General features: G+C 36.0%; 1 protein-coding gene and 1 pseudogene across 1 annotated transcript; both read left to right on the top strand.

Moving 5' to 3' along the window:
• Window positions 1–85,612: 85,612 nt before the first annotated feature.
• Window positions 85,613–86,321, top strand: LOC118848209 (39S ribosomal protein L20, mitochondrial-like). The gene has a single exon (XM_036757022.1). The coding sequence runs from the start codon at window positions 85,665–85,667 to the stop codon at window positions 86,112–86,114; it is 450 nt and encodes a 149-aa protein (XP_036612917.1). The 5' UTR covers window positions 85,613–85,664; the 3' UTR covers window positions 86,115–86,321.
• Window positions 86,322–123,292: 36,971 nt separating this feature from the next.
• LOC118846789 lies at window positions 123,293–123,966 on the top strand (annotated as a pseudogene).
• Window positions 123,967–288,358: the final 164,392 nt, after the last annotated feature.

Raw genomic sequence — 288,358 nt, 5'->3', positions numbered from 1 at the left:
GAATACCAACAACAGCAGCTCTGGGAACTCTCAGCTCAGAGACAGTAACAGGGTCAGATAACCGGTCAGAAAGAGATTACCAGACACCTTTTGCTGGTACTGGGTACAGCTAGCAATGACTGGCAATTCTATTGCGCATATGCAGTTCTGGGTCACAGTTCCAGAGTGATGAAGAGCATTGGAGGCTAGTCAAAAGGGAGCAGTGGCCCTGGTCAAAGTTCTAAAGCAAAGATAGCACTAGTGCTTCTGGCTACAGGGGATCAGGGGTATTTGCTGGGTAAAGACCAGTAGGAGAGCAGTAAGTACACTTCTCCCAGGATCACACCACCTTGGAATAAACAAAAAGTTTTGGACCCCCAGAAGCAGCTCTGAAAAAAGCAGCACAAAAAAGCCTGAAGCTTGGGAGGGTGACCCCCCCAACCACAGGTAAACAGTCCAACTTTAACATAAAGGTATAAGTCAATAAACAGGTTAGAAAAATGGGCAAACAACAAAAAAAGAATTGGACTATCTTGTTTGTAGCTGTTTTCACGTTGTTGTTTCTTCTGGATTTATATGTTAGTCTTCCCTGCCACTATAAACAGCTACAACAAAAGCCTCAATGAAAAATGCTATTTGGACCCAAATACAACAAGAATTCCTGGAAAGATGAGATTAGTAGAGGAAAAGAGTTGTGAAAACAAATGAGAGTGATGCAAGAAAATTGTGAAAAAGAATTAACAGCTAGATAAATGAGGCACCAAAAATACTGATGAAAGAACTCCTTAAAAACCAAATAGGCCAGTTGGAAAAGGGAGCACAAAAGCTCAGTGAAAAAAGAACTCCTTAAAAAACAGAATTGGCCAAATGGAAAAAGAGGTGTAAAATTTCACTGAAGAAAATAATTCCTTAAAAATTGGAATTGGGCGAATGGGAGCTAGTGACTCTATGAGACATCAAGAAATTAAAAAATAAAAAGAATGAAAAAATAGAAGAAAATGTGAAATATTTGATCAGAAAGGGAGATAATTTAAGAAACACTGGATTATCTGATAGTCATAATCAAAGAAAGAGCCTAGATGTCACATTTCAAAATAAAATTATCAAGGACCCAATATCTTAGATCCAGAAGGTAAAATAGAAATTGAAAGAATCAATCAATAACCTCCTTAAAGAGGTCTCAAAATGAAAACTCCAAGGAATATTATAGCCAAATTCCAGCAGTCCAAAGCCAAAGAGAAACAACCACAACAACCTTCAAGCAGCCAGAAAGAAAGAATTCAAATATTGTAGAATTCCAATCAGGATCACACAAGATTTAGTGGCTACCACTTTAAAGGAACAGAGCAGGCTTAGAATATGATATTATGGAAGGCAAAGGATCTAAGTTTACAGACAAGAATAACCTACCCAGCAAAACTCAGTATAATATTTTAGGGGAAAGTGGATATTTAATGAAACAGAGGGCTTTCCAACATTCCAGATGAAAATACCAAAGCTGAAAAAAAAAAACAATTTGACATTTAAACATAAAGAAGCATTAAAAGGTAAGTATTAAAGAGTAATCATAATGATCATAATACAGTTAAACAGTTTACATTGCTCTATGGGAAGATAATACATATAACTCCTAAGAACTTTATAATTATTAGGGCTGTTAAAAGGAATGTACATAGAGAGAAGGAATGGTTGTGAAGGCCATTGTGTTGGAGTGATCTCCAAACAAACAATGAAGGAGTGAAAAGAGACATGCACTGGGTGACAGGGGAAGGGTGAGGTAGAAAAGGAAAATTTTTTCTCACCTAAAATAGGCATACAAGGAAGAGTTTTTACAGTGTAGGGGAAATGGCTGGGGGGGGGGGGGGTTAGGGGGGTGGCAGTCAATGTCTAAAACTCACTCTCATCAGAATTGGTTCACAGAGGGAATGTGTGGGTGTATGTGTGTGTGCGTGCACACACACACACACACACACACACATATATATATATATACACACATACATATATGCACATATGCTAAGAAATGTAATTTACCCAATAGGGAAATAGGAGGAAAAGGAGATAAAGGGGAAAGATGATAAAAGGGAGGAGAGATTAAGTAAGGCAGTGCTTAGAATCAAGATAGATTTTGAGGAGGGATAGGATAAAAAGAGAGGGAGAGAAAGAAAAAACACAGCAATCATAACTGAATGTGAATGGAATGCACTCGACAACAAATTGGAAGCAGGTAGCCAAGTGGATGAGAAACCAGAATCCAACCATATGTTGTTTATACTAAAGACTCATTTGAAAGAGAAAGAAAAAAGGCCTTGCTGCTTTTCACAGACTGCTCACTTGCCTAGGGATCTGCTAGTTTGCAGGAGAACCAGCTCAGCTGGTGGATTGCCCTGGGCTTGGAGTCTTGCTGCAGGCTCCCTACCACAAAGCTAGCCATTATGTTGCTCTTGGACCTCTCTCCCCTCCCACCTCAGTGAGACAGACCTTTGCTGCCCTGCTGATAGAGATACTTTCCTGCTCCTAGATCAGTTCCCTGACTTGTATTCTTATAGATTTGACAAAGTTGTTTACATATTTGAGACATGAGACATTTATTTAAGAATTTGTCTATAAATTTTCCCCCAATTTTCTGCTGTCCTTCTGATCTTGGTTATATTTGTTTCATTTATATAAAACCTTTTTAATTTAATGTAGTGGAAAGTATCAACTTTACACCCGACACTGCTTTCTATGTCTTGTTTATTCACAAATTGTTTGCCTATCCATAAATCTGATAGGCAATATGTTTCATGTTCTTCAGATTTTCTTTTAATAGCTCTCTTTATATCTAGGTCATGCATCCATTTTGATTTTACTTTGGTAAATGGTTTAAGATATTGATGTATGTTCCATTTCTGTAACACTGCTTTCTAGTTTTCCCAACATTTTTTACTAAATAATGATTTCTTATCCTAAAATTTACACTTTTCTAACACAAGGTTGGTATAGTCATTTGCTGCTGTAAACTGTATGTCTACTCTGTACTCCACTGATCTGCCTTTGTATTTCTTCGCCAGTGCCAGATAGTTTTGATAATTACAGTCTTATAATATAGTTTAAGATCTGGTACTGCTAAACCTCCTTCCTTTACATATTTTTCATTAATTCCTTTGATATTCTTGAATTTTTGTTCTTCCAAATGAATTTTATTTTTTTTAATTCAGTAAATTCTTTCTGATAATTTAATTGGGATGTCTTTGAATATATAAATTAGTTTAGGTAAAATTGTAATTTTTATTATATTGAACCCGTCTACTCATGAACAAATATTTCTCCAATTATTTAAATATGATTATATTTATATAATTTTTAAATATTTTTTGTTTGTATAGTTATTGGGTTTGTTTTGTGAGGTATAATCCCAGATATTTTATACTGTCCAGAGTTATTTTAAATGGGGTATCTCTTACTATCTCTTCTTGCAGGGTTTTGTTTGCAATCTGTAAGAATACTGATGATTTAGGTGGATTTATTTCATATCCTGCTACATTGCTAAACTTATTAATTGTTTCAGCTCACTTTTTAGTTGAGTCTTTGGGATTTTCTAAATATATCATCACATCATCTGCAAAACCAGATAGTTTTATTACCTTATTCATTATTCTGCTCCCTTCTCTTTTTCTTCTCCTATTGCTATTGCTAGGATTTCCAATACAATATTTTTAAAATTATTTTATTTTTTCCAAATTACATATCAAGAAAAATTTTAGCATTCATTTTACAAGATTTTTAGTTCCAAATTTTTCCTCCTTCTTTAACCCCCTCTTCTGAAAATGGTAGGCAGTTTGATATAGTTTATGTGTTATCATGTAAAACACATTTCCATATTTGTCAAAGTTGAGGAAGAAGAAACAGATCAAAAGAAAAAATACAAGAAAGAATAAAGTAACTGGAAAAAATATGCTTCAGTTTGCATTCAGAGTATCAGTTCTTTATCTGGATGTGGATATCATTTTCCTCCTCTTAGATCATTGTGTCGCTGAGAGGAGCTGAATCATTCATAGCTGATCATCTCACAATGTTGCTGATGCTGTGTACAATGTTTCCTGGTTCAGTTCATTTCCCAATTCATACAAGTCTTTCCAGGTTTTTCTGAAAGCTGCCTATTATTTCTTATTGCACAATAGTATTCCATTATATTCATGTACCATAACTTGCTCAGCCATTCCCCAACTGATGGACATCTCCTCAATTTCCAATATTTTGCCACCACAAAAAGGACTGCTATAAATATTTTATACTTGTAGGTCCTTTCCCCTTTTTTGTTATCTCTTTGGAATACAAACCTAGTAGTGGCATTGCTGGATCAAAGGGTATACACAGTTTTATAGCTCTTTGGGCATAGTTCCAAATTGCTTTCCAGAATGGTTAGATCAGTTCACAATTTCACCAACAGTGCATTAGTGTACCAATTTTCCCACATCTTCTCCAACATTTATCATTTTCTTTTTGTCATATTAGTCAATCTGATAGGTGTGAGGTGCTACCTCAGAGTTGTTTTAATTCATATTTCTCTAATCAAAAGTGATTTAGAGCACTTCTTCCTATGCCTATAGATAGCTTTGATTTCTTCTGAGAACTGCCTGTTCTTGTATTTGACCATTTATCAATTGGGGAATGGCTTGTATTGCTATAAATTTGACTAAGTTTCCTATATATCTGTGAAATGAAACCTTTATCAGACACTTGCTGTAAAAATTGTTTCTCAACTTTCTATTTTCCTTTTATCTTGGTTGCATTGGTTTTGTTTGTACAAAACTTTTAAATTTAATACAATAGCAATTATCTCTTTTACATTGTGTAATATTCTCTATCTCTTGTTTGGTCATGAATTCTTCCCTTCCACATAGATCTCACAGGCAGGCTATTCCTTGCTCTTCTCATTTGCTTCTGGTGTCACCCTTCATGTCTAAACCATACACCTATTTTGACCTTATCTTGGAACACGGTAGTTTGTGTCCTATTTTTTTTCCAGCTTTCCCAGCAGTTTTGTGTCGAATAGTGATGAGTTCTTAACACAAAGGCTGGGGTCTTTGAGTTTATCAAAAACAAGGTTGCTATGGTCATTGACTACTGTGTATGTATCTAATCTATTCCACTGATCCAGCACTCTATTTCCTGACCAGTATCAAGTACTTTTGATGATTGTTGCTTTATAACATAGTTTGAGATCTGGTATTTCTAGGCCACCTTCCTTTGTATTTTTTCATTAATTCCCTTGATATACTTGCCCTTTTGTCCTTCCAGATGAATTTTATTATTTTTTCTAGTTCAATCAAATAAATTTTGGTAGTTTGATTAGAATGGTATAGAATAAGTAAATTAGTTTAGGCAGAATTGTCATTTTTATTATATTGGCTTGGCCTAACCATGAGCAATTGATGTATTTCCAATTGTTTAGATCTGACTTTGTGTAAAAAGTGTTTTGTAATTGTGTTCATATAGTTCTTGGGTTTGTCTTGGCAGGTAGATTCCCAAGCATCTTATATTGTTTACATTATTTTAAAGGGAATTTCTCTTTCTATCTCTTGCTGCTAGGCTTTGTTTGTCATATAAACAAACGCTGGTAATTTATGTGGGTTTGTCTTATATCCTGCAACTCTGCTAATGTTGCTAACTATTTCAAGTAGTTTTTAGTTGATTATCTGGGGTTCTCTAAATATACCACCATAGCATTTGCAAAAATTGATATTTTTCTTTCCTCATTGTCTATTATAATTCCCTTCATTTCTTTTTCTTCTCTTATTGCTATAGCTAACATTTCTAGTACTACATTGAATAATAGAGGTGATAATAAGTATCGTTCCTTAATCCTGATCTTACCAGGAAGGCTTCTAACTTATCCCTATCACAGGTAGTGCTTCTTGATGGTTTTAGAGAGATTCTGATTATTCAAAAGATTTTTCAGCATCTACTCAGATAATCATATGATTTTTTTAACTGATGGGGTCAATTATGTTGATAGTTTTCCTAGTATTGAAGCAACCCTACATTCCTAGTATAGATCCCACCTCATCATAGTGTATAAAAACCCTTGTGATACATTGCTGTAATCTCCTTAAGATTATTTTGTTCAAAACTTTTGCATTGATATATATTAGGAAACTTGGTCTATAATTTTCTTTCTCTGTTTTAGCTCTTCCTCATTTAGTTAACAGAAACATATTTGTGTCATAAAATGAGATTGGGAGGATTCCTACTTTGTCTATTTTTCCAAATAGTTTTTATAGTACTAGGATTAATTATTCTTTAAATGTTTGGTTGAATTCACTCATGAACTCATCTGGTCCTGGGGATTTTTTTCCTTGGGAGTTCATTATGGTTTGTTCAATTTCTTTTTCTTTTTTGACTTATATGAACTCTTTATTTAATATATTTAGTTTTCAGCATTGATTTTCACAAGAGTTTGAATTACAAATTTTCTCCCCATTTCTACCCTCCCCCCCCACTCCAAGATGGCATATATTCTGGTTGCCCTGTTCCCCAGTCAGCCCTCCCTTCTGTCACCCCACTCCCCTCCCATCCCCTTTTCCGTTCCTTTCTGGTAGGCAAGATAAATTTCTATGCCCCATTGCCTGTGTATCTTATTTTCTAGTTGCATGCAAAAACTTTTTTGTTGTTGTTTTTGAACATCTGTTTTTAAAATTTTGAGTTCCAAATTCTCTCTCCTCTTCCCTTCCCACCCACCCTCCCTAAGTCAAGCAATTCAACATAGGCCACATGCGTATCATTATGTACAACCCTTCCACAATACTCATGTTGTGAAAGACTAACTACATTTTGCTCGTTCCTAAACTAGTCCCCTTTATCCAATTTTATCCCTTGACCCTGTCCCTTTTCGAAAGTGTTTGTTTTTGATTACCTCTTCCCCCATCTGCCCTCCCTTCTATCATCCCCCCTTTTTTATCTTCTTCTTCCTTCTTTCCTGTGGAGTAAGATACCCAATTGAGTGTGTATGGTATTCCCTCCTCAGGTCAAATCTGATGAGAGCAAGATTCACTCATTCCCCTTCACATGCCTTCTCTTCTCTTCCTACAGAACTGCTTTTTCTTTCCACTTTAATGCAAGATAATTTACCCCATTCTATCTCTCCCTTTCTCCCTCTCTCAATATATTCCTCTCTCATCCCTTAATTTGATTTTATTTCTTTTAGATATCATCCCTTCATCTTCAACTCACCCTGTTCCCCCCCCTCTCTCTCTATATATATACACACACATAAACCCACATATATACATATGTGTACACACACACACACACACATATGTATATGCATATTCCCTTCAGCTACACTAATGCTAAGGTCTCATGAATCATACACATCATCTTTCCATGTAGGAATGTAAACTAAACAGTTCAACTTTAGTAAGTCCCTTGCAATTTCCGTTTCTTGATTACCTTTTCATGCTTCTCTTGATTCTTGTGTTCGAAAGTTAAATTTTCTATCCAGCTATGGTCTTTTCACTGAGAAAGTTTGAAAGTCCTCTATTTTATTGAAAATCCATATTTTGCCTTGGAGCATGATACTCAGTTTTGCTGGGTAGGTGATTCTTGGTTTTAATCCTAGCTCCACTGACCTCCGTAATATCGTATTCCAAGCCCTTCAATCTCTTAATGTAGAAGCTGCTAGATCTGGGATTATCCTGATTATGTTTCCACAATACTCAAATTGTTTCTTTCTGACTGCTTTCAGTATTTTCTCCTTGATCTGGGAGCTCTGGAATTAGGCGACAATATTCCTAGGAGATTACTTTTTGGGATCTTTTTCAGGAGGCAATTGGTGGATTCTTTCAATTTCTATTTTACCCAGTGGCTCTAGAATATCAGGGCAGTTCTCCTTGATGATTTCTTGAAAGATGATATCTAGGCTCTTTTTTTTGATGATGGTTTTCAGGTAGTCCAATAATTTTTAAATTATCTCTCCTATTTTCCAGGTCAGTGGTTTTTCCAATGAGATATTTCACATTGTCTTCCACTTTTTCATTCCTTTGGTTCTGTTTTATAATATCTTGATTTCTCATCAAGTCACTAGCTTCCACTTGCTCCAATCTAATTTTTAAGGTAGTATTTTCTTCAGTGGTCTTTTGCACCTCCTTTTCCATGTTGCTAATTCTGTCTTTCAAGGCATTCTTCTCCTCATTGGCTTTTTGGAGCTCTTTTGACATTTGAGTTAGTCTATTTTTTAAGGTGTCGTTTTCTTCAGTATATTTTTCAGTATTTGAACAAGTGGAAGCTAATGAATCTATGAGGCATCAGGAAGTAGTAAAACAAAATGTAAAGAATGAAAAAATAGAAAATAATGTGAAATATCTGATTGGCAAAACAACTGACCTGGAAAACAGATCCAGGAGAGACAATTTAAGAGTTATTGGTCTACCAGAAATCCACAATGAAAAAAGGAGCCTTGACAGTATCTTCGAAGAAATTATCAAAGACAACTGCCCAGAGGTCCTAGAACCAGAGGGCAAAATAGTCATTGAAAGAATTCACCGATCACCCCCTGAAAGAGATCCCAAACTGAAAACACCAAGAAATATTATAGCCAAATTTCAGAGCTATAAACTGAAGGAGAAAATACTGCAAGCAGCCAAAAAGAAGCAATTCAAATATCGTGGAACTACAGTCAGGATCACGCAGGATCTCTCAGCTTCCACATTAAAAGACAGGAGAAATTGGAATATGATATTCCGAAGGGCAAAGGAGCTGGGACTACAACCAAGGATCAACTACCCAGCAAAACTAAGCATAATTTTTCAGGCAAGGCGATGGACATTCAATGAAATAAGGGAATTCCAGATCTTCCTGATGAAAAGGCAAGAACTCAATGGAAAATTTGATCTCCAAATACAAAACTCAAGAGAGACATAAAAAGGTAACCTGGGGGAAAAACCCCACAAACCTTATTAACCAATAAGGCAGGTTATTTACGTCTTTATGTGGGATTATATCATCTTATGTATCTTTTATATGTATGTGTATATGTGTGTATTATATATATGTATGTATGTATATATGTGTATATATATGTATATGTGTATGTGTGTATATATATACGCACATGTACGCATGTGTATATATGTATATACATATATAAGTCAGTCTTGAGAATGGTACAGCTATTTTGACAATTGAAAGGGATATACATAGGTTGTGAATGCCTGTATAAATTAACTGATGTAAAGATATAAAATATAAGTAAGAGATATAAAGGGAGGGCTATGAGAGGAGCAGTAAGGAGGTAGTAGAAAAGGGTAAATTACACCAAAAGAAGTGGCACAAAAACATATTATAGTAGAGGGAAAGAAGGGAGGGAGAAGAGCAGTATTTGTGTTTTACGGTCATCTGATCTAGTTCAAGAAGGGAATAACATACCCTGATAAGTTTAGAAATCTAACTTGTCCTACGGGAAGTGGGAGGGGAAGGAGGGAAAAAGGGAGGGGGGTGGTCAGAAGGGAGAGGAGAAGTAGCAAGTGGGAAACGGTAAGATAAGGGAGGGGAATAAAGAGGGAGGGTAAACTGAGGAAGGCGGCGGTCAAAGGCAAAACTTTGTTGAGGAGGAGAAGGGGAAAGGGAGAAATAAAAGCATAAACAGGGGGAAATAGGATGGAGAAAAAGACACAGATAGAAATCATAACTCTGAATGTGCAGGGGATGAACATTCTCATAAAACAGAAGCAGATAGCAGAATGGATTAAAAACCACAATCCTACAATATGCTGTTTACAAGAAACGCATTTGAAACAGGGGGATACGCATAGGGTAAAGGTAAAAGGCTGGAGTAAAATATATTGTGCCTCAGCTAAAGTAAAAAAAGCATGTGTACCAATCCTAATCTCAGACAAAGCAAAAGTAAAGATAGATTTAATTAAAAGAGATAAGGAAGGACACTACAATCCTCCTAAAAGGCACCATAAACAATGAAGCAATATCATTGCTTAACATATATGCACCAAGTGGTAAGGCATACAAATTCTTAGAGGAGAGGTTAAGGGAGTTACAGGAAGAAATAGACAGCAAAACTATAATATTGGGAGACCTCAACCTCCCCCTTTCTGAACTTGATAAATCTAACCTCAAAATAAATAAGAAAAAAGTTAAGGAGGTAAACAGAATTTTAGAAAAGGCACATATGATAGACCTCTGGAGAAAACTGAATGGGGAGAAAAAGGAATATACTTTCTTCTCAAAAGTACATGGGACATACTCAAAAATTGGCCATGTACTAGGGCATAAAAACCTCACAATCCAGTGCAGAAAAGCAGAAGTAGTCGAAGCATCCTTTTCAGATCATGAGGCAATCAGAATCATTTTTAATAAAGAACCATGGAAAAATAAGCTAAAAACTAATTGGAAACTAAATAATTTAATTCTAAAGAATGAGTGGGCCAAAGAACAAATCAGAGAAACAATTAATAACTTCATTCAAGAGAATGACAATAATGAAACAACATACCAAAACTTATGGGATGCAGCAAAAGCAGTTCTCAGGGGAAGTTTTATATCCCTAAATGCCAACATGGATAAAATAGGGAAAAAAGAGATCAATGATCTGGGCATACAGCTGAAAAAGCTAGAAAAAGAGCAAATTGAAAACCCCCAATTAAATACCAAATTAGAAATACTGAAAATCAAAGGAGAGATTAATAAAATTGAAACCAAGAAAACTATTGAATTAATTAATAAAACAAAGAGCTGGTTTTATGAAAAAACCAATAAAATTGATAAACCTTTGGCCAATTTGATTAAAAAAAAGAAAGAAGAAAATCAAATTACCAGTATCAAAAATGAAAAGGATGAGGTCACCTCTAATGAAGAGGAAATCAAAACAACAATTAGGAATTATTTTGCCCAACTGTATGCCCATAAATTTGACAACCTTAGAGATATGGATGAATATCTACAAAAACATAAACTGCCCAAGTTAACAGAAAAGGAAGTAAAATTTCTTAATAACTCCATCTCAGAAAAAGAAATTGAGCATGCTATCAATGAACTCCCTAGGAAAAAATCTCCAGGGCCAGATGGTTTTACAGGTGAATTCTATCAAACATTTAAAGAACAACTAATTCCTATACTTTGTAGACTATTTGGGAAAATAGGTGAAGAAGGAGTCCTACCAAATTCTTTTTATGACACAAATATGGTACTAATACCCAAACCAGGTAGAGTCAAAACAGAGAAAGAAAATTATAGACCAATTTCTCTAATGAATATTGATGCAAAAATTTTAAATAAAATACTAGCAAAAAGATTGCAGCAAATCATCACGAGAATAATACACTATGACCAGGTAGGATTTATTCCAGGAATGCAAGGCTGGTTCAATATTAGGAAAACTATTAGCATAATTGACCATATCAACAACAAAACTAGCAGAAACCATATGATCATCTCAATAGATGCAGAAAAAGCCTTTGACAAAGTACAACACCCATTCCTATTAAAAACACTAGAAAGCACAGGAATAAGTGGAACCTTCCTTAAAATTATAAATAGTACCTACCTAAAACCATCAACAAGCATTATCTGTAATGGGGATAAGCTAGATGCATTCCCAATAAGATCAGGGGTGAAGCAAGGATGTCCATTATCACCCCTATTATTATTCAATTTGGTATATTTTTCAGTATTTTTTTGGGTCTCCTTTATCAAGTCATTGACTTGTTTTTCATGGTTTTCTCACATCCTTCTCATTTCTCTTCCCAATTTTTCCTCTACTTCTCTAACTTGCTTTTCCAAATCCTTTTTGAGCTCTTCCATGTTTTTCTTGGAGGTTTTTGATGTAGGATCTTTGACTTTGTTGACTTCTTCTGGCTGTATGTTTTGGTTTTCTTTGTCACCAAAGAAACATTCCAAAGTCTGAGACTGAATCTGGGTGAGTTTTTGCTGCCTGGCCATGTTCCCAGCCAGCTTACTTGACCCTTGAGTTTTTCATTGGGGTATGACTGCTTGTAGAGTAAAGAGTACTATGTCCCAAGCTTGAGGTGATGCACTGCCACACCAGCACTCCTCCTTCCCCAAGAACCCCCAACCCGGACTGGACTCAGATCTTCAGCAGGCTCTGCACTCCTGCTCTGATCCACCACTTAATTCCTCCCACCAGGTGGGCCTGGGGCCAGAAGCAACAGCAGCTGCAGTTCTGTAGTTGCCCCTCCTCTGCTGCCCCTGGGGTGGTGGCCAAACCTCAAACTCCTTTTATCACTCTGTTCCTAGCAGCTTTTCCCACTAACCTTCTCTGCTGTCTTTGGTGTTTGTGGGTTGAGATGTCTGGTAACTGCTGCAGCTCGCTGATTCAGGGCACTAGGGCACACTCTGCCCAGCTCCTGGTCTGACTGGTCCACACAGCCCACACTGGGCTCTGCTCCACTCCCAGCTGCGTGCGTGAAATACCTCACCCAGCAACCATCCAGGCTATCCTGGGCTGGAGCCCTGGTTACCTCTGCTATTTTGTGGGTTCTGCAGTTCTAGAATTGGTTCAGAGCCATTTTTATAGGTTTTTGGAGGAACTTGGTGGGGAGCTCATGCTAGTCCCTGCTTTCCAGCTGCCATCATGGCTCCGCCCCCCAATTTCTTTTTCTAAGATGGGACCATCTAAACATTCTGCTTCTTGATCTGTTACTCTAGGTTATTTATATTTTCATAGTTATTCAATGATTTTGCTAAGATTGTCAGATTTTTTGGCATAAAATTGTTCAAATATTTCCTAATAATTTCTTTAATTTCTTCTTCATTGATGATGATTTCATCCTTTTCATTTTTGATTCTGGATATTTGGTTTCCTTCTCTTTTTTTCTTTTTGATCAAATTGATCAATGGCTTATTTTTTTCATAAAACCAACCCATAATATTTACTTATTAGCCCAAACTTGTTTTTGTTTGTTTATTTTACTTTTAATCTTATTAATCTCACTTTTGATTTTCAGGATTTCCAATTTGGTACTCGATTGGGAATTTTTAATTTATTATTTTTCTAGTTTTTTTAATTGCATCCCCAATTCATTGTTCTATTCTTTTTCTCTTTTGTTGATGTAAGAATTTAGAGGAAAAAAAATTTCCCAAGTACTACTTTGGGTGCATCCAATAAATTTTGGTATGTTATCTTATTCTTGTCATTCTCTTTAGTGAAATTATTGTTTCTACGAATTGTTCTTTGACTCACTTATTATTTAGGATTGGATTATTTAGTTTCCAATTATTTTTAATCTATCTTTCCACTGAACCTTGTGGAATATAATTTTTATTGCATTATGATCCAGAAAGAATACATTTAATATTTCTGCCTTTCTATATTTGATTTTGAGGTTTTTGTGCCCTATTACCTGGTCAAAGTTTGTGTAGGTGCCATGTGCTACTGAGAAAAAGGTATATTCCTTTCTGTTCCCATTCAGTTTTCTCCAAAGGCCTGTCATATCTAACTTTCCCAAACTTCCATTTATCTTCTTAATTTTTTCTCATTCATTTTTGGTTGGATTTGTCAAGTTATGAAGGTGGCCATGTTTGAGGTCCCCCACTAGTATAGTTTTGTTGTCTATTTCTTCTTGTAACTCACTTAACTTCTCCTTTAAGAATCTGGAAGCCATACCACTTGGTACATATATGTTTTAGTATGATTTTTTTTAGCTAGATGTAGGTTCATTTCTTATCTGTTTTAACTAGGTCAATTTTTTTCTTTTCCTTTGTGTGAGATCAGGATTGCTAACCCTGTTTTTTTTTGTTTTTGTATTTATTTTTATTTAATATATTTAGTTTTCAGCATTGATTTTCACAAGAGTTTGAATTACAAATTTTCTCCCCATTTCTACCCTCCCCCCCACTCCAAGATGGCGTATATTCTCGTTGCCGTGTTCCCCAGTCAGCCCTCCCTTCTGTCACCCCACTCCCCTCCCATCCCCTTTTCCCTTTCTTTCTTGTAGGGCAAGATAAATTTCTACACCCCATTGCCTGTGTATCTTATTTTCTGGTTGCATGCAAAAACTTTTTTTTGTTGTTGTTTTTGAACATCTGTTTTTAAAACTCTGCGTTCCAAATTCTCTCCCCTCTTCCCTTCCCACCCACCCTCCTTAAGAAGTCAAGCAATTCAACATAGGCCACATGAGTATCATTATGTATAACCCTTCCACAATACTCATGTTGTGAAAGACTCACTATATTTTGCTCCTTCCTACCCTATCCCCCTTTATTGAATTTTCTCCCTTGACCTTGTCCCCTTTTGAAAGTGTTTGTTTTTGATTACCTCCACCCCCATCTTCCCTCCCTTCTATCATCCCCCCCTTTTTTATCTTCTTCTTCCTCCTTTTTTCCTGTGGGGTGTTTTTTTTTTTTTTTGTTTTGCTTTGCTTTCCACAGTACTCACTTTGCTATCCACTTCTGTTTTATGGGAGTCCATTCCATTCACATTCACAGTTATGATTACCACCTGTGTATTTCCCTCCACTCTTTTCTTCCTCCTGTTTGTTCTCTCTCTTTTTTTACCCTTTCCTTCCTCAATAGTGTTTTACTTCTGTCCACCACTTCCCCTGGTCTGCCCTCTCTTCTGTCAGTCATCTCCCTCTTTACTTAATCTCCTCCCCTCCTCCTTTCCTGCTCAGTAAGACAAATTTCTATATTCAACTGATTGTGTATATTATTCCTGCTTTGAGCCAATACTAATGAGAGGAAAGTTCAAGCAATGCTCATTGGACACTCTCCCATTTTTCCTTCCACAATAATGGATTTTATGCCTCTTCATGTGAAATAATTTACCCCATTCTATCTCTCCCTTCCTTCTGCACCCACTGTATTCTTCTTTTGTATCCCTTATTTTTTATATCATTCCCTCAAATTCACCATATACCTTACCCTCTGTCTTTGCATAGTCCTTCTAGCTGTACTATCATTGGGACAATTTTTAAGAATTACAACCATCATTTTCCCATGCAGGGATATAAACTGTCTAGCTCTGTTGAATCCCTTATGGTTTCTGTTCCCTTTTTACCTGTTTTTGCTTCTCTTAGATCTTGATATTGGAGGACAAGTTTAGTTATTAGATATTGGAGGAAGTTTAGTTCTAGTCTTCTCCTTATGGAAGTTTGAAATCCTTCTATTTCACTGAATGACCATTTTTTCCCTTGAAGTATTATGCTTCATTTTATGTGTAGATGATTCTTGGTTATAGTGCTAGCTCCTTTACCCTCCACAATATTATCTTCTATGACCTCCAATCCTTTAATGTTGTAACTGCTAGGTCTTGTGTGATCCTGATTGTGACTCCCTGATATCTGACTTATTTCTTTATTTCTGGCCAATTGAAGTCCTTTTTTCTTTGATCTGATAGTTCTGAAATTTGGCTATAATGTTCCTTTGGGTTTTTATTTTGGGATCTCTTTCCTGAGGTGATGGATGGATTCTTCTGATGTCTATTTTGCCCTCTGATTCAAGGATATCAAGGCAGTTTTCCCTGATAATTTCTTGAAAGATGCTGTCCATGTTCTCCTTTTGATTATGGCTTTCAGGGTAGTTCAGTGACTCCGATGTTCTCTTCTGATTGTATTTTCCAGGTCAGTTGTTTCTCCTATGAAGTATTTTAAATTATCTTCCATTTCTTCTCATTCATTTGAATTTGTTAGATTGATCCTTTATGTCCATAGAGTCATTAGCTTCTACTTGCCCAATTCTAACTTTTAAGGTGTTGTTTTCCTCAATTAGCTTTTATATTTCTTTTCCATTTGGCCAGTTGTACTCTTTAAGGAGTTGTTTTCTTCAGTATATTTTTGTATCTATTTTTCCATTTGGCCAATTCTACTTTTTTAGATGGTTTTCCAAATAGTTGACTACTTTTTTATTATCCTGTTGCATCACTCTCATTTCTTTTCCCAATTTTTCTTCTATCTCTCTCACAATTTTTAAGCTTCTTTTTTCAGCTCTTCTATGTATTCTTTCTGGGCTTGAGACGACTTTGCCTTGGAGCCAGTCTGCCAGTTCCCCTAGCTATGCTGAGGCACATGCAGGGCGAAGATCTACTGTTGGCATTTGCCTGCTGAACCACACTGGGGCTCAAGATCTCCTGCTGGTTTGCTGAGGTGGAACTTGCCCTTGGGTTGCTGGGATGCCTCCTGTCCCAGACTTCACTCCCCTTTTACTGGAGTGAAATGGACCTTTCTAACCAATCTTCCAAGTTTCTTGGGCTAAAAGATTCTTTTTGTTGGTTTTGGTGTTCCAGTATTTGTTTTGGGGTCCTAATTTATGGTTGTTTGGAAGTAAGTATAGGAGCATTACAGCAATTTACTGCTTACTCTGCCATCTTGGCTCCCGGAAGTCTAAATTTTCCAATACAATATTGAATAATATTGGTTAACAGTGGGCATTCTTTTCACACCTGATCTTACTAGGCAGGCTTCTTGCTTATCCTCATTACAAATAATACTTGGTTATGGTTGTAGGTTAGTTTTATCATTTTAAGTACAAATAAATTATACATACTTTCAAGTATTTTTAAAAGAAATGAGTGCTGTCCTTTATCAAAAGCTTTTTCTATAGCTATTGATACGATCATAAGAATTTTTTTTTACTTTTATTGTTGATATAATCAATTATCTTAAAAGTTTTCCTTATTTAAACTATTCTTGCATTCAAGGTAGAAATCCTGCTTGGTCATAATGTATATTCTTTGTAATATAGAACTGCGATCTTTTAGGTCATATTTTATTTAGGATTTTTACATCCATATTTATTAATGAAATTGATCCATAATTTTCTTTCTCTGTTTTTACTCTTTTTGGTTTAGGAAATAGTATCATATTTGTTTCAAAAAAGGAGTTTGGCAGGATCACTTCTTTGCCTATCATTCTAAAAAATTTATTTGATATTAGCATTAGGGGATTTTTAAATGTTTCATAGAATTCACTTATAAATTGATCTAGGTCCTTGTGCTTTTTTCTTAGGAAGCTGATTTATGACCTGTTCAATTCATTTTTCTATAATAGCTCTGTTAGATACTCTACTTCTTCTTCTGCTAACCTATTTATATTTTTGTAAATATCTTCTATTTCATTAAAATTGTTAAATTTATTGGCACATAATTGGGTAAAATCACTCCTTATAATTGCTTTAATTTCAGCTTCATTAGTGGTATATTTCCCCTTTTCATCTTTAATACTAGTGATTTGGTTTTCTTCTCTTTTTTAAATAAAATTAACTACTGATTTATCTATTTTATTGTTTTTTCATAAAAAACACATTTTTATTTATTAATTCAATGTTTCTTTTACACTCAATTTCATTCATCTCACTTTTAATTTTTAGCATTTCCAGTTTACAGTTTAATTGGGGATTTTAATTTTGCTCTTTTTCTAGGTTATTTTTTAATTGCATATCCAATTCATTGGTCTGCTCTCTCTCTCTATTTTGTTGATGTAAGCATTTAGAGATTTAAATTTTCCTCTGATAACTGTTTGTGCTATATCTCATAGGCTTGATACATTGTCTCATTACTGTGATTCTCTTTGGTGAAATTATTTTTTCATTTTTTCTTCGACCTTCTCATTCCTTAAGATTAGATTGTTTAAACATCAATTAGTTTTTATGAAGTGCTGAGGTAAAAAAGCATATCCCTATTTCCATTCAATTCTCTCTAGATATGTATCATATCTAGCTTATCTAAAATTATACTCACTGCTGTATTTATTTATTTATTTGCTTAGAGTTATCTAGTTCTGAGGGTGGAAAATTAAAGTTCCCTTCTAGTATAGTACTACTACCTATCTCCACCTGTAATTCATTAAGCTTTTCTTTTAAAAATTCAGATGCTACAGTACTTGGTGCATATAAGTTTAGTATTGATATTGCATCATTGTCTATGATACCTTTTTATCAAAATGTAGTTACCTGTTCATCTTTTTTAATTGAATCAATTTTAACCTTAACTTCATCTGAGATCATGATTTCTCCCCCTGCCTTTTTTGCAACAGCTGAAGCATAATGAATTGTACTCCAACCTTCCATTTTGATCACATGTAGCTCTCATTCTTAAATGTGTTTCTTGTAAACAAAATTGTTGGGTTCTGATTTTTAATCCATTCTGCCATCTGTCATCTCATTCACATTCAAAGTTATAATTACTACCTGTGAATTTTCCTCCGTCATATTTTTACTCAATATTGCTCTTATCAGCTTCTTTTACCCTGTTTCTATTACCTTATACTCTCCACTTATCCTCCTATTCCTTATTCAGCCACTCTTGTAAGAGTGCCTCCCTTACCCTCTTCCCCCATCCTCCTACATTTAATCTCCAGCCTCTCATTTAAATTGTGTGTGTCTCTCTTATTTCAAGTGTATTTCTTATGAACATATTGTTGGATCCTGATTTCTAATTCATTTTGTTATCCATTTCCATTCTTTGGGTGAACTCATCCCATTCACATTCACAGTTATAATCACTAAATGGGCATTTCCCTCCATCCTATTTTATTCTATTTTTCCACACCCTTTCCCTGCCCTCTCCTTTTCCCTATGTTTCACTTCTGACCACTGCCTCCCTTGGTCATCTCTCTCTTTTAACCTTCACCCCTACCTCCTCATCTCTTTCCCCTCCTACTTCCCTGTTGGGTTAAATAGATTTCTATCTCTCAATCTATTTTTAAGGTCAGTTGTTTTTCCTATAAGGTATTTCACATTTTCTATTTTTCAGTCTTTGGACTTTTTTATGTCTTATAATCATTAGCCTCTACTTGATCATTTCTAATTTTAAAAAGTTATTTTCCTCAGTGTTTTTGTTTGTTGCCTCTTACCAAGCTGGTAATTTTCTAATAGATTTCTACACCTAATTGTGTGATTTGCATATACACCTACATTCCTCTTCTAACCAATTCAGATGAGAGTGTGGTTCAAGCATTGTATACCCCACTCCTGCCAATTTTCCCATATTTGTAAATGCTCTTCCTTGCATCTTTTATGTGAGATAATTTTCTCCATTCTTCTCCCTTCCCCTTTCTCCCAGTATATCCCTTTTTCTCACCTTCAGCTTTTTTTTGAGATCATCCCAACATAAACAACTCACTTCCATGCCTTCTATGTAGAGTCCTTCTAACTGCTGTAACAGGATAAAGTTCTTAGGAGTTATATGTATCATCTTTACATATAAAAACATGAAGAGTTTAACCTTATTGAGTTCCTTATCATTTCTCTTTCATGTTTAGCTTTGTGTTCTTCTGTTGAGTCTTATATTTGACAGGAAATTTAAATTCCTCTCTGGACTTTTCATGAGGAATGCTTGGAAGTCCTCTATTTCCTTAAATAGCCATTTTTCCTCTGAAAGATCATACTCTCTCTCTCTCTTTCTCTCTCTCTCCATATATATATATATATATATATTTATGTGTGTGTGTGTGTGTGTGTGTGTGTGTGTGTGGTGTGTGTATACATACATATATACATACATATATATATATATATATATATATATATATATATATGTTGCTGGGTTATAAACATAGCTCCTTTGTCTTCTAGAATATCAGTTAACAAGTACTCTGCTCCTCTAAAATGGTAACTGCTAAATTTTATGTGATTGTTATTGTGGCTCAATGGTATTTGAATGATTTCTTTTTGGATGTTGAAGCATTTTCTCTGATCTGGGGCTCTGGACTTGTCTATAATATTCCTGGGAGTTTTCATTTTGGGATCTCTTTCAGGAGGTGATTGGTGGACTCTTTCAGTTTCTATTTTACAATCTAGTTCTAGTATATCAGGGCAGTTTTTCTTTATCAGTTCTTGAAATGTGGTGTCCAGGCACTTTTTTCACACAGAAAAGACCCTCAATCCATTGCAGGTGCAAGCAATTCTTTTTCTCAGGGCCCCTTATCCCTTATAACTGTAAACTCTTCTCTCTGTCTTGGAACCATGACCAGGAAATGGATATAGCCAACAGAGCTGCCAAACAGCACCCTCTCCTAAACCCAATGCTAGCATAGGGGTTCCCGTATAATTTCTTTCTGACCAGTTTCCAGATTGCCTCACTGTCATTGGCTTGAGAGCTCCTGAAGTTTCTGATTTTGCTATCACTATTGAGTCTAAGGCCCATAACTGGTGTGACTTCCACATGGGCTTCAAGCTATTACCCACCTTAGAAACACAAGCCTCTTATGGAGCCTTCATATGTTGTCTTAGGCTAGAAAAAGTCTGCTACTTCAAAATTTGATCTGAGGCATTATTTTAAAGTTTTTTGGAAGAGAATGTTGGGAAAGTAAAATTGCTTTCTCTATTCCAGCCTCTTGGCAACACTCTCACTTAAATCTTACCCTGTTTATCACTGCTTCCCTACTGACTACAAACAGTCTCCCCTATTCTCAAAATACTCTCAACTGATCTATCCAACCCTACTACCTACTTCCCCATGTATCCTCCTTTTTTTGCCTAGATTACTCGATAATATCATCGATAATAAGTGTCTCCAGTTCATTTCCTCTCATTTTCTTCTTAATTCTCTACATCCTGGCTTTCAAAATCGTCATTCAGCAGAAACTGCTCTCTCCAAAGTAGCTAATGATCTTTTAATTGGAAAATCTAATGACCTTTTCTCAATCTTCATCCTTCCTGAGTTCACTGTTGCCTTTAATACTACAGATAGCCTTATTCTTTTTAATATTCTTTTCTCTCTACATTTTCATGACACTATTAACTTTTGGTTCTCCTCCTACCTGAATGATCCTTTTCAATCTCCTTTGACCACCACAGGATTTTATATTTAATTCTGGAACTCAAAACAAAAAATAACTTGTTAAAATACTTTTTACATGTAATTAGAAAAATAAAATATTTTTAAAAAGAAGGTATCCCATCCCAATTTTTAAATGAATCCATTGCAATGCATATGGTAATCTAGGTTGAAATAAGACTCACCTAATTGTAGGATAAACTGGTTTAGTTCAAAAAATATGGACCACTGTAAGATGCTGGAGTGAGGAAGGAACACTCTGAAGCCCTCCCAAATTCCCCTCCAAACGACTAGAAAACTACCTCAGAATTGATCTAGGAGCAGGGAAACAGCTCATCAGCAGGGCAGGAAAGGTCTGTCTGACTGGGGTGGGGGAGGGGTGACATCTAAGAGCAGCAGCAGGAAGGCTCCAAGTCTAAGGCAATACATCAGCAAGACCCTAGTGTCCAAAAAACTAGCAGCCCCCTAGGCATGTGAGCAGTTTGTTCAGCACAGCAAGGTCCCTCCTCCCCACCAGTTACTCTACCCACAGCACAAGCCACCACCAGGCCTTGAACCTCTGCTGACCATTAGTGAAACCCCACCCTGGGGCCAGCCAACAGCAAGACCCCACCCCTGGGGCCTGCCAGTTGAGGGATTCTGATTCCAATCCAACCCAGCAGCAGGGCCTCAGCCCTGGGGCAGACCAGCAACAAGATACCTCCCCCAGGGCCAGCCACCAGAAAGACCCTGTTACCACAGCAACAGCAACAGTAAGGCCACACTTCTGGAAGAGGCCAGCAGCTGAACCCCATACCCAGGGGAGGCCAACAGGGAGGCCCTACCCTTCCTCCCAGCACAAATCAGAAAGGAAGTCTACTCTCCAGAGAAAGCAAGTAGCCAAGCCCTGAAGCCTGGTGAAAACTAGCAGTAAGACCCAAAACTCCAGAATAAAAACCTTGGGACAATGCAGTACCAGAGCCCAACTCTCATGTAAAAACAGTAAGTCAGAAAAAAGGCAGACAAAAATGAGCAAAAATCAAAATAAGACCTTAACTATAGAGTTACCATGGTGATAGGAAGGATTAATGCATAAACATAGAAGAGAGAACAGTATCAAAATGGCTACATATGAAGCCTCAAAGAAAAATGTAATTTGACCTCAGTCACAAAAAAAATTCAATGAAGAGCTTAAAAGATGTTTTAAAAAGCAAATTAGAGAAGTAGGAGAAAAATTGGGAAAATAAATTAGAGTAATAGAAGAGAATCATGAAAAGAGTCAACAGCATGGGAAGAGATATACAAAAGTCTATTGCGGCAAAGAAAGAGGAGTAGCAATCATGATTTCATACAAAGCAAAGGCAAAAATATTTAATTAAAAGAGAAAAAGAAGGAAACTATACCTTGCTGAAAGGTACCACAGACAATGAAGTCATATCAATACTAATCACATAAGCACAAAATGGTCTAAAAAGGCATCTAAATTTTTGAAGAAGTTTAATGAGTTACAGGAGAAAATAGATAATAAAAGTATACTAGTGGGGAACCTCAGCTGTCCCCTCTCAGAACTCAATAAATCTAACCAAAAAATAAACAAGAAAGAAGTTGAGGAGGTAAATAAAATTCTGGAAAAGTTGGATACGATAGAACTTTGAAGAAAAATAAATGGGAATAGAAAGGAATGTATGCTTTTTCTCAGTTGTACATGGCACCTACACAAAAAATGACCATGTATTAGGACATAAAAACCTCACAACCAAATACAAAAAAACAGAACTAGCAAATGCATTCTTCTTAGATCATAGTGCAATAAAAATTACATTCAATAATGGACAATGGAAAGAGATTAAAATTAATCAAAAATTAAATAATCTAATCCTAAAAAACAAGTAGGTCAAAAAACAAATCATAGAAACAATCCATAATTTCATTAAAGGGAATGACAAGAAGACAACATACCACAATTTACGGGATACAGCCAAAGCAGTACTTAAGGGAAAATTTATATCTCTAATTACTTACATCAATAAAACAGAGAAAAAGCAGATCAATGGGCATTCAACTTAAAAAAAAAAAAACTAGAAAAAGAAGAGCTTGAAAATCTCTAATTAAACACCAAATTGGAAATCCTGAAAATAAAGGGAGAGATTAAAAAAATAGAAAGTAGGAAAAGCATTGACCTAATAAATAAAACTATAAAAGTTGTTTTTTTATAAAAATCCAATAAAATAGATTAACCATTGGCTAATTTGATTAAAAAAGGAAAGAAGAAAACCAAATTACCAGTATCAAAAATGAAAGGGTTGCATTTACCAACAATGAAGATAAAATTAAGACAATAATTAGAAGCTATTTTACATGCTACATTAGAAGCTATAATTACATGCCAATAAATTTGACAGTCTAAATTAAATTGATGAATATCTACAACAATATAAATTACCTAGGTTAACAGAAGAAGAAATAAAATACTTAAATAACCCAATCTTAGAAAAAGAAATTGAATAAGCCATAAATGAACTTATGAAGAAAAAGTCCCCAAGACCAGATGGATTCTCAAATCAATTCTACCAAACACTTAAAGAACAATTAATCCTAATACTACATCAACTATTTGGCAAATTAAGCACAAAAGGAGTCCTACCAAATTTCTTTTAAGACAAAAATATGGTGTCTTAAAAGAAGAGCCAAGCAGAGAAATAAAATTATAGACCAATTTCTCTAGTAAATACTGGTGTAAAAATTTTAAATAAAATACTAGCAAAGAGATTACAGCAATATATCACAACGATCATACATTATAACCAGGTGAGATTTATACCAGGAATGCAGAGCTGGTTCAATATTAGGAAAACTATTAGAATAATTAATCATATCAATAACAAAACCAACAGAAATCAGATGAGCATCAGAATACATGCAGAATAAAAGTCTTTGACAAAATACAGGAACAATTCCTACTAAAAACTCTAGAGAGCATAAAAATAAATGGAGCTTACCTTAAAATGATAAGCAATATTTTTCTAAAGCCATCAGAAAGCATTATCTGTACTAGGGATAAGCTAGAAGCCTTCCCAATACAATCAGGGGTGAAGCAAGGATGCTCATTATCACCTCTATTATTTAATACTGTACTAGTAATGTTCATTACAGCAATAAGAAAAAGAAATTAAAGGAATCAGAATAGGCAACAAGGAAACAAAAGTATCACTCCTTGAAGATGATATGATGTTATACTTAGAAAATCCTAGAGAATCAACTAAAACCTACTTGAAATTATTAATAACTTCAGCAAAGTTGCAGGATATAAAATAAACCCATGTAAATCATCAGGATTTCTATATATTTTCAAGAAATTGAGTTTCAAGAAATTCCAGTTACAATAACTGTAGACAAGATAGTATACTGGGGAATATACCCGTCAAGGCAAATCCAGAAAATATATGAACACAACTATAAAACACTTTTCATGCGAATAAAGTCAGAACTAAACAATTGGAAAAATATTAATTGCTCATGGATAGGCTGAGCCAATATAACAAAAATGACAATTCTACTTCGATTGATCTATTTATTCAGTGCCATACCAATCAAAGTATCAAAAAATTACATGTTATCTTGATTATGTATTTAACAGGAATGGTAAGTTATCCATAATAGATCTGCAGTTTCCTGTACAGTCATCTTTATTTCTATTCGACTATGTTATGGAAACACTTCCTTAATTTAAGTTCAGAATAAAATAAATATATTTTTAAAAGAAAGAAAAATAAATTTAAAAATGCCCAATTTAACACCAAAATGGAAATTCTGGAAATCAAAAAGAAAGATTAATAAAACTGAAAGGAAAAATAAAATAAAACCATTGAACTAATAAGTAAAACCAAGAACTTGTTCAATGGGGTAAAACAATAAAATAAAATTTGATTTAGAAAAAAAGAAAAAAAACAAATTACAGTACCATAAATGAAAAGGGTGACTGTGCCACCAGTGAAGATGAAATTAAAGCAATTATATAAATTTTAAAACTATATGCCTGCAAAACTGACAAACTAAGGGAAATTAATATTTATATGATTGATCTTAATAGTAAATAAAGTTTTATAAAAAACTGGTAAAAAAAAAAGTCCTACAACTTCTTTTAATGACATAAATATGATTTTGATACCTAAACCAGAGAATGCCAATACAAGAAAAGAAAAATATAGAAAAATTTCCCTAATAAATATTCATGCAAAAATTTTCAATAAAATACTAGCAAGAAAATTACAGTAATATAATCACAAAGATCATATACTAGGACCAGGTTGGATTTATAATAGAAGTGCAGGACTGGTTCAATATCAGAAAAACTATTGGGATTATTGACTATATTAATAATAAGAAACAATAAAATTCATGTGTTTATGTCAGCATATGCCGAAATAGCTTTTGACAAAATACAACAATCATTCCTACTAAAAACAACAGAAATAATAGGAATAAATGAAACCTTTCCTAAAATGATGTCACCTACCTACAATTAAGAGCAGCTATTATGTGTACTGAGGATAAGCTAGATCCCTTCCTCATAAGATCAAGAATGAAGCAAAGATGTCTACTTTCCCCACTATTATTCAATATTATATTAGAAAGCCTAGCTATAGCAATAAGCGAACAAAAGGAAATTAAAGGAATTAGAATAAGCAATGACAAAACAAAACTAATCCTCTTTGCAGATGATATGAAGGTATACTTAAAGAACCCTAGAGAATTAGCTAGCTAAAAAACTATTTGAAAAAATTAACAACTTTGGCAATTACAAAATATACTATATAAATATGTAATATATATGTAAATTGATAATTTTTTTTAAAAATCAAATTATTCTTGCTTTTTTAAATTTTATGGCTTTTTCCCATAAAACCAGTTCTTAGTTTTATCTATTAATTCAATTGTTTTAAATCAAATTATCTTTTTTATAAATCAAATTATCCTTGTTTTTTAAATTTTATTGCTTTTTCCCATAAAACCAGTTATTTTCATCTATTTCAATTGTTTCATTTTTCCTTTCAATTTCATTAATCTTTCTTATTCATTAATTCATTAATATATTAATTATATTATGTTATATATTCTATATGTAATTAATATATTCATTATATATTAATTCATTAATATATAAAATATAAAATAAACCCACATAAATCATCAGAATTTCTATATATAACTAACAAAATCTAGCATCAAGAGAAAGAAATTCCATTTAAAATAACTGCAGATATAAAATACATTGGATTCTACCTGTATTGACAAAACCAGGGACTACATGAACACAATTACAAAACACTTCACACAAAGAAAGATCTTAACATTTTGAATAACTATTAATTGTTAATGGGTAGGCTGAGCCAATATAATAAAAAGTGACAATTCTACCTAAATTAATTTATTCAGTGACATACCACTCAAACTACCAAAGAAGTAGCAATAAAAAATGATAAAATTCATCTGGTAGAACAAAACATCAAAAATATCAAAGGCATCAATAAAAAAATATGAAGGAAGGTGGCCTAGCAGTACCAGATTTCAAACTATATTATAAAGCAGTAATCAAGAAAACAAACTAGATAAGAAATAGAGTGGTATAGCAATTGAATCGATTGGGTACATGATGCACAGTAGTAAATGACCACAAAAATCTAGTATCTGATAGATAGAAAGATCAAAGCTTTGGGGACAACACCTCATTATTTGACAAAAAATTCTGGGAAACCTGGAGAACAGTTTGGCAGAAACTAGGTATAGACCAACATCTCATACTGTATACCAAGATAAGGTGAAAATGGATACATGATTCAAACAAGAAGGGTAATATCAGCAGTAAATTGGGTGAGCATATAAAAGTTTACTAGGCAGATCTATGTATAAGGGTAGAGTTTGTGACCAAACGAGAGATAGAGAGGATCACTGGAAGTGAAATGAATATTTTTGATTATATGAAATTAAAAAGTATTTGCAGAAACAAAACCAATGCAATCAAAATTAGAAAGAAAACAGAAGCTGGGGAAATATTTTTACAAGTCCCTCTGATAAAGGCTTCATATTTCAAGTATATATGGAACTGAGTCAAATTTATAAGACAAGAGTCATTCCCCCATTGATAAATGGTTAAAGGATATGAACAGGCAGTTTTCAGCACAAAGATATCAAAGCTATCAATAGTTACATAAAAGTGCTGTATTTTTAGAACTCATTAATATCTTGAACTAATCATCCTTTTTTTTTTGCCTTCTGGCTGGATATACTGTAGTAAACTCCCACCACATCACTACTATTTCTTACTTGATTATTCCTAAAAATAACATTTTCCATCATGGTCTCTCCATTCTCTTCATGGTTTCCTTTATATAAGAATGAATTCTTGATATACAGTGCTACCCTACCACAACTCTTTATTTTTTTTTTCTTTTTCAACGCAGTATACTTTTCTGTTAAGTTCAATTACTGGCATTAACTTTACAGAAAAATCATGACACAACCAATGGTTAAAGCAATTAATCCTTTTATTTGATGTATTTAAGAGGAGGCCATGTGATTTAATTGGAGACATCCAAGGGAAAAACAAGGGAGAAAGACAGGAATCATGGGCAGGACACAGGGTAACGTCTACCTGTCCCACTGGACCAAGAGCTGACAGCCTGAAAGGCGCTGGGACTGAGCTGGACACCTCCAAACTACCATACCCCATTGACAGAGCTGAGCTGCGGCTGGAGAAAGACAGGGAAATTACATAACCAGGGCTGTCACTATTTGTATTTATGTAAAGTAAGAAAGAAAGAAACCATAAAAATGTTGAAAGCCCTAATAATCCCAGAAAGAGTTTGATATAACAATGCCCTATGAAGTCAAGGAGTTTTTCAAGACTATTATGGTTTCCTTCCTTCTGCCCCAGTATAAATGCCACTGTGCCCAAGATTCCTGAAAACTTTCTGGACGAAGAAAGACTAAAACTCCCTTCACTTTCCACTCCCGCAATCAAATGAAAACAAAAATAACAGCCACGAGTAGTAGGAGGAGGAGTAGGAGTAGGAGTAGTAGGAATAGTAGGAGTGGTAGTGGTAGTAGTAGTAGTAGTAGTAGTAGTAGTAGTAGTAGTAGTTGTTGTTGTTGTGGTTGTTCCCCAGATCATAACACCCTCTATAAGCATAGTCATTACGCCGCATAACACAAAATATCAGTGATAATTAAGAGGATATATATATATATATATATATATATATATATATATATATATATATATATATATAACTTTTGCATTAAGAACTCTAGCTTATCTAAAGTATACTGAATATACTGCACCTTCATGTATAGGTACCTGAGTTTCCTTTTGTGAATATTGTCTCCTGTGAATTACTGGTCTTCTTCATTGATATTCCTCTTTGTACAGGACAGCAAGTACTCTATGTGCCACATGACTTGGGAAGACGCATTTTCCTTTTCTTCTTCTGCTTAAGACTCCCTATTCAATCCACAACTCTTCAGACAAATGCATTTTAATGGTCCCTATTTGGTGTATTCCATTCCTGGCCAAATTCCCATCATTCCTATATTTCATATCATCCAGAAATCAAATTTCCCTTTTTAGACATGATCTTCTTGATCACGACCATCCTGTTCACTATCTGAATTCTCCAGTATTTTTAACTGGTATCATGGATGTAAATACCATCAATATATGTTACAAAATCAGTTTTTCCCTCCTCCCTTGTCGCTGTACTATATTCTAATTTCTACTCCTAAAAAATACACCTCATGCTCCAAACCATTCCTGACTTTCTCCTTCACCTTATATAAAAACATATTTTCCTTTCAGAGTTTTCATAGATAATTAGCTAAGTAAAATTGTGAAATAATTTCCCCAAAGTTTTAGTAGATACAAGAAACAACGTGGATACCTGATCCAAATTTCTCAAATGTGATCAAGATTTTCTCGTGTCTGGAAAACTGAAACTGACGTCTCAATCCTGCCTACATTGTACCCAATTCTATTCATAGACCAAGAGCATATAAAGAGCTTATAAAAGTTTTGGGCTGAGTTCAAGTCAGTCTTGCTACTAACTCCCACCACCAACCCTAATTCCCTACCATATTTAAAAAGGTCTAGAAAAACCTCCTTGTGTTTGTGTATCCATATTTAAATCAGGAGTCTTTGGGTTTTCAGGTGGAAAGGAAGGGAAATAAGCACTTATAGAATAGGATGTTCTGTGCTGAGTGCTTTTCAAATATTCTTTCATTTGACACACAACAACCCTGTGAGATAGATGTTGTTATTATCCTTCACTTTATGATTCAGAAAACTGAGGCAAACAGAGGTTAAATGACTCATCTAGGGTCACACAGCTAGGAACTATCTGAGGCCAAACATGAACTTAGGTCTTCTTGACTGTGGAAGACCCAGGGTTTGGTCCGCTTTGCCGCCTAGCAGCCTTTCAAAGGACAGAAATAGTTTGAAAGACAACTATTTTTGTTTCAATAGCCACAATTTTTTAAAGCTTTCTAAGGCACAAAGTAATTATGTATACAGTCCTACTCAGTTTTGGAAATTCAATCAGGTACATTTTTGTTTTACTCGGGTTAGAGATTTTTAAAAATATTTCCTCCTCTCAGGTTAGAGTTATATCAGGTGTCATACCTCTTTTCCATAAACACCAAAACAAAAACAAGTTCTACTCCCATTAGACAATGCCTGGAGCATTTCTGAAATCCATATGACTGCAGTGCCTTGCAGCAAGAAGGAAAAAGAAATCTAAGATGAAACATTACTTTATTCACAATATGTGGACAATGTCTAGATGCTAAACGTCTAACGGGAATAGAACTTGTTTTTGTTTTGCTCTTTATGGGAGAAGTGTATGACATCTGATCTAACTCTAACCTGAATGGGGGAAATATTTTTTAAAATATCCAAACTGAGTAAAACAAAAATATACCTGAGTGAATTTCCAAAACTGAGTAGCACTGTCCATGTTGTTAATTACATTATATTCTACAAAGCTTTTCTCAAATGTAGCTATTAAAATGATGACTGTCTTTAAAACGATTTCCTTTAAAAGGCTGCTAATCCTAAAGAACACTTTACTGAGAATCGAAAGACCTAGGGTCTTCAAATATCTTAGATGACCTCACATATAGGACTTAACCTTTCCCACCAGCAGTTTCTTCATTGTAAAATGATGGAGCTGGACTACAGGTCCCTGGGGTCCTGTGCTTAGAGCTCATGGCTATGACTCTACTGCTACTTTAACACATTGTAGGAAAAAAACCCACTGGAGATTCATCACTACAAATGGATATTGGACAACAGTAGGGGAGGCATGCATGGAGTTTGTTTTTTCCTAAATTTAAATAAAAAGCTTCCAATCTTTCTATTCTTCTTTTTCTGGGTCAAGTGGTATTATTTTAATATTTAAGGTCTAGTTTCAGAATTGAAAGGAATATGTGATTTTTTGAGTAAAATCTTTTAGCCTGTTCTAGTGGCATTTTAGTGAATAAGAGCTAGTCACCTTTATCAAAGTTTCTGTTCAGACTGAAAATGATTTATGATATCTCCAGAGAGATGTGAGATTCTATGTTTTTGAGATATCAACTTATACTTAACTTTCAGTTTGGATTTGTTACCTGTTTTTTCCACACCTAATTATATTGTTCCTCTCTCCATTCCTCATTCCCCTTTACCATACATACATACATACATACATATATATATATATACACACAAAATACACATTATTTTGTTTTAATATCAAAATTTTGAATCAAAGGGATACAATAGCTCTGATTCTAGTGGAGAGAATCTCAGGGGATTAAAAGCAGATTGATATTTTTTTATTGTCGCTATTTGCTTGTTTTGTTTTTGTTTTATTTTAAAACTAGATTACATATGCTTGCATAATTATCAAGAAAGATACTTGATTCCCATGGCCAGTGGGCAAGTGGGTACAATGCCTATGTCTTGATGTTTTGACTACAAAGACTACACTATATAAGTGTAGTCATGGATTGCAAAATTTTACTTTTCCCAGAAAATAATAATTCTGAAACTATTTTTTTTCATTTAAAGTGGGTGTAAATATATCGCTCTTTCATCCCTGTTTCTAATTTAGTCAAGCTTATTTGCCTGTTCCTACTGTTAATCATTTTAATTTTATTCTATGAAGCTTTCCATACACACACACACACACACACACACACACACACACACACACATTTTCTGAAAAAAATTAATGAGATAAATGTAACTTAACTTGCTTTTTAGTGAGATATTGGCCTCCAGTAACATTTTGAAATATAGCCTTCTTGGTCCTGGAGAGATTATTTTAAAAAATGAATGTCCTCAAAAGTTGTAGCCAGTGGATATTACTTAAATTTCACTTGATTTTTTTTCAAGTGCCACAAGAGAACAGGTGATATTTCAAAGGAAGGATTTATGAGTTGTTGGTCAAAAATTCTGAAATGAGAGACAAAGAATTATTCCAAAGTTTCAAGGAGATGTGTGATAAGTCCACATTGAAAAAAAATGACTTTAGTAATACTGCTTTCTCATAAGGAATGGCTCTCTGGAATTGGGGGAAGGAGGACTCAAGGGGGAAACATAGGCAATGTAAAAAACAAAAATCATCAATAAAATTATATTTAAATGACATTCTCCATTTTAAAATCACCTAGGTACAAATTCAGAATGCCATGTGTTTAACAAAAGTAACGATTCATCAAGGAAAACACAGTTGAAATAAAATCTCAACCCAATGATTCCTCAAAAAATTATCCTTGAGAATTCAAGTACTGAAATACATTGCCTACAAATAAAGAAATGTTATGTAGTTTTATCAAATATTATATTTCTGGTTGGCATATTTAATAGTCTTGAATACCTAATTTTATGGATACTTTCCATGTGAGTCATTTTATTATAGTCTCCAGTCTCTTGCAATGGTCATACAGTACACAAAATTAAAATAAAGGCAAGGCTTTTTAAAAGATTAAGCTAATCAAATTTAATATACATGTGCATATATGCATATATAAATATATGCACATATATATGAAACAGATGTATTCACTGTAACTCTAAAGAATATTTTAATCATACAGTAAATGAATGTTTCAAAAGAGAGTGGCAAGAATTTTCAGTGGGAACAATAACTAAATATAATTCATTCAAAAACTTTAACCCTGGTCTTACTCTTTCTATAGTAGACATATAAAAAATTTACTTAAAGATTTTTGTTGTTATGTTTGTTTTCCCACTTGAGGCAATAACCAATTCTGGAGGACCATAGATTGGGAACATTATAGAAAAGAATTCTTAGCCAGGTGCGGGTAGGAATATAAGACCTTCAAGGTAATTTTAAGCTTTGAGAATCTTTGATTTGTTATGTTAACATGCTATTTTACTTCCTAAAGCATATAGAACAGCGAAAAAGCTTGGGGATCTGGATAAATGGATAGAGGTACTAGACAAGACTGGAAGAAATGACTGAAAAAGGAAAGCAAGAAGCAACAGCTTCTGAGGAGCCATAAGACAACCGTAAAAGAGTATTCAAATATGAAAACTGGAGCTATTTAATTAGCAAAAGACTTCCTGGAGGATATATATTTAAATTTCTAAGGAAGAAACAGAATTCTACCCTCTATTAGATAAGAAGAATCCATTGGCACTAACAAATGTGAGGAAGCTTGTTGCTAGCCCCAGGAGGAAAAGAAATGTTGTTTGTTATCTTCAGTAACTGCCTATGAAGGCATATTAAGGCAACAGTAGATAAAGAAGAGAGAGTCAATCAGGGGATGTGCTACTATCTTGCAACACATCTGGCATATGACCGTGACTGAGAGTATGGGAGCCAATAACCACTTTCAGAAGTAGCATCAGGGGAAAACTGGAAAAAATCATGAGTAATTATGAAGGCCCTGGCAGAAAACAGCAGTTTTAGGATAGATGGATTTAATCTTCATTGCTACTTCCAATTAGAAGTCAAGACTTTGGAATGGAAAGCAATATAAAGAGTAGGAAAAATTTGCCACTTTTATGGTACTACAGAATGAGATGGCTAGGTATAGCAGTAGGTGTGTGGAGTTCAAATCCAGCCCCAAACACTAAATCGTTGTACAATGCTGGAAAAGTCACTTAATCTCTGTAGGCCTCTGTTTACTCATCTGTAAAACAGAGATAGTAATAGAAACTCACTGTCTATGTTGTTGGGAAGATAAAATGATGTGATATTAATAAAGTTCTTTGCAAATCTTAAAGAGCTAAAAATGCAAGCTATTAATATTATTTTTTGCTGTTTGGCTCAATATATTGAAAAATTCAGTTCCTGATTAGGAGAAATTCATCTCACTAGGACTGAAAAGAATGTCTTGCTATAAACTTGCCGCTTTGATTATGAAGGTTTTATACTAAGAAGGAAGAAATTGGAGGCACACAAACGGTCATGAAAAATAATACATCAGAATGCAATGGAATATCTGACGCACAACATAGAAAGAAGAGGACAAACACAGTGATCTACAAGGGAAAAAAATAGATACAAAGATCAAGAATCAGTTTTATGCCCTTAAGTATCTATATAGAAATACTCAGAGTAAACAAATAAGCAAAGTAAATCTGATGTGTTAAGGTAAAGAAGTAAATGTGATTCTGGATTTCACTGTAATGAAGTGGAATGGGAGCCACAACTGTAACATGGGTAAGAGAATTATATTCAACATGGATAAAAATTTAAAGAAAAGACAGCAGAATGGGATTGTATGTACTGAGATCCATAGTCTGGGACACCCATCATCCTGGGAAGCAGCATAACAGAAAGCATTTCAATGAGGATCAAAGATGAGAGATAAAAATGTGATAGTGTTATAGGAATATAGTACAAAGTGAAGGTAATTATTTAATAGAGATCACAAAACTGACACTATGGCAAGAGAGAGTAAATAGGAGATTTATAAATATCTGTGCTCGCTACTCGTAAACCCCTCACAAAACTTCAGGACCTCATCACCTTTTACCGGAGTGTTCCAGGAGTCTCCTATATGATTCACCTGCCTCGAGTTTTTCTCCTTTCTAACTCACACAAGTTGCCAAAGTGATTTTTCTAAAGCACAGGCCTGACCATGTCACTCCTACCCTATAAAATCCATTGGATCCCTATTGCCTCTAAGATAAAATATAAACTCTTCAGTCTGGCATTTAAAATGCTTTACAGCATATCCCCAACCTACCTTTCCAGCTTTACTACACCTCACTCTCCTTCAGCTTCTCGAGAGTTTCAAGACTGTTTTAATTTTTGTTCTTGTGTCTCTAGTATTTAACAGGTTCTGGCACATGATTGTTGACATATTATAAAGTACCTACTATGACTGACTGACGTACAGTCAAACTGTTTTTCCTTATGAATGGTACACCATCTTCCACATCTGTTTTTCACACTGGCTGTCCCGTATGTTGATAATTCACTGCCTCCTCTTCTCTGCCCTATAGAGGCACTTAGGTGGTACACAGATACAGAAGCACTGAGCCTGGAGTCAGGAAGACTTGAGTTCAAATTTGGCCTCGGAAACTTATTACCTGTGTGTCCCTGGGCAGGTCACTTAGCCTGTTTGCCTCAGTTTCCTCAATTGTAAAATGGGGATAATAATGGCACTTACCTCCCAGGGTTCTTGTGAAAATCAAAAGAGTTAGTATTTGTTAAGCACTTAGCATAGTGCCTGGCACATAGGAAGCACTATATAAATGTAGGCCATTAGCAGTAGTGGCAGTAGCAGTAGCAGTAGTAGTAGTAGTAGTAGTAGTAGTAGTAGTAGTAGTAGTAGCAGTAGCAGTAGTAGTATGAAGAGTAATATATTGCAGAAGGAGGAGAAGGAGGAAAAATAGGGAAAATTATCTGACATAACCAGAGTATGCAAGTACTTAACTATATAAACAAGGAGGAAGAGGTCAGGCAGTGGTTGACATGAACTTCATTCTCTTTCGAACTGATCAAAGGAGAGAAGAATACACACAAACAGTTGGGTACAGAAATACATTTCACTCAACAGGGAAATGGGAGAGAAAAGATTGGAGAGGTGGTAATAAGAAGGAGGTTAGATTAAGGAGACGGATCAGTCCTAAGTAAAACCAACTATTACTAGCGATGTTCAAAAAATATTTATAGCAGCTTTTTTGTGGTGGAAAAAAGAACTGGAAACTGAGGGAGTATCCAGTGAATAGGGATTAGGTGAACATATTATGATAAATAAATTGGATGGAATATTATTATGCTATAAAAACAGAGAATGAATTCAAGAGTAACCTGCAAAGTTTTACATGAACTGATGTAGAGTGAAGTGAGCAGAACAAGAACAATTTATATATTGACAACAATATTGTAAAGAAAAACAACTTTGAAATGGCTAGGGAACTCTGATCAGTGCAATGACCAATTGTGATTCAAGAGGACTGATGATGAAACATGTCAACCACTTCTTGATAGACAGGTGAAGCACTTTGGTTCAGATTAAGATTTTTTTTTTGTTGTGGCCCATATGGGGATTTACTTTGCTTGACTATACATGTTTATAATAGGCATTTTGTTTTTCTTTCTCAATTTTTTGTGGGGAGGGAGGAGTGGGAGAAAAAGAATGTAGATTATTAAGCTATCTCTCTTTTGTAGAGACCAAATTTAGGAATCAATTTTCTATCACTTTTTAACAAAGGAAATAGAGTACATTCCCTATTTCTCTATATCCCCCACCTATCTATTCTCCATCTGTTCAACCATCCAATCTGCCCTTTGTTCCCACAGAAGACATGGATTTGCCTGTAGGTACAAGGAATTTGGTCCATGGCACTGGGCAAAGTAATGTCAGTCAGGGTGATTGTTTCAACAATTCAGCTAGCAGCTGCTGTGGGGGTGTAAAACCAGCAACAACCGGCTCACAGAACGCTGCAAGCTCAGGTCCTTTTGACCTGCTTTACTAAGGAAAGCAATGTTAAGGGGTTAACAATCTTACTTTAATCCAGCATACAAATATCATTACTTCAGGGGAAAAGCCAGTACCCTCAACTTCAGAGCAAATACAATCAAATTACAAACAGACCAAATACAATTTGTAGTTACCAACATCTGAGTTCAGCCTGAGAGCTCGACAACGGCTGCCTCAGAGTCACAAGTCACTACTGCTGCAGCTCAGAGATCCAAAAAAAGAAAGCCAACCTCTGGTTTTATATCTTTTTCAGGGTCACACATGCAACTCACCCATGTGACCCAAAATCTTCACAAAAATGCCCACATGGTCTGAAAGCTTCTGATGTCACAAACATGTCACTCAAACCCATTTTGACTGCCAATACAGTGATGCACAGAGGAGACTCTGTGTGTCCTAATATCAGTATAGAGATAGCTAGGTAGCACAGTGGATAGAATTTTGAGCCTAGAATCAGAATGATGTGAGCTCAAATCCAGCACCAGACACAGTCAAACCTCTGTTTAACTCAGTTTCCACATCTATAAAATGGGGATAATAATAGCACCTACCTCCCAGAGGTGTGAGCATAAAATGAGATAATAATTATAAAGCATTTGGCATTGGTCCTGCCTGGCAAGTACTAAGTGCTACATAAATATTTATTGTTATAACTATTATTATTTGAAGGCCTAGAACCCAGAAATGCTGAATGCTGACAAATTTGGCACTGGCAATACCTTTCCAGTATGATGTAACTATTCTTAAGAGTCACAGAAACAGATAAAAAGTCACAGTGTAGGCTTACCTTACTTGAATTTGGCATGAGAAACTAGGGTATCATTATGTCTCAGTTAAGGGCTTCTAATCTTGAGGTCCACAAGCTCTTTTTAATAAATATTTTGATATCTATATTTTCATATAGTTGGCTTCCTTTGTAATTCTTTGTATTTTATTTTATGCATTTTAAAGCATGAATCTGAGGAAGGGGCCCAAAGGCTTCATTAGACTGCCAAAGGTGCTATTTCTTATACACTCTCTCTCTCTCTCTCTCTCTCTCTCTCTCTCTCTCTCACACACACACACACACACGCACACACACACACACACACACAAACACACTCCTTCCCTCACAAATGTTAAGAACCTGTAAACCTCTGAATTAATGGTATTAAGGCAAGACCTCATATACAGCACTGAAACTTGGTAGGATGAAACCCATGACTGAGCTATGCTTCTGGTTAAGTAGATCTCATTCAAGCCTAGGGAGTATTGAAGAGACTATCTGTATGATTTGTACGAAGACCAATAGAAGGAGAAACAATGATAGCTCCTCTTTTATGTTGGCTAAACTTTGGGCATTTGTGCAGAGATATTGAAGGTATGAGATTTACTATTGGGTCCTCTACTGGATTTCGACTCCTATGACCATCCAGATGTTTCAGCCATTATTCTTCCCTTATCATAGCTATTCTCTATGCTCTCTAGTTTGGTGTCTATTGATTGGCAATCTTTTCCCCATTCTTTTTAGTTTAAAGTAATTTCAATTAGATTTTTTCACATCTGGAAAATACATTCTTACAAGCTTTTGGTAGATACATTCAACCTCTTACCATGAATTTGTTATCCCTGTATTTTAAGTTATGGTCCAGAATGAAAACCTTATTCTTTGCAAAACTACTATGTGTATCACACATTCACTTTTCAAACCTATATTTCTCTTCCAAAGCCTTTGTAATCAGTGGAACAGTGAAAAAATAATCCATTTCACTAGGCTTTATAATCACTGGTGATATATTTAAGGTTCTTTCTAGCGGTATCAATTATATATGTACATAGCACCATGATTGAGTAGTTCTCACCTATCTCCTTGTTGTTGCTTGTCATCCAATTCTTTGTGACCTCATTTGGGGTCTTCTTATCAAAGATACTGGAATGGTTTGCCATTTCCTTCTCAAGCTCATTTTACAGATGAGGAACCTGAGAAGTGACTTTCCCAGGTCACACAGCTAGTAAATGTCTGAGGCCAGATTTGAACTCAGGTCTTCCTGATTTCAGGCCTTGTACTCTACACACTGCCCCTTTCCTAGGCATCACTTAATCTCTGCCTCATTTTTCTCAACTGCGAAAAGGAAATAACAGTACCTACCTCCAAGGGTTGTTGTAAAAATCAAATGAGATAATATTTTTAAAGTGCTTAGCACAGTACATGGCACATAGTAAGTGTTTAATAAATCCTTATTTCTGCACTTTCTTCTTATGCCTGGGATACATGCCCCAAGAAGACAACAAACCTGTCATTGCAACTGATAGCTGACTTAGAATTTCTGAATAGAGAATAACCAACTACTACCGTTCTTCTTCCTCTGACATTTACTGGGTGATCTCTCACATGATTGCACCTATGATGGCTATATCACTTTGGAAGATAAGCAACTTCCTCAGAACATCCAGCTCTATGCTCTTTAGGAAGTGCTTCAAATCTGTTTTTAAGCTTTTCTTATGAAGGTTTCTTTTTTCCTTTCATTTTCCTCTACACAACTCTCTTCCTCTCACCCATATTTTAACAAGGGTCATAGTCCCTCTTTTCCCCTCCTCCACATTAGTGTCTTTGTTTTTGCTTTTGTTTTGCTGTTATTTTTTGCTATTGAAGCCCAATTTATGCTTCCTTTAAATTCTTCCTAACCACCTGAATTATGGTGAAGCCCTGAGTACCTTCTTCAGCAGAGAGCATTCAGCTTCCTCTGAGAACATGAACAATGGTTACTCCACAGCAGAAGAAATGCTTATGTCAAGCACAATGCGAGATACTGCAAAATTCTCCCTATTCTCTGTACTAGCTGAGATTTTTTTTCCATTTTCTTTTCTGAAGTACTTGTGGTTGTTTATATCTCAATCGTAAACATCTATTTGAAATTTGTAAAGGCAATCACTGCCTCTTCATAACCTGTCAACCCATTCAACTTCCTTTCCTGGGTCTCAATGACAACTTCACTTCCACACTTACCTCCCCTACCATTCAGCTTTTCACCAACCTTATTAATTATCAACTTTCCCACCCACTGATCTGCCCTATCAGTCTTCAAGTCAGGAGTACTAATAAAGTGCTTGCTAAAAATGTTTTAGTGTGGATCTCATTGACAACCATAGTGGACAAATTATAAACTTGTAAGAAATGGAAAGAATTAGAAGATATAAATTCATTTGTTATGTGTAAATTAAATGCCATAACAAAACTGGAAATATATTTTAGTCAAATGCAGCAGCTTCATAATGTTTTAACTCAATGGTACCTTTAGCTCCAAGACACAAAATAGCATATTGCCAACCAGAGCAGGAGAAATATAAGAACATAGTCTAAGTCTAAATTAGATGGAACAGCTGATATCAGTAAACTATAAAAATCTGAGAAGAGTGAATTTGAATACCTAATGCAGATTAACTGGAATTATGAAAAAAATGTTCTTAGTTTGACAATATGAATCCACCTAGTAGACAAATTATAAATTTTTAAAAAACTGTTATGTACTCTCACTATGATGTTGAATTCACCAAAAATATTTTCAACAAAGTATAAAAAAATTTCCATATCATATCCATCATAAGAAATGCAGCAGGTATAACAACTCTATCAAATAATACTTCTCAGGACAGGAATCTAAGACCACCATGACAGAAGAAACTTAAGAGGGCAGTAGAAAACATGCAAAAAGTCCTTAGAATATATATCAGTAATTATTACAAAATAATCAAAAATTTTACTATAGACAATTGAGAAATAAGAAATTGGAGATGAAAGAGAACCCATAAAGAATGAAGACGTAGAAAATTCCTGGTTATCTATATAGCAGCAAGAACCTCAACATAATGATAACATAAGCTGTAACAAACAAAAAGCATAAACTTTGCATATATGTAATATAATAAATGACAGAACAATAATATTAAAAGACATGACTAAAACTCTAGTTTCTTTACAAAACTAGAAAATGGGGTGGGGGGCATGGTAAATGAAATCCATAATTATCAGTGGCATCTGAATTACTAGCTAAGCATTTTACAAAATTATTCTCAGACCTAAACCTGTCTCACCTTTCTTAATAAAACGCATCATATATTTGTTAAAAAAAATGAAAAAAACCAGAAACCCCTACAAATCTAGGATGGCCATATACATACATGCTTCATAAAAAGCATCCGTATATGATATCATTTAGAAGAATTTACAAACCAAAGAAAATAATATATTGGCTGAGAAGCAAAAAGGTTATACCAAAAAGTACCAAGGACAGAAAGAAAACCTTATTCTTGATTCTATATTAGTTTAATAAGCTGCCTGAAAGTGCCACAACACATCTATAAGATATTAACAAAGACCATTTGAAAAGATGCTAAGATAGTTTTAAGTTTCTTTGTTTTTTTTGGTAACAAGGCAGGAGTGTCAGGAAAGGATGAGGATTTTACGATATCAATGCAAGACCAAGTCACTGCCACCAGAAATTTCAAAAGGTTATCTTTAAAGGACGCTGGACTTAGCAACTATTGCACATTTTCCAAGATAATATTAGAAAGGGTGGAGTTCAGAGTGAAGATAGCAAAGAATAGGCAGGGATTCTCCTGACCTTCACAAATTCCCCTCCAAACAACTATAAATAACACCTCAAAACAAATTTTGGAGTGGCAAAACCCACAATTTTCCAGCCCAAGTCAATTTAGAAGGTCAGCAGGAAATATCTTTTGCACTATGGAGAGAATGGAGCATAGTCCAGCACAGGCAATGCCCTGGCAAGACAGCAGCAGGCAGCACCTTGGCAAGCCAACAGCAATCCTTCGGGACAAACTGAATCAGCAACAGTGGCTTCAGGAATTCTCAATCTATAATAGGTGAGAGGGTTAACTGGTCAGAAGAAGACTACAGAGTCCTCCTTGCTGGCATCAGGTACAGGACTCTGTTGCATTGCCTATACACAGATCCAGGTAGCAGGCCTCCATCACAGACCCAAGAAAAGGAGGAGCAGTAGTACAGGAGAGCTTGCTGCTGCAAGGGAGCAGGGACTCTGGTCACTTTTCCAGGGCAGAAAAGAGTCCTCATGGTCACTCACAGACCAGAGCCCATGTCAGGAAAGTAGTAAAAACATCTCATCTTAGAACGTATTATTTTGGAAGAAATGAAAACTTACGGATCCCCAGAACTAGCTCTGAAAACAGCTGCACAAAATGAACAAAAAACCTGAAGTTGGAGACAGTGACCCCTCCACCAGAGGATCAGAGCTCAACTTTAACATAATGTTAAAAGCCAAGAAAAAGGTGGAAAACACAAACAAATGACAACAAAAGAACCTGACCACAGAAAGTTACTATGGTAACATCAAAACACAAACTCAAGGAAGACAAGAGTCAATCAAAGCTGTTTATATCTAAAGACTCAAAGAAAAATGTGAATCAGTGTCAGGGCCGAAAAAAATCCTGGAAGAGCTCAATGAGGTTATAAGAATCAAACAACAAAAATAGAGGAAACATTGGGAAAAGAAATGAGAGTAATGCAAGAAAATCATGAAAAAAGACTCAACAATTTGTTAAAGGAGGTGAAAAAAATAGAAAAGAAAATAATATTTTTAAAAAAGAATAGGCTAAATGGTAAAAGAGGCACAAAAATCTACCGAAGAGTACTACTTAGAATTGGCCACTTGGAAAAAGACATACAAAAATTCATTAAAGAAAAAAAAAAATTCCTTATAAAGTAGAATTGGCCAAGTAGAAAAGGAGGTACAAAAGTTTATTAAAGAAAATAATTCCTTAAAAATTATAACTGGGCAAGTAGAATCTAATGACTGTGTGAGACATCAAGAACCAATAAAACAAAACAAAAAAGAATGAAAAATAGAAGAAAATATGAAGTATCTCACTGGAAAAAGAACTTACTTGGAAAATGAATAAAGTAGAGAAAGTTTAAGAATTACTGTACTACCAGAAAACCATGACAAAAAAAAAGCCTAGATATCATCTCTCAAATAATTGTCAAGGAAAACTGCCATAATATTCTAAAACCAGAAAGTAAAATAAAAATTAAAAAAATCCACCACCTCCTGATAGAGGTCCCAAAACGAAAACTTCCAAGAATATTAAGAGCTAAATTCCAGGACTCCTAGTTTAAGTAAAAAAATACTGCAAGCAGCCAGAAAGAAACAATACAAATATTATGGGGCCACAGTCAGAATAACACAAGATTTAGTGGCTTCTACATTAAAGAACCAGAAAGCTTGGAACACGATATTCCAGAGGCAAAGGAGTAAGGATTACAGCCAAGAATCACCTACCCAGCAAAACTGAGTATAATCCTGTGGGGGCCAGGGAGGGGAATGGATTTTCAATGAAATAGAGGACGTTCAAACACTCCTGGTGAAAAGACTAGAGTGGAATAGAAAATTTGACTTTCAAATACAAGATACAAGAGAAGCATAAAAAGGTAAACAGGAAAGAAAAATCATAAGAGGTTCGATAAGGTTCAAATGTTTATATTCTTACATGGGAAGATGATACTTCTAACTCTTATAAATTTTCTCATTATTAAAGCAATTAGAAGGAAGATACAAACATTGACAGAGGACAAAGGTATGTGTTAAATAAACATGATGGAATGACATATGGAATGATATATGGAACTATACCTAAAGAGCTTTAAAATCGTACATACCTTTTGACCCAGCAATATCATTATTAGGTCTATATCCCAAAAAAGATTTTTTTTAAAAAAAGGAAAAGGACCCATATATACAAAAATATTCATTGCAGTTCTTTTCATGGTGGCAATGAATTGGAAATTGAGGGAATTACCTTCACCTGTGGAAAGGTTGATAAAATGTGGTGCATGATTGTGACTGAATACATTATAAGAAAGGTTGATAAAATGTGGTGCACGATTGTGACTGAATACATTATAAGAAAGGTTGATAAAATGTGGTGCACGATTGTGACTGAATACATTATAAGAAATGATGAGCAGGATGCTCTCAGAAAAACTGGAAAGACTTACAAAGTGAAGTGAGCAGAACCATTGTACATGGTAACAGCAATACAATGATCAACTGAATGACTTAGCTATTCTCTGCAATAAAATGATCCATGGCAATTCCAAAGGACTTATGATGAAAAATACTATCCATCTACAGAGAAAGAACCAATGGAGTCTGAATGCAGATAGAAGGATACTAGTTTTTTTACTTTACTTTTCTTGGGGTATTTTTGGTCTGTGTTTTCTTTCACAACTCAATTAATATGAAAATATGTTGTATGCCTGCACTGAAAAGGAGACATAAGACTTGTTTCATTTCTTTACATTTACTATAAGCTATTACTTCTCAGGGTTACAATAATATTTGTAAAGTGCTTTGCACAGCATGTGGCACATAGCAAACATTTAATAAATCTATGTTTTCTTCTATCCTTCCCTTCTTCCTTCATATCTTTCTTATTTCTTTCCTCCTTTCCTCCATCCTTCCCTCCCTCCTTCCTTTCCACCCTTCTTCATTCCCTCCCTCCCCTCTTCCTTCCTTCTTTCTTCCCTTCATCTCTTGCTCTCTCCCTCACTCCCTATTTTTCCTCCTTCCCTCCTCCCTTCCTTCATACTGTTCCTTGTTCTTTCTTCCCTCTTTCCCTTCTCTTCCTTCCTTCCTTTCTTCCTCCCTCCTTCCTTCTGTTCTTCCTTTCCTCATTCCCTCCCTCCCTTCCTCTATCCCTCTTTTCTCACCCTTCCTTTGATCTCCCTCCATTTCCTCCTTTCCTCTTCTTCCTTCCTTCCTTTCTTCTTCCCTCCCTCCCTCCTATTTTTAAAAAAGAAAATATTCACAAAGGGTTGCCTTTAAAGGAAAGAAAAAACACACTATCTCTTTTCATACATTCATTAAAATGATACATTTGATAAAATGTGAGATGTGGTGCTAATCAATCAATAAACAAGAATTTATTAATCTTTCTTGGGAACTTTGCATATGAAGATGAAAAGGAAAGAGAAGCCTCTGCATTTAAGGCATTGATAATCTAACCTGAGAAGGCATGTACTAGAATAGTTAGATTAAAAAATAAATCATTCCAAACTAAAATGTACCTTCTTCAGGAAGCTTTCCCAACCTCTTCCTAATCCCAGTGCCTTCCCTCTCTTAATTATCTATTTATCCTATATATAGCCTGCTTTATATAAATTTGTTTACATATTGTCTCCTCCATTAGAATGAAAGCTCTCTGGGGGAACGGACTCTCTTTTGCTTCTTTTTGTGTCCCCAGTGCTTAGCATAGTTCCTCTCACATAGGAGATACTTAATAAATGTTTATTTATTGATATTGCATTATTTCTTGGAATTCTGGTATAGCACCCTCTAGTAGTGCATCTTAAGGACATTACAACACCTGCACTTCTCCCCACTTCAAAGTGCACATAGATGCTCTCTACCTGCCCCTGAGAAATTGCACTGAAATTTGATCAGATGCTGATATGCTCTCCCTGCTTCTGACTACTCAACCCAGCACTGTGTGGACTCCCCCAGATTACGTGCAGTGGCAGGCAAAAATTAAAATTGTGGGGTGCCATATCAGATAGCAGAGGCATCTTTCAGCTGGTACCCCTCTTGGCTCCTCTACTCCAGGCAGTAAAATGTGATTTTAACCAGGAGTGAATAAGGAAGACTCTGTCACTCTGAGGGCATTTTCTTGTAGTTCCCCACAAAGAGTGAGAATTCAACTTATCAGGCTTATATTGGGACCCCTAGCAACCTTTGCCTCTCTTGTGTATACTCTTTCTTTACCACTGACCTTGTGAGGATCAAAAAGCTTTGAATGCTGGGGAAAAGCAATGGTACCTACTGGAGCAGATGCGGGTGAGACAGTAATGAGAAGAGACACTCAGTAAGAAAAGAATCTCCATCAGAAGGAAAGTTAAGACACTAGGAAGAATCTTCTACTTGGTCTTTGTTCAAATTGTACTACATACTGGTGAAAATCTGAAATGGCTAATTAGCAGCCTTGCAAAGAAACTGTATTCGAAGGAAATTTGAATATTAGCCTCCCAAGAGTGCTGATAGTAATACTACTGTATTCTGCTTCATCAACTCTAATTCGATGAATCTTTATTGCTTAGCATTCCCTTTTCTATGTGGGAATAAACTGTCCCTTACTTGATTCATGTTAGTATATGGGGTATCTTTTTACCACAAGACAACTTCTATAATGACTAATTTTATAAACAGCTTAGGAATCTGACGCGGGGGAAGGGAAAGCAGAGGGTAGAGGTGGTATTGGAATGAAGAAATATCCCCATTGAGAAGACAGAAAACCTCAAATCTGTGAATCCAGGCCAAACCAGGATGGCAGGTAAAATATGAGAATGGGGAATTGCCAGTTTGCCAGACCATGTGGCTTTACCCAAGTGGTTCCTAACTAGCCCCTGTGCTAGACTTAAACAACATACAGGCTCGAAAACTACTGGAAATATAGGACAGAGATCTGAATGCAATATAACTACATCTAATGATCTGCCCTAAAACATTAGGCAAGTCACTGATGATTTTTGAATTTCAGTTCCTCATCAGGAAAATGGAAACAATAAAGTCTGTACTATTTACCTCACCGAGCTGTTTTAAAAAGGTAAAAAAAAAAAAAAAAGTACTTTCTGTTTTCTTTAAATAAGCGAACGTGGGCTATTCACTTCCGGACACTTAATGCTTCTCGAAGCTCTATTATATGTGTGCATGTATTTTTTTTTAAGTCAAAACTTCAGTAGTCTTAAAACTGCACTGGGACTTTTGAGATAACCTTCATAATCCTTCTCATCTAACCTCTTAATTCTGATCATTTCCCTCAATTTCATTGAGTGGCATTGCCTTGTTTTATCTAGAAGATGCTTGGGGAATGCTCCACTCCCCCAATCATTACTAATAGTTTTGCATGTGAACTCAGCCTTAGGCAAAACTGCTATAGGGTACTTTTCCATTTCCATCTGTTCCCTGCCCCATACCAATTTTGCTTTAAAATACCTTTATACCTTCTCAGAACGTTTTAAAATATATTAAGAGAACTCCAAATAAAGTTTAGTTTATCTTTTAGTAAATGAAATTGGCAAAAACTGATCTAAAGGAAATTTAATCACAATTGATGAACATTAGAAAAAGGAAAAATTATTTTACTTGAAGATGGAGTTCTTTTGTTAAAGCTAACAACTTACTCATATTATTTAATCATGATTTTCTTTCTAATGTTTCTCTGATTCTACAACTCAAAAAGCAGAAACCATACCCATAAGTTGGCAGAAGGAATTAAATCATCCCAGGGAATAAGAATCCTTCCTGTATAGTCTGTGTTAAAAGGGGCAGCTATGTAGATCTTCCTGAGTTCAAAACCAGCCTCAGACATTTATGCTAGTTATGTAACCCTGGATAAGACACTTACCCTGTTTGCCTCAGTTTCCTCATCTGTAAAATGAGCTGGAGAAGAGAAAAACCCAGATAGGGTCATAAAGAGTCAGACATGACGAAAAAAACTGAATAAATAAAAAAGCACTTGTTGAGTATTTGCTGTCAGTTGCTGTGCTAAATTCTGAGAATATAAATACAAGAAAAAAGGACAGTCCTGACCTTTAAGGAACTTTAATTCTAATGGAGAAAGACAAACTATAAAAGGAAATTTAAAAGGATGGGGTGAAGCATGGTGGAGAAATAAATTCAGAGAGTCAAGACTTGAGATGAATGAAGGAGTGAACATGCCTGGCTTAGGCACTTACCTTAAAATGGACGTTCTTGGAGAATTCTGCCAATCAGAAGAAAAGGCTGCAGGGGTGGAGCGAGGTTCCAGTGGAAGAAGTCCCCAAGGACAGAGTTAAGTCAAAGAGAAATAATTTTAAACAGGAATAACTTACACATTTAATGGATATTAATTAGAATTTTCCAGTATTATTGCTTCGATCATATATTTAAAGGTTTTAATTTCATTGTTAATAAAATAACACTCTCTAGTTTATTGATATTCTCCTCCCTTCAAAGTCATGAAGCTGAATTTATTTGATTCTTTTCCCATCTCTGACTGATCCTTTTCTTATCATCTTTATAGCCTCCTTTTTCCAAACCACTAAGGTTTTTGTCAAAGGCATTTCCCAAGGTTTTGTCCTTGTTACTCTTCTCATCTATTTCTACACAAAATCTCTCTCTCCCTGTCCCTGTCCCTGTCTCTATCCCTCTCCCCCTCCCCCTCTCTTCTCCCCTCTTCCTTCCCCCCTCCCTCCCTGCTCCTTCTCCCTCTCCCCCTTCCTTTTCCTCTCCCTTATCTAATCTAATCTAATATTGTTCTTGTCGTTTCAGCCTCTTTGACAATGATTCCCAAATTTATATTGCCAACACTAGCTTTTCTCTAAACATTCTCTCTACCTAAAATCAGCTCCACTGGGTGTTGAACTGCCCAACAATTCAATACATCTCAAATTGAATTTATTGTTTTTCCCCTAAAACAACAAATTATTTCCATTTACACTGTTGTAGTTGTGTATATATTGTTTTCTTGGATCCGCTTACTTGACTGTGTATCAGTTACTATACGTTTCTCTTTATTCACCACATGAATCATTTCTTACAGTGCAACAGTATGCCATTACAAACACATAACACAGTTTGTCTATCCATTCCCCAATGGATGGACATTGATTTTTTTTTTTAAAGTTTTAAGTGGAGAATTTATTAGCCGGCGGCCATTGGGGTACGGCACCACAAATCAATGGCAAACGTGTTGGGGTGATGGCTTGGCTTATATAGGATATGGGGGTACAGAGTGGGGGGAAAAACAGGAACAAAGGTCCTGGCTGATCAAAAGATTCAATCAGGTTATCCTACTAGCTGGATAATCTCATTTACATTCCTTGGTGGAGTCACGGGAGTCCCAGGGATATCTCCCAGGAAGGGTCTGTCAAGTTATCTCTCAGTGGGATGGTCCTATCTATTGAGATTCCTTGGTGGAGTCATGGAGTCCCAGAGGGTTTGCTAAATGCCAAAGATATCTGAGTCCATTCTTTCTGGGGGGGCTTGTCAGTAGCTAGGGGTTACTCAGGGGTTCCTAATTTTCCTTGTATTACATTCCCCACTTTTTTCTTCATGGGAATTTCAAATCCTTGAAAAAAGGAATGACCTGATGGGGCATAGCAATAAAAATTAGGAGGCCAACCAAAACGCTAAGCAGGGGTGACAATAAAAGAAATGCTAGGTCGTTGGCCGCAGGGGAAGGCCAGACCTAGTTGGAAGACTCAAGGAGAGTCCAAGGAGCCTCCCCAGGTACTGCACTCCAGAAATTTAAAAAAATGGCATAAAACATCCCACATTTCCCAAAACATCCCACATTTCCCCCTTTTTAGTCAAAGGCAAACTGAAAGTTTCACCTAAAGACCAATTAAAGGTATGGAAAAAAAAAAAAACTTTTCCACAGGGTGAATGAAGTTTTAAAATCCCTATCTAGGTGGAGTCAGGTTTTCCCTTTTCTGTATTTGGACATCCCCAGGGATGGGCAGGAATTGTAAACTAACTGTAAGTAAGCAGAGGGAACATAATAAAAATTCAGGAAAAACACTCTTGGGAACACAAGGACGCAGAAGGGAAAAAAAAGCAGGTCTTTGCTCAGGTTCTGGTTCTGGATCCCGTGAGAAAGCCATCCGCGTCCGGTGCTGTCCCTCTCAGGCTCTTGGAACCGCAGGGCGAGCCTCCTATAGTCCCAGATGTCCACTCCTCACATGGGGTTCCCAGAACACATGTAATTTGATGATTAAGGTCCCAGCCACTCAGGGCTAAGTTCTGCCTCTCTGGTTCAGATCTAGAAATTCACACAACTGTCTTCTCAAATTTCACAATCTAAGAGAATTTCGGGAACACAATTCAAGTTTAGAAATACAGAAACAATAATTTTCAGATGACATCTATTGCATTTCCAGATTTCCACATATAGAAATTATTCAGCTTATTACTTTTGGTATTATATATTAATGTATTAATATATAAATACATGTATCACATATATTAATACATTAACATCCCAAATACACTTTATTTAGCTGTATATTCTTCAGCACCACTACCTCTGGCCCAGGTATAGGAACTTTTGCCTGGCCATGAATCTGGACATTGATTTTTGTTTCCTATTCTTAGATATAACAAAAAGTGCTGTTATAAATATTTTAGAGTATATGGGGACTTTTTTCTTATTGATGGCTTCTTTAGAGGATAAGCATAGTAATAGAATCTCTGATTCAATTTATGTAATTCCAAACTGTTTTCTAAAATGGCTGTACCACTTCACAGCTCCACCAACAATGTAATAATGTGCCTTTCTTCCCACAACCCCTCCATCATTGACTGTTGTCATATTTTGTCACTTTTGCCAATTTGCAAGCTATGAGGTTAAACCTCAGAGTTCTTTTGATTTGTATTTTTCTTAGTATTAATTTGCATTTTTTCATGTGGTTGTGAATACTTTTGGTTCTTTTGAGAAGTGTTTGTTCATATCCTTTGACCACTTATATATTGGGGAATGGCTATTAGTCTTAACATATATTTAATAATTCTTTCTATATCTTAGATCCCAAACCCTTTATCAGAGAAATTTAATACAAAGATTTTTTTTTCCCATTCAACTACTTTCCTTCTTATTCTAGATGTATTAATGTTGTCTGTGTAGAAGTTTTTCAGTTTCAAATAATCAAAGTTATCTATCTTATCTTTTGTAAAGCCTTATATCTCTTACCCATAGGAGAGAAGTATTTATTTCTCTCCTATTTTTAGTATGTTCTTCAATATTAAGGTCACATATCCATTTAGAATTTATTATTGAGTGTGATATAAGGTGTCAGTTTAAGTTCTAATTTCTCCCAGACTGCTTTTCCCAGGGTTTTTTTTAACAAATAGGGAATTTTTCCCTAAGGTAATGTGTTTTCCTCCCTCTCTCCCTATACTTAGTCACAGAATCTGGTGTGATATGTCATGTTAAAGTTTTTAAAGCACTTCATATACATTACCTTGTTCAAGCTTCAAAATATCCCCCCCACCAATGACTGAGGCAGCTAAGTGACTGATAGAAGGAGCTAGGAGCTAGAAGAACTCTAGACTTATAGTCAAGAGGATTTGAATTTGACTTCTACCTCGAATATCTAGTACTTGTTATGTTACCCCAGGGAAGTTATATGTCTTTCAGCCTCAGCTTTCTTACTTGTAAAATGAAGGCATTGGACTCAACATCCTCTAAGATTCCCTTCCAGTGTAAAATCTATGATCCCATATATGTGCCAAAGGCATTATCATCCATATTTCACTGAAGAGGAAACTGAGAAGTTAGAGAAGTTAAGTGGTTTGATAATGGTCATACATCTAATTAGTGCCACAAATGGGATTTCTCACAGCTCTTCCTAACTCTACATACACCACTATATCCACAATATCACACTGCTTCTCCATTGCTACTCTAACATTCCCCATCCTCAACTCCATTATCTATTTTCCCAAAGTCAAAATCTAATAGCTCTCTCCCTGCTTCCAAACTTTTACCTTCCCATTCTTTAAGTACCATTAAGAGTAATGTTTCTGCACAACTCAGATTATCACCCTCCCCATATCATATATGTGTGTATACACATATATGTATATATATGCATATGCGTATGCCTAAAAAAGTAAAGAAAATGCTCTTTGAGCTTGACATTGACAACCCTGGTTCCAAATCTTTCATGTGTACTATGAGCCAGACAAACTAACCTAGTTATTATTTCTCAACTATGCTCTAAGTAAGTTTTCCTGACTCCATACTTTTACTCATATTTTTTCACTGAATCTGATACACCCTAAATTCAGTAAAGGTAGTATTCTAAGGTCCTCTAGATGCAAGACAACATATGGCACTATGAGACTAACTAGATGTAAACACAATTTTGTTTAGAAGATAGTTATTCAAGGAGTATCTTTAAGCACTGAATGATAAATCATTATAGAAGATCCTCCATATTACAGTGTAAGTCCAGCTCTCCCTTCCCCCTTGCAGATCTATAGACTCTCCGGCTTGGAAACTGATGGGCCCTGAATAAAGAATAAGAATATACTCCTCAGACATTCCTCCTCTGCTTGGAGACTGATAGGCCCTGAACAAAGAATAGAATACAATCCTCTCCTGCTAGGCCAGGAGACTGATAGGCCCTGAACAAAGAACAGGAAATACTCTTAAAATTGCTTTTTGCAGACCTAGCCAGTCTTCAAAAAAAAAACATGACCAACAGGATCCTCCCCTCCCGAGGGGAGTGGCTACCCTCTCTGGCAGAGAATATCCGGGGCAGTTAGCAGTAAGTTTTCCTTGTTCAGGACACTATAAAAGTGCCCACATGGGACAGGCACATTGGAACCTCACCCCCATGGAGAGGACACTTTGCCTGGGCTTACATTCAGAAGGACCACCAAGGAGGCTGTAAAAGGGGTTCCTCAGCTTCAGAGAAGCCTTGGATGCAGGTGCTAAACATGAAGTGTATGTTGTATGTTGTGTGTGTGTCTTTTGTTGTTGTCACTGCGTTTGTACAAAGGAGAGGGATTCCCCAGCTTGAAGAAACCTTGGGCGGCGGTGTTCCTCTGAACAGGTGATGCCTCTGTGTGTCTGTGTCTCTGTCTTTGTCACTGCATTAACTGTGTAGTAGGAATTGTTAAATAATGTGGTTGCAGGGTTAACAGAGTATTTCCCCTGTCCTTCAATAAAAACTTTATTCTGTTGGGAGTGTGTTTTATTGCCAGTGCAAATCTGAATCCAAACCTAACTTAGCTTAATCAAACAAGCACATAAACTGTAGGAAAAATTCTTGGTTCAAAAGCAGGTAAGTAAATTCAGTACAAATTGAGAATCACAGGCCATAGAAAATTCTCTAGGTCAATACAAACATAAAACACATTAAAATGAATCATATACAATAAAAACAGTCTCAACATTAATCCTCAAAATCTAAGCCATACACTTTATTTTCCAAAAAGACATTGACAGATAATTCTTCTCAGGCCGTTTGGCCCCAACTTTATGTGAAAAGATACAGGCTTCTGAATTCTCAACAGAAAAAGGAAAATAGAGAAAATGATTGAAAGGTAGAGAAAAAAACAACTACTGGTTATCCGTATGCTGTTGAAAAGGGTGTAGTCCACTGCCCGAGAGAAGATGAATAGCCATAATGTTCCTTACTACTACCCCCTTAGAAGAGATGTAAAACAGATACACCAGTGCCGAGAATTTTCTGATCTCCTATTGGCCTGGTAAAGTGGAAAATAAGACCAAGAAACTAAAGGAAACTTATGCCTTTAAGCCCTACCTTCTACTTCTGTTCAATTTTTATCATCTTTAAGATACCTTAGTAGGTCTGTCCCCTCGAGGTTTAGAAGCAATATCTTCTATCTTGTGCTTTCCAAGCTCTCCTAGGTATGAAAATCTGTGGAAATGTCTCCCTCTCCACTCTTTCTCAGCTGTAAAGGTGACTTCTTCAATTCCATCAACTTCTCTCATTACAGCCCACTTCCCTGGATGGATCCAAATGGAGAAAGAACAAGATATGCCTGCTCTCCTCTCCCCCATCCCAAATTGCTAAAAGATAGTTAGATGTAACTAGATAGCATTTCAATATTGCCAATTATGGTTGAATGGTACATTTACTAACAGTTCCTCAGGCCTGGAAAATTCAACCCCACATCTTCATTTTTTTGAAATGTTTCATATCCTTCAAAGTGCTGAAGTGATTCTTAAATCTTGTGAACTACATTAGCAATTTGTTTTTGAACATTTCTTTCTATCCTTTAAAATAATTTTCCATGTGAAGATCTTAACTCTTATGATATTTAAGGAATCATATTTTGATCTTTATGTCTCTCTTCAGAGCACGGAATGTGTTGTGTTAAGTAGTCAATGAATATTTTATTGAGTTGAAATAAATAATGACAATTACTAATTACTAACAAATGAAAATTACTAATAACAAAGTTTTAGATTTAATTTTCTTACCAATATCAAAATAATCTGTATGGTAAATTGCTATTTTAGTCATCATATTAAATCATTTTTATTCCAAAATAATGACTCAGAAGAAATAAGTAAATATACAAATATCTAATTTAAAAGAAGATAAATTGTTAATAATCACAACTATATTTTTTTCCTCAGTCTAAGGATCATTTAGTACCCTTAGTAAATTTTATTCTCAATGGCCTGACCATATCAATGCTGTTCAGCACAGAATCCCTTACCCAAGACGTAGAAAGAAACTGCCCAATTTGTCAAGAAACACCAATGGAGCTAGTGAAAATTAAATTGATTTTGTGCCTACAATCTATTTTAGAAGAGGCTGCATGACATAGTGGATAGAGTACTGGACTTGGAATCAGGGTTCTGCCTCTCATATATAGCGGCTATGAGCATACCATTTAATCCATCAATCAGTCATTTAACAAACATTCTTTAAGCACCCACAATGTGCTTGGCATGGGAATACAAAAAGGAAAAAAAAAGGAATAGTACCATACCCTCAAGGAGATACGAGCCTCAGTCAACTAAAATATGCATGTACCAAATGATAAATGGACTGTGATTTGTATTGGTGCTCTAAAAATCATAGACCCTTGACCTATTTGACTTTTATTAGAATCACCAGTTCTTTAAGGTAAGACTGGAATTATGCTTTTTTCTTGGGCTTACATACAGAACTAAGTTTATGGGCTCCTAACCCACCCCTGTATTCTTTTAATCTATGGCTACAGAGGGTAGTGGTTATCTATGAGAGAAGAAAAGGTAATGCTGCTAATTGTAGAAAAGACTAATGTTCATTTATCAAGCACACACCAATTATGTTTTTTAAACCTTTAACAATGGTCAGCTATCATCTAGTAGAAAATACGGAAAGAGAGAAATTCTTCTCATTATCATTTTCAGAGGGAAGATTACTAATGTCCCATTTAGTTCAAAGAGGAGAATCACATTCCATAAATGTAATTTGTGAAAAACTCTGAATTTACACTGAGTCATTTGTACATTGGGAATATAAGGGCAATTACTTAATTTTAAGCAGCTAGTTTAAAAATGTGAATTTTGATATTGTTCAAATGATATTGAGCAATCACTAATCACTGTGGTGGAATATTTTGTTTTATACATTAAAAACTAATTACTGTGAATTGTAGGGTGTGCCCATCATGCTGAGATAAGTGCTAAAATGTTATTTATTAAATCAGAAGATTTTTAGAGAAAGACTTATGGAATTATCAGTCTTGGTTTTCGTATAATACACACACCAAGTGAGAGACTAGGCTTGCTTAAAATAGAATTCCTATAAATGGATTTAACAGGATTTCATTTGCAATATAAATTGTGTCACAGGAATTGTGTTCAGGAATATGATGGTAATCAGGGTAGGTGATAGGCCAAGATATTAATTGAATACAGTTATATAAAATGATACTCATGATAAACTCTGAAGAATAATTATGTTTGAAAAACACATATTAATGTAGAAATGAAAATGTTTCTTTATACACACTACAAGCCTCTAAAATAGTCTGAATAATATTCTAGAGGTTCTTTAGAATTATATGCAACCCTAAAAGTCAGTTTATTTGCTACTTTCTAATTTTTAATACTACATCTCACTCTTGTTCCCCACACTAGAAAGTCCCTTTCAATGAACTAATAATTTTTTTTCTTAATTCCATTTGTGAGATCTTACTATATGCTACTGAGGATCCAAAAATGAATATTATATGGTTTCTCCCCTCAAAGAGTTTCCAAACTATTACAAAGCAAGCTTACAAATGAAAATATTAAGCAAAATGTAAGATTTATTATAAGACATAGAGACAAATAACTACAAGAGTTTGATATTTTGGAGGTAAAATCAATAGGATCTGGAAACTAATTGTGGCAAGTACAAAGGAAAAAAAGTTAAAGATACTTCTAACACTAACCAAAATAGGTAATTGGTGGTCCCACTAAAAGAAATAGCCAGGTCAGAAGGGAGAGCATGTTCTGAAGGAAAGTTAATTAACTTTGTTTCAGACATGTTGAGACTGAAGCCCTAATAGAATATCTAGGTAGAGATGTTCAGCACAAATTTAAAAGTGATTGACAAAGGGGTGAGAGCGAAAGCTGTGACAGTTAATGATATACGAAGAGTATAGAGAGAAGAATAACAGCTTGCCAATTAAGAGGATTGTACATTTCTGTGAGGAATAATATGATCTCTGTGTAACATGAGATAGATCTTGTATAATGAAACTGATTTGCCCTCCCACATACTTCTAAGGCTTATTTTTCAAGTAAAATGGAAAATTAAGCAGTTTCCATGTTTTTGTTTTTTATTTCAATTAATCAATCAAAAATAATTAAAGACCTAATATATGCAACATTTCATAGGCATCACAAACCAATTAGGCTTTAGGGCCCTCCCCAAAATAATGTCTTCTTTGTTCATTGTTAATGATGGCTGCAGACACAAAACACAGAAACTAGTCAACATATCCCCAAAGAATCACTTCAAGTACTTGACTAAGATCACCTGTTTCCCCTTCAACCTGCTATCTACCCACTTGTCTAATTCTCTTGAGTATCAGGAAAAGCATAAGGGTATTAAGACTGAATTTCTCCCTTACCTTCTCTCTCATCTTTACCTAATGGTAAACCCACATGAGTGTGAATTAATTGTGTGACAATTTTAGTATGTAAAATTCAGGTGAATGGGATTTCTTTCAACACAAGGAAAAATATTTTTACCCAAGTATATCTAATATAGTCCTCTATTTACCCATAAATCTATGTTGTACATTTTTGTTTAAAATATTTTAAACTAAATAAATTTTCTATATTCTTTTCTTATATCACTCTTATTTTTCAATGATATACCCTCCTCCTTCCCAATAGTATCCTTCCTCACAAGTTAGAAATACAACTAAATAAAACAAAGCAGCACATTGACCATGACTGATATTGTACACCTTATTCTGAACCTAGAGAGTACCATTTCACAGAAAAGGGCAAAATGCTTCACCTATGATTCTCTGAAATCACTTTGTCACTGATTGATAAGAGGTCTGATGTTTTTTCATCAAAGTTTACCTTTACATTATTATAGTCACAAAAATGTTTTGCTAAAAACAATTTGCATATGAATATGCATATGCGTGTACATATATATACGTTTATATACATATATGCATGCAAATATGCACACATTTACACCTAGATATCTATAGCTAAGTACACATGCATATACAGATATACATATATATGTGTGCATGAATGCACATATGTGTGTGCATATTCATATATCTATATATGTATATAGATGCACGTAATCGTATAGGCCTGCGTATATACTTAATATGCACATATCCATGTATATAATTATAAATATATAAGAACATCTATCTATCCATCTGGTACTTTCTTGTCTTTGAATTTCTTTGAGTATGTTGCTAGAATGTAATGTCACTGGTTCAAAAGATATATCCGGTTTAGTAACTTTTCTAATAAAATGCCAAATAGTTTTACAGAATATTAGGACTAATCCACAGCTATACCATTTTTCTTTACTGTACTTGCCTGCATAGAATCTCCACAACAATTAAATAAATAATAAATCAAGAACACTAAATACTGGGGATTTTTACCTGATGGACAGTGACAAAACTGGGGAAAAAAGGTTGGACAGAAAATTAGCATACTGTGGTATTTCGTGGAAGATGTTCAAATAAGCTAATTCCTGCTAATTTTGTTTTCCAGTTTTAGCATTCCCTTTTAGGTAAAAATCTCCAGTATTTGGTGTTCTTGAGTACATAAATACTATAATACTGTGCTTTTTAAAAACCTTACTTAGCTAGTCATTTTAATTGATCAACATTTAATTTTTAATCATGATCAATTAATTTTTATTATTTATTTATAATTTAGTTTTAAGTCCTGGTAACATCATGACCCCTTTGTTCCTTTTTCCCCCATTACTTCTATTGAGAGCCTTGATCTCTTTTTTTATTTCTGCAGAAGAATATTATTCTGTTTTGATCATGACCTATAAAGTAATGCCTTAGTACTCTGCTTGTTATGAAACTAAACCTGTCAACTTATTTAGGAATCAGTAATTTTTTTAGATTTGTGCAGTCCACTCATAATTAACATCCCCAATTATGTGTTTTTTTTATTTATGAAAAGAAAGTAGTAAAATTGCATTTATATAAGTCATGAGTATGTGTTGGTTAACTTACCAAATTTGACAAATTTGACAACTATTTTAATGCAAATTTTTTCTTGTTGAATATTCTTAGTAATATATGGAAAATTTGATTTTATAGAGGTTTAAAGACTTACTACTTTTCTGAATTTTCTAACTGTTCCAAATAATCTGTTACTGAATCTCTAGAATTTTCTAAGTAAATAAAAGTAACACTTGCAAATAGAGTCTATTTTGCCCCTTCACCTATTTTTGTTCCCTTGATATTTTTTTTGCCTTATTGCCATAGTTAACATTACCGGAACTATATCAATGCTCAATTACTTGACCTCTTCTTTCTCATCTTATGAATGGTAACTTTATGATTGCTTTTATTGAATCTCATACCTTTTTGGTATGCCGTCACATTGTTATAATTTTCCTTGATAATTGGGTTTTTTGACCAATGTATTTATCATTATATTGCTGTTTATTAAAGTCTAAATGACTATATTTACATCACTTTTATTATAACTTTTTTGCATTTTTATCTGGAAATGAAGTATTTAATGTTTCTTTCTTTCAACTACATTTGTTTATTAATTGCTTGTGCCCTAACCCAAGAATATTTTATTTAAAAGTGTCATGCAAAACTGATTTCTTTAAAATTATGTTCAGATCCTTAACATTTTTCTCATTTATTTTTCTGTTTGATTTCTGTAAGGCTAAAAAGGGCACATTAAAGTGACCAACTGCATTAATCCTTCAAGCTCCAACAATGTAATGGGGCATCTCTAAGTTCACAGCAATAAATTATATTAGGACTCTATAATTCCTCAGAGAACACTTTAATTTAAAATTATTATTATAGAAATAAATGTCATAAAATATACATATATCAGGGGAAAAGTTTACATTGTATTCTATGAGGTTCTAGATCACATTTGCTCTTTTTCCCAAATATTAGATATTGGTTTTGTTTTTATTTTGACTCCTAAAACATAGTTTCACTAACAATAGTTTTGCTTTTATTAAATTACATTCTGAAAGACATCCTGAAAGTATTAATTATCTATGATATGTGAAAATGTTTCTAGGTTAAAATTAATAAAATAAAGTACTGAGGAATTGATTTGATAGTGAGTGTGTGTGTATATATATATACATATACATATGTATATATGTATATGTATATATATGTATATATATATATATGTATATATATATGGTAACACATGACTTTTCTCAAGCATAAAAAGGGAAGAATGAGTTCTGTGCCTGAATCTTAAGTTTTCAAATTAAATAGGATATTTCCTTCTACTCTTCTAAGGATGTTTTGAATATATTAGTATGATAATAAGAAAGTAATTTGTTAGAATAAAAGAAAAAATCAAATCAGCTATTTTTCTGCTTAGTAAGGAATTCTTACAATGTCTGATTAAGAGGAGATATTACCTCCTCAAATGTTATCTCATTTACAATGATATATCTCTATCTATATGTGTGTATACATATATACATATATGATACATATGCTAAAATAACAAGAGTTATCTTTATAAATCTACAGAGGTATATATGTCATTGTGTGTATATGTATATATGTAGGTGGGTGTACATACACACAGAGAGACAGATAGGTAGACAGATAGGTAGACAGACAGACAGATAGACAGACAGAGGTCAGAAGTTTGTTGTTCTCTACAGTTGTTTACTCCATAGGGTACATGGAATACTGGAGGAAAAGAATCTTTTAAAAAATTATAAACACAGACACAGAGGAGTGAGGTATGCTGTAATTCATTCAAACTTTATCTCCTCACCACTCTTTTGGATGAGGATTGTGAAACTTTCTCTCCCTTATATTCTGCCCCTATGGTCACCCCAATCCCCCCAAAAAAAGAAATGTCTGAACTTTATTGTTTAAGATTACCTTAGTAAAGTACTTAGTGTAGTAAGCTAATAACATATATACTACATAGTCTTTGAATATTAATTAAGTAAATATAGCTAGATAATATACTGCCAAAATAAGCTAGATTATAAAGAAAGCAAGGGCGTTTGAGAAAAACATCTACTTCTGCTTCATTGACCACCCTAAAGCCTTTGACTATGGTAATAACAAAATGTGGCAAATCCTCAAAGACACGGGAATACCAGATCATCTTACTTGTCTGATGAGGAAAGAAGCAAAATTTCAAACTGAACATGAAATGACTGATTGGTTTAAGACTGAAAAAGGAGTATGGCAAGGCTATAGATTGTCACCTTATATATTTAACTTCCATGCAGAGTACATCACACAAATGGCAAGCTAGATGAACCAAAAGCTGGAATTAATGTTGCCAGCAGAAATAGCAATGATCTTAGACAGGTAGATGATAACACTTTGATCACAGAAAGTGAAGGAGAATTAGAAAGAGGTGAGTAAAAGCTGGCTTGAAGTTTAACATAAAAAAAACCTAAGATCTTGGAAACTGGTCCTATCACTTCCTAACAAAAAGAGGGAGAAGAAATAGACTGAGTGTCAGATTTTATATTGGTGGCTCAAAGATCCACTGCAGATGGCTACCGTGGCCATGAAATTAAAACACTTGCTCCTTAGAAAGGAAGCTATAGCAAATCTGGATAGTATATTAAAAAACAGAGATGTCAACTTGCCAGCTAAGATCTGTATAGTCAAAGCTATGGTTTTTCCAGGAGCAATGTGAAAGCTGTGAAAGTTGAACTCTATAAGGAAAGCTGAGTACCAGAGAATCAATGCTTTCAAATTGTGCTGGAGAAGACTTCTGAGAGTCCTGTGGACCGCTAGGAGATCAGCTCAGTCAATACTTAATTCAGGCTATTTCACTGGAATGTCGAATACTGAAGCTGAAGCTTAAATATTTGGGGCACATGATAAGAAGATAGGACTCCTTAAAAACACCCTAATGCTGGGAAAGATAGAAGACAAAAGGAAAAGGGACAGCAGAAGATGAGACGGATGAGACTGTTATGGAAACAATGAGCTTGAACTTGGACAGATGTCAAAAGACAGTAGAGGAGAGAAGGGCCTGGCTGGCTGTGGTCCCTGAGATCATAGAGAGTCAAACATAACTGGATGACTGAACAACAACAACAACATACTGTTAACTATAAGCTAAAGAGAAATGCATTTACTTCCATCCTATTGAGGGAGTGAGCCAAAGAAATAAAGGAACCTTCTATACTACCTAGGGGCAAGGCATTGTAGGATTTTGCAGTCCATAGCTCTGACTCAGAATTGAAACTCTGAAGTGAAGCAGATTTGGAAAAATAAGATGACTCTTGGAAAGATGCCATTTACTTCAAAGGGAATGTTGTAAAGTGAGGGCAAACCATATAGTCATTCAAGTAAATATTTCTAGACAAAAAAAGATAATTCAACTAACAGGGCAATTACTCATCATACTACTACCACTAAGCAAAAAAAAAGCACTAATGTGAAAATTCATTAAATAGGAAAATTCCTATAAGCTTAGAGCACCATATGGTCTTCTAGTCTGGGATCACAAGGGCATTTAAAAGACACTTTTTTATATATGTCCATCCTTATGCTTTGGAAACTACTATTCAAAACATTCACCTCAATCATTCTTGGAACCCTAGGGCAAAATGATAAAACCATGTGTCAGATTGCTTCAGGCATTTCTTGCTAACTACAACAGAATTAATGAGAATCAGTATTACTACCAGGCTAAAGATAAAAGCTTGAGTATTAGGATCTGATGTCAAGCAGAAACAGCAGGGGGGGCGGGGATCAATGTCAGAAATACATGAGAGGTCAGAGTCAAATTATCAAAGTGGAGAGGGGTGGATTAAGGACAACAACTCAGAATTACAGGCTGAAATAAGGAAACACCAGAAATCCAGAGTTCTGAGTAGATAACAGAGCTGGAGAATCTTAGAATCTCTTTGCACCTGGAACTCTATTTTCCTATACCTAGCCCTGCCTCAAAGTTTAAATCCTACATTCCCAGACCTGATTTTCCCAAAACAATTTTGTTATTATTCTTTTAAAAATGAGATTTAACTCAGCATAGTTATGTTAGTGATAAAAGCCTCTCCACTCCTCCCCCCCCCCCACCAAAAAAAAGCCATGGTGGATATTGGAATTCTTGGCAAAATAAGAGACTGCAGAAGTCAGCTGCAGCAAGTCATCATTCAGCTTCTACAGAAGCTCTCCAATTCATTAATTCATTAACTCCTAAGGCAGTTCAATTCTGCTTTATAGAAAGCCCTCATTATTAGAAAATTTTTAAAATGTGAGCTAAAATACTCTTCTCTGAAACTCTGACACATTATTTCTAGTTCTGTCCTCTGGAGTCCACCTAAAAAGTCTAATTTCTTTTCCACAAAGCCCCTCAAATATTTGGTATTGTTGTTCAGTCCTGTCTTACTCTTTTGTGACCCCATGGACTATAGCATGCCAGGACCTTCTATCCTCCACTATCTTTCAAACTCTATCCAAGTTCATGTCTGTTGTGACACTATCCTCTCATCTCATCTCTGCCATCATCCCCTTTTCCTTTTGCCTTCAATCTTTCCCAACGTCAGGGTATTTTCCAACAAATCCTGTTTGCTCATTAAGTGGCCAAAGTATTTAAGTTTTGGCTTCAGTATTTGACGTTTCAGTGAATAGACTTAATTTCTTTAAGTATTGACTGATTTTTATCTCCTTGCTGTCCAAGGGCCTCTCAAAAGTCTTCTCCAGCACCACAATTCAAAACATCATCAATTTTGTGGCACTCAATTTTCCTCATAATCCAACTCTCATAGCCACACATTACTGCTGGGAAAAAAAAAAAACATAGCTTTGACTGTTGACTTTTGTCGGCAAGTTGACACCTTTGCTGATATCCAGATTTGCCATAGCTTTCCTTCCAGAGAGAAAGCAGCTTTTAATTTCATGGCTGCAGATGCCATGTACAGTGATCTCTGAGCCCAAGAATATAAAACCTGACACTGCTTCCATTTCTTCTCCTGCTATTTGCCAGGAAATGATGGGACCATTTTCCAAGATCTTATTTTTTTAAAAAAATACTGTTTCATCTATGCCCAAAGGGCTATAAAAAGGTGCATACCCTTTGACCCAGCAATACCACTTCTAAAGCTATATCCCAAAGTGATCATACAAGTGGGAAAGGAACCCGTATGTACAAAAATATTTATAGCAGCTCTTTTTGTTGTGGCAAAGAATTGGAAATCAAGGGGATGCCCATCAATTGGGGAATGGCTAAACAAATTGTGGTATATGAATGTAATGGAATATTGTTGTGCTATAAGAAATGAAAAGCAGACGGACTTCATCATAACCTGGAATGACTTACAAGAACTGACGCTGAATGAGGGGGACCAGAACCAGGAGATCATTATACACAATTACAGACGCATGGTATCTGTAAGGACTTACTTTGATAGACTTGACTCCTCTCATCAATGCAAGATTCAAAGACAGCTCCAAAAGACTCATGACAGAAAAAGCTATGCACATCCAGAGAAAGAACTATGGAGTCTAAATGAAGACTGAGGCAAACTTTTTGCTCTCTCTTTTTTTTTCCTTCTTTTTTGGTTTCATCTCCTTTCTCATGATTCATTCCATTGGTTATAATTCTTCTTTACAACTGGACTACTATATAAATAAGTTCAATGTGAAGGTTTATGTAGACCTACATTGGATTACATGCTGTACTGGGGGAGGAGAGATGGGGAGAGGGGGGGAGAGAGGGGGAGAGGGAGGGAGAGAAAATTTGGAACCCAAAAACTTGTGGAACTCAGTGTTGTAAACTAAAAATAAAAAACCAATTTTAAAAAAAGATAGGAACAACAATGTTCCTTCCAAACATAGGGAAAAAATATTGTTTCAAGCTGGCTTTTACACTATCCTCTTTCACCTACATCAAGAGGCTTCTTAATTCTTCACTTTCTGCCATCAGAGTGATATTGTCTACATACCTAACATTGTTGATATTTCTCCTGGCAACCTTAACTCCAGCTTTTGATTAATCTGACCTGCTCCTTCTCCTCAATCACATCTCCAGGCAAAACATTTTCAGTCATATTAGTTCTGAGCCATTCCGTTTTCCATTTCTGACAGTGATTATATGTCACTGTAAATGCAGAAGAACTTATTGTTTTTACCTATCCGTATATTTTATAATTTCCTCAGGCTAATGCCTAAAACAAGGATGATAATTAAAAGCAGAGAATGTTGATTCAAATCTTGAGTCTCCCAATTACCAACTGAATAATCTTGGGCAAATCCCTTTCTGGGCCTCAGTTTCCTGACCTATAAAATAGTTGAACCAGAAAAACCACTGAGGTTTCCTATAGCTGTAAATTTATTTACTATGATCGATTTTAGGTTTGCTTCTGCCAGCCCCCACCCACTCCCATATAGTTAGGCATGCTCTAGAACAGAATATTTGTATCTCCAGAAACCTTGTACCTGCAATTTACATGACAACCACCAGATGGTAGGAGTGTCCTATGAGGTCATTTGACAAAGAGGTAAGACTGGTGGAAACTGAAAAGGTTAGAATCAATGTGAAGTTCAGCCACATTATTTTCACATGAAAATGATTATATTTAAACAGTAAATTTAATAGTTACTCTAAAAGAGCTCAATATAAATTCAAAGCAATCACCTAAGGAATTCTATTTAAAACACTAACACAGTTAATTGAGTTGGACTTGCCCACCTCACAGGCCCCCAAGCATCACTGTGATTCTCTTGACTATGATAGTTGCAGTTTTGTCTAAATTCAACTATCCTTAGCATTTAATTTAGAGAGGCATATTGGTGTAGGGGAAAGATCTGAGTTTTCATGCTAGCTTTTCCATATATTCCTTGTGAAACCTTTTGGGCAACTCCTCTCCTCCCCTTGATTTTTTTTTTCCTAATTAAAAGGGCCATTCCTTGACTCACTTCTTAAAGAGGCCTATTCACTGAATGGGCACTGCCTCACTCAAAGTGAAAACCTGGAAAGACCTTAGCTTAAAAGGGCCAAGGTCTCCCACCACATCCTGGGCTGTCTCCGGTCATCCTGATCTGTATCTGGCCACTGGACCCAGATGGCTCTGGAGGAGAAAGTGAGGCTGGTGATTTTGCACAGCCCTCCCTCACTCAGTTCAAAGTCAATTGCAAGTCATGTCATTATCTCCCTGATGTAATGGTCCTCGTCAAGAATGAAGGACAAAACCACAACCAATAATTAGTTCTTTATTTCTTTCTTTCTTTCTTTTTAAATGCCTTTTTGCAGTCCCCCCTAGAGGTTGAAATCTGTTGGTGTTTATGGTTAATCTTTCCCTGATTCTATCTTTCCTTTTACCTCTTTTCCCACCCTCCTCTATTCCCTCCTATAGCCCTATTGATTGAAATATATTTCTGTATCCAACTCTATGAGGATGTATTCAACCCTCCTTTTTAGTTTAGAATTTGATTTGTGTCGTTGGAGTCTCTGTCATCATAACAACTAGAGACTGCTTCTTTGCAAAAAGCATAAAAATGACTAAAATGACTTTTTGGTTTTTGAATATCAAGCACATTATAGTTTCCCCACAAGGTCAAGATGTTTCTGGAACTTTCTATAGCAAAATAACAAAAATCCCACTGAGGATTAGTCATATCTATATTAATTTTGGGGACCATGTAGCTGGTGACCTCTGTACAAGTCCCAACTCTGCCACTTAAAGTTTATGTGACCTTGGGCAAGTCTTTGTTTTTCCAAGTTTCCATTTCCTCATCTATATACTATACAATATAAAAGTTGGACTCAACAATACTTCCAGCTCTAAATCTATGATTTTATGATCCTAGTTGGCAAAGATAAGATATAAGCATGACAGGCTCTTATGTCACCTTGATGGATAGAGAAAAGAGAATTAAATTCATCATTGTAATGGGGGGAAAAGAGTCACTAGGAGATAGAACCTCACATTAAGAGTCAAGTTCAAGCTCTAATATGTAGGTCGCATGGGGTGAGACTCAGGAAAAAGTCAAAAAGAACTGTACTACTCCTATTTCAGTCTTTAGGTAATAGCAACATTGACTTATTATAACCCATTAATTGAGCTAGTCTAAGGAAATCAGACATATTAAGTTATAAAAATCATTTTATTAGAAAAGTTAAAAATGTCCTCATTTTCATGGTACAGTGTTGGTTAATGTAATAATTTTTCAAGTTTACTTAAAATATTTTGTTCTATAGGTTTTCTTAGTCTTCTTATTATTAATAGTACCAGTATTATTATTAGTATTATTTTCATACTAATAAACATTAGTAATCAATAGTAATAATAAGGCTTCCACATATGAATGGATTTATGATATTCCCCACATCCAACAATGCAGAGAACTATCTCTAACAGTACACAGATACCAACCAATCCATGCCTTTCTGTCCTCTGCATTTATTATTCATATCGTACCATAAATTCTCTATACACAGAAAATCTGCCCATTTCTTCAGGGGCCATTCTTCCAGTCCTATAATATTCTGTGAGTACCAGTGCAGTACCCAGGCTAACTACTGTTATACTTCACTGTTAATATATGATTATCTCTACCTTCTTTTCTAGTAGCATATTTCCTAGAAAACATCTATTTTATCATACAGTTAATCAATCATGAAGCATCTGATAAGTGTTTACTACATGCCAAGCACTTTGCTGAGTTTTGGGGCCACGTAGAAAAACTTACAAGGAGCTTACGTTCTAAGTCAGGGAGCAGGAGGAGGGGAAGGCCACTACATATGTACATACACACCTACATACATATGTATGTAGGTATGTATATATGTGTATGTATAGCTGTGTATACATACATTATGTAATTATATATAATTATATAGTTATCAAAGGTAGCTGAAACAATATAGCTCAACTTTGTCCACAACTATTGCAACAAAGATCAAGAAGGAATACAAAACTGAGTTATGATTCAAAAATCCATGGAAAAATCACAGTGAGTCCATTTTATTATTATTATGATTATGATTATTACAATCCAGATCAGCATAGGGAGACAGACAGAGGTAAAGAGGAACAGTAATCTCCAGACCATCAGGGATGGGTTGAAAGTAGGCAGGGGGCAGAAACAGAAGCCAAGTGGCAGCTCTGTCAGTCATATCCCAGAGTTGCGTTATATATTCATTCTGGACTGAAGGTGGGAGAGGACCTGCATCTCCTGCATCTGGAGTAACTGAACTGTGGTTCCACCAGGGCAAGAAGAGACTCCAACGACACAAATCAAATTCTAAACTAAAAAGGAGGGTTGAATACATCCTCATAGAGTTGGATACAGAAATTTCAATCAATAGGGCTACAGGAGGGAATGGAGGAGGGTGGGAAAAGAGGTAAAAGGAAAGATAGAATCAGGGAAAGATTTACCATAAACACCAACAGACTTCAACCTCTAGGGGGGACTGCAAAAAGGCATTTAAAAGGAAAGAAAGAAAGAACTAATTATTGGTTTCTAGACAAGGGAAAGAGCAAAGAAGCAAAGGAAGAGCTAATTTTATCAAGCATAGCGCAATGATGCTGACCATACACCTTACCACTCTATTTTTTTCACTCTATTCTTTGTAAAGAAGAGATCAATCACTTACAAAGAGAAGAAAAAATGTAAGAAAGTAAGATAAATGCTTAATAGAGCCCTCTATATGCCAGACATTGCCTAAGTACTTTACAAATATTGTCTCCTTTGATCCTCATAAGAAACCTGAGGTAAGTGCTATTATTATGCCCATTTTACAGATAAGGAAAATGGCAGAGGTTAAGTGACTAGGATCACACAGTTATTAAATGCTTTGAACTGTAGCCTTCCTAATTCCAGGCTCAATGCTCTAATGAACCACTTAGATGCCCATGAGAGAACAAAATGAAGAAAATTACACAATTGATGATCCTAACTTTGAATGGGAATGGGAAGAATACAACCAATTTGGAAGTAGGCTCAAAAAGTTACTAGATTGTGTATACCTTTTGACCAGGCAATACCATTACTAGGATTATATGCTCTTTATACCTCGATGACATCAGAAAGAGGAAATGAACCCATATGCACAAAAATATTTATAAGAACTCCATCTGTGATATCAAAAATTGTAAACTAAGGGAATTTCCATCAATGGCCAAACCAAGCATGGCATATTAAGTGTCATGGAATACCACTGTGATCTACAAATTTAGAAGAGGAATGGTTTTAGGAAATCCTAAAGCGAATTTTAGGAATTGATGCAGAATAAAGTGAACAAAACTAGAACAATTTATACAATAGCAACCACCCTGTAAAGAAAAAAAATAATTCAAAGACTTGGATCAACATGATGACCAAGAACAATTTCAGGTAACCAATGATGAAACATTCTGTCTTTTCTGACAAAGTCTGATGGACACTGGGTGTAGAATGAAACATTCAGTTTTTTTAACATCCAATGCAGGAAATCGTTTTGTTTACTATGAATATTGGTTACGAGGGCTTTGTATTTCCTTTTCTTTTTTAACAAGGGTAGAAGGCTATAGAAAGAAGAGAAAAATAGAACTTTGTTAAGTGAAATGAACAAAATTAAATTTTAAAAAATGGAGAATATGACATTAGTCTTAAAGGTGAAGGCACTAAGTCAGGGACTGGGTAGAAGGAAGGGAAAGACCTCCTGAAATAGTTGGTACTTGAGTTGTGTCTTTAAAGGATGTAGGATATTTTATAAAGCATAATTTAGAAGGCAGAGCATTTTAACTATGGGATACTGTCAGTTTCAAAGGCAGGAAGATAGTGGATAGAATGTCTGTTTTTGAGGTATTTTTGAGCAGGCCATTATGGCTGAACCTTTGAAAGTATGAAAAGGAATACTATGTTAAAAGACCAGAAATATAGCAAGGGATTGTGAAGAGCTGATTATAAATAACATTAAAATCCAAATAGGGAAATTTTATTTACTACTGGAAGTATTCGAAAGTTAATGGTGTTTATTGAATGGGGTGGGGTGACATGGTTGGACCTATGCTTCAGGAAAATAACTTTGGCAGATATATGGAAGATGGATTAGAATGGTTAGATTTGAGGCAACAATTTGCATGTTATTTAAGTAGACTAAGTGAAAGGTGAACTAGAGCTGGTATATTTTTTTAAAGGAAAGGGCATGTGTGAAGCATATACTGATTAAGTATGTGGGGTAAGCAAGAGAAGTTAAGATGACATCAAGGTTGTGAAACTGAGTACCTAGAGGATGCTGGTAACCTCTGCAGTAACAGAAAAGTTCAGAAGATGCATGGGTTTAGGGGGAAAGATCATGAGTTTTGTTTTAGACATGTAGAGTTTGAGATACCAACAGGATATCCAATTCAAAATGCCTATTAGTGTTGGTATGGGTCTATGCCATAGACTGCTATGGGAGCAAGTCATTTTTATCAATGAGCTACAGCCAAAATTTATACCCACAATTCACACTTGGTAGAGTACAATTCTGAATATCTAAAGGTTGAAATGTTCCATGATTTACAACTCCATAAAGAATCACTAAGTTTCTAAATGATAAGATTCTTGGGATACAGGATCATTGAAATTATTATCCTTACGAATCTATCTACTTAGTCATAGTTTCCAATAATATAATTAATGGCTGACAGTTACCGTCTAGATATTTGGAGTTGGGAAGAGGGTATAAGGTCTCACCTTTCCCACATTCACAAACTAGAAAAATAGGTGAGTCTCAACAATTCATGTTACCTGTATCAAAGAAGTTACTTTCCGTTTATTATTAAGGCTGGAAAGGACCTCCTTGTTTAAAAACTTAGTCCTTGGGAAAAATTGGGGGGGGCGGGGCATCTCAACTATTCAAAAATTTGACAGGATTTCAAAAGCAGAAAGAATGGATGTGACCAATAAAGGGATTAAGAGTTTGAAAACAATGACTTCCTGAATTCATTTTGTTCATTCTGTCATCTTCTGGTTGTTGAAGAAAACAGAGCTGGTTCTTAACCTGTCTCTCTTTTCCTCTGGAAGATGGAGTAGTAGATGATAAGCACTTTCTGGGGCACAATTCTTTTCCACCCTTTTCTTTTTTTAATCATTCTCTATTAATAGCTGGAAAGTTCATATGACTCTGTGTCAAGGTACACCAAACAGAGCCTAGAAAAGCTCTTCAATGTTATATTCATTTCAGAAAACTCATAGTTTTAGAATTATCATTAAGGATTCTAGTTTTATTATATAGAGGTTATTTACAATGAATTTATAACTGTACTCAATTATGAATTTCCTGTGTTTGTTATCATTATATATCTCTCTAGCAAAACCGTATGTTTATTATGAGCTTCAGTCCAGCAGGTCTGCATTGAAGACTGTGAACCAAGACCTCAGGTGAATTAAGTCTTGATCCTTAACAGACTTGGTGTCTTACAGCCTCATTAACATTTTCAAGTAGAAAGATTTGAGCTGTGAGGTAAAAGCTGGAGAGAATAGGTCAGTTAAATTAACATGACACAAATTCTGAAGTCCAGTCTGAAATGAAATTCAGACCACCCTCTGACACCCATTCAATTCTGAGATCAACTAATTATTTAAGTGTGGGCATCTAACATATGTACTGATAGACTAACTCAATCTATTACCTATTCAAAAGCACGTCATAGACTGAGCAACTGATATTCTTTCTCATTTTTCTTGTATGAATTATTAGATTAATCTTTGTGAATGACGATGAACCTCACTCAAGAGCCTCTGTAGTTTTCTGGGGCTTGTCAAAAGAAATACAAAATGCCTTTCAAATGAGATCATTTAGATGACTTCAGCATTCATAGGTCATCTTTCTTCATTTAGACTCTAAATAGGCCAACCTCTACGAGATGGGTACACACATCTGGTGAATGTAAGTCTTTTTTATGCCTCATCTTATATCAATCACAGCAGACATCATTGAACAAAGTTGTCTCTGTGGTTGAATCTCTGGAAGAATCTTATGTGATCCCAACGTACTTATGGAAAAACACTTTGATGGAGAACCTTTAAGATTAAGTTTTGTTTGTTCTGCCAAGAAAAAGACTTTTTTAAAAATTAAAAAAATGAATATATCAAGATCTTGTATTTTCTACACCTTTTAAGCAACTGTAATTGAAGATCTAATTTGAGGTAGAAAATCATTTGTCAAAATCTGCCTTTTCTTTTCTCACATTTTCATCTAGAGTATCATTGATAAATGTGTATATTTAATGACCTTTAGGGAAAATAGTAAGTAGTACAATCTGACTGCAATACAGTGTCTATAAAAGGATGTAATTCAATCTCAAAAGATAAGAGGCAGATCACAAGGTGCTTTAAGTAACAAATTGAACAACAGTTCATATTTTATCTTAATGGCAGTAGGGAGCCATTCTTGGTCCTTGAGCAGCAGAGTAACATGACTAGTATTTGAGTGATATTAATTTGCAGAGGATGTGTTGAAAAGGAGAGGGATAAAATACAAAATGCCTAGAGAGTTTAGAATTACTCCAGATAAAATGTGATAAGGATACTTGTGATGTCAGTTAAGAGAAGCAGCTGGACATGAGACTTTGCAAAGGTAGAATTGTGAAACCAGAACTGACTGGAAATAGGATACAGTATGAGTGAGATTGAAGAGCTGAAAAAAGACAATGTGGTTAATAGGTTAGTTCAATAGAATTACAGCAGTGTCCTCAATAGTAATGAAATAAATTAATGACTCAATTTGGAGGATCTTGTGAAGTTAGTCATATAAATTATCTTCTTCTTAATTTTCTGCAACAGGTGGTGGTTCATAAATTATAAATATCTTTATAATGGTCATTTTGCCTAAGCCTACCACTACAGCAAGAACATATGGTCACATATTCTTTATGTTTGAAGATCTTTCTCCTGGACACTTGAAGAGATTGTTGTCAGTGGAATTGTTCAGTTAACTAAGATATTGCTTAGAGCAGAGCTTCTTAAACTTTTTCCACTCAAGACTCCTTCAGCATTTTTTTAAATTGTGTGTCCTGACCCACAGTTTAAGAACCTTTGGCTTAGAGCATACAACACAATTTGTTTGTTTTCCCTTTGCTGTTGTTTTTGTTTTTTTGTTTTTCCTGCAGCTAATCTGTAAATCCTTTTGATTGGAACTTTTTTTCTGCATACACAAGTTCTATTCATTGAATTATGATATTCATTTTTTCATTTATCATGTTATTATGAGAGACCTAAAATCCTTAATATGTCCATATGCATACTGTGTTTGAAATCAATATATTGTGTTTGTTTACACACACTGTTTTCTTTTAGTGTTATGCTTTTTTGCTTCTCTTCTTCCAGACTGAAAATGTAAATGCAAGGAAGTAAAGAACAATCAGATATCCTCTCTCTTCTTTGGTGAAATTTGCAACTATGGATTCAGGATTTTTCTATTCAGCCATTTACTTCTGCTATACAAAACATAAATTCAGCTTTCTTTTAAAAGGAACATCCTAATTCATTGTTGGTGGAGTTGAGAGCTGATCCAACCATTCTGGAGAGCAATTTGGAGCTATGCCCAAAGGGCTATAAAAATGTGCATACCCTTTGACCAAGCAATATCACTTCCAGGGCTGTATCCCAAAGAGATCATAAAAATAGGAAAAGGACCCACATGTACAAAAATATTTATAGTAGTTCTTTTTGTAGTGGCCAAGAATGAGGAATTGAGGGGATGCCCATCAATTGGGGAATGGCTATTATATGAGTTGTGGTATATGAATGTAATGGGATAATATTGTGCAATAAGAAATGATGAACAGGAGGACTTCAGAAAAACCTGGAAAGACTTATATGAACTGATGCTGTGAAGTGATCAGAACCAGGAGAACACTGTACACAGTAACAGCCACAGTGTGCGATGACAGACTTTGATTGGCTTAGCCATCTCAGTAATGCAAGGTTCTAAAACAATTCCAAAGGACTCATGATGGAAAATGCCATCCACATTCAGAGAAAGAACTATGGAGTCTGAATGCAGAGCAAACAGACTGTTTTCTGTTTTTCTTTTTCTTTCTCATGGTTCCTCACATTTGTTTTAATTCTTCTATGAAAAGATCTTAGCCTAAAATGGACAGGGTCTCCCAATACACCCTGGGCCACCTCCAATCATGCTGGTGAATATCAGGCCACTAGACCCAGATGGCTCTGGAGGAGAAAGTGAAGCTAGTAACTTTGCACAGCCCTCCCTCACTCAAATCAAAGTCAACTGCAAGTCATGTCCTCATTTCCCTAATGTTATGGTCCTCTTGAAGAACTAAGGACAAACACAATGACATCACAATTGTTCTATATAACATGACTAATGTGAAAATAGGCTTAATAGGAATGTATATGTAGAGCCTATATTGGATTGCATGCCATCTTGGGGAGGGGGGAGGAGATGGATGGGGAGAGAATTTAAAAGTTATGGAAGTGAATTTTGAAAACTAAAAATATATAAATTAACTTAAAAAAATAAAAGGAACATGCTTCTGTGGTCCAAGCTCCCTTAGGAATTCATAGGGTCCTCTGTTTCATTAAGTGTTGATTCATTTTCCTTTGTTTTGTAAGACTTATTCATAAATGCTTAAACTACTTTATCTGATCTGGAGGTAATCTTTTCTTCTATTATTAAATATCTTTCCTACTGATAAATCTACTTATTTTCAGGGTCTTTAATTGAATTTTACTCCTCTTGACATCTTTGGTTAATTTTAGTGTTGTTTTTTCCTTTATTTTCAGCTATTGTACACTTTCTGACTCTCTCCCCTTTGAATGCAGTTAGCATGCTGACATAATCTCAAAGCATTTCAGCTTCCTCCCACATTTCATGGTTCCTCAGCCTAAATCTCTTTCCCAGGTGACTTCTATGAGGAGAAAATTGGCCTCAGCTGGATGCTATGCTCTTTATCTCTAGCTAAGTGGTATACCATACATGTGACTCACCCTCTTTCTATTCCTTCATTCCCTGGACAAGCTATGTTACAACACAGAGTGCTACCATGCTACTATTCCAGCCTGACCAAATTTCTGGGAAAAGGAAAGAGAAGATCAGGGGCTAAAGCTGAATTCTATTGCAAACGGAATGGGTCACCTGGTGAAGCCCTGCTGAACAGTACATGATAGATGGTGGGTGGGGTGGTGCTGAGTGATAGTGTATTGGGGGCTAGAGATTGGTCTTCCTTGTTAATCAGATTTTTGCTCTTTTTGGATCCTGGGTGTCCCAGACTATGAAGATAGCTGAAATTGCATAATTCTGATGCATAATTGCTTTTTTAGTGAGGTTTGAGAGGTTGTTTCAGATAAACTGCGTATTCTGCCATTTTGCTGGTCACATGACCCTGATTAAAAGTCAACGTATGTAGTTAATCTTTTATGTATTTTATTTGTTTTATCAACCAACATTCATTTTCCCACCCTTATACTTTACCCTTCCCTTCCAACTGAGAACAGAAGAAAAATAAAAGCTATTACAAACATATGTAGTCAATCAAGACAAATTTCCACATTGTTCATTGCCAAAAAAAGACTTATTCTGCATTATTTCTATCATAAGGTAAGTATTATGTTTCATCATTCATTCTCTGAAATCACATTTGGTTATTACCAAACATGCTAATAAACAGCACCATAGTATTCTATCACATTGCTATAACTTGTTCATCCATTCCCAAATTTATAGGCATCCCCTCAGATTCCACTCCACCTCAAAGAGCTAGAAATATTCTTGTGCATCCTCAAGTCTGCTTTGCTGAGGACTATTCCCTCCCTTCATTCTATCTTCCCTCAAATTTCCCTTCCCCCTTCTCCCCTTTCCCTTCTATTTTTCTTATCAAGTGAAAGGTATTTCTAAACCCAACTCTGTGTATTCAACCAATTCAGATAAGAAGAATGAGATCCAAATGCCACCTACTCCTCCCACAGCCCTCCTTGTTTGTTATCTACTACACAGGTTATGTAAGATAATTTTCCCTAACCTTCTCCACCCCATGCCTATGTATTCTTCTTCCTTTCTCTTTCCATTCTTTTCTTAGAATCATCTAGACACAACTGAACCTCTCCCAGCCACTGTTTAATCAGACTCCTTCTATGACCACTCCACTATCCTGACAGGATTCCAAAGTGAAATACTTGTATTATCTTTCCATATTTGAATGTAAGCAATTTATCTTTCTTTAGTCCTTTATCAATGTTCACTCACATTTGTCATTTTAATGCTTCTCTTCACTCCAGTGTTTGAATTACAGTTTCTCCACAGTTCTGGTCTTTCAGGAGTAATGCTGATTAAAACCTATATTTCATTAAAAGCCCATTTTTCCCCCTGTAGTATCATATTAAGTTTTTTGGGGTAAGTTATTCTTGGTTATAAGTCCATATCTTTTGCCTTCTTGCATATTATACTCCAAGTTGTCTGCTCCTTTATAGTGGTGGTTGCTATATCACAAGTGATCCTGACTGTGACTCCTTGGTACTTGAATTCTTTCTTTTTGGTATATTTCTTCTTGCTATATTTTTTTTCTTTGACCTGGAAACTCTGGATTTCACCTGTGAAGGTTCCAGCAGTTTTCATTTGGGCATTTCATTCAGGAGGTAACTAATGGATTCTCTTTCCACTTTATCTTCTGATTCCAGGAAATTTTCTTTTGAGATTTTTTGAAATTGAACGTCTAGGCTCTTTGTTTTCGGTCATGGTATTTAGGATAGGCTGATAATTCTTTTTATTTCTTTTTTTCCTGGAGGGAAGATCTGTGCTGGGTCTGCAGCTGTTTTCTTGGGGAATTAAATGTTATGTTATGCCAGGATCTGAAGACAGCCTGAGAACCTGCAACTTTTCAGTGTTCCCAAAGTCATCCAGGACAAAGTCTGAATGCAAACTTCCCTTGCCTGAAGTCTGCATGTTCCTGACCTGTGTTTGGGTCTGAGCAAGGATAGACTTCTGCTGTATACAGCATCTATCTACCAGCTGGAAAGCTCAGTTGGTTCAGAGTGGCAGAACTGTTGGTTCTCCTTTAGTCTTAAGACTCCTGCCTCCTTTCATTCTCCCTTGAATTTGTGACTTGGAAGTGAGTAGTGGGTGGCAAAGTTCCCAGGTGGCATCTGTTCCTGATCCCATGCCCCCATACGGATCTCTGGGTGGTCCAGTCTGAGGTCCAGACCCCCTATGACCCTGCTATACTGTCTCCCCTTAGGTGCTAGAGTGTTCAACCTATAGCATGCTCTTACCCCAATCCTTGCCCCAGTGACCACAAACTTCTCTGTTTCCCTGTGCCAAGCTAGAATAGAGAAATGATTCACTATGATGTTTTCCGAATTTTCCCATTAAGATCTGGTCTGGTGGATTTTTTGGTTCTGTTTAGAAGAGATCTGTGGAGAATCTGGCCTTATAGATCTCAATCACTTTGCCCCACATGTCTAATAGACTTTGAAAGTGTAAAGAAATCTTCCTTGCTAAGTACTGTTTTTGCCTTTCCAAGGAGAATCTATGATCCATATTTTCATTTAGTGATCATATCACTTAGATTCATATTTCACTATGGCTTAGTAGACAGTCTTCATGAATTGTGGTGACCAAAAACAGTCACCTCTTGTTGACCAACCTTCAAGTGATTGAGCTTCTCTGAATTTAGGTAAGCTGTCTCATACTATAGGTTGAGAGTGAGTCCATCACAAATTTTGTACTCAAAGCCTTGGTAGGACCTACCAAAGTTGGAGATGCCTTGGCATTGCATTCGAATCAATGAATGAGTGAATGAATGAATAAAAAACATTTAAGTGCTTACTATTTGCAAAACACTGCAAATTCAGGACTATAATGAGGCATCAGATGAGTATTTTATTTAATAACCATTATTAATCATAATAATAAATAAAATATATTTTACAATTAAATAATTAACATGTGATGATAATGATAATGTTAAATTTTACTTTGAATCTATTATGTATTAGAGAGTATTCTCAGACCTTCTGGCATCACTTAAAGCACTTAGTACAGTGCCTTGTACTGATTAGAGGCTCAATAAATATTTTATTGATCTAAGAGCTAGAACTCTTATAAGTCCCTGAAGATTTACAATGAATTAAGATTTGGTTATTACATCATTGGCAACTATGATTATGACTCAGTCATTTTTATTAGGATTTATTTCCCTTTTTGTTATGTTTATTATAACTATTTTTTTCCTCAAAATGGCTAATATTAAGAATTAGATCAACTAGGAGAATGCACAAAATAGGCCCTTAGTTAAAATCAAAAAAATATTTGACTTCTGTGCAATTTTTGTCATTAACTCATTCAAAACAAGGTTCCTGGCACAATGTATCCTTGTTTCTTTTTTGACTTGAAAGAGGAATAAAAAGGTAGAGTAAATGCCTTCCTTTGTTTACTGAAGCTCCACTTAGCCATGTATTTTTCCTATAGCTTGAGATTTAATGAGCATCCAAGATTATGATAAACATGCTATTAAAACAGAAAAACGACATAGAAAGAGAGGGAAGGAGTCATTACTATGAAAATGCAGATGTTTTCTGTTTGCATTATAGGGCAAGCTTTCAGCAGGCACTCCTAATTACAGTCTGTACACTGGTATTCTTGCAATACTAACCATTAACCTTCATTTGAATCACCAGCTTCTGCATAAGGTACATTGTCATTGCTATGCTCTTTCTCTGTGAACCAGTAGCCATGCATCCCGAAAGAAAGGTCTTTTTGAATGGGCTTATAGCACAGCCTCTTTTAAAAGACCAAAAAAGCCACCCTGAAATTGGGCATAAGCTATTTAGCTATTTTCAAGGAGAAAAAGGGAAGAAAAAAAATTTTTAATTGCAGCATCAGTAATAATGAATTGTCAAAGAATGGTTTGGCTCGGAATGAAGGGAAATATAAAGAGAATTACAGGAATAATTCAGCAATTTCAAAAGGAATGATGCACAATTATAATATACAATTAAATTCAAGGCTATGCTTGACAAAAGGAAAGTAAAAACTGTGGGTCCAATCCAGAGATACATTGTTTAACAAGTAGCTCTAGTTTTTCCTAATTACTACTTAAAATACAGATTTTCTCTTCTGAGTTATAAGAACAAATAATCACTACTTCCTTTATTTTTATAATCCATATATAATAAATTAGTTGAATATCTCATATGGCATTGGATATATACCATAGATATGTTCAGTTAAATGTTAGCAGAAATTTAGTCAAAATAATCTGCTATTTGAATCAATCTTCGATGAGGCTATTAGAAAGAAATATTGACATTGGATGAAAGAGATATAGCATAAGAATTTTTATTTCAAGCAAAGTTAAGAGTATACTTATTGCCTTCTAGACAATATAATTCTTTTTATATGCCATTTCTACAATCCTTTGACTTCATTCAAAGATGAATTTCTACAGTATAAATTTCTCTAAAAAGTCACAGCTTACTGAGGCCCTCAATAAATGTAGAGTATATCACCCTTCTCCTATTCATTACATCTGAAAACTTTCATGGTAGTATCATAGGTTTCGAAGAGAATGTGAAACTTGAAATCACCCATCCCGGATGACAAAACTGAGACTCAAAAAGGTTAAATAACTTATGCACGGTAACACAGATCATAAGTGGCAGAGGTCAGATTTGATCCTAGCATGCACCATGGTAGAGTCAAAAGCACAATGGATTTAGCATTGTACAACTTGGCTCTAAATCCTATCTCTGCTTCATGCTACCTATGTGATCATAAGTCTCTCATTTAACATTTAATATTTTTTTAATACAATGAGAGTGTTGGACCAGATGACCTCCAAGGTCTTTTTCCCCTCTAAATATATGATCTGATTATCCTCTCATTCCAAATTAAGTAATGTTTCCCCTGTACCATACAACTTCATAAATCATCTAATTTTAAAGCAGGAAGGAACTTTAATGATCGTGTCATCCAACCCCTTCATTTTACGTTCAGGAAACTGAAGTTCAGAAATGTTAACTTCTCTAGCAGAATGCCTTACAGTAGATACTTAAGTAGATACTTTGCAATTAAATACTTTGGAATTCAAAGTATCTACTCTTTTTTAATCTTTATTTTAATTTATGAAATAAAACAAGCATTTCCATAACACAGAATAATTTTAAAAAGATGATTGCACATGAAATGGCAAATCTTTTATGTACAACTTGCTATTCCTTTTAAACATATAATAAGGTTATCATGTAAATTTCCCTTTTTTTTACTTCCCTTCCCCCACCCTAGAGATGCCTGGCATTAGACACAAATGTGTGTGTGTGTGTGTGTGTGTGTGTGTGTGTAAAATCATTCTATACATACTTTTATTTAGTTCTTTCTCTGGATGCAGATAGCGTCTTCCTTTATTTGGGTATTTATTATAGTTAAAATGACTTGCTCAAAGTTGTTCTGAAAACAATATTGCTGTTGTTGTACATTCTCTTGGTTCTGCTCAGTTTGTTCTTCATTATTCAAGCAAGTCCATCCATATTTTTCTGAGATCATGAAGCTCATCATTTCTGATAGCACAGGAGTATTCCATCATGATCATATACCAGAACTATTTATTCTGAATTTCAAAATCTCTTTCTCTCCCCATCCCCCTCCCCCCCCCCCCCCCCCCCCGCCAAAGCCTCATTGTCTTTTATGCAAAACTAATGAGGTAGGGGCAGTTATGCCATGAAGGAGACTGATGCTTTCTCCTCAAGACTGATTCTTAGAAAAAGAGCTACATTAACACCAGGCATTTCTGCGATACATTGATGATACCCAAAGAAGGACATATAGGCATTTCTTTTTAGGTTCTTTTATTTAGGCATCTCGAAAATCATCTATTCTCCTTTTTATTACGATCAGAAGTACATCTGAATTTCTTAAAATAGGACTTTTCAAGGGATTACAAGTATCGCATGGTCAAATAAGGTAGCCGTCCCTTTATTATTTCACTTAGCATTCATTAGCAAGCAGTATGTTGGGGACTGAAGGTAATACAATAAGAGTACAGCCTCTGCCCTCAAGGAGCTTATGACCTAATAGTTGTTAAATGTTAATTTAGGAAGGTTTATGTCCATTAAAGTCCTAAGTAACCATAACAAGCCATCTGAAAAAAAAATTTCCTTAATCCTTCTTCTCTGAAAGCCCTTGCATGAAAATTCATTACAACCTCAGATTTAGATGAAATCTGAGAGGTTATCTACCAGAGCCACCTCTCCAGTGCATCAATCTCTTCTAAGGGCAAATTTCTGAAATGGTGTGAAATCCACACTACATTTTAGTTTCTAGTGTATCTTGATTTACATATTTCAATTTAACGTTTCAATTCAATTCAACAAGCATTTATTAAGTACCTAATGTATGCCAGGACAGGGTAGGCATTTGGGATCTAAAGACAGAAAATGAAAAACGCCTTCCCACAAGAAGGTTACGTTCTCCTAAGCAGAAATAGTGTAGAAAATGATAAAATAAATGCTAAATAAAAAATTAAAACAAAATACTTTTTGTTTGTTTTGGACGGCACTAGCAATTAGGGTACTAAGGAAAGGTCACTTGTAAGAAGGATAAGGTACTCGAGCTGACCCTGGAAAAGGGCCAGGGATTCCAAGAAGTAGAGACGAAGGGAGAAAACATTCAGAGCACAGAGAAGAAGGTATACAAAGGCATAGAAGTGGAATAGAAAATGCCATTTTGGGGGAACAATACACTTTCCCTGGAACTTTACAGAATAGTTTCTCTCTGCTAATGAAAGCATAATTTTATATCTACTAATCAAAAAGTATGAACTTTAAAGACTCAACTCCTAGGTAAAATAAGTGTCCATATTAATTGTAATAAATATAAATAAATATTAACCTGGTTTTATTTTCATCATTGAAATAGTTGAACACTGAAACAGTTAAATATAAAGAAGAAAATTTAAATTTCAAAACCAAAGGAAAGTGTGAAAATACTGGTAACTGAGCCTAGCCCTGAGCTTTTACACACACACACACACACACACACACACACACACACACACACACACACTTCTGGCTATTGTTAGTACTCCTGGGATCTTTTGGTCTTGGTCTTAGTGCACCAGTAAAGTTGAACCCACAAAATACTGAAATAGCCCTTCTGGCACGGCTTGGACTAGCTACCTTTCAAAGGGATTTTAGTCACCAAAGACCCTGGGATTTACATTTCTTCCTATTTCAGAAAAAAAGGAAGCTAAATCAAGAACAGGACTGGCAGGCAGTTTTCCCTTAGAGGAAGAAAAAGGAAAATCTGCAAAAGAGGTGGAAGGAAAATATAAGGAGAAGAGGCATGTGGCTGAACTTCCCCAGCTTCCCCCAGGTTGTACATGGAATAGTTGTTGCAGCAGTAGCAACAGTATGAAATTGGCAGTTTTCCTCATTAACCCCATTTCTGAATAAAAGCTAAGACTTCTATGTATCAAACTTTTTGGGTTTTGTTTTGTTTGTTTTGTTTTTATCATGGGTACTAGTTCTTATGGCTGGAACACTAAGGGAAAAAGACACAGAGGAACTTAGGTGTCCTTATTTCCTTCTCTGCCTTACTTCAGCTAAATATAAATGAAATCTTTTCTAAGAATGTTCTTTTATTCTGTAAGCCTGAATCTTACTGATCTAATCTTATTTCCAATAAATACCTGTGGATGACCCTGTTCTTATCATCTGCTTGTCTCTCTTTCTTTGGAATGTGAGGATATTGAATGCTCTGAGAGGCACTTTCTCTTGAAATTGACTTTTCCTATGCACATTGGAAACTCAACCTCTCAGCCCCTTGTTAGAGACTGTTCACTCTCTAATTGGGATACATAATCATGGGCAATTAATATGTCCCATAACTACATGTCCAAGGTCAGAATTACAAAACAAATAAATTTAAATCAGTCCTATCAGATCAGAAACTTAAAGTTGTTGCTACCAAAGGAGTTACAACGGCTACACCATTTTGCTCTAGAGAGAAGTATTTAATGGAGGATATAAGAATATAGAGGGGAAATCTTAGCTCTGCAACAAAAGATGACATAGGATCATAGATTTAGATCTGGTAAAGACCTTAAAGGGTATCTAGTACAACCAATTCTTTTCTAGATGAGGAATGAGGCCCAGGGAGATTAAGGAATTTCCCCACAATCACACAAAGGACATATAAGGGAAGAAAGTAAAATAAAGAGAAGAAAGAAGACTCTAAAATTGTGTCTTTGCTATTTGGCTAAACTGCACCTAGAGAAGATCTAGGCCACCAAGCAAGCCAAGAGCAAAGACCAGACTTCTCCTGGTTGAACAGGAGTGAGAGCAATAGCAAGAAAAAAGTTGTCAGTCAGTGTCTTTCATACCTGCAAGACAAGATATCAAAAACAGGAGCAGAGTTTCTAGGTTGCTAGGAGAAAAGGAAAAGAGTAGAAACTGAGCCTCCAGCATCTTATTTTCTCAGAAGCAGGTCAGAGAGAGGAGAAATGTAAACATAAACATAATCTGATTTCCAAATTCAAGACTCAAGGGAACCATAAAAAGGTAAACAGGAAAGAGAAAATATAAAGGATGAAGAGGAAAGAAAAGCAATAATTAGGAGCTATTTTGCCCAATTATATATGCCAATAAATCTACAATCTAAGTAAAATGGATAAATATTTACAAAAATATAAATTGTCCAGATCAACAGAAGTGGAAATATAATATTTACATAACCCCATCTTGGGGCAGCTAGGTGATGCAGTGAATACAGGAGAGGCCCTGGAGTCAGGAGGACCCAAGTTCAAATCCGGCCTCAGACACTTGACACTTACTAGCTGTGTAGCGTTGGGCAAGTCATTTACCCCAACTGCCTTGCCTATCCCCCCCAAAAAAAGAACCCATCTTATAAAAAGAAATTGAACAACCCATCAATGAACTCCCTAAGAAAAAAAACAGCAACTGAAAAAAGGAGGGGTAGCAATCATGATCTCAGAGAAAGCAAAAGCAAAAATGGACATAATTAAAAGGGATAAGGAAGGAAACTACATTTTGTTAAAAGGTACCATAGAAAATGAAGCAATATCAATACTAAATATATATGCACTAAGTGGTATAGCACCCAAATTCTTAAAGAAGTTGAGTTATAGGAAGAAATAGGAAAACTTTGCTAGTGGGAAACCTCAATCCCCCCCTCCCAGAATCTGACAAATTCAACCAAATAAGAAACAAGAAAGAAATTAAGGAGGTATATAGAATATTAGAAAGTTAGATTTGACAGACCTTTGGAGAAAACTATATGGGAACAGAAAGGAATATACCTTTTCCATAGCAGCACATGGAACCTGCACAAAATCTGACCATGTAATAGGGCATAAAAACCTCAAAATCAAATGTAGAAAGACAGAAATATTAAATGTATTATTTTGGAATATAATACAATAAAAACTGCATTTAACAAAGGGCAGTGGAAAGAGAGATTAAAAATTAATTGGAAAGTAAATAATCTAATCCTAAAGAATAAGTGGGTTAAATTACAGAAACAATCAATAATTTCATTAAAGAGAATGACAACATACCAAAATTTATAGGATGCACCCAAAGCAGTACTCAGGGGAAAATTTATTTCTCTAAATTCCTATATCAACAAAAAAGAAAAATCAATGAATTGAGTGTGCAACTAAAAAAAAAACTAGAAAAGGAACAAATTAAAATCCCCAATTGAGCGTCAAATTGGAAATCCTGAAAATCAAAAGTGAGATTGATAAGACTGAAAGTAAAAAACAAAACAAAACTGTTGAGCTAATAGATAAATCTAGGAGCTCATTTCATGAAAAAAAAATAAGAAAGATAAGTCATTGGTTAATTTGATTTAAAAAAAAGAAAGAAGAAAACCAAATACCCAGTAGCAAAAACAAAAAGAGTGAAATCAATACCAATGAAGAAGAAATTAAGGCCATCATAAGGAAATATTTTGCCCATTTATATGCCAATAAATCTGACCATTTGAGTGAAATCAATGAATATTTATGAAAATATAAATTACCCAGATTAACAGATTAGGAAATAGAATGCCTAAATAACCCCATCTTAGAAAGAGAAATTGAACAAGCCATTAATGACTTCTAAGAAAAATCCCCCTGGCCAGATGGGTTCAGAAGTGAATTCTACCAAACATTTAAAGAACAATTAATTCCAATATCATATAAACTATTTGGAAAAAACAGACGAAGGAGTCCTACCAAACTCCTTTTATGGCACAAATACAGTGTTGATACCTAAGCCCAGAAGAGCTAAAATAGAGAAGGAAGATTATAGACCAATTTCTCTAATGAATTTCAATGTAAAAATTTTGAACATAATATTAGCAAGGCAATTACAGCAATATATCACAAGGGTTATACATTATGACCATATGGGATTTATAGCAGGCATTCAGAGTTTGTTCAATATTAGAAAAATTATCAACATAACTGACCACATCAATAACAAAACCAACAGAAATCATATGATTATCTCAATAGATGCTGAAAAAGCTTTTGAAAAAATATAGCACCTATTCCTATTCCATAGGAATAAGGGGAGCATTCCTTAAAATGATAAGCAGTATCTATCTGAAACCATCAGCAAACATTATCTGTAATTGGGATAAGCTGGAAGCCTTCCCAATAAGATCTGGGGTGAAGCAAGGATGCCCATTATCACCACTATTATTCAATATAATGCTAGAAATGGTAGCCTTAGCAATATGAGAAGAAAAAGAAATAGAAGTAATTAGAATAGGCAACACGGAAATAAAACTATCATTTTTTTTACAGATGATATAATGGTATAATTATAAAACCCTAGAGAATCAACTAAAAAACCACCCGAAATGATAAACAATATTAGCAAAGTTGTACGATATAAGATAAGCTCACATAAATCATCAGCATTTCTTTGTGTGACCAACAAAGCCCAGCAGCAAGAGACAGAGAAATTCCATTTAACGTTACTATAGACAATATAAAATACTTTGGTGTCTACCTGCCAAGACACACCCAGAAACTATATGAACTCAAGTACAAAACAATTTTCAAACGAATAAGGTCAGATCTAAATTATTAGAAAAATATCAGTTGCCCTTGGTAGACTGAGCCAATACTATAAAAATGACAATTCTGCCTAATTTACTTATTCAGTGACATACTAATCAAACTCTCAAAAAGTATTTAATAGAGCTAGATAAAATAACAACAAAATTCATCTGGAATATCAAAAAGTTAAAAATAGCAAGGGAATTAACAGAAAAAAATACAAAAGAAGTTGGCCTTCAAATACCAGATCTCAAACTATATTACAAAGCGGTAATAATCAAAACTTTCTGATATTTGTTAAGAAATGAAGTGGTAGATCAGTGGAATAGATTAAATATATAAGACATAGTAAGCTAGCATCTGATAAACCCAAAGACTCCAGGCCTTGGTGATAAGAACTCACTATTTGATAAAAACTGGTGGGAAAATTGGAAAACAATAGAACACAAACTAAGTATAGACCAACATCTCACACCATATACCAAGATAAGATCAAAATGAGCACATGATTTAGACATAAAAGGTGATACCATAAGCAAATTAGAAGAGCAAGGTATACTCTACCTGTCAGATCTATAGGGAAGGGAAGAATTCATGACGGAACAAGAGAGAGAGAGTTATGAAATGTAAAATAGATGATTTTGAGTATATTAAAATGGTTTCATACAAACAAAAACAATGCAAAGAAGATTAGAAGGAAAGCAGAGAGCTAGGAAACCATCTTTATAACATGTTTCTGATAAAGGCCTCATTTCTCAAATATATAGAAAACTGAGTCAAATTTATAAGAATACAAATCATCGGATATGAATAGGCAGTTTTCAAACAAAGAAATCAAAGCTATCCCTAATCCTATGAAAAAATGCTCTAAATCATTACTGATTAGAGAAATGTAAACTAAAGCAACTCTGAGGTACCACTTAATACCTATCAGATTAGCTAATATGACAAAAATGAAAATAATAAATGTTGGAGGGGATGCGTGAAAATTGGGTGCTAATGCACTGTTGGTAGTACTGTGAAATGATCTAAATGTTTTGGAAACCAATTTGGAATTATGCCTAAAGGACTATAAAACTATTCATGCCCTGTGATCCAACTACCCCTAATGGGTCTATAAACCCAAGAGAAACAAAAAATATGGAAAAGGACATATTTGTACAAAAATATTTATAGCAGCTCCTTTTGTGGTAGCAAAGAATTAGAAATTGTGGGGATGCCCATCAATTGGGGAATGGCTAGACAACTTGTATATGATTATAACGGAATATTATTTGTGCTATAAGAAGTAATGAAGAGGATGGTTTCAGAAACAACTGGAAAGACTACAGGAACTGATGCAGAATGAAATGAGCAGAACCAGAAGAACTCCATACACACTAACAGCAATACTGCATAAAGATCAATTGTGGATGACTTAGTTATTCTCTGCAATTTAATGATACAAGACAATTCCAAAGGACTCATGATGAAAAATGTTATCCACATCCAGAGAAAGAACTGATAAGAGTCTGAATGGAGATGGAAGCCTACTATTTTTCACTTTATTTTTTTCACGGGTTTTTTTTTTGGTCTGTGCTTTCTTTCCCAACATGACTAATACGGAAACATGTTTTGCATGATTGCACACGAATAACCTATATCAAATTGCTTACCATCTTAGGGAGGTGAGATAGAGGGAAGGTAAAAAGAAAATTTCGGTCCTGCATATGGCTGCCGCCACCTGGGGCTCGCGCCGCCCAGAATAGCCAGGGAGCCATGGTGCTGCTCACGGCGCCGCTGAGGGTGCGCGCCCGCCTCACCGACCGCTACTGGCAGGTCCAGGACGTGCTGAAATACGCCCGGCACTTTCGGGGAAGGAAGAATCGGTGTTGCAGTTTGGGTGTCAGGGCTGTGCATAGAGCCTTTGTGAAATGTGCCAATGCCAGGAGACTGAAGAAGAGGAACATGAGAACGCTTTGGATTAATCGAATTACAGCTGCTTCCCAAGAACATGGCCTGAAGTATCCATCATTTATTAGCAATTTGATCAAGTGTCAGGTGGAGCTCAACAGGAAAGTCCTTGCTGACTTGGCTATTTATGAACCCAAGACTTTTAAGTCTTTGGCTGCTTTGGCCAAGAGGAGAAGAGAAGAAGGCCTCGTAGCCGCTCTGGGGGACGAGAAGGAGCCGGCGGGGATCTTTTCCAGGGTGGTGCATTATCAATGAAGGTGATGGAGCCGTGGCTACCACTGCCACCGCTGTGGCGCTTTGCCCAAAGAAGGACTGGGGGTAACTCAGCTACACCAATAACAAAGATAGGCAGTGTATGAACTTCCCCGGGCTGTTCACCTTCTTTGGTAATCATGTCTTTTCACATTTCAGGAGCGCGACAAGAGGAGAGGTAGCTGGGCTTTTACCAGGTGGGAGTCTGGGGGAGCCCTTTTCACACTGGAAACCCTAAAGGATTCATTCAGCATATGTTCTTTTAAACCAGGGGCAGACTTCAAAATATATTCAGAAAGAGATTGTAAAATAAAGCTTTTATAACCAAGAAAAAAAAAAAGAAAAGAAAATTTCAAACTCAAATTTTTAAATGAATATTTAAAATTGTCTTTACATATAATTGCGGGAAAATAAAATATTGTTTAAAAAAAGTCATGGGAAATTGATGAATGGTCTTTTCTGGATATGGTTTTAATCTCCAAGTATAAGCTTTAAGAGGACTAGTTTTATGTTGAGATAATTAGGTCTTTAGCAATATGAAACAGGTCCAAGTGAATGTCAAAAGTTGATAGTATTTTTTTAAAGACTTTTGGGAAAATGCCAGGTATCTAGTAATATAATGAGGTCTAATCACTGAAGCTGAATGAAGATGTTTATGTTTAATTTGGTGACTTTTACTATTATTATTTTCTCCAGATGGTCAATTAATTCTATTCCATATACCTGCTGGTTTATACTCCTCAGTGATTGCCTCCTGGCATACGTATGGCGGTTGAAGTTTTGTCTTGAGTACACAGAGCCTTAGTCGACCATGTTCCACATATCTTACTAAGTTTCACATGATTACCATGTCTCTTTTTGAATTACAGTTCAGCACACAGAGCCTTGTGTTCAGAGGCACCAAATGGTAGAGCATGTTAATCATACTTATTTCCTCTCTCCTTACAAAGGTTTCTGCAATGCTACCCTGGTTTCAGAAATGCTCTCTTTTTAAAAACATATCTGAAACTTCATTTGCGTGTGGCATGCTTTACTTCACTTGAGTTTTTAAAATATTCATGCAAAGAAGCATTTTCTTGATGAAATGCCCTTTGTATCCTCCAGGTTCTGTACAAGTCAACAAGCATTTATTAAATGTTTACCTAGTTATGAATTCCAAAATCCTTCATTTAAGGAGGTAATTCAACTCAAACATCTTTTCTTTTCTCATTGGGCCAAATTATTCTTATTTCACCTTTCTTCTCCCCCAGTGAGTAATTTCTTCCCCACTCCTGCTTTTTTTTCTTTTCCCATTAGATTATAAGCTCCTTGAAGGCACTGAATCTTGTGCTCTCTCTCTCTCTCTCTCTCTCTTTCTTTTCTTATACCACCAGTGCTTAGTATACTGCCTGGCACATAGTACGTGCTTAATAAATGTTTCATGACATTGACATTACTATGTACCAGGCTTGGGAATACAAATACAAGATGAACAATAGACCCTGCCCTCAAGAAGCTTACATTCCGATAGGAGAGATGGAAGAAGCATTTATTAAATGCACATTATATACCAGGCACTGCCCTACATCCTTTACAAATGTTATCTCAACTCAACCTCACAACTATCCTTGGAGGTAGATGCTCCTATTATATCCATTTTACAGTTGAAAAAGCCAAGGCAGACAGAGCTGAAATGACTTGCTCAGGGTCATGGAGCTAGTAAGTTTCTGAGGCCAGACCACAGGACTTCTGGATCCCACAACCAGCACTCTATCCACTGTGCCATCCAGAGCAAGATAACACATAAAAGGAAACCGAAAAGAGAAAAGAAGGTACACATGTGTATGGTGGTAGAAAAAGTCTAGAAATCAGCTATTAAGCATGGAGTAGAAGGAAGTCATGACTAATCTGGGCATTTTCTTTAAGGTGAAGTTTCTGGGAGGAACGAGGCAATCAGAAGAGCAAGTCCAAGGCAGAAGTTACTTTCAATGTGAGAAGTCCTGGGTGAGGAGAGCTTCTAGGTTGAGGAGGTTTGGGGTAAATGGTTGAAACAATCCAAGAAAATGTTCAGGGAAAGTTTAAAGAACAAGATTCTAGTCTGGTCCCAGCAAATATCAAATATTTTACTATTTTGTATTTACTTGTATTCGTATTTGCATTTACTAGTTTGTACTATGGATTTCAATTCCAAACTTCTTTACAATTTACTTCAAATTAATTTCATAATTAAAATAAATGGAACCTACGTATGATCTCACTTCATTCCACTGGAGAATGAGTTGGACAAGAGATCATAAATTTCATGCCTCCATGGAGCAATATTCTAGGATGACAAGAAGCCCACAATTTGCCAAAAATATCTTACTGCAAAAAACTCTTCCAACCCTCTCTTTTAGAATTTTGTTCTCATGGCAGTGTTCTAAGAGTCTTTGTATACTGATGAGTACTAACATGGAAAAAAAGACATGTAAGAGATCAATGAGTATGTGTTATGGATTAAATAATTAATTATTCTCAAAGTACGATTTAGGCATCCTTGCCAATCCACATGACCTCTCCAGTTGACATCAAGTATTAATGCTTATAATTAATGTTTTGTAATAAATGCCTTTTTGTTTCTCAATTAATAGGGTGCAATAATTATGAAAAGAATGCTGAACCTAGAGAAAATGGACCTGGATTTTATTCACAGCTCTTATATTTACTATTTACGTGATGGACAGAACTACTCTGGATCTCAGGTTTGGTTTTTGTTACTGTTGTTATTACTTCATCCGTATTAGCTGGACTAGGAATAAGTTGGATGAGGATCTAGAATAATTCCAGTTCTAAGTTCTCTTATTCCAATAATTTATTCTGATGGCTTTCAGTGATATAGCAATCAAAGCACCACCACTGTTTCTACTAATTCTGCTGAAGTGTCACATATGAACGGGTCAAGTGCAGTTCATTCTTCTATATATTTTTGCCCCACAGACATCATGCCTAGTCAAGCAAATCTGAGAACAAGTACAGGTGAGGGTGACCTTTTGATTAAGTCCAAGTCTTACAGAACAAATCCTTTTATTAAGGGGATTTGTTCTGTAATGTTTAGATTTGGTCAAAGGGCTGCGCTTGAGGACCTAGAGGGCCCCATGTGGCCTCAAGGCTGCAGGTTCTCCATCCCTACAGTAGATTTTATGATGTATCTGTCAAACTCACACTAAGTTAATTTAATGATTAACTGGAAATGGTTAAAATTATCATTAGCAATAGGAAACAGAATGGTTCGGCATATTCACCTACCACCTCACTTCAATTCAACAAGGATTTATTAAGTTCTTTCCCTATTTCAGACCAGACGCTAGGTACAAAAAACAAAACAATTTACTATGAGGCGTCAGGATAAAATACATGCATGAAGAATTAAATACAAAATAATCTGAGAGAAAGCATTAACACTTAGGGAGAATGGGCCTAAGCCTGAGTTAAGCCTCTATAGAAAATAAGGATTCTAAGTGGTAGAGATGAGGGAGGAGTTCCTTCTTTGCAGGAGGGACAGCCTGTTCAATAAATAACTTTGAAATATCCTTTTAGGATTGTAAAATGGATGACAACGGATTTAGAAAGTATTCAAACAAAAGCCCATGAAACATTAATGAAAAATTGGTCATGTCAACCTAGGAAGCTATAGAAAGATTAGCACTTCTTCAAAAATAAAGAAAGGATTATAAATGTTTTCAGATTGCATAATAAATAGGGTCAACAGTTACAGAAATACTTCTAAATAAATGGATACCTGTAAAGTTGAGGTGATCGAGCAAATCAATCAAGTCACTCCACTTAAAGTAAATGATAAGATGGTCAATCAATCTCAATCAGAAGCTTTGGACTAAGTGTGAAAAGTCTTTGAAAGCCTTTGGTTAAAGTGAAATGAAGCCAGACAGGAAGTACTTTAACTGGCTTTGTTAGATATTTCCTTCTGACATCTGGGTCCTATACAAATATTAAGTTACCCAGGACTCGAAAGCTCTAGCAAATGGTTCAACATGAGAAAGAAAGCTTCCAAGGAGGAACCGCCCGGAGAGGAAAAAAAAAAAGGCTAAACTTCTGCCTTGGCCTAGGTTATCTCTACCCATTCCTTAGGCTAGAGGAGGCTCTGTATGAGCTTCAAAGGATCCAGATGATGTTGAACTTTCTCCCTGCAATGCCCTAGTGCCAATGCTGGACAGGTAATGGCAGTGTCTGCACTGGGAGCCCAGGACAAATTCAATAGATTCCTAACTCCGCAAAAAGCCCTGCAAAAATCTATGTCATGTCTAACGGGAACTTTTTGAGTATCCCAAGAATGGGAGAAAAGGATTTATCTCAATGAGGATCTTTGAGTAACTTCATTGCCACATGTGCTAAGACTGAGATCACTTGCCCTGGAACTCTGTATTTGTAGGAAATTGTCACATATGTGGGGGCGGGGGAGGGAACTGAGTTTCACAATTTTAATTACCTTAGAGAATATCACTTTCTAAAAGATACTTTAAACTGGTTGACTGCATATATTCTCAACCGATAATCCCTGGGGGAGGAAGCAAAATGTTTGTGTTCCAGTCTATTGTATTGGAAAATCAGCCTTGACACCTCAGGGATGTCCCTAGCCCTGAAGGGGAGATTCAGTGTTGCTCCAGAATGTAAGACTCGTCTGTTAGTGTGGAAACTGAGACAGATTGTCAGAATTTATATGGGCTACACATCACTTTACAAAGCAATAGTAAAGGATGGAGATAGGCATATGCCAACATATATAACAATGTAATCAATATTGATTATTTTTGTATGAAATATATAATGTAGCTAAAATCTAAGAGTAAAAGCAAAAATCCCTTATAAACTCACCCAGTGATATGTAATGGAAAAATAAATGGCTAAGTGAATTTAACTGGAGGAGCCTTAATTTCAGGATCTAGCAAAGAATGAGCACTTTCAGACTATAATGGTGCTAAATATACCTTTATTAAGATCATGAAAGTGTGTGTGTATATAAATATAAAATATAAGATGTATGTATGTAATGCATAAAATAGTGACTAAGGAAAACGGGATGAAAGTTCAACCCTAAATCAGTTGCAGTTGGACATGGCTGCCCTTGATTCAGTCTCTCATATAAGACTTGGCTAGCTCCCAACAGGCAAAACACCGTTTTGTTTCCTCGGGGAGAATGCTACTACCTATGACAGAATCACTTTCATAAGGGAAGAAAACAGATGACTATGGGAAGGAATACAAACTCATGATGAGTATGATATACAATAAGATCTTCCTAGAAGTTTTTCAACCAGTCCTTCGAACTGTAGCTTTCTGAACTCATCCAGGATGGCCAAATGGCAGAAATTTCTGCCCCTACTCAGGGTGTACTCCTACTGTGACTTTCCTTATCATCTGTCCCGCTACACCTTTACCACTTGCCAAAGTTCTCTAGGCCTTACTTTTTGCTTTGGCTCTATACTCCTGTAGTAATTGTTTCTCTTTCAGCCAGCAGCCCTGAGGGACTTCCCCTCCCAGGCCCCTACTCTAGTTATCTGACCTACCAATGTAACTTAAGGACCCCTAGGCCTTGCCATTTAATCCATCGCTGCACCTTCAGGACATCTGACCCTTGCCATCTGACCCACAGCTTGGTTTGTTTTTTTTTTTTTTAATGTGTTGTCTATATGACACAATCTAATGATTATGAACTTCTTGAAGGCAGGACAAATTCACTTTCTATTTGTATCTTCTCTATGTTAGCACAGTGCTTGGAACATAGTAAGTACTTAAACTCTTTTTCTTTATTCAATTTATTAATTCTTGGTGAGACTGATCCCAAATTGATCCTGATCCTGTATAATTTTCTAACTGGTCCCATTTACAATTAATTGCATTTGTCCTGTAAACTGCTTAAGTCATGGCTCTTTGTCTCTGAACTTGGTTCTGAGATTCAGCTGGTCTATAGCAGGTTGTTTAAAAATCCAGCCCTCCCTCTAATCAGTGATTTATTCTTGCCTCAAGGAATTTATCTGACCTTGGGAGATGCATGTGAACACAAAGGAATCTCCTGTCTTTACACTACCAAGCTAACCTTCAATGATACCTTGTTTGCTGTCCAAAAAGGGCTGGTCTATTATCTTTTGACCTTGCACCTGGACTCCAACAACGAGCACTTCTGCATAGGAGAAAAAGAGTGTCGTTGCTAGCCCCCATTACCAAACTTTCAACCACTCATGTTATTCCCTGTGCCTCAGCTCTGTAACCAATCATATTTTCCTGAAGCACATGATATTGTCTACGCTGTTGTTTTCTTCATTCTGTCCTCTCCAAAACCCATAAAAAGGGAGGTATCCTTTTGCTCTGGGTCTTTAGCATAAATGGAGGCAAGTCATTAACCCACTTACTGGCAGGCAGCAAGCCCCTGATAATAAATTTTATCTTGTGTGGAAAAATTGCCTCAGTCTACCCTTCTTGTTAGGTTTCACTCACAACACTGGCCTAAATTAGATGCTCACAAACTTAAACTCTTGAGAATTTTGGAATAACTAGGATAAGGAGACCTATGTGGTCTCTCCTAAGACCTGCCTTCCACACTATTAGAAAAAGAATGAATAAATGATTGAAAAAGCATTTGGGAGTGAATGAATGAAAGGCATTGTGCTATATACTGTGAATATAAATACAAAAGGGAGAGCCTGTCCTCAACAAAATTTTTATTCTATCAGAGGAAGAAGACATATATAGGAGAGTGGTGACTAGGGGAGGGAGTTATCATTTATATCAGTCAAAGAGGGGATAATACCTCACACAGGATTTATTCCTGTACTATGCATTTGATAAATCCTTATGGCCTAAGTGTGCATGAGAATGACATCATTTCCCACAGGCAGCAAAAAAATTAATACATTCCATGAAGAAGAGTGCTATGATAAATAAATGCATATATACACACGTATATATGCATATATACATGTGTATATATATATATATATACGTATGTATACATACATATACACATATATACATACATATCCTTGAGCTGATGAAACATCCTATCTATCCACTGGTTCATCTTTCCTCCCGCCTCTGGAAGACTACTGAATGAGACAGACTCTGGTGGGTTGACAGCTGCCATTTCTCTTGTGAAGGCACCATGATACTTCAAATTACCCAGGTTCACAATCTCAGACTAAATCTCAATTGTTTCTTCTTCCTCATCCATCCCCCATATCAAATCAATTGCCATATTTTATCAGTTCTACCCTACATATTTCTTACTATCCCCTTCTCCACTCAAAATGCTACCACCTCAGTTTAGGTCCTTACCTCCTCACACCTGAGTCATACTGCAAGAAATTCCAAATTTGTATTGCTTCCCCTAATCTCTCCCCTTGATAATCTATCCTCTTCGCAAATTGATCTTCCTAAAGCACGAGCCCACCATGTCTACAAACCTCCTTCAGATGTTTCAGTGTTTCCCTCCTGAATGAAATAAATAATTGATGTAGCCTTTTAAACCCATTAAAACTCAGCTCTAGCCTATCTTTTGTGAATGATTTCTCATTATTCACAATTCACATGTTATATTGTCACCAAAATGGCTCACCTGCTATACATCGCACACACCATTCTATCTCCTAACCTATGCCTTTGCAGAAACTGCTACCCCTCTGGCAATTCACCTTTCAGGATTCTTATCCCAAATGTGCCTCCTCCTACATGATGCCTTCTCTGATCCTCCTGATTCTTAGCGCTCCTTCCTCAAAATTATTTTGCATTCATACTTCAATACTCCCATGGATTTATGATCTCACTGATATGTGTGTTGTCTCCAAAAATATGAATTTTAAACCAGTCATGTCTACCCATTCTACACAACTTCCACAATATGTTAAGGGCTTATCTAGAGTTCAAAGGCTCAGAGAATCTTGGATTTCAGAGTAGAAGGGCTTCAGAGGCCAGCAAATCCACTCTCTGTATATTACACAAGGGAAAACTAAGGTCCAGGGATCATTCCATCTCTCAGCTCTAGGAATTTTCTCTGGCCATCCTACAGGCCTGAAATATTCTCCCTCCTCTGCTCCGCCTACTGACCTCCTCGGTTTAGGTGAAAACTAAAAGCCTATCTTTTACTGGAAGCCTTCCCCAACCTCTCAATTGCAGTACCTGCCCTCTATTAATTACTTCTTATTTATCCTGGACATAGTTTGAGATAGAGAGAGAGACAGATACAGAGACAGACAGAGAGAGAGAGAGAGAGAGAGAGATGTGTATGTGTATTTCTTTGCATGCTGTTCCCCAATTAGACTGTAAGTTCCTTGAGGGCAAAGACTGTCTTTTGCCTCTTTTTGTATCCTCAGAACTTAGCACAGTACCTGACAAACAGTAGGTACTTAATAAATGTTGATTGATTGTGACTCTTCCAAGGTCACACGGTAGCATTAGTGGTAGAATGTGAACCAGGGTCTTCTGACTTCAGAGCCAGCAATCTTTCCACTGTACCACTCAACATCACTGACATACAAATGAAGCAGATGAGGTATCCATCACCACAAAACCGGTCATTATTCTTTCCTGATTATACATTTCCTTGCTGATATCCTATATACTACTTCTAGTCATTTACCAAGTTGTTACGGCTCACTAGTGTTTCCCTAGTGAGGCAGTTGATTGCACAGTGGATAGAATGCTAGGCCTAGAATCAGAAAGACATTGGTCTCTGACGCTTACTAGCTGAGTGACCCTCGGCAAGCAACTTAATCTCTGTTTGCCTCAGTTTCTTCATCTATAAAACAGAGATAACAGCATCCTTCCCATGGTGTTGTGATGATCATATGAGTTAATATTTATAATGCATTTAGCTCAGTGCCTGGCAAAGAAAGTGATATATAAAAGTTATTATTATTATTATTATAATCGTTAATATTATTTTCAGTGTTTTCATTAACCTTCAGTTATCCTCTACTTTAATTATTTGATAACTGCAGTATTTCATTACTTATATGATAGGAGACCTACAAAATATGGCCAAGGCCAAATCCTGCCTTCCCAGCTAAGTCATGCTTTTACATTTTTAAATACAATAAAATATAACAACAAACACAATAATAGTAAAAACCATTCTTAGCTAATGGCCTGTACAAAAAGGGGTGACAATGCATATTTGACCTAGGGTCAAAGTATGGTATATCAGGTGTTCAGGGAGGACTAGTAACTCTGGTGTGAGGGGTTGCTGAGCCCTTTTCAACGCTACTCATCTACCTTTGGGGTCCACATTCACCCAATTCTCCCCTGTAGCTCCAAGGAACTAAACTGTAGCATGTGCAATAGCCATTCCAAGTTGAGTGTAACGGACAGGCCTCAAACCTGTCAGTGAGTTAAAGGGATATCGACCCCAAGCACATGAAGACACCACAGTCAAAACAGGCAGATGAGAACAATTTGTTCCAACGGTCATGAAGAAGTACTTAGAGTTTGGTCAGACACTGAAGACACCAAGGTCATGCCATCCACCGCATCCCAGGCCATCACCAGTCATCTTCACTTTTGTCTTGACACTGAACTTCAATGACTCTGAAAGAGAGGATGAGGCTGACAACTCTGCGCAACTCAGTCTCAAATCCAATTTACATGCAATTCAAGACATCACACATGATGTCATTGGTCTTCTTTGAAAACAAAGGATAAACAATAGCAGAATCACCAGGAGAATACTGATCTTAAAATAATGGACTTTTGTTTCTAAAACCTTGAAGTCTTTTTGAAAACTCTGAAATTTCCGAAAGAGAATCCAGCTTATACTTTTAATTCTGTTAAATTCTATTCCAATTCTTTATCCAGATCCAGTGTCTGTCCAAGATAAAACTGACAGATTAACTCTATATATTGCTCATCTAACTACATATCACAGTGTGGATAAGAGACATTCTTCATCCCCTTCTTTTTTAACTGTGTGTGCTGAAAGTTGCATAATGTTGAGGGGGTTATGGGACTTATTATAAGGTATCTGTAGGGAGATAATCAACCAGAGGCATGGTGTAATGGCAAGTAAAGTAGGACTTTTTGTTGTCTTTTGTTATGGAGTGCTTCTCAGCACTAAGGCAGTCAAGTGCCTTTGAGTCTTGCCTTTGTTTCAATCCAGTCTTTGACTGAATCAGGGGTCTTTGATAACCTGCCTAAGTCGCAGGAAGGCCTAGGTCACATAGGTTTGATTCACATGGTTGTGATGCCCTCTGACCCTGAAGAAGTATATATATATATGCTCTGAGGTTAGCATTTTGCTTGGGGCTTAGTCACTGGAAGAGTGTCCAGTGATGCGGCCAGGCAAGACTCTGGGTAGCCATTAAGGAGCCCCCCAGCTTTGAAAAACCCAGGTGTTGGTGCTCCTCTCTCTGGTAACTATGTATGTAAGGTATTGGACAGACAGCTAGAAGCCTGTCTGCTGATTGGTGTTATTTTGGTCTGTTTATATAATTTCTGCTTGTAATTTCTGTTTGTGTTTTCTCTGAAATTCAGGGTGCTGACTTTTTCCCCTGAACTAAGTGAATGATATATGTATGTTTAATTAAAGTAAGATTGTTAGCCCCTTAAAGTTGCTTTCCTTAGAAAAGCAGATCAAAGAGACTGTGCTAGTAACCCTCCCATGCACTGATGTTATTGGCTGTACACAGCCACAGTAGTGGCAAGTAGCATTGTTGTTACACATGGGAAAATTCCAGAACACTAATTCAACCAAAAAAAGTGACTGTGAGAATGTCAATAAGTTCCAAACCGCATGCCTTCTTTACCATCTATATAATATTTTACTGACAATTGTCTTCTATCTATCAATCTGTCTAATGCCCTACTAAAGGCATTCTTGATGCAGATATTTTCAAGAAATACACAGGTTTTCACAAGTGATATTTTACATCCTTACCATAACACAATCAACTGAAAAAAATGTAATGAATATAATGATTAGTTGAACAAGTTTGACTGTTTCGATCAATTTGTTTCAATAAACTAAACTGCCACCTTAAAGACTCTCCTGTAATAAGTTGCCTCCCATACTCAAATGGAAAAGTGATCTTATCTATTTGAGAGTTCTCTCCACATGATGCGAATAACAACTCACCAATGGCTGCCTATTCTATCTGACTCTCACACATGTCTTCCCAAAAGCTTGATATAGAGGGTCTACCTAAGAAGCCAGAAGCCTTTCTCACTTCTGACATAATGAGAACATCTGTTGAGAACTCTGCCCATACACTATTATCCTCTGCTTGCCATATAGATAGCCCATCTTTTCTTTTGATCATACAATTTTTGATGTAATCCTTTTTTAATGTTCATCAAAGTTCCCTTTTGTTTATATGTTGCAGCTTGCTTATATCCACCACATGCCTTTACAATGTACTCTATTTGATACTCATCTTTACTTCTTCTGAGGCATTGGTATTCCAGATCTCACATTACATACAGTAACACCTGTTAAACATTTGCATTGAAAATATAGGCCTCTACCATTATGCGAAGCTTGAGGTCGGGAAAACATTTTAAATTTTTCAAAAGCTTTATTGCCCACTCTGTTCATTTACATCACTTGGCTCAACTCATTATTCATACAGTCTGTCCCAAATATTCATACCATTGGAAAGCTCTATTACAACATTCAGTTGCTTGACAGAACTAGACATTCTTTATCTCTTTGGTTTTTCCTTATTAAATTTTCCATCCCCTTTTTTTTAATCAATCAGGACTTAGGTTTTTCCCATACCTTTAGTATATTCCACTCATTTACATGGCTTATATATTGGCCTCTCAATACCCTCACAATTTCATTGTCTCTAAGCACAGACCTCTACATAAACTTGATCTAATTCCATTGCTTTTCCCATCTTTGTCGTCTTTAAGGCCATTTCTGTGTCAGCTATAAGCATTTCAGTAACTATGGTATTAGGGCTAAGTGTGGTGGTTGCTACTCATCGATGGAGAAAACAGCATGTTATAATGATGTGTGCTGTTCTTTTCCATTTTTTATGCTTGTAGCCCTCTTTCTGGATTTATCCTGGAATGCACTGGGGATGGCTATGCTTAGTTTATTATTTTTCCAGGTTCAATTTAAACTAGTTTTATCTTTCACCACTTATGTGTTCTTTCTGAGACAATACTGTTCACAATTATCCATCATCATTCTTCAAAAATTTTAAAGGTGTTTATATTTTAAGTCAGTGTTGCTTTTGGCAGTCATCTCTCTGCTTTGCAACCAAGTCAAATGTCCCTGACAAAGGAACTTTCTGGGCTCTTTTGATTTCCTTACTGTAGTAATTACTACATTGGTTTAACTGATGAATGAAGTTTTTATAACCTGTGTTGAGGTCATTCCTGTTGTCCATTTTTCCATTTTTATTTTCAATAGTTTGTTTAAGTATGTCAAGGTTAAATATTCTTAATTATGTGTTTCAGCACTATCCTTTTTTCTTGTTTATTATCAATTCTGATCTTGGTTCTTTGAAATGATAGTTTGACCTGTCTAGAAAGCTGACTCAGGAGTAACTACCATGTCTATAATAAGTTTTTTTTTTTCCTGTCTGTTAAAATATAGTCAATTTTGTTATCTGTTATGTTGTTTGGCTCTCATCAAGAATAAGCACTTACAAATTTTGAAGAGAGTTTTTATCGTATCGATGTGTAAGGCTTCTGTATAATCTACATAGTCTTGGGTTTTTCTCATTACTTTCTTCAGGATCATATATTTCCCCATTGTTCTTCCTATCTAAACCTTTTCCTATTGCACTAAAGTCATAAACTACCAGAGTGTATGTTGTTTTCATATTTAGGGTCTAAGCAAGTTCTTCCCAGAATTTATTTACTACTTTGTCCTCAGAAACTGGTGTTGATATGTAAGCTGTAGTTATTTTGTATGTTTTTCTTTTTGCAAATGCTCATCATTAGTGCAGCAATATATGATAACAAAATGTCCCATGAAATAACATGTCTTGTAACCTTCTGGAATATAATAAAACCCACTTCATCAGTCCCGTCCCCCCCCCCACTCTTTTTTTGCCTCTCCAAGGAGAGCCTGTGGGCCATCCCTCCATTTAACTGAAAGAGGATGTGATTCAGTTCCTTCAGGATTATGTCCACTTGTTGATCTTTGAATAAGAATATCACGTTTAGACTACTGAGTCAAATTAGATTTAATTGTTAGTCTATAAACTTTGTGGTCCTCAAGACTCTCTGGCCCCTTCTCCAGCCATTCTGTCACTATCCCTGAAGTAGTAAAAGTTACTTTTCCTCCACAAAATTACTACTAAATGACTCATTTGGTATGAAGGTGATTCCTGGGTTATTGAATGCTATACCTGTGAAGAACAAAATAAAGCAGATTCTATCAGACTGGAAAGGCTTCAAGTGTGGTCTCAGGAACTCAGCAAGTCTGATTTATGAGTACCAGATTACCAGTAGAATGACCACGTGATGATAAAATATATACATGGCCATGACAATCCATAAAACAAATTGTCCTCAGTTTGCGTTCAGCCATCTTCCTCTTCTCACTCATATGAATGAAAAAAATTACATAGGCTACCTTGAGATATGTAACAACCAAGGTAATATTTTCCAACAATTTTCTTATCTTTAAATCAGTAAATTTATAAAAAAACTGAGATATATGCTCACTTAAGACACTTACCACTTTTGAAAGTGTGCAAGGAGAAGTGGCATTTTCTAGGTCTGGAGACACTCTCCAAATGCTCTTGTTTCTGACTGATACTGTACTGATGGTATCAAGCCCAGGCACATTACAGAGCCTCTTAAATGACACCCATAATCACTCAATAGACTTTGGCCCAACTATTTGTGCAAGCAAAACATCAGGATAATTTTTTTTACTGTATTTTGTGTTTCTTTATTGCAAATTTAGAGCTGGAAGGGATCTTAGAGGCTCTGTCTACTTCAATGCCTGCATTTGATATGAGGAAAGTGGACCCAGAGAGTTTAACTGATATGCCAAGGTTCATATAGACAGTACCAGGTAAAGACAGAATTTGAACATTTTGACTTCAAAGACAACATTCTTTCTATTACACTACTTATATAATTTGTATATACAAAAATTATAGCTTTTCCATCAAACACATAGGGGTGTGTGTGTGTATATATGTATATACACACACATGCACACATAAGCAAGTATATGCTGCTGTTTGTTCTTTCCTTTTGAAGAGGACCAGTGATATCACCCAGTGTAAATTGGATTTAAGTGAGGCAGAGAAGCACAAAGTCATTAGCCTCACCCTCTCTTCCAGGGTCACTGAAGTCCAGTGGCAAGACAAAAGTCAGTATCACTGGCAATTGTCCAGGATGCAGTGGATAGATGACCTTGGCATCTTTAATGTCTGACCAAGCTTTAAACACTCCATACTACTTAGAAATGGTTCTCATCCACCCATTCCACCAGGGAAAGTCTTCACATGTTTGGGGTAGACAACTCCCTAACTCACCAACGTGTTTGTGGCCACTTACTCTCAACCTGGTTAGCCTGTCTGCCAAGATTGTTTACTGGGGTGTGGCCACCGCACTTACCATAGATTCTTGGAGTCACAGGTGATTCTTGAGTGGCAGGTAGACATCAAAGATAGATAAGCTTCCCTAATGAACATACATATAGATTTAGATTGACAAACTCTATAGTTAATCCATCACACTACATGTCATAATCTGGGAAATTGGCATTCTACAGCCACTTGGCACTTCCCAAGTTTTTCCCCATCAAAAATGTACATGTATATACATACATGTGAATATATAGATTGATATAGTTTATCCAAACTATGTGTCATGTATAATTATATGTATGTATATACATATATAGACATGTGACAAACAGTAAAAATGGATAATGAGAAAGCCCTAGAATTAAACAGGAGGAAGAAAGCAGGCTAGATTGCCTTGAAGAAATTTCAAATGTTCTTTAAAATTCCCAAACTTCTCCCATAAACAAAGGGTCCATCATTTTAACACTAATATGCTACTTGTGTTGTTGCAAGACATTGAACACAACAGTCTCCCAAGAATTCAAAGTGAATGTCACACAGAGGGTAATGAGAAATTTGAGAGTTGTGAGCAGGTTGCAACATATAACCAGTAAGAATCATGGAAGAATCTGGCAAATGTATGATTGGAAGAAGAGGCAGCTAGGTGGCTCAGTGTATAGAGTGCTGGGCCTGGATTCAGGAAGATCTGAGTTCAAATTCAGCCTTAGACACTCACTAGCTGTGTGGCCCTGGGCAAGTCATTTAACCTCTGTTTGCTTTAATTCACTGGAGAAGGAAATGGCAAACCACTCTAGAATCTTTGCCAAGGAAACTCCATGGATAGTATGGTTCTCAGGGTCACAAAGAGTTGGACACAATTGAACCACAACAACAAACAAAACAAACAACATGACTGGAAGAGAAGACAAGTGAACATCATGAGTTCTCAAGTAGTATCTTCACTTGTCAAGATAAAATAATGAAGGCCACCAGCATGCTGGGTAGACCCTTTGGGACCACCATTTTATTAGGGGAGGAGGACGCAGAAAATAGTTATATAGAATTAGAAGACATGAATAGATTGTGAAATGCATCAGTGGAGGGAATATTCACATTGACGAGATCACAGATCCATTTGAGTATTGGTTATTTTTCTTTTCTAAGATGTAGTAGAGCTTATCTCCTAGAGGTTTAGAGTCAGGAAAATCCAGGTTCTAATTCTATTGCTAACCCATCAGTTTTGAGGCCCTAAGCAACTAAAAGGTCACAGGTCTAGAGCTGGCAGGACCATCAGATGCCATCAAGTCCAACCCACTCATTTTACAAATGAGGAAACTGAAGCTCATGAAGGTTAAATTACTTTCTCAAGGTCACACAAGTAGTAACATCAGAGGAGGGATTTCAATGTAGATCAATGACTCCAAAATTAGTGCTATTTCCACCATTATTAGATTGCCTCACTTAGCCTCTATGTGCCCAAGAATATGCCTTAGCCCTTATATACTAAATCACAAACATGCTATAGTCATATTGTCTGAGGGGCTGTTGAGGGTGAGGGTGGGAAGGTGAGAAAAGGAGAGTTCCCACAGTGGTAGTTCCATATGCTGACAAAATAAAAGAACTCTTACCTAGTCCCATACATTTCACTAAAATAGTTACTGAATCAAGCTTGCTTTCTTGAAGTTTCCTGGAATCTCTATTTTTACCACACGTAAGGCTAATAAGATACATATATTATAGTTCACAAAGCTGCTCATAATTCTGCAGGAAACTTTTCAAATGTATCATCTCTCCTAGTCCTCTTAGCAACTACTCCTTCCTATAGCCTGTCATATTATCCTTTTAATGTAGTATATCATTGCTCTATTTTTTTTCAGAAAGGCCCTAAGTATATGTATGGGAAAGAATTTGGCCAATAAGAACAACCAGTTCAAATGAATAGGCCTTTTTTAAGTATAATGAGTCCAAATTTCTACAGCCATATGGTTGGTGATACACCAGTAGGATTTCAGTTTACTGAGAATTAAGCATAGTGTCTGAATGAATCTACACAAGCATGACATATAACCTTCTAATTTGAATTTCAAGGACTTGCTCCCTCATGGTTACTTCATCTCTCTACCTCTTTCCTCAATGGAACATTTCATTTATCTCAAACATATGCTTGCAATGTTTTAATTCTCAGTTAAATACTGCTCACATTTGCATAGCCCTTGCCTCAGATCACTCAAGGAGCAAGCTCACATGAAGACATCAAAGATAATTTAATTATATATCTCAGCTATACCCTAGGTAATGCAGTACCAGTCCTAAGAAAATTTCTGCGACCTTATCCAGTTTTCAAATGCCTATGAAAAAGCACTGGATTTAACATCTAGCTTAAAATAAATAGCATAGCTTATTAAAGGCCATATATAAGTTAGTGAAAACAAAGATAAGAGAAATATTTATTGACTTTTGTTTTTGAAGACAACCTCAAAGAAACCATGCTAAAATTGGAGGTATGGACATAAAATAATTTTTTGTGTGTACCTCTTAGATATTGATACTACAAAGTCAGGCATAAAACAGGGAGATACAGCACTCCAAAGAGTATTCGCCACTGTCTTGGAAGAGATCTAGTTCAAAATCCAGTTGGAAACTAGATTCCCTATAGATGTGAAGGGTTTCAAGAGCCTTCTGTTTGCAGGAGACATTGTGCTAATGGCAGCAAGCACCAGAAGAGCACAAAGATCCCTAAATTATACATATATCTATATCTATATCTATATCTATATCTATATCTATATCTATATCTATCTATCTTTCTATCTATATAATCAGTCGAAACAGTTTGGCCTATTCATAAAGGGAAAAAGAGTGGATGAGGAATCACTATTTTTAACTATGACATGCAGATGAACAGATAATCCACAGAGATAATCCATCAGTGCATAGCTGGCAGTAACTGCAAACTAATGATATTGTGGGCCCAAAACTAAACAGGAGAAGAACAGTCTATTAGCCTTTGAGAAACAAAGACCAATCTTTTTAATATTTACATTCTTCTGGTGACACTGTATGGCTATATGTCACTCACGGAATGTTAGTCTCCAAAGAAATGAAGTTGAGGATCAACCAAAAGCCAATTAACATAGTATAAGTGAGAAGTCTATAAAACGTTCCTGACCAACAATGACACTCATTGGTGTAAAGGCTGTCTTTAGAGAAGTGTATGGCTTGAAAAAAAATGAGGGGCTATGCGCATTGGGGGAATAAAGGAAAACAGTGACCGCCTGAACATTCTATTGATATCCACACTATCTAAAATAAAAGGAAAGATGGTTCCCAACATGTCAGGCAGACCCCCTACAGTGAATTATTGTGACAGTATGGGTGCAAGTGACACAATGTTATAGGCAGCCATAGATTGGGTGGAATTTGCACAGAGCAGCTGGAGTATTAGATTATACCTTTTGGAATTAACTTATTTTAATTATACTTCATAAAAAGCAAAACACAGTTATGAATATGGGTATCTTCCTGAGACTACTCTCCGCCTCCCTTTTTTGAGTTCTGTAAACTTCAGACTTACTCAGAAACTGATTTCCAATTCGAGGATCTTAGCACTAAAAGTAGAAAAGTGGTCAGCACCATGACTAGAGGCAACAACTAGTTCTTCTTTGATGGAGGGTGGGGCACGACTGTTACACATAGCTATATTACTGATTATTTCTTTGTTGGTAGTGCTAATAGCATCTCCATTTTAGAAATCAGGGATTGAGGGAGTGTGAGGCTTAAGGAACTATTAAAAAATTAATGGCAGTTTCAGGAAGATATAAACATAGGAACAATAATATCTCTTCCGCTTTCTATGTGACTATGCTCATTCAGACTGAGAAAATGGTTGGATTTTACTAGCTGATAGTAAACCACTGTTTGCTGGTAGATTCAACTAGGCTAACCTTTTGTACCATTAGGGAGCTATTGCAGATTATTTTAGGAGTTAGTTTAGACCCAGGTAAGCCTTTAGGGCTTAGGAAGAATATTCCTGAATCCTCTGGATTTCCTAAGAAGAAATGCCCCTGTTATAGGAAAGTCTTTGAGTCCTCTCTTTAGTGTTTTAATCAGGAGGGAGTTAGCTTGGGAGATTGGGGGTGGGGAAGTGATGTAGAGGAGAGACAGTTGTATGTCAATGGTTCATCACCTTGTTTGCCTAATATCCTTCTCAGTAACTGGAATCTATGATATCTATCATGGATCTATTTGCCAGTATGAATGAAAATGAATTAAAAACCAAAGAAAACGCATTTTATAAACATTTACTATATGCCATGTGCTTTGTCAATCTCTGGCAACACAAAGACAGAAATGAAGAAAATTCCTGCCCTCAAGGATGTTATATTCTGATATGGAGAAAGAAAACATCAAGCGGAGTCATCACTAAAGCAGAGTGTTTGGACTTGAAAAATTACAGTGTCTCTGTGAATGGAGCAATGACAGTGGTAGGGGGATAGACTGACTTATTTTTGAATATTACATAAAAATATTACTTGCAAAGGAAATGGACAAGGTGCTACAAGCTGTATTTTTAGCCACTGATAAGTTACCTAACAGCACCATAAAAATTTGGCTGCACAGTGGTTCCATGAAAAATAACATATTTATAAATAAAATATTAAGGAATAAGGACTTAAGGTAAGTAGGTGTGCACATGAAAAGTTCCTCACCTACTAGTTTGGATTCCTCCCAATTCTAACCCTATAAAATCAGGCTCATAGTGCATATTACAGAAGTTGAGGCATTTATCTCCTATCCTCCAAAAGGGCACAAAATGTAGGAATCATAAAGAAAGCTAATTGTAAAGTGTGTTTTAATCACATTTGGTAATATTCAAATAGTATATACCACAATTAAACAATATTTAAGTAAATACATTTTCTTTCTCAATAAATTATAAGCTTCTTGAAGTCAGAGATTACTTTTTTTCTTTATATTCCCATCAGACTACACCATTTCCAAAATGTTTTTGATTGAGCACTACTTATAAGTTGTTAGAAGGCCTTAAGAGCTATAACAAAATCACAAGTTTGGAGAACATTCTACAACGCTGTCTGGATATTCTTAGAAGTAAGTTCCTTAAGGTATGCTTATGGAAGACATGTGGCTCAGGCAGCTGACATATCTGAGGCTGTGAAAGGCATTGGTGTTATTTCTCTTCTCAAAGTACCATCATACCATTCTCCCTAAGCATAGTATCTCTGTTGATTAGGTTTCTCATCCAGACTCCCTATGCCTGTTACCATCTACTGTTCCAATAGCCAAGGCTAATTCCCTCAGGCTTCAAACAGTATCTCCTCTCACACATTATTAACTCAGTGGATATCCTTCCTGCTGGGTACAATGTATTCTACTCTTTGAATATCTCCATTGCAAGATGCAATAGCCAATGCATGCAGGGGAAATAGAAATTTTCCTTATCCCCTCCTCCACAACATGAGGAACCATTCTGTCTCAGTTATTCTTCCACAGCTAGTCCCTTCCTGTCTTCACAGTGTGAGGATTCAGAGGAATGTGGACTCCCCTGATCTATTTCCTTCTTTTCTTCTTTGACTCAGTGTCTTGCCTTTCAAGGGGCCACCAGAGGTGTGGCTCATCCTTCAGCCAGTCAATGGCTACCCATCCTCTAATTCTCTCAAGTTTGAATAAAAAAATCCTTTATCTTGTGGAATATATACTTTGAATTTGATTTAAGGCTACAGTATCTCATTGTTTCTTTTACATGCCTCCTACCTTCTATAATTTCATTAACAGGAATGGGGGAAGTCAATCATGCATGTCCTGGTCCTCGCAATTCACTGTATAAGAGATACACTATACAAAGTCATTGGTAGGGGTCAGTTAACAAGTAGAGGGATCAGCAAAGTTGTTGTGAAAGAGGTGGTACTTAAGTTAAGCCTTGAAGGAACCCAAGGGATCCAAGATATGGAAGTAGGAAAAAAGATGTTCCAGAGGAGGGGGGACAACCTATATGAATGTGGAAGACAGAGTATCATTTATGGAAGCCAACAAGTAGGCCAGGTTGGTTGGCACACAGAATACACAAGGGGGTACAAATCTCCCAACTTCATTACATGGAATCAATTTCAGGAAAAATATTGAGCCCATTATAAAACAAGTTAATTTGCTAGTTCTGAGGCTGCCTACTATGTTCCTCTAGGTTTGTCGATACAAAATAACCTTTACCACAGGGTGATAAAAATGAGCAGCCACTCAGTCCTCCTAGTCATAAGTACATATTTGTTTAAAATAACAACAATTTATACTGAAATGAACAAGCTTCAAAGTGAGCAATTTGAAATGTGATGCTATGAGTGAAATGAGTCCTATGGTTTTGAGTCCTGGCTCTGCAATTTACTCTTCATGTGACTTTGATCTAGTTACTTAACTTCTTTCAGACTCAGTTTCTTCAATCATAAAATGAAAATAACACGATTTCCACTCCCTCCCTCAAAGAACCTTCTAAGGGAAATGCTGTGTGAACTGCAAAGTGATAAATAATAAGGACCGATGAGTACAGGAGCATGGCCTTGGGATGATGACATACACCTTGAATTTGGAGTTGAGACAAAGGTACTTCATCTGAAAATAAAGAGAAGACCTCATATATATTTTATAATGCTAGAAGGATCAAATGAAGTACCGCATGTAAAGGATTATGCTGTCCACAAAACACCATAAATAAGTGTCAGTCATCATTACATGTTCTAATATTCAGGCAGAGTTGTAATCAAGAATCTTATACTAAAAGGACCCTAGAGAAATAGTTATGGGGCACATGAATATATGCAAATGATATCAGGAGAAGGAAGAAGGAAATTTCCAACTGGTATCAAGGTATTTCAAATGCAATATGCCTACACATACCCAAGTGTAGTTTCTGCCGTGTATTCAGTTTTAGATGAAATGAATAAATTAATAGGAAAAACAACACTCTCATGTAAAAAGAATTTGTTCTTTTGTCTCCTGTTTTTCACCCTTTGTTCATCCTACTTTGTTTTGTCTGGTTTTTCTTTTCTTTCTGATGCTGATTTTTCTTTTATCTTTGGGTCTTTGTTTCAAAAAAGAAAAAAAAAATAAGATACTCCAAATCTCTAGATATTCCTTCTTAAAAAGAATAAAAAAGAGTGAATATGCCACCACCACCCCTCTCCCAGTGAAGCCCCTTCCTGCTGTTCCTGCAACAGCAGTGAAATGTTATTTTTAAAGCTTCAGGTGTTTTAAAGTAGCGGAGCACCATAGGCGTGCTTGAGATTGTGCAAATGAGCAGAATATGTTACTAGTTAAATTCTTGATTTAAAGTCTTTTCTAAGCCAAGATCAACACAAAGTGAGGGTCTATGGTGGGGGAGAAGGTGAAGAAGGGAAGAAGGTAATTTGGGAACACTGGTTACTAAAGGATAAATTAATATCATATTCAAAAACAATAATAATAGCTAGCATTTATATAGTTCTTTAAGATTTTCAAAATGCTTTACAAATATTCCCTCTTTTGATACTCATAATAGCCCTTGGAGGCAGGTGCTATTTCTATCTGCATTTTACAGATGAGGAAATTGAGGCATACACAGGTTATGTAACTTGTCAAGAGCCACACAGCAGGTAAGTGTGTGAAGCTGTATTTGAACTTAGGTCTTTCTGACTCTAGGTCTAGTGCTCTATCCATCGTGCCACCTAATTGCTTCAAGAAAACACACTACCCTTAAGTCACACGTGGAACTTTATATTTTTTAGGACTCAATATTGTCCTTAATGTGAAAAAAGATCTCTGGGAGGGAATAAGCATTTATGTAGTCCTACAATCTGCCAGGGGCAGCTAGGTGGCATAGGAGATAGAATGCTGGGCCTGGAGTCAGGAAGACCTGAGTTCAAATCCGACCTCAGACCCTTACCAGGTATATGATCCTGGGCAAGTCACTTAACCCTGTTTGCCTCAGTTTCCTCATATGTAAAATGAGCTAGAGAAGGAAACGGCAAACCCTTCCAGTATCTTTGCGAAAAAAAATCTCCAAATGGGGTCATGAAGAATTGGACAGCATGGAAATAACAAAAAATCTGCCAGGCACTGTGCTAAATTCTTTGCAAATATTATCTCATCTGATCCTCACAACAACATGTGATTATTACCGCAATTTTTCAGTTGAGGGAACTGGAGCCGGCAGAGATTAAGTGATTTGCACAGAGTCACACAACTAGTAAATGTCTTAGGCCATATTTGAACTCAGATCTTCCTGACTCCCGGCCCTGCTCTATCCACTGTACCACACTGTAGATATTCGTCAGCAATGCACAAAAATCCCATTTTTAAAAGACTACATTTAAGTGACTTCATATACTGGCTTTCCTAAATAGATACAATGTCAATTCTGCGCTTCCAAAAAGCTAGCAGGTGCAAAATCCCATCAAAAGTACTTGCAAAATTGGAAAGTCAGCACAATCAAAGGTACAGTATTTACAAATACAGTAAAGTGTTTGGGGACAGAATTTGTGCTACTGGGGAACCTTTTACAATTGCTTGGGGCATGCATACACCATAGGATTTCTTTGATAGATAATGTAGATCAGGTGGTTAGAAACAGTCCAGTAGGCTATAACCAGCTGAGTCTCATAAGTGATCTACGCCTTGATGGGGTTATGTATTACTTAGTCTTGAAGCAGGTAGGTTCAGAAGATCAGTTTTATCAATTCATCTAGGTTAAGACTGATTTCTAAACAAGAATGTAGGAGAGAAAGGCAAGGAAGAGGTTGCCTATCTAACAATGAAAATACGTGGTTCTGTGCCCTAGGGTACGTTTATCCAAGTATCAATATACCTGGAAATCAAAATGTCATCAGAAGACAGCTAGGTGAGCACAGAATTAGAGCAAAGGCAACTGTATGCCTTCAGGGTCAGTTAGTCCAGGCCCAGGTGGAGCCTAAAAGATCTACCTCCATTACAAAATAAATTCCACCTTACTGGTACATACTCCTGTCTGCCAAATACAGCTGTTACCATTTGATAGCCCTAAATATACACAATGACCAGTTCTTATTTTCTAATTTTCTTTTTTTTTCTTGTCATTTCTTGTCACTAAGATTTTGTCTTGTCAAAACATTTCCTCATGATAAGCAGAACAGGTTATAATTTTCAGTACAGAAGTTTATCTTAAATTAGTGAAATTTTTTTCATTTTTTATCTTCCTGCTACATTTTAAGAGATACCAAAAAGGAATCTAGACCCATTGCCTCTATTCCCAGTGCTCTCATTTCCTCCTCAAATCTTTGCAATCTGGCTTTTGACCTCATTACTCAACTGAAAGAGCTTGCTCCAAAGATACCAATGAGGTCTTGATCATCAAACGTGATGGTCTGTTCTCAGATCTCATCCTTCCTGTCTATTCTACTGCATTTGACATTGTTGGCTGTCTTCTACTGGATACTGTCTCCTCTCTGGATTTCGGTGACACCACTTACTCCATCTTTGCTTCCTATCTATCCAACTAGTTCTTCTCAGTCTCCTTTCTAGGCTTATCATGTCCCATAACTCTGAGTGTTACTCAAGATTCTATCCCGCTTCCTCTCTCTACAACAGGGGTGCTTACTCCCTGGTCCATGGACAGATACAAGGGTACTATAAATTTGGATGGGAAAATTTCTTCTTTATTTTAACTAAACTCCAACTGATATAAAGAATTTCCTTCAATTATTTTTTAAAAAATATTCTGTGTAATGGAATACTATTATTCCATAAAGAATGATGAGCAGGGGGGATTTCAGAAAACCTGGAAAGACTTGAACTGATGCTGAGTGAAGTGAGTAGAGCCAAGGGAACATCATACACAGTAAGAGCAACACTATGCAATGACCAGCTTTGATAGACTTAGCTCTTCTCAGCAATGCAGTGATCTAAGACAATTTCAAAAGATTCATGACGGAAAATGCTATCCACGTTCAGTGAAAGAACTATGGAAACTAAATGCATATCAGAGTATACTATTTTCTCTTTTTTCTTTCTCATGGTTTTTCCCTTTCATTCTGATTCTTCTTTCACAACATGACTAATGTAGAAATGAGTAATATAATTTATTTTTATTTTTTAATTTAATATTTTTAGTCTTCAACATTGATTTCCACAAGATTTTGAGTTACAATTTTTTTCCCATTTCTACCCTCCCCCCACCCTAAGATGACATAAATTCTGATTGCCCCTTTCCCCAGTCTGCCTTCCCTTCTATCACACCACTCTGTCTGCTATCCCCTTTCCCCTTACTTTCTTGTAGGGCAAGATATATTTCTACACCCCACTGCCTATATATCTTATTTCCCAGTTGCATGTAAAAACAACTTTTTTTAAACATTTGTTTTTAGAACTTTGAGTTCCAAATTCTCTCCCTTCTTCCCTCCCCATCCACCCTCCTTGAGAAGGCAAGCAATTCAACATAGGCCACACATGTATCATTATACAAAACCCTCCATAGTAGTCATGTTGTGAAAGACTAACTATATTTCCCTCCATCTTATCCTGTCCCCCTTTATTCACTTTTCTGCCTTAACCCTGTCCTTTGTCAAAAGTATTTGCTTTTGACTACCTCCTCCTCTAATCTGCCCTCCCTTCTAGCACCCCCCAATCCCTTTTCCCTCTACTTTCCTGTAGGGTAAAATACCCAGTTGAGTGTGTATGTTATTCCCTCCTTAAGTCAAATCTGATGAGAGCAAGATTCACCCATTCCCCCTCAACTGCCCCCTTTTCCCTTCCAATGATCTGCTTTTTCTTGCCACTCTTATGTGAGATAATTTACCCCATTCGCTCTCTGCCTTTCTCCTCCCAATATATTCCTCTCTCACCCCTTAATTTTATATTTTTTAGATATCATCCCTCCATATTCAACTCACCCCGTGCCCTCTGTCTATATATATATATATATATATATATATATATATATATGTATAGCCTTTAACTACCCTAATACTGAGAAAGGTCTCATAAGTTACAAATACCATCTTTCCATGTAGGAATGTAAACAAAACAGTTCAACTTTAGTAAGTCCCTTATGATTTCACTTTCCTGTTTACCTTTTCATGCTTCTCTTGATTCTTGTATTTGAAAGTCAAATTTTCTATTCAGCTCTGGTCTTTTCATTGAGAATGTTTGAAAGTCCTCTATTTTATTGAAAATCCATATTTTGCCCTGGAGTATTATACTCAGTTTTGCTGAGTTGGTGATTCTTGGTTTTAATCCTAGCTCCTTTGACCTCTGGAATATCATATTCCAAGCCTTTTGATCACTTAATGTAAAAGCTGCTAGATCTTGTGTAATCCTGATTGTGTTTCCACAATACTTGAATCGTTTCTTCCTGGCTGCTTGCAATATTTTCTCCTTGATCTGGGAACTCTAGAATTTGGTGACAATATTCCTAGGAGTTGTCTTTTTGGGATCTTTTTCAAGAGGTGATAGGTGGATTCTTTGAATTTCTATTTTACCTTCTGGTTCTAGAATATCAGGGCTCCTCTCCTGGCCTATGCACTGGTCTGTGAGTGCAGGCACTCTCTGTGTAACCACCAGGAGGACTCCCTCTCCACAGCCACCACAAACTTCTGCAACACCAGTACTCCTCCTCCCCAAAGAACCACCACCCAGGACTGCAACCCAGATTGAAGCAGGGCAAAGCAAGAGAACCTTGCCTCAGCACCAGCAAAGTAATCTCTGCACTCCCGCTCTGATCAGCTACTTGATTCCTCCCACTGTGTGGGCCTGAGGCCTGAAGCAGCCACCTCCGCCACCCTGGGGCTGTAGCTAGACTGCATACCTCCCTCACCCAGATCCCCCAGTTTTGCCACTGACCTGCTCTGTTGTCTTTGGAGTTTGTGGGTTGAGTATTCTTTTAACTGCCACAGTTCAGTGATTCAGGGCCCTGAGGCCTGCTCCGCCCAGTCTACTCCACACCTGGTCTGTCCTGGCGTGGCCCTGATTGGGCTGCTCTCTGTTTCCAGCACAGTGCGATAGACCCTTCCCAGTGACCTGACTTGTTTCCCTATGTTATTTTGCATGTTGTGTATCTCTAGAATTTGTTTAGAGTCATTTTTTACAGGTGTTTGGGGGGATTTAGTGGAGAACTTAGGCGAGTCTGTCTTCAAGCCGCCATCTTGGCTCCACCCCATGAGGAATATAATTGTGCATGTATAGCTCATATCAGATTACAGGCCACGGGGAAGGGTGAGGAAATGGAATGGGGGAATTTAAAAAATGCTTTTTGATGGACAAAAAGCCATTCTGATAAAGGATGCTTGGGCTCCATCACACTGGGTAAAAAAAATTCCAAGACATGCAAAAAAGATTGAGAACTCCTATTTTATATTCTCTTTTTTGGCAAACTTATATACTCCCATGGATTTAACTATACGCATACGATTCCCAGATTTTTATATATATATATATATATATATATATATATATATATATATATATATATATATATATATATATATATATACAGCCACAACCACTACTTTAAGTTTCAGTTCCAGATAATTCATTGCCTATTGGACATTTCAAACTGAATATATCCCAGTCATGTCACATTTTAACATGTCTAAAACTGAACTCAGCATCTTTTCATCAAAACTTCTCCTCTTCCAAACTTCTCTATTTCTGTCAAAAAGTATCATCATCCTTCCAATGTCTTAGATACATATTCTTGGCATGTTCCTGAACTCCTCCCTATCCCTCTCCCCACATATTCAATCAGTTACCAAATCTTTGCTGTTTCTACCTTCACTACATCTCACATCTGCCCTCTTCTCTCTAGTCATATTATAGTACAGGCTCTTTTCCAAACTACATTATTACAACAACCTTCTCATTGCTTTACCAGCCTTAAGACCTAATTACTGCAGTCCATCCTCTGTACTCCACACTGCCACAAAGAAGTTTTTGTTAAGCCTATTAGCTGACCATGCTTATGAAAGTCCAGTGGCTTCCTGTTGCTTCGAGGATAAAACAGTCATTGTGTTTCAATCATTCAATTGTGTCCAACTCTTCACGGTCTTATGGACCTTAGCATGGCAGACCCTGCCATCTCCACTATCCCTCAAAGTCTGTGCACGTTCAAGTTCACTGTTTCCATTCCTCTCATCCTCTGCCATACTCTTTTCCTTTTCCCCTCAATCTTTTCCAATATAAGGGTCTTTTCCAGTGAGTCCCATCTTCTCATTATATGGCCAGAATATTTAAGCTTCAGCTTCGATATCTGACCTTCCAGTGAACAGCCTGAAGTAATTTCTTTAGGTATTGAATGATTTCATCTCCTTACCGTTCAAGGGACTTTTAGTAGTTTTCTCTAGCATCATAATTTGAAAGCATTGATCCTGCGGTGCTCAGTTTTCTTTGTAGTCCAACTCTCAAAGCCATACATTGCTACTGGAAAAACCACAGCTTTAACTATAAAGACCTTAGTTGGCAAGGAGATGTCTCTGCTTTTTGCATGCTATCCAGATTTGTCATAGCTTTCTTTCCAAGGAGTGTCTTTTAATCTCATGGCCAGTCACTATCTACAGTGATCTTTGAGCCCAAGAATATAAAATCTGACACTGTTTCCATTTCTTTTCCCTCTATTTGCCAGGAAGTAAAGGGACCAGTTGTCAAGATCTTAGTTTTTTGATGTTAAGCTTTAAGTCAGCTTTTACACTCTCCTCTGTCACCTTCATCTTAATTCCTCTTCACTTTCTGCCATGAGAGTGATATCATTCTGCATATCTGAGATGGCTGATATTTCTCCCGGCAACCTTAATTCCAGCTTTTGATTTGTCCAGCCTGGCATTTTTCATGATGCACTCTGCATATAAATTAATCAATAAGGTGACAATATACAGCCTTGTTATACTCCTTTTCTAATCTTCAACCAATCACTTGCTCCATTCTAACCGTTGCTTCTTAGCCCACATACATGTTCCTCAGGAAACAAGATGATCAAGATAAAATATAAATTCCTCCAATCAGATTTTTAAGCCCTATACAACCTGGTGCCAACCTATCTTCCCAGCCTTCCCTTCTGTGATCTAGTCAACCTGACCTCTATGTTCCTCACAAAAAACACTCTTTTATCCCCATGCCTTTATGCTGACTGCCCCCCACCCCATGTTTAGACCTCTCTTTCTTTAAGATGCAATTTAGGCATCATCTGCATTAAGCCTTCCTTAACCTGCCAAGTATTACAGCATTCCCTCTCAAACATTTTTATATTTTTATTTATTAACTTTATTGCTGATGAATTGTTTCATCTCTGGCATTCATGTCCCCACACCTAATAGAGTGCCTAGGATATGGTAGACAATTAATATACATAGATTGACTGATGTGATAGGCCCCTTGCTACGGTTTGGAACCACTATAATCTCATCAACACGCAGAGATTCTCATTTTATGTATGTTATTTCCTGAGATGGTTCCCACAGATAAATAATTTCATACAAACCTTAATTTCCATTCCAAAAGGTAATATTGCCATTTTGACCAAAATCTACTTTTCTAACTTATATGGGTCCTTTTGTCCCCATATGAATTGACTACAGGCAATGAATAGAACTTTTTCAGGTTAAAGCTGTTTTAGAATATATGCTGTAGAAATTAAATTATGCAAATTTTTTAAAATATGAAAAAGTAATAGGCAGTTTTCTTGGAACAAATACTAAGAATATGAATGATAATCCAATTTTAGTGAACTTAGTAAGAAAGCACTAGTTTTAGACAATTTAAGTGGGAACGTCTTGGGACCAAGACTGCATTTATATTGATTTAGAGCTAAGATGACAGAAATGTAGCTATGTTTTACTAGGTTTTCTAATAAGAAATTTGGAATTTACTTTCAACATCCATCAATTCATAGCACACACAATTTTGAGTATACATACTCTTTCTAGATTCTGGGGAAGTAAAATGGTTTAAGTATCTTGAGACCAAATCACATAGAAGCCTATGTGACAGTGCATGACTCAATATCCTAATCCTGTGACAGAACAGGAGCTCTTTCTCACAGGACTTGCAGAGAAGACAATTATAAACACAAAAGATAAAATATTTAAAAGAGTAGAAACTGAAACTGGGCATAGTAAGAAAATGTTAAATAAAGTCTTAAATCATCTAAAAGATTCAGGATTTTTGTGTGTATGCTTCAATATTATGGTATTTTTAGCTAAAGTTGTAAAAGTAAAAAAAACTAACTTATTTACAAATTTAAGCATATTAATAATGATAGCAGATATTTTATTTTCCTTAGTTTTTTTGAGAAAGTCATTTATACTAGGTATTTTCACTTCTCTTCTTAGTCATTTCTAAACCCTCTGTAGTCTGGCTTCTGAATTCATCTTTCGACATAAAATGTTCTCTCCAAACTTATTTTATATTACATCTTAATTGGCAAATCTAATGGCATTTTCTCAATCCTTGTCCTTTCTGACCTCCTGAAGTATTTTTTACTGTCAATCTCCTTCTTCTCAGGGATGTTCTCTCTTCTCTGGGTTTTCATAACGCTTCTTTTCTGGTTTTCCTCCAACCCATCTAACTATAGTTTCTCAGTCCCCTTTTCTGGGTCTTCATCCAAATTACTCCCATTAACTGAGACTCTCCTAAAAGGATCTTCCCTAGGCCTTTTTTTCCCATGTATACTATCTCATTTGATGAGCATATCAGTTCCTATGGATCCAATCATTATCCAGATGATTACCAGATCTACATATTCAGCCCTAATATTTCTCCTGAGCTAAGTCCTATATTACCAACTGCCTAATGGATATTTCAAACTGGCTGTCCCATAGGCATCTCAAATTCATCAGGTCCGAAACTGAACTCATCCTTCCCTTCAAACCCTTTCCTCTTCTCACTTTCTTATTAGTGTTGAGGCTACTACCATCTTTCCAGTCATCTAGGTTCATAATTTCAGTGCCATCCTTTACTCCTCACCTCCATTCACCCAATGCATATCCAATGTGTTATCGAGCCTTGGCTTTTCTTCCTTGACAACAACTCTCAGATTGCTCATACAGACACAATCCCGGGGCAGGCCTTCAGTACCTCACGCCTGGACTCAATTCTTTCTCTACAGATGACGACATATAATGGAAGAGCCCTGAACCCAGATTCAGAGAATGCATACATATCCTGTTTCTAGTCCCTTTACCATGTGAAAAGAGGTGCCCTTCCAGTGGCTGTTGATCAGAACTGAGAATACATACAAAAGGCAATAACCAGCCAAAGCATCTTCTCTTTTCTGATAGCCTGGCATTAAATAACAAGGCAAGTTGCTGTGGGACTCGGGGTACAGGAAGGGACTTGGGCACTTGATGTGCTGGAGCCAGCATGAATCTATAAGGACCGGGTCCTGCCATTGTGGTGAATAGTGGCAAGAGTAATAGCTGGTTCCTGCTGCCCAATGCTTACCCACTGCCATGCAGCCAATAAATACTTTGTTCTCCTTTTGCTTCCATCTCTGTTGTATCCATAATTTCCTTCTCCTAGGTTAAGGCATATTAGAAACAGCTATAACCTTAAGAGCTTCTAAAATTCAAAACAGCAAGTACCATAAATGTGGGAATTGGTGTCCATGCCGGGATTTGCTGGAGGCTGCGCACAGGAGAGGCAAAAACGAAGGCCCTGAAGAGGGACATGCTTCACTCAGGCTATCAATAGTTGAGATTCTGCCTCATCCAGTGGCCATGTCTTATTTCAAAGGGAACTGCTTTAAATTTGAGCATGCATTCCTGGGGACCAAGGTGAAGTAGTAGAGACTGCCTTCCCAGGTATTAGGAGAAAATGTTTGTACTTCTGCTCTTGCTAAAGTTTCTCAGTAAATATCCCTTTGTAAAAGAGGTTAGCTGATGTTACTGGTAAAATAAGGATAATAATAATAATAATATTGAGTAACAAATCACTGGAATTGATATTGGGGCAAATGCATGGAATAAAAGCTCATGCCAATGGTACTAGAAAAGACATCACTTAGACCCCGCAGGAGTACCCCTAGAAACTTCAGAGGAATATGTAGCTTTCTTCTGGGAATCTGACTAGTTAATATACTTGTGAGTGGGAAGAATAATCCCAAAGTCTTGCTCTACACACACACACACACACACACACACACACACACACACACACTTATAGCTACAGTTATACTTTTTTTTCATTTTTATAGTAAATGCATGGTTCCAAGATATGTCTATACACAAATGTATATGAAATACACACAAACTCTCTGGCACACCCAGATTAAAATGTTAAATGTAACAATGGCACTTTTGGACTATTATCTCAAAACAAGGGGTCGTAATCTAAAGAAGTTTCATACATTTATATACTGCTGAGATATCCACTTTGGATAGCCTTCAAGGTTTTGTAAAATCCGAGTATTTCTCTAAAAGCTCTAGTGGAAATTAAAAGAAACATGGGAAACCCATGCTCCTTATCAGATGCAAATACTTTAATGATAGTATTTGCAGAGTTAAGAATTTCTTGTTTCAGCACTGGTCATTAGAACTACTTAATTCTTTTTTTTTTTTGCCCTAAAATGCAGATTTTGTAGTACAATAACAAAGGCATTACAGGCTGTGCCATGTATTATATTAAAACATGAATAATTTCTTTGTAGAAACTAGAAAGGTGATTAAGGTGGATTAAATTTAAAATACTAGAATTATGCAATTTTATAGCTGTGAGGGACATTTGAGATCGCCTAGTCTGCCCACATATTTTACAGAAGTGGCAACTGAGGCCCAGTATTATTTGGTCAAAGCTTTTGTTTTCATACAAAGATGAAAAGTAGTCCTATGACAGTAGATGAACTGGCTATACCAATATTCCATTAATTTGGTTCATTGTGGTTCAACTTTATGTCATCATCCCCTAAAAGCATGGATTCCACTTGCAAAGCTTTATTGTAGTACTGAAGGATGGTGTGGCATTGGAATCAACAAGGCTGATTGGGTTCAGTCCCTGTCTCTGACCCAAACTGTTTGGATGACCACCGGAAAAGCATTTACTCTCTCAGTACTCCCCAACAATTCTCTAAGGCTGCATGTTAGAGATGATGTGCCAATCTGGGTCAGTGGAAAGAGCTTCCAGGTTTCCACACTAGGAGTTCCCCACACTGAGGAGATCACTAATTCTGACTTTCCACTCGTCCTCCCCTGATATTACTTTAAAATTAGGCTAAATACGGGTATCCAAATAATTAAAGTAGACAAACCACTTCCTATAGAAATCCAAATTTTTTTCAGAAAGTTAGCTTCTGAAAAAGATAGCCCACCTTAGAAAGCAAATGGCTTTGTTTTTCTTATATATTGTTTTTCTTATATATTCAGGGTCAGATTGTCCTCATATTTCTGCAAATAAACTATTGTACTGAAACACTGGTGGGCAGAAATCAGAGTTTTAGTGTTCCATTTGTTACATGAATTAGTCTCACAATTCCCACTCCCACATCTAATTTTCTTTACATTGCTCCAAGAGTATAACATACCCTTTCCTACTGTTTGAGTGTTATTTGTTGAAGTTTAATATATATTAATCCTACTAATAACCAAGAATCAAATGTGAAGTTATTGTGCCCTATCTTTTTATTCCCTGGTCTGTTTAAAAAAAAAAAAAACAATAACTAAATGAAGTACATCCTGGGCGATAAACTGTGGGTGGGATGTTTTTAAGTTAACTTCTTTTGTTACACTGTCTGAACCTCTCAGCATGAGCTAACAAGAGCTTTCTTACACCAATCCTGGCTGTCCTTGCAGTATCTTGTTGTTCTCTCAAGGCATTAAACTATAATGCAGAGACGCAATGTTGTTTATAATGATTTATCTTTGAGAAATCTCAGAAGTGGAGGCTGAGCTGAAGTGCACTTTGGAGCCTCAAAATCTTGCTCCAGGCAGCCTAAAGTGAACTTCTTTGCCTGAGTTCAATTCATTCTGAACCATAGGGCTGTGTGTTACTTCAGAGCACCAGTCTGGTAAAATTATACTCTACAACCACAGTTTAAAAAGATTTAAGATTTTCTGAATATAAATGAACACAAATCATGAGTGTGAACATAAAAATGAATAACAACTTAATGACACTAGAAAAACATAAAATGGACTGGTAGGAACACGTTTTTTTTTTTCCCTTTAAGTGTATCCATAAGGATTTCTGGGAGAAAATAACATTTATATAGTGCCTACTATATGCTAGGTACTATGCTAAGTGCTTTATAAATATTCTCTCATTTGATCCTCACAAAACCCTGAGGTAGGTGCCTTTGTACAGTTGAAGAAGCTGAGGCAAAAAGAGGTTAAGTTGCTCACCCAATGTCACACGGCTTGAACTTAACAGTTTAATCTACTGCTTGATAAATGAGGGAGACAGACAGGCAGGCAGAGACAAGAGAGGCAGACAGAGATAGAGAGAGGGAGATAATCACTTCAGCCCAAAAACAACTATCAAAGATTAAAATCCTTCTTTAAAAAAAGTTATGATTTATAAACAACTTAAAACTTCTTAAAAACAAGTCATATTTTGAAAAACAAGAGTGCAGTAATGGGTTTCTGTTTTAAAATTTTATGACTCTGTTTCTAGAAAATACCTATTAAGTTTAATCTACTAATATTACCCCTAGCATATCAGGTTTCCTCTACTCGTTTGGTTTTCCTACCTTTTTCCACATTCAATTATCTTATTTTTTTAATGTCTTTGCACTAATATCACATAGTTCTTGAAGGCCACAAAGGCCTTCTCCATTGACTAATTTTCAGACCATTTAAAGAGCAATGAGGTAGAGAGATACCCAGATACTGGGTCTTTTCTATTCAGAAACTATGCCCCTCATAGAGTATACTGGCGGTAAAGGACACTGATCAGACATCACTAAAGACCCTTTAAATGCAGCAAAGCTGACAAAGGAGGACAGGCTTGAACAGTTAGGTCTAAGCAGCTTTAGCTTAAAAGACAGCGGAAACCCTTCTGGCTGCTCTGGGAGCAATTATTGCTTTAGACAACAGGCTGTTGTCCAAAGAGTGCTTCTGTGTTAACCTTTCAACCTTTCTACTCCATGTTGATTTTCAGGAATGGGCTATAGCTTGTACATTTGTTTTCTTGCCATGCTTATTGGCTTCATGGTTCCTGTCTCAGTCCTCCAGATTACACTACTGCCTTTCTTGCATAGCAAATTATCTTCTATCACAAGCACTCAGTTGGCCCTTCCCTTTCTTGCAGGCCACCTACTTCCTGATTACCATTAGGAATTTTGATGTCCAACTTTATCCTGCTCTTTAGACCTTTTGTCTCCCAAGTTCTTTTCCGTCTGCCCAATGGCTCATCACTGCTTGCCCAACCACTGTTATTTATGCGAGCCCTGATTTAACCAGGAAAGAGAATACAACAAATAGGATGGGATGAAGTGATGAGGGCTTACATTGGGGAGGAACACAGAATGCATGGATTCAATAGATATGAATTTTTCTTCAATAGATTCATGATCTTATTGATGGAAGTATTCGGTCCACAGGTGCAGGTCATTATTCAAAGAGCCCTCGACCAGGCTTTGCAATAAATCTAAGATAAACTATCTACCAATTCCAGTCAAGGTTTTCTGTTGTTTCTTTTAGTATTTCATGTATGGTGGCATATCATTCAGGAAGCCCATGGTCTGTTATTCTTGTTATGCCAATGTTCTACTTATTTATGTCTATGATGTTTTTTCACCACATCTCATGTACATAGCATTGTTGGCTATATATTAAAGTTGCAAACTATGCAACTTTCAGTTAGCTTCTGATGACGAATGGTGGACTGCTCTGAGATCATGCTCTTCTGTGATTTGTAGTCAGATAGCTTCACCAAGATCAATGATTAAAATTAAAATGTAGCCTTTGAAAACAAGAAAGAGTTGTGATTATTTCAAAGTATAGCACATTTTTTCCAAATGTGGTCCAGTCTGACATCTTCCTTCTATTTAATTCATTACCCATCTGGGCAACACAATTATATAATGTTGATAAAAATTATAAAATTAGAGGTATGATTTATACAATCTCTAAAATTACTTTCAACTTTATTATTCTATGATTCTATGGTATGACAAATTAAAGCAATGAAAAAGGGAAGATCTCTAGCGTAGGAGTATCTGGAGAAAATAAAGTCTAAGTACAAACCCTCTCCCAGCCTGGATCACTGCCTCATAGTGGCAGAGGGGCTTGTGTAGCTCAATGAAACCAAGAGTTATGTTGCACAAGATTACTCAAGAAAGTCATAGTGGAAAGTTGTGACGAAAGGGAATCCACTGCAGAAGGAAATGGCAAACTATTCCAGTATCTTTGCAAGAAAGCCCAATGAACAGTACAAAAGTTATAAAAGAGACCATACCAGAAGATGAGCCTCTCAGGTTGAAAGGTGTCTAACACATTCTTGGGGAAGAGCAGAAGACAACTACAAGAAGCTCCAGAAAGAATGAAGCAATTGGGCCAAAGCCAAAAGGAAGCTTAGCTTCATATGTGTCTGGTGACAAAAGTAAAGTCTGATACTGTAAAGATGAATATTGCATAGGAACCTTGAATGGAAGATCTATGAACCAAGGTAAGCTGGATGTGGTCAAACAGGAGATAGAAAGATTAAGCCTTGACATCTTGGGTATCAGTGAACTAAAACTGACAGGAATGGATGGATTTAATTCAGGTGATCATCACACATAATACTGTAGGCAAGCATTACTTACAAGAAATAGAGTAGGCCTTAGTCAATAAAAGGGTGAAAAAGCAGTACTGGGGTATAGTCTCAAAATAAAAGAATGATTTCTGTTTGAATCCAAGGCAAACTGTTAAATCCCATAGTAATGCAAGCCGAGTATGCTCCAACCACTGATGCTAAAGAAGCCAAAGTTGATCAGTACTATGCAGATCTACACCTTCTACAAAAAATACCCCAAAATATGTTACATTCATCATAGGGGATGGGAAGGCTAAAGTCGGAAATCAGAAGATCATTAGAATAACAGGCAAGTTTGGCCTTGGAGTATAAAAAGAGCAGGGTAGAAGCTAAGTATTGTGTCTAGATAACTCACTGGTCATAGGAAATATTTTTTTTCAACAACTCAAAATGCAGCTCTATACATGGATATCACCAGATGGTCAACACTGAGATCAGATGGATTATATACTGTGCAACAAGGTGGGGAAGCTGAATACAGTGAGTTAAAACAATGCTTGAAGCTAAGTGTGGCTCAGATTATGGCTTCTTATTGCAAAATTCAGACTTAAATTGAAGAAAGTAGGGAAAACCATCAGACCATAGAGGTATAACCTAATTCACATCCCTTATGCATATGACGTGGAAGTGATGAATAAATTTAAGGGATTAAATCTTGTAGCTAGAGTCCATGAAAACTATGGACAGAGGTTCACAATATTGTACAGGAGGAAGCAATAACATTGAAAACATCCCAAAGAGCTGAGGAAAGAAGTAAAGGGAAAAGGAAAGGAGAAAGAAAAAGTTATACCCAACTTAAAGAAGAATTTGAGAAAAGAGCAAGAAGAGATAACGTTTCCTTAAAGGAGCAATGCAAATAAATAGAAGAAAACAACAGAATGGGAAAGATGAGATCTCCTCAAGAAAATGAGAGCGATCAAGGGAATGCTTCAGGAAAAATGGGCAATGATAAAAGACAAAAATGGTAGGGACTTAACAGAAGTGGAGAATGTTAAGAAGACATCGCGAGAATATACAGAAGAACTATACAAGAAAGATTTCAACATCATTGCTAACCATGATCTAAAGCCAGACATCTTAGAGAACAGAGCGAAGTGGGCCTTGGGAAGCATTGCTAACAATGAGGCTGGTGGAGGCGATGACATTCCAGCTGAGCTGTTTAAACCCTAAAAGGTGATGCTGTTAAAATGTTACACTTAATATGCCAGCAAATTTGGAAAACTTAATAGTGGCCACTGGATTAGAAAAAAAATCAGTTTATGTCCCAATCCTAGAGAAGGGCAATGCCAAGGAATGTTCAAATTACCAAGCAATTGTGCTCATTTCACACACCAGTAAGGTGATGCTAAAGATTCTGCAAGCTAGGTTTCAACAATATGTGAAATGAGAATTACCAGAAATGCGAGTGGGTTTTTGAAGAGGCAGCAGAACTAGAGACCCAGAGACCAAGCTGGATTATGGCGAAAGCAAGCCAGAAGAGCATCTACTTCTGCTTCATTGACTACTCTAAAGCCTTTGACTGTGTGGATCACAACAAAATGTGGCAAGTCTTCAAAGAGAAGAAATCATCTTACATTTCTCCTGTGGAAACTGTACATGGGCCAAGAAACAACAGTTAGAACCGAACACGGAACAATTGATTGGTTTAAGATTGGAAAAGGAGTACAAAAAGGCTATATATTGTCACCTTATTTAACTTATATGCAGAGTACATCATGTGAAATGACAGGCTGGGTGTATCAAAAGCCAAATTAAGGTTGCCAGGAGAAATATCAACAATCTCAGCCAGATGATGCTATTCTGATGGCAGAAAGTGAAGAAGAATTAAGAAGCCTCATGATGAAGGTAAAAGAGGAGAGTGTAAAAGTTGATTGGAAGCTTAACATTAAAAAAAAAAACAAAAATCATGGCAACTGGTACTATCACTTCCTGGTAAATAGCAGGAGAAAAAATGGAAGCAGGTGTCAGATTTTCTATTCTTGGGCTGAAAGATCAATTCAAATGGTGACTACAGATACAAAATTAGAAGATGTTTACTCTTTGGAAGGAAAGCTATGGCAAACCTGGACAGCATACTAAAACACAGAGATATTATCTTCCTGACAAATGTTCACGTAGTCAAAGGTCTGGTGTTTCCCTTTAGCAATGTATAGCAGTAAGAGCTGAACTATAAGTAAAGCAGACCACCATAGAATCAACCCTTTTGCTGCAGTGCTGGAGAAGACTTTTGAGAGTCCCTTGGACAGCAAGGAGATCAAATCAATCAATACTTAAAGAAATTAATACAAACTACTTGTTGGAAGGACAAATACTGAAGTTGTAGCTTAAATACTTTGAACACATAATGACGAGACAGGACTTTCCCCAGGAAACAAAACAAAAACAAAACCTTGATATTGGGAATGACTGAAGGCAAAAGGAAAAGAAGATGAGAGGGTGAGACGGATAGATAGTGTCATGGAAGCAACATTCATGAGCTTGGACAAACTTCAGGAAATAGTGAAGGATGGAAGGGTCTGGCATGCAATGGTCCATGGGGGTCATGAAAAGTTGGACATTACTGAACAAATGAACAGAGCATCTGACTGCATCACTATGTAGAGACTAAGAAAAGAATGTTGAGTCATTAAGGGAGAACCAGTTAAATGAATAAAAATAGAATGAAGATAATGCCCAGGACGCTGAGTCTTGGTATCCTGCCTTAAACTTGACAGACGAGTGTATTTATGAGAAAGAGGCTAGGATTCCCAGGGAACATTCAGACTACCTTAGGTTTCCCTTCCTAATAGAAAAAACCACTAAATGATTCTAGCAAGAGCCTTTAAATTCCAGGTGGAATAAGATGGATGGTACTGAGCTATAGGCCAGAAATGCCTGAATTTAAAAGTATCAGAAGATGTAGCCATCCTGAACAACAGCTTTGCCACTTTCCTCAGTATCTGGATCCAGTGTGAAACTTGTTTACCTCAGAATGTGCTGCAAATACTGTCTTGTAGAAATGAAATGACATTGTGAGAACTCTAGAATCAAGGTTAAAGTTAACTATATTTACAAAGCAGAGAAGTGGGGCACAGATGGCATGGTCTTGAAGAGAAGGGATGATCAGGTAGTATTATCTGAGGTTCCACAGACCATAATGGAAGGGCCAATTGCAAGGCCTGGTGGGTACTCCATTTTACTGGAAGGATTTTAGTTTATTATTCCTGCATTTTTTGAGAAATGTGAGCAGCCTGTCTTTCTTCCTGTATGGCCCACTTTGGGTTCCTGTAGAGGTTAGGGGAGGGTAAAAGGAAAGAGAAAAAAGAAAGGAAATCCTTATGGTAGCTTTGCTTGCTGTATTTCCCCACAGAACCCGAGCTTCCCAGGAAGTTGAGGGAGAGTAAAGTATACCCCTACTGGTGGCTTATCCCCACAGCTATCTGAGATGGGAAGAAAATTATCATGTCTTGCATGTGACGTGTTGGTTTACTTAGACAATCCTACAGAGTCAGCTAAAAATTAACCAAAACAATACCCATTAAAGTAGCATGATATAGTATAATTTTCTTCATACTACGAACAAAATCCAGGAAGAAAAGATAGAAAAAAGAAATTCCATTCAAAATAATAACAAAATGTACAAATATTTCTGAGTCCTCCTTCAAAGACATATATGCATATGCCTATATACATATTATATGTATGCTATATGAATACAACTATAAAACATTACTCTATAAAGACAAAACATTTTAGAGATGTTACTTGCTCATGGTTTGGCCATACCAGTATAATAAAAAAGACAATACCACCTAAGTTTATTTGCATATTCAATGTCATGCCAAATTACGGTTACTTTATAAAACCAGAAAAAAAATAAGTTTCAATGGAAGGGGGAAAAAAAGCATTAAAAACTTCAAGAGGAATAAAGAAGAAAAGTTGGAAGGAAGGGGGTCTGGTCTGGCAGTTCCAGATTTCAAAGTATATAAGAAAGAAGTAATTACCGGAACTGCTCAGGATAGAAAGAAAATGATCACTCTTTGCAGATGACATGATGGTTTACTTAGAAATCTTAGAGAGTCAGCTAAAATTAATCAAAACAATAATTATTAAAGTATCAGGATAAAAGACAAACTGACAAAAGCATCTCTTTCTTTATACTACTAACAAAACCCAGTAAGAAGAGATATAAAAAGAAATTCCATTCAAAATAGCTACAAAATTTATTTAGAAGTCTTCCTACATAGATGTACATAGGAGTTACATGAATACAACTATAAAGTACTTTTCTTTAAAATAAAGACCAATGATTTTGAGACATTAATTTCCCATAATTGGCTATACAAATATTAACAAAAACAATACCATGAGTCAACTTACATATTGTTTCATGCTAAATTATGAGTAATTTGTTGAACTAGGAAAAAATAATAAATTTCAGTGAGAGAGAAAAACAATCTCGAGAGGAAAACAAAGTTGGAAGGAAGGGAATCTGGCAGTTCCAAATTTCAAAGTATACAATAAAGCAATAATTAAAACTGCTCAGGAAAACTTTTTACAGATGATATAATGTTTTACTTAGATAATACCAGATTATCAACTGAAAATTAACTGAAATACTATTTGCTACTAATTAAAAATAGAAAGGTGGTCAGTAGAACAGATTAGGTAAAGAAGATACGGAAGCAATTAAATATAGTCATGGTACTAGGTAAACCCAAGGAATACCCTTACTCCCCCAGACTGGGCTAAAGACTAATTATTCAGCATGAACTGCCAGGAAAATTAGAAAGGAACAAATTGGAAAGAATTTAGGTTTAGAGACTAGCATCTTACACCATATGCCAAAATAAGACCCCATATAGAGAGAATAAGTAATTTTACATATAACAAATTAGAGAATCATAAAAAATGCCTTTCACAGTCATGGATAGGGAAAGATTTGTTAACGAAATAACAGCTAGGATTATAGTAAACAAAATGAACAAGTTTGAGCAATAAAATTGAAAAAAAAATTGCACAAAATATCAATGTAGGTGTAATTAGAAGGGAAACAGTTAAAGGAATAAATATTTACAACAAACTTCCCTGATAATGGTTTGATATCCACAATACACAAGGATGCGCATTAGAATGTAAATTCCTAAAGCAGAGACTGTCTTCCGTCTTGCGCTTAGCACAGTGCTTGGCGTATAGTAAGCACTTAATAAATGCCTGTTGACATGACTATTTACTTTTTTAAAAACTGGTAGTAGTCATGTCTGTGTACTTTCACTCTTAAAAGTTCCTCTTTTTGAATAATAATTACAAATTGATCTTGGCTTGTAAAATTGTTTCACTTCAAGCATTTTTTTCCGTGTGTATTTGGTCAATTTTTATTAACATCACTTTCGGCACTCAAAAAGTGCCATTACATTTCCTTATATAAAATAATGGCTATTAAGATGGCAGGGTTTGTTTTTTTGAGAGAGAAACAGGGACAGGGAGAGAGGGAGAGAGGGAGGGAGAGAAGGGGAAGGGGAAGGTGAGAGAGAGAGAGAGAGAGAGAGAGAGAGAGAGAGAGAGAGAGAGAGAGGATTATATTAGAATAGATCTGTTCTTTTCTTCATCTGTTTGTTGTGCAATGTCCAGGCTAATTTTCTCTGATTTTTTTTTTTAGATATGACTAATAGCCTTCCATCCTCTTCCTTTTTTGTAATGTTTTAGGAAAAAGAGGCAAGTATTTCAGAGAACCTATTTTCAGAGAGACCATTTCACACAAGAGCAAACACAAGGAGCATTCTGCCGCTTTCTTTCCACCTACTTACCCTCTTTGGTTACTGGAATATGAGTCATAAGCCCAACATTTTTAGAAAGAAATGCTATATAAAAATCAATTCAGTTAGTGCTCTCTTCTACAAGCCATCTCATACACATATACCTACATCTTTTAGAAATTTCACACCAGCCAAAGAAGTAGAACCATAAATAAAATTATTACGGGGCTTGGGCTTATCAACAATGAAACAGAATGAGATCCATTACATCACTAGTACAGAACAGAGTTTTATCTAAATTTCTTAATCAGAAATGAAAGAGGAGGAATTAAGCAGTGACTTTGTAATGTCAGTTAAAGATAGAATATAGTTACTGTACTTCCTTGTTGAAGGTTTTATAATCTTCAGGCTTGAATAAATGGATAGTATTTGATTTATCCCTCTTAGGTAGCATGATTGATGTATCAATTTGTTTAATTGAAGTGCCTGGAAAATGAGACTTTTCTATCTTTTTAAATCTGTATTTGTAATTTGTGTTCATGTCGAAGACATCTTAAAAGAACATCCCTGCATTTTCCTACAAAATGTGAAGAATCTTGACAAATAATCAAATTACAAGGTGTTTATAGTGATAAAACAAGTTACCTGACTTATATTGCTGACTTGCTGGAAATAACCGAAAAGACTGCACGGAAATAGACCATTAAAAATAGAGCAACTCACTTTTAATTTTTGCTAGAAGAAAAGTGAGGCTCTGCCAAACTTCTGTAAAGTCAAACTTATAATTATCACTCACAAAAGGTAAATTTATTGCACTTAAAGCCAGTAAGGCATTTTTAAATTTAAATAAATCACTCTGGTACCCTGACATTGAACATTATAGTCGAATATTTAAAAAGACCCTACACAATTTAAAATGGGATGTGTCACCTCAGCACTTTGTATTGATTGAACAAAATCTCACTAACTGGAAGTTGAAGCACTCCATCAGCCCCAGACAGTACCTACCCTGAAAGTTCAATAGACTCACCTGGGCCACTAATGATAATAAAGAGGAATTCAGCCACTTCCATTGTGATAAGAATAATAAATGGAGAGTGTTATCTAGCTTCTAAAATGCTACCACATAGAATAAAGAGGATTTCATTAAAGTGGAAAAATTGGCCATAAACAATCTACTGCTTTACAGTAAATAAGGACCATCTTCACAGCATACTAAATGTAATCCTTTTAAAAGAGGAGAAGGTGATGTCCCTCCGCTCTAAGATTTTAACCAGTGACATGTGGCACTACTACATGGAAAGTTTCTCTCCAGATGAGAGTAACTTAAGGAGACAGTGATAAGTGTGATAATTTCAAAAGTGCCTTGGATCGTTAAAGTTGATTTTCATAGTGATTTTTTTCTGTTCTTCTGAAATATATATATATATATATATATACGTATATGTATATATACGTATATATATACACATATATGTATATGTATATACGTGTATATATATACATATATGTATATATTCCAGTATCATTATTTTTGAAACCATAACTTTCTTTTTTCTATCCAAAGCATGAAACATGTGGAAAGAATGAAAACACAGAGAACCAATTTATGAAGCACTACATCCTTCATAAAGTATGATCCAGTGTAAGCAATGAACAAAGCTTTAATGAGAAATAAAATTGATCTACATAACATTTAATAATCTAAATTTGAACAATGACAAATCATCACTTCTAATTTTTAAAGAAAAATCCATAAAACAAAATTTTAGCTTATATTTATCATTCCTTATTTTTTCTCCTTATGAAATGTATATTAAAGGGTTGTACTTAGACTGTCTTTACAATATTAAAAGTCTTGATTCTCTCATTCAAATTAAAGAAAGTAAATTTATTAAAACAACAGCTGACTTTCACCCAACTTTTTGAGCTGATTTTTAGATACAACCACATAATTCTTATTTTCATATGGTAATATGATTAATAAAGTAGATTGGTATGATCAAAAGACTGATGTCTTTAGTCCCTCCCAGAAAATGTGTGTGTGTATTTGCATGTCTTTATTCCTCAAGACTACATGACATCTGTGATCTCAATGACCCTTCTTTTCTGACAGCTGCAAACCATATTGATCTATACAATTCTTCTCAGAAGTTTATAGCTTTGTTACACTCCTTGAAGTCAGCATGTTCCTCCTGAGAAAGTGCAATCATTGACTTCTCTTCAATTTACATAAAGGGAACTGCCTGGTAGTTGTTTTCATTTTAAAAGGATATTATGGCTAGCTCATATTTGTACAAAACCAACAGGAATGCCACAGGCCAGGCCTGCACAACCTACAACCCACGGGGCACTTGCAGCCTGCCAAAGGATTTTGGGCGGTCCGCAAAAAATGTAGGATTGCCACTGTGCACTCTCCTCTTTGTCACCTGACCTGAGGCAACCAGCCATTATCAGTCTGTCTCTAGTCTAACCTATCTGTGGCCCAAAGAAGTTTAGCCTATTTTAATTTTGGCTCCTACCTACTGCCAAGTTGTACAGGTCTGCTACAAGCATTGAAAATTGTTTTTCAGTGTATTCAGGGAGAAACATGGAAAACATGTTGTACCCGGCTACATGATAATCTATTAAATTCAGTTAATAAAATAGCAAATGCATTGTTTGCCACTTCATACAGCTATTATTTATGATTAAACTGGGACAGGTAGGTACCACAGCAGATAGAGTGCCAGACCTGAAGTCAGGAAGATTCATCTTCCTGTGTTCAAATCTGACCTCAGATACTAGGTATGTGACCCTGGACAAGTCACTTAGCCCTGTTTGCATCAGTTTCCTCATATGCAAAATAAGCTAGAGAAGGAAATAGAAACCACTCCAGTATCTTCGCCAAGAAAACTCCAAATAAGGTACAAAGAGTCGGACACAAGTGATACTACTGAACAACAAATAAATAAACTGTCTCTGATAAGTCTCTATTGCTTAAATTTTGTTAAGAGATGTTTCAATGTATTCTTACAGTTACCGTGTAAACAGGAACTAATTATTTTCCTAAATTCATTTTTCAATTCATATTTTTACATACTTTTCATTGGGAGAAGCACACTGAAGGAGTTACTCATACCAACAATTTATGGAATACCTATTTATACAAACCCTAGAAAGGTCATTACTCCATTCCTATAGACGTTCCCAGTATAGCCAACTTTTCAAAGGCTATTAGTAATACAAAATATTGAAATTTACAACAAAGCCTATTGCTATCTGTGCTACTCTCATCAAAGGACATGTTCCATACTCCTGTGCATCAAGTAGGACCAGCTGTCATGCTTTACAGATAATAAAAACAAATTGTAAAATGATTTTCATTCTTTGAAACCTATTAAGAACATGGAAGGAAATGCAAAGTATCACTAATCTACTGCCATTTGTGATATCTAAGAATGTAATCTTCAGGTTAATAGTATTAATGAACTCTGAAAATAAAGTTGGAATATGAATATCCCTGTCATATTCAATTGAATCTTTGCTGAATCTTTTTTTTTCTCCCAGTTTAAAATACCAAGACTCTGCCTTGATGGAGCTCCCTGAGGAATATTTTGATATCTATAATAATATGGTAATTATAATAACAATAACAATAATAATGCACCACAGGCAAAATTGATATAAATTTTGGATTCACTGAGTTTGTACATTTTTATGTGCAAAAAAATAGCTACTCTACAGACAGATTGAAAATGGAGAGAAATTAGTATGAATTCTCATTTTAAATACCTACTATCAAAATATTGACTCACCTAAAAGATTTTTCAGAAATGAAAATTTAAAATTTAACTATGTTTGCATTACACTGCTAATGATTAATAGAGGCAGTAGTGGTCTGGAAGAAAGGGGATGATAGTCCTGCTATATACCATAACACTTATCAGGACACATCTGATGTACTGTATTTAGTTCTGAGAACATTAATGAATTGGAGCTTTTCTAGTGGAAGGTTAGGGTAGGCGAGCTGGAGGCTGTGGTGTACAGAGAGCCAGTCTGACCTAGCTCTGGAGAAACAGTTTTCAACTTTTCAGCATATATCATTTACACCTTGGCAAACCACTACAAATCAGGGCCTGGCATTGTTTTGTTGATTGTGTCGACTGAAGAACTGATGGAAAACTATTAATAATACATATTAAAAGAGTGTCATGCTTTTTTAGGAGAGCCGGTTATTAAGCATTTATCAGCACACCTCTGGCTTCAGGCCATGCCATTTGTGGTTGGATTAAAGGAATTAATAATGATGTTTGTCTCAGAAGCGAAAAGTTACAGTAATTGGGGGAAGGAAGAGACAAAGGCATAGAGACGGGAGGACAGTGGCAGACAGACAAACTGGGGGAGCGGAGACAGAGAGACAGACAGATACAGAGATAGGGTGAGATAGAGACAATGAGACTGAGACATATAGACAAAGTCAGAAAGAGAGACCCAGGAAGAGTGAAACAGAGAAAAAGAAGAGTCTTCAAGTATTTGAATGGTTGTCACATCGAAGAGGAATAAACTTGTTTTGTTTCCCAAAGGACCAACTAGATGCAAGTAGTGGAACAATCAAATATGCCACGCCCAATCCCTTGCGCATTCTCATAACCTGCCCCCATGCTTGTAATACTAACCTTCTAGTCTCTGGCCATTCTAATGCTAATCTTGCTTCTAGGCTCAGTTTGGAAACTACTTCCTCCTGAAATATCAGGCGTTTACTATCTAAAAAGAGGAGGTGGGAGAAGAAGAGACACAAGAGCCTGATCTGTGGGCAGGCTCCAGGAAGTACCAGGTGCTGTAGGGAGAGCAATGAGACGTGATTGGCCCGAGCCTCCTCCTTAATTGGAGCTTCTGGGAAGAGCCATCCAATCAGAAGGAGGAAGGGGCCCTGGCGCAGAGGAAACTTCCAATGTGTGAATTGCAGAGCTAGAGTGAGACTTCCAGAGGAGGCATTGCAGTTTAGAGAGGAATAAGGCAGTTTTTTTATATTGATTTTTGGATCTCTTAATTTTTCCTTAAGCCCTTTGCCCAATCACTTCCTAGTTTCTTATCTGTTTATTTGTCTCCTCAGGTCGAATGGAAAATTCTTGAAGAGTAGGGGTTGTTTCGGTTTTGTTTTTGTATCAGCAGAGCTTTGGACTATAAGATTATATTAGAAGATTTCTTCTCTGAGATGTTTTCCAACCCAGAGATTCTGGGATTCATCTGGCATATTTCATTTTCACTGATGAAAATAAGAGGTACCATATATTATCTCCCTTTGGTAATGTATTGAATATCATGATGTTTTTCTTGGTTCCAATTTATTTTTGACATATAATGGATGCTGCCAGGTAAAAGAAGCAATGCATCTTTTATTGACAGATAACATACCATAAAAAGGAGGATGACTGATTCACCTTTGACATGCTGCATGTAGTTTCAGAATTTTTCTTTTGTCTTTCACAAAGAAAAACTGACACTGCTAAAAATAAGAGATGTATCTCACTGAATTTAACATGTGATATCCAGGCAACATCTGTGGGTATTTATTACTTCTTGAGTATTTCTCTGGTTACTTTTAACTCCTTTGGATGCACAGGCTGATGCACAAAAGCACTGATTTATTGAAGAATAACTAATGACCTGAATGTGTCATTCTGTCTCTGGTAATGCCTACAGCATTCCTGGGGATGGCTATTTGAAATCCATTTCATGGGAATTATGGTAGTAAATCACAAGTAAGGAATGCAAAGGATATTCTGAGAAGGAAAAGAAGTTGGGGTAATTTTTAAGGTTAGGGCTTAAGGGATGTTTAAGCTGAATAGCCACTGAACATGGTCCTGAATTGGTCCAAATGTTGAACTAGCTGATTTCTAAGGGCTGTTCTAACTCTTATAGAAAGGTAGGCAGGGAGGAGGGAAAGAAGGAAGGAAGGAAAGAAGGAAGGAAGGAAGGAAGGAAGGAAGGGTTAGGGAGGAAAGAAAAAGAAGGAAAGGAAAAGAAAGAAAGAGAATTTATCAAGCACTTAATATGTGCAAATCACTGTGCCAAGCACTGGGAATATAAAGAAAAAAAGTAAGACAATATTTGATTTTAAGGAGCTTACATTTTAACAGGGTTGAAGCAACATAACACTGTACATACATACGTATATACATACGTACATACAAAATATGTGTTGTGTTATTTTTAGCTTCAAGTCAGATGGAAAGATTCAGTTTTTCTTGGGGTGCTGCAGCAAAGCAAATGATACTGAATCTTCTTAGTGTCACTTCCATTGCTGACTATGACCACAAGCCAGTAGAAAGGTCAGAACAGCCTGGAGCCTGCAAATAGGTGTAGTCTATAATGCTGGTTTTCTGTCACACCTCCCTGTCATCCTGCATCTTCCCATTTCTACGCATCATACCCTTCAGTAACACAAACTAAGAATTCCCTCACAAATACATATCCATACAAAAACATGTGATCTCCCTGAGAGTAGACTGTATTTTTTAATTGAATTTTTTTCTTTGTTTCCCCAGCATTTAACATAGTGCCTGACACATACTAAATGCTTAATAAATTCTTGTTGACTAACTAAATGACATTCCCTCAGAAGGAAGAGGGTAAAGTTATTAATTTTCTTGGGGTTCCATTACATTATCTTTAAAGCTGAATTTCTTCATACTTTCAGAATATGAAACATAATATAAACAGCTGGGTCTGTGACTGGCACACAGTTAATGCTTAAAAATGTTTGTTGACTTATTTTAGTAACTTGAGAGTCAACATAAATTGGTGAATGGACTATTGGACTTTGAGTGAGAAAAATCTCAGTTCTAATTCCACCTCAGATATTGTTAGTTGAATGACCCTGCACAAATAACTTCACTCGACTTCAGTTTCCTCCTCTATCAAGTAGGAATAATAATTTTGTAGTATTTTCCTTACAAAATTGTTGTGAGAATCACATGTTACGGTGTTTGTACAAACTTTAAAGGGCCAACTAAATGTCAGCTGTTCCATATAATAATGTTATTAACCATATTGGCTCACATTTATATACATCAAAATTTTTGAAGCACTTTACATATATTATCTCAGGCTTACTCTGGAATGATAAATAGGTTTAGTCACCATCATAAGCAAAACTTACAAATTTCTCCTGAATATTAATGAGTTCTCCAAATCATCAGTGTTATATTATTTTGCATTTTCTTTAATAGAGTATTCATTTCTTGAGGGCAGAGATTGCTTCTTTCAATGTTTTTATATCCCCATCACCTTATAGCTAGTAGTTTTTAAATAGCATTATAAGATCGATAAAGTATTTTACAGATATTCTCATTTGATTCTCATAACAACCCTAGGAGGTAGGTGCCTTTATTATCCTCATTTTACAGATGAGAAAATTAATAATAATCCATTATCAAGGCAGCAGAGTTAAGTGACCCTCCCATAGTCACATAGTTAATAAGTGCATATGTCAGAATTGAACTCAGGGCTTCTTGATTTGAGGTCCAGTGTGCTATCTACCTCTGTCTACTGTATGACTTAGATTGCCCTGTCCAGTGATTTGCATGTAGTAGACAATTGATGTTTACTGAATTAAAATGAATTTTCTCAAATGCTTAGAAACAACAAGGATCTTTTATTATGCATATTTTGCACAGCTGCTTTAACCATATCTTCATAGAATAAGTTGATTGATAGAGAATGGCAAATAATTGTCTAAGTTATTCTTTCTGAAATGTTATGTTATAGAGTTTCTATGGCCATTCAAAATCCTTTCCCTTCGTAATCTCAAAGAGTTTCTGTAGATAATCCCGCTGTTTAAAGAGAGGAAAAACCTTAAATATTAGAAGAACTATGAATTTAAATGCTCAAGCTAAGAAACGCATAGCAAAGTGTATACAAAATAGACATGGATTAGTTGTTCAGACAGCAGTCTTATAGGCTTGACAATCAACTTGACTACTGAAAGCATGTACCAGCCTACACTATGTAAATTCTACATAAAGATTAAAATCTTCATTGACAGTACAAACCAAATAAAGTAAAAAAAGTATCTTTGAACTCTGCTCCCTTGACAATGGATTATTAAATAATGCAGAAATACAAAAGAACCCTAAAAAGTATAACAATAAATCAATGGATTCCAAATAAGTGGGCTAGCTCCTTATGAGGCTCTCTTAACGTAAGTATCACATGATCTTGCACATCCAGGAAGGCATTTATAGGACCTCCAAAAGCCTTATTACTCCATCTCCCATCACCCATTTTTCTTCAACCATCGAAAACAACATAAATGATATTGACTATGACCAACAGGAAATTATAAACAGCAGCATCAATATCTTTGTACATATTTTTTCTAGTTGGAATATTTGTATAGACCCAGAGACATTATGTCATTTGCCCAGGGTCACATAGTCAGGATTTGAACCAAGGCATTGTGATTCCAAATATAGCTCTCTTTTCATTGATACCTAAAATGATTGCATCACCACCTGTTTTTCTCCTGCAAGGGTTACTGGGCTTTATGCATACCCAGATCACCTAAAATGGAGGTACCTATATAGCAGACTACAAGGAATATATATCTGGGAGAAGACATTTTACAATCCCCTACAAGGTGGGTGGAAGCATCCTCTTTCCATTGACTATGTAGCCAAAAGATGCTGCAACTTTAAAATTACCAGACTGGGAACAGTCTCACTCTTTTTCAGGCAGTATCCAGGGGCTAAAAGTCTTGTTCACCAAAAGCATAAGCACCATTCACGAAGCTGAATATAGATGAAAGGTTATCTTTCCTCCTTTACATTTCATGGCCCCATGAATCAGTCTTTAAACTTTAATTTTTTTCATTTGTCTTTTTTCATTTCTAGGAACAGTCAGCGAAGTCCCCAGATCCTGTAACTCAAGCCATCATGACCCTGGAGTCAGAATCAAAGCTTGGATGTTGCTGAAAGCTTTTCAGGAAAAGCCCTGAGGAGCCTCCTGCTGGGATTTGAACCTAGGTTGGGTTTGGTCTTGGAACTTGGTGAAACTGATTTTATATAGGAAGTGAGCTAAGATGTGAACATAATTCTCCTTCCCTTCCCAGAGACCAAGAAGGTATATGGGGTATTGTGCCCCCATATATTCGGGGGAAGGGAAATGTTCATATATTTGTTCTTGCTATACCTTTGAAGCAAATATTCGTTTGCAAAAATTAATCTAAGTCATTAAATGGAGTTGGAGTTGTGTTTGTCATGTTGGACTCTTTGTGACCCCATTGGGGTCTTCCTGACCAAGATACTAGAATGGTTTGCCATTTCCTTCTCCAGCTCATTTTACAGATGAGGAAACTGAGGCAAACAGGACTAAGTAACTTGCCACGGGTCACACAGCTGGTAAGTATCCAAGGCTATATTTGAATTTGGGAAGATGAGTCTCCCTGACTCCAGGCTTAGCATTCTATCTACTGCACAACCTAAAATTAGGGGAAGACAATTAGTAAGGGTTTGAGCCAATGGCAGAGACTAGATACTTCTCAAACCCCTAAAGGATACTGTAGAACCCTGGGGGAGAGTTGAGGAGTAACATCCCTGGTTTTTAGGTAGTAGAGGTCAGGACAGTCACTGATACACATTGTAAGTCTTCCATATGATCTTTTCCTTCCCAATAATTACATATGAATTAACATACTCTATCCTTAGCCCTAGGATTTGGGTGGGAGGATGGAAAATACGAGAATTTAGTGTAACACAGGAATTGAATCTGAAATTATTTGGGAAATTCAAGGAACATCTGATTCATTATGAGATAACAGATTAAAAAAAGGATAGAGTAGCATTAAATGTGACAAAGATATAGTCATATGGTAAAATCTAGGAACTAGAGAATACACATAGCAAGGATTATTTTGGTAGAGACCAGCAGAAGGTCAAATAGAAGTAAGAATGTCATGGGAATATATACAACAAACTATCAGGAAAGAAAGAATAAATAGAGAGAAAATTTCATATGCATAGATGTAAAATGTTAAACTTGAGGTTCAAAAGTTAACTTACCAAGGAAAAGATAACAATATCTGACACTCATACAGGCCTTTAAGTTTCATGAAACACATTAAATCCATCATCTCATTTGATCCTCACAACAACCCTAGGATGTATGCGCCATCCCCGTTTTCCATTTGAGGAAGCCGAATGTCAAAGAGAAATGATTAAGGTCACAAAGTCAGCTTGAAACAGATATCAAACCCAGGGCTTCCAGATTGCAAATCCAGTGCAGAATTCTACTACAACTCACTTCTTCATGAAGATGGATGAGGAGTTGTGTATTTTTTCAATAAACATTTATTAAGTACCTACTACGTGCTAGGCACGGTGCTAAGAATACCATTAATAAAAAGAAAAAGACTTTGCCCCCAAGGAGCTGACCATCTAGTGGGGGGTGGGAGTGGGGAGACAACTCTCAAAAGAAGGCAGGAAAGGGGGGAGGGAAGCAGGGGGCATCTTGTTCTGTGGAGTTGAAATCAGGTTGAGTGTCAGATGCATAGTAGAGTTGACCAAAAAGTCCTGCTTCTCACCTCTCTAAAGGAAGGCATTGGAAGGAGTTGGTTCTTCGCTCTCTAGCCTTCCGATCAGAAAGAAGAGGAGGAGGTTGAGGAAGGTGGTGTCAATCAAGGCTTCAGTTAGAGTATGATGATGAGATTAGAGCTTATTAACCTAGAAAGGGTATCTTGTGTATATTTGAAACCAGGCAGAGCAGCAAATGCAGAGTAAACAGTTTGGAATGGATCTCACTGTTTTGCAGGTTTGCCAGCTCAATCTGAATCAATTGAATGTTATGGAAACCAAAAAATAATAACGACATGATTTTTGGCTATGTGAAAAGAAACGTGACTTAAATAAAAATTTATATTTATTGCAGAAATAAGGGAAGTGATATTCCTAGTGTACTCTGCCCTGTTCAGAACACATCTGGAATATTATATACAGATTGGGGTTTAGTCATATTTTAAAGAATACATTGATAAGCTATAGAACACTGAAAGGATGGTATCCATAATGGTTAGGGACCATACTATTATTCCGTATGATGATTTGGTAAAAGACCAGGGGGAAAAAAGACTTAAGAGGTTTGGAAATCATTTGAAAGGCTATCATGTGAAATAGTGATTAGACTTGGTCTACGTATCCCTAGTGGGTAGATCTAAGTACAACAGAGAAGTTGGAGAAAGGAAAGTTTTTGTGCAAGAATAAATTTCAGAGAAAACATACTGGAAAAATTAGGTCTATCCATTATCTGAAAGTGCAATGTACTGTCTAAGGATTTAGAAGGTTCCACTTCCCTGGGGGATCTTTAGGAGAAGCCTGGATAACAACTCATCAAGGATACTGTTGTGGGAATTCCTTGTCAGGTAGGTGATGCACTAATTAGAAAGTCCACAAGGCCACTTTCAACTCTGAGTTACTGGAAATCGATATTTATGATACTTTTGTAAGAAACCTCTTACTTTTAACTTTGATTCCCTGAACTAACTTGATCTCTTTCTTTTCAGATTGCTTATATCTGATTAACAACTCTCCGCCACCTACCTAATTTAAGCATTCTTTCTTTTCTTATCACCTCAAAGTGAAATGAAAAGCTCACTTAGCTATGTCTACTAGATAAGTCTCCATTTTTTTCTTATAAAATTCATCAGTGAGTGACTTAAATAAATGTCTTCCATGGCAATGTTATTCAACTTTGACTGAACTAGACTTTCTCCAAAAGTATACTTTACAACATTGTCATTTCAAACGGCACCTCGGTCCAGATCTCCCTCTCCTACCAATTCCTTTTATCTCCTTGAGAGATTAATCATACCCTATAAAAGACACAATACACTGAAGTAGAAAAAGTACTAGTCTTAAAATAGGATTTTAGGATCCCAAGTCTATAGATGAAAGGGACTTCTGTGACTATCTAGTCCAACCCCTTTATTTTATAGATGTGGAAACTGAGATAGTAATGGGCAGTTGAGAGATTAAATGACAATATCCTAATTATCTTCCCATTCAAGCTAGGCTATTTTTTTCCTTTAAAGGTAATGAAATTAATCTTGAGACTTGATTGGTTCAGGTGACTAAAGGCTTTTACTGTTGACCTCACTTCCTCATAGCCTAAGTGCAAAAATAGCCTTGAGGAGTTCCAGGCTTCTGATGCTTGGCTGGTTGAAGATAATGCACAATTCAGGCAAGGGAGCTCCACTCAGCTGAATCAAAATATCAGATCAAAATATCCTCCATGCTTATCCCTGTTGCATATTCTTTTCATGCTGTGGCTAAGTAAATTTCTTCCTTTCTTTTTTTTTTTTTTTGGTTGACTGTTGAATAATCTATGACTGTCCCATTTTATTCCAATATCAGATCTAAATTACAAGAGGAATAACCTAAGTTATAACTAACCAAGGACACACAGGTAGTACAACTCATGAACTCATATTCTCATGACTCCATAGTCAGTGCTTTTTGAGTTCTTGTTCAAGCACTTGCTCTGTTTAACCTAGAGCAAGTCATTTAACATCTTTGAGTTTCAACTTGCGCATCTGCAAAATGTGTCATTTAGACATGGATCATTTAGCGGCCTTTGTGGTTATTGTTCAGTTGTTTCAGGCTTGTCTTGACACTTTGTGACCACATTTAATATTTCCTTGGCAAAGATACTGGAGTGGTTTGCCCCTTCCTTCTCCAGTTCATTTTACAGATGAGCAAATGAGGCTAAAAGGATTATGGGACTTACCCAGGGTCACACAGCTAATAAGTTTCTGAGGTCAGGTTTGAACTCAGAAAGATGTCTTTCAGACTTCAGGCCCAGCTCTCTTTCTACTGTGCCACCTAGCTGCCCTATTAATAAATTAAATTTCTAATAAACATAAAAGCATATGTAACTATTTAAAATGCTGGATGTCCCCAAAGTCTTAATGCAGTTTTAAGATTTAGCAGCTTAAACTAAAGCTTTAGTAGCTTGCTTTAAAATTGCACTAAGACTTTGGGGACAACCTGCATTTTGGCTATGATCAGCATCATAACTGGTCATGCCAATTGTCATACATTTGGTGTGTGACACCAAAATATAATGATTAACTCTTTACATTCTTTCCATGAGATTTTTTTATAGCACCACATTTAAAATAATTCCAACAGCAAAGTTTCTCTTCATCTCTGTCCTACTTGTCTTGTTCGGTTTCTCTCTGGCAAAGATAGAAAACAGTTTTTAAATTTCTGTCAAGGCCTTCATAGAATTCCCTTTATAAATTTATCTTTAAAATACCTTGTGAAATTTTCCTTGAAAAGAACATAATGAAGTTGAACCTAATCTTCTTTCTCTCTATTCTTTCCATAGATCCTTCATAGATTCTTATGAATCAGAGATAAAGTGCACCCCTTCTGCCAAACTCCATAGGTAGAAATACATCATATTAGGTCATTTTCTCAAATGACTTTTTGAACTGCCGACACAAACTATTTTTTCAACATTATACATACATCTGTGCTCTTAAAGATTAATAGATAAAACATTTGTTAAACACTTACTACGTTTCGAGCATTGTGCTAAGTGTTGGAAATACAAGTCTGAGCAAAAAGATCGTCCCTGACCTCAAGGTGCTTGCATATTAATGAGGTGAAGACAACACACAAAAAGAGACAGTAACTATTTCCTTAACTTCTGTAGCAGAAGATGTTTCAAAACAGGAGATGAAATTGCTTACATATTTCATTTTTATTTTTTTGCAAATGTGGGTAACATGGTCCTATATAAGAACCCCTGTATGAGAATTCAAGGTAGCAAACACAAAGGCAAAGGGCAGTATTTATTATACCCCACTAAGAATGCAGAAGAGTAAAAGGACTCACTGGAGCTCACAAATGACATAAAATACATAAAAATACTCATAATAGCCCATCACCACTCATAATTCTCTTTCCTAGTTGTTAGGTTTACCTTCCCCTTATATTAAAGGCCTGATAACTCATGGACACTCCAGAAAGGAACTGAATTTTGGTTTACTAGTAGTTAAATATCCTGATATTTTCTTCCCCATAAGGCCCAGGCCATTCCCCTAAAACTCACTGTCACTCTAAGGCTTGATCTTCTGCTAGAAACCAAATACGTATTTCAGAGTACCTGGGTAGGAAACTCAATTCCCACCATCCACATTACAGTGGGTTGGCAAAACTGATATCTCTTGCTTTTCTATTGTTGTCACTCACTAGTGTCCAATGCTTTGTGACCCCATTTGGGGTTTTCTTGGCAAAAGATACTAGAGTAGTTTGCTATTCCTTTCTCCAGTTCATTTTACAGATGAGGCACTGTGGCAAGCGTTAGGTGACTTGCCCAGGGTCACACAGTAAGTAAGTATATGAGGCCGAATTTGAGCTCAGGTCTTCCTGACTCCAGGCCCAGCACTCTATTCACTGCGCCACCTAGCTACCTGCTTCTCCGTACTATGGTTTTAGTTCCCATACTGTTTCTCTCACTTATATGGGTAATGCGGGCAATTTTCTTCTCTCTCCATAAAACATACTATTCAGGATCTCCCCCTTAGTCTAAGGAATCAGATCTCTAAACTCTTGATTGTGAGGGGCCACTTGCTATACAACCCCTTATGCTGGCAGTGATAAAGAAATTCCCCTCCTCTGGCTGAAAGTTTAGGTTCCAGAATTATATTGCCTATGAAATTGACCACCTCCCCCTCCACATAGAGGGCTGGGTTTCAAGAAGTTTATTTATGAAGTCTCTTCTCAGGATAAACCCACAATTCATTCTCCAGTTTCTACGACACGCTTTCTGGAAGATAGGCAGAATGAAATATAAGTGAAAAGGGAATTGGGAAACTAATGGCTCACTTACATAGGCCAATACAAAGAGTTAATTCCTCTCATAAGCATCTGTTTTCCAAAGTTCTGAGACAACCAAGACATCATGGGAGTATCCTCAGGCACTGAGAATAAATCGGATGTAATGTTTTGTCTCCCAGCAAGGTGCCAATGTGTATATCTATATTATAAGAAAAGGAATGAACAATTAAAAGTTAAAAAAAATTCACTGAGCTCACCAAATTGATGGGGGAACACTCCTGATCAGCCCTCCCTTAGTCATTTGCCTAGGTGGTAACATTTTAATAGAACAAGTGTGCCCAGGTGTCAATCATTTCCTTTTTAGATATCATGAATCCTAAAAGTAATTTCTAGACAGTTGATGAGGAGCATATACCTCTAGGTGAGTGAATAAATTAACGAAGTATTTGCCACGATGGTATTTTTTTATGCTCAAAATGATTTTTTTTCAATAAAGGCATTTCAACCATGTAAAGTGCTAAAAGAAACTATTACATCATGCTCATGTTCAACCGTCAGGGTTCACTACTGGTAAAATGGATGAAATTTAAATCATTTTCTGCTTAACTTACAGTCATTTTAGATTGAACAGATGAGTGACCAGTGGCCATTGCCAAGACTAGAAAATTCCCATTTTTAATATGTAATTATCACAGGCATATTATCTTCTGATTGTTTTCATGATCTTTACACACCATAACATTCTAATTAGATTAAGCGAACAAAGGTTTGAAATATACTCGCAATTTTGTTTATTCTCCCAGATTGCCTAGCAAATGTTTAAATATGTTTGTTTATAGAATTTGTTTTTAAATGAATGGATTTTAATTCATTTTCTAAAGTTTTATAATTTTGTAAGTTCCATTTAGGCTAAATTTTATTTCATTACCACCAAACACAGAATCTTTTTAATTACATTTCTCATGTTTCCACCTGAGGATATAGATTCAGAGATGCTCTAGGTTTCAAGCAAGATCTATATTAACTCCAGATTTTAAAATAATAAAAAAGTAAGAATTATTATCCAATTCACCAGAGTAATGTCTTTTAAACTGTATTTTGGAATTAGCCATGGAGGAACTCATTTTTATTACAAAACGACACCTTAGAAAATTGCATTTAGTATGCTTCTGAGAAAAAATGAGGTTCTTTTTTTTCTCAAACGAAATGACCAAATATCGTGTAAGCAGCTGCTACATGCGAAGCACTCGCTTACAACAGTTTCTAAAGGTAGAGGCTATTATTATCCCCATTTTTTGTATTGGGAAAACAAGGCAAAGAGGTCAAGTGACTTGCCCAGAGTTACACTGCTAGTAACTGTCTAAGGCAGGACATAAATCTAGGTCTTTCTAACTTCAGAGCTCTTCACTGTGCCGCCTAGCTGACTGAGGCAATTACGATGCATATCAGGAAATTGAAGTCCAGAAATCAAGTTAACTCGTCCAATGTTACACAAGTACATTGTAGATCTGGAATGGATTCTCTCATTGACTCTAAAAGCAGCATTCTCTGTATTCCACTACCATATATACTGGATGTCTTTCTCTGATTCTTTTGTCATCTTGAAGTTACCAAAATAATCATAAGGCTATCAATATCAAATTCATGCTAACAGAGTGGCCCACTTTCTTTCTTAGTCGTCTATACCTGGGCTTGATGGCCTCTTTTATGCAACTTCTTACTTCTAATCTATCACTCATACTATACTATAACCTGATCATACCCTCTACCTGGTCTTTCCATTGTTCTTAGTATTGCTTGAAATTTTTATACTTCTGAGATTATGATATTTTATGGTACATGCTTATATGGTGCCAATAGGAGAATTTGGGTATCAATTCAATTCAATAAACATTTATTAAGTACCTACTACCTGTTAGGCACTGTACTAAATGTTGGGAATATACAAAGAGTCCCGGCCCTCAAGGAGTTTACAGTCTAATGGGGGGAGACAACTTGCAAATAAATATATATGAAACAAACTATACACAAGATAAATAGGAAATAATTAACAGAGGCAAGGTACTGGAATTAAAAGGAATTGAGGAAGGCTTCCTCTAGGAGATGCAATTTTAGTTAGGGCTTAAAGAAAGCTAGGAAGGTCAGTGGTCAGAGCAGAAGAGCAAGAGCATTCTGGGAACAGGGGACAGTCAAAGAAAATGCCCAGAGCAGAGAAATGGAGTGTCTTGTTCTTAGAACAAACATCCAGTAGCCAGTGTTACTGGATCTGCAACTATGTATCAAGGAGTAAGGTGTGAGGAAACTGGAAAAGTAGGAGGGGCTAGGGCCTTTGAATGCCAAACAGAGCGTTTTATATTTGCTCCTTGAGGCAGCAGGAAGTCAATGGAGTGTTAAGAAGATATATGTTTTGCCATCAGAGAAAAATGCTTAGGATCTTTACAAGCCTGATGAAATATCCCTAATTGTCCTAGATCTGAGGGATAGTACAAATATATAAAATGCATTTGTTGTTCAGCCATGTCCAACTCTTCGTGACCCCACTTTGGGTTTTCTTGGCAAAGATAATGGAGTAGTTTGCCTTGTCCTTCTGTGGCTCATTTTACATTGAAGAATTGAAGCAAACAGAGTCAAGTGATTCGTGCAAGGTCAGATAGCTAATAAGTGTCTGAGGCCAGATTTGAACCCATGAAGATTAGACTGTAGGTCCAGCACTCTATCCACCGCACCACCTAGCTGCTCTTAAATGTCCCTGACTATTCTGGATATGGAGACAGAACTTAAACACACAGGAAAGATTAAATACATACACAAGGCAGCCATAATTGAGGGAAGCACATGGAGTTGAGGTTCAGGAAAGATGGTTTGAAGTGATTCTCTGCTGCTTAATGGCTGTGGGACCTTGAGATAGTCATTCGATGTCTCTGAACCTCAGAATCCTCACCTGTAAAATAAGAATGGCAATACTTGTGCTTCTTACCTCACACAGTTATCACAGAATCATAAGAGGTAATAAATGTAAAGTGCTTTAGAAGCCATAAAGTGCTAGCTAGTCAGTCAGTAATTCTTTATCAAATGCCTAGTGTGTGCCAGACACTGTACTAAGTGCACAGTAAATGCTAACCATTATTTTTGCTCTTTTCTATATTAATTGTATAATTCAGTTGAATTGAACATGTACTAAGCATCTACCATGTGTCAGAGTGTTATGTTAGGTGCTGGAAATTCAAAGACAAAAACTAAATAGCCTCTGCCCTCAAAAAGCTTACATTCCACTATAGAAACATGCACAGACATAAGTAAATGTATACAGAGATAAGTAAACAGTTAGCTTTTCCAATTACCAGCCTCCCAAATGCTCCTGACATAATGATCAACATGAAGATAGATGGTTCCTTAAATTCATTTAGCATCATCTCATAGGGCCCAGCATAGTTGTGAGTACTTAGAGGTCAATAAATACCTGGTGACTGTTCTATATGTAACATATTGTAGTCATGTTAATCAGAGCTCAACCTTTAACTTCAAATGACTTTTAAGCAATTATGTGGACTTTTGTATACTTGAATTATATGAAACTAGAAATCCCTAAGTGTGGATAACAACCATGGTTCTGTCTTGTGTCCTCCTCTCTTCCCTCTCTACACTGTCTTTGTTGGTGATATCATAAATCCCATAAGGTCAAATATTATTTTTATGCAAATGCCTCCCAAATTTGTATACCCCACCTTGATATCTCTTCTCAATTACAACTAGGCATTGCCAATTGCCTGTTGGACATGTCTATAGGTACATCAATATCTAAAACTCAGTCTATCCAAATAAAACTTATTATATCCACAATAAAGCTGGTCATTTTCCAAAATTCAATACTTTTTGAAAGATCTTTACGAAATAATTCAAAGTGAGAGGAGAAAAAATCAGTGTGGAACAATGAAAAGAGTTCTATATTTGGAGTCAGAGGATTTGGGTTCAAATTTTGACTTTGTCACTATCTGTGTAACCTTTGACAATAAGCTCTCTGGGCCTCAGTTTCTACATTTTTAATTCAGGAATTTGGCCTAAATGACCCCTTAGTGGATGATCATATCCAGTTTTAAATCCATGATCCTACCATATGTAAGTTAAAAATAGAACAAAATATACACTACACACATACACATATACTAACAAGAGCTATACAAGAGAAAAAGTAAAGTTGAGTGAAGGAACAAATATTCTTAATTAAAAACATAAATTGTGAGATGAAAAATTTATGACCCTTTATGCATTTTAATTAATTTAAACATCAATAGTTATTAAGCATGCATAATTAGAATTAAGAGTTAATGAGATTATATATATATATATACAAATATATGCATATATACCTAAACAATATACATATATATCTGTAAGTACCCTACACACATGTGGACACATGTGGTTGTATATGTATATACATATAATGTATACATATGCAATATGTGGGTATATACACACACAGAAACATACTGGAACCAACTCTTGTTAAATTTTCAATGTATTTTTATGTTAGAACTATTCAATTGCTACATATAAGGACTTATTGATTTGTTGATTATCTAGACTTAGGAAAGTGTTAATGATGGAGTTTAAGCTTAAAAGTGTGTGTTAATACATTTTTTCCAACCAAAAAAATCAATAAACATTTATTAAGCACCTACTATATGCTAGGTACTGTGTTAAGCTCTCTCCAGAGAGTTCAGTTATTAAACATTCATCAGAACACCTGTAAATGGGCTGTATAAACATTGTTTGAGCTCAGCAGGTTTGCAATAGAAGAATCTGGAAATGAAGTCATCATGCCACTAGAGGACTGGTTACTCTAGCATCATCATCATCATTATCACCATCATCATCATTGTCATCCTCACAACAGCTGGTATATATGTGATGATTTAAGGTTTGCAAAGTACTTTGCATCCATTATCTCACTTCAACCTTACAATATTCTTTCTGTGAGGGGAAAAGATGGGTAGTACCTTTGATGTCCAATCATTTGTCTCTAAGAGAAGAGGTGGTAAAAACGAAAATCAATATGAATTTGTAATATAAAGTATTGTGGGACAATGGTGTAAACACTTTAAAGAGAAAGAGGAAGGATAGGGCTGAAGGCTGCTGAATCAACATCATGTGATAGAAAAATCCTTGGATTTGGTGTCAGAGGATCTTTTCTGCTACTTATTAACTTGATGATCTTTCCCTTTTTTCCCTCTTTGGAACCCCATTCCTTTCTTCATCTGTCTTATAAGGGGACTGTATTAGATGATCTCCAAATTCCCTTCTAGCTCTAGATCCTGTAAAATAATTGTTACACTTATTCTCTTTAAAACTTCCTGCCTGGATGATTTCAGAAACATCTGGAAAGACTTACATGAACTGATACAAAGTGAAGTGAGCAGAACCAGGAGAACATTGCACATAGTAACAACAATATAGTATATAAATGACCTAGCTATTCTCAGCAATACATAATTGAAGATAGTTCCAAAGGACTCATGATAAAAAATACTATCCACCTGCAGAGAAAGAACTGATAGACTCTGAATGCAGATCAAAGCATACTATTTTTCACTTTTTTATTTTTGTGGATTTTTTAATCTCTGTTTTCTTTCACAATATGACTAATATGGAAATAAGTTTTGCATGATTACACATGTATAATCCACATCAAATTGCTTACCATCTCAGGGAGGAGGAAGAGAGAGAATTTGGAACTCAATATTTTAAAAAATGAGTGTTAAAAATATTTAACTTGTAATTGGGAAAAATAAATATTATTCAAAGAAAAAAAAACTTCCTGCCAGTTAAAAGATTCCATTCTATGTCTGATATTGTTTTAGTCATAGGGTGAAGATATAAATCAGGATCAGCTATCTTAGCACATGCACTGGAAGACTTTTGAACTGGTATAACCCAAACATAATAGAGGTCAAGCACATTTAACTAAGTAATTCAAACAAAAGAAAATTATTGAAAAATGGGTGCCTGTAGTGTACAGTGTGGGAGTTGGAGTGAGGAAGAAGAGGGTTTGAATTCTACCTCAGAAATCTACTCCATGATACCAGTTAAGTACCAATATCTCTGATGCTGTTTCTTTATCCATAAAATGTGAATAATGATAGGGACCTGCCACATAAGGTCATTGTGAGAATCAAATGTAAAGTGCTACGCAAACTTTAAATCTATATATAAAGACACACCATTATTAGTACCTTCACTTTTATCTGAATCACAGAATGATAGAGTTGGAAGGAACCTCAGCCATCAAAAACAAACGAACAAACAAAGAAAAATCCCTTCACGATACATCAGGCAAATAGCTGCATTTTGTTTGAAGATCCTCAGTGAGAGAGAACCTACTATCTCCTAAGACAGCCTGTTCCACTGACATAATTGAATTTTGTAAGAATTCCAGGAATTTTTCTAATAAATTAAAGATTCCATAAACTCTATTTTGCTTTGATTGTGGTCTCAAAGTCACAGTGGTATTGTATGACAAATTGTGTCAAAGAAAAAATCATTTTCAGATGTGTCTATTACATTCTCTCAGTGAATGGCTGGCAATGATTTGTACTAACTTTCTATAATGCTTTTTGGGTCATAATTTATATGCGGTCTACAAAACATTTTCAGTGCTACAAAGAAAAATGCAATTGATTGAGTTAGATGGGGAGCCTTGGAGTTGAAGTCTAGAGTTCTTGGCTGCTGATTCAGTACTCAGAGCCCTAGACCCTCTTCTCTCTTTAAAATTTACCTGGGTAAAAACCAATAAGAGTGAAAACAAATTATTTGAGAACTTGTAATGAAATATTTTTTCTTTTCCATGCCAGTCATAAAAGAATGTGTATCTCTCTCTGAAACAGATCAATCATCTCTATCAGCCCAAAGAGCATTTATATTGTTCAAGGCATGCATTTCGCCATCAGACCAAATGAATTATTTCTAGCACAGCTAGGTCAATCATTGTATGCAGGCAGTCAATTCCTTTAAGAAAGGTTAGAGATTTTCATTTTAGCACAAGTAGTTTCAAGCAGCCGATAGATGAGCTTTTAGAAGCCACTTTCCTTGATTATGTCCTATTTTAGTGAACCTAAACTCTCCTAAATAGATAATACCGGGGCATGAGAATGAATGATGCTTAAAATTATTACATATGTTCTATATTCATATGTACACATATATTTTGATACGTAACTACTTGTTTACATATCTGATATGTGGGTGTATATAAGTGTGCCTGTATGTGTTTATGTATGTTTAAGGATGTGTACATATACTTCAATAGAGCAATGAGATATAATATCATCGATAGTGGTACTCCATTGTTACAGATAATAATTCCTTTCTCATTTACTAGGCAGCACCATACAGAGGTAGCCTAATGTAGTGGAGACTTAATTGAACCTAACATTAGAAAAACAAGAGTTCAGATGCCACTACTTGCTTGACTTTTGGTTAGTTACTTAAACTTTCTGATCTATAGGCACCTTATCTGTTTAATTAAGAGCTGTCTGACCTATCTTACAACGCAGTGTTGCTGAGGAAAGTATTTTCTCAACATTAAGGCTCTACTTAACTGTGGGTTATTGCTTTGCCCTCCAAAAGTGAATTACCACTTGGCAAATCTTTTGGTGATGAAAATCTCCTAGACTGGTCCTCACATGATAGATATATAGTTTGCTAACCATACAAAAAGTTTTCTAGTTTGATAGAACCTTCTAGAACTTGTACTACATTAGTGCAACCTATGAAAACTAGGAGTCAGTTCCATGTTACTATGAAACATCATAGCATTATAGTGAAGAATTTATATATATATATATATGTATATATATATATATGTATATATATATGTATATATATATATGTGTATATATATATGTATATATATATATATGGGGGGGCAAGTATATACATGAACATATGCCTATGCAAAGATATAGACATATAATGGAATGATGGGGCTGTTCCCCCACCCTCCATGTTATACACACAACAGGAACAATAAAAGTCATGTTAAGTGGCCCAAGTCAGTTTGCTGAAAATAAAACTAATAGGGTTAATTTTAGAGAAATTCCATCACATGTGTTATCAAAAGTATGCATCTATTTTACCTATAAGGTTCACTACACTAACAGCTCTACAGAGATTTCTGAATTCCCAATTGTACCTGAATTACACTGGAAATGCTGATAGCTGCAAAATTCCTAGATTGTAAATAAAATAAATTATAATAAATTGTTAAGTTTTTCAGTATTTACTACCAGTAGTTAGGTTAGCAACTTTTCCATAAAGCATGTTGTGTGTGGGATGGGAGGTTGGGGGGTGAAGTTGTGACTGAGAACTGTAAAGTTCATTGCAAAGCAGATACCTTCAGTCCTTTCTTTTGCAAAGCAATCGAAGTTGAAATTTGTTTTGCAACTTAAAATAAGGACATTTTCACTAAGTGAGAAATAAACAAATATGCCAATTAGTAAAAAAAAAGTATGTGTATGTGCATGTATAATACACACACACACACACATATATATATATATATATACATATATGTATATATATACATGTGGGGGGCAGAAAAACTCAAAGGTAACATTTACTAAGATTTGAGGTCTATATCAGTAAAAGGAGTGATCACACTGATAAAATCACAGACCTTTTGGAACATACATGCACACATGCATTATGGATATTCTATATTATCCCTTTTCTGAATCATTATGCCTCTTGATTTCCCTATACCTTTTCTCATTGCTTACCATTCTTTCTGCCTAGATTCTCTTCTCCCTTATCTTCTATGATAGTGTGCTCTCCTGGTTCTACTTTGTCATTCCTTCTCAGTTAAGTATCATCTCTCTCACGCTCCTTATTCATAGGCATCCTCCAAGGGTGTGCTCTCTGCCTTCATACGTGTGTGTGTGTATGTGTGTGTATGTGTGTGTATATATATATACATATACATATACATATATATACACACACACACATATATGTATATATATGTGTGTGTGTATGTGTATATATGTGTGTATGTATAATTTTACCTTCAGTGATCTCATCTGCTTTTTATATCAATCATATCTTTATGCAAATGCTTCCCAATCTATACTATATCCTGTGGCTATTCCTCCCACCTTGTACCTGTATTTCTGGAATGGGTGCCTAGAAGGTAGATAACATTTCTGGGCTCTAGAGTAGCTGTTGGTCCATATTCCCAAAACTAAGGCTCATGATACATAATTATAGAATTTATCCTCGATTTTCTTAAAACACAGATCTGACCATGTTACACACATACACACACACACACACACACACACACACACACACACACTATTCAGTAAACTCCAGCAGCTCCCTCTGACCTCCCGCCTTCATAATCTGACCTCCTTATACATGTATAGCCTTCTTGCACATTATTCTCCCACCACATACTCTGTGATCTAGTGACACTGGCCTCCTTGCTGTTCCTCAAACAAAATACTCCATCATCTGAGTCTTTGCCTTTCACTGGCTATCTTCCATACATGCAATCCTCTCCTTCCTCATGTCCATATTCTGGACATCCATAAGAAACCTTTCCTGATTCCCCTTAATGCTAGTGCCTTCCTTCTGTTAATTATAACCAGTTTATTTTTATTTTGTCTATGTCTTGATTGTACACAGTTGTTTACATGTTGTCTCCTCCATTAGATTATAAGGCCCTTTAGAATAGGGATTGTTTTTATGCTTTCTTTTTATCCCCAGCATTTAGCATAGGACATGATCCATAGAAAGCACTTTATAAGTATTGACGAATAAGCTCAAAGCAAGAACAGGAGTTATACAGCATTATCCCTCAGAACCTAGGGCAGACACCCTCACAAAAACCCACAGTATGTGTAGGAAGAGTAGGCAAAAAGTTACAGTAAAATAGTAGTAAAGCACATAAACAGAAAACACATATTGCCAAGGAAACCCAAGCCTCTGCTACTGCAGGGCCTCAATGTCTTTTCTTCTTATTATTGAGGGTCCCCACTTTGCACAGCATCTCTGCTTGGGTTAGTCACCAAACTAAGTTCCCATGGTCTTTTACCAACCATGGACAGACTCTTTTTAATTTTTAGATATTTTCAGTTTTTTTTTCCAATTACACGTAAAAACAATTTCTAATATTTGTATTTTAAAATTTTGAGTTTCAAATTCTTTCCCTCCTTCCCCTAATCCCCTCATTGAGAAGGCAAGCAATTTGATATATGTTATATATGTGCAGTAATGCAGGATATATTTCCATATTAATCGTGTTGTGAAAGAAAATACAGACAAAAAAAAGACCCACAAAGAAGTCGAAAAAAGTATGCTTCAGTATGCATTCAGACTCTATCAGTTCTTTAATTGGAGGTGTGGAGCACTTTTCATTGTAAGTCCTTCTGGACTGCCTTGGATCTTTGTGTTACAAAGCTAGACTTTTGATTGCCAAAACCAGTTTTCTTTTGAATTCATAACTGCCTCTCTTCATTGCCAGAGGTCCTCTTCTTGCTTTAAGTGGCAACTCGATTTATTCTTTGTTTCTGTGCCTCTCTGGATAATATGTGTTCTCTGATATCCACTGGGTACAGTACCTCCCACTGGGAAATTTTAATCCTCCCTCCAATACCACACCCTGGTATAGTCACAAGAAGTCATACTCCGCAAAGCTATTCTTACTTTCTACTGGTTTCAGAAATTAGCAAGTTAGTTTTTCTGTGGTCAATTTTCCAGTTTTCCAAAAGCCAATAATTAGTTGTCTCTTTAATTAGGTAAAAGACAACATAATATTTCTAGAGTATAGTAGAGCGTTAATATCCTGTCAACACATTAACACATCGTCATCACTATTTCATTCACTTTCTCTGATCATATTCTTCCTTTCACCTAATTTAATACTTTTGATAATATCAAGGACCATTTCTCCTCTTAAATATTTATTTACACATATGCACACATATATGACATGTATGTGTACACACATGTAGCTATGCATATGAATATGTGTGCATGTACACATACATAAAACATGGATGCATAAATGTGCAGCCCTAATACAGTATTTCTCCCAATCTCCAGTACCATATTACTAACTCATTACTGGACATCTCTACCTGAGTGTCCCATTGTCATCTCAAAATCAACATGTCCAAAATGAAACTCTTTACCCCCCCCAGTCAACCAATTTCTTAATCTTAGGAATATCCTTTAATGTTCCATCTTCCTCACCTGACCTATATCCAGTCAGTTTTTAGTTCTTGATGGTTTTACCTCCATATACCTCATTTTTATCCCCTTCTCTCCACTGGTATGACCATTTACCTATTTCAAGCCTTCATCCTCTCACTCCTTGACTACTTGTATAACCTCTGAAATTATCTCCCTGCCTTCAGTCTCTCTTATCTCCACATCATCATTTTTATGTGTACCTAATGTTCCCAAAGTCTAGCTCTTTCTATGTCTTGCCTCTGCTCAAAAATTTCCAGAAGCTTCTACACCCTCAAAGACAGAATATGAACTTTTCAGTCTAACATTTAAGACAATACACAATCTAGCCCTCAATTTCATTCCAGCCTTAATTTGCATTGTTGACTACATATAGTCAGTTACGCAATATCATGACAGATACATTCTAAAAAAAAAATCAGTGTAATTTGCAAAAGAACACAATAAAAGCCACAGAGCTTATAGGGAAAATGGGCTTAGGGGTACAACATTCAAAACTTCATCAGTGAAAAATTTTAAAAAGCTAAGATCCAAATAAAAAAAGTAGCACAATTTTACACTTGTTGAATGGTTAAGAAATTAATAGATACTACAATAAATAGTGGTGGCATCCTGGGCCTCAGGTTGCAAACATCCACTGAGGTTTGGCCACTGATAATGCAGGCCTCCTAAGTAATAGGATAGCCCTATAGAGCAGGAACCTTAGATGCAAGGCTTGACTCCTGTAAAATGCTTTGAGGTCAGACTTTTCCCTTGTAGGTGACTCAAGGGTCAGAGGGGCCTGGTCATTGTAGTGTTGGTGGAGTGGGTGGAGTAAGCGGATTTTAGAAGTGGGTAACAGTGGAAGATCCTCTCCTATGCTCTCTCTTTCTGCTTCTTTTCTTTTGTTCTCCGCAGTGTTAGAGCCCTCCCCCACCAAATAGCTTTTACATTCCAGGTCAAAGAAAATAACAGGTTCTCTACTTTCTCCCTCTTGACAGGCAAACATGCCCACCACCAATGGGACTAGCCCAGCACCACATGAGCGGAAAAGTTGGAGCCAGACATCTCCTCTTCCCACAGGCCCAGCTCAAAGTTGGTGGTGCCTCCCTGCTCCAACCAAACCCTTCTGGTAAGGTCACCCCCTTGATGTAAACCAGAAAATCCCACATAAGCAAAAGCGAAATTTGCATTACACTCAAACTGTTCTATAATATGTCGATCCTGGTGGAACAAATTCACCTTTTCAAAATAAATGTTATAGCAGAACTGACTACCTTACATTCCAGCCATAGTGGGTTGTTAGCAGCTCCTGAACTAAATCTATTAATCTCTTTCCATCTCTCATTATTAAAATACATTCATTCCTCATAACTGCCTTGTATTATCATCAGCATCATCATTTCAAATTTTCTTTTAGTTTAGAATGGATTTTTAATGCATGCCACCCTAATATGTCTTTAATATGTCCTGTTTCCCCAATTATATTGTAAGCTTTTTAAAGGCAAGGCATACACTTTAGGCTTATTTGCAAACCTCACAACATCAGACATAGGGCCTTAAAAATAGTAGGCTCAGAGAGGGAGAGCCAAGACAGCTGAGTAGGGTAGCACTCAGACAAGCGCTCCCAAATTCTCCTACAAACTCTAAAATAATGTCTCAAGTTGAGTTCTGGATCCCTAGAAGCAACAAAGGTTGGTGAAACAATATTCTAGACCAAGACAACTTTGGATGTCAGCTGGAAAGGCCTATCTCAACATGGTGGTAGCAGGCTCCAGGAGCTCAGCACAGGCAGCCCAGGCCAGGTTTTGGGGGCAACTGCATTGGTGGCATCAGCAGCTTCAGGAGCTTTTAGCCCATAGAAGAATGTGGGGTTAAACAAGCAAATAAAAGGAGATTGCAGAGGATACTTTCCAGGTTGCTGGGTTTAGGGCCCTTTTGTATTGCTCATATGCAAAGTCTGAGATGCAATCTCAGGGCCCAAAGGGGTGACAGCACTGGTAGCAACAAAGGAGCAGCAGCCTAAGAGAAGGGGCCTAAGGGAAGAATTTGTGACCGAACAAGATATAGAGGGCATTACTAGATGTGAAAGAGACAGTTTCAATTACCTCAAGTTTAAAAGTTTTTGCACAACCAAAACCAGTGCAGTCAAGATTAGAAGGGAAGCAAGAAACTGGGGGAAAAATTTATATCAATTTTCTCTGGTAAAGGCCTCATTTCTCAAATACATAGAGACCTGAATCAAATTTACTTAATAGATTTACAGTTTCCTATGCAATCGTATTTTTCTATTCTACTTTGTTATGGAGATGCTTGTTTTATTTCTTAAGTTCATAATAAAAGAAAGAATACAAGCCATTACCCAATTAATAAATGGTCAAAGGATATGAACAGGAATTTTTCAGAAGAAGAAAGCAAAACTATCTATAGTCATGTGAAAAAATTCTCTAAATTACTATTGATTAGAGAAATGCAAATTAAAACACTCTGAGGTACTACCTCACACCTATCAGATTGGCTACTATGACAGAAAAGAAAAACGATAAGTATTAGAGGGGTTATGGAAAAATTGTGACACTAAGGCATTGTTGGTGGAGTGATGAAACAGTCCAACCATTCTGGAGAGCAATTTGAAACTATGTCCAAAGGACTATAAAAGTGTGACCCTTTGATCCAGGATTCCATTACTAGGTAGGTCTATGCCCCAAAGAAATTGAAGAACACTATATTATACTATATGTGTAAAAGATATTTATAGTAGCTCTTTTTGTTGTGACAAAGATTTGGAAATGGAGAGGATACTCATCAATTGGGGAATGGCTGAACAAGTTGTGGTATATTATTGTGATGGAAAAACTGTTGTGCTATAAGAAATAAATGAGTAGGATGGTTTCAGTGAAACCCAGGAAGACTTATATGACCTAATGAAAAGTGAAATGACCAGATCCAGAACATTTTACCCAGTAACAGTAATGTTGGATGATGATAAACTGAGAATGACTTAGCTAGTTTCAACCGCACAATGATACTAAACAGTTCTGAAGAACTTATGATAAAAAATGCTATACACCTCCAAAGAAAGAGCTGGGGAAGTCAGAATGCAGATTGAGTCATACTGTTTCTTTTTTTTTACTTTCTTTATTCTCCTTTTTTTGGCCTGTTTTCTTTTGCAACATGGCTAAAATGGAATATGAAAATGCTCTGTATGACTGCACATGTGTAATCTATATTAAATCCCATGCCTTCTCAAGGAGGGGGAGTACAGGGAGGTACAGATCAAATTTGGAACTCAAAATTTTTTAAATTTTTAAGAAAATTTTTGTTTACATGTGATTAAGAAAAAATAAAATTAAAATTAAGTGTAAAGAAAAAAAGAAAAATTTAAAGTTAAAAAAGAAAATAAAATAGCAGCACACAAAATCATAACTTTAGAGCTTCAAAGGATCTTCAAGGTTATATGTTTTTATGCTTGGTGTAGTTCAATTCTATGAACCATTCTCTCCTAAAGAAAAGGTACAAAGAGGTTCTGAGTCCAGACTCCCCAAATCTAGCATTAATATATCTATCTATCTATCTATCTATCTATCTATCTATCTATCTATCTATCTATATGCATCTATGTATCTAACTATGTATCTCTCTATCTATAATCTAAATTTTTTTGGTTAAATCTCATAAACTAGAAAAAAATTCTACTAATTGACAGGTTAGTGAGTAGTATGGATAGAATACACTAGCAAACAATACGAAGAGTAAGTAGTATAGTGGTTCAGTAGCTGGACTTGGAGTCCAGAAAATCTAGATTCATATCTTGCCCCTGTGACAAACTTAGTCATGTGACCATGCCTTGTGACTTAAGCTCTTTGAGACTGTTTCCCCAACTGTCAAATAAGGATAAAAACATGTATAAACTTTCTCACAAGATTTTTGTGGTGCTCAAAAGTGGTAATGTATGTAAGACATTTTACAAGCATAAAGCACCATTTCAATTTCTGTTTTCTCTATTGTGGTGGTGGTTATAGTACAATAGCTCCTATGACTTTAACAGTCATATCTATGAAAACAACTCACAGAATTCTCCTCCGAGCTTCAATCCCAACTCATCAGTTGCTTATTGGAGAGTTCCAACGGGATGTCCTAGACGCATCTTAAACTCTGTGAGTGAAAAGAACTTATTATTTTTTACCCCAAACTGACCCCTCTTTCCATACTTCACTATTTCCAACCTAATAATTCAATATTCCTGAAAGTTCCAAGTTCATAAGTTCAGCTTTAACCTTGTATCCTCATCCCACATATTCAATCAATTTCTTCATCTTGACAATTTTACCTCCACAGTGTCTCTTACATCCAACAGCTTCTCTTTCTTCTCAAAACTATAACCTTGGCTCAGACCTTCAGCACTTGTAGCCCTTAAAATCAAATATAAACTTCTCTGTTTAGCCTTTGAAGCCTGCTGATGATCAGGATGTGATCCCAGCTAATCTTTTCAGCCTCATTGTCCATTACTTTCCCTCTGATTCTCTGACCCAGCCAAATTTGTCTTCTTTCTGCTCCTCACATTGTAATGCTCAATCTTCCATCTCCGCACCTATGTTCTCTATGATTCCCCTCTTTTTTCAACATGCAAATAAAACACCACCTTCTACATGAAGTCTTTCATCATCCCTACTACCCACAACTGCTAGTGCCTCCCCTCTCAAACAACTCTATATGTAATTATTTGCATTTATCCTTTTCATATTTCTTCTGCATATACATATCTTTGTCCTTTTTTCACCAATTAGAATGTAGACTCCTTGAAATTAAGGATTGCCTTATTCATTTTATTTGTATCCCCAATACCTAACACTGCACCTAATTCAGTATTAAGTGGTTAATAAATACGTATAGATTGAACAACTAGGAAACTGAAGAGTAAGCAAATCTTTCCCATAAAAACTGGAGATATGGTAATTAGAGAAAACATTTTGAGCTTATAAACAAAATATAAGCATTTCAACCACAGTGTTTTTTGCCTTTAAAAATCAGATATTGTATGGGGAGGGAAGGTGTATTTTAAACTTTGTAGTTTAAGATACAAGTATGCACATAAGCACACAGTTCTAGTTACTGTGATAGTAGGGTACAGTCGAACTGGAGTCAAAAACTGGATACAAGCATAGCTCTTTCACTTGTCTGTAGGTCCTTGCCCAAATCACTTAACTCTATGGGAGTCAGTTTTCTAATCTGTAAAATAGGAATAATAATATTCATGCTATTTACAAAAAAGACAACAAGACTGTTGGGAGAATCAAATGAAACCTTGTCTATAAAACACTATATAATTTTAAAGTCCTATATTAATGTAACATATTATTATTATTTTCATTATTGTTCTAATGTTATTCTTATTTTACTGGAATAATTATAAGATATTTTAATCAGAACTCTTCTTGACTCTGTAAACTAACAGGCAATAACAGATTTTCCTGGGAATCTTGCCAAATCAAAGTGATAATGCTGATTTGAAACATGAAGCCCTCTTGTGGAAATTCTGCTGTATGCTCATATATTTCTCAAAACCTCACAGAGAAAGGAAAACAGTTCTTAACACACTTCTTGCTGTACCCATTAAATAGTGTGAAGCCATTAGGGCAAAATCATCATTCATGGTGTAGCTCAATTTGCTTGGCTTTGTTTATAGAATTTGCTTGGATGCATTTGGAGAAAGCACTTGCCAAATTTTTAATCACTTATCAAATTCCTAGTAAGTAGAGTGCTTTCAAACACTAACAATCTGTAAACACAGTTATAAAATCAAACAAAATGATATAGAATCAATCTGACAACTGAATAAGCACTTCTGCCACATTTGTTGGAATTATTCCCTCCCTGAGAAGCTTTCAGCTAAAAAGATAAGTGCTGCTCTCCTTTCTTTGAGTTTCTGGCCTAGTAAGGGCAGTGAAATTTTTAAAAGCTGTTATACTCTAGAAAATAAATTAATGATGAATTCAGTTTTAAGGGAAATCGTCTTAACTTAATGCATATTTATGCTATATTAACCAATAGCCACACTAATCAAAAACTTTAGGATTCACATATAAAAAGCCTAACCTTGATGATTAAAAAGAACCTATGAAATTAAAGGTACACTATAAAGTATTAACCAATAGCAACAATAAATTGAAATAACATGTTTTGCATAGTTCTGTCTTTCTATAAACATGCATTGCAAAGAAATACCCATATTTATACATATATACCCTTGGAAAAGAAAGCACAAAGTTTGAGCCATTTCCTTTTGACGTATTTGCCTATTTATTTTGTCTGATTGTGTGCCCATCAACTCTTTTCCCCCCTTCATATAGTTCTTTAAAAATAGCACATAGCCACCTATCAATCTAGGATTGCAGCACATTATTAGGACTCATTCAAGCAAGATAAATAGTAAATATATACTTCACTGCAAGTTATGAGATTTCTTCCTGCAAAGAAAATCAGAGACAAATGTCCTTAAGTCATGGTTCTGATGCACTTTCCTCTCTGAGTTATCCCCACAAACTTCTCTCTCTCTCTCTCTCTCTCTCTCTCTCTCTCTCTCTCTCTCTCTCTCTCTCTCTCCCCCTCTCTCTCTCTCTGTATGTATGTATATACATATATATATATATATATATATACATATATGTATTTGGAATTTACCTACCTAGGAATATACTGAATTCCTCTTCCCCTAGAACATTTACTCGTTGAATGGAACAATTGTATTCCCAATGCTGTCACAGTGCTTGACACATAGCAACCTCAATGTCCACTGATTTGAATTTCACCATAGGGCTAGTAACATATAAAAGTGTCTATGATTCTAAAACTGTAATTGCAAGTTCTGAATTTGAAACATACTTTTCACAAACAAAATTTCCTTCTTACACCTATTAAGTTAGTCCCTTTCTATCATTTGATTCTTGGCTATCAGTCTAGAATAGGTTGCTATCATATACAGAAGGAAGGAACCTGAAGCATTTTGTACATGTATTATATTTCCTATGATTTTTAACACTCTCTAAAAAAGGCATTTTTTAAAAACTTCCTCAAATCCAGTGTCTTTGGTTGTCTTACATGGAAAACCATGAAATATTAAAAACAGAAAGATCAGAAGTAAACTGAAAAAAAACTAAACTAAATGTAAGGATTACCAATATTAACCATAGCATAGTACTAGTACATGAGTCAGCCCATCAGATTGCTTGTTCTTTAAAGTACTATACTGATTTAAATAGAAAGCAAGAACAATAGTTCATGAATGTTCTCTGTAGTCACTAAAAACCCCATGTAAATCCATTCCCATTAAAGGACTTAAATGGTCCTTAAAACATCTTTGCCAGATAAATGTCATTTGTATCTTCTGTTGGCAACCGTAATAAGTTACCACCAACCAGTTCTTGACTAGGCCAAGTCTTTTGTTTAAAATTTATAACTACTATCCTAAATAAATATTCCATTTTTATATTAGAGAATATAGCTAATTAAACTCATTGGAATATTGTTACAGGCACTGTGCATTTAGTTGATTCTGAAGTGGTTTTAATTATTTCTGCCAACAGCTTCAATGTTGCTAGTTTTGGCAACATTTAATGGAATCCAGACTGATTAGTGAATGGACAAAATTATCTCCAAAAATGTAATACAGGATAAGAATTGGCAGCAGATACCAGAAGGATGTAGATACTACTATCAGGTGTTTTTCACCTAAAATCACAATGTATGGCATGTTGGACTAAGGTGGAGGTGTTTGAGCTTTCCAGAATGACCAAACGGAAAGTTTTTTTTAAAAGTGGAATGAGAAGAGACAGCAACTCTTTCCTACCTAGAGCAAGCAATGAAATGGAAACAGTAAAGAAATGCATATTTCCCACTGCTCTACTCATCCCCTCTGTTACCAAATTCTTTGATTAGAAACTATAAAAGTGAAATATTCCATATGGACAGAAGAAACTAGATCATGTTAACATCTTACCTCTAAGATCTTTTTAGACTAAAACAAGTCTATGATTCTGATATTTCTGATGTTTTCACTATTACTCACTTCACCACAATGACTTTCTTTTCACTTACCTATTACTATTTCTTTAATAAGAACCGTCCATTCCAGTCATGCCTCCCACCGTGTCACGCACATTTATACTTTTGAACTTCTGCTCAAGTCACTCTTACAGTTTAGAAGGACTCTCCCTTACTTTTTGAAAATATTCCAGGCAAACTAAGGGAGTCTCCATTAATTGGGAGATAATTGATAGGCTGATCCATGTACTAGTACTATTATATGGTATATGGTTGTAATGGAATATTAATGTGACTTAAGAAATTACCAAAGAGATAGATTGAGATAATTCTGAAAGTATGAATTGATACGGATTTAAGTGTGCAGAACAGAAGAAAAATTTAGACAATAACAACATTGCAAGGAAAAATACCTTTGAGAGACTGAATAAGCTAGGTTTGCTGGGGCAGGTTGTTGTTTCTGCTGTCAGGGAGACTGATCCTGCTTCTCGCCCATGTTGTTTCATAGAAATACCTTATTCTAGGGCCTCCTGCATTTTGTGGGTACAAGTATGTTATGAATAGTATCCATTTATTCTCCCTAGTTCTCACTACATGACTGGTCTACCTTCATTCCTACACATACATTTCCTCCTCCATCAAACCAGCCCTTTCGTTATCATACCTCGAGTAACATTATGTCTAATCTATTTCATACCATACAATCCATCAGTTCACTTAATATATCAGTCAATTATATACAAGAAATCAATTTGTATATAGAATTGTGTATACAAAATTAATGGTCAGCAATATTTTTCATATTTCTGATGATTATAGTGGCCAAGTATAGAAAAACCTTCTTTCAATGTGTATGTATCAATTTTGAGGAATTATACAGGCTTCTTATTTCATTTTTTTACCTATTTCCATCAAGGTCAAGACTTCTAGATGTATATGCAATCCCCTAACTTGATAATTTGATTAGAAATTAAAGCCTCCTTAATTTCCTTCACTGTAATGTGTAGTTCTATTTGAATCTCTCCCTGTCAATGATCAGAGGAAAGGGTAGAAGAGAAAAATATTTTCCCTTCAGTTTCCTTTTACTAATCACCTCTCCTTCTTTTATGCAGCATAAACAAGTAGAAAGAGAAACCTTAATATAATTTTGCTGTTATAGAGAACCTTAGAGTACTGTCAACACATTGCCTACATTCCAAAGACCAGCTTAGCTAAATTTATAGCGATCATCACTAGTAGACAGACCACCTACTGATTAATTCTTGGACTGTGGTGATTTATGAAACAAACAGAAAAAAATCTCAAAATGACATTCAGGCTAGAGTAGCCCCTTCCCTGCTATAGGTGTCACAGGTGCTAAGAAATGTTTTTTTAGGCTGCTTATAACAAAAATTGAACTGTTGATACTATAAATGTGAAAAGCTTGTCCAGGAACCACCAAGTCAGCATGCTATTGAAGGAACTGAAATGTACCCATCTTGACTTTTTTATCTATATAAAAAAATACAAGAAAGAAGAAAGTTACTACTGAGTGGAAGCATGACCACCAGTTTCTCCTGAGAGAGGAAAATAAAGGACTTGGGAGATGTGACTTTATTATGCATCAAAAGGCAAAAAGAGGCATCATTTCATTGGACATTTGATCACCTCACATCGTAGAACTATTTGTAAAGACAACACTATGAAAATAATTGCAGTTTATGTGCCAATAGCAGTTGTAAAAGACATAGCAATGGAGGACTTTTATGAAAGACTTAATAAGGCCTTCAAAATTAAATTAACATAAATCATGATTTAAATGTGAAGATGGGAATAGGCAAGCACAACAAAAACGGAAGTTGGAAAATATAATGTAGATGTAAAGAATGTATCCGTTTAGCCATTTAACTAGGATAGGAACTGAAAATGGTATTGGATTTAGAAATGAAAAGAATTAAGAGGGTAGAGGGCAGCTGAGTGGCTCAATGGATAGAGTCCTGGAGTGTGGAGGACTTGAATTCAAATCTGACCTCAGACATTTACTAGCTGTGTGATCCTGGACAAGTCACTTAAACCTGACTGCCTCCACTCTCCCAAAAAATTAAGAATGTAGGGTACAATTCTTTTGTAAATTTCTATAATTCTTTTACTTAGCCTTGAGCTTTATCTGAAACAAAGATCCATTTTAATACCAATTTTCCCCCACTGTTGAGATGTCCTATTCAAGACTCTTGTAATAGTATAGCTTCCAAAGAGTTAATACAAGCCACCAAGGGTGAGAAGAGAGATGAAGTATAGGTATGAGCAGGCCATAACATTACCAAAAAGCTGCCAAAATGATCCTCCTAATACACAGTTTTGAAAACATAACTTAAATGCTCAAAGAATTCCTTCCTCAGACTTCTCTGTTTTACATTTCTTATATATCTAGCATTTTAATTTGTATGATTTTTTATTTGTATACATGTTGCCTTCTTTATAAGATATTTGAAAGCAGGGAACACATTTTTCAGCCTCTTATATCTATTATTTTGCACTGTAACTTGTACTTTACAAATGATTATTGAGTGGACATGAACTTTGCTGCTCCCCCCTTTTTCTGATGCTCATTGCCATCCAGGAGCAGCTGTGGCATAGTGTATAGAAAGCCTTAGATCCAGGGAGATTTGGGCTCAAGTCTCACCTCTGAACGTAATGGCTATGTTTCTCTGGGCAAGTCATTTAATCCCTCATGGCTCTAGATCAGAGGTAGCCCCCAAAACTCTTTTTTTTGGAGAGGGAAGGCAAGACAATTGGGATTAAGTGACTTGCCCAAGGTCACACAGCTACTAAGTGTGTCAAGTGTCTGAGGCTGGATTTGAACTCAGGACCTCCTCACTTCAGGGCTGGTGCACTGCACCACCCAGCTGCTCCCCCCACCCTGGAAAAAAAAAAACAACAACTCTTAAATGTAGTCAAAATCAGATTAAAATCTAATTGGGAAATGTTTAGAAAAGGTTAATTTGTGATTTTCTAAGTTAATATGCCCTCCCTGCAGGTTTCTATCTGGGTTTGACATCACTGTTCCAGACAACTCTTTAAGACCCTAAATGGTGGAGGAGGTGCTGATTTGCAGTCTTAAAAGAGTTTCCTCACCCAGGACTTCCTGATATCAATGAAAGGACAGGTCTAGTTCCTACTCCCTATCCCATGGTTGCCTACAGGCAGGTTATTTCTAATCATTCCTGGAAGCTAAAAAAAATCATTACTGATCTCTCATATGATTCTAAGTATTGCTCCCAGTGATTCCATGATTTTGTGTCAGTTAATACAGACTTATTCACTTATCATGATGATTTAGGAAATTAGGTTCTGCTGATGTGGTTACTAGTAAGTGAGGCAGCGCAGTTCTGGGCTTTGTTGGTTGCTCTCTGAGGTAGGTGAAAAGAAGAATAACTGAATTCACATAACATAGCTAGAGTCAGGATGATGCTGACACTATTTCACATTCTTTTAATTTTTACTAATGTTTGAAATGGCACAGTAAATGTTTATCCAGACCAACCTAAGTATGTAGCTTATTTCCTGTCTTTTATGCCTATCCCCATGTGTGTATATATCAATGCATTTTTATATAGATAAACATAACTATACATCATACATATATATTTAAGTATATGGATAAATTATAAAGATATATATGTATATATACACATACATATATGTATAAAAGATAGGAAATAAGATATGTACTTATATATGTATTTTGGGCAGCTAGGTGACACAGTGGATAGAACACTGTGCCTGGAATCAGGAAGATTCATCTATATTAGTTCAGATCTGGCTTCAGACACTTACTAGCTATGTGACCCTGGGCATGTCACTTTACCCTGTTTGCCTCTGTTTCCTCATATGTACAATGAGCTGGAGAAGGAGATGGCAAACTACTCAAGTATGTTTGCCAAGGAAACCCCAAATGAGATCATGAAGAGTCAGTCATGACTGAAAAACAATCTGAACTTAAAACACCACATATGATTAGCATTTCCATACTGAAAAGTAGAAAAGAAAAGAGATTGTACATGAAAGTGTGAATCTCATATATATATGTATATATATACACACACACATATATATACATATATATACACATATATATGTATATATACATATATATGTATATATACATATATATACACACATACACACACACACACACACACACACACACACATATATATATATATATATATATATATATATATATATATATATATATATATATATACACACATGTGTATGTAATACCTCTGCCTGGCCAAGGTGGGCATGGAACCATATCTGGAAGGACAGCTCTCTAATACTCTGCTTTGGTTAAGTGCAGAAGAAGTGATTTCAGATTGATAAAGAGACTGGGGAGAAAGAGAATCTGAAAAGGTAGAGGGGCCAGGTGAAAGGCAAGATGAGGACTTTAAATGGTGGATGGGATATTTTTTCCAAAATTACAAACATGTGGGGTTAGCTGGAACTCCAACATTTCCCTTGATTCCTAGCTCCTGCACCCCCCTCCCCCAAGACTGTTAAGAGTGGACTGCTTGGAAAATATTGTTCTCTTCTGGGTTTAGCTGATATTTCATCTCTGTACCAGGTAGTAGAGAACCTTTACTCTCATATAGTAAAGGCCCAAAGCTGGGAAACCTGAAGGCCAATCCTACCTCACATACTAGCCGTGTGATTCTGGGCAAGTAATTTAACCTCAGTTTCTTCATCTATAAAATTCAGATAATAATAACACTTAGCATCACAATATTGTTGTGAGGATCATAGATGATGATACATGTAAAATTATTTAAACTCCTTAAAGCATCATGTAATTGCTAGCTATTATTATTACTTAATTGCCTAAACTAATCCATATAGCTTTCTCCTTACATAAGATGATATTTTAAAGAATCAATCTCATTGCCTTAAACTCATATTTCATTCTCTGGTATAGCTATTTATTATTTATAGAATCTAGAAAAAATAGATTATTTGCTTATTTAGAATTTCTTTTATCACACTGCATGTAATTTTACAAAAACAATAAAAACTATCTTATTTGAACTAAGTTGAAAGGAATAGTCTGTTTGAATTAATGAAAAATTGGTATTATGTAGTTTTAAAGTTTTATTACTTTCAAAGCACATAGAATAATAAATTAGGCTAACAAGTATTGTCAAATAGAGGATACAAGTGGATTTGTTTTAATTAAAAGATAATAATGATTAGTAGTGAACATACACTCTTCTCATATGAAGCTTCTAAAGGGTAAGAAAAATGTTGGTTCAGATGGCATGAACATTCTCTGTACGTGTTTGTTAACACTATTAATTTGCTTAGTAAAGCCCTTTATTTTTCCTAGAAAATATGAAAGTAAATGCGCTCCTGCCCTGTCCAAATTATAACAAATTCTCAATTAAGGGTTTCAAAATTATTAAGGATTTACTTTGTACACAGGAAAAAAGTATAGAAGATTAAAAGCAAATCAACAAATAAGAAAGCTCTGACTTTTACTCCTCTTTAATGATGTACTAAATGTAAGCTCTCTAGACCCACAAAGAGTACCTGGAAGTTCCAGCTAGAGCTGGTGCCATGCCATAATCTTGGTCTGCTCTGATCTTTTTCCTTGTGGGGTTGGTATGCTTCCATTCCTCCTGTGTTTCCCTGCCGTCCAGAACAAACACCCTAATGCAGTCCTAAGGACTCCTGGGCCTTGCCATCCACCCTGTTTCTGAGACTTGGTACAGATGGTTCTTCCCATCCAATCTGCATCGAACTACACTTACTTTTGTGTATTGTCTTCTAAAACCATAATGTCAATTCCTTGTGAACAAGAGCTGTCTTCTTTTTCCATTTCAATCTCCAGATTAGCAAAGTGTTTATTATATTGTAAATACTTAATAAATGCTTTTTTATTCATTCACTGAAAAAGTTACTGAAGTTGGTGCCAAATGCAGAAGTGTTGAACGGCAGACCCAAAGGCTACACAGAGTCCACAACACTCCCAAGTGCGCTTAAACCAGATTAAAATGTAATTGGGAAATATTTAGGAAAAAATAAATACAAATACAACAAAACATGGATAATATGAATATGTGGTTTTCTAAGTAAATATAAAGCCTGCAAGGATCCTTACGTACAGTTATAATGGCCTTGTTTCTATTTGAGTTTGACACTACTAACCAATAGGTCACAGTTGAGGGTAAAAAATTATGTTTTCTTTATTTTTTCACTAATAATGTCTCTTCTCAATTATATTATGGGAGAAAACTATTGACCCATAATGTGCTATTTTGTTTTATTTTTTCATGAAAAATATTTGCCTTCAAAATCTATACAACCAATATACAGATCATACTTCAGTCTATTCTGAATCCATGGAGATTTATCCTCTGCTATGCTCCCTGCTTAAGGAATTGACAAAAACAGGATTCTCCCCTTTATAGATTCAGGTGATTCGTTGCTTCCACCTTTGGAATGTACATGAAGGAATTGGGCTGGATTTTTCTTTGATATTATCTCATAGGCTAGGATCAATGTTCTTGGTTTATTTAGACTATATTCAATTTGAGGAACTTCTCTCCATTATTTTCTTCCTATGTTTCTGCAAGATTTCTTCTGAGAATACCGGAATATGGCTTGGGTCTAGGTTTCTAAAGAAAAAGGTAGAGACAGAGCTCTGATACAAGTTTACAATATATCAAATACAGGTTTAGTTTATCTGAAAGAAAATATAAAACACAAGAGCGTACACTTCAGTCTATAATCAGTTAAGATAACCTCCCTTCACTGTCTGGTGATCCCCGTATTCTCCCACACCCTGGAGACTTGTGTACCTGTTAAACCTTCTAGACTTGTAGTAATGGCCTCTTTCCCTAGTCACTTTCCCTAGAGAACCCATAGGTTCTTAAACTAGCATCCACTGATCTCCTAAAGGGTCCATTAATAAATTTCAAGGGGCCCATGAATTTAGATAAGAAAAAAATTTTATCTTTATCTTAAAAAATCTAACTGAAATTTAGCACATCTTTTAATTAGGAATAAAACAAAAGGCTAACAGAGCCATGATATTAAAAAGAATAATACCCATAATACCTACCTCATGAAGATCAAGCAAGGCAATATATAAAAACACCTGACAAATTTTAAAGAACTATTTTTGAAGGGAATTAGCCTGAGATAATGAAGAGAGTGCTTGGGTCCCAGAAAGCCTGGGTTCAATTATATTGTCAATATTTGTTATCCTATAATATTGAAATAATTTATGTAAAGAAATTTTCAAATATCAAAGCATTGTATAAATATTAGTTATTATTACTTTTAGAGAACTGATCCGTTTCCCATAGATTTAAGGCGTCTACATAACTCACAGAGCTAATGGAGGACAAGGTGTAAGTTTGCATTCTACATTGTTTCTGCCCCATACTGCCTCTCGGTCCTTGCTCCCAGGAGTCCCAGAACTTTTTCCATTTGGTCCACCAATTAGACATTTTGCAGACTCTCTAGAAGGCATTGTCCAGCATCTCTTTCTTGGCACCTGGAATCCCAGAAATCTTCCACTTGTTGAGGAACTCCATTAATTCTACTGATTTATATTATTGCAGCTTCTGGTTTTTTCCATGAATTCCTTGCTGTTCTCTATCCACTAGCATCTCTTGGACCTTATGGTTCTATCCTCTCCCAAAGTCACATGGTTCCCCTGAAAGGGATGTGGCTACACAGGAATCCTTCCACAGGGAGCTACAATTCTCATGTATTTAACAAAACTTGCTTTTTGTTTTGGCTCTTGTACTTTGTTTCCTGCCATCAACATTTCTTTTTTAAGCCTAAGTCCAAGAGCATAGCTAAAATATATGAAGCAGCCATGAATCAATCAGTTGTCCTCAAATAGGCTTATAAAGAGTCAACAAGTTTTCAGTCCAAGGTAGAGTCTTAGCTTATCAAGGACACATTATGTCCTCAATTCTATTAACCTTGTTAATGAGGTTAATAAATTAACCTTGCCAAGAGAATCACACAGGAGGGTTTTTACCTCACTCTGTACTTAGGCATTTTCTCAGCTCAGTATTTAAAGTCCTTAATAGTCTGGCTACATTCTACTTTTCCATACTTATTTCCCAGTACTCTCATTCGCTTATCACACTTTTCTTTTTAGCCAAATGGGCCTAACAGAATAGAGAGTTCCCTAAGCTCTCCATTCCAATCTCTACCTCCATGTCTTTGCCAATGTATTAAGGAATGATTGGAAGGTATATCTTTTTACTCTCCTCAATTTCATAGAATATTTAGCTTCTTTCAAAGTTCGGATGCCACCTACTAGAGGAAAATTTGCTTGATAAGACTGGGTGTTAGTACTATCTCTTCCTTAAATTAGATTAGATTATTTCATATGAAGTAAATAATTGTTTATAGGTACTAAATAATGGGGAGAATTTATTTACAAATATCTAAATTTTATATATGGGCAGCTAGGTGGCACAGTGGATACAATACTGGGCCTAGAGTCAGAAAGACTCATCTTCCTGAGTTCAAATCTGGACATTTACTAGTTGTGTGACCTTAAGCAAGTCACTTAAACCTGTTAGTTTCAATTTCCTCCTCTGTAAAATGAGCTGGAGAAGAAAATGGCAAACTACTTCTGTCTTGGCCAAGAAAGCCCCAAATGGGGTCATGAAGAATCAGACATGACTGAACAACAACAATAAATTATCTATCTACACACACACACATATATATAATTACATATACATTACAGATAATAAAAATAAGATTATATTATGTTGATATAATACATATTGATATAAAATAACATAACATTATATGAATATTATATTATAAATAAGATTGTACAATCTTATCTATAAAATATAATGATATAATCTTATAAATTATCTTCTTATTATCTACAATGTATATGGCAGCTAGGTGGCACAATAGATAGAGTGCTGGGCCTAGAGTCAGGAAGACTGATCTTTCTAAGTTCAACTCTGGCCTCAGACACTTACTAGTCATGTGACCATAGGCAAGTTACTTAAACCAGGTTGCCTAAGGCTTCTCATCTATAAAATGAGCTGGAGAGGGAAATGGCAAGCCACTCCAGGATCTTGTGCCAAGAAAACCCTAAATGAGGTCATAAAGAGCCAGACACCACTGAAACTACTGAATAACAAAAAAGTACATATGATATATAATATACATATACACATACATATATGTATATATACACATATAGTATGCATATGTATTTATGTATCTGATTAAATATTGTATCATAACAGTAGAATGTAAGACTCATGAGGGCAGGGACTGTTTTATATTCTGTCTGTATATCCTGATCATGTAATTCAACACCTTGCTTAATAAAGTGGACTAAATATTCATTTAGAAAGCCAAAGAATGTTTTAACTAAAAGTCCTATTCTGTTACCTTATTATAGTATAGAAGAAAGCCTAGTTTAAAAGAGGATATGCCAGCCAAGCACATGTTCTGACAGGTCCGAAGAAGATGTAAAGGCATTGAGTGCATATGTGACAGATTCTCTATCTTTGGAGGAACAACCTAGCTGAGTTTTGAGAGATTCATCACTTCAGACTGCCAGGTGAAAAATCATTTACAGAAACAACTCATGAAGACCAGAGGTGCTTAACCTGAACTCCATGAACAGAATTTAGAAGGTAGCTAATCTTGTATGGTGGGGAGAGGGTGAAATTACATCTTTATTTCAACTTAATTTGTAATTTTATATATTTTATTTTGGGCAGCTTGGTGGCATAGTGGATAGAGTGCTGTGTGTAAAGTCAGGAAGACTCATCTTCCTGAGTTCAAATCTGACCTTAGACACTTACTAGCTATTTGACCCTGGACAAGTTACTTAACCATATTTACCTTAGTTCCTCATCTGTAAAATGAGCTGCAGAAGGAAATGGCAAACCCCTCCAGTGTCTTTGCCAAGAAAACTTCAGATGGGGTCATGAAGAGTCAGACACAACTGAAATGACTGAACAAAATTTGAAAAAAATTATGTGTTTAAAAAACATTTTTCTGGGAAAGGATAGGATTCACCAGCCTGCCCGAAGGGTCTGACATAAATTAAAATCCTGAGGAATATTATTAAATAGTCTAGCTGACAATCAATAAATTGATGGTCAGTGGTTTCTTTTAGTAACCAAAGACCCCAAGGAAGACCTTGAAACGCCTTAAATACTATTTGAAAGGAAATTCCCCTGACAAGTGAAAATCAACCTTGATTGGCAGACATTTAATGAGAAGGTGGGCTAAAAGTCTTCATCTCCTCCTACTGAGAAAATGGCTTGATCATGAGACTCCACAGCACTTTTCAAATCTTAAAATACTATATAAACAATGGTGAAGAAGAATATGATGATTTTTAAAAGTATCATAAATTTGTATGTGACTAACAATTGTTACTTATCCATTAGTATTCATGTTTGCCTTTATAATGAACTAAAACTAGTTTTTCAGCACCCAGCTAAATAGCTAAACAAGCCTCCAGCAACTTGGTCCAGGGGAAGCCATCTTCATCTGCACCTCTCTGGCTAGTTTTTTTTTTTTCCTGCATGACCTGGGTCACCCTCAACTCTAATGAAGGGGACCAAGGACAAGAGTGCCTTAACTCAGGGTAAAGGCTCACTCAGACTGTATTCTATTTATACTCTAAACAGAAATTAGGTCCTCTAGATGGCAGAGAGAGAGAGAGAGAGACAGAGACAGAGACACAGAGAGAGAGAGAGAGAGAGAGAGAGAGACAGAGAGAGACAGAGACAGAGACAGAGGGCACAGGGTGAGTTGAATATGAAGGGATGATATCTAAAAAAATAAAATCAAATTAAGGGATGAGAGAGGAATATATTGAGAGAGGGAGAAAGGGAGAGATAGAATGGGGTAAATTATGTCACACAAAAGTGGCAAGAAAAAGCAGTTCTGTTGGGAGGTAAGAGGGGGCAGGTGAGGGGGAATGAATGAATCTTGCTCTCATTGGATTTGACCTGAGGAGGGAATACCATACACACTCAATTAAGTGTCTTACCCCACAGGAAAGAAGGAGGAAGGAGATAAAAAGGGGGGACGATAGAAGGGAGGGCATTTAGGGGGAGGAGGTAAGCAAAAGCAAACACTTTTAAAAAGGGACAGGGTCAAGGAGAAAATTGGATAAAGGGGGATAGGATAGGAAGGAGCAAAATATAATTAGTCTTTCACAACATGAGTATTGTGGAAGGGTTTTGCATAATGATACACATGTGGCCTTTGTTGAATTGCTTGCCTTCTTAGGGAGGGTAGGTGGGGAGGAAGAGGGGAGAGAATTTGGAACTCCAAGTTTTAAAAGAAGATGTTCAGAAAAAAAAGTTTTTGCATGCAACTAGAAAACAAGATATACAGGCAATGGGGCATAAACGTCTATCTTGCCCTACAGGAAAGTAAGGGAAAAGGGGATGGGGTGAGTGGGGTGACAGAAGGGAGGGCTGACTGGGGAACAGGGCAATCAGAATATATGCCATCTTGGAGTGGGGGGGAGGGTAGAAATGGGGAGAAAATTTGTAATTCAAACCCTTGTGAAAATTAATGCTGAAAACTAAAAATATTAAATAAATAAATAATGATTTTTTTTAAAAAAAAAAAAAAAGGAAATTAGGTCTTCTAGTTGGTTGGTGTCCTGCCCAAAATTGGCAAGTGTGAGCCTTCAGGGCTAGAAGCAATCTTACCAGGAAGCCATACCCTTCACACTCACTGACTTTAACAGGAATTGGGCCTTTACATAAAATGAAATAAAAAGGAATGGATCATGATTAATAATTAGTTATTATTATAATATACATATTACCTCTCAGAAGCCATTTCTGCATCAGGAGATACCTTCACAATGAAATCATATCTTATGCATAAATCGGACCAGACCTGTAATTTCATTGTTGTAGGGAACTCTAAGTGAGGTGATTCCTTCTACAAATGTAAATGAGCATCTTTATTCAACTTAAAATTTTAGAGAGTTCCCTGAGGGCACTGAGAGATTAAGTAACTTGACCAGGGTCACACAGTATATATCAGAGATGAAAACTGAACCCATATCAACCTACTATTGATCTCCATCCATTATGCAATACTTCCTCTCAAGTGATTGTGAGCTTAACCTAGCATTCCTACATTTAAAATTCTAACTACATCTGGATAAAATAGACTGTGATTCACATATCTTTTTATTTAGCATTTGCAACACAGCTCAACTGGAAATAAAAACCTCAAGATACTAAATCCTCTGTTTCCAAACAGAAGGCTTCACTGTAGTCATGGTCCCTATCATTGTTATTGCCTACTTCAACTCCTTTGACTCCAGTTTAAATTACATTTTTCATGTTGAGCTGATACAAAAAAGTATAGTCTCTATCAAAGTTGACAGTGAACATTTTGTTTTAAACAATACCTTCAACACAGACACAATATATCAAGTTGTTGTGTTTAAATCCTCCATGTCTTATCTAATCACATTTAAGATGTGAGAGAAATATTGGCAAACAACTCTCGAAATAGTCCCTTAATCGTCTCCTTGCTGTGGTGTTCAAAATACTGGAAATAATTGGGGACAAATTGTTTCTGTCTGAAAAGAAGAAACAATAGGCAAAGGCTTAAGTGTAGCAATTGGAAAACTACTTATTTTTTTTATCAGAAACAAATAAATGTATGTGGATGTTTTTGATAATGAATTAGAACGGTTCATAGTGGAGTAAATAACTGAAGTTTTTATAGTTGCTAGATGATGGGTAGAATTGATTTACAGATTTCTAAATTACAATTCTGTTGTCAAACAAAGAGTTTCCCATTAATATATTCTTCCCCAGGGTATGATTGCTTTTCATTAATTTTTATTTTTGTTTTTGTTTTTTAGTTATGGAGTCAGACCTTTTTTTTATAAAGTGAATGAGGTGTTTATGTAAAATTTCAGCTTTAGTGCTTTAGAAACTGATTTTCTCTATTCATTCACAGAACAAATCTATAGGATTACTGACAGCAAGATTCCTCATATTACACAAGTGGATTTCAATTCTTTCCTTGCAGTCTATACTTTTAGGGGTAGAAAGGCAATTTAACCCATTACTAGCAAGGCAATTAGCTCTGAATTTTGATGGTAGCTGAATTTTCAACTTTGGGTTTCTTTAAAAACCTGCATCCAAATGTAGATTTCCACCACATTGGTTTTGTTATTGTCTAGGATAAACTTATCTCCAACAGAAGACTAATACTTTTTTATGCATCTGTCGTTTATACTTTTAAACTTCTTACACCTAAAAGAAAGTGAATAAAAATGACTAAGATGATGCACAATGCACAGTGTCTAAAATTAGATTCAACTAGACTATGTAGTAGATAGATAACAAGACCTATAGTCAGGAAGACCTGATTTCAAATCTGACCTTGGACATTAAGTAGTCTGATCCTCGGTATGCTACTTGACTGCTATCTATCTCAGTTTTCTCATCTGTAAAGTAGAGATAATAATAATATCTACCTCCAAGGGTTGTTATGAGGATATCATAAATTAACATTTGTCAGGCACTTTTTAAACCTTAAAATACTATGTAAACCCTGCTGACAAAGAAGAAGATGATTTTTAAAAGGATCACAAATTTGTGTGTGACTAACAATTGTTATTTATCCATTAGTATGCATACCTGCCTTTGTAATGGACTAACACTACTTTTTCAGCAAACAACTAAACAAGCAAAAAAAAATTATTTGCACATGTTGCTACATATGGCAATACACTTATCAAGTCTTTCTTTTCAATATATTAACATTTCTGAGTTTGTATACAACCTAAAATATAAATCTTTTTTGAAATTATAGGCTACTTAGCAAAGTTTACTTATTAAAATTTACTAATATATGTTTATTATAAACAATATTTTGTATCATAGAAGAGTTTATGAGTGTCTTAAGAATGATAGTTATGGATTACCTCAATGGCAATAAAAATATACGCTACTAGGGGAAGAAGAAAAATGAAGAAGGTAACAATTATTTCTTAATCATCTACTATATGCTAGGTACTATGGTAACCAACTTATAAATATTATATCACTATGGTTCCAGGGTAGAGAAAAGTACTTGTGGTCAGTCACAAGGGAGCAGGAGCACTGGTCACAGTTCTAAGGCTGAGAGCAGCACTAGGACTTGCAGCTGCAGAGCAGGACATCTGGTTACAGTTTCAGGGCCATAAGGAGTACTAATATTTGTAGCTGCGGAGAAGTAGGGGCCCATCCTGGATAAAAACCAGAGCACAGACCAGGAGAACAGTGACCACACCTCTTTCTCTGGATCATACCACCTTGGAAGCACCAAAAACTTGCAGAGCCACAGAACTACCTTGGAAAACAGCAGCACAAAAAAGCCTGAAGTTTGGGACAGTGCCTACCCAACCCCAGCTGAGCAGAGCCCAACTCTAACATAAAGTTCAAAGAGAAACAAAAAATACTGCAGAAAATCAGAGCTTAGAAAACAAAATTTGCCTAATGATAAAAAGGGCACAAAATTTCACTAAAGAAAAGAATTCCATAAAAAAACCAGAAATGGTAAAATGGAAACAGGATTACAAAAGCACACTAAAAAAAAAAAACCAAAAACCAATTCCTTAAAAATTAGCATCAGGCAAGCACAAGCTAATGACTCCATGAGACACCAAGAAATAAAACAAAGTCAAAAGAATGAATAATGGGAGGGGGTGTAAAGGATGTGAAATGTCTCATTGGAAACAAACTGACCTGGAAAATAGAACTAGGAGACATAATTTAAGAATTGTTGGACTACCTGAAAGCTATGATCAAAAAAAGATCCTAGATATCATCTTTTAAGAAATTATCAAGGAAAACTACCCTGATAATTTAGATCTAGGGAATTAAAAAAAATTGAAAGGATCCACTAGTCACCTCCGGAAAGATATACCAAAAGGTAAACTCCCAAGAATGTTATAGTCAAATTCCAGGGCTCCCAGGTCAAGGAGAAAATACTTCAAGCAGCCAAAGAGAAACAATTCAAATATTTTGGAGCCACAGCTAGGATCACACAAGATTTAGCAGCTTCCACTTAAAGGAGAAGAGGGCTTAGGATATGATATTCCACAAGGCTGAGGTGCTAGGATTAAAACCAAGAATCACCTACCCAGCAAAATTAAGTATAATCCTTCAGGGGAAAAAAATTGATGTTAAATGAAATAGAGGACTTTTAAGCATTCCTGATGGAAAAATCAGAGCTCAACAGAAAATATGACAATTCAAACACAAGACTCAAGAGAAGTATAAAAAAGGTAAACACAAAAAGAAACCATAAGGACTCAATAAAGTTGAACTGTTTACATTCTGACTGGGGTAGATGATACATGATAAATCCTAAGAGCTTTATCATTATTAGGGCAGTTAGAAGGATTCTAAATTGACGAGGGCATGGAAGTGAGTTGATTATGTTGGGATGATTTGGGGGGGCGGTGAGGCAATCTGGGGTAAACGACCTGACCAGAGTCACACAGCTAAGAAGTGTCAAGTGTCTGAGGCTAGATTTCAACTCAGGTCCTCTTGACTCCAGGGCTGATGCCCTATCTATTGTGTCACCTAGCTATCCATGTTTGGGTGATTCTTTAAAAAATAGGTGAGTGAGAAAGAAGGATGCAGTGAGAGAAGTGGGAAAGAGAGGAAGAATGGGGGAAATTATCTCACATACAAGGGATGCATAAGGAAGAATTTTTACAATGAAGGGGAAAATGGTTTTGGGGTGGTGGACAATGCTTAAACTTCACTCTCATCTGAATTGGTTCAAAGAGGGAAGAAATATATATGTATACATAAACATACACACACTCAGTTGGGTATACAAATTTATCTTACCCAACAGGGAAGTAGGAACAAAAAGTGCAAGAGAAAGGGTGAGGTGATAAAAGGGAGCATGGATTAAGGAAGGCTGTGGTCACACGGAAAACAGACTTTTGAGGAGGGATAGGGTAAAGAGAGAGAAAGATAAACAGAAAAAAATGGGAGAGAGGAAAATGTACAGTTAGGAATCATAAGTGTGAATGTAAATAGGATGAACTTTACCCATAAAACAGAACAGAAAGAAGAATGGATTAGAAACTGGAATCCAACAATGCATTGTTTATAAGAGACATAACTGAAATACAAAGATATAAACATAGAATTAAAATAATGGATTGGAGCAGAATCTATTATGCTTCAGCTCAAGTAAAAAAAGGCAGGGGTAGAAATCATGAACTCAAAAAGCAAAAGTAGACCTAATTAAAAGAAATAATCAGGGAAACTACACTTTACCATAGACAATGAAGTAATATAAAATTTTTTTACATGAAGATTCTCTGATAAAGACCTTGGTTCTCACATATATAGGGAACTGAGTCAAATTTATAAAAAAAAAAAAGAACCATTCCTCAAAATAAACGGTCACAAGATATGAAGAGGCAGTATTTAGAAAACAAAATAAAAGCTCTATAACCATAATTAAATCACTATTAATCAGAGATATGCTAATTGAAACTGCTCTGAGAAACCAACTCACATCCATCAAAAATGACAACTGTTGGAAGGAGGTGAGGGAAAATAGGTACTAATAAACTTTTTGCGGAGTTGTGATTCATTGTGATTCATTGAGATGTGATTCAATGAGATGTGTTCATCATTCTGGTGAACAATTTTTTGGAACTCTGCCCGAAGAACTATAAAGCTATGTATACCCTTTGCCCCAGTAATACCACTACAGAGATCAAAGAAAAAGGAAAAGGACTTATATGTACAAAAATATTTATAGCAGCTCTAGTGGCAAAGAATTGGAAATTGAAGGGATGCTTATCAATTTGGGAATAGCTAAATAAATTGTGGCATATGATTATAACTGAGCACTACTGCACTATAAGAAATAATGAGGGGGATGGTTTCAGAAAAATATTGGAAGATTTTTATGAATTAATGCAAAGTGAAGTGAGCAGAACCAGAACAGCGTACACAGTAGAAGCAACATCGTTTATTGTTGTCGTTCAGTTATTTCAGTCCTGTGCAACTCTTCATGACCCCATTTGGGGTTTTCTGGGTAAAGGTACTGGAGTGGTTTGCTATTTCCCTCTCCACTTAATTTTACAGATGAGGAAAGTGAGGCCAACAGGGTTAAGTGACTTGCCCACAAAACTAGCAAGTATCTGAGGTCCAATTTGAACTCAGGTCTTCCTGACACCAGGCCCAGCACTCTATTTACAAAGCCATCTAGCTGCCCCTTTGTAGTTGTAATTGATAGTAAATTGTTGGTAGGTATAATAGGTTTTTATACACACACACACACGTATACACATATACATATATGTGTGCATGTGTTTATGTATGTATAATAGTCAGCTAGGTGGCACAGTGGATAGAGTGCCAGGTCTAGAGTCAAATCTGGCCTTAGACACTTATTAGCTATGTGATCCTGGACAAGGCACTTGACCCTGTTTGCCTCAGTTTCCTCATCTGTAAAATGAGCTGGAGAAGGAAATGACAAGCCACTCCAGTATCTTTGCCAAGAAAACCCCAAATAGAGTCACAAAGAATCAGACACAACTGAAACAACGGAATAATAATTATAGGTAATTATAGCATACTTATGTATTTAAGAAGTTGAGCCTCAGAGAAAAAGGTAGAACCTTGAGGAGTTAGGGTAGGAGAGTCAGAGCATGGACCTCTCAGAAAATCCCTATAGCAAAATTCCAACCGTTCACTCTCCTCCATTGAGGACCACAAATCTAGTCTGAACTCTCCTCTGCTGCACATGACTGTATCAATAAATGATTCTAACCCATCCTTGTGTTGTTGAGTGTCATTCACCCAAACTCTACCCTAAATTTGCAATATATATGTATATATGTATGTATCTGAATACATGTAGATAGATGTATATACATACATACTTATATTTAGTTTATTTCTTTTATTGCTATTCTTTCATTCTTAAATATATTCCTCTTTATTTTCACCTCTTCAAAGGAAAAAAAGGCAGAAATAAATTTTTGCAACTCTTCTCCAGAGCCTGGACTGGTCATTATAATTACACAGCTTTTAGCTTCATTTTTTTATTCCTATGATTTATGTTCTTATAGTCATTTTATTAATTGTGCTTATTTCACTAAGCCTATTCCAGGCTACATGTGCCAGTTTGGGTCCAGAGCTACAGACTTGTTCCTGTTGGTATTTAAGCAGACAGTAATTGGGCATAGCTCATGTATGCTAGAAGGTTCTATAGGTTCAGAACAATTTTGATGCTGTCTTTGTCCTCTTCTGGGCATGAGGTCAAGTCCACAATCTGCTTTATACAGATGATACTGCAGACTCAGACCTATTCTGGGCCCAGGGTTGAGTTTATAATCTGCTCCAGACAACTCAGATTTGCTGCCTTAGCTAGGAGTTTTAGGGGCTGAGTCTGGGATCCCTACCCCCTGGGAGACATTCGTGCTACTGTCCTGGGCGAGATTGTTTTTCTAGAATGGTTGGAGCAATTCACAGTTCTACCAGCAGTGTACACTATTGTGCTGGTCTTTACCCAGATTCTCCAACCTAGATTATTTTCATCTTTTGCCATCTTTGGCAATTTTATGTGTTTGACATGAAACCACAAGGAATTTTTAACCTGCATTTTACTTATTATTAATGATCTAGAGAAATCTTTCATGTGGTTGTCTATCACTTGCCCTTCTTCTTTGGACAACTATTTGGTCATAGTCTTTGTCAATTTACACAGGACCCTATACACTGTGCCACCCAGCTGCCTATAAATTCATGTGCTCTTTGACAAATACATGGCTAACTTTCAACAGGTCCTATGCAGTTTGATCAAACACACAATCTGCTTTCTGGACCCTTGGATATTCCTGAGTTCAAATCCAGCCTCAGACACTTAATGGCTTTGTGACCCAGGGGAAGTCACTTAACCTTGTTTACCTCAGTTTCCTCATCTGTAACATGATTTAGAAAAGGAAATTGCAAATCACTCCAATATCTTTGCCATGAAAACCCCAAACAGGGTCATGAAAATTTGGACAAAATGGAACAACAACAAAAACAGGAATCTATACTCAAACAACATAGTAGGAAGACCCTAAGCAAATCATGACAAAACCATACAAGGCTCACCAAAAACATTCAGAATCTATACAACAGAAAGTACCAATTTGGAAAGACTGGAAGAATGAGTAATTTAAAAAATGATGATTAGTTACCTTGATGCCAGAGATGCCCAAGATATAAGAAGAAAATAATTCCAAAATACCTACAAAGCACAGCTTGCTTACAAGATCAATTAAAATTCCCAGAAGATATTATGCATGTGTAAAAAAAGTTTAAAATTACATTATTAATTAAATGAATGTAACAGAGTAAAGAATTGGAAAGAAATGGAGGTTTTGGAGGAAGATTTATAGAAAGAATCAACAGCTTAGTACAAAAGGTACAAAATTTTAGCCAAGTAATAGACTCCCTGAAAACTAGAATGGACTAAACCAAAGATGAAGATTTGATGAAGTAACAAGAAATATTAAAACAAAGCCAAAACACTTTTAAGTAATAAAAATAGATACCTCTTAAAAGAAATAACTGACCTTGAAAATAGATTTAAATGGATATTTTGAGAATCATAGGATTACTAAAAGCTTTTCCCCAGCCTACACACCCCAAAAAGGGATTCTAGACATCATAATTCAATAAATCATGAAAGAAAACTGCCCAGAACCTTAAGAAACAGAGGTTAAAGTGAAAACAGACAAAATCTATTTGCTGAAAGAAATTCCAAAATTAATATTCTCAGGAATGTCATAGCCAAAATCCAGAGCTTACAGATCCAAGAAAAAATGCTAAAAGCAGCCCGAAATAAAAAAGTATTTCTCTCATGGCATTGAAGTGTGTTAACCTTCTTATGACACTTAATCACATGTTGCCTTGTAATATACTGTAAAATCAAGAATAACTCAGAAAAAAAAACCTTAATATCATCCTCCAGAAGAAAGAATATTGGACATTTATTAAAACAGATTTCTATGCATTGCTGATGGAAAGATTGAAGTTAAGTATTAAGTTGAATTAAGATTGAAGTTTGAAATACAAATATGGGCACAAAGAGAGGCAAAAAAGTAAGTGCCAGTGAGCAACTTATAAGATTCTAAAGGAAGTGTTTGCATTCTAATGGGAGAGGAAGGATGATACAAGCCTTTCCTAAGAACTTAATGTTGTCAAGGGTCATAGAAGGTATCAAATAAGCTGGAGGGTTTGGGACTGATTTTTAAGAAAATATTTTGATGATATTAATAGAGGAAAGGAAAGAGATAGTGAGGAAAAGGTACACTAGGAAAAAAGTGGGGATGTGAGGGGGGGAGATGAAGATGTTACATAATTAGGAGGCACAATAAAAGTATGTACAAACAAAGGAAGAGGTGAGAGAAACAGGCAATACTTGACTTTCACTTTTGTTTTAACTGCTCATAGGAGGGTAGAATAGATATTCACATACAACAAGAGTTTGGTGTAGAAATAAATTCAACTAAACAGGGAAACAGGAGGAAAAGGAAAAGGAAAAGGAGGAATAAGAGAGAGAGCAGATAATAGAAAGGGAATAGTCATAAGAAAAACAAATCCCAAACTCAGAGTGGGGAAATCATGAAGAAGCATTTAAAAGAGAAGAAAGAAAAGGTATAGACTTTTTATTAAGATCTAAGTGAGAGGAATAGAAAAGGGGCAGGAGAATGGAAACTGCATCAAGCATAGAATATTGGTAGTGAGGAAAATTACGTTTTGCATTCTTCTTCTACTATGTAAAAAGAGGGTAGGAAACTAAGAAAATGAAAAAAAATATGAGAGAAAAGGATAGTGAAAAATACACAATTAATGGTCATAACTGTTAATATGAATGTGAACAGAATGAACTCAATCATGAAATGGAAAAAGATAGCAGAATAGTTTAGGAAGCAGCATACTACAATATTGTTTTTCTAACAAAAATACTTGAAACATAGACACACTGTTAAAATGAGGGGTTGCAGAAAAATCTTTTATGCTTTATCTGATTTACACAACTACAAAGAAAGGTAGCAATGATAAGCTCAGACGAGATAACAGCAATATAGATTTGATTAAAAGACTTAAACCATACTAATGAATGGCTTTTTTTTACCCTTTCTCTTTATTTTTTTCCATAAGAGATTCCTTGCTGGATAGGGAAAGGAGAGTATATTTGAAAAGGAAGATGATGGTAACACACAAAAAAAATAACCAATATATACACATAAGAATTAAAAAAAAACTACAGAAAACAGAAATATTTGCATGTGAATTATCTTTTATTCAACAAATTAGGTATGTACAACTAAAGGTTCTTTATATCTCCTAGTAAGACAATATACTCCTCAAAGGCAAGAATAATTTCTTCTACTTTCTTTTGTATCCCCTAAATTAGTTAATACAATACTAAGCATACTGCAAGAACTTCATAAATGATTGCTTAATTAAATTGAATATTCATTTTAATCTTACTATATAGCATAAATCTTACTATTCTAAGTACTGGACACTGTGCTAATTGAAAAATAAAATAAAATTTAAAAAAATAAAGAAAAATGTTTCTATTATTCTGGACCTTAGTGAAACCAGCACAATCCCATCCACAAACATGAGCTTCTGGAGGGCATTTTCATTTGTGAGGCCCTTCTTGGACTCTGTGTCCAAGATGTTAATATATCTTGAAAGACAGTGGTAAGTATCTTTAGTGCATATATGTCTCCTTGTTTTATAACTTGCTCAATATTAATATTAGATTATAGAAGATAACTATCTCTGTAGTTTCATTTATCAAAAAATCTTACAAAATCTTAGGATTTTCAAATAATATTGAAGTGAATTTTTAAGACTGAATTTTGCTTTTTCAAATCAAATCATTTTTTGTAATCCATGTGTAACAAAAAGAGTGTTATCTCATTTTCCTCTATACCTTTTAGTAAATTGAATGACTGGGAAGGTGTGTTTTCCTATTGAAAAACAGCAGAAGCTTCCTTGTCATATTTGGGAAGTGCATACAGAGAAAAATTTAGTCTCCTTTTCCATCAATACTGCCTTTCATATTTGTGTATAGTTCTTATAAAAACATCATAGCTTCTCTATGACTATATTTCATAGAACACCACAATCTCCAAAGGATGAAATTTATCAGTGATCCTGAGCAATGTAGAGGAGCTTGATGGGTACATGCATAATAAACAATATGATGGATAATTACTTGCATGCAAAAATGTCACAAAAGATATCTTTGAGGAGATGTGATCAAAAAAGGAGTTGGAATGGTCATTTAATATGAGTAAAAGATAACTGGTAGATAGACAGATTATTGCATTTGTTCCCACAAGATTTTTTAAAAATATAAAAGGTGGATTTCTACATGTTGGGGAGGCCTCATTAATTTCTGAGAAGCTTTATAAGAGATCACATATAATTATTGATCAAATAAGAAGGGTGATTTATAGTCTGTAATACGAGAGGGAAGACCCAGGTCAAAGATATGGAATTACTGAAGTAACAAAGTAATTACCTATATTTTCCACTTAGGAAAACTTGAAAGGTTCCAGGACCAGGACACTTCATATATATATATATATATATATATATATATATATATATATATATATATATATATATATATATTCCAATGTCTAAGATCTTGTAGTTTATCATATATTGATATCTTCTAGTTGATTCTATTGAAATTAAAATGGGAACAATTTCTAAAATATAAAAAGAAGAAAAGGAAAGGACTCTATCTAATACTTTGTATAGAAGTTGACTTTGATCCTATAAGTGAATATATCAGATTTTAGGTAATTTCTTAGCTGGGAACAAAATGAGTGGGAAAAAATGGTTCTACTCTTGGTCCTGGTGATAAGATATCATGAAAGGGTCAGTCTAATTAAATTTAGAAACATATCACCAGAGACATTTATGTATGTATGTACCCACATGTAATACACACATAACTTATAATAATCCACCTTAGTAAAGGGAGGGGAAGAATCAGATCTTTTTGAAAGGCAAGTTCTATTATTCTTTCCTATTTGGCACATGAAGATACTTGAAACAAAATCCAAGGTTGAAGAGAAGCCTAGAGAGATCATTGGGTTCAATTTAATGAAACTTATTATGTGTGAGCACCTATCATATGGGAGGTAATATGGAAGCATTAGGGGAGGTGGGTAGGTATAACAAGATGAATATGTATGAGGCTGAATCAATTACAGTACATTATGAAGCAACATGTTATTAAGTGCCATAAGAAGCTGAATAGGCTCTGATACCACGGAAGCATAGGAAATGAAGAGATTGCTTTCAGTTACTAGATAAGAAAAATTTCTGTATTGGGTAACATTTTCCACAACTCTAATAGAATACAGGAAGGGAGGTAAAGTTCAGGATAATTTCAAGTCTGGAAGTACAGAGAAAGGTATAGTAGAGTATAACATGTTATACTATGACAAGAGTAAAACTAAGACTCGTTGAGGTCTGGCTCTCTACTACAGGGCCTTGCCCTGTTTGCTGAGGACTTTGAAAGGAAAACCTTACGCTTTAGGACCTTCTAGAGATGAAAAACTTCCAGAGAAGCATTTTATTACATTCATCCCACTGTCATCTTTTCATTGATAGTTGAAGAATTTTAAAAATAAATGAAACTTTCACAATGATTAAGCTAAAATGTCATTGAGTCTTCTGGAATACGATATTACAGCAAAAAAAAAAAAACCTGAGTTTTTTATATGAAAGAAAAAAGTCTATTACGTCAAGGCATAAGGGAAAACCGTGATAAACCAGATGAATAAAGATGCTGAAAATTATACATAAGAATCCTATTTCCAAATGTAGGCACCTAAATTGTGTATGCAAATGCCATATTTCCAAATGCCAGTGGGCATTTAGATTTGTAATTATCCATTTTCATGCATAAGTGTCTATTTGAGCAAGTAAATGAGGGATTCAGTTGCACAATTTGGACCCTATTTCTGAATGTTTCTGAATATTTAACTTGTAAGAGGATTTCTAATCATGGTATAGATATTTTGCTTTCTGAGCCAAAGAACCTGACATTCACCATAGTTTCCATGAGAGGGATGCGATTTTATGGTTTTGAAGAACAGATTTTTGTTTCTCAAAAACTAAGCTGATTTAGATATTTCTAAAGATTAGAAAATTGTATTGGTTCTGAAGATTACAGAGTCAAATAAAGCCTAGTGTGTAGAAAGGCAGTAAAAGTCAAGTGAAATTCCATAAAAGTTCAGACATAACAACAGCTATGTCCTGATTAGTAGGAAGAATGAATCTTCTGAAATGGTCATGTTATGCAAATTTGAACTACATATTTCCATGGGGTTAGAACCAATTGCTATATTGCATATAATTGTTATTTCAAATAGTGCAAATTCAACTACCTGGGGTTACTTCAGGGGATTCACTGTTTACACTAATTGGGAACTGGTTGCAATTATTCCATCACAGAAACACCAATCAGAAACAAATGTCACTAACATCTCTACGATGAGAAAAAAATGTCAATAGTTAAAGCCTTCACATAAAGAAATTATGTAAATAGCATTGAGGTATGGGTAAGTTATGTAAAATGCCAATGCTTAAAGTGTGTTTTAGCTTCCTAAAAATATATGATGTTTTTCGATAGAAAGATCATAGCATCTCCAGGAAGGAAATAGTTCAGGAGCAGGCATCTTTGGCAAATGACTAACAAAATAGTATCGAGTTAATACAAATCAGAGAAGTATATTAATTAATATCTCATTTGATAAAAACAGAAAACAATCTCTTAGGTTATAATCAAGGGGAAAAATGTAAAAGTTAGGAAACAGCTAAATCAATTGGAAATAAAAAGAAACAACTAAAATTAAAATTTTCCTTTTTTATTGTCTTGCCTAATTAAATGAATTACAAAGGTCAAGCCAATATTATAGTTCAGGTACTCAGAAACGGAGTAGGGTGTGGTCCTGGAATAGATTATGCATACCAAAGCTTTTTATGTTGACATTCTTTTCAATTCTATATCTCGATTGAACTTTTGAAAGTGAATTTTCATTTCTATTAAAAATGTTGTTGTTATGTGTCCAACTGTTTGTGACCCATTTAGAGTTTTCTTGGCAAAGATACTAGAGTGGTTTGCCATTTCCTTCCTCAGCTCTTTTACAGATGAGGAAACTGAGGCAGAGGTTTTTTTTTTAGGTGACTTGCCCAGGGTGACAGAGCTAAAAGTCATCTGAGGCCAAATTTGAACTCTTCCTGACTCCAGGCACAGCAATCTATCTGCTGCTCCACCTTGCTGTCTATTAAATTCCACTAAACATTTTTAGGATAGGAACCTGGATCTTTGGTTTCACTGATAGAAGTGACTCCTAAATGAAGAAGTTCACTCTGCAACTTCTGGTTTTAGAGTGTTGCCTAGAGCAATGAGTGATTGAATGACTGGTGGAGCATCACATAGCAAGCATATGCTAGAGGAGAACTTGACTACAGTTTTTGAAGCTAGCTACTACACAGGAAGTGTCAAACACTGGCAAACTGCATGTGGCCCACAACAATCCCTAGTGTTTCCAGAATCACATTAAAATGTAATTGGGAAATATTTAACAAAATAAAATTTAAAAATACAATAAAACATCAATGATATTACATTTTAAAACTAAGTCAATATGTGGCCCATGGGTAGGTATCCTTATTCATTGTTTAGTCTCCCCTGTTTCTATTGGAGTTTGACACTGCTGCATTATACCACACTTCGTCTCTTTAATAATAAGTTATTATGTATGTGTAACTTCCTTATTCGTTGGTTCTTTTAGCGGCAGCTAAGATAGAGCACTAGACCTGGAATCAAGAAGACTTCAGTTCAAGTCTAGCCTCAGATTCTATTTAGTTGTGTAACATTGGGCAAATTGCTTTATCTCAGAATACTTTAGTTTCCTTATATGGAAGATGGGGAAAATAGTACCTATTTTCTAGGGTTGTTGCTGAAATAATATTGGAAGGGCCTTTGCAAGCTTTGCAATGCTACATGAAAGCAAACACTAGTATCTTTTTTATTTAATAATAATATTAGTAATGAAAAGATGCCTTTCCAGGTAGTTAATGCTATTAGAAAGAATTATTTGAAGGAATACTCAATTTAATTCAGCAATTATTTATTAAGCTCTTGCTATGTGCTCAGCATCATATTAGCTAATATCGGGCACATACAGGAAGTACAAAAAAATCGTTCTTGATTTTAAGGAGTATCTATTTTCATTTAGGGACATTTTTCTTACGTAAGAAATAAATGAAAAAGCTTTAGATGTAGATTAAGGCTCATATGGTAAAAATGTTGAAGCACCTACATGTACTTATTGAAGAGAGTATCTAATTCACATGCAATGATTTCTCTGTTTTCTGTGGGTATTTATGTCTTTATTTTACAAATTTTATTTGTATTGATTTTTTATGTGTTTATATTATCTTTCCAAATATATCCCTCATCCCCATTCAGCAAAGAATCTCCTATTAAAAAAAAGGAAGGAAGGAAGGAAGTTCAGTAAAACCAACACATTGAATGTATCTGACACTGTTTATACAGTTTCAGATGTCATCAAACGTTATCTGTATAAAAAGAGAAGACAGAGCTATTTGCTCAGGGCTCTCACTCTTGGTGACGCACTGATGCAGAGACTCCAGGCGGCTGTAGCTAATAGCCCTCCAGCTCGTAACCCGGATGTTGGGACTTTGTTAAACTCTGGTAACTACGTATTGGGATTTGAATCAGACGAGGTCTGTCTGTTGATGTTTGTAATTTGTTTGTATTTGCTCTGAAGTTCAGGGTGCTGGCTTTTTCCCCTGGACTAAGTGAATGATATTTGTATGCTGGATTAAAGTAAGATTGTTATCCCCTTAACATTGCTTTCCTTAGTAAAGCAGATCAAAAGAACCTGGGCTTTTGCAGCGTTCTGTGAGCTGGTTGTTGTTGATTTTACACCCCCCGCAGCAGCTGCTAGCCAGATTGCTGAAACAGTGATTAGTGAATATAAATGAGTAGCAATATGAATTATTCTTTACAAAGCTTGAATATTACAATAAAGGAAATTTTTGTGAAGAAATTTGTCTAAGGATGGAGCTCTTACTTAATTCAGCTTGGTTAAGTATTTTTAAGTGAAGAAAACAGGCTTGTGTCTCCACTCTGTTAACAAATGTTAAATGAAAATTCAACTGTAGTGATCAACAAATGAACAGCAGAGGAAAAAGTCTTTCACAGCTCTTAGGGTTTTGTAGGAAAAGAAGGTAGAGACAGTTCATAAGAAGCCCCAGTGACACAAATGTTTTAGTTATTGGCTACATGTAGGGTCACCTGTTTCCAGCATAGCAATGTCATTGATAGGAAAGGTTAAAACAAGAGACTAGACTATAATATGTGACCAAGGCAGAGCAGTTATTTTTACTCTGTTACTGCAACATACATTTCCCAATATGCAAGGAGAAATGAATGGTATATGGACAGATGATTTAGATAAAATGAGAAGATTCCAAATTTTCAAAATACAATATGAACCATTTTAGAAGGAGAATCAATACTTTCAGTGTTGGAAGGGTCCTTAGAGATTGTCTAGTCCACCCACCTTATTTTCCAGATGAAAAAACACATTTTCATAGAAAAAAAGATTCTATAGCAATGGATTGAAGTTCTTAGAAGTTAAATGACTTGTCTGAGTCTCCTTACTCCAAGCTTGCTTTCCAAGCTACCTTTTAAATGTAAAAATAAAATCCAAAGGTTGCTTTTTTAAAAATGTAGTTTATTCCTAATATGCTTTTTGGTTGGGTACTTTTTCCAATAATGTTTATAATATGGAATCTCTCCCTCCTTTTTTCTATGTGAAACTTAGTACATTATACAAAAAATCAGTAGTATTAATAAGAAATTCAGAAAATTTGACCCTGAGCTGGTTCTCAATTGTATCTTTGAATGATGTAATGCTGCCACTTCTGATATACATAATATTACAATATTGGTAAAGAGGGCTTTGAAATGAATCTCTTAAGTTTGCCATGATTGAGACATAATTAAAAAAAAAGTATGTTCCAGATATGGCACGTGAATCTATCAAACTTTATACCAGCATTCTGATTTTGATTTTAGTCATTTTCATTCAAACTCCTATGTTATAAAAGATTGGAAACCAATTTAGTTAAGCCAGTGCTTCCAGTATATAATAATACAGTTGGCAGCCTCAGGTCAAGCAATTAGTAATATATAACCCTGGCTAGGAATAAAAAGATGCATTAAAGTAATAGAAGGAGTCAGTTAAATGCATCTGATTTTAAAATGGTTCATTTAGTGAACATCTTACTGAAATATTAAAATGGCAGTAATCTGTGTGAAGACATTAAACCATCAATTGATAGCAAGGGTCAAATATAACAGAGATTTCTTCCAATTGACAGTCAGATTTCAGGTTAAACAACTTACATTTCATCAAATTCAATGGTAGAGCTATAAAGTGGGAATGGGGGAGGGGTACAGAAGGAATGATGTAAGGTTGTGTTAAATCAAAACTAAGGGAAGACACTGATAACAAAGTATTATTAAATCCCTCCCAGGATGGAAAAAAATCAGTATGAAGCATCTAGGAAACTTTGAAAACTAATAGAATTGCTTTTTTTTATTAAATCCCAGAATATCTTTTCAGGGGAAAAATAAGTCTATATAAGAAGGGATTTTGATTGAAATAATAATTTAGATGTAAAGCACATTTAGATTTATATTTCTTCAAAATCTGTTTAGCACTTTCAAAGACTTCATTCCTCATTACCCTTCTGAGTAGCCATTAATTACGATCTGGAAATGTGACAGATGTTTTTGGCCATGTTGTTTGCTCACCACCCAAATTTCTTAAAACAATAATGTTTCACATAGCTACTTAGATAATAAAGGAATATAAATGAAGAATGTGAATATCTGTAATTTGTGGTCAGGGTTAGATTGATTTGTGACTGGAGATATTTTAATCCAATCTAATCCAATCTGAGAAGATCCAACAGGCATTTATTCAGCATCTGCTCCACAGAAGGCATTGTACTAGGTGCTGAGGATAAGAATACACAACGAAAGATAAACTATATCCTCAAGGAATGAGGATAAAGTGACACATAAAGAAATAAGCATGACTGTTTGAAAAGGGAGAGAACCAAGAGAACCGGTGGGATAAGGAACGTGTCCAAAAAGGGGGCATATATGAGCTGGATTGTGAAGGCAGCTAGAATTCACAATGCAGAGAATAAAGCAATAGTTTGACTGGACGACATTTATGCGGCCTCCTCCTTTGATGGCAAGGCCCGAAGCAGACAGCCTGGTGCAGTGCCAATGGATCTTATCATACCTGAAAGCTTAGAACTCCTTTACTATCGATCATTTTCATCAAATGGGGTAGAAAAGTAGAAGGAGAAGCAGGTGAGTTTAAGAAGTACACACAGAGGTCTAATGAGGATAAAGTCAGAGTGTGTTTATAAATATTTAACAATCAGTTCTCCAAAAAAAGAAGCATTCAATACATACTTTTACATTTAATCCCCATTATTAGTATTTTCTCCATCACCTTCTTATGTCTGGAAAAGCAACAAAACAAATGAAGCCCTGATTTTTAGCATTTACTGATTTCTGAATGCTCACAGTGAAATATATATATATATATGTATATATATATATATATATATATATATATATATGTGTGTGTGTGTGTGTGTGTGTGTGTATGTGTGTGTGTATACATATAATATTCATATGGATATATACACACATACACACATATATACATATATGTATATATATAATACCATAATTATATACATATAATTACATATGATATTATATATACAAAACAGACATTTACTAAGTACTTACTATGTGGCAAGCACAAATACAAGATTAAAGATAGTCTCTGGCCTAAGGAGCTTACATTCTAGAGTAGAGGAGCAGAGAAGGCCCTTAAACTGTGAACAAAGTGAAGAAAACTCCTAAAACAATAATAAATGCTATGGGTTATTAATTCTGAAAATAAAATTCCAGAAAAAAGTAGTTCTATAATAACTACAAATAGATAACACCCCACCCACTACCCCAAAATAATGGATTGTCCACAAGGACATTGAAATACATGTGGTAGTTCTTTTGTCTAGTTCTGTGATTTCACTGATGTATGAAACTCGAAGAAATCCATTCTCACAATTCCACTCAGTCACTCTTATTTTTAGTTGAATGAGGATATTAAAAGGTGAAGTGGAGGAAGAGCCAAAATGGCAGAGCAGACCCAGTGAAATTCTCCCAACATTCCCCTCTAAACAATTTTAAAATTACGCATCAAATGAAATTCTGTAGTGGCAGAGCCAACAAAGGTTGGGATGAGATATTTTTCTAGCCCAAACCAACTTAGAAGGTCAGAAGGAGAGATCTGGAACACTGGGGTGGGTGCCATGGCTGAACACAAATGGCAGTAGTGCCAGCACAGGCCTTGGAGGCAGTTCTGTCAGCAGCATCAGTAGCAGCAGCAGCAATAGCAAAGGGGTCAGGCACCTGATCAGAAAGAGATTACAGAGGACCCTAAGCTGGCACTGGATGCCAGATCCCATTGCATTGCCTGTAAGCAGTTTTGGGTCACAGTTCCAGGACAGAGAGGAGCATTAGCACTTGCCCAGGGGCCTTGGTCATAATTCTAGGGCAAAGAGGAGCACTAGTACTTGCAGCTGCTGGAAAGAAGGGGCTCTTCTTGGGTAAAGATCAGAGCAGAGGCCAGGAGAGAAGTGACCACACCTATCTCCAGATCACACTACCTTGGAAGCAACAAAAATTTATGGACTCCCAGAACTAGCTTTGAAAATAGCATTAAAAAGTCTGTAGTTTGGGATGGAATATTTCCCTACCCCACCCCCCCCCCAACCCCTGGAAACAGAGCGCAAGGTTAACATAAAGTTAAAAGTAAAGACATAGACTGGAAAAATGAAAAAAGAGCCCAGATATCATCTTTCAGGAAATTATCAAGGAAAATTGCCCTGAATACACTGATCATGCCAAACTGAAAACTTCCAAGAATTTTATAGCCAAATTCCAGAGTTCTCAGGTCAGGGAGAAAATATAGCAAGCAGCCAGAAAGAAATCATTGAGATGCCGTGGAGCCATAGTCAGGATCACACAAGATTTAGCAGCTTCTACCATAAAAGAGAGAAGGGCTTAGGATGTGATGATATTCCAGAAAACAAAGGAGCTAGAATTACAATCAAGAATAACTTACCCGGCAAAATTTAGTATAATCCTTCAGCAGAAAAATGGATATTTAATAAAATAGAGGACTTTCAAGCAATCCTAATAAAAAGACCGGAGCTGAATAAAAATTTGACATTCAAATATACAACTCAAAAGAATCAGAAAAAAGTAAACATGAAAGAGAAACCCATGAGGGACTTAATAAGGTTAAACTGTTTACATTGATTTTGGGGAATATGAAGCATTTAACCCTTAAGAACTTTTTTTCATTTTCAGAGCTTTTAAAAAAAAGTCTACATAGGCATGTGTGAAAGTTAACCATGTTGGGATGATCTCAGAAAAATAAAGGGTGGGCAAAGAAGGATGTGTTGGGAGATATGGAAGGGAGGGAAAGAATAGTGAAAACTACATAAAATAGGCATGGAAGGAGGAGCTCTTACAGCGGAGAGGAAAATAATGGGGTGCAGGTGTCAGGCAACACTTAAAACTCACTCTCACCTAAATTGTTTTCAAGAAGGAAGATTGTATATACACACTCAGTTCAGCACATCAATCTATCTTACTTAACAGAGAAGTAGGAGGGGAAGGGAATAAGAGAACTGGGGAGTGAAAAAAGGGAGGGCAGATTAAGGGAAGCAGTAATCAGAAGCCAGTCAGACTTTTAAGGAGTGACAGGGTGAAAAAGAGAGAGAGAGAGAAGGATAAACAAAAAAAAGAGGATGGAGGGAAATACACAGTTAACCATAACTGTGAATGTGAATGGGTTGAATTCATTTATAAAATGGAAGTGGATAGCAGAATGGATTAGAAACCAGAATAAGTTGTTTACAAGAAATGTAGTTGAAACAGAAAGACACATGTGGTAGTTTGAAAAGAGGCTGGAGCACAATCTATTATACTTCGGCTGAGGTAAAAAAGACAGTGGTAGTAATCATGATCTCAGACAAAGCAAAAACAAAACAAGATTTAATTAAAAGAGATAATCGAGGAAACCACATCCTCCTAAAAAGTACCATAGAAAATGAAGTAATATCACTACCAAACATATATACACCAATATCATATATGCACCAAGTTATCAATAGCCATATGAAGAAATGTTCTAAATCACTATTGATTAGAAAAATGCAAATTAAAGCAACTCTGAGGTACCACCTTACATCTATCAGATTGGCTAACATGATAGAAAAGAAAAATGACAGATGCTAGAGATAATGTGGAAAAACAGGTATATCAATCCACTGCTGGTGGAGTTGTGAAGTCGTTTAGCCATTCTGGAGGACAATTTGAAACTATGACCTAAGGGCTATAAAACTGTGCATGCCTTTTGACCAAGCAATACGGCTACTAAGTCTGTAAACCTGAGAGGTTGAAGAAAAAGGAAAAGGACCCATATCTATAAAAATATTTATAGCAGCTCTTTTATGATGGCAAAGAATTGGAAATAAAGGAGATGCCCATCAATCGTGGAATAACTAGACAAGTTGTGCTATATGATTGTGATAGAATACTATTGTGCTTTAAGAAATGATGAGCAGGATGTTTCCAGAAAAACCGGGGAAGACTTATATAAACTAATGCAAGGTGAAATGAGTAGAACCAGGAAAACATTGAACACAGTAATAGCAATGTTGTAATGATGATCAACTATGAAAGACATAGCTACCCTAATCAATACAATGATCCAAAACAATTCTAAAAGATTCATGTTGGAAAAGCTATCCATCTCCAGAGAGAGAACTGATGAATTCTGAGTGCAGATTGAAGTATATTTTTTTTTACTTTATTTCTCTCACTTTTTGCAACATAGTTGATATGGAAATGTTTTGCTTGATTTCACAAGTATAATTGATATCACATTGCTTGCTTTCTCAATGGTGGGGCCACAGGGAGGGAGAGAATTTGGAACTCAAATATTTTAAAAAAATTAATGTTAAAGATAAACAAGGTAAAAAAAAATAAACAAGGTAAAGTGACTTGTCAGGGGTCATATAGCTAATCTATGTCAAAGATAGAACTTGGCCACAGGTATTACTGTTTCAAAGTCTGGCTTTCTATCCACTACATCACAATACCTGACCTGTGAATGTATATAATCATATTAGATCGTGAGATCATAGATGTGGTTGGGGAAGAAACCACAGAGGATATTTAGTTTAATCTACTCATTTTAGAAATGAGTAAACTGAGGCCCAGGGAAATTAAATATCTTGGTCAAAGTTATATAACTCGTCAACATCAAAAGTAGACAGATATGTATGGTATACATTTTATGTATATATATCCATATATATTAATAAGCTTTTCTTTTTTAATTCATTGAGGAATATATAACTATATATTAAAAATACAATTACATTGAAGCTATTTGAAATCAATAATCAAGTTTTTATTGAGTATATCCTATGAGCTGATCAATACCAAGAAAAAATATGGAAAATCATTTTGACACTAGCTACACTTTCTCATTTTCCCTAAATGAAATTATGAGTAGATAGTATATTATTCACAGATTGGAGATTAATATTGACATTTCTTGTCTATAAAATATTTTGCATAATAATAGTCATGATGAATAGTGTAACAGATGGCTTATTTTATTGTTGTCAAACTTGCCCTAAAAACACGAAAAAAGAAAAACAAAACAACATTCAGTAACAATGGTAGAAAAAACCTTAAATTAAACCTTTTTCAAGTACATACAACCCCATGATAGATACTATATTAAGTATTATTGAATTTTTAATTAATTTGTAAACCCCTTAGACTTTTGGATCAGTGTAAGAAAACAGCAGCAATTCAAAGAATGGAATTCTGCAAAGATTCTCAAATAGAAGCATTATAACCACAGTAGATTTTCATAGATACCCGACTAGAAAAGCCTTTTTGTTCATGTTCTCCCCATGTTCAACATCAAAATCTATTTGTGCCAGCCTGGCTGATGTCAGTTGTTTAGCCATAGCAACTATACTGATAGCTCATAGGGCCATGACCCTTTGCAATATTTGTGACCCATTAGCAATCAGGACATTTCTGATAATTCTGCTTTTCTTACAATAGTCCAATGTGAATGGGCAAGGTATTTAACCTTTTGAGCTCCACTACAAAATGAAATGATGACACCTACTTCACAAGATTGGTGTGACATCCAGTGACATAATGTATTTGCAGAACTTAAATTCACAACGAAATGCCATGATTATGATTAGAACTTGGATTCTGTACATATGAGTCTGATCTTACCACTATGCTATGCTGTCCATATTACATATGAGACCACAGACTGAGGGAGGATATGATTTTCCCAAGTTAACCCAACTAGTAAATGTTATGACTATTATTGGAACCCAGAACTTCTCATTGCAAGTTTAGTAATCTTTCTTTAACACCATACTACTTCTCTTCTATGATTGGAAGAATTCCTTCATGATCTCATGATCATATGCTACAATTTGAGTCTGAAAATGGACTTTGTTATTGTTATTGTTGTTCCATTGTTCAATCATTTCTCATTCTTCATGACCCCATGGACCATGGCACACCAGGCACTTCTCTCCTTCACTATCTCAGAAAGTCTGTCCAAGCTGATGTTCATTGCTTCCATGATGCTATCCATCTCATCTTCTTCCATTCCCTTTTTCTTTTGCCTTCAATCTTTCCCAACACTAGGCTTTCTTCCAACAAGCTATGTCTTCTCACTATATGGCCAAAATACTTAAGCTTCAGCTTCAGCATTTGACCTTCCAGTTAATTTTTTAAGCATTGACTGATTTGATCTCCTTGCTGTCCAAAAGACTCTCAAAAGCCTTCTCCAGTACCACAAATCTTAAGTTCTAAGGTACTCGGCTTTCCTTATACTCAAACTCTCATAGCCATACATTACTACTGGAAAAAAGCATAGTTTTGACTATATGGAAATTTGTTGGCAAAGCGATGTCACTGGTTTTTTTTTTTTTTGTATGTTGTCCATATTTGCCACAGCTTTCCTTCCAAGGAACAAGCATCTTTTAATTTTATGGCTACAGCTGCCATTTATAGTGATCTTTGAGTCCAAGAATATAAGATGTAACATTGCTTCTATTTCTTCTCCCTCTATTCACCAGGAAGTGATGGGACCAGTTGCCAAGATCTTAGTGTTTTTGTTTTTTTTTTTTTGTTCTTTTAATGTTGAACTTCAAGCCAGCTTTTACTTTTCTTTAACCCTCATCAAGAGGCTTCTTAATTCTTTGTCACTTTCTGCCCTCAGAGTGGTATTATCTATATGTCCGAGATCGTTGATATTTTTCCTGACAATCTTAATTTTGGCTTTTTATTTGGCATTTCATATGATGTACTTTGCCTATAAGTTAAATAAGTGAGGTGACAATATGCCGCCTTATCATACTCCTTTCCTAATTTTAAATCAATGTTCAGCTCTAACTGTTACTTCTTGACCAGTATGGAAGTTCCTCAGGAGACAAGCAAGATCCTCTGGTACTCCCATCATTTTGAAAACTTACTGCATTTTGTTGTGATCCACAGAGTCAAAGGCTTTATTGTAGTCAATGAAGTAGAAGTAGATTTTTGGTTCCTGGAACTCCCTTGCTTTTTCATAATCCTGTAAATGTTGGCAATTTAGTCTCTAGTTCCTTTGTCTCTTCAAAAACCAGCCTGCTCTTCATGTAATTCTCAGTTCACATATTTCTGAAGCTTAGCTTATAGAATTTTAAGCTTAACCTTATTTGTGTATGAGATGAGAACAATTTTCTAGTAATTTGAACATTCTTGGGATTGCCCTTCTTTAGGATTGGGACATAAATTGGTCTTTTCCAATCCAGTAGACACTGTTGAGTTTTCCAAATTTGCTGGAATGTTGAATGTAGCACTTAACATTATCACCTTTCAGGGTTTTAAACAGCTCAGCTGAAATACCATTGCCTCCACTAGCCTCATTGTTAGCAATGTTTCCTAAGGTCCACTTGATTCCATTCTCCAAGATGTCTGGCTTTAGATCATGGTTATCAATGACGCTGAAATATTTCTTGTATAGCTCTTCTGTATATTCTTGCCACATCTTCTTCACATTCTGTACTTCTGTTAAATTCCTACCATTTTTGTCTTTTGTCATGCCTATTTTTCATGAAGCATTCCCTTGATGGCTCTCATTTTCTTGACGACACCTCTTGCCTTTCCCATTCTATTTCTTTCTTCTAATTCTTTGTATTGCTCATTTAAGGAAAACTTGTCTCTCCCTGATATTTTCTCAAATTCTGCATTCAGTTGGGTGTATCTTTTTCCTTTCTCCTTTCCTTCTTTCCTCAGCTCTTTGGAATATTTTTATTGTTGCTCGTTCCTGTACAATATTGAGAACCTCTGTCCATAGTTTTTCATGGATTCTAGCTATCAGATTTAATTCTATTCCTTCCCTTCTGTTCCCTTCCCTTCCCTTAAATTTATTCATCATATCCACTTAATATTCATAAGGGATGTTATTTATTATTATTTAGGTTATGCCTCTATGGTCTGATGGTTTTCCCTACTTTCTTCAATTTAAGTCTGAATTTTGCAATAAGAAGCTCATAACTGGAGCCACAGTTAGCTTCAAGCAGTGTTTTAACTGACTGTATTCAGCATTCCCACCTTTGGCTGCAAAGTATATAATCAATTTCATTTGGATGTTGACCATCTGCTGATGTTCATGTGTAGAGTTTCCTTCTGAGTTGTTGAAAACGAATATGCTATGACCAGCAAGTTATTTCAACAAAGCACTTAGTTTCTGCCCTGCTTCATTTTGTACTCCAAGGCCAAACTTGCCTGTTTTTCCAATTATCTTTTTATTTCCTGCTTTAGCCTTCCCATCCCCTATGGTGAATGTGACATTTGGGGGGGGTGTTTTTTTCTAGAAGATGTTGTAGCTTTGCATAGAACTGTTCAACTTTGGCTTCTTTAGCATTAGTGGTTAGAGTATAGACTTCTATTGCTGTGATGTTTGACAGTTTGCCTTGGATTCAAACAGATATCATTCAGTCATTTTTGAGACTGTACCCCAATACTGCTTTTATCATCCTTTTATTGACTATGAGGGACTCCATTTCTTCTAAATAATGCTTGCCCACAGTATTATATGTGATGATCACTTGAATTAAAGACATCCATTCCTCTCAATTTTAGTTCACTGATACCCAAGATATCAATGCTTAATCTTTCCATCTCCTGTTTGGCCACATCCAGTTTACCTTGGTTCATTGATCTTGCATTCAAGGTTCCTATGCAATATTAATCTTTACAGTATAAACTTTCTTTTTATCACCAGATGCATCTATAGGTGAACTTCCCTTTGGCTTTGGCCCAGCTGCTTCATTAATACTCAAGCTACTTGTGGTTGTCTTTTGCATTCCTCCTTAGAGTATTAGACACCTTTTGACCTGAAGGGGCTCATCTTCTGGTGTCATAACTTTAATCATTTTAATACTGTCCATGGATTGTGCTCCACTCACAGTCCAGTGCAACAGACCCTTCCTGTCGACCTTCCAGATTGTCTTGGGCTGAAAATTTGTTTGTCTGTCATTTTGTGGCTTCCACTGACCTAGAATTTGTTTTGAGTCATTTTTACAGGTATTTTGAGGGGTTTGGGGAAGAACTCAAGCAAGTCCCTGCTCTTACTCCACCCCTCCCTCTCAGGGTATGAATGGAGATGGTGGTCGAGGTGGTGGTTGTGGTTTGACTTGCCTGGCACATTCTGCCTCCTATCTCTCCCTCTGTGTGTTTTGCTGTTTCAGCTAGGCTGACTTGCCTGCCCTTTGTGTGGAAGTTGGTTGGTAGTTGATGGGGATAGTTGGCTCCCTTCTCCACAATTATTTCTCTCCTCAGTGGAAGCTGGGCTGAAAACTGTTCGGATGGTCTGAGGGATAGTGCTGTTCTTGCATTAGCAAAACTTTTGATTTGATGTAAGCTATAAAAGCTTCTTTTTATTCCTTTATGCTGCAAACTATGACCAGGTAGAATTCAGCAATAGTTTAGGTTCTGTAAAATTCATGAATGTAAAGTAGTTTGCCAAAATTACAAGGTTGATAAGTCCCAAATTCCAATAGCTTCCATCTGAGTATACAGAATTGCTCATCAAAACTTCTAAGCCCAGTTTTGAATAGTATAGTAGTCTTTGCCAAAATAGAACATAATTCCAATCAGAAGGAATATATTCACCTCATTAATATCTGGGAGCATGGCTGACCCTTGTTAAGGTTGTAAAATAGTTAGTTTGTCTTTGATGCCACTGTACCTACCCCTGGAGCATCTTTAGTTCTACTTTCCACTTTTACTTCCTCACATCCCCACCCCAAATAAGTATCCTGTGGTATGATGGCTAGAGCATTGGAGTTGAAATTAGAATGAACTGAATGACTTTTGTGACCTCAGTTGGGTCATTCAGTCTCTTTCAGCTTCAGTTTCCTAATCTGTAAAGTGAGGTTAATAATAACTCACAGATTTTTTTTTTAATGAAGATCAAATGAAACTAGGTGTATAAAGCACTTTAAGTAGCAGCCTGTCAGGTAAAGAGCACTGGATTTAACATCAGAGGATGTGGGTTTAATCCTACATCTGTTACTTACAATCTAAATGACCCTAGTCAAGTCAAGTCACTTAATCTCTATGGATCTCAAGTTCACCATCTATAACAAGAGGGAATTGAAGAACTATCCTTTAAGGTCCCTTCTAGCTCTGCATCCATGATCCCATGAGAACATTAAAGTACTTTATAAATGCCAGTGGGTATTATTCTACCTAGCTATTCATTGCTCTCACTGTGATGCCCACTCCTACTTTCTATTTCCTATCCAAACTGACCTATCCTCTGCCTCATGCCTCTGACAGGTAACAGTGGCTGCTTTTATTGAATAACTAATCAACTAGCATCCAGGTAATGCATTCATTAGTGTCACATAGCTTTCAATTCTGTTTTTGATGGCATTTCACATTCATGATTTTGTGGTTAAAACACAGGACCAAGTTAGAACAACAACAACAAAAACAAAACATTTTCTTTATGAGTCATTTTAAAAATAATTTATTTGGGCGGAGCCAAGATGGCGGCTGGTAAACACGGACTAGAGTGAGCTCCATACCCGAGTCCCTCCAAAAACCTATAAAAATGGCTCTGAACCAATTCTAGAATGGCAGAACCCACAGAACAGCAGAGGGAAGCAGGGCTCCAGCCCAGGACAGCCTGGATGGTCTCTGGGTGAGGTCTATTCCACACGGAGCTGGGAGCTGGGAGCTGGGAGCTGGGAACGGAGTGGAGCAGAGCCCAGCCTGAGCGGCGTGGACGATCCAGACCAGAAGCCGGGCGGAGGGAGCCCTAGCGCCCTGAATATGTGAGCTGCGGCAGTTACCAGACCCCTCGACCCACAAACACCAAAGACTGCGGAGAAGGTTAGTGGGAAAAGCTGCGGGAGTGGAAGGAGTTCACAGTTTGGCTTCCAGCCCCGGGGGCAGCGGAGGTGGGGCAGCTACAGCTGTTGTTACTTCCGGGTCCAGGCCCACCTGGTAGGAGGAATTAAGTGGCGGATCAGAGCAGGAGTGCAACAGCCTGCTGAAGATCTAAGCCCAGTCTGGACTGGGGGTCCTTGGGGAAGGAGGAGTGAGGCTCTGACAGAGCTGGCACCTCCCCCCCAAACGTAGAACATAGAACTCGTTAGTCTACAAGCAGTCATACCCCACTGAAAAACTCAAGGGTCAAGTTAGTTGGTTGGGAATATGGCCAGGCAGCAAAAACGCGCCCAGATTCAGTCTCAGACTTTGGATTCTTTCTTTGGTGACAAAGAAGACCAAAACATACAGCCTAAAGAAGACAACAAAGTCATAGAGCCTACAACCAAAGCCTCCAAGAAAAACATGAACTGGCCCCAGGCCATAGAAGAACTCAAAAAGGATTTGGAAAAGCAAGTTAGAGAAGTAGAGGAAAAATTGGGAAGAGAAATGAGAAGGATGCGAGAAAACCATGAAAAACAAGTCAATGACTTGCTAAAGGAGACCCAAAAAATACTGAAAAATACACTGAAGAAAACAACACCATAAAAATAGATTAACTCAAATGGCAAAAGAGCTCCAAAAAGCCAATGAGGAGAAGAATGCCTTGAAAGGCAGAATTAGCCAAATGGAAAAGGAGGTCCAAAAGACCACTGAAGAAAATACTACTTTAAAAATTAGATTGGAGCAAGTGGAAGCTAGTGACTTTATGAGAAATCAGGATATTATAAAACAGAACCAGAGGAATGAAAAAATGGAAGACAATGTGAAATATCTCCTTGGAAAACCACTGACCTGGAAAATAGATCCAGGAGAGATAATTTAAAAATTATTGGACTACCTGAAAGCCATGATCAAAAAAAGAGCCTAGATACCATCTTTCAGGAAATTATCAAGGAGAACTGCCCTGATATTCTAGAGCCACGGGGCAAAATAGAAATTGAAAGAATCCATCGATCGCCTCCTCAAATAGATCCCAAAAAGAAATCTCCTAGGAATATTGTTGCCAAATTCCAGAGCTCCCAGATCAAGGAGAAAATACTGCAAGCAGCCAGAAAGAAACAATTTGAGTATTGTGGAAACCCAATCAGAATAACCCAAGATCTGGCAGCTTCTACATTAAGAGATCGAACGGCTTGGAATGCGATATTCCGGAGGTCAATGGAGCTAGGATTAAAACCTAGAATCACCTACCCAGCAAAACTGAGTATCATGTTCCAAGGCAAAATATGGATTTTCAATAAAATGGAGGACTTTCAAGCTTTCTCAGTGAAAAGACCAGAACTGAATAGAAAATTTGACTTTCAAACACAAGAATCAAGAGAAGCATGAAAAGGTAATCAAGAAACGGAAATTGCAAGGGACTTACTAAAGTTGAACTGTTTTGTTTACATTCCTACATGGAAAGATGATGAGTATGATTCATGAGACCTCAGTATTAGGGTAGTTGAAGGGAATATGCATATATATATATATATATATATATATATATATATATATATATATATATATATATATATATATATATATATATATGTGTGTGTGTGTGTGTATATATATATATGTTTATGTATATATATATATAAGTGAATGTGTATGTATGTATGTATCTATGTGTATATGTATGTATGTGTATGTATGTGTATATATATATGTGTTTATATATATATATATGTAAAAGAGAGAGAGCAGACACAGGGTGAGTTGAGGATGAAGGGAAGATAGCTAAAAGAAATAAAATGAAATTAAGGGATGAGAGAGTAACATACTGAGAGAGGGAGATAGGGAGAGATAGAATGGGGTGGATTATCTCACATAAAGGTGGCAAGAGGAAGCAATTCTGTGGGAGGAGGGGAGAGGGCAGGTGAGGGGGAAATGAGTGAATCTTGCTCTCATCAAATCTGGCCTGAGGAGGGAATACCATACATACTCAATTGGGTATCTTACCCCACAGGAAAGAAGAGGGAAGAAGATAAAAAAGGGGGGGATGATGGAGGGGAGGGCAGATGGGGGTGTAGGCAATCAAAAACAAACACTTTGGAAAGGGGACAGGGTCAAAGGAGAAAATTCAATAAAGCGGGATGGGTTGGGAAGGAGCAAAATGTAGTTAGCCTTTCACAACATGAGTATTGTGGAAGGGTTATGCATAATAATACATGTGTGGCCTAGGTTGAATTGCTCAACTTCTTAGGGAGGGTGGGTGGCAAGGGAAAAGGGAAGGGAATTTGGAACTCAAAGTTTTAAAATCAGATGTTCAAAAACAAAAAAAGTTTTTGTATGCAACTAAAAAATAAGATACAAAGGCAATGGGGCGTAGAAATTTATCTTGCCCTACAAGAAAGGAAGGGAAAAGGGGATGAGAGGGGAGGGGGGTGATAGAGGGGAGGGCTGACTGGGGAACAGGGCAACCAGAATATAAGCCATCTTGGAGTGGGGGGGAGGGTAGAAATGGGGAGAAAATTTGTAATTCAAACTGTTGTGAAAATCAATGCTGAAAACCAAATATGTTAAATAAATAAATTGCATTTAAAAAAAAATAATTTATTTTTCCCCAATTACATGTTTAAACAAATATTTTACATTTTTAAAAAAGTTTTGAGTTATAAATTCTACCCTTCCCTCCCTTCCTCTCCCCCACGCCCTCCCTGAGATGGTAAGCAATCCAATAGAGGTTATACATGTGTAATCTAAGTATACTTTTCAATCCATAGGTAGATGCCCCATCTACAAATGCCCAGGCTATAATTCTTACAACTTTCCTCTTCCCTTCATTTGTGAGGAGCTCCCTCTTTCCTTTACTTCCAAAAAAAAAAAAGATTTGTCTTACAACATCTAAAATGTTCCAATCAGCATCCCCCCACTTAGAATAGTGCCTTACCTAATGAGTGCTTAACCAATACTCTATTTATGTATCTAGGCAACTAGGATGTACAGTGGATAGAGCAGGAGACATGGAGTCAGGAGGACTTGAGTTCAAATCTGAACTCCAATGCTTACTAGCTATGTTACTGTGGACAAGACACTTAACTTCTGTTTTCCTCAGTTTCCTCATTTTTAAAATGGGAACAATAATAGCAGCAACCTCACAGGATTGTTATGAAAATCAAATGAGATAATAATTTAAAAGTACTTAACATAGTGCCTGCTACATAGTAAGTTTCATAAAAATGTGAGCTATCTTCATCATTATCATCATCATCATCTGTCTATCCATATTTTTGTCATCTGTCAATTGATACAAGGTAAGAAAAATAGGCATTCCTTTTACATAACAACATTTTGTTTAATCATCTGAGAAATAGGAATGGGACTTGTGATTTCAATGCTCTAATGAATGCTCATATGAAAGATATTCTCTCTACTATTATAGGTTAAGACCTTCTATGCAACTTAAAATATTAGACAGTTGTTTAGAGCAGAGAGAAGTTAAAAAATTTGCCTAGGATTCCATAGCCAGTATGTAGGGACTTGAATGAAGGGATCATTTAACAAATATCTATTAAGTAAGTGTTTACTGGATATCAAACACAGTGCCAGGATCTGAGGATACAAATACAAAGAAATGAAAATCTATACTGCAAAGGAACTTACGCTATTTTAAGCTGAATCTTGAAGGAAGATAGAACTCTATAAGGTAGAGCAAAGAGGGAGTACATTCTAGGCATGGGAGATGTCCAGTGCAAAAACCTAGAGATAGGACATATAAACTAAACAGAGGCATTCTCTCTATCAATATATTGCATTTCCTCATGTATAAGACGCATTCTTTTTCAAAAAATTGGGGGTCTAAAACCTGGGTGCATCTTATACAGTGGTTGTAGGGTTTTTTTTACTCGCATTTCCTGCTTTTTTGCACTTCTTGTCTTTGCGTTCATTGTTTTGCATTTGTTACTGGTATATTAGGTTACGTTTTGCCACGTTCTGCCCAGAAATGGCTCAGAAAAGATTTTTGTACAGTGCTGAATTCAAGTTAAAAGTGATCCAGTTTGCAAAAGTGAATGGAAATTGTGCTGCTGAACGTAAGTTTGGTCCTCCTCCAACTGAGAAAACAATCCAAGACTGGCTACGGGAAGAAGAAATCCTACTGAAAACACCATGGCAGAAGAAGGCCATGAGAGGCAAGTCAGCAAAATGGCCTGATTTAGAGAGGTAATTGAAGATATAGATTGAAGAGCAAAGGGCAATTGGAATTCCTGTGTCCACATAGATGGTTTAGCATGAGGCAAGAAGAACTGTTGATGAAAAAGCAGTTACTGATTTCAAAGGAGGACACAATTGGTGTTTCAGGTTCATGAAACAGAATGGACTAAGCACACGTACATGCACCAGACTTGCCCAAAAGATGCCCGAAAGCTATGAGCAGATGAATCAAACTTGAGTTCAATAATTTTAAGTAATACATTTTTTTTCAAATTTTGGGCCCCAAAATTAAGGTGCATCTCATACATGGTGAAATATGGTAATTACTTCTTCAATTTTGGCCCTTTTCATCTCTGGATTAGATTATTGAGTCTTCCTAACTGGTCTTCCTGCCTCAACTCTCTCACCACCCAAGTCCATCAGGCACTACCAAAGTGATTTTCTTTAAACTCAGACATGACCAAGTGACTCTGCTGCTCAATAAACACCAGCAACTTCCTGTTTATTGTAGGGTCCAATATAAAAGCCTCTGTTTAGTTTTTAAAGCTTTTTACAACCTGGCCCCAAACTATCTTTTCCTCCCAGATTCTGTGATTCAGATAAACTGGTCTCTCTGTTACTCCCATATGATACTATATATCCTATCTCTAGGTTTTTGCCAAAAATAAGGATAAGGACTGAACTGTGACCTCATTGGAGTAGGGAATTCTCAGGTTAGGAAACTCCATCTTATAATTTAGGTTGGTACCTATTTCACAACCTATGGTCTTAAAGAATTGCCTAGAGCACTGAGGGTTTAATTGATTTAGCCAGGGTCATATACCCATTATGTGTCAGGGGCAGAACTTGAACCCAGTTCTTCCTGGCTTTGAGGCCAACTCTCTATCTAACATGATTCACTGCTTCTCTGACTGAAGTATAAAACAAAAAAGAAAAATAGGAAGGAAAAAAAATCAGCAAAGCTAAGCAACATGTTGAAAAACTATGTGACACTATATAGAATCTTCTATATTTGCCCACCTCTGTACAGAAACAAGGGGTATTGCCTTATCATAATTATTCTTTAGAGCAAAGATTGGTCATTATAACTTCATAGCATTCATTTTTGATAGTTTTGTTGTTGTTCTTCATTGTGTATATTGTTTTCCTGGTTCTGATTATTTTTTAAATCGGTTCATGTAAGTCTTCCTAAGCTTTTTGATATTTCTCAAATTCATCATTTATAACATTTATGTACAATTTGTTCACCCATTCCAAAGATAGTTGTTAAAGAAATTTTCCTAATTTCTAGAGAATTCTTGATAAATAGTCACCACAGTACAATGGATAAAGAGTTGCAATCTGAAAGAGGATGACATGAATTTTCTTCTTACTTATTTGCTTATTCCATCTTCTTTGTTAACTAATCATGCATTTCATGCCCTTAAAATGTGGGTGTTATTCAAGATTCAATCCTGGGTTCTCTTTTCTCTCTCCACAGAATTTCTTATGTTGGTTCAGAGATGCTAGATATTATCCTTATTTTTTAGAAGTCTAAGTTCAAATTAATTGACTAATGAGGCGCTTCTTTGAAGAAACTCTTCTCATATAAAATCAGGTACTAATTCAAGGAGAGAAACCATTATAAAAAACTTTAAAAGCAACTAAGGAGTTCATGGCTTTTTGAAGAATTATCTTTTTATCATCTTCAGCCCAGAAAAAAAAAAAGATTTCCACATTTGGAAAGTTGAGTAAAAGTTCTCATTTCCTTTTTAACAAGCAAAGTTGTTTTTCACTGAAGAATATCTTCATTTGGTAGCATGTGCAAAAGATGCTGGTACAGTTTAAAGCTTGGGTACCTTTATGCACCTGCAGGCAGAAATGGATTTTAAACTGATTGTAAGTAGAGCAAGGGATCACCAAAGATTTAGTTTTCCTAATCTGCATTTTGTTAAATTATTGCCATAAGAAAAATAGACTTCCCTTCTCAAAAGGCTACAAGAAGTGTCAGTACCTTGAGGTCCAAACCCTGTTCCTAGTTTATTTTCAAGATATTTTGATTTCCATTTATTTGATGTGTCAGAATTCCTTTGTATCACTCAGGATAACTCATCGTCCCCTCCCTTTAAATAAAAAAAATACTGCTTTAAAGTTTGTGATGTATTTCATATTTAATATCTCATTTGAGCTTCATAACACTCTTGTTAGGTAGGTGCTAGTGTTATTCTTATTTTTTACATAAGGAAATGGAGGCTGAAAGAGGTTAAGGAACCTGCTTAAGGTCACAATAGCTAGTGTCTGATACAGAATTTTAATTAAGATTTTTTATTTTTAGTTTACAACACTCAGTTCTGCATGTTTTTGAGTTCCAGATTTTCTTCCCCTCCCTACCTTCCCTCTTCCCCTCCAAGGCAGCATGAAATCTGATCTATCTTCTATATATGCCTTCGATTAAACTTATTTACACAGTAGTCAAGCTGTAAAGAAGAATTATGACCAATGGACTGAATCATGAGAAAGAAGAAACAAAACCAAAAGAAGAGAAAAAAAGAGAGAGCAAATAGTTTACCTCAATCTGTATTCAGACTCCATAGTTCTTTCTCTGGATGTAGATAGCTCTTTCCATCATGAGTCCCCCAGAGTTGTCTTTGAACTTTGTATTGCTGAGAAGAGCCAAGTCTATTGAAGTTAGTCATCACAGAATCAATATATCTGTGATTGTGTACCATATTCTCCTGGTTCTGCTCTGCTCACTCATCATCACATCATTTAGGTCTTTCCAGGTTATTATGAAGTCCGTATCTTCCCCATTTCTTATAGCACAACAATATTCGATTACATTCATATACCACAACTTGTTTAGCCATTCCCCAATTGATGAGCATGCCCTTGATTTTCAATTCTTTGTTACCACAAAAGAGTTGCTATAAATATTTTTGTACATATGGGTCCCTTTCCCTGTGTGATCTCTTTGGGATACAGCCTTAGCAGTGGTATTGCTGGGTCAAAGGGTACGCACATTTTTATGGTCTTTTGGGCATAATTCCAAATTCCTCTCCAGAATGGCTGGATCAGTTCACAACTCTGCCAACAATGTAACATTAATTCCCTAGATATTCTAGACCTCTTGTTCTTCCAGATGAATTTTGTTATTATTTTATCCAGTTCTGTAAAATAATTTTTGGTAGCTCAATTGGTATGGTGTTGAATCACAAAATTAATCTAGGTAAAATTGTCATTTTTATTATATTTGCTCAGCCTAACCACAAGCCACTGATGTTTTTCCATTTATTTAGATCTGACTTTATTTGTGTGAAAAGTGTTTCATAATTATGTTCATATAGGCCCTAGGTTTGTCTTGACAGGTAGAAGCCCAAATATTTTATAGTGTCAACAGTAATTTTAAATGGAATTTCTCTTTCTATCTCTTGCTGTTGGGCTTTGTTAGTAATGTATAGGAATGCCGAGAATTTATTTGGGTTTATTTTATATCCTGCAACTGATATAGAATTTTAACTCAGAGCCAAGTCTGAAACCTATCTGTGACATCCTGCCTTTTTAATCTTGGCATTGAGTTATGCATAGTCATAGATACAGAATACCAAAGGACAAGTAGGAAAGAAATAAGCATTTATTCAGCACCTACCACGTGCCAGGCACTGTGCTAAATGCTTTATAAGTGTTATCTTATTTGTAAATGAGATAACACAAAACAGTCCTGGGAGGTAGGGGCTATTTTTATAACCATTTTACAGCTGAGGAAACTGGTTCATAGAGAGGTTAAGTGACTCATCCAGGGCTACACAGCTAGAGTCTGAGGTCATATTTGAACTCAGGTCTTTCTGACTACAGACTCTATTTGCCTGTCTTCATGAAAAAGTCCCTCATAGGCTGTTAGAGTATGTTGTTCAGTTGTATTTGATTCTTTGTGACAGCCCTGGACCATACTGTCCATGGGGTTTTCTTGACAAAGATACTGGAGTGGTTTGCCCTTTCCTTCTCCAGTGAATTAAAGCAAATAGAGGTTAAGTGACTTGCTTAGGGTCACACTAGTAAGTGTCTGAGTCTGGATTTGAACTCAGGTTTTTCTGACTCCAGGTCCAGTGCTCTATTCACTAGCTGCTTGTTAGAGGATATCCCCAGACTAAAAGGAAATTTTAGAATGCATTTTGGTTCTACAGTGTAGTCACTACATTTTCCAAATAAGTAATACACATTAGCAGCCACAGGCTAAACTTTTTCATTACTGAGGTCAGTTCTACCTCTGATATTTTTAAAATGTGCATTATTTGCCATATCTGGTAACAAAATAGGCATAAAATCCAATGACTTTATCTCAGTCCTCATTCACCTCAATCTTTCTGTATCATTCAACCTTACTGTCAACCAGTATTCTCTCAAAAATACTCTTGGCTTCAGCTATCAACTCTATAAGTGTGACTCTCAGGCCTACATTTTGGCCACCTCTCGCTTGACTTTTATTTTCAATTGCCTTTTAGACATTTCTCCCTGATTATTCTGTCATTTTATACTTCAAATATCTAAAAGAGAACTTCTTTTCTCAAAAAAAGTACACCTTGATCTCTATCTTTCTTATATCTATTAATAACACATTTTCTTAATTAACCAGATAAAAACTCATATATTCATCTTTGATTTTTACTCCTTTCCTCTACTTACTCTACTCTCTATTTAGTCATCAATGCCATGCCAATTTCCCCTGTAAAAATCGAACAAAAATCAATATTGAAGGCACTATAGAAAAATAGGCACACTAAATCATTGCTGGTGATGAAGCAGTTTGGGAAAATAATTTGGAAGGATACAAGAAAATCTAAGAACTTGTTCATACACTTTGGCTCAGTGATTCTGACAATAGACTTTTTTTTGTCTTCTGTTTATAGAAAAAAAGAAAACAAAAATCGATCTGTACAAAATATTCATAGCAGTATTATTGGCATATGAATGTAACAAAATATTATTGTAACACAGAGAATGACAAATGTGAAGAATATAAAGAAATACAGGAGGGCTTGATTACAGTGATACACAGTAAAGAAAATAGAGTTAAAACAACAATAAGGACACTGATTTTTTTTCCCATAGTTCCTCTGATTTCATTGATAAAGGGAACTTTCATTGAAGGAACTCCCTGAACTTATTCTGCAATTTATCTTCTGAGAGATTTACTGATTCTTCCTGACAGGAGGAGGAGGAGGTCAGAGGCAGCCTGGCTTTAGACTGAATGAGAAGTGGCACAGTGAGCCCAGTCCAGACAGAAGAAGATAAAATCTCATTCTTCTGAGCTACGAGTTTACAGGCAGGAGTCTGAATTCTTGTAGAAAGAAAAGGGGGCTAGAAATACTAGAACATGGTTTAGAGATGCCCTGGAACTGGAGAGAAGAACTCTTCAGCTGGGAGGAGAGGAAGAGGATGAGAGATAGAATGAGAGAGTTAAAGAGAATTAGAGACAAAGGCAGAGGGACGCAGAGAGAGACAGAGACAAAGAAAGACAGTGACAGTGATGGGTCACTGCCAAGTACTAGGTACCTACAAGGAAATAAAACATTCCCTGACCTCAAAGAGTTTACATTCTAATAGGTGACAACATATTAGGGGATCTCGATAGGGTGTAGGATGCAAATAGGCATGGTGAGGAGATGTTAAAGCAGTGACCCAAAGTCACAGGGCCTGGGTAAGATAAGGAGGCTAACCTATCAGACTAGATCAATATAGGGGGTGGAGCTGGGAGTTGAAGTCCAGGGAAGAAAATAAGGATGATATTCCAAGAGAAAAAGGCATTGTGTGGAGACAACTGGGAAGTGTTGTAGAGATCTTGTACCCAGCAAGATAAAATTCCCCTATTCCAGGAGTGGAGAACCTGCAGCCTCAAGGCCACATGCGGCCCTCTAGGTCCTCAGGTGCAGCCCTTTGACTGAATCCAAACTTCACAGAAGAAATCCCCTTAATAAAAGGATTTGTTCAGTAAAACTTGGCCTCAGTCAAAAGGCTACACCCAAGGACCTTGAAGCCACATGTGGGCTCCAGACTGCAGGTTCCCCACACCTGAATTCAATCTGGAACACCTACTAATGTAGTCAAAGTTCCAATAAGACGGAAGGGGAAGAAGATGGGTGGAGAGCAAAGACATGACATGACTGGGATATAGAGGCCGTGATTACTGCCTTCAAATACTTTAAAAACATCATGTGGAAGAGAGATTAAGGGGAAGGTGAAAACAGGAATGCTTCCCTGGGGTGTGCTGAGACTTCTGGCCCACACTATATGTGTGCCTATGTTTTCACATGATGATTCCTCAAATATTTGAAGATAACAATCATTCCCCTTCTTAGTATTTACTTATTGACCTAAATATCCCAGTTTCTTAAACTATACCTCAAATGGCATTATTTCAAGCCCCATTACCATACTGTTTGTCAAAATTTCTCTTAAAATACCCCAAATTGAATTTACTATTTCATATAACATTTGACTATTTCAGAGAACTATTTCAGTGCACCTCATTTTTTTTTGTAATACTCCGTTTCTAATCATAGGATTAGAAAAAATGGTATGCAGAAAGGGAGGAATAGAAAAACAATTTAAAAAAAAGAATGTGTAACGGGATGCAAATTAAGCAACACTGGTAAAATATTATTCCAGGCATATGTCTCTAACAGAATTTTTCTTGAGAATTTCTGATCAAGAATTATCTAAATCTTTTCAATACAGATGACAAACCTTAAAGTTATACAGTCATCCTTTTCCCATTTTAGCTTATCTTCAAATTTAGAAAACATCATCTGTTATATATAAAGTATATTATAGGGAATATGTCCATATATGTCCACTTGTCAGTAATGTTCTACATGAGATACATACTTTATGTAAAATGACTTCTGAAGTATCATCTATCCCCAGGATTCTATAATTACATTATTCTAGAAATTCAACTTAATTCAGCAAACATTTATGAAACATCTACTATGTCCAAGGTATGAGTAAATCAAGATAATACAGCCATGACTTTGGTAATCCAAGTGCATTAACCCTTAACAAGATGTTACATACTAAGACCTTTGTTCATCTGAAAGGTTACTGTAGCTAGTGTTGTGTAGAATTAGCTTCACGGAGCTCACACAAAAGACAGATTCCCACTCATTGGTTAGGTTTTCTAAATGTTTCTATTGGCAAATGACATTGTACAAATTGCACTGGCCCACAGGACACTACAAAGTCTCAACAGTGTAATCCACAGATATGCAAATGAGATTTGTCTCTCCATTCACAGTGGAAAAACAAAGCAAAATAAAAAGGCCTATTGCCCAGAATGACATTCAGCAGGGTGGGAAGTGCACAGAATTATTCCGACAATATGCATATCTTGGATAGGTGCTTCAAACAGACATTGACTTGGACCCAGAATTGAGAGGGAGGAGAACAGGCTGCAACCCATTTCAGAAACTACACATTTGGGATTCCAATGATCCCAAACTGCTCGTTGCAACAAAAGCCCATCTCTCTGAAATATATCAATTTCTCCCATTGATTCTACATAGCTGCAAATCATGGGTTACTATAATCTCAGAAAAATCAAAATTTTCAATAACTCAAAGAGCAATGAAAAGATATATAGTGGACCTTAGAGAGGCATCATATCATAGGCAAATTTTGAGCAAGAAGAGGCAAAAACAAAAGCAAAAAAAACCTCCATCATTGAAGATATGTATGAGTTAAAAAGGAGGTTTGCTAGACATGTTGGAAGAATAAGAGACAACCCTTTAGGGTAAACTGTCGTAGTGATATATTGGTACCTATGAAATAATAAAAGGACAAGAGAAAGGGCTGTATTGTTTTAGATAAATTCATCATGGGTGATTTATGGAAAGAAATGGACATCATAAAAAAAAGTACATCTTATATCTGCATCAGTATGAAAATATCCTTATGGGTAAGAATAAATTGTATTTTATTTCATTCAACAATTATCTCCTAATTTCTCTAGAGCCTCTGGGCTGATTCTATGCATAAACCTTGCTAGGAACCAAGTCCTTCTGATACTCTAAAACTCAGTGTACAAAGTGTCAGCCATCAGAACAGAGTCAGGGTCACCATGACAAGATGGTTGTAGACACTAAGGAGTGGGAGGGGGAGAAGACTGAGAGTACCAAGAACAAGGTCCTGATGAACTGGCCTTCAGTTTTATTTTTTCCTGTAAAAATTACATTGCATACTCTATTTGGGGACCATTTTCTTCTTTATTTGAGGGCAGGAGTTACCGCACCCTATGTTACCTCTCATTCTAACATCTTTTCCATTCACTTCTATTGGTTTTTCTACTTCTAAAAAAAATCCTTATCTAAAAGGCAAATGAGTAGATATAACTAACCAACAGCTATTCAAATCTCCTATTACATTTGTAGCATTTCTAATATTGAGCAAGTTTGAAAAGTTTAATTGAAAAGAAACCAAATGAAAAATTTTCCACACACTTCATAGAAAATCATAACCAGGAAATGCCATAAATCACATTGGAATGTAGTAGCAGTTGTTTCTAAAGATTAAAAAATCACTAAGGTCACATAGCCTGTCAGTGGCCAACTGGGATTAAAATTTACAGTTCTCAAGACCCTAGTCCTTTCCTTAACAGACTGAGCATTATAAATTTGAGCTCCTCTCCAGGAGGCAATAAAATTCTGGTCTCATATGACAGGCAGGATACTCACAACTCTACTCACTATGAATTTTATGCATGGGAGCTACACATTAAAGCATTAAAGCTCTATGGAATGTCTCTTAAAAATGTAATTCATAGGATCATAAGACCTAAAGCTGGGGTGGGAACGGGGGACAACTTAGAGTTTATCTAGTTCAATTCCTTCATTTCACTAATGAGGAAACTAAGGCCCAGAGAATCATCTGTCTAGGATTTTTCAAAAAGGATTGAATTGTTCAACAAAATATGATAAAGATCTTGAGAATCTCTTTCTTTTTGGAAAATAAATGTTAAATTAAATTTCAATAAATTAAAGATTATGTTATCATGGTTGGAAGGGGCATCAGAAGTTACCTTATTTAAAACACACCTGAACAAGAATTTCCCCTACAATATCATGAAAAGTTTGTCATCCAATCATCATTCAAAGACATTTAATAGCAAGTACTCATTGCCTCCCAATACAGTCTATTTCCCTTTTGGTAGTTCTAAGTGTTAGGAAAGCATTCCTCAATCTTCTGCTCCCTTAGTATCCAACACAAATCTGCCTCTATGCAATTTTTACCCGTTGATCTTCATTCTGCCTCTAGGACCAAGCAGAACAAGTTACATTCTTCATCCTTATGACAGACTTTCAGATTTTTTTAATGGCAGCTCTTATATATAAATGTTCTTGTCCCCAGTCTAATACAATCTCAGTTCCTTGAACAGTTACTCATATCGTACTGACTCTGGTCCTCTTATCACACCATTCTCTTTCCTCTGGATAGACTCCATTTTGTTGCTATCCTTACTAAGATGCGTCCCCCATAATGGGCATTATGTTTTCTTACCTTCAGTAGGAAATCTTTCCTGATCGTCCTTAATTCTAGTGCTTTTCCTCTCATTGTGTATATAGTTTGGTTGTACATAATTGTTTATATGCTACCTCCTCCATTATATTGTCACACCCCTGGGAAAAGATATGTTTTTTTTTTTTTTTGCATTTCATCATATCCCCAACACTTACCACAGTGCCTAGCACATAGTAGGTGCTAATTACATGTCCATTGACTGACTCAAATGTGGTTTCACCAAGGCAGAGTAGAATGAGATTATCACATTTCTTATTCTGGTCACCATGTTTTTGGTAATTCAGCATGGGTTCATATTAAGTTTTAGGGACAGAGTCAAATTGTTGGTTCATATTCTTCTTACAGTCCATTAAAAGCGTAGGCTTTTAATCACATTAACATTATCTAACCATGAAACCTCATGTATCCATGTAACCTCACCCTGTACTCATGCAGTTGATTTTTTCAACCAAACTATCAAAATTTACATTTGTCCTTATTAGAGAATAACAGAATTTCATAATTGGAAGTTACTTTGGAGACCTTCCAGTCCAACTTATATCTGAAGAAGCATCCCCTCCGAAATATAAGAGACAAGTGCCTTTATTCACCTTTGTCGTGAAACTTCTAGTAAGACCCAACCCACCCCAATGTAATTTTTTCACTGTGAAAAAAATTATTTCTTTACTTTTAACATTCACTTTTTGAAAAAAATTAGAGTTCTGAAGTTTCTCCCTCCCTCCCACCCTTCCGCCACCTATAGAAAATGCAAGAAATGTGATATCAATTATACATGTGAAATCATGCAAAACATATTTCCATATTAATACATTTTTAAAAAATTGAATAGCTCTCATTGTTCAGAAATATTTTCATTGCATCAATACTAAACCAATATCTGCAACTTCAACCTATTGGTCCTAATTTTTCCCTTTTGTGGCAGTCTAATTGTTCATCTACATGATATCCCTTTAGCCCTTACTTGAAAACTCTTAACATGCCCTTCCTGTAACTTCTATTTTCCAAGCTAAAAATACCCAGATACTAATGTCACACGAAGCTCGCCCAATTTTGGACATTCTTCAGCTTATCACTAAAGATTTTATTAAAAGTCTAGGTAATATCTATTTACAGAATTCCCCTGATCTACCAGAATAGCAGCCATGTCAATAATGGAAATGAGATTAGTTTGAAAAACCTCTTCTTAATGAAGTTATATTAGTTATTTGTGATTATTGGTTTGTTTTCTATAAATTTACTAATCATCTCTTTAATAAATTCTAGAATATTCCAAAGGATTGAAATCAATTTCACCAGACTTCTTTCAGCATTCAAATGTGTACTGAGAATGATCTGGGTCAGGTGGCTTGGATTCATTAAGGGTGGCTAGGTACTCTATTATTTCTCCCTTCTCATCTTGAGTTTAAAATCCCTTTTAGCTATTTTTGTTTTCTCCTTTCAAATCCCAAAATTCCTTGGTAGATAAATTAGAAGCAAATAATAGTTAAACATTTGACTTCTCTCCATCATCCATTATTACCATCTCTTGTAGACTCCATGGGTTATACCTAGCTCTTACTACATGACAGGTCCATCCATTTTTCTGGCCATATATTTCTCTGCTGACATACATTATGCTGCTTCTCCTGCACAATTCACTGCTCCTAATATGTTGCAGCCTACTCATGCACACCACACATTTCTCCATTACCCTCAACGCAATATTCCATATGACTTTTTCAGAGATTATAGTATTTAAACCTAAACAGCATTACTAGGAAAAGAATGCTGATAAAATGATGAGTCTATTTCAGAGGGAAATTGAGTTCATTAAATATACTGTAAAATTTTCCACAGGCAACCCAGATCAACTCTTCTGTTTAATGCTCACTTGGCTCATTGTCTCACTGCCTCCTATCTGCAGGCTCATTCATAGATAGACACATAGATTTCATATGCTATTGGGTAACTTCTGTTATTAACATAATCATATTTTGGGAAAAATTATTCTTTATTCTTCTTTACATTCTAATTTCCCTATGTGGATAATGACCCTAAACGCTTTTGAGTGATGGGTCGACCTCTCACTCAAAAGCGTTTAGGGTCATTATCCACATAGGATTGAAGAGGCTTCACAGGGTTCTAGAATTTGATGAAATCAACACATTGCCACATGCAATTAGGAGCATGTAGAAGATCTCATCTTCTATCAGTCTGTCTAAAAGAATTAAGTGTCTACACTGAATCAGACATTGTGGAAAGTGCTGGAGATAGAGAGACAAAATTGTAGCAATCCCTGTCCTCAAGGAATTTATTTTTTAATGGAAGCTAAGTTACATTTACATATACATAATATACGCAAAATGAATACAAAGTAGTTTTGGGAGGGAGGGAACTATAGCTGGGAGGAAGCAGAAAGGTTTTGAGTTGAGTCTTGAAGGGGATTATATAAAATTTATATGGAATTTCTCTCTCATTTGAAATCTGGGCTACACATTTTCTGCTAAGGTGGATTACACTTTCTGACAAGCACCTGTTTCCTCTTTTATGCTTTCTTTAGGCCTTATTATTACCAAATAAGGTAAATGAGGATACTAATAATCATACTCCATTAATAACTACACCTAACCTCTTTATTTTACAAAAATAATGTATATGCACATTAAAAATGTTCTTTGTGAAGTCAGGAGGAGGCAGTCTTTAACAACAATATTCTATAGCACACCCTTTCTTTAAAGTTACATAGTATCCTAAAAATCATAGAAAATCCTTCATGTTATGAATTTACAGAAATTTCCTAGTAGCATTGTATCTTTGTTGACAACACAGCAACCATTCCTTCTTAATAAAGAATATTTTATTCAAGTAAGATATATATGTATGATAGTAGAACGTAAAGTAAAAACACATTTACACAAATAGTTATTAAGGATTTTATTCATATGGTACTTTATATACCTTATTCAATCTTTTCATCAACCGTATAGGATAGGTACTAGCATCATTCTCATTTTCCAGATGAGGGGACTGCAGCTCAGAGAGTCTAAATGCCTTGTCTGTAGTTATATAAATAATACATAGGAAAGGCCTAATTCTAATCCAGGTCACCAAGTGACTCCAGGGCCCATATTCTTGTTGAAAAATCATTCATAACTAGGAAAACATGTTACAGTAGGGTTTTTCCCCCAATTTGGCTCATACAGGTATAAAGAAAAATGAAAAGAACACAAAGAATGACTGTTAATTTATGAAAGAATAAATGAATAAAATAAATACTACGTTCCAGACTCTTTGCTAAGTTCTGGGTATGCAAATACAATCTGTGTCCTCAAGGAGTTTACATTCTAATGGGGGAAAACAATATATATTATGTGCATGATAGCAAGGGAAGGGAGTAGCTGGGAAACCACTGAAATGGTGTGTTGATCTTATAGGGCAATCAATAGGTGAGACCTTTCTGGAAATAAGGATATAGCATTGATTTAAGCACTGAGCCCTAGACCAAATAAAAAGAGTGGAAGGTGGAAAAGGGTGAGATTCGAGGGTTGGGGAACAAAACTCAGATGGTTTGATTTCCTTAAAAAGTAATGTTATCTGATGAGAAATTTGTAAACAAGGATTGTTCAACAGGAATTAATAGAATATTTAATATTAATAATTGTTACCAATGCAGATTATAAGACTGTTATAGCAAGTATTAAATAACTTCTAACCTACTAAATTTGAGTGTAGAGAGTTTTATGCAGTTCATAATATATATTGATATGGAGTGTTTAGGCTAATATGTTGGTGTGAGAAGTGCAACCCTTTCAAAATCACTCAAGTTAAGATAAAGATTCTTAATTCAGAATATAGACCCAAGACAGAGCTGTTTAAAATAATGGAAGAGCTTAGTAAGTTGGTCTTTTTAACCTTTAAAATGTAACCCCTTGGGCAGCTAGGTGGCATAGTGGATAGAATGTTGGGTCTGGAGTCTGGAAGCCTCGTGTTCTTGAGTTTAAATCTGTCCTCAGACACTTACTAGCTGTGTGACCCTGGGTAAGTCACTTGACCTTGTTTGTCTCAGTTTTCTCATCCACAAAAAGAGATGGAGAAGAGCATGACAAACTACTCAGTATCTTGCCAAGAAAACCTCACAGTCAGATGTGACTGAAATGACTGAATAATAACAATGTAACCCTTGTCCCAAAGCCCATTTACACAGTCCTCTCTCTAACCTTCACCAGCCAATCCCTTCCAAGATTCTCCAAGTGAGGGTCCCCTTTATATCCCCTCTGGCATTATTCAGAGCCAGCTCCCACTTTGGGATTCCAACTGTCAGGTCATTTGGGGCACTTCTGGCTTCCAGTTTCAAGAGAGACAATGGAAGAGGCCAACCACACTTCATGTTGCTGAAGGAAAAGACCTGAGAAAACATGAGAGGAGCTAGCAGTTGCTATCATGTCCTTGTCTTCAGATTGCTATGGTTGAGACTGCAAGGAGTTTCCCATTGGGTGAAATCAAGGAAAATCTCTCTTGCCTAAGTTGAGTTGAGTTGTATTTCACTCTGAAAGGGAGACCTCTTTCACTCTGTATTGTCTAGCATTTATTGTCGAATGTATAACTTCTCTGATTTCTGTTTTGCTACTGACTGACTTAGATAAATAGGTTTATTTGCTATTTTCTATGTATTTGCATTGTGGACAGGGTATATGGTGGGAAAGGGCCAAACTTTAGAAATAAAGCTTGGGGTCCCCCTCCTCCCACAATATGACAAAGAGATAAGGAGTTAGATGAAACTCCAGATGAAACACCTCTAGATTAATAATATTTAAAGGACAAATAGATAAAATTCTAGTCTAGTCTAGTATCCCCTCTTCCTCCAATGAGAGCAGAATGGCCTGTGGCCTCAACCTCCTCCTTCCCTTTCTGTCAGGAATGAAAATCTCCCTTGGAGAAGGGTGGGAGGAGAAGAGACCAGAGATGTCTCTTCTGCCTTCCTCAAAATACACATAGTGATGTCTGCTATACTGATAATTAATTAGAAAAGGAAATTAAAGAATTAAAATCTCAATGCAATAGATACAAATGTATTTATAGAAAGATAAATATACATGCACACATGTGTGCATATATATACATACACACACACATATATGTATATACACACATACACACATATGTGTGTGCATGCTTCTCCCCTCACACGAACTTCATCATCATGGAATGTGATTCAAATTAATATAGGAAGATGGCAAGTTTACCTAGAATTTGTAGCTACTACTAAAACATATCAAGTGGATAACAAGTAGGTTAAACATAGATAAATCTGATATATTTTAGGTTTTACCACCAAAATGAGTTTAGACATGTAACTATGCCTTTCACAGGGTATCCCAAAAGTTTTAGTGTAGCGTTAAGTTTTGATAGACTAAAAATGTACTAAGAATTTTGTAACACCATGTACCTGGCAACAGTTACATGAAGTATTCATATGGAAACCTTTGTTATAAAATTGGTAGAAAGAATTTCTTACCCTGGAGTTCTCTATATCAAAAAAATTCACACAACTACACATGCCCTACCTCCTATGCCTCAAAAAAAATTCAAAAAAAATAGAAGACCCCAAGTAATACTTATATATTCATTTATGAGTACATAAGAACTTAAAAAAGTAAAGTCCAAAATACTTGTCACCATGGAATTTTAAACTCTTCACATCAGCTACTGAACTTTAGTTTACAAATCTATAGCATTTGGTTTAGAATAGGTATATAACAATTCTGTCTTGTTTCTGCATTCCTTTATTTTAGGTGATCAGTTTAAGCCACCAACTGAATTATAGTGTTCTCCCTCATCTATCACAAAGAAATGCTCCATGCAGGAATAGGGAAACAAATGTATATAAATTGAAAATTTTTATAGTTCTACTGCATTTCAGCTGGATCTGAGTTTAGGTATTAGTCACTCCAAAATTAAAAACAAAAGCACTTGCTTTTTAAAAATGAAGACAATTTTCATTTTCCATATAATTTGAATCAAGAACAATGAAATATTATTATATTCTCTTTTCTTTTGAAGAGCACTTATGATGAAGCAATTCTCAGTCAATTAGTCTCATTCAGTTTTCAAACCATTATACAAAAAGACAACTTGTAACTAAAGACATAGAAAAGAGATTTGCAATTTATCAAAGGGTGATTAATTTTTATATCAGTCCAGCTTCATTTATTCTCTTTCCTTCCAATATCACCATTTCCTTAAATGTGGGCAATTTAATGTAATTTTAGAAATTAGTAGTCCAGTCTGATGAAATTGATCAAGTTTTGACCTTTGTCACTTTAAAGAATAAGCTATAACTGAATGGAATGAGACCATAAAAAGAAGCCAATCTTCTCAAGTTTTAACTCTAGTTAAATAGGGCATGAGAAAAAGTTCTTCCTTTGAATGTTATCTTGAAGGGATTTTTTAAAAAGCCTTTTTAATCCATTTTTGTAGACTAAATAAAAAAATAAGTGTATATCACATTTTCAATTATACTTGTACAATTAAAATTTTAAATAATGCTACATTCTGCATCAATAATTTTTTTGTAATATAAACTTTATAAACAAAAGGAAGTATGAAAATAGACTAAATTGTTTATTAGTTACATTAGTGGTCATCTGATATTAAATATTTAAACCAATAAGCCAGGCCTGCAAGATATTAGGCCTGTGGGCAGCTTTTGCTGGCTGCCCGTGGGCCACTTTTGTGGACTACCAGTGGCCTGCAGGCTGTGTATTATGCAGGCCTGCAATAAACTATACCACTTCTGGAGTTGCAACAAGACTAATAGGAGCACTTCAAGTTATGCTACAATTACAGTATATGCTATAATGCCCTAAATCTATGAATTATGTTTACAATTTAATCAATAAAATTGCATCCCATTCACATTTGTATATTTATCAAAATTATGTTTGAGAAGGGAACTTTTAGCATGGGATATTATATTAAATGCCACTACTACATAGTGTAGGTGAGACACTGGACAAGTTATTTAAACTCTCAATGCTCTGGACAGATCATTAAGACAACAAGTTGTAGAGAAGTTGCTGACCTTCACCGGTTACTCATCTGAGAGTATTCTACATCAATGAAATCACAAGTCTTGACCATATCCATATATTAAATGGAAAAATAGCCTACAAAATTAAATATGATTAAATGGACCATTTTATTTTAATTTGATTTCTGATAGTAAAATGACATTTTAAGAGTTTTAATTAGTTTATTCTGGCTTCTAGGAAAAAAAATCAGATTGAATAGTTATTGTTTCATTTGCAAGGAAACAATAACTAAACCCACAGGGAAGGAGGGGTCCAGATGATTAAAGACAGTCATATATTTATGGTGTAAATTTCATAAGCAAAGGTAGAAAGGGATCCCAAGAAGAACTCATCATTCTGCAACCAATACTATCAGCTTCATTAGGGCACTTCTAAGTTTCATTACCATTGTTTCTAATGTGGCATTGTTACTTTGATAATGAGTCACTAGACTGTTGTGTGACAGCTTTTGCACTTGTATATAACTTAAAATGGCATTTCAAACTACTCAGTGCTCTGGGCATGTGTTTGTATTTGTGACCAGGGAAAAATCTACTCTAGATCATTAAAGTGAAATAGTTGAGCAGGTGATGGGAATAAGATTTTTCATTCCAATATACAAGCATAATTACCTCATAAAGTTGGTGTCAGCTTTTCTACATCTGAATCACCTTAATGACCACTTAATACTTTCCTTAATTTCAATACAAAGTTTTGGCTTCACATTGGGAAGATACCAGACCAAACCTAGAGTCAGGAAGACCTGGGTTCAGGTTTTGCATCAGATACATACTGGCTGTGGGAACATTTAACTTGCCTGTAAGTCACTTAACTTGCTCTAGGCAATTTACCAAGACAATGGTCTACATTTCTAGTCTTGATAGGTACTGAAAGCTGATCTTTTTTCTCGATGAGAAAACACTAATGAAATTTTTTCACTCTGCCTTGGTCAATATATTGTTTTCTTATATTTGTAGATATTTTCGAGTGATGCAAACTATAAATGGTGGCCATAATATACATGAACATATATATAGATAGATATAGATATAGATGTAGCTATAGATATATAAACCTTCTTTTAAAGATGGAATCAGCCTTGTATTAGAGAAGAATGTTTTAAAGTGCTTTGCCTTTATGCTATAGTATATATAAATCACTTGAGCTAATAATGATTTATCTTATCCTCCATTTGGTCTCTGTATTTTGAAAACTTTTCATTCCATGTAGCTTGAGGAACATCAGTGTTTCATATGGTAACAGCTGTTAAAAAAAATGTTCATAGGTTTTTATGGGTCAATGTTAGTTCTAGGTAACTTGGGGTAGCAGTTCCATCTGTGAAAATCCCAATAGTTTATTATTTGAATTCTCTTGGATACTTTTTTGTCTGTATTGGTAGTATGGATATTCCAGTTTATGAAACATAAACCAGGTCCTATGCTTTACTAGCTATTTGGTAGGCACTAAATTTTCGTAGCCTGCAGTGATTTGTTGCACACTTTCTAGCATTTTCTTGTTATTATCTGAACTGAATTCTAAATCTAAACTACTAAAAAATAACACTTTTATAACTTTTAGTGCCAATGGCTATCAGCATCAACTTCAATACTACTGTAAATAATCATAACCATATTACCCAACATCCATTATGTTGTCCTACCCTTCGGTCACCTCATTAAAGTAACAAAATATTAAAGTGAATGATGACTTCATTTGAAACCCCTTGTCAACATTTTTTATAGATGTTCTTAATTCCAGGTGTTTTTATATAAGTTTTAATTTCTCTGATGGTGGTCATTTTATACATTGCTGCATTGAACATTATAAGGCAGAATGACCCAGTAACCCTATGTAATTATTTTATTTGTGTTTATTTGTGTTGTCATATGATTAAACTTTCTCTTCTATTTACTTCTCATTGTCCATTAGCTGTGCTTACCTAAAACAGTTTTATTGATGATTACTAATTTTATATGTTACTTTTTAAGCTATGTGTAATAACCCAAGCAATGTGAATTTTTGATGCACTTTATTGTTCTGGTTTGATTTGGTTTGATCCTCAGGCTCTCTTTTGCATTTCCTTGTATTTATTTGGAAAGGTTTATGTTTTCTTGAAGTCACTTCAGTTAAGCAACAGTTGACCATTTGCTGTTGTTTAGGTCCAGGGAGGACAATGACAGACAACTTTGGTGACATAAATCTTACTGTTAAAGATTCCACTAGATAGATTTTGGTATGGAGTTGGTGGTATAAAAATGTTTGTATACACAAAAGATACATCTTGTCTGGAAGTATACAGAATTCAGAATATTGTCTATACCTCTAAATAATACCCTTAGAGAAATTATCTATTAAAATTATTTGGAAAAGTCTGTTTTCTTCTTGTGTTTTTTTATTCGAGATGAATTCAGCACACATATTTATCATCCTGACAAAGATTTTATAGAAAAATTTAAAAAGTAGGTACATAGAGTAGTAGTTGTTGATATCTTTTTGTTCAGTTATTTTTATTTTTTAAAATGCCATTTCCCAAAACTTTTGTAATCTTCTATTCTTAACCTTTAGTAGGAAATTTTAAAAATGATATTCCTACCAATGTTGATTTTTTTCCCTACTTTTCATTGGCTCCAACTGATTTTCATGCAAGCATCTTAACTGCCTTTTTCAGTGCTTCACATATCAAATGAAGTGATAAAATCCAATTGTTGTGGTTCCAAAATTGTATCTGATAAAAACACCGTTTTACATATGTTTGTTGTCTGCTTTCCATTTTCATCTACAAATCCATATGGGATAATCTGACTTAACCTGATCTCCTGCTAAATCCTCTGCAGGTCCAATTTCTTCTCAACAACTTTTGGCTATTTTGCAAGGCAAAGGTGTTCATAATAAGCCTTCATTATGCCTCATGAGATTCACAAATTCTCCTGTTCTCTAAACAATTGTGCTCTGTGATTGCTATGTCTTTATGCTTAGATTAAGAGTTTGGTTAAGTGGATTCTTGGGCTTTTGGGGCTTCATGGTTGTCTTGTATCATTTAAACCTCTCTAGGAACTGGTAGTGGTGAGTCAATGTCTTTAGTTTTTGTAAAGCCATTAAGGACCAAGCTAAATTGTAATTTAAAAAAAATGAAATTGATGCATCTAAACAGAACAGAAGTGACAAAAAAAGCCATTCAGTGTCTGCTGTATATGGGAAGAACATTGGCATGTTAAAAGAACTGAAAAATTAGAAAAAGAAATAAAGATAAGAAGTCATTGTTTGTAATTACTGTTGCTCTAAACTAACATTTCTTAATAAGTTGTTGATTCTGAAAAATGAAAAACAAAAAAAGAATTCCTTGACAACCTCTAGAATAGAAAACAGAACATCAGAACTAAAAAAAAAATTTAGATTATATAGTCCATTCCCCTCATTTTGTAAGGGAAGAAACATGCCTAAAATTCAATAAAGTGAAGAGATTTATATAAAATTAGGGTGTATGTTTATATTCATTAACACATATTAAAATCAGTCAGTAAGAATTTATTAAGTACCTACTATGTGACAGGTACATCCTAAGCACTGGGTATACAAAGAAAGACTGAAAAAACAAAATTAAAGTCCAGGCCCAGGGAGCTCTGTAATGGTAATCAGGGTGGGACATTTTTTTCACTGTTTTCTCTTTTGGATTGCTGAGATAATCAAGTACCTTTGATGAGTCTTGCCTATCAAATGTAATGGCAAGCAAAGTAGGACTTTTTGCTGTTTTTCGTTTGAGTGCTTCTCAGCACTGAGGTAATCAAGTGCCTTTGTTTAATTGGGAGTCTTTGATTGAATCAAGAATCTTTGATGACCTGTTTAAGAAACAAGGGTCCCAGGCCCCTGACCTTTTTGCTAAATAAGCTCTGAGCCCTCAGGGCCCTGAACTTGGTATAAGGGCTCTGAGGTTTTCATTTTGCTTTTGGGAGCACACTCATTGATGATGAGACTCTGGGTAGCTGTTGAAAGAGTACCCCCCCCACCCTGCTTTGAAAACCCAGATGTTGATGCTTCTCTCTCTGGTAACTGTTTATGTATTGCTTGGATAGACAGATAGAAGCCTGTCTGCTGATTCGTGTTATTTTGCTCTGTTTATCTGTGTTTTCTCTGAAGTTCAGGGTGCTGACTTTTTCCCCTGAACTAAGTGAATGGTATATATATGTTTAATTAAAGTAAGATTGTTAACCCCTTAAAGTTGCTTTCCTTAGAAAAGCAGATCAAAGGAACTTTGCTAGCAGCCCTTCTGTGTGCTGGTTTTTATCGGCCTTGCATAGCCACAGTAGCAGCAAACAGCATTGTTGTTACAGGCTCACAGTCTAATGGGGAAGAAAACATAGAAACAACTATGTACAAATATATATATGCATATATGTGTGTATATTTGCATGGATATGGATATAGATATGGATATGGATATGGATGGATGGATGTATATATGAGAGGTTAGGAAAAACTTCCTTTAGAAAGTGGGATTTTAGTTGGGATATAAAGGAAGCCAGGGAAAATTGAAGGTGGAGGTAAGGATAGAGAACATTCCAGGCCTGGGGAATGAAAATGCCCAGAACTGAGGGAAGGAGCATCTTGTTCATATAACAGCACATTTTAACAGCTGGATCGAAGATTACATCCTAGAATCTGGAAAGGTGAGGTGGGGGGCTAGGGCTAGTATGTGGAGGTCTTTGAATATCAAACAGAGAATTTTGCACTTGATCCTGGAAGTGATAAGGAGCCACTGGAATTTATTGAGTAGAGGGGTGCCAACAGTCCGACCTGTGCTTTAGAAAAATCGCTTTGGCAGTTGAATAAAGAATGGATTAGAGTGAGGGGAAACATGTTAAGGAGACCCCACCACCAGGCTACGGCAACAGTCCAAGCATAAGGAGATGAAGGCTTGCCCCAGAGTGGTATCAATATCAGAGGAGAGGATGGGGAATAACTGAGAGGTGTAACAAAAGTAAAATTGTCAGGTCTTGGCAACAGACTGGATAGGGTGCAGTGAGAGATGATGAGAAGTTAAGGATGACACTTACGTTGCAAGTCTTGGAGATTGGGAGGGCTATAGTGCCCTCTACAGAAATAGGGAAGTTTGGAAGGTGGAAAAGGTTAGTAACTATGCATTTATTGCTATGGATAGACAGTTAGAAGCCCTGTCTGCTGATTTGTGTTATTTGCTCTGTTTCTATAATTCTGCTCGTAATTTCTGTTTATGTTTTCTCTGAAGTTCAGGGTGCTGACTTTTCCCCCTAAACTAAGTGAACGCTATATGTATCTTTAATTAAAGTGAGATTGTAAACCCCTTAAAGTTGCTTTCTTTAGAAAAGCAGATGAAAGAACCTGTTCTAGCAGCCCAAGGTCACATAGCTAGTAAGTATGTCAAGTGTCTGAGGCTGGAGTCAGGTCGTCCTGACTCCAGGGCCAGTGTTCTTTTCACTATACCACCTAGCTGCCCCTAAGTAATTCTCAATAAATCTGACCTGCATAATTTCATATTATAAGTTACTTTAACATCCTATTTTACATGCCAAAGTCATCATATTATATACTTTATAAAATAAGAATTAGGTAAAGAAAGTGCCTGTTGAGGATAGACAATCTTTTAGCATATTGCTTTGAAGGAACATTTCATAAATGATTTATTTTAAGTTTTAAGTAATTGTTTTATTTTTAATGTTTTTTTGATATTCTTTTTTATATCATTGCCTCTTACCAATGACACCCACGCATATATTAGAACCCTCACACTTCCAGATTAAAGAAGTACAAATAAGCATGTGCCAAACTTGACAATTTGGGCTTCATTCTGCACGTAGAGTCATCTGTCATCTCTCATTTAGAAAAAGGGACATATGTTTCATCATCAGTCTGGTGAAGTCAATTGTTCATTGACTTGATCAGAATTTGTATTTCTTTTTTGTTGTTTTTTTGGAAATATATATATACATATGTGTGTGCATGTGTATATACACATAGAGACATGGATATGTATGTATATGTAAATATACACGTATTGGTATGTGTGTGTATGCATCACATTTAAACTTTATCAATGTCATTTTATTTTATATCACAATTGTTAACAAATATTGCATATTCCTTTTTACCTCCAGTGACCTTTCCCCTGTGACAAAACAACAGCCATTTAGCAAAAACAACCATGATATAATTGTCAATTGTTCATTGACTTGATCAGAATTTGTATTTCTTTTTTGTTGTTTTTTTGGAAATATATATATACATATGTGTGTGCATGTGTATATACACATAGAGACATGGATATGTATGTATTGTTAACAAATTGTTAACAAATATTGCATATTCCTTTTTACCTCCAGTGACCTTTCCCCTGTGACAAAACAACAGCCATTTAGCAAAAACAACCATGATGACTCTTGCAACCTCACATGTAACATTTCATGCCCATAGACTCCCACCTCTCAAACAGGGTGTAAGAGGTGCATTTTCTAATATTTTCCCTTGGGCACTGATTGGTAATCAGATTTCAGGCATCTAGGTAGCACAATACATAGAATACCAGAGCTAGAGTAAGAAAGATGTAAGCTCAAATCCAGCCCCTTACACTTACTAGCTGTATTACTCTGGGTAAATTACTCAGCCTTGGTTTGCCTCAGTTTCCTCACATGAAAAATAGGGATAATAATAGCACTTATCTTCCAGGATTGTTTTAAGGATCATATGAGATAATATTTGTAAAGCGCCAGGCACAGAATAAGTATTATACAAAGGTTAATTATTTATTATCATTATTATCACACGACTTTGTTTCATTTTACTGTTACTTCCATTTATATTGCTGTAGTTACTATGCACATTGTATTGTTTTTTTTTTTCTGTTCCATTCATCAATTCACCAATTTATCAATTCATACCAAGCTCCTTACACTTCTAAGAACTCTTCAGATTCACCCTTTTTTTTAGCACAATAATATTCCATTTCATTCATATACTATTTTATAGCCATTTCCTTATTAATAAGAATCTACTTTTTTTTCCAGTCCTTGGTTACCATAGACAGTGCTCACATGAATATTTTGATATAAGTGTGACCACTCTGTCTTGGACCACCTTAAACAGGGATGAGATCTCCAGAGCAAAGGGTATAAACAGTTAAGTCACTTTTATAACAATGCCAAATTGTTTTAGAGAATTATTGTGACAATTTACAGTTTTAACAAGAGTGATGTGTCCATCATCCTATGACTTCTGCAAAATGTACTATTCCCATTTTTAAAAAATCATTTTTTTCCAAATAAAATATGCAAGATCAAATCTTGGAGTTGCATTAATTTTCAATTCCTTTACTATTGTTGAATTAGTGAATATTTGCAAATGGTCATTTATAGTTTCACAATTTTTTTGAGAGTGCTTTGTTCATTGCCTTTGATCCAGTAATCTATTGATAATTGCTCTTTGAATTATATATTTGTGTTAATTCCCTTTATATAATGGAGCTCGGATTTTTATCAGAGATATTTAATGTAACAATTTTGTCTAATTAGCAGTTACTTTTGCCTTTTTATTTCAAGAAATTGAAATTATCTCTTTTATTTTTTATAATATTTATTTTTTATTTGGTTTAGAGTTTTCCTCCTATCTCCTTTTATCTTTGATTTATTTTTATTTTTATTTTTATTTTTTTTTGCCTTTTAAAGCTTATGTCCATCTATCCATTTGGAACTTACTGAGATATGTAGTGGGAGTTGTTGGTCTAAATTTATTTTCGGCCAACTGCTTTCTGGCTTTCCTAGTAGTTCTTGAATGCAGTCAACAAGTTCTTCAATCCAGTTCTCTTATTTAAATGTATAGGGACCTCAAATTTTCCAAAGTGGTACTATATTCTTGTCTTATGACATTGCCATCTCTACAATTTTCTTCTTCTCTTAGGCCATTCTTTTTGGCAAGGAATTCAATCTTTTCATTAATATTTTACACAAAATGTACCAGGCCTTTTAAGTCTTTTTTATTTTTTCTTTCTTTCTTTTTTTGTCTCTGTATCTTATTTCTTTTTTTTAATTAATTTTTTATTTTTAGTTTACAACACTCAGTTCTACAAGTTTTTGAGTTCTGAATTTTCCCTCCCTCTCTCTCCTCCCCCTATGGCATATAATCTGATATTGGTTCTATATATACCTTTGCATTGAACTTATTTACAAAATAGTCCAATTGTAAAGAAGAATTAAAACCAAAGGAATGAATCATGAGAAAGAAACAAAACCAAAAAGAAGGAAAAAAAAGAGAGCAAATAATGTGTCTCAATCTGCATTCAGACTCCATAATTCTTTCTCTGGATATGCATTATTGTTTTCTTTCAATATACTTGTGTATTTTTAAAAATTCTAATTAGATGCTAGATTTTCCTTCATTGCCTTTTATCTTCTGAGGATCTAGTTGGGTTTTTTTTTTCTTTTTTGAGCAGACTTCTCTTCAATTTCTTTTACTCCATAATTATTTGATTATTGTACTGAGGCCTTTTTTTTCTGTAGTCATTAATTCAGTATCTTTATTTCTTTTCCTACAAAGCTTTTTCCTGGGGAATTTATCCTTCCTTTTCCCTTTTGCTTTGGTTGTTGTTCTTTTATATTACCTGTCCCATTTACTGCTACTTTGAGGTAATAAAAGTAAGCTTAGCTTAGACATAATTATTCACTCCATCAGGGTTTTCCATTTTTAAACCTTTAGAAAGAGCAGTGGAGATCACTAAAACCCACCATTACTTCACCAAAATCCTACATGACAACTTTGTCCTACCTCCTAACTTGGTATTCACAGTATGGATGCCTTGGAAGATAATTACCCTGGGTTTCAGATACTCTGTGACTCTACACTCCTAAAACTATAGCTCATAAAACTCTGCTTATGCAATTACAGGCTAGGAATTTCTGACATGGATGAAATTGTAACTTTTGTTGTTGTTGTTATTGTTCAGTCATGTCTGATTCTGATCCTGTTTGGAGTTTTCTTGGCAAAGACACTGGCGTGGTTTGCCATTTCCTTCTCCAACTCATTTTACAGATGAGGAGGTGAGGCAAATAGGGTTACGTGAGTTACCCAGTGTCACACAGCTAGTAAGTGTCTGAAGCTGGATTTAAATGCAGGAGGAGGAGTCTTCCTGATTCTAAGTCCTGTGCTCTATGCACTGCACCACCTAGCTGCCAGATTGAAAATTGGTTAAATGACAAGACACAAAGAATAATCATCAATCAGTAAATATTAACATGGAAGAGTCTCTGATGGAATACCACAGAGATCACTTCTTGTTCAGTACTATTTAGTAATTGCTTTTTTTCTATTATAAGGGTTTTCTTTGGATTACTACATGTACCTAAAAATAATATAATTGCATTTTTATTGGCTTCCCATAATTTTATTTTTATTCAAATCAGCTGACATTTATTGAACACCTACTTTAAGCTTATCAGTCAGTATTTATTGATTTTCTTTGTCGCATTTTGAAAAATAAAAATCAAGCCCAAGGTATCATCTTTTACCACCTCCTCACACACCTTTGGTAACTTTCCCTTCTTTGGAGATAATGAAAATTGATTCATGGAATGTGCCAAATTTTGTTGCTTCCCCCCCTTTCCTATATGACTGAGCTAGTGCAGCTGCTTTTCTCATATTTGTTTTCTTCAGGTCAACTTCCTTAGGAAGCAATTCCAGTATGTAAAGATAGAAATAAGGTAGCTCCATTATTGTTATAGATCTTTTCATCCATTAATATATGACAGAATCAAGATTTCAAAAATGTGACATTTAAAAAGGTTTGAGAGACATAGTTTCTGGGTAATTTAGTATTTTTTTTAAAAGGCTAGCAGGTTATTAACAAAAGGTCAATCATTTAGCCATCTCTCTTCCATTAAAGACCCCTAATGGTGGTGGAGTCACAGTTTATATGCCCTTGGAAGAGGAGGTATTCCTGAGGGATGCCTAATCACCCTTGATTGGTTAATCAAATAGGAGGTGGGCTATCTTGGGCTAAGTGATTGAGGTCACTCAAATCTTGGTCAAAGAGACCTCAATTTCCATATCACCTGTCTTGATAATAGGGAGAAGCAACATTTTCCCAGGACCTGTTTGAGCAAACACAATGAGCAGAAATATACCCATAGGCCTAAACTTAGAATTTCTTTTACTATCTGATTAGATCTTGACCTGGGTAAATCTCCAACAGAGATTTCCCACACTGTTTGGTTTCTAGATGAGGAAGCAGAAAAGCAGAAAAACCATTAAATCTAAGAGAGAAATATTCATTTCTCATCAAAATCTTCAAAGATTAGAAAATAATAGAAAATATAATATAGGTAAGTATAAAGTCATATTCTTAGGTTCAAAAATCAAGTTCAGAGTTGGAAGAGACATGGCTGGAGAGTTTTCGTTTTGTTGTTTTAGAAAAAAAAGTTTAGGGAGTGGAGGTTAGTGGAGGACAACTTCAGTAGTGAATAATCAATATGATAAATGAAGCAAATAACACTTCAATTGTAAGGTTTAGTAATAAAGCCATAGTATACAGAATGAGGGAAATGATAGCAGTGCTATTACTCTATCCCAGCTTGACCACATCAAAGTATTATGTTAAGTTCTAGAATCCCATTTTCAAATGGTAATTGAGAATTTCAAAAATGAATAACAAAAATGGGGAATGGCCTAGATGTTATTCTATCCCAAGAACCGTCGAAGGAACCGGGGTTGCTTAGAGAAGAGCAAACTTAGGGAAGATATAGTACCTGCCTTTCAGGTTTTCAAAGATATGTCATGAAAAACAGAATACTAGACCTGTTCTTCTTGCTGGCAGACAGGAAAACTCTGTTCAGTAGATAGAAGTTATAGACAGCCAAATAATAGCTCACTGGAAAAACTTCCTAACAATTAGAACAATTAAAGACTGGAATGGGATGCTGAAGAGGAAGCAAGTATCACCTCACTTAGAGCAAAGCATAGATTATATCATCGATTGTCAGATATGGCAGAAGGAATTCTGGTTCAAGTACTCTACTGAGCTTCATTTTATCTCGGAGATCCCAAGCTCTTTTGAGGGAGTCAGGGTGGGGTGGGGTGGGAACTGCCTTGAATTTGAATGAGGAATCACCAACTCTGTTTGTTAGATCCATATTTGCTGACTTTCTGACTTCTTGGACTTTGTACTTTGTTGTTTTTTTTTTCCCTCTCTTATAGCTTTTCTATTGGACATGGTTAGTATCTCCCAGGATCTATGTATATAACTTGAATCCATTTTACCCTGACCAGCCCCAGTTTATTGCTGCTTATATCTAAGGATACTACTATTGTTATGCTCATTATAATGCTATAGCTTAAATTTATGAGATAATCAGGTAACACCATTTGAATCAAATTAAAAAAAAAAAAACAACTTGCAAAAGATCGGTCAACCTACTAGGACAAAGGAATACTTACCTTAATTTCTACTATTGAAAAGGTTCCCCAGTCTTCCATTTTATATTACTTCGATATTGATTGTGAATGCAAATATTGAGGGAACTAGCCAGGGAACCATGGGAAATATATAAACTTATGTAGTTTCATATTCAATTTAGATTTTGGCAAACCTTATAATATTTATTATTTTTTGCCTGAATTGCCCTGTAGCTGTTGAAAACCTGCTTCTCATTTGAAGGCAGCTAGTAGTTGGGAACTGATTTTATGATTGAATGCATTAAGAAGCTCAGCTTCATTAGTATAATTATGGAAATGTGGCTCATAGCCTTGGGATAGTTTCCATTTTTTTTCAAAGAAGATTCTGCTTATGGGAGACCAACATACAAAGTAGGGAGTTCATTTTAAGAAATAAATGCTTACAACCTATAGAATTTTGTGTGAAGAATTGTGGATTATTCCTATAGCATTAATAATTGATGAAGGAACATTTCAGATGTTACATTATTTTTATTGTTGAAAATTATTTCAGTTAGGATTGAACATATACAAGTTTCTATTTAGTATATATTATCAACATGACAAAAAAGGCAGCTATATGAGCCCTTTTTATTTAAAAAGTTGGACAAAAATTTTTAATAAATTTTTCTTGTGAATTTTTTGTCTTTTAAAAACTTTTCTTCTATTTTATATCACCTTCATTTCTTATTATAGACTTTTCTTATATTCTGTACAACTAACAGTCTCTTGTAATAAACAAATGAAATAAGGAGGGGAAAAAAGTGTGAAGAACTAACCAAAACAATAATTAAGTCTAGAACTATATGCAACATTCCAAATCAATATTCTCCCACCTCTGAAAAGAATGAAGAGAGTTTCATTTTCAGATCTCTTCTTGAAAACAAATTACAATTACATCAGTGTTCAGTTTTGCATTTTTTGTTCCTTCTACTTATGCATTATAATTATTCTTCATGCTCTTTTCTTGGTTCTGCTTCTTTTACTTTACATTAATTCAATTAAATCCTCATATAATTCTCTTGAATTCTTCATATTTTATAATGCAGCAGTGTTTAATTTATTTTCTTATTATAGGAAAATATTTCATTATATACCACAGTTTGTTTAGCTATTCCCTAAGCAAAGCATATCTCCCCTTTTTTTCTTCCAGTTCTTTGCTAAACACAAATTTTTTTATGTATATTTTGATGTATTTGGGTCTAAAATGTAACATCGTAGATGAAAAAGTCCTTAGATCCTAAGCTCCATTAAGAAAAGCCTTGCTTCCAGGAATAATAGAGTGCCAATAGTGCTATACTCTTCCTAGCCAAATCCTATCTAGATAATTGTTTCAGTTCTGGGTAGTGCATTTTAGGCATATCATTGGTAAGTTAGAGAGTACCCAGAGGAAGGCATCCAAGTTGATGAAGGCTCTCTAATCCATGCCATATGAACATCAGCTGTGAAGGAATTGGTGAGTTTTGACCTAAAGAAAACTTGTGTCTTTTGATCCAGTAATACCACTTCTAGGTTTGTACCCCAAAGAGATCATAAACATGGGAAAAGGACCCACATGTACAAAAATATTTATAGCAGCTCTTTTTGTGGCAGCCAAGAAGTGGAAATTGAGGGGACATCCATCAATTGGGGAAGGCTGAACAAGTTGTGACATATGAATATAATGGAATACTATCGTGCTATAAGAAATGATGAGCAGGTGGGCTTCAGAAAAACCTGGAAAGACTTATATGAACTGATGCTGAGTGAAGTGAGCAGAACCAGGAAAACATTGTACATATTAACAGCTACATTGTTGTAACAACAACCACACTGGCACACCCAGAATGACTGCTAGCACAGGTTCTTTGAATTGCTTTTCTAGAGGAAAGCAACTTTAAAGGGGTCAACAATTTTACTTTAATTAAATGTATACATCATTCACTTAGTTCAGGGGAAAGTCAGCACTCTGAACTTCAGAGAAAATACAAACAGAGATTATAAGTAGAAATTGCAAGCAGAGAAAATAGCACAGATCAATAGACAGATCAGACTGTCTGACCAAGGCAATACACAGTTACCAGAGAGAGAAGCACTAACATCTGGGTTTTCAAAGCTGAGGGGGCTCCTTAACAACTCCCCAGAGTCTCATCTGGCCAAATCACAGGAACACTCTTTCCATGAGTGAACCCCCAAATCAAAATGCTCAGGTCAGGGTATATATACACTTCTCAGAGCCAGAGGGCATCACAACCTGCCTCAGCGCCTAATTAGAAATTAGCAAAATGTGTGAGCTTTCCAACAAACAAGACTCCTCTAATCAAGCTGCCCTTAATGAGCTCCACATGAGGCCTATTTATGGGAGGGGAAGATGTTCTCATTCTATTAACATTACGATTGTGTGATTACTAACTTTCATAGACTTGGCTCTTCTCAGCAACGCAGGGATATAAGACAACTCCAAAAGACTCATGATGGAAAATGATGTCCACATCCAGAGAAAGAACTATGGAGTCTGAATGCAGATCGAAGCATACTATTTGCTCTCTTTTTTGTTGTTTTGTTTCTTCTTTCTTGTGGTTCCTCCCATTGGTTCTAATTCTCCTTTACAACATGACTAATGTGAAAATTTAAAAAAAAAATTTATTTTCAAAAAAAAAGAGAAAACTTGTGGGAGAGGAGAGAACATGGTATCTGTCTTCAAGTATTTCTAGGAGCAGTCTCAGAGAAGCATTTGATTTGTACTACTTAATCACAGAAGGCAGAACTAAGAATAATTGATGGGAGTAAGGAGACAACTTTAGGTTGGATGTCAGGGAAAACTTCCCAACAATTTCCCAAAGTAGAAAGGGTTGCCTCAGAAGCTAGTGGTCCCACCTTCTTTTATGGTCTTCAAGTAAAGAATGGATAACTTGTCATGTATATTGTAGGAAAACTCATTTTTCAAGTTTGGGTTATACATGATATACATGAAGGTACATGATAATGTACCTTCCAAATCTAAAAATCTATGATTCTATGTCCAAAGCCCTATAGGGTTCTGAATCTACCAAATATAAGCTATATGATTATGCTGCAATCTTTTAATTTCTTTGAGTTTTCTCATAGTAAAATGTGAGGAAGAATTATACCACTATACCCCAGAGCTGAGGAAGCTGAGTTCTAGTGAGGTTTGCTCAAATTCTAGATTTGCTCAGATTCACAATAGAACCTGGCTTAGAATCTAGGTATCTTGATTTCCAGTTCAGTATTCTTTCCACTTCTAGAAGCTTGCTTCAGCTTTGTAATTAATTCTTCAATATCGCCCTTTGCCCCTGAGGCCCCTCCCTCTGGTTGGATAACGCCTCTCAGATTTTCCATTTAAGGAGAATACTTGGGTCAGCAATCTTTTCCCTTCTCACCAAAGTGAAATTTAGACTTTTCCATCAAGTCCCTGAATCAAGTACTTTCCTTTTTCCATTCCTTTTCAAGCTCCTTGAAAGCAAGCAGTGTCATTTCTGTTTGCTTGTTCGTATTTTTATTCCCAATACTTAGCACCACGCCTGGCATGCAGTAAGTGCTTTTTAAATGCTTGTTATACCACAGTACACAATGTCATATCTTGAAAAAATAGGAGCTCTTCAGAAGAAAACAGTAATTTGAGTGGTAGATTCAATTTCTTTTAATATCTATGTAACATGTTATGAAAAAAAATTGATTTACAAGATATTTCCATGCTTTTTTAAAATTAAAGTTATCACTGCACTTTATGTTTCCATAAATTTCCACTAAGTTAAAGAAATATGAATTTCATATTTTTGGCAGGATAATCACTTTTATGTAGAAAATAGCAACTTCTGCTAGCAATAACAGATGTGGGATGATGATTAACTAAGAAAACACATCATTCTGGAATTTTAAAAAATAGCAAAGTGAAGACATGACTTTTTTGGTAAATATAGCAATATTTTTATTGCAGTTCTTAATTTTGATTGCTGTATTGGGCTGGGATCCTGCCTTTTACTAGCATATATGAAATCTTAGCTATGTTTCAACCATTGCTAAAGAGCTTGTATTCATATTCTACCAGAAGTGCAAAGAGAAATATTAATTATTAATCTTGTGGATCAATCACTTGCCTTTTTTTGCCTCTCAACTCCATATGACTTCAATCAAAGGCTACGAAGATATAGTAAAATAAACCATACTTTAATGTTGACACATATGCTCAATAAACAAGCATTAATTGTTTTCTTGATCAAGGTGATGACTTCCATGCCCCCTTTCAGATAGTTCTGTCTCTCTCCTATGATGGTGAAATATTACTAAAAAGAAGAAATAAGGATAAATCAAAATAAATAACTTTGACAATTTTGACTGGGATTTTGACTGAGAGCTAGTACTAATCAGACAAGACTACAGGTTCAAAGTCATATCATGCTATGAGTTTTATTCTTGTCTATGATAACAAATTAAAGCTTCTCTCTTGATTCTATGAGTACATATGTGGATGGTCAAAGGAGCAATGGAGAAGGATTTGAACAATAAGTTAGAATTGAATAATGCAAACTCATCATTACTCCCAGAAAAAAAAATAACTACTCAAAAAACCTTCCCTGTTGATGAATGGCCTCATCTTCATGTACAAATGACATTAAATTTGAATTAAATATTATTATTTATACTTGTGCAATACAAGGAGCCTTTAACATTTTTACCTCAGCATCCATACTTATACTTACTTGCTTTGGATTCTTTCCCAAACTACTTTAATCCTTCATGCATTAATCTGCCCATTGACCAAGTACTTACTTAGTAAGTGTACAATACTCTGCTGGGCACTGTGAGGAAAACAAGGAGAAGGAGATGGAGAAGGAGAAGGAGAAGGAGGAGGAGGGAGAAGGAGAAGGAGAAGTAGGAGGAGGAAGAAGGGAGAAGGAGAAGGAGGAAGAAGGGAGAAGGAGAAGGAGAAGGAGGAAGAAGGGAGAAGGGAGAAGGAAGAAGGAAGAAGAAGAAAAGTAAGAGATGGAACTCCCACCTAGCAAGAATTTGTAATAAATTGAGGAAATAAGAGATAAACTTAATACATATCAATCAATTCAAGTAAGCATAGAGGGTGTGCTAATCTAACAAATAGAAAGGATAAGGCTTCTGTTCTGATTCTGATTGTCTCTTTCTGGGTATGTATATCCCTGGTGACATGCTCAGGGTATTGTGTTCCAGTGTTGACTGTCAGTAAATGATGATAGCATATTGAGGTGCTGACAAACAGTAATTCAGAAAAGAATTTCAAGCTCTAGTAACCAGTGAAAATTTCATGGAGGCTTAGTCCTTATAGTAAGCTACTCTGAATAAGTGATCATGTGGTAAGTCAGCATTCATACTAGGGAGTGGAAAAGAAAAAAATCACAAGCTTTATGGGTACAAATGGAACGCATTGTTGCTGCTGTTGTTTTGCCTGTACAACTGATTGAGGCCTGAGGAGTATTAAAGACCAAGAGGGCATTGTGGACATCTAAGTCAGTGTTCAGACTGAACTGGTTGTGTGATACCTCAGAATTAGGGTGGTGGCATGACAGTACCAATAACAGTTTCTTCTTCCTCTCCATCTCCCTCTCCCTCTCTTCAGGAAGGTAAATTTTGATGGTCAGAAACTGCCCACTTAACTTGGGGTTTACTGGCTAGACTCCCTTCCTTCCTTCCTTCCTTCCTTCCTTCCTTCCTTCCTTCCTTCCTTCCTTCCTTCCTTCCTTCCTTCCTTCCTTCCATCTCAATTCACTCTGAAGCTCAGAGATTGGATAATAAGTCCCTGCCCAAGCTCTACTTAATGGCTATATTTTGGGCCCTCCTGGCTTAGAGTGAATGTCAACGGTAACTTTCTTTTTGGAACAGCAACCCTGAGGATCTTCCCCTCCCACCTTGATTTTTTTTCTTTTTTTTTCTAATTAAAGGGGCCATCCCTTGACTCACTTCTTAAAAAGGCCTATTCATTGAATGGATGTTACCTTACTCTAGGTGAGGACACGAAAAGGCTTGAGCCTAAAAGGGCCAGGGCTTCCCATTGCATCCTGGGTCATCTCCAGTTATCCTCGTGAATATCAGGTCACTGGATCCAGATGGCCCTGGAGGAGAAAGTGAAGCTGGTGACCTTGCACAGTCCTCCCTCACTCAAATCCACATCAACTGCAAGTCATGTCATCATTTTCCTGATGTCATGGTCCTATTCGAAAATGAAGGACAAATACAACAACAATAATTTCCGAGTTTTCCTCTTTTGAACAGGAAAAGCCCTGCCTCCGCACTTATATTAGGAATGGTCACTTAAGTTTCAGAAAATCTAGAGTGGTAATTGTGATTACCAAGCAGGGTGGGATTTTTTGCCTTGGTTTTTTCTTTAGGAGTGCTTCTCAGCTCTAAGGCAGTCAAGTACCTTTGATGAGCCTTGCCTTTCAACTGTAAAGGCAGGCAAAGTGGACTTTTTGCTGTTTTTGGTTTGAGTGCTTCTCAGCAGTAAGGTGATGGAGTGCCTTTGATTGAGTCTTGCCTTTGTTTCAATCAAGAGTCTTTGATTGAATTGGGAGTCTTGGATGACCTGCTTAAGTCACAGGAAGGCCTAGGTCACATGGGTTTGAGTCACACGCTTGTGATGCCTGCTGACCCTGTGTGATTTGACCAGAGGAGACTCTGGGTAGCCATTATTAAGAAGTGCCAACCCCCCTCCCCCCACAGGCTTTGAAAAACCCAAATGTTGTTGCTTCTCTCTCTGGTAACTATGTATGTATTGCTATGGATAGACTGGTTTGTGTTATTTGCTCTGTTTATATAATTTCTCCTTATAATTTCTGTTTGTATTCTCTCTGAAGTTCAGGGTGCTGGCTTTTCCCCCTGAATTAAGTGAATGGCATATGTATATTTAATTAAAGTAAGATTGTTAACCCCTTAAAGTTGCTTTCCTTAGAAAAGCAGATCAAAGAACCTGTGCTAGCAGCCTTCCTGTGTGCTGGTGTTATTGGTCTTACACAGCCACAGCAGGGGCAAATAGCACTGTTGTTACAGTAATTAGTGAGGATTCAAGATATTAACTGTAACTTCCATTCCCAGATTTACATTTCAGTGTTTTTGAACATTGTAAATGATTAAGACAGGATGGAGAAGGCAGAAAAAGAAGGTGATACATTTGACACATGTCATGGCTGACTTTGGGCCTGTCTACATAGACATAGGAGCATATTTTTTATGACTTTGGACTCTGAGAAGCTCTCCTCTCCATAGGTATTCATGAGCTCATGAAAAGAACAAAGGTATCAAAGTTCATACATGGCCTTCATCTCTGATTTAATTCTTTACTCTCCCTAACAATTCTCTAGACTCTAAAGTATGCAGTAGATACATCGAACAGGTTAATACTTAGAATGTTTTATTCATTACTTCATATATTGGGGTGTCTTGCATCTATCCCATAGGCAATTGCCAAGGACTAGAATAATCCCCAATGTAAGACCTCATCTGAAGCCCAAACAAGAAGTACACTTTTCTTCATTGTGTTCCCTCAAGCTTCTTATTTTGAAGCTGAGACCTAAGAATAAGGAAGAGATTCATGTAATTTCTAAGAAATTATTATATATCTTTTTGAGACATTCTTTTTAATGATAGCATTTCATTAAAGTTTAATTTGTGAGCTAGTCATAGATAATTAACATGATATACTGCTGAAAGTTAATAATGATGTCTCATATTTGAATAGCTTTCATGCTTACAAAGCACATTCACATGTTTGCTTGGTGTTTCCCCATGTGTTCCTCACAATACTCTTTTGGGGGTAGATAGGATAGCTTCTATTATTCCTATCATCCTCTAGTGGAAAAAAAAACCCACTAGATTTAAAGTCAGAGGACCTGGGTTCAAGTCCAAACTCCCCACTGACTATTGCATAACCTTAGGTACATCAGTCTCTCTGGGCCTCAATTTCCTCATCTGTTAAATAAAGGAATTGGTCAAAATAATCTCTAAATTTTATTCAAGATCTAAATCCTATGATTAATCAGTAATATTAATTTATGTTTTATTTTATAGTTTAAATTCATTATTTCAGTAGCTCCATTAGCTCTTTCAGGTAGATCAATTGATTAATTGATTGATTTGTATGCAGACTTCTGATGTCAGCAGCATAGGAAGCTCCTAGTTAGGAAGCTCCGTAGGCCAACACAAATGAGAAACCATTCTGTAATTTATGTTTCTGGAAAGTTTCGTGAGGTATAGAGAAGCTAAATGATTTTCCAAGGATCACACAGTGACTCTATGCCAGAGGTGAAATCTGAAACCAGATGTACCTGTAAAGTCAACGTATTAGGCTGCCTCTCTTGACTGCAATAAGATAGCTTATATTATTTTGATTTTGCAAATGAACAAACTGGAACATAGGAAATTAAATGACTCACCTATGATCACATAATCTAATGAATGATAGAACTGGAAACTCAAAGGCAGATTGCCTGAATACCATTTAAGCATTCATGCAACTCCACCATGGTACGTATTGTAGTTCTCTCAAATCTATAGAAAATTGTCTTATTAGATGATAGACCACCAAAGTTGGGGATAGGCAGGGTCCAATAGAATGAGACCAAGAGTCCTAGGAACTTTGGGATACAAGGTCATCTTGAGCATTCTTAAGAGTTCTCACCAGCATACATTTCCATAAGTAAAAGGACTTATAAAGATGACAACTAACCTTTGGACCTCATAAATATGAGTCCTTGAGGCAAAGGAGAGACAAGATGTAGGAAGCGGGATCTATGATACCATATATAATTCTACCCTTTTAGATTCTTTACTGGCCTTTAGATGTAGGCCTTTTCCTACTAAAACTACCTTTGGAGCAACTATTCCCTGGCAAAACACAATACCAGGGGATACCGCCCTTATTTTCCCTTTTGGTTTTTTTTTTTTTTTTTTTTTTTTTTTACATCTGGGATCCTCTCCTCATGTGTTTGTTATAGGTGGGCAACATTACCAAGACCAGTATTACAAATGGATCCTCTAAACAAGACAGGTTCCCACTTGTCTCATTATATTTTCCTCATTTCTATCCCCTGTTATTATAAGACTGAATGTGGGGCCACTATACAGACCAGGGGCCAAACTACTGAATTGATCTGGGGCTAGAAATTAGTTTATGAAACTTGGTAAGTCAAGGACCTTGGATAATCCTGGGGGAGGCAATCACATAGAAACACAGCCAAGTTCTCAGGAACTTCATTAGTTTAACAATCAGCAAACATTTACTAAGTTCCTATAATGTGATCAGGCTGCAAATTTACATAAGAAATATTTCCTGTCCTCAAGAAACTCAAATTCTTTTAGATCAGGAGTTCCTAAACTTTTTTTCTACTTTTTTTTTTTTAATCATAGATCCTTTTGGCAGTCTAATGAAGGGTATATACTACTTAAAATAATGTGGGTTTTTTATGCATACAATAAAGTACCTTGAAAAACACAGGACAAAGAAAAAGCAATTATATTAAAATAGTTATCAATTTTTTTTTAAAAGTTCATAGGTCCCAGGTTAAGAATGTCAGTTTTAAAAATACATACTAAAATATATATAAAATAAATACAAGGCAATTTAGAGAGGAAAGGCATTAGAAGCTGGAAGGATGGGGGTTCCAAGAGACGGAGGAGAGAAGGAAGTACATTTTTGTCATGGAGTACCACCAGGTTCAAGGCATGTAGAGAGGTGATTGAGTATGAAATGTGGTAATAATGATGATGATGACAGCATTAAGATACAATGTACCAGACACTGTGCTAAGTGCTTTATAAAATATTATCTCACTCAATCCTCACAAAAACCCAAGGTGGTAGGTGCTATTGTTATCCCAATTTTATAATTGAGCAAACTGAGGCAAATAGAGTTTAAGTGACTTATCCAAGGTTATAAAGCTAGCAAGAGACTGAGATCGGAATTAAACTCAGGTCTTCCTGACTCCTGGCTGTCCTCTAATCATTGTATACCTAGGTACCTTGTGAAAGGCAGAAATAGCAACAAGGCCAGTTTGGCTTAATGTTTAGTGATGTTGTACAGGAAAGTTGAAGCCATGTTGTGAGGAATTTTAAATATCAGAGGAGTTTATATTTTTTCATAGCAACAGCTAGGAACCTTCATGACTTATTGAATAAGGAAGTAAGATGAAGTTGCTAATGTATCAGTAAGGCAAGATTCATGACCTTGAGGATGACCATGAACATGCCTGAATAGTTCAGAATCACAAAGTATGAAAAACTCTCTAGGTGGAAAGCAGAGGAAGTATAACATTTATTTAGACACCAGAGAATCTAATCCCAAGACCAGATACTCCAATTTGATATAGCAGTAATTATATTCCAAAACCAGTAAGCCTACCTCAATGTAGCAACAAGGGAATTATAACACAGTATTATAGCAAGGAACCAAGTCATTCTGTAATCTTCCTCCCTGCTAGGGTTCCTGTAAACAAACCACTCATGAATCCTAACTGTCTGCTCAGCACTCTCTTCTGTAGCTCTGTTGACAATGGCTCTCTCAATGTCTGCTCTTTAGTGCCCTCTTGATGTCTGCTGCCTCAATGTCTTCTTCTCAGTTCTGCTGCTCTCAGTTTTGCTGCTCTCAGTTCTGTCCCTCTTCCGTTCTGGTTCTCTCACACTCTGGGCTCTCCTTATATACAGTCCTAGTGGGCATGTGATTGGCTAGAACTCAGGTCTGTGATTGGCTGACTTTGTGATTGACTAGAACTCAGTGCGCATACCATTGGCTCTGGTCTTAGCAACTCCCCTTAGAGCCCTGAGGACTAAATGCCCACATTGGCTTAGTACCTGGTAAGCAGAGGCTTTAGGGCTACTTACAAACAAAGACATAATCAGGCTTTCCCACCTAGCCCCACCTGAGGCCTACTGAATGGGTGGGGAAGATCTTTGGTCACATTAATACCACAGCTAATCAAGAAGAATTTGCTTTGTTATCTACACATTGGGACCAAGGAGAAAGTAAATGAGATCACCTACCCTTCACTAGCAATAACATAGTTATTAAATCTGTTCAACATTTTTAGGATTAGATCCACTAAAATTTGGGCCATGATGGAATGACCATCCTGGCTTAGTTTGGAAGATATTCATCACCAGAAGGTCCATCTTAAGGTGATAGCATTTAGATACCACAATAATTTTCTAAGATCCTCTAGTAAGAGGCAGTGAAGCTGGGTTGGTAAAAAAGAGAGAGAGAGAGAGAGAGAGAGAGAGAGAGAGAGAGAGAGAGAGAGAGAGAGAGAGAGAGAGAATTACCTCAATAAAGTCATGGCTCCTTAAAAAAAATTGGATTATATTATTGAAGAAATTTATATAGCAAAGAAAACTCAATGCAACTAATTCCCATTTCCTTATAAAATTTTTCATAATTTTGATTTTAAATTCTAAATGGGCTTTTCGACTTTAGTTCATAAAACAGAAGGATCTAAAAGTAAACCAAGAGTGTTATTTGTAAAAAATTTACATTGACAGATTTTGTCTTTGAGTTTCATATGGATTCTACTGCTCACTCTCTGATGCCAATAAGAGAACGGATATTTTTTGAGGGGGGAACGGGAAGCTGTTTCTTGACAATGGGGAGTATATTTGTAAATATTTTGCCTGCTTTTTAATAAGCACAGTAGGCAGCAGAAAGAGCAACAGTAACCATTGCAACCTGAAGCCACATAACAAAATTATGATGCCAAACATTTCTGTAAATGAAAATGACTTTTACATGGTGCTTTAAGATATGCAAAGCACTTTATACCTATTGCCTCATTTGAGTCTTATAAGTAGCCTGTGAGGTAGCTAATAAAAGTATGATCACACCCATTTTAGAGAGGAGAAAACTGACACAGAGACACTCAGGAATACCAAGAAATTTTCCTGTTTTCATTTTTCTTCAGACTAAATGACTTGTGCTGCATCCTAAACTACTGAATTTTGAGTTTCTAAAGTTTTTAGATACTATATTATCAATAAATCAACCAATTCAGAAGCATCTGAAGGCAAACGAAACAGCTCCTGTCTTCAAGAATTTACATTCTATTGGGAGACACGACAAATACATTATTATATAAAAAATATATCATTACGTTATATATTTGCATGTACATGCAAATATATCATTATATAAAAAAAAAGATACAAGATGGTTTATTGTGTTGGGCATGGACTAACAATTAGGAGGTGGTACAGGAAAGGCCTAATGAAGGAAGTGTTGCCTAAGTAGAGTCTTGAAGAGCCTGGGGATTCTAAGAGGTGTGAGTAATTAGAATATTCAAGTTATGGGGAATAGTATGTAGGAAAGCACACTAGAGTCCTATTCTTGTTCATCCTTTGTTCTCAAAGAGAACCAATGACATCATGAGCACAATGTCTTGACTTGCAGGTGAATAGAATTTGAATGAGGAAGGGCTACACAAGGTCATCAGCCTTACTCTCTCCTCCAAAATCATCAAAGTCCAGTGGCAAGATAAAGGTCAAGATGACTGGAGATGGCCTAGGATGTAGTGGGTGACCTTGGCCCTTTAAATTAAGATTTTTCCCAGGTCTCAGTTTGTCTGAGGCCACAACCATTCAATAACTAAGGGCTAGGTAAGCACTGAGACAATAGATGGCCCAATTTACCATCCCAAATATATCAATCTGGGAGGAGAAGACCCTCTGAGTTTCTGGCCAGAACAGAAAGCAATTGGTATTTACACTCATTCTTAGCCATGAAAACCTAAATAATGATCCACATAGGCTTGGAATGGTCCTGTTATTGGGCATTCAATGAAACCCAGAATGATTTGGGTTTAAAGGCATAGTCAAGTAGCCCCATTTAAAACACAATGGGCTTCTTTAAAGCCTGTTTTTTTTTTCAGAGATATATTGCTCAGGACAAAAGTAAATTGTCCCAGTTTAAAAAAAAATAATGAAAGAAAAGAGGAGAAGGAGGAATCCAGTATATAAGGAAGAATAAGAAGACCAGTATAACTGAACCATAAGGTAAGTAAAAAAGGGGAATGTATAAATTTGCCTGGAAATGTAGGTTGCAGCAATTTTATAAAGAGCTTTAAATACCAAGCAGAGGAGTTTACATTTGCTTTTTGAGGGAATAAGGTACTACTGAAGCTTATAGAGAAGTCAAATCTATCCTTAGCACAATCACTTCGGCAGCTATATAAAAAGATGGATTAGAATGGAACAATAATTGGTTCATGGAGGTACATTAGGATACTCTTGCAATAGTCTATGCTAAGAGTAGATGAGGTTCTGGAGTAAGTTATGGCTGTGTGTACATAGAGAAAGGGAGTGAGAGAAGGCATGGGGACAAAAACTGTAAGATTTGGCCACTGATTGGATATGTGAGAAATGTCTAGGCTGACACCAAGGTTGTAAACCTTAGTGATTTTAAAGATAGTGATACTCTCAAAAGAAGGAAAATACATAGGAGGAGAGAAAAGATAATGGCTTTATTTTGTACATGCTGAGTTTGAGATGCTTTTGGAACTTCCAGTTCAAAATCTGCAATAAGTGGGTAGTGATCTGGGATTGTAGCCCAAAGAAGAGGCTGGGAGGGAAAAAAGATCTTGGATTCATCTCCATAGAAATGATGATGAATTATATGGAAATGATAAAGTCATCAAATGATATAATAGAGAAGATAAAGAGGGCCCAGAGCTTTGGGTACGCTCACTGTAAGAAGATATGGTATAGTGAAGATCCTGCAAAGGAGACTAAGAAGAAACAGTCCTCTAGAGAGAAAAGAATGAAGAGAGAGCAGTGTCACAAAAAACCAGGGAGAAGAAACTTTTCATGAGGAGAATGTGGTCATTAGTGTCAAATGCTCAGAGAGATCAAGGATGAGGATTACAAGGATGAAGATTACATTGGATATGGCAATTAAGAGTTCATTTACAACAGAGAATTACCTGAAAAATAGGCTGGTTTTCAAAGAGGCAGAGGAAGTAAAGACCAAATTGCAAACACTCACTGGATTATGGAAAAAGCAAGGGAGTTCCAGAAAAACTTCTGCTTTCGCTTCATTAACTACACTAAAGCTTTTGACTGTGTGTAGCACAACAAAATGTGGCAAGTCCTCAAAGAGATGGGAGAACCAGATCACCTTCCTTGTCTCCTGAGGAATCTGCATGTGGGCCAAAAAGCAAGTTAGAACTGAACATGGAACAATTATTTGGTTTAAGACTGGAAAAGGAATATGACAAGGCTGTACACTGTCACTTTATTTCTTTCATTTATATGCAGAGTACACTGTGTGAAATGCCAACCTGGATGAATCCAAAGGTAGAACTATTGCCAGCAGAAATATAAACAATCTCAGATACGAAGACTTTGATGGCAGAAAGTGAAGTGGAATTCAGATGCCTCTTGATGAGGATGAAAGAGAAGAGTGTAAAAGCTGACTTGAAGCTCAACATAAAAACCCCTAAGAACTTGGCAACTGGTCCCAACTCTTCCTGGCAAATAAAGGGAGAAGAAATGGAAGCAGTGTCAGATTTTATATTCTTGGGCTCAAAGATCATTGCAAATGGTGATTAAAGCTACGAAATTAAAAGATGCTTGCTCCTTGGAAGGAAAGCTATGGCAAATCTGGACAGCATACTAAAAAGCAGAGACATCACCTTGCCAACTAAGGTCTATATAACCAAAGCTATAGTTTGCTTTTGTTTTTTTCTGGTAGCAAGGTGTAGCTTTGAGAGTTGGACTATAAAGAAAGCTGAGCACCGCAAAATCAATGCTTTCGAATTGTGGTATTGGAGAAGACTTTTAAGAGTCCCTCAGATAGCAAGAAGGTCAAATCAGTCAACACTTACAAAAATTAATTTAGGCTATTTACTAGAAGATCAATTACCGAAGTTAAAGCTCAAATATTTAGCCACATAATGAAAAAAAATGGAACTCATTGGAAAAGACCCTGATGTTGGGAAAGATTGAAGACAAAAGGGAAAGGGATTGGTAGAGGATGAGATGTATCATGCCTAGTATCACAGAAACAACAGGAGTCTGACATGCTATTGTCTGTGGGATCATGAAGAGATAGACACAACTGAATGACCGGACGACAACAATAACTACAACTTTGGAGAGAACATTTTCAATTAAGTGAAGAAATTGGAAGCCAGATTGCAAGAAGCTGAGAAACAAGTGAGCGTAAAGGAAGCAGACATGATTTTAGGTACCTCTTTTAAGGAGTTTGGTTTACAAAGGGAAGAGATGTCTAGGATAATAGTAAATGGAAAGTGTAAGGTCTAGCGAAGGATTTTTGAGAACGGGAGAGACAGCAAGGAAGCAACTAGGAGGAAACATAAGATTAAAGGCAATGGGGTCAAGTGACTTGCTCAGGGTCACACAACTAGTAGGTGTCAAGTGTCTGAGGCTGGATTTGAACTCAGGTCCTCCTGATTCCAGGGCCAGTGCTCTATGTACTGTGCCACCTAGCTGCCCCAATCCTATTTTTTAAAAGAATGTTTCTGAAGACAACCTGCTTGAGAACAAAAGAGGAGGTGGGATCAAGGGAACAATGGAAGGGTGGGCTTTGGCAGGGATATGGTTCATGTCTTCATCAGAAACTCAAGTAAAGGGTAGGGAGGATAGGAGAACAACATCAAAGAGTTATGAGTTGCAGAAACGTTGTAGAACAGGGAGATGGAAGGAAACAGTCTTTCTTTTCTCAGAAAAGCATAAGGCTTGTTCCTCAGCTGGGGAGAAGGGTATGACATTGGAGACTTGAGGAGAGGACAGGAGTTTGGAATAGCCAGTGTGAGAAATAGGGTAGAGAATCAATTGAAGAGTAAAAGGACTGCTATCACAGCAGCAACAGTATATTGAAGTCATGTAATATAAGGGCAGGAGCTATGTTTCGATCCACTCATTTTATACAATGAGCATGAACACACACAGACACACACACACACACACACACACACACACACACACAAACACACGAATATTAGCTGAGATTATGTCCATAAGTTTTACTATGAAGATGACCAGACTTCATCATTTAAGACAGAAAAACAAACAAAAAAGATAAGTACTGTTAAAATATTTTGATATGGTGAACTCTTCTTTAAAGGTCCATAGATAACTTTCAATTAATTAATTAGAACTTTTGCTGTCAGGACTGCTAAGGGATATGAACTATCCAGTCATTCATTAGCTGAGGAGTAATCTTTCTACTCTAAACACCAGCCATTAAAGAATGTTGCTGGGAGCAAAGCAGTGAAAAATAGTCCTGACCTGTGACTCCATCAGAGTATGAAACTCTGTGTCCTCTGCAACTTAAAACCTATGAGCTTTTCATAGTACATTGTAAAGCTAAGTATTTTTCCCATGATTACACAGTTAGTGTGCATCAGAAGAAGGGCATGAATCCATATCTGCTTGACTTGAAACCTAGCCATCTAATTACTAACCCAAGTTTCAAAAGTCTTAGAATTGTTTTGTTAGGCCTCAAAAGGCAGAACTAGGAGTGAAAAGTAGAAGTTGCAGAGATACAGGTTTAAGTTCAATACAATGATAAACATTATAACAACTAAAACTGTCAAAAATGAAATTGGATACCTCAGGAGGTAATAGCTTCCCCTCACTTCAAGTTTACAAAGGGAGGTTGAACACATTTGTGGGGATGTTGAAAAAAAATTGTAGTCAGTTATGAGTTGGGACTAGATGATCCCTTAAATCATTTCCAACTCTGACATTTTCAAATTCTGTTAAATGTATTCTGGAGCAGGTCAAAATCTAGGGACTAGACTTCATTATAAATTTTCTCTTTTGTTTTTTTTTCATGTTTATTGATGTTTTGTTTTTACATTGTAAACATTTATGTATTACCTCCACTCCATGAAATGCCTCTTGAACAAAGTAAAACAATCAAAACTAAAAATACAGCAATCTCATATGAAAAGAGCATGCAACGTTCCACATCTGTAGCACCTTCCCTCTCTATTTTTTCTATTTTTAATAGAAAGCTATTCTCTTTCCCTCCCACTCCCTACCCCATTGAAAAAAGAGAAAAGAAAAACAAATTCTTTGTAACAATTATTAGAGCAGAACAAATTCTTGCAATAGTTGTATACAAATGCTTGTGTAGGATATACTATTGTATACATTTTGTACATATATGTATATCTATCTATCTATCTATCTATCATCTATCTAGTTCTGCATCCTAAATCCCATTATTTCTTTGTCATGTGGTGGATAAGTTTCATCATCATTTTTCTGGAATCATTGTGTTGATCAGAGTTCTTACAGCTTCCAAAGTGGTTTGTTTTTATGGTGTTGTTACATAAATTGTTAATCTGACTCTGTTCCTTTTTAGTCTTCACTAGTTTATGACTTCAAAATGATTAATTTTTATAAAAATGATGTCATAGTATGAGTTCTTTTTCTCTTTACTTCAATCAGATATTATGTGTAAGAAAGATCTTATGGTCTTTCTATGTATCTTTGAAATCATCTACTTCTTTATTTCTTACAAAAGAATAGCATTTTATCATTTTTTCTCATTAATTGCTTTTGAATGGAATGCATTAGTGCAAAATTTCCTTATAATGAATCACAACTGAGGAGTAAGTATTGGAAAAAATACAGAACTGAAAATCAAAAAAATCATTCTAGCCACAATTCTTCCATTCAACTCAAAAAAAACCCCATTTAATAAGGGCCTACAATTTCTAAGACGTTGTGCTATGAGTTAGAGATACAAAAGCGGCAATGTCATCAATTCTGTCCTCATAAAGCTTATGAGCTAATAAGAAAGACACTACAAGGTAAAATTATGTAGAGGCAAATTAGAGAAATGCTCTGAGGAGACTTGGCAAGAAGAAGTCAGTTTTAGTAGAGGAATAAGGGAAGGCTTCATGGTAAATTGGTACCTGATCCTTCAAGAAAGAATGTATTTCAGTGGCTAGAAATGAGAAAATGCATTTTAGGCATGGACAATGGCCCATGTGATTGCATGGAAGTGAGAAAATGCAAGATGAAATCATAGAACAGCCAGTAGTCTTGGTTAAGTGACAAACCGTGTCATAAGTAAAAGGATGAAATAAGATTGTAATCAGATTGCAGTGTTTTAAATTGTAAGATTAAATATTTGTTATGTATCCTATAGGCAATAGGAAGCTTATTGATTTTTGTCTCACCACTGGACTTTTGACTCTGGGAAAGAGAGAGAGAGAGAGTCTAATGACTTTGTGCAACTCTGCCTCACTTAGATCCAATTCATATGCAAGTCAAGTCATCACCCCATAATGTTATTTGGGCCTCTTCAAAAATGAAGGATGACCAACAGGGAGCCAGTGAAGGCTGTTAAGTGAGGGTGTGACATGGTTGAACACATTTATTCACAGTGTGATATTTTCAAATTACTTAACCTCTATAGACCTTAGTTTCCTCATGAGGCTCTTCAGTTAGATGTTTTGTAAAGTCTCTTCCAGCCCTAAAAAGGTACTATCTGTTTGCAATAAATTAAAAAACTCCATTATATCACATTATAGGAATATTTCCTGCACAACATTCAAATGTAATATCAGTGCTGATTGATAATAAATGAAATTAACAGTGGAATATTAGAAAATGCTGATTATCACTGTGGTTTCTGATATACCAGTCTAGCCACCCCATGTATTTTGAGATTTTTGATTCTCTATGAAGTTGCTAGAAAATCTTATCTGACTATAAGCATAGCATTCTCCTCTCGCCCACTCCAGCTGCTGATTAATGCTATGCAACTCAAAGAATTATTTCCAGAAAATCATTGCTTGTCTGCTTGAACAATCTTCAGGTAATTTGAGTTTTCTCAAATGATCTTTTCACATACATATAGAACATGGTCATGGTACAATTAGCAAGAGGACACCTAAAGGAACTGATCATTTTTCTTGGTCAAGTTGTATGTGTGTGTGTGCTCATTAAGTTTTTCTTCACTAAAAATTCTTACAATTTAACTGAGAAAAAAATAAAGCTATTTAGGATCTGCTCTAGGTAATGACTTCAATCATTCTCTTTTTTTTTCCTCAACTTCTGATGAGTTCATTCCCTTTGGCTAGCAGTGAAGGAAGGCTGAGGAATTTGGGTTTGATATTGAAGTAGTGTTTCTATTCAGATCAGGTTTGCCAGCTGTGACACTGGGGACTTTTTTTTTCCAAGAATACCCAGCTTTCTATCTTGCTGGTGATGAGGTCTTTTGGGTCATTGTATTTAGACTCCTGAAATGTTCTTTTTGCTAGTCTCCCAGAATGTATGAATAAAATGCCAGCTGGTGTAAAATACTTTAGTTAGAAATTCTGTCTCAAACCATATGGAGTTCACAACTTTTCTGTTCAATTATATTGGTTTCCAGTCTGGCATTTTTAGATTGAAGATGACTATATTGACCAATAGTTTTCTTTAAAATTTTGACTTGATGTATATTCTCTTGTGTTGTATCTTTAAGCAACAACTCATCTCAAACTGGCTTATTTATATCTACCGGTATAGTAGAGGTACAATTGATATAGTTCAGTTGAGTGACCTGAAAAAAAAAACAACCCAGAAATAGTGACAGTTTGTCCTGGGTCTCCCACTAACTTTTCTCATGATGAGAAAGTATAATGCCTAAGCCAGTGTTGGTATTTTACTCTAATAGCATCTGTTAATTATAGCTTTTTGTAGCATTTAAAAATCTTATGCAAGCACTTAAGGGCTTTTTCATTTGTCCATTAAATGAGTATTTTCACCGTGTGTATGATTCCATTGGCTATCCTGTGCAGATTTCCACTACTATCATTGTAATTAAAGGAAGGAGAATAAATGCTTCTCAGAAACAAATTGAGTTATGAACACGTCTATGACACAGATGTGACTGTCTCCACCTATTTTAAATTATTACGACTTCCATTTACATTTCTATAGTATTTAGAATGATTTGTTTAGGTGTGCAGAAGAAAGTATTTACCATTTCACTATCTTCAATGCTTAAATGTCCAAAATTTTCTAGTCTAGAATTAGGCTTGCTATACAGAAATTGCAATGTCAAAAAATGTAGGCAACATAAAGAGTGGTTCCTATTAGAAACTCACTAACATACCTGTACTTTTCCCTCATTATATTAATAGATACTTAGACTAAAAAGATTCAACTATCACCCATACTAGGTGAAATAAAACTATCATATGGAAAATGTTTCAAGACAAGTCTTCATAGTAAGTATTCAATCAGTAAACATTTATTAAGCACCTACTATGTACCAGACACTGTGCTAGGTATTGCAGTTATAAAAGAAGCAAAAGACAGACTTTATCCTTGATGAGCTTACCATCTAAAATGGTAGAAGTAAAACTCTTTTAGAAAATGTAGTAATCTTGGGGTTAAGTATCCATGGCTATAAATAAAAGTAGGGGGAAATGGGCCTTTTTTGAAATTAAAAAGTAGATCCTACTTTGAAATTATGCTGAAAGAAGTCTTATTCAATATTGCTATATATGAGGAAGAGTGGAGCATAGGGAGACCTCCCAATCTGTAGATAACACAAAATCCTTTAAATGAAGTGCCTAGATTATGGAAACACATTGTAAGATCTTCTAAAACTATTTGGATGGGAAGAAATTATAGGGGAAGTTTAATGTGGTCCAGGATTAGTTAATTTATTAAGAAAAACACTAACCTAAACTCTATCTGTAGGATGAAGATAGATTCTAAGCTCTCAGCAATGACCTCAGAGAAGCATGACAGTATTGTGTGAAGAATGCTGGATTTGTAGTCAGAAGGCATTGATTCATGCTTCTACTACTCATTAGCCATGTGACATTAAGTAAGTACCTGATTTTGGAATCAGAGGACTTAGGTTCAAATCTCTTTTCTGTTACTACCTGTGTGACCCTAGGAAATTCACTTAAACTCCCTGGCTTCAGAGTCATCATATATAAATGAGGGAAATTGGAGTATATGGTCTCTGAGAACACTTTTAGCTTTAGGTCTGTGGTCCTACAATACTGTGACCTTTGTGACTCCTTCCATAGCTAGATCTATGATCCCATTATTTGGGTGGGATGTTCACTCACCAATAAAATGAGAGCTACGATACTTATGCTATCCCATGAGGTTGTTGTCAGTAAAATACTTTGAGACACGTAAAGTTCTATGTAAATGTAAATATTATATTAGGAAATGGATCAATGGGTAAATGTGGTATCAACTCACTCTGCCCTGCCCCACCCATGCCATAGGAATCATTAGTGAGTACCTGAAAATGAAAAACATAATCAAATAATAATATAAGACCACTATACCTATCTCTTGAAGTTGTCTAAGTATTTCTAAAATAACTGAAAATGATGGTAGGCAAGGAGACTGGAAAAAATCCGATGGAATAAAATATATAGACTGAAATCTAGGCCATTATTAAAGTAGAAAGATGTCATTGTTGAACCATTCTGTGCAGATGAAGTTTTATACTTTTTATTGTAAGTTGATAGGCTAAGTTTTACTGCTTGAAATAATTTTAGGCAGATGAAGCATAACGGATGCTACTTTCATTCTTTACCAATGCAATATATTTAAAGTAATTCCTCATTTCACTTATGTAAGTCATCAAGTTGCAACTTATTTAAAACTTTTCTACTGCAACAGATAATCCAACCTCCTCATCAACTATGACCATTATTTTTACCTTATAACATTTTATATAACACTTTCCTAGACCAGCAATGTCTTAAACTCAAGTACGAAGACATTAATAATATTGCATTAGTATCTCTAAATCATTTGCTATCTAAGGACCAAGTTAGTTTTTAGCAGCCTAAGGCAAAGTCATGGACCATTAAAATGTTCTCAGACCCGATTAATTATTTATCAGTCATTAACTCACACCAATTGTGCTATCAAAACACTGAGTTTTTCACATAAATGCGACATTACATAGTTCTTTGCTGTGGTAGCCATTATTCAGAATTATAAAAAGCTTTCAATATTTGAACGTTCTGAAGTTGTCAGTTTTATCAAAAAGAAAAAAAATGTTATAGCAAGGACTTTTATAATTTTTGCATCTATATCCTAGGATGATGTCATCATAATTACATGTCAGCCAGACACTAAATGAATAATAGGTTGAATGGTATGCCTTTTGTACATGCCAACATTTTTTGGTAATATAAGCTTTATCTGATGATGCTTTGTGAGCAAACTTCTATGCGTGAACTTAAGAGGGAGGATGAATTCAGGTTAATATGAAGAAGAATTTCCTAGTGATTAGAATGGTCCAAAAATGGATCATATTCACCCAAGGAGTAGAGAGTTTTGCATTATTTGGGCTCTTCATTTCAAGATTGGGTATTCATTTGTTAGCTACACTGTATAGGGATTTCATATTATAGAGATAAAAGACTGATTAGATGACTTCTGTCTCTTCTAAATAAAATATTATATCATTAAGTTTCCAAGAGGACATACCAATAAAAAACATTTAATGAGGATGGAAAGGAAAGGGGGAAAGAAAAAAAGATGAATTTCTATTTAGTGAAAAGTTAGACAAACTACTGGGGTAAGATTTCCCTATTCAGCAAAAACTAGTGAGAGCGTTGCAAAATAGTCTAACAAAAATTAAGTTTATACCAAAATCTCACAACACTTAGTAAAAAATTGTTTAAATGGCCACATGACCTCAATATAAAAATATAAAATGTAAAAAGCAATATCCTAAACAAATTCAAAAAGGGAAAAATATCATATTTCAAACTCTTAATGGGGAAAATTTTTTTTTAAAAAATTAAGAGATAAAGATGATCATAAAAGAGAAAGATAATTTTAGCTATTTAAAATTAAAAAGCTTTTGTATAAACAAAATTAAGTTGAAGAGAAACAGTTAAATGGGAAGATCTTTATAGAAAATGTCTCTGAAGTTCTGATTTTTAATATATCTATAATGATTTGACATATATGTGCATATAATATATATATAAATATACACAGACACAGATAAGAACCATTCCTCTAATAAATGGTGAGAGTTAATGAATTATCAACTTTCAAAAGAAAAAAAATACAAGCTGTATGGAAAAATCCTTTAAATAAAAAAAAAAAAAAACAACCAGCTCTGAGGGTCCACCTCACACCTAACAGATTAGAAAAGATGACAAAAGAGGAAAATGGAAATTGTTGCAAGAATTGTGAGAAAACATGCACACTAATGCACTGTTGTTAGAGCTAGCAATTGGTCTCGAAAGTAAATTCAAATTGTAGATTTATATGAACTGATGGAAAGACATGAACTGATGCAAAGTAAAGTAAGCAGAGCCAAGAAACCAAGAAACTACTACAACAATTTAAATGGAAAGAACAATCACAAAATAGTCAAAACTGAATTTTACAAAATTACAAAGACCAAGCCTAGCTCCTAAGAGACATGAGAAGACACCTCCCTCAGTCCTTCCCAGAAGTGAGATGCCACAGGGGTAAAACATTGTATATCATATTTTTTCAGTTGCATTGATTAATTTTTCTGAATTTTTTTTTCTTCTTCATATTTAAAAAAAGTTCTTTGTTATAAGGGATGACTTTCTGGGATGAGAAAGGGAGAAAAATACAGAGGTAATTATGGGTAATATATAAATTAAAAATTTTAAATATATATTCATATATATTTATTTAAAAACAACAAATATGACAGATTCAGAGAAAACTGAGAGTGCATGTATGAACTTACACAGTGTATCCTGAGCAGCAACTGAGGACAATTTAAATAATGAACACAATAAGGTATTCAGTGAGGGCCTAAACAATGCCACCTTCATCCTCAGAACACGTGCCACAGGCTTGCTACCAGCCCACTAGAAATGTCTGCAGGAGTGGGGAACGGGTAGCCTTGAGATCCTGAAGTGTGGCCTTTTGACTGATTTGGATTCAATCAAAAGGCCATACTTCAGGATCTAGAAGGCCACATGTGGGCTCAAGGCAGAAGGTTCCCCAGCTCTGGTCTAGGGAATCTGTTTCATATGGATATATATCTATACATGTATATGAATATGCAGGTACATGTTTATAAGTACGTATTGTGATATACACACACATTCTTTTTCATCCTACCAAGGAAAATGAAACCAACAATAAAAACAAACAGAACGAAACCAATTAGCAGTGAAATTGTAAGAGGAGCTGAGAGGCATAATGATGTTGTTGGAAAAGTCCTGGATTTAGAGTCATAAGACTCATATTCAAATCCTAACTCTCTCATTTACTATCTGTGTGACTTTGACAAAGTCATATATTTTCTGACTCTGAGTTTCCTCATCTATGACCTTGAGAGATCTTAGCAGCATTCAATGGCCTCAAACAAACAGCTCTAAATAAACTTTATCACAAAGTACTAAAATACTTATTTAGCATTTTAGGTATCTTAGAAAAACCATGGAGAGTGGGAAAGAAGATGGGATTAGAAGCAGGTGAGTATTTATCCTGATTTTCTAAAAGAGAAAAAAGAGAAAGATTCTTCAGAGTATGCTATTAAGTTTAATATCATTCCCTGCTAAAAATTACAGAATAAATTATTTAAGTGAAAGTTTCTTTATGCTTATAATAAGAGAGGTGATCATTAAAAGGAAACAATTTTCTAGAGTTTTGATAATGTAGAATGTTACCATTTTTGACAGGGAGGGGAAGAACTCATTATATAAAGTGAAACATACATTTTTGGATTTGGGAATTTGTTTTGTTTGACTAAGGGACAAATATGGGGATTTGCTTTGTTTGACTATGCATACATTGTAGAAAATTAGATTTCCTTCTTTTTTTCTAGTAGTGGAAGAGATAGCAAAATGAGATAATAGATGTTCATTTGAAAATAAAAGAGAGATTTTAAAAAATCATGCTAAGCTAAACTCTTTTTTTTGGAGGGGGGAACCAGGTTTTCTTAACTGTTATATTAAGATAATGTAATACTGTTATAGTAGGAAAAAAGCCTGGATTTAGAATCGGAGTGCCTAGGTTTGAATCTAGACTCACAACCTGGTCAACTGATCCAGGTCGACTCAGTTTGTCTCTCATACTTCATTTTCCCCATTTATAAAATAAAGAGGTTGGATTAGAGGATTTCTAGGGTTTAAATCCTATTTATGTAATACTTTATAAGCATAGCATTCTTGTATTTCAGCTATATATCCGACAATGAGTCTTAAAATATCTTTGTGGGGAGAGGATTCTAAGAAGATGGAGGAGTAGGTCTGAAAAGTTTAAGCTTTCAAGATTTTCCTTCACAAAAGCAATAAAATAGCGCCTCTGGGCAAACATTGAGCAGTAAAAACAAATTAGAGCAGAGGCAGAACTTGGGTCCTCTCGGGACAATTGGAAAAGACCTGAAGAAAAATCCCAGGACTAGATTTCCTCCCCGTGAAGAGTAAACACCTCTAGGCTGGGGTCGGGTTTAACTACAAGCCCAAGCTGTTTAAACAACAAACAGCAAGCCCTGGGGTTAGCTGGGTTGGGAGGCTGCCTCATCCCCACCACAGGAACTTTTACCTCAGGATAGTTCAGGGATTTGGGCTTCTGACCTGGGGCAGATCTTGGGAATCTCTGCTGACAAGAAATGCTGGACCCAGCTGTGCTGTGGAGAGCTGCAGGGGCAAGAAGTGGAACCAGAAAGAAAAAGCACATGCCCAGTGAATGCAGAAGCAGTGGGGCAGGACACTAGAGGGTGTGCACTTACAGGAGGCTGGAGGTCTTGGTTTGAGTTCAAGGTCAGAGGGAAGAGCTGAAGAGGATCAGAGGGAAGAGGCATCATCCCCCATACCCTCAGGACTAGAGGCGATTATAAAACCTAAATTGTTACCAAAAAAGATGCACAGGCAAAGGAAAAGGAATCCAACCATAGAGAGCTATTGTGGGAATAGAGAAGACCAGGATTATCCTCAGGGGAGGATTGTGAAGCAAATAAACTCTCTTTTACCCCAAAGAGTAATGTCAAATGGTCACCTGCTCAAAATGAATTCATTGAAGAAGTTAAAAAAGACTTTACAAATCAAATGAGAGAGACAGGGATACAAGAGAATTATAAAAAAAGGGTCAACAGCCTGGAAAAAGAAAGCAAGTGCTTAAAAAATAAGATTGACCAAAAGGAAAAGGAAGTATAAAAGCTAATTGAGGAATACAACTCTTTAAAAATTAGAATTGGGCAAGTGGAAGCTAATGATTCTATGAGACATCAACAATCAATCAAACAAATTCAAAAGAATGAAAAAATGGAAGAAAATATAAAATGCCCCATTGGAAAAACAACTGCCTGAAAATAGATCCAGGGAGACAATGTAGGAATCATTGGACTACTTGAAAGCCAGAATCAAGAGGAGGACCTGGACAGCTTCTTTCAAGAAATTATCAAGGAAAACTGCCCTGATATCCTAGAACCAGAGGGAAAAATAAACATTGAAAGAACTGACCACCCAAATATCAAGGAGTCACAATCTGGATTACACAGGATTTGGCAGCTGCAACATTAAAGGATCAGAGGTCATGGAGCATGATATTCTGGAAGGCAAAGGAGTTAGGACTACAACCAAGAATCACCTACCCAGTGAAATCAAGCATAATACTTCAGGGAAAAAATGGTCATTCAATGAAATAGAAGGATTTCAAGATTTCATAAGAAGAAGACCAAAATTGAACAAAAAATTTCATCTCCAATATCAAGACCAAAGTGAATCCCATAAAGGGAAAAAGGGAAAAGAACACATAAGAGGCTCAATGGAGTAGAATTGTTTACATCTGTAACCAGAATGGCCTTTGTTTTCTTTGAATGACTCAGCTTACCTCATTGAGCCTCACTGGACACTGGGGCTTGCTCTTCTGGGGCAGGAAGCGCAGCAACCATGCCAGGAATCAGAGAACTTCCTGTGTGATGAGTCATGGGGCTGGCTGAGGGGAGGTGTTAACTCCAGAGCCACGCCCTATTGGGTGTTAACCTGGTCCACACTAGAGGAAGGGGCCAAGTCAAGAACCAATCAGCCCTGGTCATTCAGGCAGCGCTTGATGATGTCAAAAACTCTATAAGAGGGGAGAGGACAGCTTGAAGATCCCTTTTTTCCTTTTCCGGTTGGAGCCACAGATACCTACAGCTGAAGCTGAGCTGCCAGTAGCAGAGCTGACCCACGTGGAGCGAGAAATGCTGAGTAAGGACTGGAGGCCAGTGGGTAATCTTCTTACCATAGAGGGGAAGCATGTATACAATTTTGCCTTATACCATCTCGCTTCTCTGTGGCCTCCTGGTTACCCTTGTGAGGCGGACTTGTTGGGCCTGGAAGCTTTCGATCAAAATATCAAAATGCGGACGCTGGTTTGTGGGCCTGTTACTGTGGAGTGTAAATACATGCTTTAGTTCTCCTGCCTTCTGCCTAGAGAATTCCTTATATCCTGTGGTTCCGAACCTTTCAGGCACATATGAGATTCTCTTTGAAATCATAAATTCTGCCTTCCTAATATAACATCCCTACATGGGAAGATGATACTTAAAATTCTTAAAAATTGTACCACTAATAGTGTAGCTAGAAGGAATATACATACACAGAGGGTACGGGTATAAGGTTAATTTGAAGGAATGACATGAAAATAATAATTAAGGGATAAGAAAGAAGAGTATATTGCATGCAGAAGGAAGAGAGAGGTAGAATGGGGTAAATTGTTTCACATGAAGAGGTACAAAAACCTATTACAGTGAGGGGAAAGATGAGAGGGTGGGTGATGGGCATTGCTTGAACTTTACTCTCATTAGTATTGGCTCAGAGATGGAATAATATACACAATCAGTTGAATATAGAAATCTCTCTTACCTGACATGAAAGTAGGAAAGGTGGAGATTAAGTAAAGGGCAGGGCAGGGGTGGTGACTGACAGAAGAGAGGGCAGACTGGGAGAGGTGGTAGACAGAAGCAAAACACTATTGAGAAGGGAAAGGGTGAAAGGAAAGAGGACAAATGAGGAAAAATATGTGATTCAGATATAAAGGGTGATACCACTTTTCAGATCTATAGAGAAGGGAAGAATTCATAATAAAACAAGAGATAGAGAACATTACAAAATGTAAAACAGATAATTTTAATTATATTAAATTAAAAAGCTTTTACACAAACAGAACCAACGCAACCAAGCTGGGAAACAATATTTACAGCAAGCATCTCTGATAAAGGCCTCATTTCTAAAATATATAGAGAACTGACCCAAATTTATAAGAATACCAGTCATTCCCCAATTGACAGATGGTCAGATGATATGAACAGATAGTTTCCAGATGAAGAAATCAAAGCCATCTATAGGCATATGAAGAAGTGTGCTAAGTCACTTCTGATTATAGAAATTCAAATTAAAACAACTCTGAGGTACCACCCCACAGCTATCAAATTAGCTAATATGACAAAAAGGGAAAATGATAGATGTTAGAGAGGATGTGGGAAAATTGGACACTAATGCATTGTTGGTGGACTTGTGAACTGATACAACCATCCTGGAGAACAATTCAGAATTATGCCCAAAGGGCAACCGAACTGTGCATACCCTTTGATCCAGCAATAACACTGCTAGGTCTATATCCTAAAGCCATCATAAACAAGGAAAAAGGACCTACATGTACAAAAATATTTACAGTAGCCCTTTTCATGTTGGCAAAATATTGGATGCTGAGGGAGTTCCCATAGATTGTGGAATGGGTGAATAAGTTGTATATAATAGAATGAATGGAATGGAATATTATCATTCTATAAGAAGTGATGAATAGGCCGATTTCAGAAAAACCTGGAAGGACTTGTACAAACTGATGCAATGTGAAATGAGCAGAACCAAGAAAACATTGTATACAGTATTAGCAACATTATGTGATGATCAACTATTAATGACTCAGTTCTTTTCAGCAACACAATGATCCAAGACAAATACAAAGGACTCAGGAAAGAAAATGCTGTCCACATCCAGATGAAAAACTGATAGACTCTGAATGCAGATGGAAGCATACTTTTTTCATTTCATTCTTTTTCATGTTTTTTTCCCCTTCTGATATGTTTCATCTTTCATAATTCTGACTAATAGAGAAATATGTTTCATATGATAGCAGATGTATAACCTACACCAAAATGCCTACCATTTTGGAATAGGGAAGGGGAGGAGGGCAGGAGAGGGAGGTAGGAAGGGAGAAAAAGTAAAAATGAATGCTAAAAATCCTCTTGAAATGTAATTGGGAAAAAATACAATAAAATACTATTAAAAAAGGGAAAAAAAAGAGTTTGAGATAGTTCTCCTTTTTCCTTTTCCTAGACATTATTTATGTTTGTATCATAAGAATTTTGTCCTTGAAAGACTCTCATTTTTTCTTACCTTTGTAGAATTTTAGGTCATGGGATCCTACTGATCCTATCTTTTAGCTCTTTTAAATTCACTTTCTTAACATATAGGACATGACAGACCATAACCAATATTTACTTTCTTCTCTATTGTAGTCTTGAATGTGGCATGATCACTTCTTCCCAAGGTTCTCATCAGATCTATTTGTGCAGCAAGTTCCTCCTTATTGATTAGAATCAGCTTTGTAATGGCATTTCCTTTCTTCAGTTCTGACTTCTGAAAAATGAATTTATCAGAATTCCAAATCAAAAATTTCTCAGATGTTTTGCTTTAAAGGGAAAAAAGGAATTGTGGTGTTTTGGGAATTTAGCTGTGTGAAATCTTACCCCAGGAATCTTCTGGCCCTTAATTGCATCACGCCCTTATTGCATTCTAACAGGTCGTCCTTGTTGTTGTTGTTTTTGTCTTTCATTCTCCATGACATCAGAGAGATGATGACATGACTTACAGTTGATGTAGATTTGAATGAGGGAGGGCTGTGCAAGGTCACCAATTTCACTTTCTTCTCCAGAAGCATCTGGGTCCAGTGGCTAGATAATCATCAGGATGACTGGAGATGATCTAGGATGCAATGGGAGACCCTGGCCATTTTAGGCTAAGGTCTTTTCAGGTTCTCGCTTTGAGTGAGGTTATGCCTATTCAGTGAATAGGCCTCTTTAAGTCGTTACTCAAGTGATGGTCCCTTTAATAACAAAAAAAGAAAAATTCAAACTGGGAAGGGGTTGACCCTCAGGGTTCCTGGCCAAAAGAGAAACAGTTACTATTTACTATACATTCACTCTCTGCTAGGAGGGCATGGACCTATTGTTGTCCAATCTATGAGCTCCTGAGTTAGTTGGGTTTAAGGCTTGATCTTTGAGAAAGAAATCTAGCCAGTAAACTGAAAGCTAAAGAGGCAGCTTTCAGCCATGGAAATGTACCTTCCCTTGGGCAGAGCACCCTCTGATAAGTGGAGAGGAGAGGGGAGGGCAAAGGAGGGGAGGCTACTCACAGGTTGTGTTTGTCCTTCATTCTCAAAGAGGATCATGACATCAGGGAGATGATGACATGCCTTGCAGTTGACTTTGATTTGAGTAAGGAAGGGCTGTGCAAGGTCACCAGCCTCACTTTCTCTTCCCACATTCTAACATCAGCTTCCTGGAAGGAAATAACAGGATAACTGAAATAAAAGCCTCACAAATGATTCTGAAAACCAATGAGACCACCTAGGAATCCACACAAAAAGACTTGTGTTTAAGTTGGTCCTCTGATATGTACTAACCCTGTAATCCTGGACAAGACACTAGATCTCTCAATATACCAGTGAATTTCCTAAAAGTATAAGTTGCAGAAAAGGTACCAGTCTGCAATGGTAGAGAGAGTTTCTTCAAATGGAAGTTTCCCATACCAAATGAAACCAAAGCTTCAGTCCCTATCCTTATCCCTATTTATCTTTAGAATGCATCAATGCTCTTAGTCATCTATTCGTAAAATCTGCTGATTGAGCATGTCACACCAATCAACCTGCTACAGGTTAGATTCCTATTACTAGTCACCCAACCTGACCTCTTTTCTGCGTTACTGAATGACAGTGGAGAAGGTCATGCAATTCAACAGTTTGGCTGCACTAGTAATCCTTATTATCTAATATAACTTGACCCTCACTGTGGTCTTGAAATCTTATTAACCATATTTATCCATTTCTATTGTATTACCTTCAGTGATTGTTCTAAACCTTCTTCCACTCAACTGCTCTTTACTAATCCAATACCCCTTCCTCTCAGCACAGACTTCACCTTATAGTTGACTGAGAGGAATGAGACTCTACTCTATGAATTCCCTTATCTCCCAAACTCATCTATTTCTTTACCCATAATTTTTACTCCTTTGCTGAAACAGGCAATCCTGATCACCAAGAACAATGCTTCAATTTGTTCCATTTAACCAATCCCCTCCTTCCTTCTCTGAGAGCTTGCCTCATTCATCACTCTCCCTTTCATCTTTAATCTCTTCATTTCCACAGGCATTTGTTGACTCTCCCTTGACTTAAGCCTTCACTCCATTCAGGCTGCTGCCTCATTCTATATCTTTCTCTTTTTTCATTGTCAATATTGTGTAATAGGGGAGGAGGGGTTGGTGGATTAAAGCTTCCTCTATCGAGGACGCTTAGGGTTGGGTCTGCAGAGGTTATCCTGCAGAGCATGTATGATGCTGAACCTGTGTCCTGACTTCTTCTGGTGAGACCTGTGCTCTGGTCTTCTGTTCAACCCCAGAGACTTCTCTTTGGTCCCCATGTGTTTCCTTTCCTGCTACAAGATGGGAAGTTGGATCAAAGAGGACTGACCACTAAGCGGCAAGAACTTTAAAGGAAGAAATAGATTCTGACTGATCTCTTTCTCATCTTCTACTTTTCTAAAGTTTGGTTTTGGATTCCCACAACTCTTCCTGGTATTTCCCATGAAAGAATAGGGAGGGATTTCTTCTGCCCCTCAACTCAGGTAGTACTTATAATTTTTTACATTGCAATGAGCACATATGCTTGCCTAGGTGAGCCTGGCACTAACTTAACACCCTAGTTGCTCTGATATTTTATCTTTCTTTTCCCCATGAGAAAAACTGATTAAACAGTAATCCTGAGAGATGCTTTTTTGGAGCCTGGTGGCTTACCTCAGGAGTTCAAGTATCCTTGGGTTCCCTAGCTGGTACTGACTGCCCTGCAGGTGGTAGTCTTTGAAATGACTACAATTCTTTTCATTGCTTCTGCCTTATTATGCACCCCCCTCTCCCTAGAGAAGAGTTCTGAGGAAGATCTTTTAAACAAAATTTAGGAAAGTTTGATGTCTAGGGCCCCTTCAGAAAGAGATCAACAAGATCTTCTCTGAGAATGGCACTTAGGTGGTTTAGAGGATAGAGTGCTCCGCCTAAAGTTGAGAAGCCCTGAGGTCGAATCCAACCTTACACACTTACTAACCATGACCCTGGGCATATCACTTAACCTCTGTTTGCCTCAGTTTCCTTAATTGTAAAATAGTGACAGTAACAGTACCTACCTCATAGTGTTGTGAGGATCAAATGAGATAATAGTTATAAAGTGATTGATTAGCATAGTGCCTGAAATGCAGTAGACACCACATAAATGATTCCCTTTCCTTCCTCTGGAAATGTGTTTAATATAAAAAATAGATCCGTATAGACCAGCTACGTACTTCCTCCACTACAAAAGAAATATTTAAACATAGAAAAATGCATAAGTATACCTTAACAAATACTCGAATTTGAATACGCATGGTAAATACTTAAAGTGGGAAAAGGCACGGTATTTCATAATCCTGTTAATCTCAGCTCTGTACCGTCTGAACAGCTCTAAAGAATTACACAGATCAATGCTTCCATGGCAAGCCCATGATCTTTGGCATGGCCTGGGCTTCATTCACAAAGCTTGCTTGGATATTGGGTCTTATGTCATTGTATCAGTGGTTGGTGTGGGACCAGAGATTTTCCTGATTTGGAGGAAAACATAACTCACCTGGAAGTACAGTAGCAAAAATCCTGTCCATTTTGTTTAAACAAGATTCAACCAGGCACATCATATCCATTAATAAACTTCAGTTGAATCCACTAATTGTTCATCTGATTATGCTTTCACTTTATTCATAAGATTCCTCATTTACCACATAGCCATTCATTCAGAAAGCATTGGTTATAGAATTTGAGGAGAATGAATGGGAGAGACTGATCACCTTTCCAACCTCTGAAAATTTCTCCCTTTAACTTAGGACAAAGGGGTTTACAACATGAATACTGAAGTCTCCTGGGAAAATGAATAATGAAAGGAAATATGCAGAGGAAAACTATGAGTCATCTACTAAAGTGATTGAGAAAATATAAAGAATGGCATACAGACTGTTAGGTGACACTGACAAGTAAGAGTAAAGGATAGTATAGATGGATTTCATGTATTTCAAAGAAATGTAATTGTACAGAAATTGTCTGGAAGCAATAGTATTTTACCTACCCTTCTTCATAATTCTGTAAGTATGGGGGAGTTTGAGGAAAAATAGTGTCCAGTGGAGAGGGGTACAATGAATATAACCAGGAGTGTGCTGGATCCAGCTCTGGAGAACCTTGTTAAATTTCCACTGTGAGCATTTACGCTTGAGCATTTTTTCCCCAGAAAGACAATCGTTAATCAATTATCAGCACTCCTTTGAATATGGAAAAGTCATATTTTTGTTGGAGTGAGGAGCTAGAATGAATGTTTGATGAAAAGATTGATGATATAGACAAGGGGTTTTTTTTTGGAACTATGAGGTTTCCAAAGTAAAAATGGAATAGATTATATTTATGGGCAAACCGGATTGAAGTAGAACTGGAAAGGAGTTGAGGTCCTTACAATTAGGTTGACTATTGGAAAGAATGTGTTTCAATTTAATTCAACAAACGTGTATTAAGTGCCAAGCATTATACTATGTGGTGAAATAGAAAGATAAAAATGAGATAATAGTCTTACCCTGAAAGAATATAAATGCAGATAAATAAATAGAAAGTAATTTAGTAATTTGAGGAAGGAGTGAGAAAAAACAAGTGCCCCTGGCGGCATCAGAGGAGGTTTCACAGGGTAGATTTCATTGCATCTGAACAGAAACTTGAAGAAAGATGAGGATTTGGGGAAAGACAAACAAACAGACATAGACAAACCGAGAGAGAGAGAGAGAGAGAGAGAGAGAGAGAGAGAGAGAGAGAGAGAGAGAGAGATTGAGGGGTTTGGTCGAGAACACAGAGGTAGGAGACAGTCAAGTTCAAGAAAAAGTTGGCAGTGCTCCGGACCTAAAGTTAAATGAGACCTGGGTTCTAATTCTGTCTCTGACTCTTACTAGCTGTGTGACCTAGGGTAAGTTACTTTACCTCTATGAGTGATTCCACAAATCAAATGATAGATCTGAGGCTACAGGACCTGCATTTAAAATATAACTCTGCCATTAACTATTTGGGTGACCCTGGGCAATTTGCTTTCTCTGTAGTCCTCAGTTTCCTCATCTGAAAATGTGAGGGTTGGAGCAGGTGACCTCTACAAGGTCCCTTATAGCTCTACAGTAATGAGCTATCGAATTGTCTTCAGTCTCCTCACCTGGTAATATTAGAAAAATACTGTAATAGAGATTTGGAGAATGTTTAGAGTACCAAGGACAGGGTGTCCCCAGGTGGAGAGGTTGAGGATCCCAGTTCTGTGTGAATTGTGATGGCATGGAATGGAAGTGTCTTGGAGAGACTGTGGACCATATATAGACATTCTAAAACTAGTTCTGGCTATGCAGTCCCCTGGGATCACTGACCCAACTTATACCATCACTGACAAATTGAGTTTCCAGAAGGATGGCTAAACTGGAGGAACTTTACTACTAGCATTCTAGGGATGAGCCTAGATCATGGACCCCCATTGGTATGATAAGGGGGAACCCTTATCATCTAATAGACTCCTTTCTATAGCATAGAAACTATAGGGTCTAGAAACTAATGCAGACCTGGGCTTAGGGAGGGTGCTCCATCATACTGCTCACTTCAGGACACATTGATGGCCAGCTTCAATCTCTCTTCTACTCTCAGCCATTGCTTGACTGACTAGGGCAATGACCTTCCTCTTTTCAACATTTTTTCCAGTGCTCTTTAGTTCCTTCCCTCCATAAACCACTTTGTGGAGCCTTTGGGCAATTAGTTATTTTGTTCTCCCTTGTAATTTTGGGAATTGTATCTAAATGAGTGGCTAGAGACAAAGGTGTGAATGCAGTCTCCACCCCAGTGGTATACTTAGTCTTTTTCTACCTCTTCCTAAGTAAGGTATTCATGCCTCCTAACCTTTCTAGAGTGAGAATGTTTATTTTCCAACTGAGGCTTTCGCATTTACTTTTCAACCTTTGAATTTTACCCTCTGCAGAACTTCAGTTTCTGTTGAAGTCTCACTGGAATGTCCCCTCTCCCCTCATAATACTATTTACGCTACACACCTCATAGGGTACGTTATGAGGAAAGTATATTGTAAAATATAATATATCATAAATGCCAGTTATCACAAACATGGAATGTTGTTTAGTATAGTCATTTGGGTCTGTTTTTACCTTCCCTAGGTCGTAAGCTGCAAAATGACAGGATTCATGTTTTATCTAAACTTTGTATTACATCTAGTACTTAGTATAATACTTTGCAAATAGCAGACATTTAATAAATATTTGTTGAATGCCAGTGAATTTAAATTTGATTTAATAGAAATTCTTTAGAAGTACTATACAAATTGAATAAAAATTTAATAGAAATACTTTTATCCACAATATTCTTCTGGTGACCCTATTAGGTTTTAGGTTCACTATTCCAAGTATTCAAATAATTATATGCATCTTTGATTTCATCAATTCCCTCTAATGAGATGCAGATTGCAGTCATTTCATACCTTATTCATATCTTCTTCAATTCTTACCCATATCTTCCTGTAAGTCCCTGAATCATGTTTGTGGAAAAATTCAATTTCTCTTGACATTACAAAGATTCCAGTGGAGCAAATAGATTGCCCATTGACTATCACCCACTCTTGCCACATGATCAGCCCATTTTATTTGATGACATCCTTTACTCCATTTCATAATTCTCCTTCTGGTAATGTTGCAGCCTATTCATGCCTAGCAAGTACCCTCTGTATGATACCTATTTCCAATTTCAAGGACTAGACCAGAAAAAATAATAATGAAGATGATGTCTAGATTGCCAAAATAGCACAGAAAAAAAAAAATCAAGATACTTATAAGAAACATACTCATTTTGGAATTATTAAAAATGATTGATTTCAAACTCTCAAGTAATGAAAAATAAACAGTGCTTGGTTATAACTGAAGTATTTTCAAAGTTCAGCTGAAAAGGTTAAAGTAAAAATGATGATGGGTAAGGAACTGAAGAGGTAAAAGGTCGAGAGGTGCTCGACACCCCAAAATATTGACGCACCGGGTCCTGCCGAAAGAATTCGACTCAAGCCTTCTCAGCCAAGGGAAAAGAGAAAGTTTATTCAGGATTCACCATAATGGGCTGTCTTAAGAAATGCCCCCCTTTGTGATGACTGTTTCCACAAGCAGGCCAGATTCAACCTACTGAATTAGATTGAATCTGAGCACCTTCATGGAGGCAAGATGGAGATTATATACACAGATTGTAGGAGGGATTGAGGGGTGGTCTGGGGTGACTAGAGGAGGGGTTTCGGGAGGGTCTTGAGGGGAAGTCTAAGGAGGATAAGGTGGGGTCAGAGTCCAGGAACCTAGAGGATAGAATTAAGGATGGGAAGTAGCTGAAGGCATGGACACTGATATATCAAGGGTGGGGAAGTAGCTGGACAATAAAGGGTGAGGCTAGGTAGAGATTTGGGTCTAATGATAAGGTGAGGCTTATGGCCTTAGGGAAAGGCCAGATCTAGTTGGAAGATTCAAGGACAGTTCGAGGGGGCTCCCAGAGAATGTATTCCAGATTCAAGGGGGTTCCCAGAGACTGTGCCCTCATCAGAACCATACATTTCTAGGGGTTCTCGTGACCCCAAAATACCTACACACCGGGTCCTGCCAAAAGAATTCGACTCAAGCCTTCTCAGCCAAGGGAGAAGAGAAAGTTTATTAGGGATTCCCCATAATAGGTAGTCTTCAGAAATCCCACCCTTTGTAGCACCTGTTTTCACAAGCGGGCCAGATTCAATCTGTGCTGAGCTAGATTGAACCTGAGCGCCTTCATGGAGGCAAGATGGAGATTAAATACACAAAGATTGTAGGAGGGATTGAGGGGTGGTCTGGGGTGACTAGAGGAGGGCTCTAGGGAGGGTCCTGAGGAGGAGTCTAAGGAGGACAAGATGAGGTCAGAATCCAGGAACCAAGAGAATGGGATTAAGGGCGGAAAGTAGCTGAAGGCATGGATATTGATAATATCAGGGTTGGGAAGTAGCTGGACAATAAAGGGCAAGGCTAGGTAGAGATTTGGGCCTCATGATAATGTAAGGTTTATAGCCTTAGGGGAAGGCCATATCTTGTTGGAAGATTCAAGGACAGTTCAACGGGGCTCCCAGAGACTGTATTCCAGATTCAAGGGGGTTCCCAGAGACTGTGCCCTCATCACAGCCAAGGACTTCCTAATGTTTTTTTTTTTAAACCATTGGGTTGTGAAAGTCCTTGAGCAGAACTGATTTTGTTCCTTTAAGATACACGACTGTAATAATTTGAGTCAAGAAAGAGGTTTTCATAGAAAACTGCAGACAATAGTGAGATATACTAGTCATGTTGTAGTTTGAAGGAAATGAGCAGTGTTCACAAAATAACCCAGGACTGCTTTATAAATTGCATATTATTTTTCCATAGCAGTCAAACATCTTAAGTCATTGAATATAAAAGTGTGTTCTGAAGCTTCTCTATGTTAAACTATCTGAAATATTGGAAAAGATAAAAGTATCCACTCCTGGAAATACACCGGTCATCTAGTAAGAGAGAAAAGGCTTGCAATAACTAGAGGTATTATCTCTATGATTTTGCATATGGCTGTGTAGAAGTGATTCATTTGAGGAAATAGTATGATAAATCAGATGGCACTAAAGGAGTCTGAATAGACCACTAACTTTGCAGGTGGTATCTTCACCTTATCAACTATCCTTAACAAACTACTATTTAAGGATAAAACATAAAACTCAAGAAAAGAAAAGGATAAGAATCAACACATCTCCTGGAATAAAAAGTTAGAGTTTCATGAATATACTAACCTGAACAGCCAAATTAAATAATAGCTGGCATTTATCTGAAGCTCTTTCAATTTTAGAAAGTGCTTTCCATATAATATCTCCTTTGTTCCTCATTACAACCCTTAGAGGTAGGTGTTATTATTCTTATCTTACAGATGAAGAAACTGAGGCTGAGAAAGGTTAAGTGACTTGCCCAGGGTCACAAAACTTATGTTTTTGAGACAAGATTTGAACTCAGGTTTTCTGACTCCAAGTTCAACACCTTATACATTGTACCACCTTGCTACCAGGACCTAGGTTTAACTTGTATCTGTCCATAGTAGCCATTCCTTTCTCTCTGTCTATCTCTGTCTCTGTCTGTCTCTATCTTTGTCTGTCTCTCTGTCTCTCTCTGTCTCTATTTCTGACTCTCTCTCTCTCTCTCTCTCTCTCACACACACACACACACACACACACACACACACACACACACACACAAACACACAGGGAGAACATTTTGAAAGAGGAACACTCATAAATTTAAGGCACTTGGAATCCCCCTGAGGCTAATATACCCAACAAAAATCAAATTAGTCTCAGAGATGGAAGCTAAATTGGTCTATTTTGTTGTATTTGTTACACTCAGAAAACTTGAACTGGAAATGGTAGCATAATGAGTAACTCTCTCCTATAAATGGATTATGGCAAAACGTACATAAAGCCAACCTCAGATTTCTCCAGAATGAGTGGGCTCATTCTATCAATCCAATTTTGTTGTTCATGCTTCTTAAGATACCAAGATATATGATGCAAGTACTTTACAAAGATTAAACAACACCAAAACCAATAATACCATATCTACTTATACTCTTTGTATCTGCTCTCCTGCTTCAGCTCCATACAACAAGATGCTCCTGACTGGGTATGCCCTGGTGTTCCATCTCTACTTTCCTGCTTCCTTTTGTGTATTGGCTCTCCCTTTAGACTGTAAGCACATTGAAGACAGGGACTATCTTTTTATTAATTATTAATCTCATTAATTAATCCTCAGAATTTAGCACAGTGCATAGAATATCATAGGCACTGAATTAATGGATTAAACTAGATTGAATTATATTCCCTAACTCCCATTTTAAATAGATGTATATTCACTACTAAAAAGTGAAAGGGAGGATAATAGCTTGATCCTATCTGTTAACAACTGAATGAGGATTTAACATTTATTCAATAATTATTTATGACTTAAGGTTAGTGGCAAACCTCTAATATAATTTTTCCCCTGGTAGAACTTGGCATGAGCAGTCAACAAGTTTGGAACCGTGGTTAAACATCTTCCTTATATTCAATTTACATTTATCAATATATCTTCTATAGACTGGAACTTCCTATTTAAAGAACTTCAGATTTCTCCTGGCCATAAATATAATTTATTTTTTAAGCATTTATAATATGTGAGTCCTAGCAATAAGAATAATGTAACTCCTACCTATTCTGGCTTGCATTTATTTTTATCAGCCAGTGCTTTATTTTGACAGCTGTGATCTCCCTCATAGTTAGAGGTCTTATAGATATATGAAATTTTACCTGGGAATTGAGGGTGCCCAGCTGTTATTATTAATGTTTTGAGAGATTCCTTTCCTAAGCCTAGTAAATCTTTGTATTAAGTATGTTTAATTGTAATAATTTTTCCTTCCCCACTAAGAATTAATAGTTTTCTCTGAATTATGGCACATTGTAATCTCTTAAATGTGCTTATCAAAAGTATAACAATTTTGGGTTTTTTACCTTTTAACTCCTACAAAGTGCCACTCCCTTTTAGTTAAAAGTAGCTTTTGTCACGATTGGAAATTTATTAATTTTTAAGATGGGTAGCCTGATGTTCTTTAGAAAACCATGAACTTCCAATGTCACTGACCATATTGAAGCTTTAGATGCCTTATAATTTCACTTCCTGGGAAACAAGTTGCTTCATTTGAAGAAGATAAAGGTCAAAGACCTATTAGGAGTATAAAAAAGACAGTCCTTGAGCTATGTACATGTTTCCTCATCAATTAATACTCAAAAACACTTTCCACAAGTTCTGGCACATGCCATCTGGTCAAATAGTAATCTTATAGCTTCAAATACACTTGCAAGGCACTGGCTTCCTGATAGGGACCTTTTCATTATAAGTAGGAAGAAATCTGTCTCAAATAACATTTTTCTAAAATTTAACTTGGGACTCATTGGTGTATGCTATAGCATGGAGAAGCCAGGCACAAGATAAGAAGAAACTTCAAGGCCCAGAGAACTGTGCCCTTAATCTGAAAGTACCTGAGGTGATCGCTGGCAGCTTTCATGCTCCCTACATTTTCTATTCATCTGATTTCCAATTGTATGTAACTGATTTCCACAATAGTTTCTAGTTTAAGAACTCTAGATATCTCCTAGCCATAAAATCTCCTTTTACAAATCAGCCTGAAACGTATGGTAGTTATTCACTGGGTTTTGCTTTTACCTTTTAGTAATGAAGGAATAACATTTACCATATAACTTAACTATTCACTTAGAGAATATTAGCTGCTAAATGTTGGGGAATAAGCAGGAGAGCCAGATCACTCTCTTTTAAATGTATTTTATTTTTTTCCTAATTATATGTAAAAATTTTAATGCCTGGAATTGACTTCATAAAAGTAGAACAATGAAATATCAAAGATTTAGAGCAGGAAGTGACCTACTCCATTATGTACTCAATTCTTTCATTTTGCAGGTGGAGAAACTAAGGCTGATAGAGATCTGTCAAAGGTCACACAGGCAGCAGACTTAGGATTCAGACCCAGGTTTTCTGACTTTACATTCATAGTTCTTTCTACTACATCACACTTCTACTTCACCACATCATCATCATAAACTTTTAATGAATCCAGAGCATCAAACAGCATAACTTAATGGATACAGTTGTGGGGCTAGAATTAGGAACACGACTCCAAATTCTGAGTCTGACATTCAGCAATTGGCCCTGGACAAGTAATTTAGCATTTATTTCTCTTAGTCAACTCCTAGGGCTTATCTACTAAGCTATCCATAGAAGGGTTATGAGATTTTTGGGGAGAAGGAATTTCCACACCAGGACTTCCCTATACTAAAGAAATACTTTATTCCTTCAATAAGCATTTATTTTGTGCCAAACACTCTTCTAGTTACCTGTGACACAAAGACATAGACTCTTTCTGCTCAGCATACCGCTTTAAATTAGTGATTTGCCAAATAGTCAGAAGGTAGTATTAGAAACATTGACAAGAAATTGAGATCTCATTGGATGATTAAATTTTATGGGATTTTGTTTCAATCTCCCAAAAAGGCTATAAGGAAGTTTTAATTGTGCATAGCTAAGTTCACATATTATTTTTCAAGAACACTTAGCTACTTCAATGCATCTGTGATCTAATCAAGGTAGATGCTCAGGTTAATTGTATAAAAAACAATCCATCCATTCATGCCTTCTAATCCTGAGTGACCCTTAAAAATACTCTCACAGAGGAGTCAACCCAACTTGTTGGAGACTTTCTTCTAAATCTCCTGATATTGTGTGGGGATTAATGGAGCACATGGACTCTTTAGGAGTTATCCCTGTCTTGATGACATGACATCTTTCTATATTTCCTTTCCTTCACATCAGGGTTTCTTAAGCTTTTTCCACTCATGGCTTTTTGCATTTCTGCAGCCTTCCTTGGCATTGCATGGCCTGAGGGCATGTGCACTGCAAAGTGAGCATGCTTTTCGTTCAGAACCAAGGCTGCAGTGAAGTTGCAAAATGCAACAATAGCAAGTGCTGCCAGAAACACACATTTGATTTTGAATTAATTTTTGGTTGTCGTGCATTCAGAAACCTTTTACTATTACCAAATTTTTCCTGATCCCATGATCCACAGTTTAAGAAGCGTTGCACATCATTCATCTTCCACTGAGTATTTATTTTGTTGTATTGTAGGTCATCTTTAAATGAACATATTTTTCTCTATGACTAGAATGTAGACTCCTTGAAAGCAGAATCAGGACTTATTTTAGCTTTCTTTCCCATGACATACTTACCCAGCCCAGCGCATTGTAAATAGTAGGCAATTAACAATAAACTTAGATTGCTAAATTAATTGAACTTCACTCAGTACTGAAATTTGATCATCTTTTTAAAGGCAAGTCCCATAACTGCCTTGGGCCTTTGTTTCCTCAAATGTAAAACTAAGGTGTTTGATTTGATGGCCTCTGAGGTCTCTTCCACCTCTTGGACCCTAGGTTGTTCTGATAGAAATCACCTTCTCTACATGTGTTTTCATAGCTCTTGTTGTTTCAAATTTAACATCACAAGTACACTAAAAATGCTTAACTAATATGATGTACCTAGAAATCAGGAAAAATGAAAAGATTTTGAAATGGTGTTACATTTATTGCTAAAGCTTCACGCTCTTATCTATTAAAAAGAAAAAAATAAAATGATCTAAAGTAGTATCTAAGGATATGATTGCTACTTCTATGTTTTATATATTTGAGGGGACTGTTGAATGAAGCAGCATTATTTTTTATTTTACCATTTACTTTATTTTTTCCTTAACAGTGTTTCATTCTCCCCCCCCCCCCCAATTATATGTAAAGATAGTTTTCAACATTCATTTTTGTAAAATTTTGGGTTCCAAATTCTTCTCCCTCCTTCCTTTGCCTCTCCTCTCCCCAAAAAAGCAAGCAATCTGATATAGGTTATACATATACAATCATGTTAAAAATATTTCCACATTAATCATGTTGTGAGAGAAGAATCAGAACAAAAGGGAAAAACCACGAGAAAGAAAAAAAAAACAACAAAAAAGTGAAAATAGTATGCTTCAATCTGCATTCCGACTCCATAGTTCTTTTTCTGGATGTGGATAGTATTTTCCATCATGAGTCTTTTGGAATTGTCTTGAATCATTGTATCGCTGAGAAGAGCTAAATCTATCATAGTTAATCCTTGCACAATATTTTTGTTCTGTGTGCAATGTTCTCCTAGTTCTGCTCACTTCACTCAGCCATTCCCCAATTGATGGGTCTCCCCTCAATTTTCAATTCTTTGCCACAACAAAAAGAGTTGCTATAAATATTTTTGTATATGTCAGTCCTTTTCCTTTTTTTTATGATCCCTCTAGGCTATAGACCTAGTAGTAGTATTGCTGGATCAAAAGGTACGCAGAATTTTATAGCCTTTTTGGGCATAGTTCCAAACTGCTCTGTAGAATGGTTGGATCAGTTCACAACTCCATCAACAATGCATTAGTGTTCCAATTTTCCCACATCCTCTCCAACATTTATCATATTACTTTTCTGACATATTAGCCAATCTGATAGGTATGAGGCAGTACCTCAGAGTTGTTTTAATTCACATTTCTCTAATCAATAATGATTTAAAGCATTTTTATGTGACTATAGATGGTCTTAATTTCTTCATTTGAAAACTGCCTGTTCATATCCTTTGACCATTTATCAACTGACAAATGACTTGCAATCTTATAAATTTGACTCAGTTCTCCAAATACTTGAAAAGTGAGGCCTTTATCAGAAACATTGGTTGTAAATTTGTTTCCCAGCCTTCTGTTTTCCTTCTAATCTTGGTTGTGTTGGTTTTGTTTGTGCAAAACCTTTTTAATTTAATGTAATCAAAATGATTCATTTTGCATTTCATAATGTTCTCTATCTCTTGTTCCATCATAATTATTCCCTTCTCCACAGATCTGACAGGTAAACTATTCATTGCTCTCCTGCTTATGGTATCATCCTTTGTGTCTACATCATGTACCCATTTTGACCTTATCTTGGTACAGGGTGTAAGATGTTGATCTATGCCCAGTTTTTGCCATACTAGTTTCCAGTTTTCCCAAGAGTTTTTGTCAAATAGTGAATTCTTATCCCATAAGGTGGAGTCTTTGGGTTTGTCACATGGTAGATTACTATAGTCATTTAATTACTGTGTCTTGTGTACCTAACCTATTCCACTGATCCACCAATGTATTTCTTAGCCAGTACCAAATAGTTTTAATGATTGCCACTTAATAATATAGTTGTAGATCTGGCACAGCCAGGTCACTTTCCTTTCCATTTTTTCATTAATTCCTTTGATATTCTTGACATTTAGGTCTTCCAGATGAATTTTGTTATTTTTTTTCTATCTCTGTAAAATAATTTTTTGGTAGCTTGATTGGTACACCATTGAATAAGTAAACTAATTTAGTAGATTTTTCATTTTTATTATATTAGCTCAGCATACCCATGAGTAATTGACATTTTTCCAGTTGTTTAGTTGTAACTTTATTTGTGTGAAACTGTTTTGTAACTGTGTTCATATAGTTCCTGGGTTTGTCTTGGCAGGTGGACTGTCAAATATTTTATATTGTCTAGTTATTTTAAATGGAATTTTTCTTTCTGTCACATGTTGCTGGGCTTTACTGATGATTTATGTGGGTTTATCTTATATCCTACAACTTTGCTAAAGTCATTAATTGTTTCAAGTAGCTTTTTAGTTGATTCTCTAGTATTCTCTAAGTTTGCCATCATGTCTGCAAAGAGAGATAGTTTTGTTTCCTCATTGCCTATTTTAATTCCTTTTCTCTTATTCCTAATGCTAACATTTCTAGTGTGGTATTGAGTAAGGGTGGTGATAATGGACATCCTTGTTTCGCCTTTGATCTTATAGATACTGCTTACCGTTTTAAGGAGAACTCCATTTATTCCTATGTTTTTAAGAGGAATGAGTGCTATATTTTGTCAAAAGCTTTTTCTGCATATATTGAGATAATCATATGATTTCTGTTGGTTTTGTTATTGATATGGTCAATTATGCCGATATTTTTCCTAATAATGAACCAGCCAAGCATTTCTGGTATAAACCCTACCAGATCATATTATCCTGGTGATAAATTACTATCATCTCTTTGATAACATTTTATTTAAAACTTTTGCATCAACATTCATTATTAAAATTGGTCTAAAATTATCTTTCCCTGTTTTGGCTCTTCCTGGTTTAGGTATCAGCATCACATTTGTGTCATAAAATGAATTTAGTAAGACTCCTTTACATATTATTTTCAAATAGTTTACATAATATTGGAATTAATTGCTCTTTAAATGTTTGGTAGAATTTACTTGTAAATGCATCTGGCCTTTTCAGTTTTTTTCTTAGTGAGTTTATTGATGGCTTGTTCAATTTCTTTTTCTGAAATGGGGCTAAGTATTTCATTTCCTCTTCTGTTAATCTCGGCAATTTATGTTTTGTAAATATTTATCCATTTCACTTAGATTGTCAGATTTATTGGCATACAGTTGGGCAAAATACCTCCTAATTGTTGCTTTAATTTCCTCCTCATTAGTGGTGAATTCACTCTTTTTTGTTTTTTGTACTGGTAATTTGGTTTTCTTCTTTCTTTTTTGCAAACCCAAATTAACCAAAGGCTTATGGATTTTATTGGTTTTTCATAAAACCAACACTTAGTTTTATTTATTAGTTCATAGTATTCATAATTTCAATTTTGTTAATCTCTCCTTTGATTTTCAGAATTTCTAATTTGGTATTTAATAGAGAATTTTAATTTTTTTTCTTTTTCTATCTTTTTTTAGTTGCATGTGAAATTCATTAATGTCCTTTTTCTCTATTTTATTCATGTAAGCATTTAGAGATACAAAACTTCCCCTATGAACTGCTTTGGCTGCCTTCCATACATTTTGGTATGCTGTCTCATTATTGTCATTCTCTTGGAGGAAGTTATTGATTGTTTCTATGATTAGTTTTGACCCACTCATTCTTTAGCATTAGATCATTTAGGTTCTAATTAGTTTTTAGCCCATCTTGCCTTGGACCTTTATTACATGTCATTTTTATTGCATCATGATCTGACAAGTATAATATTTCTGCATTTCTGAATTTGATTTTGAGGTTTTTATACCCTAATACATGGTCAGTTTTTGTGTAGGTGCCATGTACCATTGAGAAAAAGGCATTTTCCTTTCCATTCCCATTCAGTTTTCTCTAGAGGTCTATCATATCTAACTTTTCTAAAATTCTATTCACCTCCTTAACTTCTTGCTTATTTTGTATTTAGTTTAGCTAATTCTGAGAGGGGGAGGTTGAGGTCCATCACTAGTACTGTTCTGCTGTCTCACTTAAATTCTCCCCTAAGAATCTGGATGCTATACCACTTGGTGCATATATGTTTAGTATTGATATCTCTTCATTGTCTATTGTACCTTTTAGCAAGATGTAGTTTCTTTCCTTATCTGTTTTAATTCTATTTATTTTTTCTTTTTCTGAGATCAGGATTGCAAACCACCCCCCCACCCACCTTTTTAACTTAAGCTGAAGCATAATATATTCTGCTCTAGCTTTTTACCCTTACTCTGTTTGTATCTCTCTGCTATAAATGTGTTTCTTGTAAACAACATATCATAGGATTATGGTTTTTAATCCAGTATTTTCTCTATTTTCATTTTATGGGAGAGTTCATCCCATTCACATTCACAGTTATGTAGCTAACTGTGTATTTCCCTCTATCCTATTTCTCTCCTGTTTATACTTTTCTCTCTCCTTTCACCCTGTTCCTCCTCACCAGAGTTTCACTTCTGACCACCACCTCCCTCAATCTTCTCTCCCTTCTATCAGCCCCATTCTTTTTCTTTCCTCTCCTACTTCCCATAGGGTAAGATAAATTTCTATACCCAACTGAGTGTGTATGTTATTCCCTCTTTGAGTCAAATCCAATGAGAGTAAGGTTCAAATAATGCTCAACCCCTCCCTTCTCTCCCTCTATTGTAACAGTCTTTTGCACTTTTTCATGTGATGTAATTTACCCTATTCTGCCTCTCCCTTTCCTCTTTTCTCAGTATAATCCTTTTTTTACCCCTTAATTTTTTATATTATCACATCAAAGTCAACTTATATCCATACCTTTTGTCTATGTATACTCCTTCTAACTGCCTTAATAGAGATACAGTTCTTGAGAATTACAAGTATCATCTTCCTATGTAGGGAAAACAGTGTAAATCTTATTGAATAACATGGTTGTTGTTTTTTTTTTTATTTCCTGTTTATCTTTTTATGTTTCTCTTGAGTCTTGTATTTGAAGATCAAATTTTCTGTTCAGCTCTGATCTTTTCATCAGGAAAGGTTGAAAGTCTCCTATTTTATTGAATGTCCATCTTTCCACCTGAAAGATTATGCTCTATTTCGCTTGGTTGTAATCCAAGGTTCTTTGCTTTCTGGTCTATCATCTTCTAGGTCCTCTGATTCTTTAATGTAGAAGCTACTAAGTCCTGTATAATCCTGACTGTGGCTCTTTGAAATTTGAATTGTTTCTTTCTGGCTGTTTGCTATATTTTCTCCTTGACCTGATAATTCTGGAATTTGGCTACAATATTCCTTGGAGTTTTCATTTTTGGATCTATTTCAGAAGGTGATCAGTGGATTCTTTCAATGACTATTTTAGCCTCTAGTTCTAGGATATCAGGGAAGTTTTCCTTGATAATTTCTTGAAAGATGCTGTCAAGGCTCTTTTTTTTGATTATGGCCTTCAGTTAGTTCAGTAATTCTTAAATTATCTCTCCTAGATCTACTTTCCAGGTAAGTTGTTCATCCAATGAGATATTTCACATTTTCTTCTATTTTTTTTTCATTCTCTTGATTTTGTTTGACTGATCCTTGATGTCTCATAGAGTCATTAGCTTCCACTTGCACAATTTTAATTTTTGAGGAATTATTTTCTTCAATTAGTTTTCGTACCTCCCTTTCTATTTGGCCAATTCTACTTTTAAAGAAGTTGTTTTCTTCAGTCTATTTTTGTGCCTCTTTTTCCAGGCTGTTGACTCTTTTTTCATAATTCTCCTGCATAATTCTCATTTCTTTTCCTAATTTTTCTTCTCTCTCTTACTTGATTTTTAACATCCTTTTTGAGCTCTTCTAATAGGATTTTTTTGGGATTGAGAGCAATTCATATTCCCCTTTGAGGCTTCACAAGTAGGCATTTTGACATGGTCCTCTTCTGACTTTGTGTTTTGATATTCCCTGTCACCATCATAGCTTTCTATGGTCAGGGCTCTTTTCTGTTTCTTACTCAATTTTTAGCCTATTTCTTGACTTTTAAAGTTGAGTTCTGCTCCTGCAGCACAGGGGGCATGATCCCAAGTTTCTTATGTGCTGGGGGTCAGGGGCCTGGTCGCTGGCTTTACATGCTGGAGCCTCAGGTGCTTTCAGCTTGCCCACTGCACTTGGGGGTGTCCCAGCCTAGTTGTGCCCCTTTTACTGGGGTTCCAGGGCTCACAATTGGCCTTCTGCACTGGGCCTGGAGGCCTCACTGATGGCCTGCTGAGCCAGGACTGAAGGGCCTCGGTTATTGATATGTGCTGTGGCTAAGAGCCTCTCACTGGCTTGCCCAGACACTATCTGCCCCTGGGCTGCTGCAGTCTCCTTTTACCCAAGTGAGATAGAGCTTTCCTGAAGTCCTTCTAAATTATCTTAAGCTGGAAAATTGTTTCACTCTGTCTTTTTGTGGGTCCTGCCACTCTAGGATGTGTTTAGAGGCTTATTTTAATGTTATTTCTGAGGGAAACTGGGGAGAGCTCAGGCAACTTCCTGACTTCCCACTGCCATCTTGGCTCAGCCCCTCATGAACCAGCTTTCTAAAAACCCTAATCTAAAAAAGACTTAATCTTTCTAATCACAATTTTATAGTAAGACTGGACATTTACTAAAATATATTTAGCCTCTTGATCTTCAAATTTGTGAATAACCCAAATTTTTTAAAAGCCTAGTAAGTTGATATTGTTTCCTTATGACTAAGAAAATGTGAAATGTTTGTGAAGACCAAGCAATATGTTAAATAATCATTAGCGTATTTCTATTCTTCTAAATCTCTCCAATTCTGATTTTTTAAGCTTCACACAGTATCTTTTGCCTCTTAATTTTTAAGTTTCCATGACTCCTTTAAAAAAACTATTCAATTATTTCTCTTTTATGATTAATTAATGTTCCAGAAGTTGGAATTTAGCCAGGTCTCTGTTTTTCTTTCACCATATTGGAAAAAGAAAATAAAAGATGGCAGTGGAGGGAGCTGGGAAATGATTCTGGAGCTATTCCAATCTAAAACTACTTAATCAAAATCATTGCTTAATGCATAGCCTATCACTGAGTCACATTCTCATGCTAGCTAAATAATTAACTTGTAATTAAGAAATTCTAAATTATTAGGATGTCCTTGAATTACTTTTAGAGTGCTTTTTAAATCTCCGTTGTGTGTGAGTGTGGGTGTAAGTGTATGTATGTATATGTTAACCATATTAGGCTACTTGGGAAGTTAAACACTGTAGATTGAGAATTCTAAAATACCTAAGAAGAATCCTAAAGCCTTTCCTTATTAAAAAAAAAATAAACCTTTTACATGAAAAATCATTGCTAAGATGGCAAATGTCTGTATTCAAAAGGAGACAGAGAAATGCAAAAGAAAAAAAAGAGTAGATTGTTAAAACCAAGTTAACAAATGGGATAGATTAAAATCAGGCATCTAGTCATCAAATATTTGTTAAGCATTTTTAGCCTGTTCCAAGCACTATTCTAAGCAATGGATCTATAAGCGTAATGGGCAGTGTGACACATAAGCAGACCCCATCAGCTTGCTCAGCTCTCGTCACATAGAGGGCACTGGAGAGCTTGCTTTCAGGAGAATTATGATGAAATATAAGGGAGGAGCCTTTCAGAAAATATGGAGCATGAGTGGACATTCTGTAACTGGTTCCAGTCAATATTAAACCATGTAGTAAAACAGGAGGCCTTTGGGTTTTAGAGGCATAAAAAATGCTTGTCAGCTTCAATTTAATTGTTTCATTTTTGTCTGGGGGAACTCACTGATTTTTTTTATCCTGGCCTCCTTTGAAAGACCACACAGTTGGTTTATGCCCTTAGGGCTTTCTTCCCCTCTTAGCACATGTGGCCAATAGAAACAGGCTTTCTTGGACTTTTTGTTCTTTCTTTTCCATTTCAGGTGAAAAGAATGGAATCTCTAACCTTTGTGAGGAGAGCAAACCATAATAATCCAGGAGTCTGAATCCAAGTGTTTTAATTTTTTTTGTAGCAAGAATGGCACTAGTGTCCTGAAGAGCAAAGAACAAAATTCAGAAGTGAATTTTGGGACCCCAGTACACTGGAAGGATTCATCTAAGAATAATGCTGCATTTGGACATGAATTTATTAGGACAAGTGCTATATATGAAGTGAGCTAAATTATGAACCCAATCTCCTTTGTGTAAAAGAAAAAAAACTAGAGAAGAAAATTTCCCAATACCTCAGGGTACCCTGGCACCCTGAGGGCCAGATGAATCAGACTATCTCCAGGAGTGTGGGGACAGAAAGTTCATCTGCTATACAAAGAAGGCAAAATCATGGTTGCTGACCTCAAGGGGCTTATAATTTAATGGAAAAATCAATATGCAAATAACTATATTGATTACATATATATCTAAATGCAACTTTACGTATATATACAGACACATTGTAAATGGAAGGTAATCTCAGAGAGAAGGTGCTGGGTGGAGGTGGGGGCACCAAGAAAGGTGTGATTGGTGCCGAGTCTTGAAAGAAGCCAGAAATTAGGAAGAGGAGATGAGGGAGAACATTCCAAGAATGAGGGAAATTTTAAAGGCATGGAGTCAGGAGATGAAATGTCATGTATGTGGGATTGCAAGCAAACTAGTGTAGCAAGAACTTAGCATGTGTAGGGGGGAGATAAGCACAACAAGACTAAAAATGTAAGAAGGGGCCAGGTTGTGAGGGCTTTAAATGCCCCAAGGATGACTTTGTATCTTGGAGGTAACAGGGAACACCTGGAACCTATGGGACAGGGACAAGACATGGTCAGACAAATACTTTAGTAAAATCTCTTTGGCAGCTTAGTGAAGTATATGGATTGGAATGTAAAGAGACTTCAAGAAAGGTGACCAATTGGAAGGCTATTTCAATAATCCAGGCAAGAGGTGATAAGGGGCCAATACTAGGGTGGTGACTACTTACATGGAAATGAGGAAGTATATATGTGTGTGTATATATATACACACACACATATATACACATACATATGCATATATATGTATATATATATACACACATACACACATATATACACATGCATACATATATACGAGATATGATGAAGGAGTATGTGGCTTGCTTAGCAATCTTGCCAATAACAATGCAGGGAGAGATATTTGATACAGTGAATGACAGCATAGTGATCCAAAAAGATATGGATAGACTAGAACCATTATTTGATCTAAATAAGATTAAAATTAGTAAGGGTAATTGTGAAAATCTATACTGGAGTTTGAAAAATCAACTGCACAAATATAGGATGAGGAAAGCTTGACTGAACCAGAGATCATGTGAAAAAATTCTGCAGGTTAGAATAGACTGTAAGTTCAGTATTTGTCAAAGTAAGAAATGAAGGGAGGGAGGGAGAGGAAAAAGCATTTATTAATCACCTACTGTGTGCCAGAGACCGTGTTAAGTGCTTTACAAACATAATTAGTATCTCTCAAAGGTGAAGTAAGTAGGTATAGTTGGGTCATATCTAGTGGATTGTGTTTAATTTTAGGTGACAGATTTGAGGAAAAAGATTGACAAACCTGACAAAATAGGGAGACCATCTATTTCAGAATAAAGTGATAAAGATGGTGATGGACTAGAGACCAAAGTATATCTGATATTTATATAGCACCTCATTAAGCTTTGGAAAGTATTTTACACAATTAACTTATTTGATCCTCACGCATAAATACTGAAGGTATTATTATCCCTGTTTTACAAATTTGGAAATTGAGGTTCAGAAGGGCTAACTAACTTAGCCATGGTCACACAAATTGCAGTTGCCGGGGAAATCATTTGAACCTCTCACTTTATTTCAGGCCCAGTGCTCTTTCTACTGTCCTGCCTCCTCTCTCACATGAGGATAAGGTGAGGTAACTAATGATGTTTAGCCTGGAGAAAAGAGGGAGGGGAAATTTGATAGCTATCTTGAACAGTTTGAAAAGCTGCCATGTGAAAGAGAGATCAGAGGCTCTCTGCTTGGCCCCAAAGGGCAGAACTAAGAGTTGTAGGTGTAAGACACTGACAGATATATTTCAGTTCAACATGGAGGCAAACATCCTAACAACTAAAGCTGCCTCAGAGGGGTGCTGGATTCCCAATCAACAAAGATTTTTGAGTGGGAGACCAGGTGATCACTTTCCAGGCAAGCTATAGAGAGGATTCCTTTTCTGGTATGGTTTAGAAAGATAATCTCTTAGATTTCCCTCCCTTTCTCTAAAAGCATGCAGTTCAGCCATTCTGTTACTATATGGTCATTAAGATCTGTGGCAACTATAAAATTCTATGACTCTACCATTCCTAGATGTATCATTCTGCTGGGGAGACAGGCTAGAGCAACGTGAACATGACCTCCAGAAAGATTCTATAACCTGGTTTTGCTGTTTTTATGCTGCCCTGCTCTTTATTATTATATTGTTTTACACTTGGAGCTAGGTATAGCCTCTGCTTTCCACAGAAAAGAATGAGTCAAAAGCTAATCATAATGAGTTATATCTTCAAGGATTTTACTTTCATTAAAGTCATAACAAAACAATCTTTCCGGAGGCATTAAATATGACAACGTGTCATGGTCTTACAAATAGACACAAAAATGGATTTCATCAGCCTCTGCAGGAGTCTGCACAGCAGAAACCTCAAACCAAATTATTTTTTAAAAAATAAATATTTCCATTCTATCCAATCAGACTATTAAATCTATACACAAATTCATTTTTTCATCATTTTAGGTCATATATATTAGATAGGAAAGCCTATTCTATCTATGCTGTTTAAAAAAAAAACAACATTGTTAGATAGTTTGCTGAAAGCAATTGAGATTCATAGGAATTTGTTTGCATTTAATCCTACAAGGTGAATTAAGGGGAAAAGTATGCTATAGTTTCCCTTCTTTCTCAAGAAAATAGCAAATGCTGTTTTAATCTTGTAGTTTAGGACTCTGATATATTGTAGGACTCCACTGTATTTGATTTTGTAGTGGATGTGATTTCCATGACATGTCAGGTGTTATGTGTGTAGCTGTACTTAAAACATGGACTTTGTTACAAAACTGATTTGGCCATTTGAGGGACTTAGTTGTGGAGCTACCAAAATTGTTTCTTAAAAAAGTAGTTTTTAATTATAAAGGAGTTTCCAGGACATGAGTACCAAGGACGTAATTATATCAAAATGCTTGCTTTGTTATGTTATGGCCCAGGATTAGAGTTGTGATATATTCAAATTTATTTAATAACAATGAAGCAGGTAATAATGGAATCCTATTATATTTCTTTACTTAAGGTTATTCTTGAAATACCAAAGTATGTATTGGGTTGACTTTATCCAGAAATTACACCTATCTACCAAAGAGATTGTAGCTCTGTCTGCCTGAAGAAAGCTTTATCACAGTTACACATGACTTTATGACCTCCAGACTTTATTACTGCAATGTATTCTACTTGGCCCTACCTTTGTGGATGACCTGAATGCTGTAGCTGATGGAGAATAAAATAGTCAGCCTGCTTAATGTCAAGGACTCAGGCAGAATGGGCTATAATTCTTTAATCTGGTACAGATCTCTGAGGTCTCTGGAATGCTTTCAGAATCTAGATAACAGCTCAAACCAAAGGAGAGAGAAAGTCTTGATGCTGAGCTGTCCATTAAATATTAGAATCAAAACTGGACAAAAAAAAAAGATCAAGTCACAGAGCTGGTCCTGTTCTACATTATTAGAGGACATACCTCTCATTGCACCATTTGTATTACAGGTCTGGTTAAAAACAAAGAAAAATAAACTTCATAAACCAAATATTAGACTATACTTTAAGATAATATTCCAGTACACTACATATTTGAAATAATCTTAAAAAAAGAAATAATCTTATATTTAGCTATCTAGAAAGTATGAGAAAAAACAGGACAAAGCCCTCTTGGGAGTACTAGCCTCTTATTTCTATAAGGATATTATTTTCCCTAACGTTTTTCCAGTG

This window comes from Trichosurus vulpecula, chromosome 4 (genome assembly GCF_011100635.1).
Source record: "Trichosurus vulpecula isolate mTriVul1 chromosome 4, mTriVul1.pri, whole genome shotgun sequence".
Classification (NCBI taxonomy): Eukaryota; Metazoa; Chordata; class Mammalia; order Diprotodontia; family Phalangeridae; genus Trichosurus; species Trichosurus vulpecula.
Note: the sequence above shows the minus strand (reverse complement) of the source record. Positions and strands in the feature narration are given on the sequence as shown.

Bases quoted from the DNA above. Each gene is read 5' to 3' on its own strand.
- LOC118848209 (XM_036757022.1), top strand. From the start codon at position 85,665: ATGGTGCTGCTCACGGCGCCGCTGAGGGTGCGCGCCCGCCTCACCGAC.